Source organism: Erythrolamprus reginae, chromosome 2 (genome assembly GCF_031021105.1).
Source record: "Erythrolamprus reginae isolate rEryReg1 chromosome 2, rEryReg1.hap1, whole genome shotgun sequence".
Classification (NCBI taxonomy): domain Eukaryota; kingdom Metazoa; phylum Chordata; class Lepidosauria; order Squamata; family Dipsadidae; genus Erythrolamprus; species Erythrolamprus reginae.
In genome coordinates, this window is record NC_091951.1 from 44727881 (window position 1) to 45016238 (window position 288358).

At 42.9% G+C, this 288358-nt stretch overlaps 4 protein-coding genes across 17 annotated transcripts; 2 read left to right on the top strand and 2 right to left on the bottom strand.

Moving 5' to 3' along the window:
- Nucleotides 1-57296: 57296 nt before the first annotated feature.
- KLHDC8B (kelch domain containing 8B) lies at nt 57297-133054 on the bottom strand. Of its 2 annotated transcripts, none has more exons than XM_070738038.1 (6): nt 132922-133054; nt 111722-112549; nt 84990-85154; nt 81569-81793; nt 79317-79418; nt 57297-59255 (listed from the first exon to the last, which is right to left on the bottom strand). In XM_070738038.1, the coding sequence occupies exons 2-6, from the start codon at nt 112095-112097 to the stop codon at nt 59059-59061; spliced, it is 1065 nt and encodes a 354-aa protein (XP_070594139.1). In that variant the 5' UTR covers nt 112098-112549; nt 132922-133054; the 3' UTR covers nt 57297-59058. The 2 variants fall into 2 exon arrangements, with proteins under 2 accessions (XP_070594139.1, XP_070594140.1); XM_070738039.1 differs by lacking the exon at nt 132922-133054 and adding an exon at nt 115384-115503.
- A 6239-nt stretch (nt 133055-139293) lies between these two features.
- Nucleotides 139294-196420, bottom strand: LOC139160308 (uncharacterized). 3 transcript variants are annotated; one of them, XM_070738041.1, is made up of 6 exons: nt 196301-196420; nt 172616-173114; nt 155558-155943; nt 152779-152939; nt 148186-148318; nt 139294-143606 (listed from the first exon to the last, which is right to left on the bottom strand). In XM_070738041.1, exons 2-6 carry the CDS (start codon nt 173067-173069, stop codon nt 143424-143426), a joined length of 1317 nt encoding a protein of 438 aa, XP_070594142.1. In that variant the 5' UTR covers nt 173070-173114; nt 196301-196420; the 3' UTR covers nt 139294-143423. The 3 variants fall into 3 exon arrangements, with proteins under 3 accessions (XP_070594142.1, XP_070594141.1, XP_070594143.1); XM_070738040.1 differs by lacking the exon at nt 196301-196420 and adding an exon at nt 185616-185725; XM_070738042.1 differs by lacking the exon at nt 196301-196420 and adding an exon at nt 185197-185408.
- LOC139160309 (uncharacterized) lies at nt 196147-232056 on the top strand. Of its 9 annotated transcripts, none has more exons than XR_011557919.1 (5): nt 196147-196379; nt 206501-206575; nt 212004-212107; nt 224686-224848; nt 228360-228418. XR_011557919.1 is itself a non-coding variant. In XM_070738043.1 (5 exons), the coding sequence occupies exons 3-5, from the start codon at nt 212036-212038 to the stop codon at nt 229182-229184; spliced, it is 744 nt and encodes a 247-aa protein (XP_070594144.1). In that variant the 5' UTR covers nt 196153-196379; nt 206501-206575; nt 212004-212035; the 3' UTR covers nt 229185-232056. The 9 variants fall into 9 exon arrangements, 8 of the variants coding, with proteins under 8 accessions (XP_070594144.1, XP_070594148.1, XP_070594150.1 ...); XM_070738043.1 differs by lacking the exon at nt 228360-228418 and adding an exon at nt 228676-232056 and having other exon boundaries at nt 196153-196379; XM_070738044.1 differs by lacking the exons at nt 196147-196379; nt 228360-228418 and adding exons at nt 196427-196560; nt 228676-232056.
- A 9023-nt stretch (nt 232057-241079) lies between these two features.
- Nucleotides 241080-280248, top strand: CCDC71 (coiled-coil domain containing 71). 3 transcript variants are annotated; one of them, XM_070738052.1, is made up of 2 exons: nt 241080-241140; nt 278760-280248. In XM_070738052.1, the coding sequence occupies exon 2, from the start codon at nt 278767-278769 to the stop codon at nt 280012-280014; it is 1248 nt and encodes a 415-aa protein (XP_070594153.1). In that variant the 5' UTR covers nt 241080-241140; nt 278760-278766; the 3' UTR covers nt 280015-280248. The 3 variants fall into 3 exon arrangements, with proteins under 3 accessions (XP_070594153.1, XP_070594152.1, XP_070594154.1); XM_070738051.1 differs by lacking the exon at nt 241080-241140 and adding an exon at nt 241237-241323; XM_070738053.1 differs by lacking the exon at nt 241080-241140 and adding an exon at nt 241251-242120.
- Nucleotides 280249-288358: the final 8110 nt, after the last annotated feature.

Consider the following 288358-nt stretch of genomic DNA (forward strand, 5'->3'; position numbering starts at 1 on the left):
GTCACTCATAGCCTCATCACCTCGAGGCTCGACATGGGGCTACCTTTGAAAAGTGTTCGGAAACTTCAGGTCGTGCAGAATGCAGCTGCGAGAGCAATCATGGGCTTTCCCAAATATGCCCATGTTACACCAACACTCCCCAGTCTGCATTGGTTGCCGATCAGTTTCCGGTCACAATTCAAAGTGTTGGTTACGACCTATGAAGCCCTTCATGGCACTGGACCAGATTATCTCAGGGACCGCCTTCTGCCGCACGAATCCCAGCGACCAGTTAGGTCCCACAGAGTGGGTCTTCTCTGGGTTCCGTCAACTAAACAATGTTGCTTGGCGGGACCCAGGGGAAGAGCCTTCTCTGTGGCAACCCCGGCCCTCTGGAACCAGCTCCCCCCAGAGATCAGAATTGCCCCCACCCTCTTTGCCTTTCGTAAGCTTCTTAAAACCCACCTCTACGTCAGGCATGGGGGAACTGAGATACTCTTTCCCCCTAGGCCTTTACAATTTTATGCATGGTATGTCTGTATGTATGTATGTTTTGTTTTATAATAAGGGTTTTTAACTGTTTTAATATTGGATTGTTATATGCTGTTTTTATTACTGTTGTTAGCCACCCCGAGTCTATGGAGAGGGGCGGCATACAAATCCAATAAATAAATGAATGAATGAATGAATGAATAAATTAAATAAATTAAATAAATTAACTAAATTAAATAAATTAAATAAATAAATAAATAAAGGCATAACAGCAGTCCTCTTGTGGGACCAAAGAAGTGTGTGTTTTGTCTGGCTGCTTCTGCTTTCCAAAACAGTATCACACTTTCCTGGGATCCCAAAAGACTGGACAGTGTCCCAAGCCTGGAGTTACTGTCTTTAGTAATATATTTTTTGATATCTGTGTCATAATTGTACTGCTGATTTGTTCTGATTGTTTTATTTTGGTTGCCTGTTTGTGCTTTTCAAACTGTATCTAGTTTCTTTTCTTTGTAAGCTGTTTTATGACTGGGAGATCATAACCTCGAATTGAATTGCATTGAATTGGACTGGATTAGGTTGAATTGAATTGTATCGGGCAGGACTCACATAAAGGACAAAGTCCATTAGGAGATAAGAGACACTTGCGTTTGTTGCACTCAAACTGCATCAGCTGCTTATATAAATAAATCATTGCACTTTCTTTCATTAGAAAGATTCATCTCTTATCTTGGCAGAGGTATGTTGAATGTGGTCCCTGCTTGGGTTTTATATATGCTGGAATTGTGATAGGACAGGCTACCAAGTTATATCTGAAATGTCTGAAAGAGTGGTAATCAGAGTGCCATTTGGCATTTTCTATACATTTTGTCAACAGTGCTTTAATGAATGCACATTTTAAAAGTAGAATGGGGTTGATGTGAGGGAAGGCTCTTTAATGGAGTGTAAAATCTTCATTTCTAGTTCCATTTAGACTTCACTCTGTTTTTTCTTTCATTCACAATATAATATTTGGTATAAGAATCAAGGGGAAATCTGCTGTAGTGTAGGCACCACCAAATAATTAATCAGTTCTACCATCAATTAATCAGTGGAACAGCTTTTCTCCAGGAGTCATGGGTGCTCCATCGTTGGAAGTTTTCAAGACAAGTTTGGGCAGCCATTTGCTTGAAATGGTATAGGGTCTCCTGCTTGATTTTGGGGTTAGTCTAGAAGACCTCTAAAGTCCCTTCCAGCTGCGTTATTTTAAATTCTAAGTCAGTGTTGTGAACCATCCTACATTTTGGGGATTGACTGAAAACAAGATCTCTGTTAACAAACCTTTTATTAACCTTCATTAAAGTGTAGGGATTTTCTATTGGGGGGAATAAATTGGGGATAGGATTGATTGACCGGGTTCCCAATGAGTCATCCTAGCCCTCATACTTTTTATATAATGCTGTATAAAGTGCTTTGAAGCAGATCTTTTAACAATGGCGGAACAAAGACATTTTATTTAGGCAGCAGACAGATCCTGATAACTTCAAAAGGGCAGAAGCTTTGAGCTGGATTTTGATCCCGAAGACTTTCTATTGAAGAACTTTCTACTTGCTATTTAATAACCTCCATTCATTCCGCAGAGAACAAAAGACCAAAAAAATCTCATTTCAGTCAAGCGTTTAAAGGATTAAAAAGGAAAATAGTTCCTATATTGATGTACAGTATTGTAACATTCATTGAAGCAGATATTACAAACCTGTATTCTATATAAATGTTATAAAATACAGGAAACAATCTTTTCCCATAAAGTATCAGCAAAGCTTAAAGTAATTCATTCTCACTGAAATTCCCCTATGGATTTTTCCCAAACAATATCCAGTCATTCAGATACATATTATAGCAGTGTTTCCCAACCTTGGTAACTTAAAGTGTACTGTATGGTTTTATGAGTTTGCATTATGAATTTAAAATATACTTGGAAATGTAGAGGATTGATGAAAGTTAATAATAGTGAATGCTAAGTGCCTGAAAAGTAATTGAGCTTGGAAATATTGAATGAAATTATAGAAAAGTAAATATGGAAATATATTAATTGATGCATTGGTGTTCAGATAGATATCCATAGTATTATTAGATTACTATAATACTATGATAAATATTTAATAAATGAAGATTTTAAAGCATGGATTTATTAATACGGTAGTTATGTTTTTTGTTTTTCTGGTTGTTTTAGTTTTAATAGTAATAGATTTTGGTTTTGTTTTATTATTAATTTCTTTTAATAAAAAAGAAGGGAAATTTTTTTCCTAACTAGGAAAAAGTTGTATAAAGGGTTTTTGTTTCTTTTAAGAAGAATGTATAAAAAGGAGGAGTAGGCATGATGGCCTATCTGGATTTATAAGAGGATAATGATATTAATTGAAATATAAACTAACAGAATAACATAGTGGGAAGGGACCTTATTGTGCCCCAGGACTGAGCCCCAAATAATTACGCAATAAGGCGTCTTGGGTGACATCTGTGAAAAAAATCAGGTGCTCAGGCATGAAAATTGATTGATTGATTGATTGATTGATTTAGACTTCTATGCCGCTCAGTCCCGAAGGGACTGCCGCTCAGACACTATACTTTTCCATCCACACCGGGAAAAAATTAGAGGGAACATTGCTTGAAGATATTTGGACTTCAACTTCCAGAATTCCCCAGCCAGCGAATGCTGGCTAGGGAATTCTGGGAATTGAAGTCCAAATATCTTCAAGTTGCCAAGGTTGGGAAACACTGTACTATAGGGCAGTGAGGGCAGTGATCTTTTTTGGTTCATGTGCCAAAAGGGTGGGTGTGGTTGTTCTAGCATGCATGTGCTCTTCCCTCCCCACTCACGCATGCGCATCCTCCTGCATTGCCAGACGGGCCTTGTTGAAGCCTGGTATGTGAAAAATCACAAAGAGAAGTGCAGCCTATAAATCTAACAAATAAATAAATAAACTAGAAGTTCGGAAAACGCACTTCCGTTTTTCCGTTGTGCTGTTTTAGGTACCCTGGAAGGTTCATGGAAGCTTCTCAAAGCTCTGGAGTTCAAAAACAGCGCAACGGGCAAACCAGAAGTTCAGAAAACGCACTTCCGGTTTGCCCATTACAGTGTTTTTTGCACTTCCCTGTTTTGTTTCGTTTTTGTAGTTAGAAAGGTACAAAGCATAGTTTAGAAGAGGAGAAATTAATTAATGTGAGACTTAATGTTACCTTTCCTGGTTTTGCTTCTGAGATTAGTCAGTCTGCACTTAGAAGTTCATTTCCACGTCTTAAATGTAAAAACCTGTGCATTGAAATATTTAAGAACAAAAAACCAGAACTTTCATTCTTATATAAATTTAATTCACAAATAATATGACTTGCCAAAGTTAGTTTTATGGCAACTGATATTAAAAAAAAATTATTATTATTTCAGTCTCTCCTCTCAAATATGAGAAAAATATACCGTATTCCTAAAAGTGAAAGAAAATTCGGTTCAAACCAGGAAATTATAATCTCTCCCCACACCCCTTTCTATTTACTTGGGTCTCATTCTTAGAGACTGCAAGATGTCTCAGAAGTGGTTTACCATTGCCGCCTTCCTAGGGCTCAGAGAAAGTGACTGGCCCAAGATCACCCAGCTGGCTTTGTGCCTCAGATGGGACTAGAACTCTGGTGCCTTAAGCATGACACCAAATTAGCAAGAAATGTTACAGATTAGATTTACAAACTTCATAAACTGAAATCAAATGAACCTTATTATGGCTTATTCCAATAAAGAAGTCAACCATTATGGTTTGTGTATTAAAATGTATGAACCCTAAAATATACCCAAATACATTCAGATACAAGCTATGTAAGAAAGACACTTCTTGCCCCAGATGAATAATAACAATGCTTGTTAATAGAATTAAATTAATAACAATTAATTGTTAATTAATTGCTATTAATTTAATGCTATTAATTTTGCTAATTAATAGCAAAAATGTTTTGGGGGTTTGGGCTTGCACATAATTAATTTTTATTTGCAACTAAGAAAGCCAGAAATGAATATATTTTATAGGATTTAGATTCTCAGTGTTTAAAATCTGCATAAGATGTCTGAACCATACTACTTTGTAGTGTGCAAGTTAGTTTATGACTAAATTTATGCAGTGCATAAAGCTATAATGCAGCAATGGTTTTATATACAAAATTGTACATTTAAACTCAGGGACTGTGGTATAACATTTTGTGTAAATTAGGCACTGTAGTTTATTTAATGAATCATAATCTGCTATGTGCGCATCCGACACTGCATAAATGCTTTTGTTTTTTCTAACTTGTCTATTTCTATGGAAATTTTCTTTTTCGTTATCATAATATCCACAGATACCCTACAAAGTATTTTGTGCTTTACAGTTTCAATTAAATTGGCCATTAGTCTGTATTGTCTTTTTCTACTATTATACAGAAAATATCCAGCATCTGTGAGATGCTGTAAAAGTTTGTTTTAAATGGATTATATACCAACATTAAAAATATTGAAGAAGAAAAGTCTCCATTGACATTTATGATTGTTAATGCATCATCACAGTCTCCTTTCTTTCTCCTCTAGGATTCAGAGCTAAGGGCTATTGTCAGACACTGGCTGTGAAGTTCTTGAAGGTATAAAAATTTCATTAGAGACTGTTTCCCTCTGAATTGATTCCCCTCAGGGATCACCATAATGAGCATAGCTGTGAGATACAATATGTATTTCCAGAACTAAGGTGCTTCAGGAAGTTATAAAGATGTAAAATCAATTTATTTTACTTAAATTAATGCATATAAAACTATGAGAAAAATCACAGAGCCAGTCCATCTTAGAAGACTTGCGTGGCTCACTCAGCATGATTCTCCTAGCAAGAAGTGTTCCAATATCTCAGAGATTGCCACAAAGAAGAGGGAATCAAGCTATTTTCCAAAGCATCTGAGAGTAGGACACGACGTAATGGATGGAAACTAATCAAGGAGAGAAGCAACCTAGAACTAAGAAGAAATTTCATGGCAGCTAGAACAATTAATCAGTGGAACAACTGATTAATTGTGAAGTTAATTGTTCTGAATGCTGCAACATTGGAAGTTTTTAACAAGGGATTGGACAAACCAATGGTGCCTGGTGCACCAGTTGCGGCCCTATTTGGACCGGGACTCACTGCTCACAGTCACTCATGCCCTTATCACCTCGAGGTTCGACTACTGTAATGCTCTCTACATGGGGCTACCTTTGAAAAGTGTTCGGAAACTTCAGATCGTGCAGAATGCAGCTGCAAGAGCAGTCATGGGCTTCCCCAGGTATGCCCATGTTACACCAACACTCCGCAGTCTGCATTGGTTGCTGATCAATTTCTGGTCACAATTCAAAGTGTTGGTTATGACCTATAAAGCCCTTCATGGCATCGGACCAGAATATCTCCGAGACCGCCTTTTGCTGCACGAATCCCAGCGACCGATTAGGTCCCACAGAGTGGGCCTTCTCTGGGTCCCGTCGACTAAACAATGTCAGTTGGCGGGCCCCAGGGGAAAAGCCTTTTCTGTGGCGGCCCCGACTCTCTAGAACCAGCTCCCCCCAGAGATTAGAACTGCCCCTACCCTCCTTGCCTTTCGCAAACTCCTTAAAACCCACCTTTGTCGTCAGGCATGGGGGAACTGAGATATCTCCCCCGGACCTATATAATTTATGTATGGTATGTTTGTAGGTATGTCTGCTTAAAAATGGGGGGTTTTAACTGTTTTAAATTTTAAATTGTAAATTATTAGATTTGTCAGGAACTGTTTTTATTGTGTTGTGAGCCGCCCCGAGTCTGCGGAGAGGGGTGGCATACAAATCTAATAAATAAATGAATGAATGAATGAATGAATGAATGAATGAATGAATGAATGAATGAATGGTATAGAGTAATGATTCCCGGTCTTTTTTTGCCCATCTCTAAAATCTTGAGCCTCCCCCACCCCCATGACATATACTTCTTATTTCTCAAAAAGTGAACTACTCATGCGGAGGAAGCCTAAATGGCCATTAACTACGTTTAAACAAGGTTACAATTGCTCCCATTAAAAATGAAATTGGCCCGTTGTGGGGCATGTGCCCGACGTTGGAGAGCTAAGATTTAACAGATGATACTGTGTTTTTGGAATATTAAAATGAACAGGATGCATCTGTCCTTAAATTTTTATAGTTTAATAGACTAGAAAGCTTGGAAGAGACCTTGGAGGTCTTCTGGTCCAACCCCCTGCTCAGACAGAAAACCCTTATTGGGTTTTCTGTCTGAGCTGGGGATTGGACCACAAGACCTCCAAGGTCTCTTCCAAGCTTTCTAGCCTAGCCTAGCCTTGTCTTGTCTTGTCCTGAATATGGTTTCCTTAACATTCTTCATTTTTGTCCTTTAGCAAGGTTGTGACTTTGTCAGCCCTTTATATTTCAGAATAACATTTTACTATGCATAATGCTACTGTACTTCACATCTCAGTAATAGATCAAAGCACAAATGTAAATTTATGAACATATAAGTAATATGTAGCCATGAATGTGTTCATCTTTCAAAGTGAGATTGTAATTTTATGTAAGAAGAAACATCAATATCAAAGCATAGCCAGCAACTTGACAAGCACATTTAGATCCAGTTTAGAATGTCCAACTTGCTACCCTTAATAACTATAAAAATTTAAGGACAGATGTACCCTATTCATTTTCATATTCCAAAAACATAGAAACATAGAAACATAGAAGTCTGACGGCAGAAAAAGACCTCATGGTCCATCTAGTCAGCCCTTATACTATTTTCTGTATTTTATCTTAGGATGGATATATGTTTATCCCAGGCATGTTTAAATTCAGTTACTGTGGATTTATCTACCACGTCTGCTGGAAGTTTGTTCCAAGGATCTACTACTCTTTTAGTAAAATAATATTTTCTCATGTTGCTTTTGATCTTTCCCCCAACTAACTTCAGATTGTGTCCCCTTGTTCTTGTGTTCACTTTCCTATTAAAAACACTTCCCTCCTGGACCTTATTTAACCCTTTAATATATTTAAATGTTTCGATCATGTCCCCCCTTTTCCTTCTGTCCTCCAGACTATACAGATTGAGTTCATTAAGTCTTTCCTGATACGTTTTATGCTTAAGACCTTCCACCATTTTTGTAGCCCGTCTTTGGACCCGTTCAATTTTGTCAATATCTTTTTGTAGGTGAGGTCTCCAGAACTGAACACAGTATTCCAAATGTGGTCTCACCAGTATTCTATATAGCGGGATCATAATCTCCCTCTTCCTGCTTGTTATACCTCTAGCTATGCAGCCAAGCATCCTACTTGCTTTCCCTACCGCCTGACTGCACTGTTCACCCATTTTGAGACTGTCAGAAATCACTACCCCTAAATCCTTTTCTTCTGAAGTATTTGCTAACACAGAACTGCCACAGAACTCAGAGTATCATCTGTTAAACCTCAGCTCTCCATATTATTTGTCAACACCAAATTTTACTGTATATAAATGGTCCTGGTTGCTCTTTTTAAAAATAATAATTTGAACTACAGAAGGTAGATGCAGATAAAGACTTCATGTCATCATAATAAATAAAACGTATGGAATAAAACTTTTATTAAATAAAACCTCTGTTAAATCTGTGGGATTAGATTAGGAAAGTGTTTCTTAAACTTTTGTTCTTGGGACTAAACCACTTCCTGCTTTTAAAAATTACAGAGGATCCACAACAGGTTTCTGTTGCATTATATTTATTGAAATTTACTGTATTAAAAACTGAATTTAAAAAAAAATACCTTTATACCTGGTGTTTGGTTTTTGATATATTTATTAGAAAATGCATTTCTTTAAAAAAAATTATTGGTTTTTGCTCTTCAATTTTCCAGTGCAAAGCAAATTATAAATATAAACTATTAAAATTTACCCTTATGAAACTTTTTCAGTTTTGTCCCCTTTTCAGATTTCTCCATTATTTCCAAGAAGAAAATATAACTAAACTATAGACTGCACATGTGATTCGATTACTACAGTCACACACCTGTGTGAGGACCACTACAGTCACACACCTGTGTGTGGTGAGACACACACACATACGCACACAGACACACCTGTGGCAAATAACTAGTAACCAGCAAGTGTTTACATTCTGAAAGTGTAGATGCTTGGAACAAACTTCCACAGACGTGGTTGGCAAATCCACAGTGACTGAATTTAAACACACCTGGGATAAACATATCCATCCTAAGATGTAAATAGTATAAGGGCAGACTAGATGGAACATGAGGTCTTTTTCTGTCGTCAATCTTCTATGTTTCTATGAGATAAGGTTCTTCCAGGCTGAAAGGACTCCCAGACACCACCGAATAATCTAACTGCTTTCCTCACATAATGGTTGCTTAGCAACTGCATAAACATGGATGGTTATAGTCCCCATCACACCAAGCTTCAGGTGACTGCTCTAAAAGTAGAAGGGACTGGCTGCTTTTGGGAGGCTCCCCTCAAACTGTGATGGGATGCCAAGTCCTATTGTAGGGACATGGGTAAGCTCAGCCATTGTGATGAGTGTGGTTTGTGGCTATGCTGTAGGGTCCCATCAGCAATGCTTTCTACCTTCAAAGAGCAAAGAAGCATCTAAAAACATCCCCCTTTGATCTGGAAACTCTGCCTTAAAAAATCCCCAAAACCTTGAGGCGCAGAAAGGCTGTGACTGTATCTGGCTGGACTCAGTTTCCAATCCTTAAAAGAGAATTGCAGGGTCCAAAATTCAACAGCCAATGGATGATAGAAACATAGAAATATAGAAGATTGACGGCAGAAAAAGACCTTATGGTCCATGTAGTCTGCCCTTATTTATTTATTTATTAGATTTGTATGCCGCCGCTCTCCTTAGACTCGGGGTGGCTAACAACAATAATGAAACAAATCTAATATCTAAAATAATTTTTAAAAACCTTATTTAAAAAACCAAACATACACACAAGCATACCATGCATAAATTGTATAGGCCTAGGGGGAAGGGAATATCTCAATTCCCCCATGCTTGACGACAAAGGTGGATTTTAAGGAGCTTACAAAAGGCGAGGAGGGTGGGGGCAATTCTGATCTCTGGGGGGAGTTGGTTCCAGAGGGTTGGGGCCGCCATAGAGAAGGCTCTTCCCCTGGGGCCCGCCAAACGACATTGTTTAGTCGACGGGACCTGGAGAAGGCCAATTCTGTGGGACCTAACTGGTCGCTGGGATTTGTGCGGCAGAAGGCGGTCCCGGAGATATTCTGGTCCGATGCCATGAAGGGCTTTATAGGTCATAACCAACACTTTGAATTGTGACCGGAAACTGATCGGCAACCAATGCAGACTGCGGAGTGTTGGTGTAACATGGGCATATTTAGGGAAGCCCATGATTGCTCTCGCAGCTGCATTCTGCACAATCTGGAGTTTCCGAACACTTTTCAGGGGTAGCCCCATGTAGAGAGCGTTACAGTAGTCGAACCTCAAGGTGATGAGGGCATGAGTGACTGTGAGCAGTGACTCCCGGTCCAAATAGGGCCGCAACTGGTGCACCAGGCAAACTTGGGCAAACGCCCCCCTCACCATAGCTGAAAGATGTTTCTCTAATGTGAGCTGTAGATCGAGGAGGGGGTCAGTGATTCCCCCCCCCCCAGGGCAATGGACGGACAGATGGAATTGTCCCTGGGAGGCAAAACTCACAGCCACTTCCTCTTATCAGGGTTGAGTTTGAGTCTGTTGACATCCATCCAGACCCCAACAGCCTCCAGGCACCGGGCACACTGCTACGCTGACTGGACATGGGGTGGAGATTATACTATTTCCTGTATTTTATCTTAGGATGGATATATGTTTATCCCAGTCATGTTTAAATTCAGTTACTGTGGCTTTACCACCATTTATGATGCTTTCTTTTTCTGCCCATAGAGAAGGTAGCTCAGTCAGTCTGTGTATAAAGCTTCAGAGGGACTCGATTCATTGATTTGGTATATTAAAAAAAAAACCCCAACCTCTTAAAATTACAAACTTTGCCCTGCCTGCCATGATGATTGATACTCCCCGTCAAAATAAACCCCCTTAAGAGGGGGGGGGGGAAAGTTGCTAAAGATGGTATTTCATACTTGTTATTGTTTCTTCAGTTGAGAATTGAATCTTGCTGTATCAGGAATAAAGCTTTGCGCATTAGTGTCACTGAACCAGGGCACAAAAGTGCCTAAGGGATGACACGACTCAGTTGTTGAGGTTAATTTGGTCTTGCGACAAATCAACCCAGTTCCGAATGCCACAGACCGGGTCGGCTAGGTGACCGACATTCACTTTTCTCCCCTGATACCGGTAATTAAATAGTGGCCTTGTTTATATTGTGGGGTGATAAGGAATGAGTTTAAGCTGGTGTTTCAGTATGCAGAGGAGGACAGAAATGACAAAGGGTCAGTTTGACCCAGATCTTTACAATCATCTCTACTGGGTCAATCTTGAGCTAGGATCATATGAATGCACATCTCTTCCGCCCCCCCCCCCCCTATTTCTGCTGCTGCTGCAGTCTCAGGGCTGGGCCCCTCTCTGCTTTCCTCAGAAGAAAATGATTAGGGAATAAGCCCTGTTGTTGCCTGGCAACCACAGCACGTTCATCTCAGGCAGAAAACAGGAGCCAACTTAGGCCGATGATAAAAAAAATGACAATCGCCCTCCCCCATTATTTATTTTTTTATTTTTTTATTTTTTATTTATTTTATTTATTTTATTTATTTTATTTATTTTATTTATTTTATTTATTTTATTTATTTTATTTATTTTATTTATTTTATTTATTTTATTTATTTTATTTATTTATTTATTTATTTTCTTTTATTTATTTTATTTATTTTATTTATTTATTTTATTTATTTTATTTATTTTATTTATTTTATTTATTTTATTTATTTTATTTATTTTATTTATTTTATTTATTTTATTTTATTTATTTATTTATTTATTTTATTTATTTTATTTATTTTATTTATTTATTTAATTTTGTCAAACAATTATAGGGTGGTAATATGTACAAATAAAACATTAGATAAGTAATGATAAAAAGTAACAAAAGAAGACAATAGGACAGGGACGGTAGGCACAGTGATGCGCTTATGCACGCCCCTTACAGACCTCTCAGAAAGAGGGAGAGGTCAATTGTAGATAGTCTAAGGTTAAAGGTTTTGGGATTAGGAGTAGAAACCACAGAATCAGGTAGTGCATTCCAGGTGTTGATTACTCTGTTGCCGAAGTCGTATTTTTTGCAGTCAGGTTTGGAGCGGTTGACATTTAGTTTAAATCGATTTCGTGCTCGTGTGTTGTCGCGGTTGAAGGTGAAGTAGTCGTTAACAGGTAGGAAGGACATTTTGGTATATGATTTTATGAACTATAATTAAGTCAGAACGGAGACGACGGAGTTGTAAGTTGTCTAAACCAAGAATTTCAAGTCTGGCGGAGAAAGGTATTTTGCTGTGAGAAGAGGAGTGAAGGACTCTTATGAAATATCTCTGGACTCTCTCAATTGTGTTGATGTCAGATATGCAATGTGGGTTCCATACAGGTGAGCTGTATTCTAGGATTGGTCTGACAAATGTTTTGTAAGCTCTTGTTAGCAGTTCAAAATTACCAGAGAATCGTAATTGTATATGGTCTACTTGTCTTCACTAATATACAGTGTATTGCAAACTTCCACCAAACCTTCCATTCTTTAAATTGTAACAATTCTCCAGACTGTTAACTGTGGACGCTTCAGCTGATCAGACAGCTAGGAATTCTCATCTGACCATTTAGAAGGCTACTACTAGATGTTTCTTAATTCTGATTTCTTAACCTTTATTTTTCCATTAGAGCTGCCATTCTTTTCCCCTGTTAAGATTTTGGCCAACTGAATACCACACCAAGTAGGAAGATTGCCACTGTAGTGTGTCCCAAGGAAGAAATGAAAAATGAATTACAGAACTGGCAAATGTGGATCTTACATAATTATTTTAATGTGCTAGCAACTTCGCCCTTAACTTTTTATTTCTGGAGTACTACTTAAGGAGGGTATGTTTCATTTTAATAGTGATTTTATTTACGAATTATTATTACAAAATAAAAACTTAACGCAAACTAAAAAGGAATAAAAAGAAAAAAATAGAAAATTCTGAAAAAAATAGAAACAGAAAATTCTGAAAAAAAGAATATAGAAACTGACAAATATATAAAAAACAACTTCTCCATTGTTTGTAATTACAACTAATTGTAGTAACTTATCACCTTCTTTTAACATACATGATTTCTTCTTCAATAATAATAATAACAATAATAATAATAATAATAATAATAATAATTTATTAGATTTGTATGCCGCCACTCTCCGCAAATATATCCCAACTCTTATCTATTAACAGATTTTTAACCCTGCTGTTCTGTTCGAAAAAACTTCGTAATGTTATGTTCGGGTCACATACGACCCGGACCGAAAACTCTTCATTTGAAGTGCTTATGTTTGGTCAATTTGAAAACTTTTTTCACTTGGAAAGTAGTCTGAACATTTCTGCACACAATGATATGAAAATTGAAATGAAAAAAGTAAATCTTATTGGTTTATTTTGCGGATATATTGCACGCCCCCCCCCGTTTTTGTGAATTTTTTTCAATTTATGGATAGTTTTGCTTGCAAAATCCATTCTATTTTACTAAAGTTGGTGTGGGATTGGTAGCTTGAACATTTCTGAACATAATGATGTGAAAATTGAACTGGAAAAATTGATGCATATTGGTTTATTTTGTTGATGAAATGCATGCCCCCCCATTTTTTTGAAATAGTCTTCACTTTATGGATAGTTTTGCTAGCAAAATACATTCTATTTTACTAAAGTTGGTGTGGGATTGGTAGCTTGAACATTTCTGAACATAATGATATGAAAATTGAACTGAAAAAATTGATGCATATTGGTTTATTTTGCACATAAATGTATGCCTCCCCCCGTGTTCAATTATTTCAATTTATAGAATAGAATAGAATTTTATTGGCCAAGTGTGATTGGACACACAAGGAATTTGTCTTGGTGCATATGCTCTCAACGTACATAAAATAAAATATACATTTGTCAAGAATCATGTGATACAACACTTAATGATTGTCATAGGGGTCAAATAAGCAATGAAGAAGCAATATTAATAAAAATCTTAGGATATACGCAACAAGTTACAGTCATACAGTCAACATGGGAGGAAATGGGTGATAGGAATGATGAGAAAAACTAGTAGAATAGAAGTGCAGATTTAGTAGAAAGTCTGACAGTTTTGAGGGAATTATTTGTTTAGTAGAGTGATGGCGTTCGGGAAAAAACTGTTCTTGTGTCTAGTTGTCTTGGTATATTAAAATTATGCTGTTAATTTCAAACTTACATATTTTTTCTTAGTAAAATGGATTTGTTTCATAAAATTAGTTCTCTGGCTACAATGTGGTTGATTTTCAAAAGGATATCCCAAATATTTCTAGCCAAATATGTATAAAAAGTGACAATAATGGCACACAGCAAGGCCGAGGGGGGGGGGGTGGCCCTTTTGTGGCAAAAATAAACCAATAAGAACCATTTTTTCCAGTTCATTTATATTTTTCTTATATTCAGAAATTTTCAATTTAGTATATCAAACCTTTTGGGGGAAAATTCCTTAGGGATTTGTAGCCCTAAAAAATAGAAATTGACACAAAATTCAGAAAGGATGGGGGGAGGGGCTTTTTGATCAAAATAAAAATATAAGTCTCAATTTTTCCAGTTCAATTTTCATATCATTATGTTCATAAATGTTCAAACTAGTTTTCCAGTTGAAAAAGTTTTCAAAAAGATCAAATTCAAGTACCTAAAAAAATTCTTTTTGGTCCGGTCACATACGAACAGAAACAGACTCAAAGTGATGATTTTTTTTTGCCCAGAAAACAATTAGCCACCACCCCAAAAATATTTTTTCATGATCAGCATTGTTAAATTGAGTAAATGAATGCCTAAGATTTTAAAGAATATTTCGGATTTGGAGCATAAAAAAATAAAAAGTGAAAATGGTTGCAAGCAGCCGAGGGGGGGGGGAGGCCTTATTTCTGATGTTAAAAAACCAATAAGAATCATTTTTTTCAGTTCCTTTATATTTTTCTTATATTCAGAAATGTTCAAGCTACCAATCCCACACCAACTTTAGTAAAATAGAATGGATTTTGCAAGCAAAACTATCCATAAATTGAAAAATAAAATCACAAAAACGGGGGAGGGGGGCGTGCATTATATCAGCAAAATAAACCAATAAGATTTACTTTTTTCATTTCAATTTTCATATCATTGTGTGCAGAAATGTTCAGACTACTTTCCAAGTGAAAAAAGTTTTCAAATTGACCAAACATAAGCACTTCAAATGAAGAGTTTTCGGTCCGGGTTGTATGTGACCCGAACATAACATTAGGAAGTTTTTTTGCCCAGCAAAAACTAAGCCCCTCACCCCCCAAAAAAAATTCTCATAGAGAGAACCCCTGAAATGATGAAAAGTCATGAAATTTCAAGTTTCAGATATGCAGGGAAAATGTTTTACCGGGGACTCAAACTTGGTTTCGGGTCACATAGGACCCGAACAGAACAGCAAGCCTCAACATTCAGTCCTGAGCAGCAAAAGTCCATTAAGACCAGACATAACAGAATATATCTTTTAAAATATATAAGGTTTATATTCCTTACTTCCAACAATCTTGGCCATAGGTCCCTTCAAATCATATCCTAGAACTTGATTTCTTTTAATTTTTTCTTTATTCTTTCTCACAAAATTCAACAAGAAATCTAATATAGAAAAAATATCCAGGTCACTCTCTTGGTTTGCTATTGGTACAGTATATTACTTTTAATTATTAAGACATCAACTTGTTTCTCATGTTTGCATGTTCAATCTTTTCCCATGTCATTCTTGTAGCCGGCTATTTTTAAATCTATTTTGATCAGCCTCAATCTTGTCATATAAAACTTTCATAACATCTTTTAAACACAGTCTTCAAACACAGTCTTTAGAGTACACTCTATGAACAGTACACACTCTATAAAGACAAACACCCTTAAAATTAACTTCCAAGTCTATTGTGGAAAAATATACTTTAGTGTGTCCAGTGTTCATTCTGTATTAGTGGAGAATCCTTGACTTAAGATCATTGGAGTCTGGAATTTCCATTGTCAGGTCATGTTGGTTGAAAGTCAAAGCACCCATGTGATTGAGCCAATTCACAACTTTTTTGTGGTGGTAATTAAGTGAATACAATGGTCATTAAATGAATGTAGCATTAGTTAAAGAAACAGAGCAGTAGTTACATGAACATAGTTCCACTAATTCCTATGGGTATTTTTTGCCAGAAATGTACTTAAAGACTAGAAACTGCCCCAAAACATAATAAATTGTGGTCACATTACTGTTGAACATGCAACCAGTTATAATAATGTTGTTGTTGGTGGTGGTGATGATAATAAATAATAATAGTAATAGTAAATAATAACAACAACAACAACAATTATAATAATTATAATTATTATAATTATAGAGTTGGAAGGGACCTTGGAGGTCTTCTAGTCCAACCCCCTGCTTAGACAGGAAACCCTACACTACTTCGGACAAATGGTTATCCAACATCTAAAAAAAATCTAGTGCTGGAGTATTCACAACTTTTGGAGGCAAGCTGTTCCATTGGTTAATTGTTCTAACTATCAGGAAGTTTCTCCTTAGTTCTATGCTACTTCTCTTTTTGTTTAGTTTCCACCCATTGCTTTTTGTTCTATCCTCAGGTGTTTGGAGAATAGTTTGACTCCCTCTTCTTTGTGGCAATCCCCGAGATATTAGAACACTGCTATCATGTCTTCCCTGGTCCTTCTTTTCATTAAACTGCACATAAACTTTTCATTAAACTGCAACTGTTCTTCATATGTTTTATCCTCCAGTCCCCTAATCATCTTTGTTACTCTACTCTGCACACTTTCCAGAGTCTCAACATCCTTTTTGCATCGTGGTGACCAAAACTGAATGCAGCATTCCAAGTGTGGCTTTACCAAGGCCTTATAAAGTGGTATTAACACTTCGCGTGATCTTGATTCTGTCCCTCTGTTAATGCCTCCTAGAAGTATTGGCATCTTTTGCAGCTGCTGCACACTTTCATATTTAAATGCTTGTCCACTAGGACTCCAAGATCCCTCTCACAGTTGCTACTGCTGAGCAATGTACCACATATAGTGTTCTTGTGCATTTTGTTTTTCTTGCCTAAATGTAGAACCTTACTTTTTTCACCATTGAATTTTATTTTATTATATAATGCCCAAAGTTCAGGTTTGTCAAGATCCTTCCGTATTTTGCGCCTATCGTCTGGAATGTTGGCTATTCCTGCCAGTTTGGTGTCATCTGCGAATTTGATAAGTTCCCCATCTATCCCATTGTCCAAATCATTGATGAAGATGTTGAAGAGTACTGGGCCTAAAACAGATCCTTGGGGTGCTCCACTGCATATGTCCCTCCATGTAGATGCACTTCCATTGAGCACTACACATTCAGTGTGGTTGGTTAGCCAGTTTTAAATCCATCTGGTGGTGGTGTTGTCCATCCCAGTAGTAGGTTATGGTCTACTTTGTCAAAAGCCTTAGTGAAGTCCAAGTAAACCACATCAACAGCATTCCTATGGTCCTCTAATTTTGTCATTTTGTCAAAGAACCTTACTTTTTTCACCATTGAATTTTATTTTATTATATAGTGCCCAAAGTTCAGGTTTGTCAAGATCTTCCTGTATTTTGCACCCATCTTCTGGAGTGTTGGCTATTCCTGCCAGTTTGGTGTCATCTGCAAATTTGATGAGTTCCCAGTTAACAGGGTGTCAGTTGCCAAGTGTCCAAAATGCAGCCATGTGATGGAAGGGGACAGTTGTTACAGTTAGAATTCAGGAACCTGCCCTGCCAGACTGCAGCTGGCTGTTGCTGAAGCAGCAGTAGCCTGACAGCACTAAAGCAGCCACAACTTTCCAAAACTTCATTCCCTCAAGAGTCATAGGTCCCACCATTCTGTACCTTTACCCATTTGAGCTATCTTGGTTGAAAATGTTTTACCTAATGATGCACGGTTTGTCCAGTTAAGGGTCACAGATGCAAGAGTTTTAGTAGTATACAGTGTTCCCTCGATTTTCGCAGGTTCGAACTTCGCGAATAGCCTATGCCACGGTTTTTCAAAAAATATTAATTAAAAAATACTTCGCGGTTTTTCCCCTATACCACGGTTTTTTTCCACCCGATGACGTCATATGTCATCGCCAAAATAATAATTTTTGCAAATAAATAACAAAAAAAATAATTATTGTTAATAAATAATTATGTTTATAAATATCAGGATCACTAAGTGTCTTATTCAATGGTGAGTACCAGTAATAATGGTGAGTAAATGGTTGTTAAGGGAATGGGAAATGGTAATTTGGGGGTTTAAAGTGTTAAGGGATGGCTTGTGATACTGTCCATAGCCAAAAATGGTGTATTTACTTCCGCATCTCTACTTCGCGGAAATTCGACTTTTGGGGGCGGTCTCGGAACGCATCCCCCGCGGAAATCGAGGGAACACTGTATAGATTATATTATATTTGTGTTCCAAAGGTACATTTTTAACTATATGACAAGTTGCTAGAAAGAAAATGTAAAGTAAAATACTAAGATTTGGAATTTGATAGCATTTTAAATAATACAATACTATCTGGGTTTCAAATATACAACAGTGCTCAAGTAAGTGTTAACTTTTTCTCCATTGTGTTGTTGAGAGCTGAGCAGCATGCAAATTTAATTAGTTGCAGTCAGATGTTTAGATTGGATGTAGCATTTTAAACCCTTTCCAAGGAGCTGGTATAGGCAGATGTTGTTTGATGGTGTATCATCACAGGATGTAGCTGTTTCAAATAAAGCTGCCTTTTGCAATTGACTGATGGTGATTTTATCAATGTTGATGGTGTTTAAGTGGTGCTCCAGATGTTTTGGAATTGCACCCAAGGCACCTGAAACTATTGAAACTATCTTTGCTTTCTTTTGCCACATATTATTATTATGGTTCATTGTATATTCAGCCAGATGCTTAAATTTGACATTTTTATCCATCTATCAAGTCTTTCCTAGGGATGCTGTTGTTTGATTATTATTTCTGAATTCCAGAAAAATATTCTTAAACCATAGCTTTTCTACATCAGGCCCAGATTCTGCAGTGAAGCAGCATACTTAAATAAGACCCATACTATGATAGTTTGGTATTTTTCTAGCAAACCTTCAATGACCCATTTCCAAATTCTGTTCATCTGTAGAGAATTGTCCTAATGTTTTCCTGAAAATGTATTTCACAATGCGTGATAAATATTGTAAATAATCTTTTCTTCTGCCTAATTTAGAAATGTAGCCTAAGGAAGCATTCAAATTATACTCTTTCAACCCTTCCCTCAGTAAACTAATAAATTAAGAAAAACTGAAGGATGCATTCTAATCATAATATATCCTGGATGGCAGTTTGTATGATATACACTGCTATGAAATATGGAACTCTATATTATCTGTAGCCCTTAGAGCTGTCTACAGATGTCAAAAATGAGACAAAAAAAATGGTACCGAAAAACTAAATCTTTGTCTCCATCTTTCATTTCATGCCATTCTTTTCCAGAAGTACAAATACAAAATTGCTAGATTTTGCTATGTGACTATTTTAAAATCTCACCCACAAAAGCTGTGCAGAAGTCAACATATCATGGCATATACCTTTTTTTAAAAAAATTTTTTAATCCAGTAAGATCAGTAAAAATAAGTTGGAAAATCTAACAGCAAGATTCTAAACATTGCTTTGGGATTTAATGTCATGTCTGATCATCCAAGATCCTTTTAGCCCTATTATCTATAATTATAAGCATCTCAGTTCTCCTCTTTACCAGAAATAGCTTCTATTTTCTAATTCTGGTCGATAGTAAATTGCTGTCCTGGCTTTTGTTCAGGGAATTGTGTTGCTAAGAGCTTGAGTTTTTAGAGTTATTATGATTTGAGTAGGGGCAAGTTAAACTTCTATGGAGATGAATGTCACTTATCTACAATATAGATACAGTAATTGCATCTGAAAAAACCTTAAAGATCGTAAAATGCACAATCTGCCAGTTTACTCTCCAGATTATGCAGGGGTTATATTCTGAATAATGAATAGTACAAAGTAGTTCCTGCAAGCACTTCCTTAAGCAAAATTGTTTCCCTTTTGCCTTTTAAATTAGTGTAGGGTAGATCATCACAGCATAAATTAATATAAAATAGGCGCAGGACATTTTTTTAAAGTGAAGAGCACACTTAACCCTACTTATACATTATGTCATACTTTCTATTATACTTGTCTATTTGAAGCTTCTAAATCTTACACTAATGTTTGGAAACTGGCAATGTCTAGACCAGTGATGGCAAACCCTTTATGGCTCGGGTACCAAAGTGGTGTTCGTGTAAGCACATGTTTGCCCACACCAATAATACAATACCCTCTCCCCCATGCATGCGCACAACCGCCTGACTGTTCCCAAGCATGTGTACAATCCCCCCATGCTGCCCACCCCCCATGCATGACTTCCGGTAGGCCTTCCGGTAGCCCGTTGGGCGTTTTTTTGCTCTCCCCAGGATTCAGAGAAGCCTTCTGAAGCCTGCGGAGAGTGAAAAATGGCCCAATGGCCCAATCAGAAGTTCAGAAACAAACTTTCGATTGGGCTGTTTTTTGCTGTCCCCAGTGTTAAGGAGACTTTCTTGAACTCTAAGTAAGAGCAAAAAATGGCCCAACGGAAGTTTGGAAACTTTTGTTTGGACGTTTACAAGTTCGTTTCTGAACTTCCGGTTGGGCCACTAGGCCATTTTTTCTCTTCCCCTGAAGCATGGAGAGAGCGAAAACAGCTGAAAAGAAGGCTGAAAATCAGCTGGCCAGTCTGTTTATGTGTGCTGGAGCTGACATAGGGCAATGCCACACGTGCCCTCAGATATGGATTCGCATACTACCTGTGGCACGTGTGTCATAGGTTCGCCGTCATTGGTCCAAACCAGTGGTAGGCAAAGATGGCTCTTCTATGACTTGTGGACTTCAACTCCCAGAATTCCTGAGCTGATCAGGCTAGCTCAGGAATTCTGGGAGTTGAAGTCCACATGTCATAGAAGAGCCAACTTTGCCTACCCCTGGTCTAAACAGCAACCAAGTAACTCACTTTTAAATTATATATATATATATATAGGGTGTTTTGCCATGATTTAAAAGCTAACACATTTAATATGCACTTTAATCCATTTGATCAGATGTCTGTAGAGATTCATCCAGGTCATAGTTGTCTCAAAGGTGTTTTTTTTTCAAAAGGCAACTGGATAGTTTTTTCCTTCCTCAAGGAAAGAAACAGTCCAGTTGCCTTTTGCAAAAGCATCTTTGAGACACTTGATCAGATGCACCAATATTATTCCGAGACAGAGAAATACAGACGTGTTTGGGGAGGAGAGACAGTAGGAAAATTAAATGGAAGAAGTGCAGTGCCTGAATATTATGTTTAGACAATGGCTGTTCACAAAAGAGTTGCTAGGCATAACGTCTTGCCTTGATCAATTAATATTTATAGTGTGATTTAAAAAATTAAAAGTTCCGGCTCAGCGGCTTCATTATGAAATTGGTTTTTGTAAATTCTTTGCACAATAATTTCCTGCTTGAGGCCTTTGACGGACTCTCCCAGGAACTGATTTTTTAATATAATCTTGTCATATTGCATTTTGTCTCTCTTTTTCTATGTTAGGATTAGCCAATTTGTCCAATTTATAGTGTAGTGCTAACATGCCACATTCCAAAGCTTTCAGTTTCGTGACTCCACAGTGTTGTGGGACAGGGCACTAAGCTCTTAGAACAGAGCAAGAATAGATATAGAGGTATTCAGGTCTCCTGCCAAGCTTGGCTCCTGTACTGTAATACAGGGACACGGCCTGTTTTTCTAAGTAATAAATCTTTCAAACTCGGTACTTCCAATTAAAGTGCTGACCCTTGAGCAAAGAAATTACAAAGATGAACTCCACTGTGAAATAGCTGCGTTGAAATGTATTAAGAGATTCAGCACCGTGTCTCTATTGTAGCATATGCTGTAACCCACCATTGTCAAAACCTTTCAGCCAAAGCATTATTGTGAACCAAGCAGCCATCAGTGGAGGAATGGCTAATATTCATGAGAGAATCCTAAACAGGGAGATTAAACTTAGGTTGAATTTAATGGTTGACTTTGGAAGCTGTCTGGATTTCTCCAAATGCAGGTAATGCTTGAATTATGGTCATAATGAAGCCTGCCCATCATTGTCATAACTGCTCGTTACCATGTGAAGGTGGCAAAAATGTTACCAGTCATATGATTGACCCTATTTTACAACTGTTTTTGTAGCAGTCATTAAGTGAACACTGTGGTCATTAAGCATACCAGGGGGGTGGAAGAACTGGAGTTGGACAGTGGTTAGAGTGCAGCGCCGCAGGCTACTTCGGCTGAACACTCGCTGTAGTTCAGCAGTTCAAATCTCACCACCGGCTTAAGGTTGACTCAGCCTTCCATTCTTCTGAGGTGGGTAAAATGAGGATCCAGATTATTCTGGAGGATCCAGAATATGCTGATTCTGTAAACCGCTTAGCGAGGGCTGTGAAAGCACTAGGAAGTGGTATATAAGTCTAAATGTTATAAATGCTATACCAGGGATAGGCAAAGTTGGCTCTTCTATGACTTGTGGACTTCAACTCCCAGAATTCCTGAGCCAATAATGCTAGCTCAGGAATTCTGGGAGTTGAAGTCCACATGTCACAGAAGAGCCAACTTTGCCTACCCCTGTGCTATGCCAATGCTTCATGTGATTGTGAGATGCTGCAAATAGACATAAACGTGCCTGGCTGCAGTCACGTGATCATAGGGGGAAGAGAGACCATGGGAACTTTCAATCTGAGTCATAAATATCCCACAGATGTGTTCATTGGAACTTCAAACAGTCACTGAACCACCAGTCGTAAGTCGAGGACCACCTGTAACATTTCTTCACCCGGTTCTTCAGTTGTAATAACAAGTCCTTTTAAATTCCTTCTCCCATTGTCAAAGGCAAAATGGTTTTATGGTATATCGAGCTAACCTGAAAGTTTGCAGCATCCTTGCGATCCTATTGCCCAGTTACTAATTAGGGACTCCCTCTTGCTTATCTTTCTTTAGCACGCCACTGGTTTCTATGGAAACCACAGAAGCAGATGCAGGAGTGACTTCAACCAGGAGTATCGTAAAGCAGCCCGTCCACAACCTCCTGATATCTTTCTGAAGAGGATGAAGGTGAGTGGCAGGCTCTGTCTGGTTGCTTCTCTCACAGAGCTGCCGGAGAAGGTGAGGAAAGGCTGCGCGAGGACTTCACCCTTGCCCAGCACACCTTTCCATCCTTGAATAAGATACAGGTAGTCCTCAACTTACACAACAGTTCATTTAGTTAACCGTTTGAAGTCGCCATGGCACTGAATTACTGTTTTTCATACTTGTGACCATTGCAGCTCACGTGATTACATTCAGATGCTTGACAACTGGTTCTTTTTTTTTTAAGTGAAGTCCAAGTAAACCACATCAACATCATTCCTCTGGTCCTCTAATTTTGTCATTTTGTCAAAGAATGCAATAAGATTAGTCTGGCACGATTTGTTTTTGACAAACCCATGTTGGCTTTTGGTTATTACTTTGTTTCTTTCTAGGTTCGTTGATTCGTTGCTTGATTATCTTTTCCAAAATCTTAAGATATTTCGCATATGTTTTGTTCTGCTTTTACAGGTCTTAATCCGTTTCTATTACATTTTAAATATATCATTCATTTCTCTATATATTCTGTTAAATTGTGTACATTCAAATATAAGTATCATAAGTAAAGCATAGTATTACAAGAGAAAAAGAAAAGAAATATTAATAAGTATATATTTTTTCAGTTTCTGTAATAGAGTACTCATTAATCCATGTTTTTATTTCATTTCTATTAATATTACGAAGTATTTATTTTTATTTCTATATATACTGATACTTTGTATTGTTACTTTTCAGTTTTTGTTTTGAATCCATTTGTGCCATAATTCTTTAGATTCTTTATATTTTATTCCCTTGATTGAGTTAGTCATTCCGTCCATTTCTACACATCTATATATTTTATCAATAATTAAACTTTCCGATGGGGTCTGTTCATTTTTCCACATTTGTGCCAGTGATATTCTAACTGCGGTGATTATGTGTGTCATAAGGAAAAACATTTACTTTTCCAAATTCCTAGGAGCATACCCTCTGGGGTATATTCTATCTCCTCTTTTATAATTTCAGTAAGCCATCTGTGAGTTGTTTTCCATGCTTTTTGAATTTTAGGGCAGGACAACTGGTTCATATTTGTGACAGTTTACCGTACCCCAGGTGTTATGTGATCCCCTTTTGCAACCTTCTAACAAGCAAAGGCAACGGGAAGCCAGATTCACTTAACAACCATGTTATTTATTTAACAACTTCAGTGATTCGCATTAGCACAGGTGGCAAGAAAATCTGTCAAATGGGACAAAACTCACTGAACAAAATTCTCACTTAACAACATAAATCTTAGGCTCAATTCTGGTCATAGGTTGAGGACCACCAGTAATAGAAGAAAGGATCCTCTGACCTTTAGTAACAGATAGATTTTGATTAATAACAACAACAACAGAGTTGGAAGGGACCTTGGAAGTCTTCTAGTCCAACCCCCTGCTTAGGCAGAAAATCCTACATTACTTCAGACAAATGGTTATCCAACATCTTCTAAAAAACCTCACAACGTCTGGTGGCAAGCTGTTCCACTGATTAATTGGTCTAACTGTCAGGAAATTTCTCCTTGGTTCTAAGTTGCTTCTCTCCTTGATTAGTTTCCACCCATTGTTTCTTGTTCTACCCTCAGGTGCTTTGGAGAATAAGTTGACTCCTACTTCTTTGTGGCAACCCCTGAGATATTGGAACACTGCTATCATGTCTCCCCTGGTCCCTTTTTTCATTAAACTACCCATGTCCAGTTCCTGCAACCGTTCTTCATATGTTTTAGCCTCCAGTCCCCTAATCATCTTTGTTGCTCTTCTCTGCACTCTTTCTAGAGTCTCAACATCCTTTTTGCATAGTGGCAACCAAAACTGAATGCAGTATTCCAAGTGTGGCCTTACAAAGGCCTTATAAAGTGGTATTAACACTTCATGTGATCTTGATTCTATCCCTCTGTTGATGCAGCCTAGAACTGTGTTGGCTTTTTTGGCTCCTGCTGCACACTGCTGGCTGATATTTAAATGGTTGTCCACTAGGACTCCAAGATCCCTTTCACGGTTACTACTATTGAGCAAGGAACAACAAATACTATACCTGTGCATTTTGGGTTTTTTGCCTAAACTTCCTTTTTTCACCATTGAATTTCATTTTGTTAGATAGTGCCCATTGTTCAAGTTTGTCAAGATCCTTCTGTATTTTTTGCCTATCTTCTGGAATGTTGGTTATTCCTGCCCGTTTGGTGTCATCTGTGAATTTGATAAGTTCCCCATCTATCCCCTCGTCCAAGTCATTGATGAAGATGTTGAAGAGTACTGGGCCTAAAACAGATCCTTGGGGTGCTCCACTGCATATTTCCCTCCATGTAGATGCAGTTCCATTGAGCATTACACCTTGAGTGTGGTTGGTTATTCAGTTTTGAATCCATCTGATGGTGTTGCTATCCATCCCACATTTTTATACTTTATCTAGTAGTTGGTTATGGTCTACTTTGTCAAATGCCTTAGTGAAATCCAAGTAAACCATATTGACAGCATTCCCCTGGTCCACTAATTTTGTCACTTTGTCAAATAATGCTATAAGATTAGTCTGGCATGATTTGTTTTTGACAAACCCATGTTGGCTTTTGGTTATTACTTTGTTTCTTTCTAGGTGTTCGTTGATTCGTTGCTTGATTATCTTTTCCAAAATCTTCCCTGATATTGAGGTCAGGTTGATAGGTCTGTAGTTTTCTGAATCTGTTTTTTTTTCCTTTTTGAAGATGGGAACTGCATCAGCTCTTTTCCAGTCCTCTGACAGTCCCCCGGTGCTCCAAGATCTTTGAAAGATATAGTTCAGTGGTTCTGAGATCTTGTCTGCCAGTTCCTTCAGAACCTTGGGGTGTTATCCATCTGGTCCTGGTGCTTTGAATTCATCTAGGGTAGACAGGTGTTTTGCTCAGAGAAAGAACATGCATACACTGGTAGTTTGCCTCTCTGTAAACTCTGTGCAGATACAAAAACCTAGAGTTCTGGACTTCAGAACTTTTCTCTACTTGATTAGAATAGAATAGAATAGAATAGAATTTTATTGGCCAAGTGTGATTGGACACACAAGGAATTTGTCTTTGGTGCATATGCTCTCAGCGTACATAAATTAAAATATACATTTGTCAATAATCATGTGGTACAACACTTAATGATTGTCATAGGGGTCAAATAAGCAACGAAGAAGCAATATTAATAAAAATCTTAGGATATAAGCAACAAGTTACAGTCCTACAGTCAACATGGGAGGAAATGGGTGATAGGAATGATGAGAAAAACTAGAATAGAAGTGCAGATTTAGTAGAAAGTCTGACAGTGTTGAGGGAATTATTTGTTTAGCAGAGTGATGGCGTTCGGGGAAAAAACTGTTCTTGTGTCTAGTTGTCTTGGTGTGCAGTGCTCTGTAGCGACGTTTTGAGGGTAGGAGTTGAAACAGTTTGTCTCCAGGATGTGAGGGGTCAGTAAATATTTTCCCCGCCCTCTTTGTGACTCGTGCAGTATACAAGTCCTCAATGGAAGGCAGGTTGGCAGCAATTGCTTTTTCTGCAGTTCTGATCATCCTCTGAAGTCTGTGTCGGTCCTGTTGGGTTGCAGCACCAAACCAGACAGTTATAGAGGTGCAGATGACAGACTCAATGATTCCTCTGTAGAACTGTATCAGCAGCTCCTTGGGCAGTTTGAGCTTCCTGAGCTGGCGCAGAAAGAACATTCTTTGTTGTGCTTTTTTGATGATGTTTTTGATGTTAGATGACCATTTTCGGTCTTGAGATATGATAGAACCTAGGAATTGGAAGGTCTCTACTGTTGAGCCTTTATTCAAACCTGACACCCATCTTCCAACTCCCGCTGTAAAAAAACCTACTGTTTAAATATACTGCATAAAACTGTTTTTCTCTCGTGATTATTTTTTCCTTTCCCCTTCCAGCCCTTAGTTTGTTCTTAGCTAAAGTTCAAAGCCTAAAGAAAATGGTAGATGTCCTGATAGAATATGCTTGAGTTGTTTATTTAAATATGAGTGTGATCATGAATAGCGGTAAACTGTGTCTAAAAATAGCCTAACTGACAGGTTGCCACACAGTGCACAGCTGCTTACCCCACCCACCCCTTGTTGGATATGGGTTTAGCGCTTTTCAGGAAGAGTGGAAAACATAGTAGGTTGAAAGATAGCCCAATTGATTGATTGATTGATTGGATTTGTATGCTGCCCCTCTCCGAAGACTCGGGGCGGCTAACAAAAATAATAACACAGCATATAATAACAATCCAATACTAAAAACAATTAAAAACCCATTATAATAAAAACCAAACAGACATACAGACATACCATGCATAAAATTATAACCGCCTAGGGGGAAAGAGTATCTCAGTTCCCCCATGCCTGGCGGCAGAGGTGGGTTTTAAGTAGCTTAAAGGCAAGGAGGGTGGGGGAAATTCTAATCTCTGGGGGAAGTTGGTTCCAGAGGGCCGGGGCCACCACAGAGAAGGCTCTTCCCCTGGGTCCGGCCAAGCGGCATTGTTTAGTTGACGGGACCCGGAGAAGACCCACTCTGTGGGACCTAACTGGTCGCTGGGATTCGTGTAGCAGAAGGCGGTCCCTGAGATAATCTGGTCCGGTGCCATGAAGGGCTTTATAGGTCATAACCAACCCTTTGAATTGTGACCGGAAACTGATCGGCAACCAATGCAGACTGCGGAGTGTTGGTGTAACATGGGCATATTTGGGAAAGCCCATGATTGCTCTCGCAGCTGCATTCTGCACGATCTGAAGTTTCCGAACACTTTTCAAAGGTAGCTCCATGTAGATAGGTCCCAGGTATGGCAGAAGAATTGAAAGAGAATTACAATCAGAATAAATAGCTGAGTTGGTGCAGTGGTTAGAGTGCAGCCCTGCAGGCTACTTCAGCTAACTGATAGGTGTAGTTCAGCAGTTGGATTCTCACCATGCTCAAGGCTGACTCAGCCTTCCATCCTTTCGAGGTGGTTAAAGTGAGGACCCAGATTGTTGGGGGCAATATGCTGATTCTGTAAACCACTTAGAGAGGGCTGGAAAAGCACTATGAAGCAGTATATAAGTCTAAATGCTATTGCTAATAGAGTTGGAAGAAGGGGTGGGCTCTAGCCGGAACGCTAAATTGGGCTCGCCGCTGAGTGCTTGCGGGGCCAGCGCGATTTTGCTTCTGCATCTGTGGAGATAGCAACATCGTGCACGGAGCCACAGGTGCGCCCATGTTTTGGCATGTGTGAAAGCAAAAATACCTCGCCGAAACATGGGTGTACCTGCAACTCCATACACAATTTTGCTATCTCCATAGGTGCAGAGGCAAAATCGCGCTGGCCCCGCAAGCATTCACGAGCTGCGGCAGCGAGCCCAATTTAGCGTTCCGGCTAGCAGCCCACCCCTGGTTGGAAGGAACCTTGTCAGTCTTCTACTCCAGCCCCTTGCTCAAGCAGGAGACCAGGGATGGCAAACCTATGGCAGCGACCAATTAGGTCCCACAGAGTTGGCCTTCTCCGGGTCCTGTCAACTAAACAATGTCGTTTGGCGGGACCCAGGGGAAGAGCCTTCTCTGTGGTGGCCCCGGCCCTCTGGAACCAACTCCCCCCAGAGATTATAATAGCCCCCACCTTTCTTGCCTTTCATAAGCTTCTTAAAACCCACCTCTGTCATCAGGCATGGGGGAACTGAGATATTCTTTCCCCTAGGCGTCTACAATTTATGTATGGTATGTTTGTATGTATGATTGGTTTTAAAATAAAGGTTTATAGCTGTTTTAGTATTGGATTGTCGCATGTTGTTTTTACCACTGTTGTTAGCCGCCCCAAGTCTACGGAGAGGGGCGGCATACAAATCCAATCAATCAATCAATCAATCAATCAATAAGGGTGCCACAGGTGGCTTGCAGAGCGATATCTCAGGGCAGGCGAGGCGTGCTCATATATGCGCTAGTCAGCTGATTTTTAGCCTTCTCTTCAGCTGTTTTTGCTCTCCCCAGGCTTCAGGAAAGCCCCCTGAACCCTGGGGATGGCAAAAAAATGGCCCAACGGGCCTAACGGAAGTCCGGAGGCTTCAGTGAGGTCTATGCGTATGCGCGAGAGGGCAGTGCGGGGATTGTGCTAATGCACAGGGGGCAGTGCAGGTATTATGTGCAGAGTCTGCTAGGAGTTGGGTGGCTTATAAATCCAACTAATAAATAAATGTGTGGGGGAGGGCACTGTATTTTTATTTTTTTATTTTATTGATTGATTGATTGATTGATTGATTGATTGATTGATTGGATTTGTATGCCGCCCGTCTCCATAACCTAGCCAAAAAAGGTTCGCCATCACTGCTGTACACCATTTCAGACAAGTGGCTGGCCAGCCTCGTTTTAAAAAAAACTCCAGTGATGAAGCATTTTTCTTCTAATGGCCATGTGCTAATTATGTAGGAATAGCATGAACAATTGAGATAGCTGTACTTTTGTATTTGGTTCATCTATCTATCTATCTATCTATCTATCTATCTATCTATCTATCTATCTATCTATCTATCTATCTATCTATTATCTCCATCTCCTATATATCTGTCTGTCTGTCTAACCATCTATCTCTCATTTAACTAGCTACCTACTAACCTATCTATCTACTTACCTTATCAAGCAGTGTGTGTGTATAAACACTGCGAAAACTGCATCTTTGTCATTTGGCAATTTGACTTGCAATTTCAGCAATGCAATTTTCCCTGATGATGAAGACTGTAAAAAGACATTCAGAAATATAAAGGCAGACCTTAATTTGTCCATCCACTGTTTGGGAAAGCAAAAGGTTCTGTGCCCTTACCAGTCTAAGCCCTTTGCAATCAATTCTGGATCTTGTAAAATAATTGAAATACAGTATATATTTTTATAAAGTTCTATTGTGATTCTAATTCTTTTCTACCATCGTAAATGACAGCATAATTGACTGAAAGAATTGGATCCCTGCCAGCACTATGATTGCCACCGCAGAGGCATCTAGCGGATGTAATGTCACAATGACATTACATATATCACAAGATCATCATGCAAATAAAACAAATTATATGCATCAGTTATTTTATGATATGAATGATGCAGTACACAAGCTGTATCATTCGCACAATGTTGTCATGACTGGCAAAGTGTTACTGTCCACCTCCACTCCTTAGAAATCCAGAAAGGATGGAAAATTTGGCAAGGAAGCAGTGCAGTTTTCAGAATATGATTCACCTTTCCCTCCCAAAAAGAGGGTGAAAATCTGAGTGTTTTATGCTCTAAATGCAGCCCCACCCAGCCTCTCAAACGGAGGTTTCAGAGGCTGAAAAAAGACTCTGAAATGGAGCTTCAGAAAAAAAGCTTCTGAAATTGAAGCTTCAGAGGTAGAAAAAAAAACCACGGAGCAAAGCTCACAACTAATGAACCTGTTGCTAAAATTCACCCCTGGGAACAGCTGATCAGGAGAATTTTGGGAGGTGATCCACCTGCCAATTAGCTTTTTTCTTTATTTTCCTCCCCAAAAACTAAGATGTGTCTTACACAAGAACAAGGGGACACAATCTGAAGTTAGTTGGGGGAAAGATCAAAAGCAACGTGAGAAAATATTATTTCACTGAAAGAGTAGCAGATCCTTGGAACAAACTTCCAGCAGACGTGGTTGGTAAATCCACAGTAAGTGAATTTAAACATGCCTGGGATAAACATAGATCCATCCTATTCATTACTCGTCAAATTCTAATCTATAAACCAGGGGTGAGCAGTTAGATTTGCCAAGGGGCCACACCAGAAACTGGAATGACTGTGGAGGGCTGAACCAATAAGGCTGTGAAGGTATGTATTTAGCAGGTATGTACATAACAGTACGCTGTGTGCACATCATAACGTTTTGCACATGTGCACACACGCATTCCCTTGCATGATTTTGCTTCTGTGCATGCGCAGAAAGCAAAAAAAAACCAAAAATATTTTTGAAAAGAGAGTGGTGTGTGACGACCGGCATCGGAGCCATTGCACGCAAATTACGCAAATGACGGGCCATTACCGGAACGATGCACCCCAGGTCCGGCCATTACCGGAACGACGCACCCCATTGGTATATAGACACGCATAAATGTACATATGTAAAGTGGGGAGAGGGAAAGTCACCAAAATAAAAGCAATCTATGTGGGCTTTTTCAGGGTCAGCCAAAGGATCAGATTTGGCTCAGGGGCTGTAAAATGCCCATGTCTGCTATAAACTGAAAGAATTACGGTATATTGCAGCATATGCCGCATGAGTCCCAGCGTCCGATGAGGTCCCACAGAGTGGGTCTTCTCAGGGTCCCGTCAGCCGGACAATGTTGGCTGGTGGGGCCTAGGGAAGAGCCTTCTCTGTGGGGGCCCCGGCGCTCTGGAACCAGCTCCCCCCAGAGTTTCGCACTGCCCCCATCCTATTTGCTTTCCGAAAAAGCTTGAAAACTGATCTTTGCTGCTAGGCCTGAGGTCACTAGGTCTCTCTCCCGGACCAACGAGTGTGTTTAGAGTGACCTATTGAGTGAATGATAAATTGAATGCTTTTTAAGTTTTTAGGATCCTTTTAAGTCTTTTAATTGTAATTAATTGGATCAAATTGTTTTACTGTGTATTCTATGTTTGTTGTGAGCCACCCCGAGTCCACAGAGAGGGGCGGCATACAAATCCAATTAATAAAATAAAAAAATAAAATAAAATAAATAAAATGTTAAAATTTAAAGCAAGCTTCTGAAGAGAAAAAGCTTATTAGAAAGTGTTGTGATTGGCTCTGACCCAGCTCCTGCCCCAGGGAATGGGGCAGTGGATGCAGGGGGAAATTCAACATGTCACAGGCCTGTGTTATTGCTGACAGAATCAGATCAGAATTTACTTTCCTCGGACGAAGAAGAAGGTAGGAGTGACTCGGCAGAGGAAGGCTTGGCACACAGCCCAGGCAGTCAATCTCCATTATCTTCCATTGATTCGGATGATGACATTTTGGACCCACACAAGCGCAGAATTATGCGTAGAAGAGACCAAGTAAGAACATATTACAGGAAATAAGGGAGGCCACCTGTGTTTGGGTGGGGCTCCAGTAATTAGGGCTGCTGCTATAAATAGCAGCATGTGGGTTTGGCCATTGCGGAAGAATATCTGTTGCAGTTTCATCAGGAATCTTGTGTGCTGGACTTTGTTGTTTTTTCACACCTTTGAAGCCAAAGCAGAGCAGCGTGTGTGTGTGTCTCCCTTCGTTGGAAGAAGAAGGGGTGTGAAGTTTCTCCACAGCTGCTGGCTAAGTACTTAATGACTGCTTAAGGGAAATTGTACAGACTACCCGGTTGTTTTGGGAAGAGTGCTCTTTGCAATACAAAAAGAGTGCTTAGTTTATTTTGACTTTTGTGATAAAGAACATTGTTTTGAATTTTCAAATGTGTGTGTGTCTGAAATTTGTATCCTTGAATTTTCGGGAGGCTCCTATCAGAGAGCCCAGCAGAACAGAAAGTAACATTTTGTTAATTATTTTCCTATAGTTGCTGCTTTAAGGTCTTATATACGGAAAAGAAGGGCTTGAATATATCCTTAAATCAGGGGTGAAAACCAGCAGGTTCTGACAAGTTCTGGAAAACCGGTAGTGGAAATTTTGAGTAGTTTGAAGAATCGGCAAATACCATCTCTCGTTGACGCCAGAGTGGGGAGGGAATAGAGATTTTGCAGTATCCTTCCCCTGCCACATCCACCAAGCAACACCATGCCCACCAAGCCATGCCCACAAAACCAGTACTAAAAAAAAATTGGATTTCACCACTGCCTAAAATATATTGTGTAAATTCTATTGCAGACCTTTCATTACCCAAACTAGGTAAAATCCTCCGTGCTATTCTCCTCTATCAAACACCAAATATTCCTCTATCAAATATTCTCTTCTATCCAATTCTAAAGGCATTATGTTAAGATCGGTGGGAATTCTCCTTCTTGCTGTTATCTGCTTTTTGAGAAAGATGTTGCAATTGCAGGCTGCTCATTTCAACTTTAGGAAAGACCTGATTAAAAAAATATGATCTTGCTTATATGAATTCTACCTGCTGGGATTTGAGGTAGTAGTTAAGCTGGATTTAATTGCCTGGACCATAGTCTTACTTTGGATGTTGATTCTTGCCATCACATTTGATCAATGATAGCATCTGTCCCCAGTACAGGTAGTCCTTCACTTACAACCACAGTTGAGCCCAAACTTTCTGCAGCTAAATGAGATCTTTTTTGCCACTGTTGTTAAGCGAATCACTGCCCTTGTGAAATGATTAACACGGTTGTTAAGTAAATCTGGCTTCCCCACTGATTTTGCTTGTCAGAAGATTGCAAAAAGGGGATCACATAATCCCTGGACAATGCAACTGGCTTAAATATGTTCCCAAGCCTCTGAATTTTGATCAAGTGACCATGGGGATTATGCAAGGTTGTAAGTGCGAAAACGGTCATAAGTCACCTTTTTTCCAGTGATGTTGTAACTTTGAATAGTTTCTAAATAATAATAATAATAATAATAATAATAATAATAATAATAATAATAATAATAATAATAATAATTTATTAGATTTGTATGTCGCCCCTCTCCGAAGACTCAGGGCGGCTCACAACAATAAATGACCTGTTATAAATGACCTGTTGTATGTCAAGGACTACCTGTACCAATTAATTTATTTTATTTATTTATTTATTTTGTCCAATACACAATGAGGGTTTTAGTGGGTATATATCTATATACACATAGTAAAATACATGATGAAGGTTATAGAGGAGATACTCATAGTAAAATATATCTAAGAAATAATAGAAAAGAAGATAAAGTAATAGAACATATCAATGAAAGAATAGAAGAAGAGATATAGGAATAGAAGAAAGGAATAGGAGATATAGGAGAGCAATACGACAGGGGACGGAAGGCACTCCAGTGCACTTGTACTCGCCCCTTACTGACCTCTTAGTAATCTGGATAGGTCAACCGTAGATAATCTAAGGGTAAAGTGTTGGGGGTTTGGGGATGACACTATGGAGTCCGGTAATGAGTTCCACGCCTCGACAACTCGGTTACTGAAGTCATATTTTTTACAGTCAAGTTTGGAGCGGTTAATATTAAGTTTAAATCTGTTGTGTGCTCTTGTGTTGTTGTGGTTGAAGCTGAAGTAGTCGCCAACAGGCAGGATGTTGCAGCATATGATCTTGTGGGCAATACTTAGATCTTGTTTAAGGCGTCTTAGTTCTAAACTTTCTAGGCCCAGGATTGAAAGTCTAGTCTCATAGGGTATTCTATTTCGAGTGGAGGAGTGAAGGGCTCTTCTGGTGAAGTATCTTTGGACATTTAATGGCAATTGCCTCCTTATACTCTTTTTAGAACCACAGAAATTTTGACCACAGGTAGAATCTGTTGGGGTATCTCTTTCCCTGTGCCTGTATTTCTGTCATCTTGTTGCAGAATAAAGCATCATTATACCACAATTAGACAGCATAAACTTAGGTATCAGGAAACAGTTAATGTTTTCTGTATCTCTTTGCAACCAGTTCAATTATTGTCTGGATTTCTGTGGTTCAGACCCGGTAAGTCTAAATTGAACATCGTATTGTGATAGCAGATTTAGCTCATGCGACTCTCCATCTGCCTTGGATAGATAATCTCTGATCCTTTCACTTTGCTAGAAAGATCTCACACTGCTGATTTTCTAATCAAAATCTTAGTTCTTATTTATTTCGTGCAAGGGGGGAAAAATGGTTAAGCCTGATAGGTACCAGTGGGGTTCTAATGTAATTCTGGAACTGAGGTCAGATGCTACAGATAAAGGTTTCTGACACATAGTTTTCGTGTTTATTTAAAGTAGATGATTCTGTTCTTATCCCTACAGCAATTCAGCATGACAATTTGCAGGTGCTGGAAATTCCTGCTTTTAGTAGAAGAGAATATTTGTAGTTCTGGGTTGAACTGTAGAGCCCTTGGTGCTGAGGTTGCTTGCTTGCAGATATTTCATTATATGACTATTTTTTCTTCAAATATTTTTTATTAATTTTTTAAAATATGAGACAAAACAAGACAAACAACATTTAACATGTAGAGGAGCTACCATTGCTCCGCTAAGCATAGATTTCTTCCTAATACAAAAAGGAATAACTAATTATAATTAGATCAATACAGAAAAGTAAAAATCGTTGAAGATATATAAGGGCAGACTAGATGGACCATGAGGTCTTTTTCTGCTGTCATACTTCTATGTTTCTATGTAAGATATCCAGGAGTAATTATTCAGTCATACAAAACAGATTCATTAAAGTTCAATTAGTGTTTACTTCAGAAATAGCACAATCAATGTTAAACAGTCCTGTCATTCGCATTCAAATCTGTTAATATCTCTCAATACAATAATAATATTACAGGCCTGTCTTTGTCTTACTCATCAGACATACATTACAGCTTACAAATACTTCAGACTATCATCAAATACACAGAGCTTACTACATCAGTCACAGTGAATCGGCAGAAAAGAACAAAGAGAGCAGAGAGAGAGAATTCTGCTTTCTGGCTCCCTCTTATGGTAATTTGCAATACTACCTCTTAAAGCTATAGTACTTCAATGCATACAAGCATCCATTGGTAGCTTCTTTATATATTGCCAGTCCAACTGTTTGTACATAGTAATAACACTGACTAGGTAACATTATCAGTATTTGTGCGTGTGGGCTTTGCTTTTATTTATAGACAGTAGGTTGCCCTATCAGTATTGATAGGGAAGTGGGTTTTTTCCTTGATGATCTGTTATTGTTTTCTGTTTGTTTGTTTGAATGTTTGTCTGTGTTAATCCCGGGCCATAGGCTGTTAGAGAGGCAGTATTCTGGTGTTTTTGTTTCCTTCCTGACTTTTACCTTGTCTCTTGTGTGTGTAAATGTGATTTATCGCTATCTGTCGGTTGATAGCTGATTTGTCTGAATGCCAAGCACCTTGGAAGTCTTCTAGTCCAACCCCCTGCTTAGGCAAGAAACCCTACACCACTTCAGACAAATGGCTTTCCAACATCTGCTTAAAAACCTCCAGTGTTGGAGCATTCACAACTTCTGGAGGCCAGCTGTTCCACTGATTAATTGTTCTAACTATCAGGAATTTTTTCCTTAGTTCTAAGTTGCTTCTCTCCTTGATTAGTTTTCACCCATTGCTTTTTGTCCTACCCTCAGGTGCTTTGGAAAATAGTTTGACTCCCTCTTCTTTGTGGTAACACCTGAGATATTGGAACATTGCTATCATGTCTCCCCTGGTCCTTTTCTTCATTAAACTAGACACACCCAGTTCCTGCAACCGTTCTTCATATGTTTTAGCCTCCAGTCCCCTAATCATCTTTGTTGCTCTTCTCTGCACTCTTTCTAGAGTCTCAACATCCTTTTTTCATCATGGCCACCAAAGCTGAATGCAATATTCCAAGTGTGGCCTTACCAAGGCATTATAAAGTGGTACTAACACTTTGTGTGATCTTGATTCTATCTCAGGCTAGAACTGTGTTGGCTTTTTTGATCACTGCAGCACACTGCTGGTTCATATTTAAATGGTGGTCCAGTAGGACTCCAAGGTCCCTCTCACAAGGTACCACATACACTGTACTTTACCTGTGCATTTTGTTTTTCTTGCCTGAATGTACAACCTTACTTTTTTCACCATTGAATTTTAGTTCGTTAGATAGTGCCCAGTTTTGAAGTCTGTCAAGATCCTTCTGTAATCACATATTGTATAAGAATAACTTGACATGTGGTTTGTTTAAAATGCTCTTTAATACTGTGGAGTGCTTGTCAACATACAAAACATTCTTATTTCAAAACTCTGAAGAAAATATTCCATTACTCTCTGGATTTTGAAGCCCATATCTAAAATGTTTAGAACATCATTCAAATCTGATACTACCAGAAATACCAGAATTCTCATTTAAGAGAACAGAGAGAAAGGCCTATATTTTTGTAAAACTATAAAACTTAGCAGCTTTGTAGATTTTGGCTATATTGATTTTGAGCATTTACCAACTTTTCAAATACTTTTTTTTTGCTAAAGAAAAGACTGTGTGTCTCAAACTTATTGTTATAATCTGTCTCATACAAAAACCAGGAAATTTCCATTTGGAAAAAAGGGCTGAGCAATAAAAGAGATTGTTCTTCCTCTGGTATGATTCATGTTGGTTGCAAATAGATCCCCTATGACACATGAAGGGTTGTATGAAGTGCTGGAATTATAACGAGAGTGATACACAAAATGCAGATAAAGTAACATAAGAGAAGAATTTAGTCTGACCTTGCAAACAAAAACATTTTCAATAGGCCTTTCACCACATTTTCTGCTGTCAAGGTTGGTTTCCTTTTCAGATGGCAAACGGGTTCCACCAACTTGCACAATTACAAAGGCACTAAAATACTTTTAAAAACATTTTAATAGCTGACATTTCTTGAGAAGTTTTTTTGGGGTGGGGAGTTAACAGTGTTGTCAGTGCCTTTTAAAATAATTGTTTTGCTAATTCCTACCCTGAATCATAATATAGCTTACCTGGCTTTCGTTACTGTCAGTGTGATGTTGACTAATAGAAGGGGTGAAGAACTTGAAGGCTTTGGGGTTTCATGCAGCTTTGCATTTAAAGTATTGATTTTTCCCCCCAATTGTAATATAATCTCCAAAATCGTCTTAGCATTTTTTGAGCTTTCCAAAAATTGTAAGTATGCCTGCAATCATCCAAAAGTTGCACACCTGGGCTTTTTATGGCTCATTCAACAAATCATATTTAATTGGAATTATATCTATACATGACAAGTGAGCACAGTTTTGCTCAAAAATAGAATAGCTTGATGGTACTCACTATGGAGGAAGGGTCGCTGAAGACAATAGAATATGCATTAACTTACTTCATTAGAGAAACAACAATGTCTATGTGTATGGCTGAATGGACACCCTTTACTGTGGTTTTTTTGTGTGTGTGTGCATAAAACAACGAAATGCCTTTTGCAAAATGCATCAGAAAAAAAAGAGAAATTTCAGGATTCCTCATCAGGAATCAAATTGCAGAATCCATGCTTTAGGGCACCTCTTTATCCGTACTTCAAAGGAGGGGTGAAAGAGAGAGGGGGGGGAGGGAGGGAGGCAAGAAGGCTACTTATTCCTTCTCATAAAAGCTGGTTGCATTGGAAGCTAGCTAATTGGTTGGTGCCTATCTGTCGTGGGTCACAAGAAACCCAGGAGGAACTGTCCTGCGAAGCGCATGGGACAGAGGGGTCGTGACCAGTGATGATCAGGTGCTACACTCTGGCAGCGATTTTGGGGATATGCACGCTGTTGCTGTTCATACCCAACCCACACACATGCTCCCCTGCACAAGATTTATTTTATGTTATTTATTTATTTTGTCCAATATACAATGAGAGTTTTAGTGGGTTTTTGTAGATTTTCATAGGTACAGGTATGATGGTCTTGGTATATTCGGGTTTCTTCCCGTGTAGGATTTGGAAATTTCTGGCAACGTTTCGACGAGGTCCCACTCGTCATCTTCAGGCTGGTGTTTCTGTCCTTGTTCTAGGGCGAACACTGCGAGACCTGAGCTGCCTTCGTTCTATAAATACTGGTGGCTGGGTGTGGTTTGATGGCTCAGCAATTGCCTGCTGTGTAGAAACTTCCTGGTGAGTCAGTGGGGTAACATCTGGGGTTGTTGATGTAGCTGAGGTATGCTGATTAGTTAATGGTTGTAGATTAGGCGTGATATCCTGAGTAGTTGGAACTTGCAGGCTACTTGATTGTTTTGCAATGTGTGTTCTGAGTCTGGTTTCTATGGCTGGGATACCCTCAGACGTATCCCAGCCCTCAAACGTATCCCAGCCATAGAAACCAGACTCAGAACACACATTGCAAAACAATCAAGTAGCCTGCAAGTTCCAACTACTCAGGATATCACGCCTAATCTACAACCATTAACTAATCAGCATACCTCAGCTACATCAACGACCCCAGATGTTACCCCACTGACTCACCAGGAAGTTTCTACACAGCAGGCAATTGCTGAGCCATCAAACCACACCCAGCCACCAGTATTTATAGAACGAAGGCAGCTCAGGTCTCGCAGTGTTCGCCCTAGAACAAGGACAGAAACACCAGCCTGAAGATGATGAGTGGGACCTCGTCGAAACGTTGCCAGAAATTTCCAAATCCTACACGGGAAGAAACCCGAATATACCAAGACCGTCATACCTGTACCCGTGAAAATCTACGAAAACATATACATACATACATATATATATATATATATATATATATATATATATATATATGTATATGTATATGTATATGTATGTATACACACACACACACACAGTGAGAAGGTTATAGAGGAGATACTCATAGTAAAATATTTGGCTCCTGCGCATGCACAGCAAGCAAAATCTTACATGAAGACACTTGCATGCACATAAGTAAAAATATCCGCAAAAAATATCAGTGAAAATTGCTGAAATGTCACTCACATGAGTGTTCCCACAAGAGATTTCACTTGCTGCACATGCACAAAAGCCAAATTTCACGCTGATGAGCGCGGAGGGCGCACCAATAGCACTACTATTTAACATCTACATGAAGCTGCTGGGCAAGATCATCTGACGGCATGGGGTGAGGCATCACCTGATGATACCCAGTTATACATCTCCACTCCATGCCAATTCAGTGAAGTGGTGGCTGTGATGTGCTGGTGCCTGGAAGCTGTAAGGGTCTGGATGGGGGGCAACAGGCTCAGGCTCAACCCAGGCAAGACCAAGTGGCTGTGGGCATTTCCTCCTAAGGATTATTCGATCTGTCCGCCCATTGTTCTGGGAGGGAGGAAACATTGACGTCCATGCACTGGTGTGCCTTTCGTCCCCTGTCCAATTGTCTTTCCTTTCTTTCACTTATCATATATATTCTCTTCCTTTCATATATCCTCTCTAAGTTCACTTTTTCCGTTATATATACTTACCACATGTCTATTTTTCTTCCTATGTATTTGTGTATTGGACAAATGAATAAATAAAATAAAATAAATAAATAGGGTTTGGAACTTGGGTGTCCTCCTGGATCCACAGCTGAGCCTTGATCACTATCTCTCAGCTGTGACCAGGGGGACCTTTGCCCAGGTTCGCCTGGTTTACCAATTGCGGCCCTATTTGGAACAGGAATCTCTCCGCATGGGCCCTCATCACCTCCCTTCTTGACTATTGCAATGCAAATTGTCCAGAATGCTTGGAACAAACGTCCAGCAGACGTGGTTGGTAAATCCACAGTAACTGAATTTAAACATGCCTGGGATAAACATATATCCATCCTGTTGTGGTTAGCTCTGGCCCTGCTGCTGCCCCAAAGACTGTGGATGTGGGGGAGACATCCACATGCTGCAGGCCTGTTTTGCCCCCGGTGGAATCTGCTGATGAAGGCTCCTCTGACCAAGAAGACATGAGTGACAGAGAGGAGGAGAGGGGGGCAGACAGCTCAGAAGGAGATCAATTATCTAGCTCCTCCTTGGATTCAGAACAAGAGTTAATGATACAGCCACACATGCGGAGAGCAATGCATAGGCAACAACAACTGAGAGATTATTATCAAAGAAAATGAGGCCACCTGTGGTTGGGTGGGGCTGTGGTAATTAGTGAGGCTGCTATAAATAGCAGCCTGTGGGTTTGGCCATTGTGGAGGATTATCTGATCGTTGTGTTTCATGACTGCTTTACTGACTTTGACCTTTTGTGTGCTGATTTTCCCCCGCTTTGAAACTAAACCAGAGCAAAGTGTGTTTCACTTTGTGAAAGAAGGACTGTGAATTGCCTCACAGCTGCAAGCTAAGTATCACAGAACTGATAAGGGACTTGTACAAATTACCAGTTTGTTTGGAGACGAGTGCTCTTGGCTATCCCAAAAGAGGGCTTGGTTTAAGTGAATTTTCATTATAAAGAACATCGTTTTGAATTTTCAAACGTGTGTGTGTGTGTCTGAACTTTGTACCTGTGAATTTTTGGGAGGATTCTACAAGAGAGCCTGACAGATCACATCCTAAGATAAAATACAGGAAATAGTCTAAGGGCAGACTAGATGGATCATGAGGTCTTTTTCTGCCGTCAATCTTCTATGTTTCTATGAATGCAGCTGCACAAGCTGTCATGGGTGTACCTCGGTACGCCCATATAACACCTACACTCCACGAGCTGCACTGGCTTCCTATTAGTCTCTGGGCACAATTCAAGGTGTTGGTTATTACCTATAAAGCCCTATGTGGCTCAGGGACAGATTATTTAGGGGACCATCCCTTGCCATATACCTCCCAGAGACCGATAAGAGCACACAGAGTTGGCCTCCTCCAGGTCCCTTCGACTAAGCAATGCAGGTTGGCGGGGCCGCGGGGTAGGGCCTTCTCTGTTGCCACCCCGGCTCTATGAAATCAACTCCCCTTGATGTCCTTAGTGCTCCCACTCCAATGGCTTTCTGTAAGGCCACGAAGACCTGGCTTTGCCGGCAGGCCCGGGGGGCCATGAACCAACAACAATCATGGGCAAATTGTATGAATGTCAAGTAAGCATGTTTGGCTTTTAATTATGGTTTTATCATTCAGATTTTATATTTGACTTCTTTTTTACTGTTTTTGTATTTCATACTGTTGTAATCTGCCCTGAGTTCTTCGGGATTGGGCAGCATAGAAATAATAAATAAATAAATAAACAAACAAACAAATAAAAAACCCACCCTGTTTTGCCTCAGAGAATTTCAAAATAAAATACTGTACTGTGTGTCTATAACAGTGAGCTCATAATAGGGCAACTCTATCAATATCAAAATGCCACTTAAATAGTTGAGCTAGTTTCAAACTAGATTTTGATTTTCTTTCTCTCTTCCTTACTCCCATTCTTTTCCTTTCTCTTTTCCTTCCTCACTTTTTTCTATCTGTTTCTCTCTCTTCCTCTCTCTCTCCTTCCCTCTCACTCTTTCCCTCTCGGCTTCTGGGCAGGTTTGGAAAACTCTGAGTTGATTATGATTTTTAAGTGAGCGATTGCTCACTGCTCAGCTTAGAGGGAACTATGGTTGTAGGTATGGTGTACAGTGTTAGTTTGTATACAGTATTTATAGAAACATAGAAACATAGAAGTCTGATGGCAGAAAAAGACCTCATGGTCCATCTAGTCTGCCCTTATACTGTTTTCTGTATTTTATCTTAGGATGGATATATGTTTATCCCAGGCATGTTTAAATTCAGTTACTGTGGATTTATCTACCACGTCTGCTGGACGTTTGTTCCAAGGATCTACTACTATTTCAGTAAAATAATATTTTCTCATGTTGCTTTTGATCTTTCCCCCAACTAACTTCAGATTGTGCCCCCTTGTTCTTGGGTTCACTTTCCTATTAAAAACACTTCCCTCCTGGACCTTATTTAACCCTTTAATATATTTAAATGTTTCGATCATGTCCCCCCTTTTCCTTCTGTCCTCCAGACTATACAGATTGAGTTCATTAAGTCTTTCCTGATACATTTTATGCTTAAGACCTTCCACCATTTATGAAGAGTTTAACACATTACACAAAAGCTTTTAACAGCTAAAGGTCTCTACCAAAACATTTACATAATTGAAACCGACAGAGAAGCCACTGCCTATGTTCCACCTTGTTGAACCTACTGCCTCCTTCCTCAACTCTGACTGATGGGCTGAAGAAACCGAAGTTTGCAGATGGCAGCCTTTGCCTAGGGTGGGGTCACACCTTGTAAGAGAAAAAGCAACTGCACTAGAATATAAATCTGACTTTTCGTTATCAGTTGGCAAGTGCTTTCCAGCATCAATCACCGGAACAATAAATACTGCGGTAGAATAATCATTCCTGGAGCAGGTTGATTAAATTCATCTGCTAACAGATGAATTTATCTGTATCCCATGAAAGTGACAGCTCACCATGAATACCAGGGTTTATTATTCAGGGGCTGATTAACTCTGATCAATTCCTGGAAGGCGAAAGATTCTCAGCTCACTACTTTGCAGAATATAGGTAGTCCTCAATTTAGGACCATAATAGAGTTTCTGTCAGAAGTCATAAAACGGCCCCAAGTTTATGATTTTGTTTTTTGTAGCGGCCATTAAACAAATTATGGTCATTTAGTGAATCTGTTATTCCTATGGGCATTGTTTGGGTTTGGGGTTTTTTGCTGGAAACATGGTGAAAAGGATGGAAACTGTCAAATATTGTATATCGCAGTCATGTGGCTGCAGAAGGCTACAACCGGCCATAAAGTTGAACCAGTTGCTTGAAATATGGTCATGTGACCATGGGCTGTAGAGTGGTACATCTATTTACAAACTTAATTCGTTCTGTGACCAGGCTCTTAAGTAGAAAAGTTTGTAAGAAGAAGCAATGTTTCCCATAGGAATCAAAGTAAAAGGTTTAATAATAATAATTAATAATAATTTATTGGATTTGTATGCCGCCCCTCTCCGTAGACTCGGGGCGGCTAACAACAATGATAAAAACAGCATGTGACAATCCAATAATAAAACAACTAAAAACCCTTATTATAAAACCAAACATACACACAAACATACCATGCATAACTTGTGATGGCCTAGGGGGAAGGAATATCTCAACTCCCCCATGCCTGGCGGTATAAATGAGTCTTGAGTAGTTTACGAAAGACAGGGAGGGTGGGGGCAACTCTAATCTCCGGGGGGAGTTGGTTCCAGAGGGCCGGGGCCAACACAGAAAAGCCTCTTCCCCTGGGGCCTGCCAAACAACATTGTTTAGTCGATGGGACCCGGAGAAGGCCAACTCTGTGGGACCTTATCGGTCGCTGGGATTCGTGCGGTAGCAGGCGGTTCGTGTGGTAGCAGGTGGTTTCTGGGATGCTACAGCTCACTTCTGGTCCACAGACAGGGGGAGTGGAGAACCCTGCATTAACAGAATAAACTGATAATGATAACTGAAAATGGATTGATTGTTTTACTTTCTCACTTCCCTTTCTTTATACTAATTTCATTTTAAAACTGCATCAGACATTGCAAGTCAGTGTTAAAAAGGGGGGAATGAAAATCCATTAGTAAAGGCTTTTTATATGTCATGATGATGTTTATGTGCATAATTAGAATGAAAGAACCCTAGGGGAAGTTCATTTGACACTTTTAAGAGAATTTGAATTTATAAGTTAATTTATAACATAACATCCATATCATAACGAATTCCTTTCTGGATACTGTGCTAGGTTATCGCACATTTGCTTCCTTTGCCGAATCGTGATTCACAATATATTCTGCATTAAAAAAAAAAAAATCAAAACGACACACTGATTGAGGATGTAATATTTGTTGGGGGAAAGTAAAAACTTTATTAAAAAAATATCTTCCAGACTAGATTTGCACATTATATTCAAAATATTACAAAATTTTATACCATGGTTTGCTAACTATTTTGAAGTTGCTTAGGTTCACACATTAGACCAGTGATGGCGAACCTATGGCATGGGTGCCACAGGGGGCACATGGAGCCATATCTGCTGGCACCCAAGCTGTTGCCTTAGCTCAGCTCCAACATGCATGTCTGTGCCAGCCAGCTGATTTTTGGATCACGGAGGCTCTGGGAGGGCGTTTTTGGCTTCCAGAGAGCGTTGGGGAGGGAGGGCATTTTTACCCTCTCCCGGCTCCAGGAAAGCCATTGGAGACTGGGGAGGGCGAAACAAGAGCCTATTGGACCCATCAGACTGTTTCCGGCCTCCAGAGGGCCTCCAGGGGGCGGGGAAAGCTGTTTTCGCCCTCCCCAGGCATTGAATTGTGTGTGGGGGCACTCGCGCATGCGTGATAGTGCACACCCACACACTTTCGGCACCCAAGGAAAAAAGAGCTTTGCCATCACTGCATTCAAAGCTACATTATAGCTTAAGAGGATGTGTGCGCCAAAAATTGGGAATCTAAAATATCTATGCTCTTCTGAAACCTTTGACTTTATTAATTGCTATTACAGTACTTAACTTCCAAGGATATTCATTATCTCTATTGTGCTCATAACGTAAGGACCTAACTCTAACCTACCGTGTTTCCCCGAAAGTAAGACAGTGTCTTACTTTCTTTTTACCCCCAAAAGCCCCACTACGTCTTACTTTTGCGGTATGTCTTACATTGGAAAAAAATTGAAAGGGTCACGTTCCCGAAGGCATCTCCCCAGAGTCCAGAAGGGCACGCGTGGAGCCGCAGACACGTGTCGGGGAAGCGTGTGTCTGGAGGGGAGGAGCCGCTCTGTGCAGTTGGGCAGCCCCACCTGCCTGCCGGAAAGGAGGCGGTCGAAGGAGGGCACAGCTCCGGCCGCTCGCCTTGGAGCCGGTCGGCCTCGCTGGCCGATTGCAGCCGAGCCTCGGCAGGGGAAGAGGCGGTGGCGCCGCGGTGAGGCGAAGGGCGCGCGGGGAGCTTGGAAGCGACGTCATCGGGCTCCCCCCCCGGCAATACCCCCGTGTTTCCCCGAAAGTAAGACATATGTCTTACTTTCGGGGTACGACTTATATTAGCCGACCCCCCTGAAACCCCCAATACGTCTTACAATCGGGGGTGTCTTACTATCGGGGAAACAGGGTAATAGGGAGGACAGGGAGTCCTCAACTTATGACCACAATTGAGCCCACATTTCTGTTGTTAAGTGAGACATTTGTTCAGTGAGTTTTGCCCCATTTTATGACTTGGTTGCCACAGCTGTTAACTGAATCATGGCAGTTGATAAATTGGTAACCTGGTTGTTAAGTAAATCTGGCTTCACCCCCAGTTGACTTTGCTTTGGTGTCATGTGACCCCCCCGGGATGCTGCAATCATCAAAGAGGAGTCAGTTGCCAAGCGTCTGAATTTTGATCGCATGACCATGGGGATGCTGTCTCATGTATCCTAGCAGCCGGTTAGGTCCCACAGAGTCGGCCTTCTCCAGGTCCCATTGGCCAGACAATGTTGACTGGCGGGGCCTAGGGGAAGGTCCCGGTCCTCTGGAATAAACTCCCTCTGGAGATACGCACCGCCCCTTCCCTCCTGGTCTTTCGTAAAGTTCTCAAGACCTACCTCTGCCAGTGGGCATAGAGGCCATGAGTGGTGAGATTGTCTCCGGCCGATACCATGTGTGATTGAATTGGACGAATGCGTATGATTGTATATGGGGTTTTTAATACTTTTTAGTAATTTGTATAATTTTTAGATTTCTTTACATATTGTTTCATTTATGATGTTGTATGCTATCCTGCGTTGCCTCGAGAAAGGTGGCATAGAAATCTAATAGATAGATAGATAGATAGATAGATAGATAGATAGATAGATAGATAGATAGATAGATAGATAGAGGTCATAACTATGAAAAACTTTTTTTCAGGCCCGCTGTAATTTTGAATGGTCACTAAATGAACTGTTGTAAATCAAGGACCACCTGTATTATGGAGATAGAGAACAGAGGCATGAGTCTTCAGAGAGGGGCGGCATATAAATTTAAATAAATAAGTAAGTAAGTAAGTAAGAAAGAAAGAAAGAAAGAAAGAAAGAAAGAAAGAAAGAAAGAAAGAAAGAAAGATGTTGGAGGCTACCTGTATCTTGCGCAGCCCCGACGAAGAATACATGGCAACTTCTTGGTTGCTAAGTTGAATGGAACAAACTTCCAGCAGACGTGGTAGATAAATCCACAGTACTGTAACTGAATTTAAACATGCCTGGGATAAACTTATATCCATCCTAAGATAAAATACAGAAAATAGTATAAGGGCAGACTAGATGGACCATGAGGTCTTTTTCTGCCGTCAGACTTCTATGTTTCTATGTTTCTATTATAGGTTGCAGGGGAATTCTATCCCTGACTAAATATCTATCAATCAATCAATCAGAACAGAACTGGAAGGGACCTCGAAGGTCTTCTAGTCCAGCCCCCTGTATTTGGCAGGGGACTAATATCGTCTCCTCTTTTTCTTCTTTTTTTAAGGAAACCCCTTCAAAGCACATATTCTCCAAGCATGACAACCGGCATGCCTTCATGGGATCAGCTCTGTATTTTGACCTTGTGAGTATATTTACATAGAGGGACAAGGGGAAGATTCCAAATCTCATGCTTCTCTCCTCTTATTTCAGCGACAGAAAAGCTAATAAATTTAGTGCTTGGCTATTTCTTGAAAAATGCTTGCTGTCACTAACCTTTCTTCAGCAGCTTCCTGGATTCTCTCAGGAACAGCTATCACCGTTTGGATGACCTTGTAAAAGCAGCGGCTGAACCACGTAGCTAAGCCTCTTAGTAGCTTACACCTTCAAACTCTCCCCCATTGGGGGCAGAAATCAGTAGTGTTGGAGGCTGGGATGCTAACAGAATCCAAACTCTTATGTTTTCCTTTGGGTTGGCTGAGATCACAGGGAGTCCTTGACTACAGTGAAGCGCAACATTTCTGTTATTGAGTTTTGCCCGTTTTACATCTTGCCACAGTTATTGAATTTAATTGAATTTATTAAATTTATAAACCGCCCAACTCCTTACTGATTTTGGGCAGCATACAAACAATATATACCATGTTACACTAACACTCCGCAGTCTGCATTGGTTGCCGATCAATTTCCGGTCACAATTCAAAGTGTTGGTTATGACCTATAAAGCCCTTCATGGCATCGGGCCAGAATATCTCCAGGACCGCCTTCTGCTGCAAGAATCCTAGCGACTGATTAGGTCCCACAGAGTCAGCCTTCTCCAGGTCCCGTTGACTAAACAATGTCGTTTGGCGGGTCCCAGGGAAAGAGCCTTCTCTGTGGCGGCCCCGACTCTCTGGAACCAGCTCCCCCCGGAGATTAGAACTGCCCCCACCCTCCTTGCCTTTTGTAATCTCCTTAAAACCCACCTCTGCCGTCAGGCATGGGGGAATTGAGAAATCTCCCCCAGGCCGATACAATTTATGTATGATATGTATGTTTGTATGTATGTCTGCTTTAATAATGGGGTTTTAATGTTTTTAAATTATTAGCTTTGTCATGAATTGTTTTATTGTTGTTGTGAGCCGCCCCGAGTCTACGGAGAGGGGCGGCATACAAATCTAATAAATAATAATAATAGTAATAGTAGTAGTAGTAATAATAATAATAATAATAATAATAATAATAATAATAATATAAGCAATATAAAACCCCTCTAACATTCATTCAACAAAAACATTCATTCTTGGCGGAGCTGAATGGTGTAGCTCAGTGATGGCGAACCGACGGCACAGGTGCCACAACTGGCTCGCACAGAGGCTCTGGGAGGGCATTTTTGGCTTCCAGAGAGCCTGTGGGGGGATGGGGGAAGGCGTTTTTACCCTTCCACAGCTCCAGGGAGCCTAGGGAGGGCAAAACAACACAAGAGCCCACAACAGTTACAAGCTTAATATTAACTGCTCCAAACTTGACTGTAAAAAATACGACTTTAATAATTGAGTTGTCAAAGCATGGAATTCACTACCGGACTCTGTAGTATCATCCCCTAATCCCCAACACTTTACCCTTAGACTATTCACGGTTGACCTCTCCAAGTTCCTAAGAGGTCAGTAAGGGGCGTGCATAAGTGCACCAGAGTGCCTACCGTCCCCTGTCCTATTGTCTCTACTATATCTCCTATATCTTCTCTTCTATACCTATATCTTTTTCTGCTATTCTCTCATAGTTATATTTCACTCCTTTATTTTCTCCTCTATTGCCCCTTTAATACATTCTACCTGATTATATCCTCTATAACCCTCATTGTGTATTGTGTATTGGACAAAAAAAACAACCCTCGAGCCTACTGGGCCCACCAGAAGTTGAGAAACAGGCCTCCGGGGGGTAGGGGAAGCTGTTTTCACTCTCCCCAGGCACTGAATTATGGGTGTGGGCACTCACACATATGCGATAGCACACGTGCACACTCTCTTTTGGCACCCGAGTTAAAAAAAGGTTCGCCATCCCTGGTATAGCTCAATTGAGTGAATCACTGCAATTGTTCATTCATTCATTCATTCATTCATTCATTTATAGTTAGAGTTGAAGTGAATGTGGCTTCTCCTACTATTACTGTTAGTCTTCAGAGGAGCAAAACGTCTTCAAAGAAAACGTCAGAGAGTCTGGTTGCCTTGTGAAAAAAGCACCTTTGTGACAACCATGACCTGGATGACTTGAAAATCTCCGTAGACATTGGGAGAAAGTCGCAAAAGGTGATCATATCACACACACACACACACACAGAGCGTACACTGGGACAGTTGCCCAAGCATCCAAATTTTGACCGTCTGACCGCGAGGACGCTGCACCTGTCGTTAAGGGTGAAAAACGGTCATGAGCTACTTTTATTGGTGACTTTGTAAACTGGGTCAGTAAAAGAACCGTTGTAAATCGAGAACTACCTGTAGTTAATCACCCCTGTTGCAGAGGCTCTTCTCAATGATTCCCAACAATTTGCTTGACCTTCATCTTTGGTAACTGTTGTGGTTAGCTCTGGCCCAGCTCCTTGCCCCAAGGACTGTGGATGTGGGGGAGACATCCACATGCTGCAGGCCTGTTTTGCCCCCGGTGGAATCTGCTGATGAAGGCTCCTCTGACCAAGAAGACATGAGTGACAGGGAGGAGGAGAGTGTGGCAGACAGCTCAGAAGGAGATCAATTATCTAGCTCCTCCTTGGATTCAGAACAAGAGTTAATGATCCCGCCACGCATGCGGAGAGCGATGCATAGGCAACAACAACTGAGAGATTATTATCAAAGAAAATGAGGCCACCTGTGGTTGGGTGGGGCTGTGGTAATTAGTGAGGCTGCTATAAATAGCAGCCTGTGGGTTTGGCCATTGTGGAGGATTATCTGATCGTTGTGTTTCATGACTGCTTTGCTGACTTTGACCTTTTGTGTGCTGATTTTCCCCCACTTTGAAATTAAACCAGAGCAAAGTGTGTTTCACTTTGTGAAAGAAGAAGGACTGTGAATTGCCTCACAGCTGCAAGCTAAGTATCACAGAACTGATCAGGGACTTGTACAAATTACCAGTTTGTTTGGAGACGAGTGCTCTTTGCTATACAAAAAGAGGGCTTGGTTTAAGTGAATTTTCAGTATAAAGAACATTGTTTTAAATTTTCAAACGTGTGTGTGTCTGAAATTGTATCTGGGCATTTTTTGGAGGATTCTACCAGAGAGCTCGACAGAACAGTAACTGGTATCCTTTTTTTAAAAAAAAAAATTTTGGTTTAAATTTAGCTTGTTTTCAGCAGTGCAAATCTGAATAGATTCTCCTTGTTTTGTGGCAGGGCTATGGGATAAGGAAAATAGAAGGAAGTCTTCCCAACACCCGGACTTTGATTGACTGGATCCCCTTGAAGACGGAATTAGAACGCGACAGGCCCCTCGTCTCGAGTTACCAGACCGATTTCCACGCCAAGGGGAAGATTCCCCAGCTCTTAATCCAACACCACCTCCAAAAGCAATCCGTCCAACGCATCCCCAGCACCACCTACCAACATACCTACCACAGCTACTGCTTGCCTCAACCCAACCCAAGCACACTCCAAGAGCAGCGCTTGGCCAAGGATCCCAAACAGAAAGATCCTAAAACTCCTGCCTCCGGTGAGCCTAGCACTCCGGCCTCTGGTGACCCTCCAGCTCCTGCCTCCAGCGAGGCCACGGCAACGGACGACACCACAGCCACCGAAGCTGCCACTCTGGCAACTGCTTCTAAACATCCCGCGCTGCTTCTTCCACCCCGACTGACAGTTTTTGACTGTTTGCACTGGCATAATTGTTGATCGCACATCCGAAAGGTTCTGTTCATTTGACTGAGGAAAATGAAATGCTCTTTTGTAAAATGATAAAAATGAGAGATAAATAAATAAAAAACTTGATGGACTGTAGAGTTTTTTGCCACAGTGGAAAATATTGTGTAGCTCACAGCCAAGTTCTGCCAAGGTAAAATATGTGCTATGAATGGCAACAGGAAGGATCCTTGTCAGTTTTATGTTTTCAAGCACACTTCCTTGGACAATTTTTCTAACAAAGGAAGTGTGTTTGGGGGTTTTGTTTTTTGTTTGGTTGAAGAAAAACTTTTTGTTAAGCTTGTCAAAGTTTATTCGTAGCATATAATGTCATCATCTTGTATTTCAAAATAAGTAATTGAAATGAAAGTTTTGTGGCAGGAGAACTGGGTAAGGAGAGCTATTCATGAAAGGTAGCAGGCATGAAGAATGAGCATCAAAGCTTGTGAAAGAGAAAGCTTCTTTATTGATATCTATCGTTAGTGATTTCAAAAATGATTTTCTTGTAGATCAGTGGTTCTCAACCTGTGGGTCGGGACCCCTTTGGTGGTTGAACGACCGTTTCACAGGGGTTGCCAAACTCACCAGAGTCTAATGATAGATTCTGAGGAGGATGAGCCAGGCCCATCTTGGTACCCTGGGCCAGTGGTTTTGCCAGCTGATGCAGAGACTGAGAGTGAGGGAGAAGTAGACCTGGATGAACCTGAAGGACCAGCAGAGGTGGCAGATATGCCAATGACAGTAAGGTCTGACTTAGAGGAAGAGGAGGAGGACCATGAGCCTTTGCTAGATGTCCACTTTAGAAAACTAAGAAAAAGACAAGAACACTTGTATGGGAAAAGGAAGTAGTCTGTAGTTTGTTAACTCTAGGGAATTGTTGACCACTCCCCATAGGTATTTAAGGGTGGCGGATGGGAAATTCGGGGTGGAGTTTCAATGCTTTGCAATGGAGTCAGTTGACGTTTGAGGTTTTAGCCAGGTTACGCTAGCCAACTGTTATTTCCCTGCTAAAATCCTTGGAGTAAAAGTGCCCCGTCTGCGGAGATGCTGAAAAGCTGTAAATGTAAGTCAGTGAAACTGGACACTCGTTATCTCATGAAGGAATTCGCAATTAGTTTTGATCTTCGGCAGCAGCCTAGCCACAGGACTGTTGTCTTTTAACTCCTCTCACTGAGAAGCTGCCAAGGTGAACTCACATGCATGAATTTGACTTGTATAAATGGCGTTTGCGATATAAAAATATGTATTTGAACTATCAGGGCGTGGATTCCTCCTTTGTTTTCAATCTGCGTTGGCCCGGGATAGAACACCTAAGACCAAGGGGAAAGACAAATTTTCCATGGTGTTAGCAACTAAAGCTTCTATTTTGGTGCCTTGGAACATATTTTTTCAATCAGGTGTTTACAGTGAGGGTGTCTTTCTGACTGTCCTGCCAATCAACTTAAAGCTCTGTTGGGAGAATTGGCGCTAGACTTATGGTTGGGGATCACCACAACATTAGGAACTGTATTAAGGGGTCGCAGCATTAGAAAGGTTGAGAACCACTGTTCTAGATCTATCATTAGTGACTTTTAACTTTTCATATGAATAGATGGATAATAATCATACTTGTTAGATTGGATTTTAATTCAGCCGGGTCTTGGTCAGAAAAATGTCATAACCTTTGGTATGCATTAAACTTTTGTAGGCCACCATTATTTTGAGGTATTGGATTATTCTCTCCTTAACATTATAGCTTGAAATTGGAAATTAAGGAACTATTAATAGCAAAATCTTGTAACCCATGACAGAAATACATCCAAGGTCCACATTTATGAAGTATTATCAACAGATGATGATTTAATTTGTTCGATCATTATATCTAAGGTCTAATGATTACTGGTAATAAGTTCATATGCTGTTGGGTATGAATTGTGTACAGCCAAAATTGTGCTGTATTTTGAGTGTAGTGTTTGTGTCCAAATCCAAACACAGTGGATGAAGGTGGTGCTGTGGATATTGCCTACCTGGACTTCAGCAAAGCCTTTGATACGGTTCCACATAAAGAGCTGATAGATAAATTAGTGAAGATTGGACTTAATCCCTGGATAGTTCAATGGATTTGCAGCTGGCTGAAGCGTAGACATCAGAGAGTTATTGTTAATGGCGAGTATTCTGAGCAGAGACAGGTTACAAGCGGTGTGCCACAAGGGTCTGTTCTGGGTCCTATTCTTTTTAATATGTTTGTGAGTGACATAGCGGAAGGTTTGGTAGGGAAGGTTTGCCTATTTGCCGATGACTCTAAAGTATGCAATAGGGTTGATATTCCTGGAGGCGTCTGTAATATGGTAAATGATTTAGCTTTACTAGATAAATGGTCAAAGCAATGGAAACTGCAGTTTAATGTTTCCAAATGTAAAATAATGCACTTGGGGAAAAGGAATCCTCAATCTGAGTATTGTATCGGCAGTTCTGTGTTAGCAAATACTTCAGAAGAAAAGGATTTAGGGGTAGTGATTTCTGACAGTCTAAAAATGGGTGAACAGTGCAGTCAGGCGGTAGGGAAAGCAAGTAGGATGCTTGGCTGCATAGCTAGAGGTATAACAAGCAGGAAGAGGGAGATTATGATCCCGCTATATAGAATGCTGGTGAGACCACATTTGGAATACTGTGTTCAGTTCTGGAGACCTCACCTACAAAAAGATATTGACAAAATTGAACGGGTCCAAAGACGGGCTACAAGAATGGTGGAAGGTCTTAAGCATAAAAGGTATCAGGAAAGACTTAATGAACTCAATCTGTATAGTCTGGAGGACAGAAGGAAAAGGGGGGACATGATCGAAACATTTAAATATATTAAAGGGTTAAATAAGGTCCAGGAGGGAAGTGTTTTTAATAGGAATGTGAACACAAGGACAAGGGGACACAATCTGAAATTAGTTGGGGGAAAGATCAAAAGCAACATGAGAAAATATTATTTTACTGAAAGAGTAGTAGATCCTTGGAACAAACTTCCAGCAGACGTGGTAGATAAATCCACAGTAACTGAATTTAAACATGCCTGGGATAAACATATATCCATCCTAAGATAAAATACAGAAAATAGTATAAGGGCAGACTAGATGGACCATGAGGTCTTTTTCTGCCGTCAGACTTCTATGTTTCTATGTTTCTAAGTGGTACCTCTATCTACGAACGTGTTCAAGATTTTTTTGCCTCTTCTCAAGAACCATTTTCCACTTACAAACCTGAGCCTCCGAAACTGTAACCGGAAAAGGCAGGGAGAAGCCTCCGTGGGGCCTCTCTAGGAATCTCCTGGGAGGAAACGGCCAGAAAAGGTGGAGAGAAGCCTCCCTGGGGTTTCCCCAATGGCACGCATTATTTGCTTTTACATTGATTCCTATGGGAAAAATTGCTTCTTCTTACAAACCTTTCTACTTAAGAACCTGGTCACGGTACGAATTCTTAACTAGAGGTGCCACTCTATCCTTAAAGAAGTGAAAACCAAAACGTGTAGCCATCAATTTCAAGGTTGGCTTCAAGCTTAAGATGGACCTTGGTTAGCTTGCTTTCTAATTTATTTATTAAATTAGAGGCCACCCATCTCAGTCCCAAAAGTGCTTTTTCAAAGAGGCAACTGAACGGTCTGGTTTCTTGGAAGATATTTCACTTCTCGTCCAAGAAGTGGCAAAACATCTTCAGAAAAAAAAAACCCCCAGAAAGTCCTGTTGCCCCTTTGAAGAAACACCTTTGGGACAACCTGGATGACTGAAAATCTCCATAGACAGCCATCTCAGTGTTGCAGTGGTTTTAAAGCTTCCTGGTGGCCACGTTTTCATCCTTAATCAGAGGCTTCCTAAAATGCAGTTCTGGTAAGCTGTTACTTAATCTGTGCATTTGACTCTTTCAGGAGGATCTTAAGGGCCTTTGTCGTCTTGGAGCGAGATATGTATCTCAATGACATTTCTATTCTACTGTGTGCCTGTGACACACTGCCTTTATTTTACTCCCAGCCTTTATATGGGGGGGAGGGAGGAAGCTTTAGGCCGTCCTCATTCTTACATCCTCTAAGGCAGTGTTTTTCAACCAGTGTGCCATGGCACACTAGTGTGCCGCGAGACATGGTCAGGTGTGCCGCGAAGCTCAGAGAGAGAAAGAAAACAAGAGAAAGAGAAAGCAAGAGAGAGAAAGAAAACAAGAGAAAGCAAGCAAGAGAGAGAGAGAAAGAAAGAAAGCAAGCAAGAGAGAGAAAGAGAACAAGAGAGAAAGAAAGCAAGAGAGAGAAAGAGAGGGAGGGAAGGAGGGAGAGAGAAAGAGCAAAAAAGAGGAAAGAAGGAAGAGAGAAAGAAAGGGATGGAGAGAGAAAAGGGGAGAGAAAGAGGGAGAAATAGAACAAAAGGGAGGAAGAGAGAGAATTTTTTTGTCCAAACTTTTTTAGCCCCCCTCCCCCCCAACTCAATGTGCCCCATGGTTTTGTAAATGTAAAAAATGTGCCGCGGCTCAAAAAAGGTTGAAAATCACTGCTCTAAGGGTAGCATCAAAATTACCTTGGCTTGAAGCCAACGGATTGCAGTTAACTTGGCACTGTTATATAGCAGTTGGGAAGAGGCAAGATTAGTATTGGCCATAGGGACAGCTAGTTTTCCTCTTACTCAAGACTGGCCATCTCAGTTTAGGGGAGTACAACATGGCTTCGACCTGTTTAGAAGCATCTCTGCAATTTGGAATTATGGAAATACAGGGTTTTAGAATGGGGGATTGATTCATTTGAACATCCACTCGCAGCAGGGGTGAAAGGCTCATGGTTTGCTCGTGTCTGTCAGTCGTCGGAGAGTTGGTCATGAAGGCAGCGCGAGGCCCCGTCCAACCACCTGGATGGCGCCATTGGGGTTCTTTTACCCTCTGCGCAAGCGTAGAACGCTTTGCGCATAGCAACATAGAAGATTGACGGCAGAAAAAGACCTCATGGTCCATCTAGTCTGCCCTTATATTATTTCCTGTATTTTATCTTAGGATGGGTATAGGTTCCTGTGAACATATTCTCCTGAGTCTTCGGAGAAGGGCTGCATACAAATCTAATAAATAATAATTATTATTATAATGATGTTTATTACAGGCATGTTTAAATTCAGTTACTGTGGATTTACCAACCACGTCTGCTGGAGGTTTGTTCCAAGCATCTACTACTCTTTCAGTAATAATATTTTCTTACGTTGCTTCTGATCTTTCCCCCAACTAACTTCAGATTGTGTCCCTTTGTTCTTGTGTTCACTTTCCTATTAAAAACACTTCCCTCCTGAACCTTATTTAACCCTTTAACAATCTCTTTACCTTGTCCTCCAGACTATACAGATTGAGTTCATTAAGTCTTTCCTGATACTTTTTATGCTTAAGACCTTCCACCATTCTTGTAGCCCGTCTTTGGATCCGTTCCATTTTGTCAATATCTTTTTGTAGGTGAGGTCTCCAGAACTGAACACAGTATTCCAAATGTGGTCTTACCAGCGCTCCATACAGTGGGATCCATCTCCCTGCTTGTTATACCTCTAGCTATGCAGCCAAGCATTCTACTTACTTTCCCTGCCGCGCTGGTGGATGCTCCTGTGCTCATTCAGGCTTTTCACATGCAGTTTCCGCACAAGCAGGGTTCAGGGGAGGGGCCTTCTGGGGGGGGGAGGGGATGATGTGGTTGGCTCTGGGCCAGCTCCTGCAACGAGGAATGTGGATGTTGGTTTAAGAGAATCCTCAGGTTCCCAGAGACTTGTCTTACTGCCAGTAGCTTCTGACAATGAAGTCATTGTCAAGGTCAGATGCTGGGGGAGAAGAAGAATTGGACAGAGAGGTGGAGGCAGTCAGCCCATTAGCTAATGATCCCATTAGTGAGTCATCATACTCGAGGAGGATCGGTTAATAGATGCTTGTTGGTGCAGGTTTATGATGAGAAGGGAACAACTGTCCAGGTATCTTAGAAGATAAGGGAGAACACCTTTGACTGAGGCAATTAGGCTAATGGGATTGCTGATAAATTACCAGCGTTGCAGAGAGCGCATGTGGGAGTTTATCCGTTTGGAGTAGGATACCTCGTTCCAGGACTTTCAGAGACTGTTTTGCATATTTCACAGCTAACGAAATCTTGTGGACTCACTTGAAGAGGTTTGGCTGTGACGCTCTCACAGCTTCTCTTCCCTACTCTATTTGTTTTTGTCTCTCGCAGCTTGCAATCTATGTGTGAGCTAATTTTCTCAGTTTAAAGTGCGTGTGCATAGCATTATTTTGGATAAACTGTTTTTCTGTTTACTCTGCAACAGCGTGTGTTTGAATTTACATTCCTGACTTAATTGGGGCTCGTAACGTGAAGCCTGGCGTAACAAGAAAGAGAAAAAGAGAAAGAAAGGAAGAAAGAAAAAGAGAGAAAGAAAGGGGAGGAAGAAAGGGAAGGTGGAAAAAGGGAAAGGAAGGACTACAAACCTGGCATAGATGCAGCTTCAGAGGGTAATCCAGCGCTGGGAGGGACCTGGAGGTCATCTAGTCTAGCCTTGTTCCAGCAGGACATAGTTAAAGTGAGCTTCCGTCTTTTGATCCCCCAGTCACATGACTACATAGCCACACCCACCCTATCACATGACTCCGACACGTCCCCAGAACCGGTAGACAAACATTTCTTAGATTTCACCACTGGTCTAATCCAACATTGAATGAGGATATAACCTGACAGTGAATCAGACAGCTTGCCAGGGGGGAAAAAATCCAGATTTTTATGACGTGAGGCGCTACACCACCTCCCAGGCACTGAACTAGAGGGCACCTTATGTGCTACATGAGACACACAGAGTTAGGAACATACCACGTGGGGTGCAACGGCTACACCCAGAATCCTAGAGTCAACTCAGCTATGCAGCAAGAGAGGCATCAGCACAAGGAGAGCGATCACAACTTGAAGCAAAAATACTGGAGCACCTGCTCCGTGGGGGACACCGCTTCCGGGTTCCTCTTTCCTCAGACCCAGCTGAAGGAACGTTGCCATCTTTCATAAATTAAAGAGACAAACTATGCTGCCCAAACAGGCTTGGCTAGAAGGCAGCTTTGTAATGACTTCATTGCAAATGGGATCTCCTGAATTCAACCAACTCGGGTCATCACTTACCCCTTTTTTTCTTGGGGACGATTAAATAGCGGGATGCCATGGAGGAGTCTTAGTAATGCGGCAATGACAGACTGCAGAATAGCTGAGCCACAGAAAGGGGGAGGGAAGATCTTCCAAGCTAGAGAGCTTCAACAAAGCCCCCAAAAATATATATACAGTGGTACCTCTACCAACAAATGCCTCTACTTACGAACTTTTCTAGATAAGAACCGGGTATTCAAGATTTTTTTGCCTCTTCTCAAGAACCATTTTTCACTTACAAACCTGAGCCTCCGAAACTGTAACCGGAAAAGGCAGGGAGAAGCCTCCATGGGGCCTCTCTGGGAATCTCCTGGGAGGAAACAGGGGCAGAAAAGGTGGGGAGAAGCCTCCGTGGGGCCTCTCTAAGAAACTTCTGGGAGGAAACAGGGCCAGAAAAGGTGGGGAGAAGCCTCCGTGGGGCCTCTCTAGGAATCTTCTGGGAAGAAATGGCTGGAAAAGGTGGGGAGAAGCCTCCGTGGGGCTTCTCTAGGAATATCCTGGGAGGAAACAGGACCGGGAAAGGCAGGGAGAAGTCTCTGTGGGACCTCTCTGGGAATCTCCTGGGAGGTAACAGGGCTGGAAAAGGCAGGGAGAAGCCTCTGTGGGGCCTCTCTAGGGAGGAGGGCCTGCACCCTCCCTGTGGTTTCCCCAATCGCACGCATCATTTGGTTTTATATTGATTCCTATGGGAAAAATTGCTTCTTAAAACTTTTTCACTTAAGAACCTGGTCACGGAACAAATTAAGTTCATAAGAAGAGGTACCACTGTATATTAAAATAAAAAAAATTAAAATGACAGTATTCTTGTGGTATGTTGGCTTTATATTCTATTGCAGTGGAATATAAGTAAATAACCCAAAGGAAGTAGAGTAGAACTGGAGAGGTTTTTTGCTCATCGGGAGGCTATCACCCAGCCGCTTCGATCAAGAGTTCACCGGGACCAAGCCCAAATTCCCAATCCTGGTCCTTTGGAAAGCTATGCGAAGATATTTGCAGGCTGTTTATCGAAAGAATCGGCCGCGGTCAAAACCTACTTTGGTCCCTGGCACTCGGAGCTGCTAAACTGCTTGACCCCCTCCTCCTCCTGCCTAGCCTACAGAACAGACTGCTCTGGTCTCTGAGCTACTTGATGCTTTTGCAGACATGAAATGAGTCATTTGCAGAACGGCCGAAAAACAAAGGAAAAGTCACTGCAGCAGGCCTCCGCGCCGGCAATAACGCTCTTCTCTCCCTGCTCCCTTCCTCGTGTGCGAACGCTGTCGTCAACAGGCACTTTTTGAGTCCTTCCTTGGTGCTGGCGGGAGGAACCTTTTCGTAACCCTGTCCGATCAGACCTCTTCCTGTAAGCTCAGGGCTTCCACCGCATCGCTGGGGCCTTGAGCCACCCCTCCGATCACAAAGAGTAGGTTGGGTGCCTCCAAACTGGCGCAAGAGCAGCGCCCGGTCGGCATGGAGGGCAAAGGCTCCCATTTCTTCTTAGCCAGATTAAATCCTTCTGCCGATCCCAGGGGACTGGACTGGTTCCCTAGAAGAAGGAGAAAGAGGGAAAGATCGGTGAATTGAGCGGGCAATTTTTTTTTACCCAACTGAGACTTGGACGGCATTTGTCTCCAACTGCAATGCCACGCGCCGAAGGCGTCAAAATCACGCACTCGGTTCATTAAAAGAGAACTGCACAGCTGAATTCTACCAAGCCAAATATCTCCCAGGGTCTATTGCCAAGCATGTCTTTGCTGCTGAAGCGAAAGATTTGACAGGATGAGTTGTGGCGCTTTTTGAAGGCGAGAGATCTCTGCAAGCCTGGAGCCAAAATTAAAAGCCGGAAACGGTGCTGAGAGATCTGGGCTCGCTTCCTCACAATAGATCTCATTGCCAACGCCACCAGCCCTGCCTGCTGTGACTTCTCCATGAAAGCCTGAGAGGCAGTGCCGAGGGATTCAGGATGCATATTTTTCTAGCTCCCGTTTCAAATCAAATCTTTTTGGATTTATTTATTTCGTATAGAGAGTGCTTACACTTTATCTTTAGATGTTGTCTGCCTGCCTGTCTGTCTATCTCTATGTATGTATGTGTCCATCCATCCATCCATCCATCTATCATCTATCTATCTATCTATCTATCTATCTATCTATCTATCTATCTATCCTATCTATCTATCTATCTATCTATCTGTCTATCTGTCTATCTGTCTATCCGTCTATCCGTCTATCCGTCTATCCGTCTATCAATCTATCAATCTATCTATCTATCTATCTATCTATCTATCTATCTATCTATCTATCTATCTATCTATCTATCTATCTATCTATCTATCTATCTATCTATCTATCTATCTATCTGATTTCTATTCCAAAACATGTTAGAAATCTACAATATAATCTACATTTAAAATACCGTCTTAAAAATTAATCAATCAAAATAACACCAAACAATTTTTTTCTCCCCAGCTTTCATGTCAAAGTTATGATTGTATATTCAATCCATCAAATGGCGTAACCTCACACGAGGACGCTCGTGGGCGTAAGATTTCAATGATTTTCGGCGGTTTTTTGCATCCACGCATCCACGGAAGCGAAGAAATCAGCAAAAATCGGCATCCTCGCACAATATTTTACTTCTGGCGCATGCACAGAAGCCGAATCTTGCGCCAATGCGCCCACATGTGCCCACTGGACACATGCTTGCCCACACCGGTCTCTGGAAGTGCATTGCTAACACCGGAGATGAAGACCCCTACATTGTCCAGAACTATCCATCGCACAACACCCATAAAGCCCTTCATGGCACCAGACCAGATTATCTCAGGGACCGCCTTCTGCTGCACGAATCCCAGCAACCAGTTAGGTCCCACAGAGTGGGTCTTCTCCGGGTCCCGTCAACTAAACAATGTCGCTTGGCGGGACCCAGGGGAAGAGCCTTCTCTGTGGCAGCCCCGGCCCTCTGGAACCAACTCCCCCCAGAGATTAGAATTGCCCCCACCCTCCTTGCCTTTCGTAAGCTACTTAAAACCCACCTCTGCCGCCAGGCATGGGGGAATTGAGATACTCTTTCCCTCTAGGCCTTTACAATTTTATGCATGGTATGTCTGTATGCATGTTTGGTTTTTATAATAATGGGTTTTTCAGTGTTTTTAGTATTGGATTATTATTGTATGCTGTCTTGTTATTGCTGTTAGCTGCCCCGAGTCTCTGGAGAGGGGCGGCATACAAATCCAATAAATAATAATAATAATAATAATAATAATAATAATAATAATAAGTGCTACTGCCAAACTGCACAATAGAAATTCTGATACTACTCTAACAAAGGTGCAGAAGGAACTTGGTTACACAAGGGTGGAAGTGTAAAGAGGGGAGCAGAGTAGAGGCATGGTGGTCAGACAGACCACAACTACTCGCTGCTTGGGCTCATCACAAAAATCTATCCATACAAAATATTTTAAAATGCTTTTCGCCCCGCCTTCCACTCTAAACAGGATAAATGGCACCTCAGAAAGATGGTAAAAAGTCACTAAATAATCTGTAACTGAACTTCGATCCTTTTCTGTTCAAAAGGGAGGAAAGTGAAATAACAGAAAATTGTTTATTTGGCTTAGCATAAGTGGAAATTAAGTTACATTCAATTTTAGAGACTGTCCTGAGTTGAAATACTGTATGTCTTATTGTCTGAATGCCTTCCTGTGTCAAGTGTCACCTTCAACCAGAAAAAAATCCTGTTCCTACAAATAAGGCAGATCAATCTTTAAGAAGTCAAGAGAAATCATTTTCAACCCAATTGGTCTTATATCCTTTTGCAAGAGGTATAAGCACACGTAGCATACCCCTGAAAATATTGCCAACATTAGATTCCTCTTCTTATAAATCCATTTTTAAAAATCCACAAATGCCACAAGGCAAACTCACAAAGTTTATAGGAGGCAGAAGATGTTATTTACCTTACTAACTCTATTTATTACCTGAAAAGGTGGCTAAAGTGCAGCAAAACACAGAGTCTATCTTCATTCATTTTTTTATCCCAGTCCGGAAATAGTAGATATATGACCCAATATTTTTTACTACCAGTTCTGTGGGTGTGGCTTGGTGGGCATAGCATGGCTTGGTGGGCGTGGCAAGGGAAGGATACTGTAAGATCTCCACTCCCTCCCCACTCCAGGGGAAGGTTACTGCAAAATGTCCATTCCCTCCCGATCAGCTGGGACTCGGGAGGCCGAGAATAGATGGGGGCAAGGCCAGCCAGAGGTAATATTTACAGATTCTCTAAACTATTCAAAATTTCTGCTACAAGTTCTTCGAAATGTTGTGGTTGGCTCTGGGCCAGCTCCTGCAGTGGGGAATTTGAATGTTGATTTAGGGGAATCCTTGGGTTATCACAGACCTGTTTTATCGCCAGCAGAATATCGCATAAATTAAATTAACCCATATCGCATCTCAGACATCAACACCCTTGAAAATGTCCAAAGATACTTCACCAGAAGAGCCCTTCTGTCCTCCACTCGAAACAGAATGCCCTACGAGACTAGACTTTCAATCCCGGGCCTAGAAAGCCTAGAGCTAAGACGCCTTAAACAAGATCTAAGTATTGCCCACAAGATCATATGCTGCAACGTCCTGCCTGTCGGTGACTACTTCAGCTTCAACCACAACAACACAAGAGCACACAACAGATTTAAACTTAATATTAACCACTCCAAACTTGACTGTAAAAAATATGACTTCAGTAACCGAGTTGTCGAAGCGTGGAACTCATTACCAGACTCCGTAGTGTCATTCCCAAACCCCCAACACTTTACCCTTAGATTATCTACGGTTGACCTATCCAGATTCCTAAGAGGTCAGTAAGGGGCGAGTACCAGTGCACTAGAGTGCCTTCCGTCCCCTGTCCTATTGCTCTCCTATATCTCCTATACCTTTCTTCTATTCCTATATCTCTTCTTCTATTCTTTCATTGATATGGTCTATTACTTTATCTTTTCTATTCTTTCATAGATATATTTTACTATGAGTATCTCCTCTATAACCTTCATCCTGTATTTTACTATGTGTAATATATTCATTGTGTATTGGACAAAATAAATAAATAAATAAATAAATAAATAAATAAATAAATAAATAATCGAATCAGACAGTGTAGTTGACTCACAGCCAGGGACAGACCGTGGAGAAGAGGAAACAGATGGAGAGATGGGTGCAGCCACCCAACCAGTCAGTGCTCCAATTAGTGAGTCATCAGAACCAGAGGAGGACACACTTGTGGATTCCCGTGTGCTCAGGTTTATGGTAAGAAGGGAGCAGTAGCACAGGCGTTTCAGAAGGTAAGTGAGCACACCTGTTCAAGGGGTAATTATGTTAATGTGTTTTGCGATAAATTACGGGCATTGGGAACCATGGGCTGTGGGCGTTTATCCATTTGAGAAAGAGACTTCTGAAAGAACATTGCTACAGCTCGTATTATTCAAGGACTTCTACTGAACTTTGGACACTTCACTGCTGTTCTGTTCGGGTCGTATGTGACCCGAAATCAAGTTTGAGTACCCTGTAAAACATTTTCCCTGCATATCTGAAACTTGAAATTTCATGACTTTTCATCATTTCAGGGGTTCTCTCTATGAGAATTTTTTTTGGGGGGGGGGGCGCTTAGTTTTTGCTGGGCACCCTGACCCGGACCGAAAACTCTTCATTTGCAGTGCTTATGTTTGGTCTTTTTGAAAGCTTTTTTCACTTGGAAAATAGTCTGAACATTTCTGCACACAATGGAATGAAAATTGAAATGAAAAAAGTAAATCTTATTGGTTTATTTTGCTGATATAATGCACGCCCCCCCCCGTTTTTGTGAAATTATTTTCAATTTATGGATAGTTTTGCTTGCAAAATGCATTCTATTTTACTAAAGTTGTTGTGGGATTGGTAGCTTGAACATTTCTGAATATAAGAAAAATATAAAGGAACTGAAAAAAATGATTCTTATTGGTTTTTTAACATCAGAAATAAGGCCTTCTCCCCCCCTCAGCTGCTTGCAACCATTTTCACTTTTTATTTTTTTATGCTCCAAATCCGAAATATTCTTTAAAATCTTAGGCATTCATTTACTCAATTTAACAATGCTGATCATCAAAAAATATTTTTGGGGTGGTGGCTAATTGTTTCCTGGGCAAAAAAAAATCATAACTTCGAGTCTGTTTCTGTTCGTATATGACCGGACCAAAAATAATTTTTTTAGGTACTTGAATTTGATCTTTTTGAAAACTTTTTCAACTGGAAAACTAGTTTGAACATTTATGAACATAATGATATGAAAATTGAACTGGAAAAATTGAGACTTATATTTTTATTTTGATCAAAAAGCCCCTCCCCCCATCCTTTTTGAATTTCGTGTCAATTTCTATTTTTTAAGGCTACAAATCCCTAAGGAATTTCCCCCCAAAAGGTTTGATATACTAAATTGAACATTTCTGAATATAAGAAAAATATAAATGAACTGGAAAAAATGGTTCTTATTGGTTTATTTTTGCCACAAAAGGGCCACCCCCCCCCCCTCGGCCTTGCTGTGTGCCATTATTGTCACTTTTTATACATATTTGGCTAGAAATATTTGGAATATCCTTTTGAAAATCAACCACATTGTAGCCAGAGAACTAATTTTATGAAACAAATCCATTTTACTAAAAAAAAGTATGCAAGTTTGAAATTAACAGCATAATTTTTATATAAATTGAAATAATTGAACACAGGGGGGGGGCATACATTTCATCAACAAAATAAACCAATATGCATCAATTTTTCCAGTTCAATTTTCATATCATTATGTTCAGAAATGTTCAAGCTACCAATCCCACACCAACTTTAGTAAAATAGAATGGATTTTGCAAGCAAAACTATCCATAAAGTGAAGACTATTTTAAAAAAAACGGGGGGGGGCATACATTTCATCAACAAAATAAACCAATATGCATCAATTTTTCCAGTTCAATTTTCATATCATTATGTTCAGAAATGTTCAAGCTACCAATCCCACACCAACTTTAGTAAAATAGAATGCATTTTGCAAGCAAAACTATCCATAAATTGAAAAAAAATCACAAAAACGGTGTGTGTGTGTGTGTGTGTGTGCATTATATCCGCAAAATAAACAAATAAGATTTACTTTTTTCATTTCAATTTTCATATCATTGTGTGCAGAAATGTTCAGACTACTTTCCAAGTGAAAAAAGTTTTCAAATTGACCAAACATAAGCACTTCAAATGAAGAGTTTTCGGTCCGGGTCGTATGTGACCCGAACAGAAGATTTGTAACTTTTTTCGAACAGAACAGCAGGGTTAAAAAACTCTTGAATACTTTTTTGGCGTGGGTGGCTGTGGAGATTTACAACCATCTTATCTGCTCTTTTGTTTTGGCATGCCCCGGCATTCAAGGACTTTTTCGGGTGAGAGTAATTTCACTCCTATCCGAGCTTGTGTTTTCAAGATTGCTTGATAAACCTGCTTTAATTTCTTTGTGACTGTGTGTGTGTGTTTGAAATTCTTTCCAAACTCACTGGGGGCTAATTGCCATAACACGAACTACTGAAAATTCCCATTACCGGTTCTCTAGAACTTGTCAGACTCTGCTGAATCCCACCTCTGATGTGACCTCATGTTTTTATGTTCCTCATGAATGGTTCTGGAGAATTCCCATAAATTATACAAGGAGTTGGCTCTACTACTCCTATTACCTGCAGTTCTGACAGCATCCTTGGACTGGTTTGTAGCTCAGATGCTTGGGCTCAATTCATTGGATGTGCCAGAACTTAAACTGGAATATTTTGGCTGCACAACATATCTCTTATCAGGCAATGTTCAGAAGAGCACATATTCCAAATCTGTTTTTCCTCACTGCTTAATTCAGAAAAATGCTGCTGGCTGAACGCCAGGCAAGAAAATACTTTCTGACTTGTGTTGAATGCAGTAAGGTTAATGGATGCTGAAGAATAGGACTAAAATGGACTGGCTAGGCCTTTGCTGCATCGTATCATTGTGATGATCAGCGTTAGCAGAGGAAAAATAATGGTTTTACTCCTAATCCACTTGTTTTTGCCTCGAAGCCACCTACTGCCTCTGTTCTTCACTAGCTTTGGCCCAAACAATTTGTTGATAGTTTTCCCCAAGGGGAAAAATGTTGTTAGGAAGAACCGGTAGTGGGAACTGAACTGGCAGCGATGGCCAGCTGGACATGCCCCCGAACCAGCTCTCTCTCCTCGACTCAAAACACTCCACTCCACTACGATGCCTAAAACACGATCTAAGTGCCCACAAGATCATATGCTGTAATGTCCTGCCTGTCAATGACTACTTCAGCTTCAACCGCAACAACACAAGAGCACACAACAAATTCAAACTTAATATTAATAATCGCTTCAAGCTTGACTGTAAAAAATATGACTTTAGCAATCGAGTTGTCGAAGCGTGGAACTCATTACTGGACTCAGTAGTGTCAACCCCTAACCCCCAACATTTCTCCCTTATCCACGATTGACCTCTCCAGGTTCCTAAGAGGTCAGTAATGGGCGTACATAAGTGCACCAGTGAGCCTTTCGTCCCCTGTCCAATTGTCTCCCCTTTATCTCATATATCTTTTCTTCCTTTCATATATCTTCCCTTCTATTTTTATATCTTTTCTTCTATCCTTTTCTTTATATATATTACTACATGTCTATTCTCTTCAATATGTATTGTGTATTGGACCAATAAATAAATAAATAAATCTTGTTTTTTGCTTTTGCACATGCGCAGAAGCCCAAACCCACCCTGGAATGGATTGTAAAAAGTGACATACAGGAGAAGGATGAAGCATCTGCTCCTGGTACTCCGAGACCTGGTCTGTCATCACACCTTATAACTGTCTAGTTTGATTCTGCAACTCAGTAAAACAGACACAGATTTCAGATCATAATCAGATATGCAGAAAAAACAGTTGCTACCAACCTGCCTTCCATTGAGGACCTGTATACTTCAGGAGTTTAAAAGAGGGCTGTGACTCTGAATTTCCTTTTGAGAAAACGTACATGGACTTCTCGTGGGAGTCTGTTCTGTCTAGCGCAGAGGTCCCCAACCTTTTTTGCACCAGGGACCGGCTTTCAGCTAGACCAGTTTTCCATGGCCCGGTGGGGGGGGGGGGAGCTAGCTGTCAGCGGCGCCGTAAAAGGGGCGATCAAGAGAGGAATGGGTGAATGAATGGACGGAGGGTGGGAAGGAAGGAAGGAAAAAGGGAAGGTACAGGAACAGAAGAAGGGTGCAAAGAAGCAAAGAAAGGTGTGAAAGGGGAGAGTAAGAGAGGAAGGAGTGAAAGAAGGGAATGAGGGAGGAAAGAAGGGAGGAAGGAAAAGGAAAGCAAGAAATGGAGGGAGGAAAGGAAGGAAGGAAGGAAGGAAGAAGGAAAGAGGGAAGGGACAGGAACAGAGGAAGGAAGCAAGGAAACTTATGAAAGGGGAGAGTAAGAGAGGAAGGACTGGAGGGAGGGAGGGAAGAAGGTAGGAAGGAGAAAGAAAAGAAATAGAGGAAGGAAAGGTAAAAGAGAGAAAGAAAAAGAGCAAGAAAGAAAGAAAGAAAGAGAAAGAAAGAAAGAAAGAAAGAAAAGCAACTTCAAAGAAAGGCTCACTGAGCATCTCTCACTCTCTCTCTTTCTATCCCTCTTTCTTTCTTTCTTTCTCTTCCTTTCTCTCTCTCCTCTTCCTTTATCTCCTCTTTCTCTCCCCCCTCTCTCCCCCTTTCCCTCTCTCTTTCTCTCTCCCTCTCTTGCTATCTCTCCCCCCTTTCCCTCTCTTTCTCCCTCTCTTTCTCTCTCTCCCCCCTCTCTCTTTCTCTCTCTCTCCTCCTCTTTCTCTCTCTTCTTCTCACTTTCTCTCTCTTGTTTTCTTTCTGTCTCTTTTGCTTTCTCTCTCTCTCACTCTTTCTCTCTTGTTTTGTTTCTCACGCTCTTTCTCTCTCTTGTTCTCTCTCTCTTGCTATCTCTTTCTCTCCCCCCTTTCTCTCACTCTCTCTTTCTCACTTTCTCTCTATCTTGCTGTCTGTTGCTTTCACTCACTCTCGTTCTCTCTCCGTTCTTCTCAGCGGTGACGCGCGAAGGCTTTTCTTATTTTGAATACAGTATTCCGAGTGGGCTAGCAGGGAGATAGGGAGCGCGCGCAAAACCGCCCGTGCGCCCCCGACATTGAATATCACCTTCCGCCGGCCCCGCCTCTCATGCAGCCCCCTTGCTGAGAGCCCGGGGCGAAAGTCCTCTCGGCAAATGTGAGGCGGGCAGGGCGTGCGTTCCGGGTGCGGGAGGAGCTGCGGTGAAAGGCAGGAGGTGGCAGAGGAGCAGAGGGGGCAAATCGGGCGGGCGGTGGGCAGCGCGGAAAGGCCGAGGGGGCCCTGGTGCCGCGGACCGGCTGAAAACCCCCAACGGCCCGGTCCCGGTCCGCGGACCGGCGGTTGGAGACCCCTGGTCTAGCGTATGAAGTTGTAAGCCGGTATACCTCGTCCATTTGTGCTAAAATTTCGTCCGTTGGTTTATCAATGATTTTAGCTATTATTGTCGCCACCATGTAAGGAAGGTCTTGTTGATCGGTTTCTATGATATTTTGGAAACGCAAAAAAAAGGCTGATTTCTCGAGCTCCAGGTTCATAAGGGACTCTTCCAGGGATTTGTTGGTGTATTCTGCCTTCGCTTCTGAAAACTGAAATTTGGTATCCATCCTGTTGGTTAATTCTTCAATATTATTTATTTTTTCTGTATTCTTGGTAATTGTTTCACAAACGACTTCCATTTGGTCTTCCAATTTGTTCGTTCGCTCCTCAAGATGACCCGCGTGTTCTTGAATTTTCTTGATGTCCTGCTTCATTTCTCCCATCGTTCCCTTTATAGATTCAAAATTAATATCTAATGTGTCTTGCATTTTGTTCATCTTCTCCAATAAGGCGTTTAATGATATATTGGGAATTTCCTGTGTTTGTTGTTGGAGAGATGTTTTGTCTGACAAGTCAGCTGAACGTTGCTGGGTTGAATTTGGTGTTGCAGGCTGATTGGGGTTTTTCTTCCAAGATTTCATTAAGGTTGGTTGATTTGAGGTAGACATTTTTGTATTAAGGAGAGGTCGTTAGAAGAGTATATAGATGGTATGTATGATGTAGTAAAGGGATGTATGTGGTGTAGAGAAGTGTATGTAATGTTGTCAGAAGTAATGAAGTTAGAGTGATTAAGGTGGTATAGAAAGTTGCAGTATATGTAGTAAAGGTTTTTTGTTTTTGTTTTTTAAAGATACAGTTAGTAGAGAATTGTTAAGAGAATATCAGAATTTGTTGCACTTAAGAAGTAGCAAGAGAAAGAAAGTTTACATTTAGGGTTCAAATTATCAATAAAATAGCATTTAAATCAGTATGACTCCAGTAGTAATATCTCAATGTATAGAAAAGAAAAGGAAGGGGAGAGAAAATGGAAGGAAGTAATAATTCAGTAGTACAATTATTCGATATTCAGTATAATGGGAAAGACAGTCAATCAATCGGGGGGTTACTCTATTAAGGGTTTAAATCAGTTGAATCAGTTAAATTGATTAAGTCAGATAAATCTTAAAACATTAAATTACTATAAGTTATAGAATCAAAAAGAAGTCCAGTTACTATTTGCTATTTAAAGTTAATTAAGGATAAATAACAATAAAGTCTAAAGCTTAATATTAATATAAAGTAAAGCTATCAACTCAAAGTAATCTATCAGTATATTCTACCTAAATATAGTACAATCTATCTTAATATAATCTATATAAATAGTTCAGTAGCTAGAGTAAATATTACAATTTTTTATGTATTACACAATTGGATAAGGAGGTTTTGTCAGTGTATATAGTCCAAAGATATCAAAATGAGATTTAAGTAAATTAGAAGAAAAGCAAAATTCAATCCAAATCAATCCAAATCAAAGAGTTCGTGGTTCAACAGTATGGTGCTATTAAATTGATCAAGTTCGGTACAGTTCGGTTCAGTTATATTGAGAGTTTGATAGAAAGATATTGGTGGGGTATAAATTCAAAAAGTAAGGTCAATGATTTTGTTAAGACTTTTGTTTGTAGTTGATGAGATAAATTTTAGTGACGAAGTTCCAGGGAGGGTGAGAAAAAAAAGAGACAGTAGAGGATTAGCAAGTTGTCCAAAGTTCCGGATCTATGAATGTCCAATATTCAGGTGTCCTAATATCAAAATGTCCAAGTTGTTCAATTTCAATTTCCAAGTATCCAAAAGTAATCCAATATATGCAAAGATGTCCAAAAAGAAAAAGGATAATAGTAGTGGAAGTTAAAAAAAAAAAGCAAAAATATCTTATCTATGTATGAAATTCAAAAATAAGCAAACTTTATTTATATTAAAGGAGGGAGGTAAAAAGTAATGAAAATTAAGGCAAAAAAGGGTATGGAAAGGAAGGGTAAATGGTAGGTAGAAAAGTAGGGTCGGGGTTTTCCGGTTGCTGTTTTAACTCTTATCTGCTTTACTTTTTTTCCAACTAATCAGGGTGTTATTTCAAAGACAAATAGATTTTTCTTGTTGCGGGGGTTTAAACTTTCTCCTACCTTCAAAACACGTTACTTAAACCTTCTCTCCTTGCGAAAATTTAAAGTGTAGCTGATAGTTCTAAGGCAAGTCGAAATCACAAATAGACGTGGCGAAAATTCATTCTAAAAACTTTCAAGTAAATTCTGCCAAGTCATCGTCGCCATCTTTGCCAAGGGGATCGTAACACTCACAGATCGAAGTCGCCGCCTCCCGTTCTTCAGACTCAAAAAAAGAGCCGGGATGTCTCTTTCGCAAGGAGTAAACCAACACGTATACCAGAAATCCAAAAACCGTCCTCAGTCCTTCTGCAGCAAGCAATAACACCCCCAAAGGTATTGGTCGTTACCGCGGCTTCCAAAATAAAGCAGAGCGCAGCGCTTCCGGATCAGCAAAAAAAAGCTGATCTCTTTGGTTGATGATTTGGGGGATCTCCCGTCCCCCGGGGGGGGTCCGCCGAACACCCCCGGATGCACGTAAACTTCCCCTCAAAGACCTTGGGCTCTACGGGTCCGCGGTCGCCCGATAGGGCAATCAATCAACGCAAAAGGCCAGATGTAACCCGGAGAACCGGGAAACACACAGCGACAGCACTGCACCACAACCGGAAGTCTTCCCACAACCGGAAAACCGGAAAAAAAAAAAAAAAAGAGGGCTGTGAAAATATTGACTGACCCCTCGCATCCTGGACACAAACTGTTTTAACTCCTACCCTCAAAACGTCACTACAGAGCACTGCACACCAAGACAACTGGACACAAGAACAGTTTTCCCCCCCAAACTCCATCACTCTGCTAAACAAATAATTCCCTCAACACTGTCAAATCATTTACTAAGTCTCCACTACTATTAATTTGCTCATCATTCCCATCATCCATCTCCTCTCACAAATGACTGTAACTTCGTTTCTTGAATCTTTACAATTTATATTGACTGGTTTCTAATATGACTGAATTGCTTATTTGTACCTGGACTATCATTAAGTGTTGTGCCTTATCATTCTTGATGAACGTATCTTTTCTTTTATGTACACTGAGAGCATGCGCACCAAGGTAAATTCCTTGTGTATCCAATCAGTCTTGGCCAATAAAGAATTCTATATTCTATTTTATTTTATTCTATTCTATTCTATTCTATTTTATTCTATTCTATTCTATTCTATCCTATGCTATGCTATTCTTACGTCCACCTTGAGTAGCAGCATCCTTTCTTGCCCTTCCAAATAAGTTTGCATCCAAAGATTTTTGTACCGTATTTACCAAGTGACCTAGTTTTTCACCTAAATGATTCTGGCATGATGTTTGCTGACCCAGCTGAAAACATGTCCTTCTCCACCCCACACCCCTCTCTGCTTTGAATCTTCATAAAAACCACAGTCAAGTCATTTCAGGACAACTACTTATACAATTCTCTTGATTACCAGAGAACAGTATTTGCAAAAACTGTAAACATTAAAGAAACTGTGAGTAAAACAGCATTAGCCTCTGTGTTCACACAGGTGTATTACTCCTCTGATTTTCCTGCAACAGGGCCAACACCAGAATCCACTCTCAGTTATCACATTAATTAACAATCCCAACCCTTTTCCTCGTTTGTAGAACATGTCTCCAAACAAAGAAATCCATCAGAAACAAAAGTTTCACCACTGCACATCCAAGAATGACTTGAAGAAGGGGATGGGACTTTTTGCCTCCACCAGTTGGATGAAGCTCTTTCCTCCGCAGCAGCTGATAGGCCGCTGCATTCTCTCCCTCGCCCAAAGGCCCCTAGCTCTTCGCCCCAGCCCTTTCGTCACAAAAATCCACATTCAGCCACAGCCTTTTGGCCACATGGGACACTTTGCCGCCATTTAATCAGAACAGTTCTAACAAAATGCTACTTTTGGAAGGAAAGAATGGGACAGTTTGCTCTTTCATACACACACACACCAGTTGAATGATAGAGATGGAAGGGGCCTCAGTGGCCATCTAGTCTGACCCCCTTTCTCATTCAGGAGACTTACAGAATGATAGAGAGGGAAGGGACCTCAGTGGCCATCTAGTCTGACCCCCCCTTCTCATTCAGGAAACTTACAAAATGATAGAGAGGGAAGGGACCTCAGTGGCCATCTAGTCTGACCCCCCCTTCTCATTCAGGAGACTTACAGAATGATAGAGAGGGAAGGGACCTCAGTGGCCATTTAGTCTGACCCCCCTTCTCATTCAGGAGACTTACAGAATGATAGAGAGAGAAGGGACCTCAGTGGCCATCTAGTCCTTGAAGAATGACCTAGTACTCAACTCGCATACTCTCAGCAGAAGGTTAAGAATACTTGTCGGCTTTGGTGTCAAGATAAGGGGGTGTTTATGCATATGTTTTGGGAATGCCCAGTAGTGCAGAACTTTTGGAAAGAAGTGCAAGAGGACACCAATAGGATGTTAAACATTCTTTGCACAATTACAAAGGAAACGGTGGTATTAGTTAAAATGAACGAGATGGGAGAATTTAGAGAAACAAAAGGAGCAGTGATAGAAAGCGCTTAAGCGGTAATAGTCCTAGCCTGGAAGGATGCGACAAAATGGACAATACAAAATTGTTATTGGTACATGGTGGATCATATTCAGTTTGAGATCATGGTTAAGAGGATGAATTCGGCCAATGAAACCAATGTGCGGGAACTGATGGGACGATGGGACAAGGTAAGAGGCTATGTGGTCAGTAGAATTTGAGACCAAGCTGTAAAGAATAAATCAGCATCACTTTATAATATGTAAATAGATATATTGCTCTGGAGTTAAAACGGTATATACAAAATACGCCCCCATTTTGGTGGAGGGGTATAAATGTTGTCTAGTGGCAGGCACTTAAACACTGAGCACATTGTTATACGTTGTATGTTGTGTGTATAGAAACATAGAAGTCTGACGGCAGAAAAAGACCTCATGGTCCATCTAGTCTGCCCTTATACTATTTTCTGTATTTTATCTTAGGATGGATATATGTTTAAATTCAGTTACTGTGGATTTATCAACCACGTCTGCTGGAAGTTTGTTCCAAGCATCTACTACTCTTTCAGTAAAATAATATTTTCTCATGTTGCTTCTGATCTTTCCCCCAACTAACTTCAGATTGTGTCCCCTTATTCTTGTGTTCACTGTATGTTTTTTTGTTATTGATATTATAAAAAATAATAAAAATATTAAATTAAAAAAAGAATGACCTAGTACTCAATTTTAACTTCATGTTAGCCATATTCCTATATCTTCTTTTCTATTCTTTCTCAGATATATTTTACTATGAGTATCTCCTCTATAACCTTCATCATGTATTTTACTGTGTATATAGATATATATATACCCACTAAAACCCTCATTGTGTATTGGACAATAAATGAATGAATGAATGGATAAATAAATAAATAAATAAATAAAAATATGAAGTTAATCCTAAACTTACAACCCCAATGGTAAGAAACAGAATTTTCACTGCTAAGGCAGTTGTTAAATGAGTTGCATTCAACGTCATGATCTTTTTTCCACGGTTATTAAACATCCAGTTGCAACCCAAATGAAACGGTAGTGAACCCAATGTGGCTTTTCCCACTGACTTCACTGACTGAGGCCATTTTGGGACTTCAACATTGCCACACCGGAGAAGAGGGCTGAGGGGGGGGGGTAGAGATAGTTGGGGTGTTATAGCCACTGACAGGTACACAGCTCCACTAGGAAAATCCAGATGTGTGTGCAGTAGGACACCCCCGCTACAGAGCAAGATTTCGGCTATATTCAACATTTTTTTGCTTCTGCGCATGCGCGGAAGCAAATATATGACCTTTAAAGCCCTTCATGGCATCGGACCAGAATACCTCCGGGACTGCCTTCTGCCGCACGAATCCCAGTGACCAGTTAGGTCCCACAGAGTGGGCCTTCTCCGGGTCCTGTCGACTAAACAATATCGTTTGGCGGGACCCAGGGGAAGAGCCTTCTCTGTGGCAGCCCCGACCCTCTGGAACCAGCTCCCCCCGGAGATTAGAACTGCCCCCACCCTCCTTGCCTTTCACAAACTCCTTAAAACTTACCTCTGCTGTCAGGCATGGAGGAATTGAGACACCTCCCCCGGGTCTATACAGTTTATGCCTGGTATGTTTGTGTGTATGTTTGCTTTTTAAGAAGGGCTTTTTAGTGATTTTTAAATTATTAGATTTGTTGTACATTGTTTTATTGTTGCCGTGAACCGCCCCGATTCTGCGGAGAGGGGCGGCATACAAATCTAATTAATAATAATAATAATAATAATAATAATAATAATAACAACAACAACAACAACAACAACAACAACAATATATAGGTGGAAACAGCCAAAATCTCACTCTTGTGTGCATCCTCACCAGGGCTGGGCTACTGCCCTGATTGGGGGTGGGGAGACGCAGTGGGGTAGTGAAAATGGAGCCCCACCCTAGAAGACCCAATTTGCACTGAAAGATGTTGAAAGAAAATGCATAAGCCACGCCCACTGCGGCTTAAAAATTTTTTTGGTAGCCCTTCACTGATCCTCGCATGAGATTTGGCTTGCCACGCATGCGCGGAAGCCAAATCTTGTGGCGAAGGGCGTGTGCGCACCCGCCACAGCCTCCAAGGGAGCTCTGGTAGCAGGTAAGTAGAGCAGCCCTTCACTTGTTTATAGCCAAAACAAAATGCTTTCTCATGGGAACCAAGGACATTCCTGCAGGTGCTCAGAAAGGAGGGAACTGGAGTCACCTAGCAACTGGACAGTATCCTGATTGGACCATAGGACTGATTGTTTTGAGAAACTGACAACCGTGGGAATATTCAGAGTCGGTTTTCACCAGCCTGTGCCAATGTGACATCTCCAATAAACTTATTCTTTGAGGAATTTGTCTGCCTTAGAATTTTGTTTGCTGTGGGTATGTTACTTGGAATCCTAGCACTTTGCTTGTTGGAAGTTGGCTTAGAAGGTTGCCAATGGTGATCCTAGGAGTGTGATCCAGGCTCCTCACTGTCCAACTCGGGTGCCAGCTGCAAAGGCCTCTGGCGCATTACCACATCAGCCTCTGCACTGCTGGAATCAGCCACCAGCTGCACAGGCTGCTGGCAGGCCACAGCATAGCCTGCAATACTGCCATGGTGGCACAGTGGTTAGAATGAAGTATTGCAGGCTAATTCTGCCCCCAGACAGGAGTTTGATCTTGACTGGCTCAAGGCTGACCGAGCGTTCCATCCTTCCAATGTCGGTAAAATAAGGACCAAGAGAGTTGTGGGCAATATGCTGACATTGTAAATCATTCAGAGAGTGTTGTAAAGCTCTAGAAACATAGAAACATAAAAGATTGACAGCAGAAAAGTACCTCCTGGTCCATCTGGTCTGCCTTTATCCTATTTCCTGTATTTTATCTTAGGATGGATACATGTTTATCCCAGGTATGTTTAAATTCAGTTACTGTGGATTTACCAAACCACGTCTGCTGGAAGTTTGTTCCAAGCATCTACTACTCTTTCAGTAAAATAATATTTTCTCATGTTGCTTCTGATCGTGCCCACTTGTTCTTGTGTTCACTTTCCTATTAAAAACACTTTCCTCCTGAACTTTATATGAAGTGATATATAAGTATAACTGTTATTGCTAAGTGCTGTCGCTGTTTCTCCAAGAAATTAACTAAGATTCAAGATTATGGATTTGCTAGGCTGTGCAGTTCAAGAGTTTTGTGTTGATTTTGTCTGCAAGCTCCCTTGATAAGAAAATGTCTCTTTTATTCAGATTTTTATGGCGTAAGTCTATAGACGTTCAACTAAAAGGATAGTTTGTACAACAAATTTAGGCTGTTGCTAGCCCAAGATATCTCAACTCTTAAAAGATTTGGCTCCTGTTAAAATTTCAGCCAAGTCTTTATTTTTAGAAGCAACATTCTCAAATACTTTCTGCACGATTCCTTGATACATGTGCTCAGTTGGAAACTGTAGCTGATTTTATCCTTCTGCTTAGCTGGAATCGGTGTTATTCATGTGCACAGTAATTGGAAGTCTTCACAGTCCTTAAAGGAGGCTTGGAAAGGGATATATCCTTTCCTGCACGTATGAATCATTGTGTATGGATTCCTACACAAGTAAGCCGGCAATTATTGTTCTTATTGATATTGTGATCACTGTTGGTGGAGGTAGATGTATAAAAACACATAACACAGAGTGCATGGCAAGGTTTTAGAAGCAGATGCTCATTGTCACAGCTTAGTTTCTTTCTTTGGGAAGGCAGACTGATGAGATAGTAAAAAGCAGTTCTTCCAAAATAAATCAAATATGAAAAATACAGACTCATCAGCTGTGAATGCCACCAATGGTCCCAATCAAATCTTCTGTTCTCTTTACCTGGACTAGGCTCCAGCCCTTCAAAATCTCTCTGCAGTATAATGTTTCCAAATGTAAAATAATCCACTTGGGGAAAAGGAATCCTCAATCTGAATATTGTATTGGCAGTTCTGTGTTAGCAAAAACTTCAGAAGAGAAGGATTTAGGGGTAGTGATTTCTGACAGTCTCAAAATGGGTGGGCAGTGTGGTCGGGTGGTAGGAAAAGCAAGTAGGATGCTTGGCTGCATAGCTAGAGGTATAACAAGCAGGAAGAGGGAGATTGTGATGCCGCTATATAGAGTTCTGGTGAGACCACATTTGGAATACAATGTTCCCTCGATTTTCGCGGGTTCAAACTTCGCGAATAGCCTATACCACGGTTTTTCAAAAAATATTAATTAAAAAATACTTCGCGGGGTTTTTTTTATACCACGGTTTTTCCCGCCTGATGACATCATATGTCATCGCCAAACTAATATTTTTTGCAAATCAATAACAAAAAAAATAATTATTGTGAATAAATAATTATGTTTATAAATATCAGGATCACTAAGTGTCTTATTCAATGGTGAGTACCAATAATAATGATAAGTAAATTATTGTTAAAGGAATGGGAAATGGTAATTTAGGGGTTTAAAGTGTTAAGAGAAGTCTTGTGATACTGTCCATAGCCAAAAATGGTGTATTTACTTCCGCATCTCTACTTCGCGGAAATTCGACTTTCGTGGGTGGTCTCGGAACGCATCCTCCGCGGAAATCGAGGGAACACTGTACTGTGTTCAGTTCTGGAGACCTCGCCTACAAAAACATATTGACAAAATTGAACGGGTCCAAAGATGGGCTACAAGAATGGTGGAAGGTCTTAAGCATAAAACGTATCAGGAAAGACTTAATGAACTCAATCTGTATAGACTGAAGGACAGAAGGAAAAGGGAGGACATGATCGAAACATTTAAATATGTCAATAGGTTAAATAAGGTCCAGGAGGGAAGTGTTTTTAATAGAAAAGTGAACACAAGAACAAGGGGACACAATCTGAAGTTAGTCGGGGAAAAGATCAAAAGCAACATGAGATAATATTATTTTACTGAAAGAGTAGTAGATCCTTGGAACAAACTTCCGGCAGACTTGGTAGATAAATCCACAGTAACTGAATTTAAACATGCCTGGAATAAACATATATCCATCCTAAGATAAAATACAGGAAATAGTATAAGGGAAGACTAGATGGACCGTGAGGTCTTTTTCTGCCGTCAGACTTCTATGTTTCTATGTTTCTGTTTCCAGAATCTTTCTTGAAACAGACGTCAAATGCTAAAGCTGGGTGTAAAAGTATAAAGACTCTAATATGTCACTAAAATAATGGCACTTCCATGGTTTTAAAAAACTTGCTGCAGAGTCATCATTTGCTGCGCCTACGCTGTTATTAACACGCCCTGCACAATAGCGTAGAAAAATTAAGAGACATTGTTTTGGCTAGAATTAGAAAATTAGACAAGAGAAAAACCTTTTTTTTTAAGGTTTTCAAAAATGAGTAAGAATCTCTCTGACAAATAAGAAGTGAGTGAGGTATTTGAATGAGATAGGTAAGGTTTATTTATTTTAAAGATATAAAAGATCTTTATTTATTCTAGAGATCTATCTTTGGGACCCTTTTCTGCCTCATTTATCCCAGTGGCCAGTTAGGTCCCACAGAACTGGCCTTCTCCAGGTCCAAACGGCTAGACAGTGTCGACCGGCGGGGCCTAGGGGAAGAGCCTTCTCTGTGGTGGCCCCAGGCCCCTGGAATGAACTCCCTCCGGAGATACGTAATGCCCCCTCCCTCCTGGTCTTTCGTAAAGCTTTAAAAACCTACCTTTGCCAGCGGACATGGGGGCCATGAGTGATGAGACTGTCTCCGGCTGATACGAGATACGATTGGATTGGATGAATGTGTATGAGTGTACATGGGGTCTTTTAAAATGTTTTAGTAAATTTTCATATTAATTTTTGAATATATTGTTATATTTAATGTTGTATGCCGTCCTGAGTCGCCTCGAGAAGGGCGGCATAGAAATCCAATCAACAAACAAACAAACAAACAAAAATAACATAACATAACATAACATCTGGCATTGGACCAGAGTACCTCCGGAACCGCCTGCTACCGCACGAATCCCAGCGACCGATAAGGTCCCACAGAGTTGGCCTTCTCCGGGTCCCATCGACCAAACAATGTCGTTTGGCGGAGCCCAGGGGAAGAGCCTTCTCTGTGGCAGCCCCAGCCCTCTGGAATCAACTCCCCCCAGAGATTAGAACTGCCCCCACACTCCTTGTCTTTTGTAAATTACTCAAGACCCATCTATACTGCCAGGCATGGGGGAGTTGAGACACCTTTCCCCCAGGCTTTTTTATATTTATGTTTGGATAGGGTTTTATGTGCTTTTTAATATTAGATTTGTTTTCACTGGAATATTGTTTTTATTATTGTTGTGAGCCGCCCCTGAGTCTTCGGAGAGGGGTGGCATACAAATCTAATAAATTAATTATTATTATTATTATTATTATAACATAACATAACATAACATACCATAACATACCATAACATAACATAACATAAAGATAAAATAAAATATTCCCCAATATTGGGGAATACCCAATGGAAACCATTTCATGCGTTGAGTCAGAATTCCCGGATCAGCAACACTCACCGAGTCCACCAGCTACTATTACACGTCCACCTAGGTGGCCAGCCACAAAGTCAGCCCTTTTGTCTCTCATTCGGATGGCCCGGCTCAGCCGACTCCAAGACCCTAATTGGAAAATTGGAGAGAGAAAGAATTTAGCTTCATCTAAAAGCAGCGGTGTCAAACTCAAGGCCCGCGAGCCACATTCAGCCCACAGGTGCTTGAATCTGTCCTGCAGAGGACCAGCCCACAGTGCCTCTTGCAGTGTTCCGGTGTTCCACCAGAGGGCGCTTTAGGAGCGGAATCGTTGGTCAATGGTGATTGGTTGCTCCGTCGGACAGCTGCCTATTTAAAAAGCTGTCAGGAGCTGTTTTACCTCAGATGTTATTCGTGAGTTGTGTTTAATAAATATGACTGAACCCAGTCAAGGTGCAAAAAAAGGGCAACAAGAATGATCAAGGAAATGGAGCCCCCCCCTTAAGATACCAGGTTGCAACGCCTTGGTCTCTTCAGCCTTGAAAGGCGGCATTTAAGGGGTGACTTGATCGAAGGGTATAAAATCATGCATGGGATAGAAAAGGTGGATAGGGAAAAATTCTTTTCTCTACCACACAATACCAGGACGAGGGGGCCCTCCCTAAAGCTCATAGGTAAGAAAACGAGGGCAATAAAATCTCCTGATTGTATCAACAGTCACCAAGAATTGAACTTGGCCTGACGGCAACTTGAGAGCCATGGTGGTGCAGTGGTTAGAATGCAGTACTGCAGGCTACTGCCATCAGCAGTTCGACTCTTCGATTCTGACTGGCTCACATTTGACTCAGCCTTTCATCCAACCTCCTGCTTATGAGCCTTGGTGGCGCAGTGGTTAGAATGCAGTACTGCAAGTGGCTTCTGCTGACTGCTGGCTGTAGTTTGCCAGTTCAAATCTCACCAGGTTCAAGGTTGATTCAGTGTTCCACACTTCCAAGGTGGGCAAAATGAGGACCCAGATTGTTGGGGACATATTTATTTATTTATTTATTTATTTATTCATTCATTCATTCATTCATTCATTCATTCTTTCTTTCTTTTTTTCCCTTCCTTCCTTCCTTCCTTCCTTCCTTCTTTCTTACTTTCTTTCTATTTTTATGCCGCCTTTCTCCTTACACTCAGGGCGGCTTACAACATGTTAACAATAGCACTTTTTAACAGAGTCAGCATATTGCCCCCATAATTCTGGTCTGTAAATTGCTGACTCTGCTGTCTGTATAAACCGCTTAGAGAGGGCTGTAAAAGCACTGTCAAACAGAATATAAGTCTAAGTGTTATTGCTATTGCTTAGGCAGGAAACCCTACATCACTTCAGACAGATGGTTATCCAACATCTTCTTAAAAACTTCCAGTGCTGGAGCATTCACAACTTCTGGAGGCAAGCTGTTCCACTGATTAATTGTTCTAACTGTCAGGAATTTTCTCCTCAGTTCTAAGTTGCTTCTCTCTTTCATTAATCACTGCTTCTTATTCTACCCTCAGGTGCTTTGGAGAATAGGCTGATTCCCTCTTCTTTGTGGCAACCGCTGAGATATTGGAAGACTGCTATCATGTCTCCCCTGGTCCTTCATTTCATTAAACTAGCCATGCCCAGTTCATGCAACCGTTCTTCATATGTTTTCGCCTCCAGTCCCCTAATAATCTTTGTTGCTCTTCTCTGCAATCCTTCTGAGAAGCAAAGTCAATGGGGAAGCCAGATTTACTTAACTGTATTAGTAAATTAATCAATTAACAACTGCAGTGATTTAACAACTATGGCATAAAATGGGACAAAGTCACTTGTATTTGTATTTGTATTTATTAGATTTGTATGCCGCCCCCCTCCGAAGACTCGGGGCGGCTAACAACAATAAAAAAGACAATGTAAACAAATCTAATATTAAAAATAATCTAAAAAAAACCAATTTAAAAAACCAATCATACATACAAACATACCATGTATAAATTCTATAAGCCTAGGGGGAGGGGGAAATTTCAATTCCCCCATGCCTGACGACAGAGGTGGGTTTTGAGGAGCTTACGAAAGGCAAGGAGGGTGGGGGCAACTCTGATATCCGGGGGGAGTTGGTTCCAGAGGGTCGGGGCCGCCACAGAGAAGGCTCTTCCCCTGGGTCCCGCCAGACGACATTGTTTAGTCGACGGGACCCGGAGAAGGCCAACTCTGTGGGACCTAACTGGTCGCTGGGATTCGTGCGGCAGAAGGAGGTCCCGGAGATATTTGCACCGCTATATCTCTAGTTTACCTTCCTCTAAGTCAAACATCTCCACGGTGTTGACAAAGTGGGGCCGGGAATAGAAGTTATGGGGTCCGGGCTGCTGCAGTCCTCCCAAGCTGAAGAAGCAACCTTCAGCCATGGCACAGCTGGCAAAGGCACGCCGGCTGGGCACGCTGGGGTAGCGCGTCCAGCTTCTCACTTCCAGGTCAAACGCTTCGAAGGCTGTGACGGGCAGCTTGCCTTGTCTTCCCCCTACGGAAATCAGAGACACCATGACTGCAAGCACTCATGAAGTACAAAGCAAAAATGAAGAAATATACAACCATTTCTACTGAATTCCAAAGCTGGGGAAAATACCTTTGATGGCAGAGTCATAATAGCAGCCAAGTTACGATCTTGTGAAAACGAGGCCAAACCCACCAAGCTAAGTTCAGCTTCAAAATGTTTACCATGATCAAAAACAGAATTAACAGATAACAAGAGCTGGAAGGGACCTTGGAGGTCTTCTAGTCCAGTGTTTCCCAACCTTGGCATCTTGAAGACATCTGGACTTCAATTCCCAGAATTCCCCAGCCAGCATTTGCTGGCTGGGGAATTCTGGGAGTTGAAGTCCAGATCTCTTCAAGTTGCTAAGGTTGGGAAACACTGTTCTAGTCCAACCCCCTGTTCAAGCAGGAGAACCTGTATACCATTCCAGACAGGTGGCTATCCAGTCTCCTTATAAAAGCCTCCTGTGATGAAGCAGCCACAACATCTGAAGGCAAGCAATTAATTGCCCTGTGTCAGGAAATTTCTCTTTGGTTTTAGGTTGGTTCTCTCCTTTGATTAGTTTTAGATTTGACTGATTAGTTTTAGAGTAATGTTTGTAGATTTTTTACATTAGTTTAAAATAGCTTCAGATTTGATTTGATTAGTTTCAGAGTAATGTTTTTAGATTTTTATATATTATATTAGAATAGTTTTAGTTTTGATTTGATTGGTTTTAGAGTAATGTTTTCAGATTTTTATACATTATATTAGAATAGTTTTAGATTTGATTTGATTAGTTTTAAAGTAATGTTTTTAGATTTTGTAGATTAGATTAGAATAGTTTTAGATTTGATTCATTAGTTTTAGAGTAATATTTTTAGATTTTGTAGATTAGATTAGAATAGTTTTAGTTTTGATTTGATTAATTTTAAAGTAATGTTTTCAGATTTTGTAGATTAGATTAGAATAGTTTGTTTTGATTTGATTAATTTTAAAGTAATGTTGTTAGATTTTGTAGATTAGATTATATTAGATCTGCCAGGCTGCATTCCACACAATTAATGAGTAGGTGAATATTTCCAAAACTGTCATCTGTAATGGAAATTGTAATGTAATGTAATGTATTTATTATTTATTTATTATTTGGACTTATATGCTGCCCCTCTCCCGAAGGATTCTGGGCAGCTTGCAGCCAAATATAGATAAAATGTAACACAAAACCTACCAAAAACATTTTAAACTGACATTTTAATCTAAATTCAACTATCAAGCATTTAAAACAGTTAAGAAAAAACATGCATGTCTCTTGTGGCCAAATCTGATGGTGTACCATCTAATCAGCGACCCCAGGCCTGCCGGCAAAACCAGGTCTTTACAGCTTTTCGGAAGGCCAGTAGGATGGGGGCAGTCCGGATCACGGAAGGTAGCTGTTCCAAAGAGGTGGAGCAGCCACAGAGAAGTCCCTCCCTCGTGGGCCTGCCAGCCAACATTGCTTAGCTGACGGGACCCAGAAAAGACCAAACCTGTAGGCCCTTATCAGTCGCTGGGAGCTATGTGGTAGGAAACGGTCTCGAAGATAGTCTGGCCCTAAGCCATGTAGGGTGATAACCAACACCTTGAATTGTGCCCGGAGACCAATCTGGAGTCATTGCAGTCTGCGGAGAATTGGTGCGGTGTGGGTCTGAACCAGGAGTATGTAATGTAATGTTGTTCTGTCCAGCTCTCTGGTAGAATCCTCCCGAAAATTCACAGATACAAATTTCAGACACACACACGTTTGAAAATTCAAAACAATGTTCTTTATAATGAAAATTAACTTAAACTAAGCCCTCTTTTTGTATAGCAAAGAGCACTCATCTCCAAACAAACTGGTAATTTGTACAAGTCCCTTATCAGTTCTGAGATACTTAGCTTGCAGCTGTGAGGCAATTCACAGTCCTTCTTCTTTCACAAAGTGAAACACACTTTGCTCTGGTTTAGTTTCAACGCGGGGGGAAATCAGCACACAAAGGTCTAAGTCAGCAAGGCAGGCACGAAACACAACGATCAGATAATCCTCCACAATGGCCAAACCCACAGGCTGCTATTTATAGCAGCCTCACTAATTACCACAGCCCCACCCAACCACAGGTAGCCTCATTTTCTTTGATAATAATCTCTCAGTTGTTGTTGCCTATGCATTGCTCTCCGCATGCGTGGCTGTATCATTAACTCTTGTTCCGAATCCAAGGAGGAGCTAGATAATTGATCTCCTTCTGAGCTGTCTGCCCCACTCTCCTCCTCCCTGTCACTCATGTCTTCTTGGTCAGAGGAGCCTTCATCATCAGATTCCACCGGGAGCAAAACAGGCCTGCGGCATGTGGATGTCTCCCCCACATCCACAGCCCTTGGGGCAGGAGCTGGGCCAGAGCTAACCACAACAAATGTAATGTAATGTAATGTAATGCTATGCAATGCAATGCAACGAACACTTTACGTGACCCTGTAGTTTCTCTAACCCCCACACCTTTTACCTTAAACTGTCTATCATGGACCTTACACGTTTCTTAATAGATCCCTAAGGGGGCGTGCATAAGTGCACCAGCGAGCCTACCGTCCCTATCCTACTGCTCCCATTTGTACATACTCATTTTATGTGCTTATGGCTATGTTTTGCTTCTTTATATCCATTGATTTGTGCTCTTTCCCCCCCCCCCATGTGTTCTGTTTCTTTGCCCTTGTTGACAAATCAATCAATAAAACAAAACAAAATAAAATCTTTTTTCATTCCGTAAAGAATTCCCCAATGCTTATGAATGACTCAAGATCCAGCCACAAAACAGGCGTTAAACATTATGTAGTGATTCCTTGCTGAAAGATAATATGAACCATTATCCTCTAGCACGGTGACGCAGTGGTTACAGTGCAGTACTACAAGCTGCTTCTGCTGATCACCGGCTGCCAGCTGTTTGGCAGATCGAATCTCAGTAGGCTCAAGGTTGACTCAGTCTTCCATCCTTCCAAGGTCGCTAAAATGAGGACTCAGGTTGTTAGGAGCAATATGATGACCCCTGCTGTAAACAAACCATTGTAAGCAAAGACCACCTGTAATTGGAATATCTCCACCTTACCTGGGGCTGGGGAGCTTTTGTGACCAGAGTTTGAAGGTAAGTATAATCCAACTCATCTACAGCCCGGCCCCTTGTGGCGGAATCCTTACCCATTACGTAGATCTTGTTCCCGTGCAAGAACGTAGAAGCCCCGTAGCAAGGTGTCGGCATAGATGGTAAAGACTGCCAATGATCCTTAGCTGGTTCATACATTCGCAGGAGAGCTTGTGGAGACGTGTCAGCACCCATTCCACCTAAAGCATAAACCACTCCATCTAGGAAAAAGGAGAAATGGGTCCATGTAAAAGGGACAAGCAATGGAATTTTTTAAAACAACATCTTGTAAATCCACTGTTGTGAAAATCACAACTGTTAAGATGGATGTCCCTGTTAGCCTTAGAAACATAGAAACATAGAAGACTGACGGCAGAAAAAGACCTCATGGTCCATCTAGTCTGCCCTTATACTATTTCCTGTATTTTATCTTAGGATGGATATATGTTTATCCCAGGCATGTTTTAATTCAGTTACCGTGGATTTACCAACCACGTCTGCTGGAAGTTTGTTCCAAGAATCTACTACTCTTTCAGTGAAATAATTTTTTCTCACGTTGCTTCTGATCTTTCCCCCAACTAACCTCAGATTGTGCCCCCTTGTTCTTGTGTTCACTTTCCTATTAAGAACACTTCCTTCCTGAACCTTATAACATATTTAAATGTTTTGATCATGTCCCCCCTTTTCCTTCTGTCCTCCAGACTATACAGATTGAGTTCATTAAGTCTTTCCTGATACGTTTTATGCTTAAGACCTTCCACCATTCTTGTAGCCCGTCTTTGGACCCGTTCAATTTGTCATTATCTTTTTGTAGGTGAGGTCTCCAGAACTGAACACAGTATTCCAAATGTGGTCTCACCAGCGCCTTTCAATCAATCAATCAACAACCAACCAATCTTGCCTTCCCTCTAATTCCAAGCAGTGGTGGGATTCAAATATTTTTATTATCAATTCTGCAAGTATGGCTTGTTGGGCATGGCTTGGTGGGCGTGCAGGAGAAGGATACTACTGCAAAATCTCCATTTCTTCCCCACTCCAGGGGAAGGATACTGCCTAATCCCCATTTCCTTTTGATCAGCTGGGACTCTGGAAGCAGAGGATAGGGGCGGGACCACTCAGGGGTGGTATCTCCAGGTTCTCCAAACTACTCATAATTTCCGCTACCGGTTCTCCGGAACTGATCAGAACCTGCTGAAACACACCTCTGATTCCAACCCTCTTGTTAAGGAGAATATCTGGCAGAGGGTTTTTTTACCAGCTGGTAAAGTTTGTGTCAACCCTGAAGTGAACCTCGTTGTGGCCATCTTCAAAGCTTCAGGGTTTTCACAAGGAAGAAGAAGGGACAGGGAGGGGGGCAGTGTAGGGTTCCTCATCTCCGGCATTTCCGGTATGGGCACAGGCACATTTGGTGGGTGGGTGTGCATGCATCAGCGTGAGATTTGGCTTTTGCCCATGCGCCGGAAGTGAAATCTTGTGTGAGGTCGCTGAGATTTCACCAACAGCTGCTGATTTCTTTGATTCCGCGCATACACAGAAGCAAAAAAAGCCAAACATCGGCAAAATCTCTCTCTCTCAAGGTTGACTCAGCCTTCCATCCTTCCGAGGTGGGTAAAATGAGGACCCAGATTGTGGGAGCAATAGGCTGGCTCTGTTAAAAAGTGCTATTGCTAACATGTTGTAAGCCGCCCTGAGTCTAAGGAGAAGGGCGGCATAAAAATCGAATAAATAAAATAAAATAAATAAATAAATTTTACTTCCATTTCCGCTACTACATTATAGTGTGGCCTGTACCAGGTGCAGCCCACTACTGGAGGGAGGGGAATAGCTAGCAGGGGAGTTGTAGTCAAAACAAGAATGCTTTCCTGTGGGAACCAAGTACTGTATATTCCAAAAGGCAGCTAGGGAGAGGAGGGGTGGAGTAACCAAGCAACCAGCCAGCACCTCATTGGACAATGTGACTGATGACTTGGGAGAAGCTCCTGAAAACCCAACTAACCCAAAAACTACCGGCAAATGCTACAGAAAGGCAATGCAGCAATTTTACATACCGTAATCACTTTTTATCGTATTTTTAGGCCGATATTACAGCATTATTATTATTATTATTATTATTATTATTATTATTATTATTATTATTATTATTATTATTATTACAGTATTACTATTATTATTATTTAGATTTGTATGCCGCCCCTCTCTGTAGACTCGGGGCGGCTCACAGCAATAACAAAGACAATGTGAAAACAAATCTAATAATTTAAAAAACACTAAAAAACCCATTATTAAAAGCAAACATACACACAAACATACCATGTATAAACTGTATAGGCCCGGGGGAGATGTCTCAGTTCCCCCATGCCTGACCGCAGAGGTGGGTCTTAAGAAGTTTACGAAAGGCAAGGAGGGTGGGGGCAGTTCTAATCTCCGGGGGGAGCTGGTTTCAGAGGGTCGGGGCAGCCACAGAGAAGGCTATTCCCCTGGGTCCCGCCAAACGACATTGTTTAGTCAATGGGACTCGGAGAAGGCCAACTCTGTGGGACCTAACCGGTCGCTGGGATTCGTGCGGCAGAAGGTGGTCCTGGAGATATGCCATCATTCTTCTGATTCTTCCATTGTAGGTCTCCAAATTTAGCTTTCTTATCCCGGCGCCTTCCTTCTCAACTAAACTAACTCTCATAGCCAACCATGGCCATGGGGTTGAAAACCTTCACGTGACTGATCCAAACGACGGGTGAGGTGTTGAATTCAGATGGAAATGAAATTCTTGATCTTTTGGGGATTATGGGAGGTGGGGTGAGGGTGGATTAAGATCTTTATACATAGAATTGCAGGTGACAGATTATGGATCATCAGAATGAGCCCAGATGTTTCTCTGGCATTCAAAGGACAGTTTCTATTAATAAATAACTAGTAGAAAAACTTGAGATCTCTCCTGTGCATGAATTAGAATGCTAATTGCTAGGATTACCACCTTCTTGTTCTCGCTGGCTTGGCTTCCTGCATAATTAAAAGCCCATGTGGGCCTGTTAATGCAGAAGGTGCAGAGTTCGGTCGCAGCCATTCAACGGGGAAGTCAAAGAAATATAATCTTTCAGTCATCAAGCCCATATTTTGTCTTCTATCAAAATAAATCACCATTTGCCTTTCTTATTGTCTGCACTCCTCTAGGGCAGCAATAATAGAAACATAGAAACATAGAAGATTGATGGCAGAAAAAGACCTCATGGTCCATCTAGTCTGCCCTTATACTGTTTCCTGTATTTTATCTTACAATGGATATATGTTTATCCCAGGCATGTTTAAATTCAGTTACTGTGGATTTACCAACCACGTCGGCTGGAAGTTTGTTCCAAGCATCTACTACTCTTTCAGTAAAATAATATTTTCTCATGTTGCTTTTGATCTTTCCCCCAAATAACTTCAGATTGTGTCCCCTTGTTCTTGTGTTCACTTTCCTATTAAAAACACTTCCCTCCTGAACCTTATTTAACCCTTTAACATATTTAAATGTTTCGATCATGTCCCCCCTTTTCCTTCTGTCCTCCAGACTATACAGGCTGAGTTCATTAAGTCTTTCCTGATACGTTTTATGCTTAAGACCTTCCACCATTCTTGTAGCCCGTCTTTGGACCCGTTCAATTTTGTCAATATCTTTTTGTAGGTGAGGTCTCCATAATGGCTCTTGCACATTCTATTTTGCTGTTATTAAGGCAGTTCATATTTTAGAGCCCTCAACGGGAAAACTATTTCAATTCCTTGACTTGTTGCTTTGCTTTTTTCTGATTCAGGCCCCCATCAATTAGCCACAAACTGGAGATGTACCGAAATATTATTTTTATTACTCAAGAAAATAAAAACGGCAGTGCTACCTTAAGATAATAAAACCTGTAGTGCAACACATTTCGAAACAACACGGTGGGGATCCCAAAGGTTCTTTTCCAAAAAAAAAAAGGCAATGGGACTTTCTTGATTTTGTTTCATTTATTTCTTCAGTAAGAACTGAAGAAGCTTCTTGGATGAGAAGCAAAACATTTTCAAGGAAATTAAAACCAAGAAAATCCAATTGCTTTTCGGAAAAGCACCTTTTTGGAATAACAATGACCTGGGCGACTGAGAATCTTCATAGGCAACAAGCTGGAGAAGACTGTTATGAATTCATTTTTTATAGAAACATAGAAAATCTATTTATTTCTCTCTTTAGGTTGGATATTTAGATTCCAAATGCATCAGATGCAACCTGCCTGTCATTAATTATGGGCAATGTTGACTAATACGCAGAAAAAACAATTACTGCCAATTTGCCTTCCATTGAATGACGGTATACTGCTCAAGTTAAAAAGAGGGCCGTGAAAATATTTACTGACCCCTCGCATCCTGGAAATAAATTGTTTCAACTCCTACCCTCAAAACGGACGCTATAGAGCAGTGTTTCCCAACCTTGGCAATTTGAAGATATTTGGACTTCAACTCCCAGAATTCCCCAGCCAGTGAATGCTGGCTGGGGAATTCTGGGAGTTGAAGTCCAGATATCACCAAGTTGCCAAGGTTGGGAAACACTGCTATAGAGCACTGCACACCAGAACAACTAGAAACAAGAACAGTTTTTTCCCCCGAACACCATCACTCTGCTAAAATAAATAATTCCCTCAACACGGTCAAATTATTGGCTGCATTACTATTACTATTAGTCTTCTCATTGTTCCTATCACCCATCTCCTCCCACTTATTAATATATGATTGTAACCTGTTGCTTGTATCCTTATGGTTTATATTAACATTGATTGTTTCCTGATTGCTTATTTGAACCCCATGACTATCATTAAGTGTTGTACCTCATGATTCTTGACAAATCAGTAATATGCTAAATGATTTAGCTTTACTAGATAAATGGTCAAAGCAATGGAAACTGCAGTTTAATGTTTCCAAATGTAAAATAATGCACTTGGCGAAAAGGAATCCTCAATCTGAGTATTGCATTGGCAGTTCTGTGTTAGCAAAAACTTCAGAAGAGAAGGATTTAGGGGTAGTGATTTCTGACAGTCTCAAAATGGGCGAACAGTGCAGTCAGGCGGTAGGGAAAGCAAGTAGGATGCTTGGCTGCATAGCTAGAGGTATAACAAGCAGGAAGAGGGAGATTATGATCCCGCTATATAGAGTGCTGGTGAGACCACATTTGGAATACTGTGTTCAGTTCTGGAGACCTCACCTACAAAAAGATATTGACAAAATTGAACGGGTCCAAAGACAGGCTAAAAGAAGGGTGGAAGGTCTTAAGCATAAAACGTATCAGGAAAGACTTAATGAACTCAATCTGTATAGTCTGGAGGACAGAAGGGAAAGGGGGGACATGATCGAAAAATTTAAATATGTTAAAGGGTTAAATAAGGTTCAGGGGGGAAGTGTTTTTAATAGGAAAGTGAACACAAGAACAAGGGGACACAATCTGAAGTTAGTTGGGGGAAAGATCAAAAGCAACGTGAGAAAATATTATTTTACTGAAAGAGTAGTAGATCCTTGGAACAAACTTCCAGCAGATGTGGTTGGTAAATCCACAGTAACTAAATTTAAACATGCCTGGGATAAACATATATCCATTGTAAGATAAAATACAGGAAATAGTATAAGGGCAGACTAGATGGACCATGAGGTCTTTTTCTGCCGTCAGTTTTCTATGTTTCTATGTTTCTAAATGTATATTTTCTTTTATGTACACTGAGAGCATATGCACCAAAGACCAATTCCTTGTGTGTCCAATCATACTTGGCCAATAAAGAATTCTATTCTATTCTATTCTATTCTATTCTACAGTATATCGAGAGGGCTACATATTACAGTTGAACCTCTAGTCATAAATGCTTCTGACTACAACCAAATCAGGTTCCAACCAAAAAAATTCACAATTTTTTTTCTCGGGCGATTTCTCCTTCTGTGGCTTTTTTTTTTTTGTAAGTGCCAAATTTCCAAAATTAGATTTGGGGTATGACCAAATCGGGTTGGGACCAAAGTTATGGAACCATTTATGGTTGTGACCAGAGGTTCTACTGTACATGCAGAACATGTTCATCTTCTTCCATTGTTGTAGAACATTATTTGACTATTCTAATTCCATAATCTACATAATTGGGAAAGGAATGCTATCCTCTTCCTTTTTTAATCAACAATCAATCCTACGAAATGATCTGATAAATCAATATATGAAAACAACATCTTTTAGATCTTAGGGACTCCAATTCCCACCAGCCTTAGCTAAATGTCAGAAATGATAGCAGATGTAAAGGTAAAGGTTCCCCTTGAACCATATGTGCTAGTCAATCCCAACTCTAGGGGGCGATGCTCATCTCCGTTTCAAAGCCAAAGAGCCAGCACTGTCTGAAGAGGTCTCCATGGTCATGTGGCCGGCATGACTAAACACCGAAGGTGCACGGAACATTGCTACTGCTATGTCCTAAGGAGCTGAGAAGTCTTCACTCCAGTCCGACAGGGAAGTGGGGTAGGAAAATTCTGATTGGTTCCTTGCCAGAATGGCTCCCTATTTAAACCCGCCACTTTTATGCTTTTGCTGAAGTGCTCGCTGTAGCCAAAAAAAGGGCTGAAGTCACTCCACCAGTCTCCTGTCTCTCAATATCCAAACCCAACAGTTACCTTCCCTCCAAAGGTGGACCCTATTTTTCTACTTGCATTTTTACATGCTTTCGAACTGCTAGGTTGGCAGAAGCTGGGACAAGTAACGGGAGTTCACCCTGTTACGTGGCGCTAGCGATTTGAATTGCTGATCTTTCTGATTGACAAGCTCAGCCTCTTAGCCACTTAGCCACCGTGTCGCCATAGCAGAAGATAGCAGGTAAATATACAGAAGCAGTATCTTAACCAATGATTTGAGGTGGATTTGGTTCCAGCAGTAAATCTGGGAAAATCAATAAACAACTAACTTCCCTTCCCTTTCTTTTTCCTTTCTTTTCTTCTTTCTTTCTTTCCTTCTTTCTCTTTCCTTTCTTTCCTTCCTTCCTCTTTCTTTTCTTTCTTTTTCTCTTTCCTTCCTTTTTTCCTTCCTTCCATTTCTTTCTTTCTTTTTTCTTTCCTTCCTTCCTTTTCTTTCTTTTTCTCTTTCCTTCCTTTTTTCCTTCCTTCCACTTCTTTCTTTTTCTTTCCTTCCTTCCTTTCTCCCTCCCTCCATCCCTTTCTTTCTTTCTCTCACCTTCCTTCTTCACTCTTTCTTTCTCCTTCCTTCCTTCCGTTTTCTTCTTTCTTTCTTTCTTTCTTTCTTTTTCCTTCCTTCCTTCTGCTTTCTCCCTTCCTCCCTCTTTCTCTTCCTTTCCTTCTTTCCTTCCTCTTTCTTTCTCTTTCCTTTATTCTTTCCTTCCTTTCCCTTTCCCCCTCCCTCTTTCTTTCTTTCCCCCTCTTTCTTTCTTTCCTTCTTTCTTTCCTTCCTTCTGCTTTCTCCCTTTCTCCCTCTTTCTCTTCCTTTCCTTCTTTCCTTCCTTTCTCTTTCTTTCTTTCTGTCTGTCTGTCTTTCTCTTTCCTTCCTTTCTCTTTTCCCCCTCCTTTCTTTCTGTCTTTCTTTCTCTTTCCTTCCTTTCTCTTTTCCCCCTCTTCTTTCTTTCTTTCTTTCTTTTTCCTTCCTTCCTTCTGCTTTCTCCCTTCCTCCCTCTTTCTCTTCCTTTCCTTCTTTCCTTCCTCTTTCTTTCTCTTTCCTTTCTTCTTTCCTTCCTTTCCCTTTCCCCCTCCCTCTTTCTCTTTCCCCCTGTTTCTTTCTTTCCTTCTTTCTTTCCTTCCTTCTGCTTTCTCCCTTTCTCCCTCTTTCTCTTCCTTTCCTTCTTTCCTTCCTTTCTCTTTCTTTCTTTCTGTCTGTCTGTCTTTCTTTCTCTTTCCTTCCTTTCTCTTTTCCCCCTCCTTTCTTTCTTTCTTTCTTTCTGTCTTTCTTTCTCTTTCCTTCCTTTCTCTTTTCCCCCTCCTTTCTTTCTTTCTTTCTTTTTCTTTCTTTCTTTCTTTCTGTCTTTCTTTCTTTTTCCTTCCTTTCTCTTTCCCCCCTCCTTTCTTTCTTTCCTTCTCTCTCTCTCCCCCCCCATTTATTTTTACATTTTGAAACCACCACCCCATCCCCCACACTGAGGGACTCTTACTTCTTAGCAATGGAAACAAACAATTTGTAGAAGATCCCAAAGACCATATTCCTCATAACTAACTGGGCCCCTTTGTTGTTGCTGTTCAGTTGATGAAGTCATGTTCGACTCTTCACGATCCCACAGACCACAGTACACCAGGCTCTCCTGAACGCCACTCTTTTTCAGAGTTTGCCCAAATTCATGTTCATGGTGACCCCCAACCATAAGTCTAGCGCCAATTCTCCCAACAGAGCTTTAAGCTGATTGGCAGGAAGGTCAGAGGGACCCCCCCCCTTTAAACGCCTGATTGGTCAGACTGTAAAAATATGTTCCAAGGCGCCAGAATAGAAGCTTTAGTTCCTAACACCATGGGAAATTTGTCTTTCACCCCTGCCAAATGGTCATTCGACCCCCAAAGGGGGTCCCGACCCCCAGATTGAGAACCACCGCCATACAACATGGCATCCCACCAACTCACAATTGCTTTAAGACCCACCCTACCCTCGCTGTGCTCCGGTAGACCCTAGCAACTGCCTCACGTGGGTACCCGCTCCTTATAACAAATATAACACAGGAACAACGCTGTGATACCAGGCTATCACAACTAATTATATTCGGCACGTAGTATCCCTGGAGACACCATGGCAACCCAACCGATGCTGCCAAATTCTGTTTCCAGCACGGCCTCGCCATCACCCTACACATAGTAAGGGAGGGTGGAAGTACACGAGAAGGTTTCTACTCCCAATCTGAGAGGAGGGACGCAAAATTATTACCTAGCCAGGTCTAGAATTTCTTGCGGATATTAATTGATTTGCATCTGTTGTTAGCCTCCTTTTCATTAAGTCAGGTTGCCAAATATGACATTAGGAAGATACAAGAGGGTCCCTTGTCTGAACAATCACCTCTAACTCCAGGTCCGGATGGAAACCTACCATGGTGATTTCCGACAATGGCTCTTTTTTTGTTCCACCAAGACAGTAGAAAGGCAGAATCCCTCAGGGAAAAAAAATTCCCTATTTTGGGGCGAGATTTAAAAAGTCAGATAATGATAGAGAGGCATAAGCAGCCAATCTTATTTTAGAGAGTTATGACAGAGATGTTTAAAAAGATAAAACGCCCCGAGAGAAATCACTGCAGCCAATTTCTGGAACCGATCTGAGGTAATTAAATCCTGCGTAATTAAATCAAACAGATGAAATGAATCCGTTATATAAACGCTCCTCTGAACCAGCCATTCAGGCGGCTTCATTCTTTTCCTCGCTCAAGGCATGACAACGGGATAGAAACATAGAAACATAGAAGATTGACAGCAGAAAAAGACCTCATGGTCCATCTAGTCTGCCCTTATACTATTTCCTGTATTTTTATCTTAGGATGGATATATGTTTATATATGTTTACTATACAGGCTGAGTTCATTAAGTCTTTCCTGATACGTTGTTCCAAGGATCTACTACTCTTTCAGTAAAATAATATTTTCTCATGTTGCTTTTGATCTTTCCCCCAACTAACTTCAGATTGCCTCTCTTTGTTCTTGTGTTCACTTTCCTATTAAAAACACTTCCCTCCTGAACCTTATTTAACCCTTTGACATATTTAAATGTTTCGATCATGTCCCCCCTTTTCCTTCTGTCCTCCAGACTATACAGATTGAGTTCATTAAGTCTTTCCTGATACGTTTTATGCTTAAGACCTTCCACCATTCTTGTAGCCCGTCTTTGGACCCGTTCAATTTTGTCAATATCTTGTTGTAGGTGAGGTCTCCAGAACTGAACACAGTATTCCAAATGTGGTCTCACCAGCACTCTATATAGCGGGATCACAATCTCCCTCTTCTTGCTTGTTATACTTCTAGCTATGCAGCCAAGCATCCTACTTGTATTGATACACATGATCGGGGTGTAATATTTTAAAAAAAACTATTGAATAGGGTGAAGAAAATGGATGACTCTGACCAGTAGTGGGATTCCAATTGTTTCAATGCACAAACGCAGCACTCAAAGACTGTCCTTCCCGCCAAAGTGGTACCTATTTTATCTACTCACATACACATAGATTACTAGAGCTGGTAGGGACCTTGAAGGTCATCTAGTCCAACCCCCTGCTCAAGAGGGAGTCCCTACTCCACTTCAGATAGATGGCAGGCCAGGTGGGTCTTGAGTAGTTTGCGAAAGACAAGGAGGCTGGGGGCAGTTCTAATCTCCGGGGGGAGTTGATTCCAGAGGGCTGGGGCCGCCACAGAGAAGGCTCTTCCCCTGGGGCCCGCCAAACAACATTGTTTAGTCGACGGGACCCGGAGAAGGCCAACTCTGTGGGACCTTATCGGTCACTGGGATTCATGCGGTAGCAGGCGGTTCCGGACTTAAACCGAGGCTGCCATTTTGGAAGGCCTCCGTATCTCTCTGCTGCCATCTAGTGGTAACTGCATTTCAAAGCACAGCGCAGCTCTTTTCCTCTCCCCTCTTCAAATCAACTAAAGAGGACGACCATTGAGAGGGGGATGTAATGTTGGAGCCACCCTTTTGAGATTCTTTGAAGGCCTCAGAGAGGGCAATGCGGCCTGCTGCTGCTCGTCTCCCGTTCTTCCTCAACAGGCTTCAAAGAAGGGACTGTCTGTGAACTTGGGCTGAGGGGAACAAAAAGCACTGGACGATTTTAGAGGTGGAAGAATCCCATCGATAACAACACTTCCAAACCCGTAATTTCCTGATTTTTATTTTATAATAATTTGTAATAATCTGCCTCATTCAGGTATCCCAAAGCAGTATAGGTGGCTTTTAACCCGAGCTTTTAATCCTCAGATTGAGGATTCCTTTTCCCCAAGTGCATTATTTTACATTTGGAAACATTAAACTGCAGTTTCCATTGCTTTGATCATTTATCTAGTAAAGCTAAATCATTTGCCATAGGAATATCAACCCTATTGCACACGTTAGAGTCATCGGCAAATAGGCAAACCTTCCCTACCAAACCTTCCCCTATGTCACTCACAAACATATTAAAAAGAATAGGACCCAGAACAGATCCTTGTGGCACACCGCTTGTAACCTGACTCTGCTCAGAATACTCGCCATTAACAACAACTCTCTGGTATCTATATTGAGACATATATTGTCTCATAAATACAGTAACCTAATTTACATTCCAATTTTACTTTTTATTATTCAGTCTGTCTCAATCTTTCCTTTTGCCACTCCCCTCTTACTATCTTGGGTGGCCACTCCACCTCTATTATCTACTTTCTTACACCTTCTCTCCCTTTTTCTATTACCATCTCACCATCTTTCCTTCCTCCTTCCCTATCTCTCCTTCTACTCACCCCCCTTTGTCACCTTCTTTTCTACATTCTTCTTACGCCTTCTAAATTCCTAAATCTAATTCCCTTAGTGGATAATTCTATTTCTATTACATGACAGATTGAACAGCTTCTCTAAATTTACGTCCTTTGTAATCATAGTTCTTCTTTCTTAATTTCATATCTATTCTATTCTATCTTTACTTTAGGTATGTATGTAGTTTGTCTAATGCTGCCTCCTTGGTCTAATTTCTCATGGTCTAATTTCATTATCTGGGTTACACAAATTATTTTCCTCATTTCCTTTCATCCCTTCCATATTAAGTTAAGTGGTTAAATCTTTAGCTATATTCTTTTTCCAACCATTTCATAAAATTTTACCCATACTTTGTAAAATTTTGAGTCCTTATCTTTAATTTTCATTATCAATCTATTCATTCTGCGTATAAAAAGGATGTTGAGACTCTAGAAAGAGTGCAGAGATGAGCAACAAAGATGATTAGGGGACTGGAGGTTAAAACATATGAAGAACGGTTGCAGAAACTGGGCATGGGTAGTTTAATGAAAAGAAGGACCAGGGCAGACATGATAGCAGTGTTCCAATATCTCAGGGGCTGCCACAAAGAAGAAGGAATCAATCTATTCTCCAAAGCACCTGAGGGTAGAACAAGAAGCAATGGGTGGAAACTAAACAAGGAGAGAAGCAACAAAGAACAAAGGAGAAATTTCTTGACATTTAGAGCAATTAGCAACCAGTGGAATTGCTTGTTGTACATTCATTCATTCATTCATTCATTCATTCATTCATTCATTCATTCATTCATTCATTCATTCATTAGATTTGTATGCCGCCCCTCTCCGGAGACTAGGAGCGGCTCACAACACAAAACAATACAAATCCAATGATTAAAACAATTAAAAACCCTTAATATAAAAAGCAATCATACATCTCATATAAGCCATACATAAAACGGAAAACGGTCCAGGGGAATCAATTTCCCCATACCTGACGACAAAGGTGGGTTTTAAGGAGTTTGCGAAAGGCAAGGAGGGTGGGGGCAGTCCTAATCTCCAGGGGGAGTTGATTCCAGAGGGTCGGGGCCGCCACGGAGAAGGCTCTTCCCCTGGGTCCCGCCAGACGACATTGTTTCGTTGATGGGATCCAGAGAAGGCCAACTCTGTGGGACCTAACTGGTCGCTGGGATTTGTGTGGCAGAAGACTGCTCCATTACTGAAGGTTTTTAAGAAGAGATTGAACAACCGTCTGGAATGGTATATAGTTTTCATGCCATAGTTTCCATGCTTCTTTGACTAGAATATCTCCGGAAGTTCTCTTCCAATTCTGTTATTCCGGTAACCTGCCGGTGACTGATCCACAATCATCAAATATTTCAAGGTTCGTAGAAATTTGAAAGCTGGCCTCTTCCACCATAGTCCACCATCCCAAGTGGTACATACCGGTTCTGCATTATTTGTTCATTATTGGTTTGCCTCTGATTGCAAAGGTTAATTGTTTATTCTTTCCCCCTGCTTTTAAAGGACTCGAAACAGCCTTTTCAAAGGCTGGTTCTTCCCATTAGAACTCTCAGAAATTTCCTACTTCTAAGAGCACCAGATCAGAAGCAGCTGGTTTTAAAGCTTTTTAAAAGGCTGCAAGTAGTTGTTGCTGTTTTTAATGTCATACCTAGTGTGCGCATAATTGGCACATGGCTCAGCTGGCACTGCTGGTAGATGGAAGAATAAAGGCATTCAGTTAAGACCACTTTATACTATTTTGATCCTCGCACAACAGCGCGGGGGAGAAAAAGAGGATGAAAATGGCGACTTTTGCCAGATAACATCGCTCAAAACAAGCGATAAAGAAATGCTCTCGGTTTCTGCAAATCCCTATTTTGGTACATTTTCCCACTTCTCTTCTACAATACTATATTGTCGGGTGCTTGTGATGATTAAAAGGAGATTCTAATTATAAATTTTACACTCCAATTACAATCATACAGATATTTCTTTGGAATGCAGGGAAGAACCTGAAAAAAAACTCTTAACAATTAACAGAATAACAGAGTCCCCAGGGTCCTTGAAGGTCTTCTAGTCCATCTCCCTGCTTTTTTCTATTAAGAAAACTCAATGTTTATTTATTTTATTTATTTATTTATTTTGTCCAATACACAATGAGGGTTTTAGTGGGTATATATCTATATACACATAGTAAAGTACATGATGAAGGTTATAGAGGAGATACTCATAGTAAAATATATCTAAGAAATAATAGAAAAGAAGATAAAGTAATAGAACATATCAATGAAAGAATAGAAGAAGAGATATAGGAATAGAAGAAAGGTATAGGAGATATAGGAGAGCAATAGGACAGGGGATGGAAGGCACTCTAATTTTAAGCACTTTTGTTCATTCATGAAGAAATTCTACAGTTCCAGCAGTTATTTATTTTATTTATTTATTTGTTTGTTTTGTCAAAATATTGACAAAATAGAAAGGGTCCAAAGACGGGCTACAAGAATGGTGGAAGGTCTTAAGCATAAAACGTATCAGGAAAGTCTTGATGAACTCAATCTGTATAGTCTGGAGGACAGAAGGAAAAGGGGGGACATGATCGAAACATTTAAATATGTCAAAGGGTCAAATAAGGTCCAGGAGGTAAGTGTTTTTAATAGGAAAGTGAACACAAGGACAAGGGGACACAATCTGAAGTTAGTTGGGGGAAAGATCAAAAGCAACATGAGCAAATATTATTTTACTGAAAGAGTAGTAGATCCTTGGAACAAACTTACAGCAGACGTGGTTGGTAAATCCACAGTAACTGAATTTAAACATGCCTGGGATAAACATATATCCATCCTAAGATAAAATACATAAAATAGTATTAGGGCAGACTAGATGGATCATGAGGTATTTTTCTGCCGTCAGTCTTCTATGTTTCTATGTCAAGTACATATTGGAGGTATACAAAGATATAACAATGTTTATATACATGATACTAACAAGAGAGAAACATTAAAACAGGGGATGGAAGGCACTCTGGTGCACTTATGCACGCCCCTTGAAAATGTCCAAAGATACTTCACCAGAAGAGCCCTCCACTCCTCTACCCGAAACAGAATTCCTTACGAAACTAGACTTACAATCCTGGGTCCTGAAAGCTAAGAACTACGACGTCTTAAACATGATCTAAGTATTGCCCACAAGATCATATGCTGCAATGTCCTGCCTATCAAAGACTACTTCAGCTTCAACCACAATAACACAAGAGCACGCAACAGATTCAAGCTTAATATTAACCGCTCCAAACTTGACTGTAAAAAATATGACTTTAGTAATCTAGTTGTTGAAGCGTGGAACTCATTACTGGACTCCGTAGTATCATCCCCTAAACCCCAACATTTTACCCTTAGACTATCCACGGTTGACCTCTCCAGATTCCTAAGAGATTAGCAAGGGGCCGCCCTGAGTCTTCGGAGAGGGGCGGCATACAAATCCAAATAATAAATAAATAAAATAAAATAAAATAAGGGGCGTACATAAGCGCACTAGAGTGCCTTCCGTCCCCTGTCCTATAGTCTCTCCTATATCTCGTATTTCTTCTCTACTATATCCTCTATAACATTCATTGTGTATTATTGTGTATTGGACAAAATAATAAAATAAAAATAATAAAATAAAGTTTTGGGAGTTAGGTGATGATTCTACAGAGTCTGGTAGTGAGTTCCATGCATCAACTACTCGGTAACTAAAGTCGTATTTCCTGCAGTCGAGTTTAGAGTGATTTACATTAAGTTGTCTGTATAAGTTTCTATAATACTTATAATAAGTTTGTATAATACTAACAGTTAAAATCAATGTTAAATCTGTGATTAAGCTAAATTCATCAGCTAATAGGGAATGGTTGAGAATTTTAAAAAATGTTACAACGCTATGTTAGAAGACAAACTTTATAAGTGGGTTGAAAATAATACATTAGATGGGGGAGCTACTATATATTTGATCCGATTGTTATTCAACTGACATAGAAAAACACTATAAAGTATTGGTATTTCGTACCAGTGCTGGTATTTCACAATGAATAAACTCAACATGATAAATTCTATCGTAAGTGTAGAAGGAGTGGCAGAACTTGCTGATGGACTTAAAAGAGGCATCAGCCTGGAATTCCTATGCAGTCATAAGTAAAATAAATTCAACTCCACTTGAATTTTGTGGACCCTTATCTAATTCCAAGCAGATGCTAACCTGCTAATTGAGAATATTCCTGTGTATAGCTTGATTAAACAATAAATTAGACCATCGGAATATCTCCGGGACCGCCTTCTGCCGCATGAATCCCAGCGACCGGTTTGGTCCCACAGAGTTGGCCTTCTCTGGGTCCCGTCGACTAAACAATGTCGTTTGGCGGGACCCAGGGGAAGAGCCTTCTTTTTGGCGGCCCCGGCCCTCTGGAACCAACTCCCCCCAGAGATCAGAATTGCCCCCACCTTCCTTGCCTTTCGTAAGCTCCTTAAAACCCACCTCTGTCGTTAGGCATGGGGGAATTGAGATATTCACTTCCCCCTAGGCTTATACAATTTATGCATGGTATGTTTGTGTGTATGTTCAGTTTTTAAATAAGGGTCTTTTAATTATTTTAAATATTAGATTTGTTACATGTTGTTTCATTATTGTTGTTAGCTGCCCCAAGTCTACGGAGAGGGGCGGCATACAAATCTAATAAATAAATAAATAAACAAACAAACAAACAAGCAAGCAAACAAATAAAGTGTTGACTTGGTCTTTCTAGCCTGACATTAAACTCTGTATGTTAGAGAAAATAAAAAGAAATAGGTTCCTACGGCATTATCATACGTAGTAGTCCTATAAAGCTGTCCACTTTTGGGGATGCAAATTTTTATTAAAATAGGGCAAAACCCAATTTAAACCAACTCAGAAAATTGTAATTTGTAAATTGGCCCTATGAAGTTTTTGTTTTGCTTTGATATGATACGATAATCAAAGGCACATTGAATTTTAAAGAATTAGAGTTTTCTTTTTGGTTATATTCCAACAAGCAGTGGCTAGATGTTAGAAAACAAAGTAGAATTTGAAAATGTCTATATGGTAGCAAATGTGCTGGAAAATTGATCAATATAAAAAAAGAGATAAAAAAAGAGATAGCTATATTATGATAATACCAGCATTGACTATTTTACCTGGCTTATTAGGCACAAGAAAAGCACCACAATTGTTTACTACCCAGATCAAGGTTCTCAAATAATATAATTAAATAAGGTTGTAAAATACATACAATATATTTTACAACCTTATTTAAAATATACACTACTGCAGAAATGTTCATAGCTAATACATTTAAATTTTTAGAATGTTAGCTGGTTGGAAGAAATATATTTTCATTAATATTTGCTGAGTCAAAATAAAATGTTTACTTTTTAAAACCCAAGCCTAAATTGACTAGTTTGATTGAGTTAATTATAAATCCGGTTTGAATGCAATATATTTTGAAACAAACTTGAACATTTTCTATCTGATCATCTTTACTGAATGCACCAAACGATGTTTGAATGTATTAAAACAAATGGATATATTTGATTATATTAAATGAATACATTCTACTGGAAAGGCTGATCACTTCTGAAAAGAATGAGACTCAGACAAAGGAGTACAAGATGGTTCCGTTTATTCAGCTCTCTCAAAGTGACTTCAGCAAGGAACGCATCTGAGCTGTCAGTGTCAGAACAGCCCTTTTTATACGTTTAAGGCTCGCGCCTAAAAGAAACGGCCGTGCGTCTTAGCCAATCAGACGCGGCCAAGGTTTATTCAAGGTTTAAACAGTATTTACAAGGTATTTTCTTTTACAGATTTTACATTGGTTAAATACAGACTTAACACCCCTCCCTCATTAGTTGAGACAACTGTCACTCAGTGAGCCAAGTGACGTAGTCCTCCAATCGATTGGGCCGGCGTGACGTGCGCTCAGACCTGCGCAGATCATTACCGGCTGGTATGTCTATGGTGGAGGTTGGTTCGTCGTTGTCTCCTGTCCGCGGCTGGGCCCAAGTTGGGGCTCTGGCCTGCGGAGATAAGTATGCTGATGGCGCACCGTGCCCAGAAGAGGAGGAAGGCTCGGCGTCGCTGGAGGAGGCATCTGGCCGTGGTAAGTCCTTTTGTAATTCCAAAAGTTCGAGTTGCGAATTAATGTCTGCTTGGGGGGAAGAATTTCCGTTAGCGGCCGGCACTTCATTTGATGTTATGCGCCCCCTTAAATGATCGATGTGCCGCCTCCATGTGCGGCCATCTTCCAGTTGTACCACATAAGACTTTGGGGCTGTTTGTTGCAATATTTTTCCTTTCAGCCAGCTCAACCCCCCATCAAAATTTCTAGCAAAAACAAGTTGCCCTAAGTACATATTTCTTTCAGGTGTTATACATGTTTCATTATTTACATTTTGAGTACAATAATGAGGGTGCAACCTGTCCAGGGGGGACCTTATTTTTCGACCCATTAAAATCTCTGCTGGGCTTTTATTTGTGATAGAATTTGGGGTGATATGCTGCATTAATAAAAATTGATCTAATTTGTGTTGTATTTCCCCTGGGCCTGCCCTGCGCAAGGCTTCTTTGGCCACACGTACATAACGTTCTGCAAGACCATTAACCCATGGCGAGTAAGGGGATGTGAGTGCGTGTCTGACCCCCAAGTTGCTTAAAAAACACTCAAATTGTCTGGCAGTCAATTGTGGCCCGTTATCTGAAACTAGGATGTCTGGGCACCCATGTGTGGCAAACAAGTGGTATAATGCCTTGATGGTGGCACAAGTAGTAATGTTTTGCATAGCAATGATTTCCACCCATCTGGAGAAGGCGTCCACCACAATTAAAAAGTTTTGAGTTCCAATAGGCCCTGCGAAGTCAATATGAATGCGGGACCATGGCCCAGTGGGTCTTTCCCATTCCAGAGGTGTTGTTTTCGGGGGATTGGGTCGTGACTCCTGGCAAGGGTCACAGTTTGCTACCCATTGCTCAATGTCCCTATCTAAACCTGGCCACTACAAGTAACCCCTAGCCAAACCTTTCATTCTGACAATGCCTGGGTGGCCTGCATGCAACATACTTAGTACCTTCTGTTTTAAGGTAATGGGAATGACCACCCTGTCGCCCCATAACACGCATCCCTTCAAGTAGGACAATTCCAACCGTTTAGATTTAAATTCTGACAGCCCAGTTTCCTCAGAGTCTCCCAACCATCCTTTTTGAATACAATTAATTACTTTTAACAATACAGAATCTTTCTTAGTGTGCTCAGCCACCTCTTTGGCAGTGGTCAGGCAGTTTTCCTCAAGGTCAATTAGTAAAACATCCTCTGTGGGGGTTGGATCTGAGACTAACTCGGGCATGGGGCATCTACTTAAACCGTCAGCATGGTTTATTGATTTTCCCCCCTTATGTGTTAGATGGTATTGGTATCCTGACAGGAATAGAGCCCATCTTATTAATCTAGGGGACATGAAGGGAGGAGTTGGTTTATTGGCAGCTAGAAGGCCAAGCAGGGGTTTATGATCTGTTATTAGTTCAAAACTCCTCCCACAGAGATAGTAATGGAATTTCTTAACGCTGGAGACTAAGGCCAATGCCTCTTTGTCTAATTGGCTGTAATTTCTCTCTGCCATGGACAATGTTTTAGAAAAGAAGGCGATGGGGGCCTCTGTATTGTTGGGCATTATGTGAGCTAATACCCCGCCAACCCCATACGCCGAAGCATCGCACGTGAGCCTTATTGGCAAAGTTGAGCTATATTGAACCACTACGCTTTTAGAGGTCAATAACTGTTTTATTTTATGAAAAGCTTCGCGCTCCATTGTGCCCCAGGTCCAGGGAACTCCCTTCTGCAGCAGTCTGTGTAGCGGTTCTGCTGCCGTTGCCTTCTGTTTCAGGAAGACAGAATAAAAATTAAGGAGGCCCAGAAATGCTTGGAGTTCTGTCTTATTATTTGGCTCGGGTGCTTTGGTTATGGCCTCTAATTTATCTGCTGTGGGGTGTATTCCCTCACTGTCTATTCTATAGCCCAAAAATTCTATGCTACTGGCTCCCCACACACATTTATCTGGTTTTACTTTTAACCCCTTAGCTTGCAGTCTAGCCAAGACTTCTCTGATGCGCATGTTTAATTCAGCTTGGTTCTTTCCTGATATAAATATATCGTCAAAATATGGGGAGGTTCCTTTTATACCTGCCAATAATCGTTCCATGAAACTTTGGAAAATACCTGGGGCGGTACTGACCCCGAATTGCAGGCGGGTGCACCTGAAAGCACCCCTATGGGTCACTATGGTTTGGGCCAGGGATGTGGCCTCATCGACTGGAAGCTGTTGGTATGCCTGTGCCAGGTCGATTTTTGAAAATACTCTCCCTTCCCCCAAGGAATGCAGCAATTGTTGGACTACTGGGATGGGGTATGGATGGTGTTGAAGGGCTTTATTGATAGTGGCTTTATAGTCTGCACAGACCCTTAAGGAGCCATCAGGTTTAACTGGGGTGACTATGGGGGTTTCCCATGGCGCTTGTTCTACAGGGACTAAGATGCCCTGGGCAATCAATTTGTCCAATTGGATGTCAAGTTTAGGTAATAGTGGTAGGGGTACCCTACGAGGCTTAAGTCTGACTGGGGGTACCTTGGGATCTAGAGAGAAGGAGATAGGGGCCCCATTATAGGTGCCCAAAGTAGGGCTGAAAACCTCAGGAAATTCTTGGATAAAGTTAGGAATATCAGGTTCAGCATTTACATGACAAAGACCCAGGATTTCAATACCCAAAGGAGACATCCATGTTAACCCCAGGAGGGAGTGTTTGGCTCCCTCAACCACAATCAGAGGAAGAAAATATTCACAATTTTTAAACTTTACAGGCACATCTACTTTTCCCAAAACAGGTATGATATTACCTTGAAAATCCCTTATTATTAAAGTTGAGTTAACAAAGTCAGTTTTAAGAAAATTTGGCATATACATTTTGAATTTGTCCCAAGGCATAATAGAATGCTTAGAGCCTGTGTCTAATTCTAGGTTACATGGTTTGTTATTTAAAAGTAGCGAGATGATAATCTTGTTCCCTCCTTTAGCAGTTGCGCAATTTACGTAAGTTTGTGCTTTACCTCGTGCGTAGTCACGGTTAGCGGTAGAGTCGTTTCTGCGATTGAAGCCTCTGGAAAATTTGTTGTCTCGCGGTTGTTGCGCCTGGTTGTTGAAACGTTGTTGGCGGGGTGTAGAGAAGGACTCCTCTGGAAGGGGCGCTCTGCAAGCCTCGGCGATGTGCCCGCGTCGATTGCAGCGGCGGCAAATGGCGTCCCTGAAGGGGCAACGCTGTCGTGGGTGATTTCCTCGGCAACCGGGGCATGGGTTGGAGGGGCGTTGGTATCTGGGTTGTCTGGCTTGCTCGGATGGCAGCAGGAGACAGGTGTCGTCGTCCGTGGCAGCTGGGCTGAGGTCATCTGTGGTTTCGGCGCGGGAAACAGCAACGGAGATTTTGGAGACGGTCTCCTTCTTTTCGTGTTCCTTGAGTTCTTTGGCGGCCGCGTCAGCTACTTCGGCTGTTTGAGCCAGCTTGATGACTGACTGAAGCGTTGGGTCGTCCTCAGTCAGGATTTTGTTCCGGACCGTCGCATTCTTCATCCCAAAGATCAGGGCGTCTGTGAGGCGAGCTTCTGGGCTGTCAAATTTGCACTTTGACAGTACCGTGCGAAGTCTCGTGGCGAATTGATTGATTGTCTCAGACTCGCGCTGGGTCATCCTGGAAAATTGATGTCTGTAGACTACGGCAGGCTTCGTTGGTTTGAAGTGGTTTGCAAGTCTTGCTTGGAGGTCGTCCCATGGAACGGATTTAGCTGGAAGCGGGTCGGTAAGCGTTTGGACGAGGTCGAAAATCTCAGTCCCGCAATAGTTCAAGAAGATCGCCCGCTTCCTGTCGTCTTCAGCTTCTCCCATTCCTGCCGCTTCTAGAAAGATTTCAAATTTCGCCATGTAGGCGTCCCAAGACGACTTCTCGGGGTCGAAGTAGTCGGGAGCCCGGCCGATCTGGAGGTGATTCATGCTTGACTCGTGGATTCTTTGTTCTCTCGTCGCCAGTGAAAAGAATGAGACTCAGACAAAGGAGTACAAGATGGTTCCGTTTATTCAGCTCTCTCAAAGTGACTTCAGCAAGGAACGCATCTGAGCTGTCAGTGTCAGAACAGCCCTTTTTATACGTTTAAGGCTCGCGCCTAAAAGAAACGGCCGTGCGTCTTAGCCAATCAGACGCGGCCAAGGTTTATTCAAGGTTTAAACAGTATTTACAAGGTATTTTCTTTTACAGATTTTACATTGGTTAAATACAGACTTAACAACTTCCATGTTTCAATTCTTCCTGATCAAATTATCATCTTTATAAATATCACATTTTAAGATTGCCTCCAAATGATCCGAAACTTAACAGGAAAAAGAGAAGGAAAGGAATAAAAAAGGAAAATTGAAAAAACAACTATGGGGAACTGAAGGACCGTAGCTAATTTCTGAGACAGCATGGAGTAAAATATAAGGGTTCATAAATGGGAAACAGGTAAATCTTAAAAATCCTAAATCCCTCTCTTCCTGTCTCTCCCTTCCTGTCTCTCCCTTCCTCGCTCTTTCTTTCTTTCTTTCTTTCTCTCTTCCTCTCTCTCTCTCTCCCTTTCTCTTTCTCTCTCTCCCTTCCTCTCTCCCTTCCTCTCTCTTTCTTTCTTTCTTTCTCTCCCTTCCTCTCTCTCTCTCTTCCTCTCTTTCTCTTCCTCTCTCTCCCTTCCTCTCTCTCTTTCTCTCACTCTGTCACTCTTTCTCTCTTCCTCTCTCTTCCTCTCTTTCTTTCTTTCTCTCTCCCTCTCTCTTCCTCTCTCTTTCTTTCTCTCTCTCCCTTCCTCTTTCTTTCTCTCTCACTCTTTCTCTCTCTCTTTCTCTCTCCCTTTCTCTCTCATTCTTCCTCCCTCTCTTCCTCCCTCTCCCTTCCTCTCTCTCCCTTCCACTCTTTCTCTTTCTTTCTTTCTTTCTTTCTCCCTTCCTCTCTCTCTCTTCCTCTCTCTCCCTTCCTCTCTTTCTCTCTCTCTCTCTTTCTCTCTCTCGTACAAATAATGTGTTTTTCTGCAGGAAGCAAGATCAGCTAAGTGCATATTGCAGAGGTGCACTTATAAGTCACGTGACACATTTGAGGGGTCATCTATAATCATATCTTTTTGTATTTTTTTTTTCCTTTCTGCAGCTCCAGATTTCATCACCGCAACAGTGCCGGGAACACAGGAATTAAATCTTTCTCACACACACACAAATACACCAGTCATCCCGACAACACAGCCTTCCCATTCCACTTCTGCAGCCAAACTGGGAGCCTCCTATGGCTGCTTTTAGAATGAAAAACAAAGGGGTGGAAAGACAGAGGTACCATTTTTACTGAAAAGGTCTCTTTGTTTGCAAATCAATCCAGTGGCTGCCAAATGCACCTTTTGCATTACTTATTTGTAATGACAAAATACGATTATTAAATACAAAATACGAGATTGCCGGAGCAGAAGCTACATAAGATTAGGTTAACAACTCTTGAAGCCTTTTTGGCGGTTGCAGTGGGCTTTGGCACTTAGGTCGTTTGATATGAGTGTTCCAAGGTCTTTTACAGAGTGAGGGTTGTCTGTAAGGTCTTGTTTGTTCAGCTTCTGTTTGGTGTTCTGATTCATTTTGCCAATGTGTAGGACAGAGGACTTGACTTTTTAAACAGGGAACTTTTATTCTGGCTTTTTCAGCACCGCTCCAGTTCAGCTTAAGCAGAACCGCAAACAGACTTCTGAAAGCTCCTTTTATACTCCAATCACAGTGCTTTAACTTCCCTTGCGAAAGGCCTCTTGTGCTTAGCCAATCAGGCTACAGCATCAGCCTTCCTGGCCAGTCATAAATCGAGGACTTTGCGCTTCTGGTGGGGTTTATTATTTGTTTATTTATTAGAGTTGAAAGGGACCTTGCAGGTCATCAAGTCCAACCCCCTGCTTAAGCAGGAAATCCTACAGCACCCCAGCCAAATGACAGTCCAATCTCCTCTTGAAAATGTCCAAAATTGGAGAGTTCACAACCTCCGCTGGCAGGCCGTTCCACTGGTTGATCGCTCTGACCATCAGGAAATTCTTCCTTATTTCTAGGTTGAATCTCTCCTTGGTCAGCATCCAACCGTTGTTCCTCATCCGGCCCTCTGGTGCCCTGGAGAATAAAGTGATTCCCTCCTCTCTGTGGCAACCTCTCAAGTACCTGTAGACTGCTATCATGTCCCCCCTGGCCTTCCTTTTCTCTAGGCTATCCATGGCCAGTTCCTGCAATCTCTCTTCATAAGTCTTGGTTTCTAGTCCCCTAGTCATTTTGGTTGCTCTTTTCTGCACCTTCCCCAGAGTTTCTGTGTCTCTTTTGAAGCCTGGTGACCAGAACTGAATGCAGTATTCCAGATGTGGTCTGACCAGGGCATTATAGAGTGGTATTAATACCTCTCTGGTCTTGGAGTGTATCCCCCTGTTGATACAGCTTAGGATTGTTTTGGCCTTTTTAGCTGCTGCTGCACATTGCTGTTGTATGTCGGGGGCTTAATTTGTATTTGTATTTTGTATTTATTAAATTTGTATGCCGCCCCTCTCCGAAGACTCGGGGCAGCTAACAGCAATAAAAAAAGACAATGTAAACAAATCTAATATTAAAAATAATCTAAAAAACCCCAATTTAAAGAACCAATCATACATACAAGCATACCATGTATAAATTCTATAAGCCTAGGGGGAAGGGAAAATTTCAATTCCCCCATGCCTGACGACAGAGGTGGGTTTTAAGGAGCTTGCGAAAGGCAAGGAGGGTGGGGGCAACTCTGATATCTGGGGGGAGCTGGTTCCAGAGGGTCGGGGCCACCACAGAGAAGGCTCTTCCCCTAGGACCCGCCAGACGACATTGTTTAGTCAATGGGACCCGGAGAAGGCCAACTCTGTGGGACCTAACCGGTCGCTGGGATTCGTGCGGCAGAAGGCGGTCCTGGAGATATTCTGGTCTGATGCCATGAAGGGCTTTATAGGTCATAACCAACACTTTGAATTGTGACCGGAAACAAACAGCTCATTGATGACTGTCCAAAGTTACAAACGGCATTGAAAAGAAAATGACTTAGGACTAATTTTCACAGTTACAACCTCTGCAGCATCCCCAGGATCAAAATTCAGATGCTTGGCAATTGGTCCGTACTTATGACCGTTGCTGTGTCCCAAAGCCACAGGATCCAGTGAAGGGCGGCCCATCGCTGGCGCTACTGGTGTGCTCTCGGTGATGGGCGTGAGTATGTCTGGCGTGCGTGTGCAAAACAGCATGAGATTCCGCTTCTGTTCATGCACAGGAAGCAAAATCTCACTCGAGGACGATCGTATGTGTGAGACTTTGCCCATTTTTTGTGATTTCTTTGCTTCCGCGCATGCACGGAAGCAAAAAAATGTCCCAAACGGACAAAGTCTTACGCGTGTGAGCGTCCTTGTGTGAGATTTTGCTTCCTGTGCATGCACAAAAGCTGAACCTCACATGGGTGTGCACCTGAATGTGTTGGGAACACGGAGATGTATGTGCATCTCCATTTTTCTAACTGGGACTGCGCACCGGATTGTCCATGCAACAGTCCACTACTTTTCTTTTTAAATATTTTTATTAATTTTCCACTTTTAAAAAAGAAAACGCAATAGTAAGTACAGAAGAAAATCAAAGAAAATTAAATTAATAGTGGTATATACAGATATAGAAAAGAATAGAGTACAATAGAATAGAATTTTATTGGCCAAGTATGATTGGACACACAAGAAATTTGTCTTGGTGCCTATGCTCTCAGCGTACATAGAAACATAGAAACGTAGAAGACTGATGGCAGAAAAAGACCTCATGGTCCATCTATTCTGCCCTTATACTATTTTCTGTATTTTATCTTAGGATGGATATATGTTTATCCCAGGCATGTTTAAATTCAGTTACTGTGGATTTATCTACCACGTCTGCTGGAGGTTTGTTCCAAGGATCTACTACTCTTTCAGTAAAAGAATATTTTCTGATTTTGCTTTTGATCTTTCCCCCAACTAACTTCAGATTGTGTCCCCTTGGTCTTGTGTTCACTTTCCTATTAAAAACACTTCCCTCCTGAACCTTATTTAACCCTTTAACATATTTAAATGTTTCGATCATGTCCCCCCTTTTCCTTCTGTCCTCCAGACTATACAGATTGAGTTCATTAAGTCTTTCCTGATACGTTTTATGCTTAAGACCTTCCACCATTCTTGTAGCCCGTCTTTGGACCCGTTCAATTTTGTCAATATCTTTTTGTAGGTGAGTTCTCCAGAACTGAACACAGTATTCCAAATGTGGTCTCACCAGCACTCTATACAGCGGGGTCACAATCTCCCTCTTCCTGCTTGTTATACCTCTAGCTATGCAGCCAAGCATCCTACTTGCTTTTCCTACCGCCTGACCACACTGCTCACCCATTTTGAGACTGTCAGAAATCACTACCCCTAAATCCTTCTCTTCTGAAGTTTTAAAATATATATTTGTCGAGAATCATGAAGTACAACACTTAATGATTGTCACAGGGGTCAAATAAGCAATGAAGAAACAATCAATATTAATAAAAATCTTAGGATACAAGCAACAAGTTACAGTCATACAGTCCTAAGTGGGAGGAAATGGGGGAAAGGAATGATGAGAAAAACTAATAGAAATAGAAGTGCAGATTTAGTAAAAAGTCTGACAGTGTTGAGGGAATTATTTGTTTAGCAGAGTGATGGCGTTCGGGGGAAAAACTGTTCTTGTGTCTAGTTGTTTTGGTGTGCAGTGGCATTATATTGGCATTATATTAGCATTAAAGTAACTATATCTATATTATATTAACTATACACCAGACTATAATTTGTCTCAAGTATATAACAAATTAATTTCTCAACAGCCCTCTACTGACAGGATCTTATTTTTATTTTTTTATTTATTAGATTTGTATACCGCCCCTCTCCGAAGACTCGGGGCGGCTCACAACAATAATAACAACAGTGTTACAATGTAAACAAATCTAATATTAAAAAACATCTAAAATCTCCTTTTGTGATGAGCAAAGTCAATGGGGGAAGTCAGATTCGCTTCACTATCTTAGTAACCGGAGTGATTCACTTAACAACAGTGGCAAGGAAGGTCATAAAATGGGACAAAACTCACTGAACAAATGAGCCACTTAACCGCACAAAATTTTGACCTCAGCTTTGGTCGTAAGTCAAGGATTACCCATGCTGTCCTTTCTCTAGCTCAACCTCCAACCCACCAAAATGGAATAACTTGCCCGCCTACCTTTCTCCAGGGCTGAGATGCCCATTGATGGCTGAGCCAGGTCTTCTTTTTTCTCCCACCTGCCTTCATCGGTGTGGTAGACTTCGACGGAGGCCAGGGGTCTCTGCGTAGCGTCAACCCCGCCAATCACCAAGACTTCCTTGCCCAGCATCACGGCTGCTGCCCCCGCCCGTTGGGTGGGCATGGAAGGCAACGCCATCCATTGGTGGGAAGCCACGTCCAACATCTCCAGGGTGTCCAATGGCTGGCCTTGCTGGCTGCACCCGCCCACCACAAAGAGATGTCCATCCTGATAGGCTGGGCTGCAGTAAACCCGGCAGGTAGGCATGGGCGGGAAGGTCTCCCAGAAGAAGGACTTGGCGTTGGCTGCTTCCATTTTGCCCCAGGGCCTGGCATCTCAAGGGACAGGCATGGCAATTGTCCCTGCAGCGCGTCGGTGCCTCAACATGGCAGCCTTCTGCATCGGGTCTCCGAAACCAGGAAAGGTTCGCCTGAAGCCAGTCGAAGGACTTATTTCCTCCGTCTTTGGAACTCTGCATCCACGATGACTGAGGAGGTCGGGAGGAAGGCCGGACTGCCGGGAGAGGCCCGGGTGCCCCAAGGAAGCAGGTGAAGACTGCCGTGATGGCCAAGCGTTGGGGTCTCCACGGGAGAAGGAACCATTCCTCTCCAGAATGGCTAGGGGTAACTTGAAGGAATGGGCAGTGCAAACACCGAAGGTGTTTATCGATAACACCGGAGGTCAGCCCCTAAATCATGTGGCCAGTCAGTCTCAGAAACCCAGGCTCTTCTGGATGAAGTCTGTACATCAGTGCCTCTGTATTGATGCTGAGGGGAGGGAGGGAGAGAGAGAGGGAGGGAGAGGGAGGGAAGGAGGGAAGTAGACAAAGAGAGGGAGAGAGAGAGAGAGATACAGAGAGAGAGAGATGAGAGAGAAAGAGAGGGGGAGAGTGAGAAAGAAAGAGAGACACACACACAGAGAGAAAGAGATCAGAGAAAGTGATGAGAGAAAGAGAAAGAAAGAGAGAGAAAGGGAGGGAGACACACAGAGAGAAAGAGATATGAGAGAGAAAGTGATGAGAGAAAGAGAGAGAGAGAGAGAAAGGGAGGGAGACAGACAGACAGACAATGAGAGAAAAGAGAGGAGGAAGATACAGAGAGAGAGATGAGAGAGATAAACAGAGAGAGGAGAGAGAGGGGGTAAGAGAAATAGTGATGAGGGAAATAGAGAGAGAGATGAGAGAGAGAAAGAGAGAGGTAAGAGAGAGGGTGAGAGAAAAAGTGTTGAGGGAGAGAGAGATGAGAGGTAAGAGAAAGAAAGTTGAGGAGATGAGAGAGAGATGAGAGAAAGAAAGAGATGAGAGAGAGACAAAGAGAGAGGTGAGAGAAAGAGAGAGATGAAAGAGATATGAGAAAGAGAGAAAGAGAAAGATGAAAGAGATGAGAGAAAAAATGAGAGAGAGAGATGAGACAGAAAGAAAGAGGGGGGGAGAGAGGGAGAGAATAGAGAAAGAAAGAGAGACAGATGAGAGAGAAAGACAGAGAGGGAGAAACAGAGGGACAGAGAAATGGAGGGAGGGAGGAAGGGAGAGAGAATGTACATTGTTTTATTATTGTTGTGAGCCGCCCCGAGTCTGCGGAGAGGGGCGGCATACAAACCAAACCAAACAAACAAACAAACAAACAAACAAACAAACAAAAAAATAAATAAATAAATAAATAAATAAATAGATAGATATATAAATAAATAAATAAATAAATAAACAGCCTCCTGTAACCCTCTGCCATGAAAAATGGAGTTCGGGATGGATGCCCGCTGCCTTACTGGTTCTGTCTGGTTGGATCAATTATCAGAAACAAAGACCCATTGACGCTGTTTCCAAAGTCTCAATAAGCAAGGTCTATTGGTAAAACGATTTTATACAATAAAATGATGAACATAATGAATTATATGCTGGCCGCAGTTATCTGATTAGCAAGAGGTAAGACAGTCAGGGATGTGCGCCAGCTAAAGTCATAAATACTGAGGTGCCTCTGCTACTTTAACTACACTCACAGACCCGGCTGCAGGAGCTCATACAAAAAGCTGGAAACAAAGTCCATGGGAGCAAAAGAAGTCTCTCAGATCCCAGGCAGCTGTGGCTAAATGTCCCATAGATCTAATCAACACCAAGAACCCCCTCTAGAGAGAGATTCATGCCTGGATCTCATCCTCCTTATTCTTGCATCTAACAGGGGGTCCTGATCATCAAAGTCCCCATCGTCCTCTGAGTCAGACAATGCCTTAACTGGGGGTTCTAGAGTCTCTGGTAGTTCCTCAGTCCCTAACTCTTCCACACTCTCACTCTCAGATGGCAAGAACACTGGCCTGCAATGCCGGTACTCCTCCGTCTCCTGGTCGTTGAAATCCGTGACCAGCTGAGCCAGACATGGACCACTCACAATACTACTGAGCTTTGTTTTCGCTGGCGCAGGCACTGCAGGCCAGTCCTTCGCTGTTTCCAGGGTGAACCTACGGGCCAGATCTAAGCACCCTGTGGGCCAGATCCAGCCCCTGGGCCTTGAGTTGCACACCCCTTCACTAGACCAAACTTGCTCACTTAGTTATAAAGTGAGAGGGGCAGCATACAAATCTAATAAATAGATAGATAGATAGATAGATAGATAGATAGATAGATAGATAGATAGATAGATAGATAGATAGATAGATAGATAGATAAAAGCAACAGCATTAATTTATTCATTTATTTGTTTGTTTGTTTATTAAATTTGTATGCTGCCCCTCTCCGTAGACTCGGGGCGGCTCACAGCAGTGATAGAAACAATGTACAATACAAATCTAATAATACGAAGTTAAAAACCCATAATTTAAAAACATGCACACAACACACCCTACATAAATTATATAGGCCTAGGGAAGATATTTCAATTCCCCCATGCCTGACGGCAGAGGTGGGTTTTGAGAAGTTTATGAAAGGCAAGGAGGGTGAGGGCAATTCTGATCTCTGGGGGGAGTTGGTTCCAGAGGGCCGGGGCCGCCACAGAGAAGGCTCTTCCTCTGGGTCCCGCCAAATGACATTGTTTAGTCGACGGGACCCGGAGAAGGCCAACTCTGTGGGACCTAACCGGTCGCTGGGATTCATGCGGCAGAAGTATGTTCCTACCCCAGGGAAAAGCACCCACAATGTCCTTATGTCAGCATCAGCCAGTCTTAAGAACTTACATAATTTCAAAGCAATTTCCTGGGAAATTAGAATAGTGAAGTGGGTCACAGATGAGAAAATTAGGAAGCAGTGAAGGGAGGGAGAAAGGAAACCAGAGATCTCTGCTCACTTTTCTTTATTATGGGCATGTTCCTATCCTGGGAAATTTATTTATTATGGGGGTGTTCCTATCTTGGCAAATTTAAGACTTGTGGAGTTCAACTCCCAGAATTCTCCAGGTAGCACGGCTGGCTGGGGAATTCTGGTAATTGAAGACCACAAACCTTAAAGTTGTCAATGTTAGACACACCTACTTTTATTATATGTGTTGCTATAGCTTCAATTAAGAAACATGGCAGTAAATTATTAATTGGGTTTCAATTGACTTTTCTCTCTTTAATAATAATATCAATTGGGAAACAATTACATTCATGAAAGTGGCACCTTTGGCAAGTATACCTGGTCTTAAAAACTTAGAAATCAGACAGAAGGTGATTGACCATGGGTAATAGCTGAGATCTTTCTCTTTCATTGATATTCAAATCCACAGGTCCTCCTGTCACAAGAACATGTCTTTAGCTACAAAATTAAAGGGAAGAAAAAAAATCTCAACTGCTGACAACTCATAAATAACTATACAGTGAGAATCAATGTGTTTCGCTGCCTTAGAGTCACCTCTAATATACTTTCCATCAAGCTACATTGATTGAGAATGGACGTGTCATACTTCTGAAAAGTCTGAAATTGCTTCAGAATATGGGACGCAACGATTTCTTTGAAGTAATACTGTAAAGATGTCTTAGATGCAATTTAAAAGCAGGATGGTTTGAAACATGTGTGAATCACTCTCACACACCTACCCTTTAAAATCTTCAGTTAAGGGACTCTTGAAAAGACTCTTGCTGGTACAGGAAATGAAGAATGTGGCTATCAAATATACTGCTCAAAAAAAATAAAGGGAACACTCAAAGAACACACCCTAGATTTGAATGAATGAAATATTCTCATTGAATACTTTGTTCTGTACAAAGTTGAATGTGCACCACAGCATGTGAAATTGATGGTCAATCAGTGTCGCTTCCTAAGTGGACAGTTTGATTTCACAGAAGTTTGATTTACTTGGAGTTATATTGTACACGTGTTCCCTTTATTTTTTTGAGCAGTGTAGTATCTTCTTAGAGGGGTAGGAGTGAAGGAGAATATAAGAAAATTATTTCCAACGCAATTCACAATCAGCAATATTGCCTTTTTTGGCTGAAGACAGAGATATTTAACACATGATATTTGGCTGAAGACAGAGATATTTAATACTGGAGGCTAAAACCTATGAAGAACAATTGCAAGAATTGGGTATGTCCCATTTAAATGAAAAGAAGGACTAGCAGTGCTCCTTCTTTTCATTTCTAATGCGGCAATCCCTTAATCCCTTTAAATGATAGGGTTTTATATGTCTTTTTCTCTTTTAATATTAGATTTGTTCCACTGTAACATTGTTTTTATTATTGTTGTGAGCCGCCCCGAGTCTTCGGAGACGGGCGGCATACAAATCTAATAAATATTTTATTATTATTATTATTATTATTATTATTATTATTATTATTATTATTATTATTATTTAATACAGTTCCTCATGTTGTGGTGGCCCCCATAATTCTAGCGCCAATTCTCCCAACAGAGCTTTAACCTGATTGGCAGGAAGCTCAAAGAGAGATCAATACTATTCCCTATATTGGCATTTCTCAACCTCGGCAATTTTAAGATCTGCGAACTGGGGGATTCTGGGAGTTGGAGTCCACACATCTTAAAGCTCTCCATACCTCCAGTATTTTTCCATTTTTCCAAGCCATTCTTGCCTCTAGCTTGTCAATCCAATAATACCTTGGTATTATTGTTCTTTTGAGCTTCTCACCTCATTCTTTTTGAGGATTTCATTAATTCCACCCAGCCAAGATTTGCTTGTTTTTTTCCCCTTTCCCTCCTCAACCCATCGATTTTTCCTTTATGTCAAGGATGGGGGAACCATGGCTCTCTTACGATGTGTGGACTTCAACTCCCAGAATTCCTGGCTGAAGAATTATGGGAGTTGAAGTCCACATGTCATAAGAGGGCGATCGTTCCCCACCTCTGCTTTGTGTAATTGTTATAACCCATTTGTTTTTCCTTTCTGATTACGGTAACCCCTATCCCCAATGCTTCAATCTACGGCTTACATACCGGTCATTTATGTATTCAACCCACGTTAATTCATCACCTATATTTTATGATCAATTCTTGGTTTTCTCCATATACAGTGATACCTTGTCTTACAAACTTAATTGGTGCTGGGATGAGGTTCTTAAACGTTTGTAAGATGAAACAATGTTTCCCATAGGAATCAATGGAAAAGCGATTAATGTGTGCAAGCCCAAAATTCACCCCTTTTGCCAGCCGTTTTAGCGCTGCTGGGATTCCCCTGAGGATCCCCTCCATAGGAAATCCCACCTCCAGACTTCTGTGTTTTTGCGATGCTGCAGGGGAATCCCAGTAGGGGAATCCCAGCATTGCAAAAACGAGAGCTTTGCTGGCAACGGAAGTCCAGAGGTGGGGTTTCCCAGCAAAGGGAGCATCATGGGAATCCCAGCAGCACAAAAACAAGTGCTTCGCTGGCAACGGAAGTCCAGAGGCGGGGCATCCCAGCGGCAGCGGTGGGTTTGTAAGGTGAAAATAGTTTGTAAGAAGAGGCAAAAAAATCTTAAACCCCAGGTTTGTATCTCAAAAAGTTTGTATGACGAGGCGTTTGTAAGATGAGGCATCACTGTACTTCTATTTATCGCATCCCCACCTCCAGTTTATGTCTCATATTCAATTCTCTGTATAATGGAGAGAAGCGGACTCTTGTTCACAGCTGTTTTTACTTCTTTTGGCAAAACATTTGTTGCTCGTGAAAGGCTGCAGCCCACCCACATCCCTTCTATCCACGTTAGCCCAGTAAAATTTCTCCCTTGGCCTATTCTATCAAGTGACACAATTTCATCTACTTCCTCTCTAGTTAGTCACCCTTTATGTAAAACTTGACATTTTAATTCCTCGTTCTTCCTATAAACCCCTGGAGAATATAATTAAAGGAAATTACTAATATTTGTAAAAGTAGAGAAATTATTTTTCAAAAATAAACGTAATAAATGATTGCAACTGGCTTTTGGATGGTAGGAGAAATCAATACAATTGAAAGCTGAATGTTCCTAAAAGCTGCGTTTTTGTGTGATCCTGGACTATTAGTAACCTTCTGCTCTGCAGAAGTTAGCCACAGATCATTATTATATTATCTAAAAGGTTTTCCTTGCTGGAAAAAAAAGTCAAGTATTCCTTCATTATAAGAAATCAAAGAACTTCTAATGCACAGGACAAGCAAAATATGGATAGAAAAAAAAATATTTGTAGCTCAGGGTTGAACTGTAGGATTCTTGGTGGCTGGGGAATTCTGGGAGTTGAAGTCCAAATATTTTGAAGTGGCCAAAGTTGGGAAACACTGGCTTAAGAACAGATGGCTGCAGAATTTAGTAACGCAGACCCAAATGGTGATTGTATGTCCCTCCCAATCAGAAATAGTTATTATTATTGATACCTCCTTTTTGCAGCATCTCATTATTTATTATTATTATTATTTATTAGATTTGTATGCCACCCCTCTCCATAGACTCAGGGCGGCTTACAGCAATGATAAAAACAATATATAATGACAAATCTAATAGTTAGAATCTAAAATAACAATAATACATTTAAAAAGTCTAAAAAACAAGAAACCCCAATATATAAAAACATACATACAGTCATACCATGCACAAAAAACTACATAGGCAGGGGGAGATGTTTCAGTTCCCCCACGCTTGACGACAGAGGTGAGTTTTAAGGAGGTTACGAAAGGCAAGGAGGGTGGGGGCAGTTCTAATCTCTGGAGGGAGCTGATTCCAGAGGGTCGGAGCCGCCACAGAGAAGGATCTTCCCCTGGGTCCCACCAACGACATTGTTTAGTTGACGGGACCCGGAGGACACCAACTCTGTGGGACCTAACCGGTCGTTGTTGCCTATGGGGGCTGCCCTGGCGTTCAACTCGCAGGAGAAGAAATGGTATTTTGCTTTTGTTATCTTCTGCACCTATGGCAATCAAATAGTGGGGCACGCCCACCCGGGGGGGGGACGCGGAGTGATGCCAAGGCAGGGCATGTGTGACTCCGGAGATCATGCATGGTCTCTCTCGATCAATTCCCCTAAACTGGGAGTGTTTTCCAAGTTGCACGCTGCTCCGAGCCTGGGAGAGAAGGCAGCCAGGCGAGGCAGGACATCTGCGTGGATTCTTGTTGTTTTTGGTGGGTGCCACCGTAGCCACGAACTTAAGCTGGCCGGGCCCCACGTCAAAAGAGGGTCCTAACCACAGCAGCCTATTCTCAGCTGATCCACCTTGGGGCCAGACTATTTACGGGACTGCCTTCTGCTGCATAGCTCGCAGTGACCAATAAGGGCCCACAGGATTGACCTTCTCTGGGTCCCGTCGGCTAGACAGTGTCAGTTGGCACTGTGGGAGGGCCTTCTCCGTGGCGGCCCTAGCTTTCTGGAACTAGCTGCCCCCAGAGGTCCGTACTGCCCCCACTATACTGGCCTTCTGGAAAGCCGTGAAAACCTGGCTCTGTGAGCATCAGTTGTCCACTTGCAGTTTCAATAACAACAACAACAGAGTGGGAAGGGACCTTGGAGGTCTTCTAGTCCGATCCCCTGCCTAGGCAGGAAACCCTCCACCACTTCAGACAAATGGTTATCCAACAACTTCCTTAAAAACTTCCAGTGTTGGAGCATTCACAACTTCAGCTGTTCCACTGATCAACGGTTCTGACTGTCGGGAATTTTCTCCTTAGTTTTAAGTTGCTTTTCTTCTTGATCAGTTTCCACCCATTGCTTCTTGTTCTACCCTCAGGTGCTTTGGAGATTAGCCTGACTCCTTCTTCTTTGTGGCAACCCCTTAGATATTGGAACACTGCTATCATGTCTCCCCTGGTCCTTTCTTTTCATTAAACTGGACACACCCAGTTCCAGCAACTGTTCTTCATATGTTTTAGCGTCCCCTAATCATCTTCAATGTTCATCTCTACACTCTTTCTAGAGTCTCAACATCTTTTTTTATGTCGTGGTGACCAAACCTGAATGCAGCATTCCAAGTGTGGCTTCACCAAGGCCTTATAAAGTGGTATTAACACTTTGTGTGATCTTGATTCCATCCCTCTATTAATGCAGCCTAGAACTGGGTTGCCTTTTTTTGGCAGCTGCTGCACACTGCTGGCTCATATTGGAATGGTTGTCCACTAGGACTCCAAGATCCTTTTCCTATCTGTCCCTGACAGATGTAAAAAAATAATTAGGGGAAGATGAATCTTGCCTCTAAATACTAATTTCTAGGAGAAATTTCACTATTGCCATATTGTCCAGCTTCGTAGACCAGTGTTTCCCAACCTTGGCCACTTGAAGATATTTGGACTTCAACTCCCAGAATTCCCCAGCCAGCGAATGCTGGCTGGGGAATTCTGGGAGTGGAAGTCCAAATATCTTCAAGTGGCCAAGGTTGGGAAACACTGTCTCAGACATTTAAGAACTGGCTGGCTGTTTTAGTAAAAAGACGATTTGTGTTTTTTACACATCCTTTGAAATAACAAACTGAATGTCGCATGCTGAATAAACTAATGCAGGTTTGCTTTAAAAACATGGCGGTGTTTTCCTATGATTTACAAATGAGTTTAACAGAACAACAAAAATTGCTTCAAGACACCTCAGAGAGCATTTAATAAGAGCTGCTTTTCAATTGTCTTGAGACTGGAGATGTAATCTTGGCGCTGAAACAGGAACTGACATGTTTCGATCTCGTCCTATTATTGTCACACTGGGTGCCAATATCAACAGGACTGTTAACATGGCTTCGTTGTGGCCAAATGCTAAAAGTACCTTTGTTGTTCTTGATTACATATTGATTATCTTCTACTTGGAAGGATCAACCCATCAAGAACTGTGGATTTTTCAGGCATAGGAGATGTTATATGCTACTGAGAAGAGGCCATTACAAGTTATGTATGGTATGTTTGTGTGTATGTTTGGTTTTTATGGTTTTTATAATAAGGGTTTTTAGTTGTTTTATTAAATTGGATTATTACATTGTTGTTACCGGCCCGAGTCTGCGGAGAAGGGCGGCATACAAATCAAACAAACAAACAAACAAACAAAAAACCCACAAACAAATAAATATCTACACTTGATTTGTAGCGATGGATGACTAGCAGCAGTGGGTTGCTCTCGGTTCAGCCCGGTTCTTAAAACAGTAGCGCTGTCCGTGGTAGGCTCCACCTCCCCACCTGGGAAGCTTCTGCACATGTGCAGAAGCATTGTGCAGAAGCATTGTGCGTGAGAATAGGTAATAAAGGTTTTTAGAACCCACTACTGATTAATACTATAGGCTAAAAGTAATTCTTGCTTAATGACTGCCTGAAGTTATGAGGCCAGTGAAAAAATAATTTTCTGACCCGTCCACCTGCTTAAGACTGTCACAGTGTTCCCACGGCCACATGATTGATAGTCAGGCCCTTCCAGCTTCTGACAAGCAGAATCAATGGAGAAATTGGCAGTAAAATCAAAAGTTGTGGTCATATAATACAACCATGGGTAACTTGCTTAATGACTATGGCGATCAGGTGATGTCTTGTTTAATGACTGCATTGTTTAGTGCTGGAGTTGCCAGTCCCAACTGTCATTGTTAAGTGAGGATGGTTTGTACCTATCAACATTTCAATTAGTTTATTTTTATTATAATGGCAAGGAAAACTGGGAAGGAATAAGATCACAGCTGCTGAAATCATTTTTCTTTATAATATAATAGTTCAAGCCAGCATATCGATAAATCATTACAAAATGTAAGTTTTTATCCAGACCTAAAAATAGGAAGCTTTTAAATTAGAGAAACTCATCTGGATACCTGCCTGGAAATATTATTGTTGTTGTTGTTGTTGTTGTTGTTATTATTATTATTATTATTATTATTAATAATAATAATAGAGCCCAGGTGGCGCAGTGGGTAGAGTGCAGTACTGCAGGCCATCAAAGCTGACTGCTAGATCTATTTTATTTATTTATTTATTTATTTTGTCCAATACACAAAGAGGGTTTAGTGGGTATATATCTATATACACATAGAAAAATACATGGTGAAGGTTATAGAGGAGATACTCATAGTAAAATATATCTAAGAAAGAATAGAAAAGAAGATATAGGAATAGAACATATCAATGAAAGAATAGAAGAAGAGATATAGGAGAGCAATAGGACAGGGGACGGAAGGCACTCTAGTGCACTTGTACTCGCCCCTTACTGACCTCTTAGGAATCTGGATAGGTCAGCCGTAGATAATCTAAGGGTAAAGTGTTGGGGGTTTGGGGATGACACTATGGAGTCCGAGAAGCAATAGCAATAGCATTTATTTATTTATTTATTATTTTTATTAATCAGATTTGTATGCCGCCCCTCTCCGCAGACTCGGGGTGGCTCACAGCAATAATAGTACAATGTAAACAAATCTAATATTTAAGTTTAAGTTAATTTAAGACCCCAATTTAAAAACCAATCATACATACTGGCATACCATGCATAAATTTTATAAGCCTAGGGGGAGGGAAATTTAGACTTATATACCGCTTCACAGTGCTTCACAGCCCTCTCTAAGTGGTTTACAGAGAGTCAGCATATTGGCCCCAACAATCTGGGTCACCATTTTACCGACCTTGGAAGGATGGGAGGCTGAGTCAACCTTGAGTCTACTGTTGATCAGCAGAAGTAACTTGCAGTACTGCACTCTAACCACTGCACCACTGAGGCTCTTAAGAAAACACGTAAGCAGATGTGGGCAAAAGAATGGAATCTTCTGTAAAATCCCTGAAATAAGTAGTTAGGAACAGACCAAATAGTTAAGAGAACAAAGGGAAAAAAATGTGAACCAGACAAAAGAAACCATTTCTAGCTCTAGGGAGTGGTGCTCATCTCCGTTTCTAAGTCGAAGAGCCAGCGCTATCCAAAGACGTTTCCATAATCATATGGCTGGCATGACTAAACGCTGAAGACGCATGGAATGCTGTTCCCTTCCCACCAAAGTTGGTCGCTATTTTTCTACTTGCATTTTTTACATCATTGGCTCTCAACCTGAGAGTCGGGACACCTTTGGGGGTCGAACGACCATTTCAAGGGGTCGCTTAAGGCCAAGGGAAAAGACAAACATCTCATGGTGTTAGGAACTAAAGCTTCTATTCTGGCGCCTTGGAGCATATTTTGACAATCCGACCAATCAGGCGTTTACAGTGGGGGTGTCCCTCTGACCTTCCTGCCAATCAGCTTAAAGCTCTGTTGGGAGAATTGGTGCTAGACTTATGGCTGGGGGTCACCACAACACGAAGAACTGTATTAAGGGGTTGTGGCATTAGAAAGGCTGAGAACTACTGTTTTGCATGCTTTCAAACGACTAGGGTGGCAGAAGCTGGGACAAGCAACGAGAGCTCACGTGTTTAGGTGGTGCTAGGTATTCGAACCGTTGAAGTGCCGACTTTTCTGACCGGCAAGCTCAGCGTCTTAGCCACTGAGCCACCGCGTCCCAAAATTGTATTACTGAATTGAACGGGTCCAAAGACGGGCTACAAGAATGGTGGAAGGTCTTAAGCACAAAACGTATCAGGAAAGACTTAATGAACTCAATCCATATAGTCTGGAGGACATAAGGAAAAGGGGGGACATGATTGAAACATTTAAATATGTTAAAGGGTTAAATAAGGTCCAGGAGGGAAGTGTTTTTAATAGGAAAGTGAACACAAGAACAAGGGGACACAATCTGAAGTTAGTTGGGGAAAAGATCAAAAGCAACATGAGAAAATATTATTTTACTGAAAGAGTGGTAGATCCTTGGAACAAACTTCCAGCAGACGTGGTAGATAAATCCACAGTAACTGAATTTAAACTTGCCTGGGATAAACATATATCCATCCTAAGATAAAATACAGAAAATAGTATAAGGGCAGACTAGATGGCTCGTGAGGTCTTTTTCTGCTGTCAGTCTTCTATGTCTAGGCAACTAATTATAAAACCAGTTGAATCCTGCATGCACCAACTATTCCAACATGCACTCAATACAGAACTCAGTTTCTCATTCCTTCCTACCAACAAAAATGGTAAAACAGGTAAATAAAGGAGAGCAAAATTCTAAAAGACATTTTCCAGATAAACCATCTCAAATAATAGCTAACCTTTAAAGATATCCAGGCTTTGTAAGAGGAGTGACATTCGCTTCCTCCTCTCCTTTATTCTTTTCAACAACTTCTATTCTTACTAGGTGCTACAGGATGAAACAGGGCCTCCATCTTCCCAGCTGTTTGCAATGAAAAACCCTCTCTTCCTATGCACACACAACTATGGATTTGGGAGCCTGGCCTTTGGGCGCAAAAGGACAAAAACTTTTGCCTATTCTTTACACTTATGAATTAATTGTGTCCGAGGCCAAGCATCAGTTTCCCCTTCGTTTTTCATAGTCGCGAGATAGTCAGAATACGTGCAGATTATTCCAAGCGTGTATATATCCTGTTGCCCTGAAAATAAGTCACCCCCGAAAGTAAGAAATAGGAGAGGTTTCGTAGAATTGCCTAATATAAGGCATCCCCTGAAAGTAAAACGTAGGAGACGTTTCGTTTCTGTTCAAATCGTAAATATTGGTAAATGTACCATACCGTTAATTGTTGTACATGGAAATAATGGTATGGTAGTAGTAGCCCATCTTTGGACCCATTCAAGATATTGATAAAATTGAATGGGTCCAAAGACGGGCTACAAAAATAGTGGAAGGTCTTAAGCATAAAACCTATCAGGAAAGACTTAATGAACTCAATCTGTATAGTCTGGAGGACAGAAGGGAAAGGTGGGGCATGATCGAAACATTTAAATATGTTAAATAAGGTTCAGGAGGGAAGTGTTTTTAATAGGAAAGTGAACACAAGAACAAGGGGCCGCAATCTGAAGTTAGTTGGGGGAAAGATCAGAAGTAACGTGAGAAAATATTATTTTACTGTAAGAGGAGTAGATGCTTGGAACAAACTTCCAGCAGGCGTGGTTGGTAAATCCACAGTAACTGAATTTAAACATGCCTGGGATAAACATATATCCACCCTAAGATAAAATACAGGAAATAGTATAAGGGCAGACTAGATGGACCATGAGGTTTTTTTCTGCCGTCAATCTTCTATGTTTCTAGTAAGAAATTCTTGATAGGATTCAGTTTGTCTGGTTATGCTGGTTTGTGATGACAACTACTGTACAGTAAATGTTCTTCTTTTTTTGTTCAGCAATAAATGTGAATTCTTCTTCATTGAAAGAAAATAAGACATCCCCTGAAAATAAGACGTAGCACATCTTTGGGAGCAAAAATTAATATAAGACGCTGTCTTATTTTCAGAGAAATAGGGTAGTAAGCACACAGAATCGTGCGAGCCTAAAACAAGAAAAAAGAAGAGAAATCTGAAGAAGATCTAATTCAAGACCCTTAGCACTTAGAGAAAGCAGAAACAAGGGGGGAAAAGTGATTCTTTTGGGGAAGCCAGACCTATCAGGCTTTCTTTCATCCACAGCCACAATCCTTCAATCGGATTGCAGGAAAAGTCGTTGAGATGGTTATAATATTAAACAGAGAACTTCTAAATGTGGTTTGTTTCATTCTTTTTCCACCTTTCGATGTCTACACGGCATTTTTTCAATATCAAAGCCTGACCAGGGATTGCTTCTTACCTTTACAAAAACATATACAGTGTTCCCTCGATTTTCGCGGGAATGCGTTCTGAGACCGCCCGCGAAAGTCGAATTTCCGCGAAGTAGAGATGTGGAAGTAAATATACCATTTTTGGCTATGGACAGTATCACAAGCCTTCCCTTAACACTTTAAACCCATAAATTACCATTTCCCATTCCCTTAACAACCATTTACTCAACATTATTACTGGTACTCACCATTGAATAAGACACTTAGTGATCCTGATATTTATAAACAGAATTATTTATTAACAATAATTATTTTTTTTGTTATTTATTTGCAAAAATTATTAGTTTGGCGATGACGTATGATGTCATCGGGCGGGAAAAACCGGAGTATAGAAAAAAATTAATATTTTTTTTAAAAAACGTGGCATAGGCTACTCGCGAAGTTCGAACCCGCAAAAATCGAGGGAACACTGTACTGTACTTTGCACAGGGAACCTTTCCAATGAAATGCAAAAGATAAAGGCATTTTTTTAAAAAATCCGTTTCACTGCCTTTGTCAATTAGCCCACCCTGCGTTTCTTTTTAAGCTAAATTCATTGCCTGGCCTGATATTCCTTTGGATTCCCAAAGGTGACGCAGGAAACAGATGTGCAGAAGAAAAGCAGCGTACCAAGAGGTTTTTAGCAACTGTCACCTGCCTGTCAGCCCTGTCTGAGAAAATCTCTCCTCCCTCATTTATTCTTTCTCTCATCTATCCACGGGGAGCTTCCTTAAATAGGAAAGAGGAAGGAGGAATGGAGCAGTTGGGAAAGGTAGCTTAGCTGCAGAGCTCTTCCACACGTAATTTGCTGAACTCACCATGCTTGAGGCTGAGCCTGGCGAAAGCCCAGCCATGTTTTAAGTCAACCAAGGCCAGCTAAGTACTCTGCCCTTGGGTGCTGGGTGCTTTAAAAAACAAATAAGGTAACATCGAATAGAATAAAACAGAATAGAACAGAGCAGAACAAAATAGAATTCTTTATTGGCCAAGCGTGATTGGATACACAAGGAATTTGTCTTTGGTGCATATACTCTCAGTGTACATTTTTAAAAAAGGATAATTTCATCAAGAATCATAAGGTACTAATAATTATAGAAACATAGAAGATTGACGGCAGAAAAAGACTTCATTATCCACCTAGTCTGCCTTTATACTATTTTTTGTATTTTATCTTAGGATGGATATATGTTTATCCCAGGCATTCAGTTACTGTGGATTTACCAACCACGTCTGCTGGAAGTTTGTCCCAAGCATCTACTACCCTTTCAGGAAAATAATATTTTCTCACGTTGTTTCTGATCTTTCCCCCAACTAACCTCAGATTGTGCCCCCTTGTTCTTGTGATCACTTTCCTATTAAAAACACTTCCCTCCTGAACCTTATTTAACCCTTTCACATATTTAAATGTTTCGATCATGTCCCCCCTGTCCTCCAGACTATACAGATCGAGTTTCCTAATAGGTTTGATGCTTAAGACCTTCCACCATTTTTGTAGCCCGTCTTTGGACCCGTTTAATTTGATCAATATCTTTTTGTAGGTGAGGTCTCCAGAACTGAACATAGAATAGAATAGAATAGAATTTTTATTGGCCAAGTGTGATTGGACACACAAGGAATTTGTCTTGGTGCATATGCTCTCAATGTACATAAAAGAAAAAGATACATTTGTCAAGAATCATGTGGAGCTGAACACAGTATTCCAAATGTGGTCTCACCAGCGCTCTATACAGCGGAATCACAATCTCCCCCTTCCTGCTTGTTGTACCTCTAACTATGACAGGCGAAGCATGGGAGAATACATGAGAAACCCCCTCCTACTTTAGGATAAAGCATACATATCCCTGAGAAAGGATCCAGAAAAGAGGAAGATGATATTTTTGCTGGGGTGAAGAAGGGGGACAAACCAAGTGCTATTTGCTTTTCTAACTCTGGTTTGCTGTCTGTTCATAATTTGGAAATTCATCAGTGTGGACCCCCCCCCCCTTATCTTAAATTTATTACTTGGATGGAATCTCCATACAGGTAAATCAACTTGCAACTGTTTGTTTGGGAACCATTCAAAGTCACAATGCACTTTGTGACAAGACTGTTTTTCACACATATGACTGTGGCAACATCCCTACAGTCCACATGATCAAAATTTGGACCCTTGGCAACTAGCGTGTATTTATACGACTGTTGCCAAGTGTCCTCAGCTTTTTTGCGACCTTCTGACAAGTAAAGTCAATGGAGAAGCCGGATTCACTGAACAACTTCAACGATTCACTTAACAACTGTGACCAGAAAGGTTGTAAAGTGGAGCAAAACATGTTTAATAATTTGTCTTGCTTAGCAACAGAAATTTTGGGTTCAATTGTGGTCATAAGTCAAAGACCACCTGTCGTTTGAAGGAAATATGTCCACGCAGACATAGCCAGAAGTGACATCGAAAGTACTGTCTCAGAAACAGGGCGTGTTTTAGACGATATTAAGATATTCTTCTTATGCTATGTTTATTTTTCATGTTATATTTATTTTCTTGACGTATTTACCTTTTTATAATATTTTATAATATTCATTTACATTTTTTATAATATCATTTCATCCGACTGTACATTGCGTGACTATGAGATGGATGGCATATAAATTTAATGCATAAAATAATGATATTACTTTATATATAATAATTCATTCCCTTCCTACCTGCTTTGCCATTCTTGAGCACTTGTTATTTCTTTTGGTAGCATGCCAGCTATCTTCAATTAAGTAGCCTTCTTACCAGAATAGAGTTGACCTTTAGTATGGAGCCATCAAATCAAACAGCCCTTAATCATTATCAAAAATCCTAAAGCTCCCCCCCCCCCACTTAGAACACTACATATTTTCTCTATAAAGGTATTAAATATGTCGTTATTTTGATTACATATGCATGATTATCAAAATCAGACATTCCTCACACTCTCTTTTGTTAGTTTTTAGGGGCAGATTCTGGCCCTCGCAACCTTCCTGTCAGGCCGAAGCCATCATTTTGAGTTAGAGACTTTGGCCTGCCACAAATAGAATAGTACTGTGGGAATTGGGGAGGGATGGTTTCACGAGTGGGAAAGATATTAGCCATAATAAATTCTTTCCAGAGGATTCGAGGTCATTCTTTGTTCAGCACCAGCCGGAAGTACAGGGGAGAATCATGGACGTTGAGAGAACCAGAGTGGTCCATGTGATGAATTTGTGGGTGTGAGGACAAGGGATGAACCTTAACTTGGGTGGAGAACTGTAGGAAAAGCTAGTATCGGGATGACTACAGTTTGTAACCAACACAGCTCTGTCAATACATTGGAACTTGGGAGAAGGCCAAAGTTTGGACTCTGATTTATTCATCGGATTTTATTTGGAATGCTAACAGTCCGGATCTGGATGAGAACTATGGAGCAGCAAGATTTATTTATTTATTTATTTATTTATTTATTTATTATTTTGTCCAAAACACAATGAGAGTTTTAGTGAGTATATGTATACAGTATATACACACATAGTAAAATACATGATGAAGGTTATAGAGGAGATACTCATAGTAAAATATATCTATGAAAGAATAGAAGTTATGGGAATAGAACGTATCAATGAAAGAATAGAAGAAGAGATATAGGAGAGCAATAGGACAGGGGACAGAAGGCACTCTAGTGCACTTGTACTCGCCCCTTACTGACCTCTTAGGAATCTGGATAGGTCAACCGTGGATAATCTAAGGGTAAAGTGTTGGGGGTTTGGGGATGACACTATGGAGTCTGGTAATGAGTTCCACGCTTCCACAACTCGGTTACTGAAGTCATATTTTTTACAGTCAAGTTTGGAGCGGTTAATATTAAGTTTAAATCTGTCATGTGCTCTTGTGTTATTGTGGTTGAAGGTGAAGTAGTCACCGACAGGCAGGACGTTGCAGCATATGATCCTGTGGGCAATACTTAGATCTTGTTTAAGGCGCTTTAGTTCTAAGCTTTCTAGGCCCAGGATTGAAAGTCTAGTCTCGTAGGGTATTCTATTTCAAGTGGAGGAGTGAAGAGCTCTTCTGGTGAAGTATCTTTGGACATTTTCAAGGGTGTTAGTCTGAGATGCGATATGGGTTCCAAACAGATGAGCTGTACGGGTCTGGCAAAAGTTTTGTAAGCTCTGGTAAGCAGTATGAGATTCGCAGAACAGAAGCTACATAGGATTAGGTTTACAACTCTTGAAGTCTTCTTGGCTATGTTGTTGCAATGGGCTTTGGCACTTAAATCTTTTGTTATTAGTATACCCCGAGTGGGGATTATCTGTGATAATTTGATTATTCAGTTCGTATTTGGAGTTCAGATTCTTTTTCAACTAGCATTTGCTAGTTAAGATTTGGAGTTGCCGTGTAGACCACTCAGAAACAGAGTTCAGGTCTTTTTGGAGAGTAGTTATGTTATCGGTGGTGATAACACCAGATAGGAAAGATTGGGCTAAATCAGTTTCTGGATTAAAATAACCCACCAGGGAGTGGAACCATATCTTAAAACATAGACTCAAGGGGCTGGAAAGGAACTCGGAGGTCTTTTACTGGGATGGCTGGAACATATTACCATATTACCATTAACCCCCAAAACTTTAAACTGTTTACTGTTGACCTCACCCTATTCCTAAAATGTTTGTAAGGGGCAAATGCATAAGCGCACCAACGTGCCTGTCCTAAGGTCTCCATGTATTCGTAACCAGTTCATGTACCCATAACTATGTTTATACATTTTATTATATTCACAATCATGTTTATACTTTTCCTGTAATCATATATACGCTTGACTGAATAAGTAATTAAATAAGTAAATAAATAAAAATAAACTCCCTGGAGTCTCATTAACATCCCAGTGAAATAATTGTCGTCTATTTTTTAAAACTTTCAATAATGAGGGTACCCATATAACTTAAGGAAGCAAGCTACTCCATTTTATTCATTGTTCTCACTGTCAGAACATTTCTCCTTACTTCTCAGTTGGATTGCTCTTTAACAAGCTTCCATTCTATTACTTTTTCTTTCTCTCTTTTTCCTCTTTGGGACAGCAATGTGTGGTCCTGTCAAAAATGCTCTCTATTGTGACTGCACTGGGGATCTCTTTTATCGTTACTTTTTTACTTATGCTATGTTTATATAAACTACTACTATCCTATCTGAAACTACTACTATTCTAAGTGAACACAAGAACAAGGGGGCACAATCTGACATTAGTTGGGGGAAAGATCAAAAGCAACGTGAGAAAATATTATTTTACTGAAAGAGTAGTAGATGTTTGGAACAAACCTCCAACAGACGTGGTTGGTAAATCCACAGTAACTGAATGTAAACATGCCTGGGATAAACATATATGCATCCTAAGATAAAATACAGGACATAGTACAAGGGCAGACTAGATGGACCATGAGGTCTTTTTCTGCCCTCAATCTTCTATGTGTCTATGTTTCTATCCATGTTTGACAAATAAAATAAATAAAATAATTTAAAATAAATAAATAAAATAAATAAAATAAATAAAATAAATAAAATAAATAAAATAAATAAAATAAATAAAATAAATAAAATAAATAAAATAAATAAAATAAATAAAATAAATAAAATAAATAAAATAAATAAAATAAATAAAATAAATAAAATAAATAAAATAAATAAAATAAAATAAAATAAATAAAGAGCTTTGTGGTCTTCACAACTGGTGGGAGCAGAGCAGAGACCCGGTCCAAAATTGGAGATAAGTGGGGATACTGAAGCAACAGTGATGTAATAATGACAATGAAAGTGTGGAAAGAAAGAATCCCACCCTTGATGGTTTGAGGTGCCACAATGGAAAACATAAGGCAGCAACTGTTTTGTTCAGGGAAAAGAGGGAAAACACTGGCGAGAAGGAACGTATAATAAATTAGGGTTGGAAGAAAAGAAAGTCAGGGAAGTTTTTTTCCTAGCTTTTTATTATTGTTGTTATTGTTATTGTTGTTGTTATTGTTATTGTTATTATTATTATTATTATTATTATTATTATTATTATTATTATTATTAATTAGATTTGTATGCCGCCCCTCTCCGAAGACTCGGGGCGGCTCACAACAGTAATACAAAAACCATATAAAGTCAACTGCCTTTTACCATAAAAGGCAGTTGACTTTGTCTTGCAAAATATTTTCATCTTTGACCACCCAGCCTTTTCTCTCTCTCTCTCTTCTGTTTCTGAGTAAATAGGCATTACTTTCTGTTAAAAAAAAATATACACAGCTCAAAAAAATAAGGGGAACATTTAAACAACACAATATAATTCCAAATAAATCAAACTTCTGTGAAATCAAACTGTCCACTTGGGATTTACAGTCAATTTCACATGTTGTCAGCACATTCAATTTGTACAGAACAAAGTATTCAATGAGAATATTTCAATCATTCAGTAGGATGTGTTCTTTGAGTGTTCCCTTTATTTCTTTGAGTAGTATATATACTGTATATATACTGTACTAAACGTACAGTTAGGGAGGTGGGAAACGGGACAGGATGTCGAAAAACACTCGTGGACAGCCTTAAGAGTTACTCTTGGCTAATAAAAAAACACCGAAATCAAGTTAGAGGGACGAACCTCCCCCCCCCCCCCGTCGCCTCAGGTCACTCGAATCCGAAACGCTTGTATGTGTGAATGCGTCCCTCAGAAAACTGAAAGGAATTGAAGCAAAGCAAGGAAGGGCCAAGAACGCGAGGCTACCGATTCCCGGACACCTCCCCCCCTACGATGGATCGGAGATGTTAACATTGCCAAGGAAGGGAAGAGTTTGGGAAGCATCCCCTCACAAGGGCCGGAGCCCGGAGGAGCAATTTTTAATTTTTTATAATTTTTTTTTTTGGTTGGCAGCCGTTCCAGCTCCAGATCGCCGCAGAGGCAAGGCGCGCTGCGCAACGCCCCCCTGGCCGCCTGGCACAGAGCTGCACCCCCTTAAGCCCAGCTCGGATCGACCCAGGACGCAGCGCGGGAGGAAGGCGCAACCTCGCTTCCCGGGCTCTCCCGCGGCCTCGCCCGCTCCTCGGGAGAAACTTTGGCGCCGCCGGAGGGACGCGGGAAGAGAGCGCGGAGGCGGGGGGTGGGGACCCCGAGTTCTCCAGCGGCCCGATCCCCACGGCGGGGCGCGCCCGCGATGCTCACCTCTCCTCCTCCGGACCGCGCGGCGCCTCCAAAACCCGGGCAAAAGTCGGTGCGGCGGGAAGGCGCCCCGCGCTCTGCTCGGGAGCTCCTGGTGGCTTTCCGCTGTTTGCAAATCTCGTTTCTCCGCCGCTCTGGGCATCCGCGGGGCGGAATAAAAAACACACGCGCTCGCACGCTCACACTCACACACAGACACACGCGTTTAACTCTTCCTCCTCCAGGCGCAACGCGCTCGGGACAAGCGGCTGCTTTGCAAAGAAAGCAAGCCCGGAAAGAAAGCCTGCCCCGAAAGTGAGCACAAGAACAAGGGCGCACAATCTGAGGTGAGTCGGGGGAAAGATCGGAAGCAAGGTGAGAAGATATTATTGACTGAAAGAGTAGTAGATGCTTGGAACAAACTTCCAGCAGACGCGGTTGGTAAATGTAACTGAATTTAAACATGCCTGGGATAAACATATATCCATCCTAAAGATAAAATACAGGAAGTAGTATAAGGGCAGACTAGATGGACCAGGAAGTCTTTTTCTGCCCTCAATCTTTTATGTTTCTATTAAAGACCACTGTGGACGCTCCCTGGAAAGTTGGGGCTTCCTCGAGTTTGCAGGTTTCATTCATGATTGCAACTTAAGTCATTGCTATATATTGCTATGTATGCTGAGTTCCCATAAGCAACCATAACACCTAATGCAAGAGGATTTAACAGAATTGAAACCTCTGAAATCTCAGAGCTGCAGGTGATCTAGTCCGAACCCTGCCCAAGCAGGAGATCCTACACCTGCCTTTAGCTAGGATTGAACTCACAACCTGATTGTGAGGCAAGAGCTCCACCTCTAGGCAACGGCAGCTGGGCTAAAGTCAGTCAGTACAGGTGGGTTAAGATCATCTGCGGTATTGGTTACCGCAAGACATATTAAAAAGCCACATTATTGGTACATGTGGTTTGCTTTATTTAATAGCCTGTTGTCTGAACCGGGAGTTAGGATTTCTAAACCCGTGATGTATGGTTTTTGTGATGCCAACCTGGCCCTGAATAGGCTAATCATGGCTGAATGGCAGATGTGGGTCAGGATAATTAAACACATTTTAATGTAAAGTCCATGCTTGGCATGATTAGGAAGGGAATCGAAAATAGGTCGGCAAGTGTTGTATTGCCTCTGTACAAATCGATGGTGAGACCACACTTGAAGTACTGTGTAGAGTTCTGGTCACCGCACCTCAAGAAGGATATATGTAATGAAACTGGAAAAGGTGCAAAACAGGGCAACAAGTATGATCAAGGAAATGGAGCCCCTCCCTTATGAAACCAGGTTGCAACGCCTTGGTCTCTTCAGCCTTGAAAGACGGTGTTTAAGGGGTGACTTGATCGAAGTGTATAAAATCATGCATGAGATAGAAAAGATGGATAGGGAAAAATTCTTTTCTCTATCACACAATACCAGGACGAGGGGACACTCCCTAGAACTCATAGGTAGGAAAATTAGGACAAATCAAGGGAAATATTTCTTCACCCAGAGGGTCGTTGGTTTATGGAATTCACTTCCAGAAGAGGTCGTGACAGCTGTCAGCCTGGATACTTCAAGGCAGGATTAGACAGATTCATGGATGCCAAGTGTATCGGTGGTTATTGAAACGGATGTCCATGTGCCGCCTCTGTGTTGGTTGAGGCAGGCAGGATTCCCTTGGGTACCATTTGTTGGGGGTCAGGGGAGTGGGAGGGTTTTGCCTTCTCTTTCTGCTCAAGATCCCCATGGACAATTGGTGGGCCACTGTGTGACACAGAATGCTGGACTCGATGGGCTTTGGCCCGATTCAACATGGCTCTTCTTATGTTCTTAGTTAAAATACTTTGTCAATGGATAGCATGGATGCATTTTATAGAACAGTGATGGGGAACCTTTTCTGTCTCGGGTGCCAAAAGGGTATGTGCGTGTGTGATAGTGTGCGCATGTGTGCCTAATACTGCATGCACATGCGCACAACTCCCGTACTGCTCTTCACGCAGGCACACAACCCCTCCCCTTGCGCTGCCTCCCACCTCCCCCGCATGTGCACAGGCCTCACTGAAGCCTCAGGATTTCCAGTAGGCTCAAAGGGCCATTTTTCACCATCCCCAAGGTTCAGGAGGCTTTCCTGAAGCCTGGGGAGAGCAAAAATGGCCCAAAAGGCCAAGAATAAGGTACCAAGCACACACATGCGCAGTTGAGCTGACATAAGGGAACACCTCACGTGCCCTCAGATATGGCTCCGCATGCCACCTGTGGCACATGTACCATAGATTCTCCATCACTGTTATAGGATGTTTGGTCTGTTCCTCAATTCTATGCCAATTTCCCCAGAGGAAACATTTCACACAATTTTAAATCTTTCATATTTAGCATAGAGCAGGGATAGGCAAAGTCGGCTCTTCTATGACTTGTGGACTTCAACTCCCAGAATTCCTGAGACGATCATGCTAGCTCAGGAATTCTGGGAGTTGAAGTCCACATGTCATAGAAGCGCCAACTTCGCCTATCCCTGACATAGAGCATCAATGTTTTTACTTGGGTTAGCCTTCCCAAATCTTATAAGGGCTGTAGGCATCTTAGTCTACTGTCCTGATCATCTTCTCTTGCTAGGGCAGTGATGGCTAACTTTTTTCCTCTCAGGTGCTGAGTGCACAACCCCCCCTGCAACTCCTGACCCCCCTGCACATGACCCCTCCCCCGCTCCATTTTGGGCCTAGCAGGCCTCCCTGAAGCCAGGAACAGCCAGTTTCTGGACTTCCAATAGGCCTGTTTTTTAACCTCTTCAGGCTCAAGGCTTTCCTGGCACCTTCAGGAGGGTGAAAACAGCCTTTCTGGCCTGCCAAAGGCTGGAAATGGACCATTTCCAGATTTCAAGGAGGCCTGTTTTTCGTCCTCTCAGTCTCCATGCGAGCCCTGTACTTATCTGGTATCCGAAACAGGCCATGTGGAGACTCCTGAGGGGAAGTGTGGCAGGGGCCGCCAAAAATCAGCTGACCAGCACACATGCGCAGAACTGACCTAGGGCAATGGCTTGCGTGCCTGCAGAGATAGCTCTATATGTCACCTGTGGCACCCATGCCATAGATTCACCACCACGTAAAAGGGGATTTGAGATACAAAATGTAATGCTGTAATGCTCTCTAGAAACATAGAAACATAGAAGTCTGACGGCAGAAAAAGACCTCATGGTCCATCTAGTCTGCCCTTATACTATTTTCTGTATTTTATCTTAGGATGGATATATGTTTATCCCAGGCATATTTAAATTCAGTTACTGTGGATTTATCTACTACGTCTGCTGGAAGTTTGTTCCAAGGATCTACTACTCTTTCAGTAAAATAATATTTTCTCATATTGCTTTTGATCTTTCCCCCAACTAACTTCAGATTGTGTCCCCTTGTTCTTGTGTTCACTTTCCTATTAAAAACACTTCCCTCCTGAACCTTATTTAACCCTTTAATATATTTAAATGTTTCGATCATGTCCCCCCTTTTCCTTCTGTCCTCCAGACTATACAGATTGAGTTCATTAAGTCTTTCCTGATACGTTTTATGCTTAAGACCTTCCACCATTCTTGTAGCCCGTCTTTGGACCCGTTCAATTTTGTCAATATCTTTTTGTAGGTGAGGTCTCCAGAACTGAACACAGTATCCCAAATGTGGTCTCACCAGCACTCTACGTGGGGCTACCTTTGAAAAGTGTTCGGAAACTTCAGATCGTGCAGAATGCAGCTGCGAGAGCAATCATGGGCTTCCCAAGGCATGCCCATGTTACACCAACACTCCGCAGTCTGCATTGGTTGCCGATCAGTTTCTGGTCACAATTCAAAGTGTTGGTTATGACCTATAAAGCCCTTCATGGCATCAGACCAGAATATCTCCAAGACTGCCTTCTGCCGCACGAATCCCAGCGACCGGTTAGGTCCCACAAAGTTGGCCTTCTCCGGGTCCCGTTGACTAAACAATGTCATTTGGCGGGACCCAGGAGAAGATCCTTCTCTGTGGCGGCCCCGGCCCTCTGGAATCAGCTTACCCCAGATATCAGAATTGCCCCTACCCTCCTTGCCTTTCGCAATCTCCTTAAAACCCACCTCTGTCGTCAGGCATGGGGGAATTGAAATTTTTTCCCTTCCTCCTAGGCTTATAGAATTTATACATGGTATGCTTGTTTATATGACTGGTCTCTTAAATTGGGGTTTTTTAGATTATTTTTTAATATTAGATTTGTTACATTGTTTTCTTTATTGTTAGCCGCCCCGAGTCTTCGGAGAGGGGCAGTATACAAATCTAATTTATAAATAAAATAAATAAACAAACACAGTAGCTGTGGGCTCAGGATTCTGGCCATAATAGACCCACACATCTGGAGAAGGCCAGAAATGAAAATGATTGAAGTTGTCATATTAGGAAGAGTTAAACCTGGCCACCAAAGAACACGATGGCTGGACACCGTTAAAGCTCACACCATCCAGAACATAGAAACCTCAAAGAAGCAGTGCAGGATTGAAAGATGTGGAGAGACATGGCCGATAGAGCTGCCAAGAGTTGGACATGAGTGAATGGATAACATCATCATGTCTGTATAGTTTCACACTCCCAAAATGTGAATTATATATAGCACTATATAATTGTACATGTCGCATCAAATGATTTTTCTCTACCTAAAATTCATCTCCTTATGTGATTGTGTCCGTGTGTGTGTGTGTGTGTGTATTCAAACAGAAGGAATCTACACTCTGCAGAAAGCAAGAGGCAGTTCTGATATACAGCAGCTTATTTTGTTTGCTTCCAGAATTGTCGAGGGTTAATCATTTGTCTTTTGCTCATAATGCTGGATATAATTTTATCGCCATAATATTCAGCTATGAGTAATTCATTCACTCTGCCAGATGCTTCTAATCTGATTTTTAAGCTACAACATCTTGCTCAATTTTGAACCTATACGATTTGTCTCCCTCCATCAAATCCCCCCCCCCACCGTTATTGTATTTTATACTAAAAAAAATATGCAAAAAATACGAGAAGTACCGGCAAGTAGACAATGAAATACTAAAGTCAGTCAGTAAGCTGCAAAAACAAACCTGAACAAAATTCTGGAGAAATTTTATTATTTTTATTATTATTTATTAGATTGGTATGCCACCCCTCTCTGCAGATTCGGGGTGGCTCACAGCAACAAAACAATATATAACAAATCTAATAATTAAAAATCACTAAAAAACCCTTATTAAAAAGAAAACATACACACAAACATACCATGCATAAACTGTATAGGCCCGGGGGAGCTGTCTCAGGTTCCCCATGCCTGACGGCAGAGGTGGGTTTTAAGGAGTTTACGAAAGACAGGGAGGGTGGGGGCAATTCTAATCTCCGGGAGGAGTTGGTTCTAGAGGGTCGGGGCCGCCACAGAGAAGGCTCTTCCCCTGGGCCCCGCCAGACAACATTGTTTAGTCGATCCTTTGAAAATAGGTTATATCTTTCAAACTAGAGTGCTGGAAGATTTAACATTTTCTATATCTCATTAGTACAATCATTGTGATTTGGGAGGTGCCGTTTTTGCAACACTCCTGGTGCAATCAATACACGGCCAGAACTATAGCTTATTTTAAATTTTATAATTTTAGACATGGCCAAAGGTCAGCAGCAGCAAATGCAGGGTAGTGGTGGACCTGTTGTTTAGCTTTTAATCCTTTTTCTTGAGGACTAGGCTCATGTGATGTAGATAGCTCCTTACGCGTGGTAGAGGATTCTGGCATGCTATCAAAAAGTCAGCCAGCACTACAGTGAGGTTCTATATTTGGAATAAAGGAGGGGCCCATCCTCTTTTTCTTCTCAGCCAGCCAACTAACTTGGGACCAATTTGGATGGATAGCTAAGGATGAGGGCTTAGCCTACTGGCCTCTCCAATGACATCACAAAAAAACCCATTTTTCCTAACGTTCTGGATCTTTACACATGTCAACGTGCCTAATATAGTTGACTGGGACAACCTGTCATGAAGCATATGTTTCTGTCTATCCTGATCCTGCCTAGCCATCATCTCTACATACGAAGACAAATGATCAAATATTAAAAATCCCATTACTGTCCTAACTTTGCAGTTCCCCAACGGCGGACTGGCTCCATCTGTCACAATTTGACCTGTTGACAGAGATGAGTAACAGCCCGGGAACTAAACCACATTGAAGATGCACAATGAATTCAAAGCTATTGCTGACCGCTGTACCTTAACTTTTAGCTAATAAAGCCATTCTGAGCATCATTTGTCCGAACAGGAAGTATTCTGTATTGACTGCATCAAGTGAAGCTTGTCTACAAAAGAGGATACCAAAAAAAATAAAAATAAAAGAAATTGCGCAACACCCACATCTGCAAAATACTTTATTTCTAGGCTCTTTCCTTGGTTTAATTTTTGAACAGAAACATGAATCATAACAGGAGTATTCAAATGTAGTGCCAACAGTGAACACAAATAATGCTCTTTCAAGAGTGCCCAAATAAAGCTAAGACGTAGTTTACTTGGATTGTGTGCAAAGTTCAAGAATCTGCTCAAATAATATGTAATTTTTTAAAAAAAACAATCCCCTGCAAGTTTGTGGAAGAAGAAAAACCTTCCAATTACAATCTTGAAAACATTCTATACTTGATCCTTAATTTATCCCTTCCACCGCGATCATAATCCCCCTAGTCCTTTTAATATGTGTATTGCTTGTGCCTGAAAAAGTAATTAAAAAACACAGGGTATACAGCAGCCCATTTAGATAGCAATAAAAACATGGGTGGCTGACTTTTATCTGGAATAAAACTCTTTTTTAAAAAATTCAACAGCAATTGCAGAGTCGAGCTCCACTTTTGGCATTTACAATCCAGGCATATCTCCTTGCCACTTTGGAAAAGAGATTAGCTCGCCTTCCGCAAACGTTAAAATAGTGGCTGAAAGATTCAAGGTAAGTGAAAGAGTTCACATGGATTGAATTTGAGGATCCCATCACGGGGACTCTGGACTTACTCCCGATTACTTGTCTTGCAACATGAAATCTTGACCTTCCTATCGGAGAAGTTTAGGAATAGCCAACAGCGCTGCAGAGGCTGCAGTGTCATCGAGCAGGAGGAGGCCCGGGCAGGCCCGATTTCTATAGCAGGTGCAAAAAATAGGAAGCGCCGGGTGCCTAAATCCCTCAGTCTCGATGGCAACTGAATCTGTAATTGAAGAGGAGGGACTTCGGGGAGAGACACTGCCATTCACTTCACAGGAAGCAAAGTGGGGGGGACAGCTGAGAAGAAGTGGGAACAGTCATTCAAGGGTTCTCGTGGGGAGGGTCCCCAGAGGGGAGGGGGGGAAATCCTGTTTTGCAAAGGCAAGAAAGCATTTACCTCAGGCCTCCACTTCATAATCTGCAGAATGTTCTGCTTTTAAACCACTTCCCGCTGAGGAGAACCTTTCGCGACCCCTCCACTCTTGGGAGTGATCCCAAACTGGTTCGAAATCCTGTGGAATTGGAAGCAGCCTTTTCCATCCAACCTGGTTTTATTAAAAAAAGTCGAAGAGTTTAGCAGCTCCAGCTCGTCAGATGCCGCCAAGGACTAATTTAGCTTTTCTCCCGTGATGCTTAAGATGGCTTGAGTGAGCTTTAGTTTTTGATAAGATCATAGGCCCGTGATGGCAAACCTATGGCACGCATGCTCCGAGTGGCACACGGGGTCATGTCGCCTGGCATGCGCAGTGTCGCCTGATCGTCTTCCGGGTTTCTGGTATGTGACAATCAGCCGGCCTTCGTACGTGTGGCAGTGCTGGAGAGTGGAAGAGCTGGCCTTCTATTTTCCGTCGTAAGTGCGCTGGCCAGTTGATCGATGTGCGTGCATGTGTGCCAGTAAACGGAAGACTACCTGGCCACTAAATGTGCGCGCCGGAAACTGGAAGTTCATTTTCTGATGTGCATCTGTCCACTGGGCAGCTCCTCTTCCGGGTTGTGCCTAGGGGTAGGCAAAGTCGGCTCTTCCATGACTTGTGGACTTCAACTCCCAGAATTCCTGAGCCAGTCATGCTAGCTGAGGAATTCTGGGAGTTGAAGTCCACGTGTCAGAGGAGAGCCAACTTTGCCTACACCCGTCCTAGACGAACACACGCTCGCTCCCTGTCAAAAAGTTTTGCCATCGCTGTCTTAGCCGTTTCAAAATATGTACTAAATCAATTATGAACGAAAACTCAACCAATGGACCCTGCCACACGGATGCTAAATGTGGAGTGCTTGTGCCCAACTGTCGAGAAAGTGAGAAAGTGAAATAAAAATAAAATGCTCCAGTCAATCGGTTACTAAGCATCACAAATGGATCTCCAACAAGCTCAGTCTATTGCAGAATGTATTTCAAGGCTGCAGTCCCCCCAGCCTGGGCCAAAGGAGCCTTCGGTTCAGAAGATTAATATAAACCTAACATCAGCTTCCAGAAAGGCAGGTTTGGGTGAAGCTGTTAAGAATGTCCCCCTAATTCCACTTCTGTAACAATCAATTTTATTTTTTAATTGCACCTGGGCTAAGGAGGGCCAGAGTAGAAATGCTCCTATAATCTTGCAGGCTGACATTGCCAGCTAGCTTGGCACTTACCCGAGATTCACCATACTGGCAGTGAAACAAGCTCACAAATGACACGGCAGACATGGTTGCAACAACAATGTGAAAATGTGCTACGGCCTCCCAGTAATAATGAACTCTGCAAAAACCTATCCAAGCTATAATTTTACAACTGGATGAGCAGGGAATTCGTGGCCAGGCCTCTGCAGCAAAGCCCTGAGTGCTTCTCCATTTGCATATCTGAGGACTGTCGTGCAGTTAAGTTCTCTAAATTTAAAAGTCACCTGCCTTTGCCTTGTTCTCCATTTCTTGCCTGAACTCTCCACGGACTAGATATGAACAGGAAAAAAAATTGTGCAGAAATATACCAAATAGCTCTCTGGAGACTTGCAATAGAGAGCATCTTACATCGTCTCAGCCTCACATATCAAACCGAGAATCCTTTTAGTTCTGTATCCAGCTACGGCTAAATGAATGTTTTTGAGAAATACACAACTGGAACAGAAAAGCCACATCCTTCTTATGCTGTACTATACTCCACTATCTAGTATTCAGAAATATATTTAGGAGCACAAAGAAACTACTTTGTTTAAAAGGAATAACAGCTGGTACTTAAAACTATCTTTCTTTACATTTAACCTTTCTGAAAGTGCCATCCTACTTTCTGCTACATTGGACCAGATCTCCCCAATAACAAAAGGCTACCTAAAAGCCCAGAAAAAGGCAAGAACAAAAGTTTGTGAAACAAACTTTTTTTTTTTTTGCTGAGCTCCACTGCTGGGGAATTAAAGCTATTCTTTTGAGCAATATCTAAAATTCTGGGCTCACATTCAAAACAACAAATCAAATCCTGCTCTCCTGGTTTGGGGAAGAGGAAGATGCGAGCAGAGTACTGTCCTTCTCCCCACAACAACAGGGAATTGGCAGAAAAGAATATTTGTAGTTCAAAGTTGAAAGTGTGGGGTTTCTTCCTTTTGATGTTACCTTGCAGCCCTTTCATTACCAAACTAGGTAACGTCATCAGTGCCCTGATGATTTTGCTTTAGTTTGGTAGTGAAGTCTGCAAGAAAACAACCAAGCTCAGAGATCACCAATAATCTCAGTTTTGTCCTGAGCTATAAATATTCTCAAAGACCTCATACACAGTAAATTGGCAAAAGAATCAAGAAAAAGGTTGTTGTGTGTGTGATATTTTTTTTTAAAAAAAGCTTTAACTAGAAACCTGGAAGGAGCTGGTGTGAAGGGAAGACATATTTCTCCAGCTAGTAAAACTAGTTTCTATTTCTTTCTAAAAAGTTGGATTCTTTTCTGTGTGGACATCAATGTTGGCAGAGCAAAAACTCAGATCAAAACACTGGGAATCCAGCAGAGACAAGAAAACTGAAGCAATAGAAAACTAGTAAACCCACAACCATCGATGGCTTCTTGAACTCCTTTGGCTGCCCTTGAAGCATATCTCGCCAGAGCTTCCTTAGCACCGGCATTATGTTTCGGGGGTCAGAGATCATCATAGCCAAATCACCAGTTGGGAGATGAATTTTTAACATTTGCAGAGAAAAGCTGGGCTCATGGAACAATTTCTGAGTGCAGTTTGTGAGTTGGTTATCTGCTTCCTGGAGATCGCTCATCCGCAGGGCAAGAAAATCCCACCCACCAAGTGCTGAATAAATATTATAAATAAAACACAGCCGCTTCTAGTTAGATGCTCTGATTCGGGCGGCAGCAGAGAAAACAGGCAGCACGCTCCTTTGCTTGAAGGCCCAGATTTCTTCTCAAGGAGCTTCCAGCATGGAGCCCTCACCAGGAAGTTAAAACAATAATACTGGCTTTGTTGGGAGGTAGAAAAGCAGCAGCCAACTGAGAGATTCCAGTTTTTTGCTCTCTATGTACTACCACAAAGGCCCTTGAGAATTGCTCACCCAGCCCCTTTAAGTGCAGGCTTCATCTCTGGACAAATAGCTCTCATAATTCTCTTCGCAGCGTTTTATGCAGCGGTAGAAATAGTTCACATCAGAAATGGCCTCCAGGAGGTCTGTTTGGACTAGACAGATGTCGTAGAGCTCCGAAGTAGGAATCGTCCGGGGAGAGTCACATCCTTGCTCTAAGAATACCTGTTGGGCCAAGATAATGTTAAATATGAGGAAAAGGGCGGCATACAAATCTAATAAACTGTAAACTAAACTATAAAACTATAAATTAAACTATAAACTATAAAAATGATCATTTAAAAGAATAATAATTATCATGTAAAATAATGCACTTGGGGAAAAGGAATCCTCAATCTGAGTATTGCATTGGCAGTTCTGTGTGAGCAAAAACTTCAGAAGAGAAGGATTTAGGGGTAGTGATTTCTGACAGTCTCAAAATGGGTGAGCAGTGTGGTCGGGCGGTAGGAAAAGCAAGTAGGATGCTTGGCTGCATAGCTAGAGATATAACAAGCAGGAAGAGGGAGATTGTGATCCCCTTATATAGAGCGTTGGTGAGACCACATTTGGAATACTGTGTTCGGTTCTGGAGACCTCACCTACAAAAAGATATTGACCAAATTGAACGGGTCCAAAGAGGGGCTACAAGAATGGTGGAAGGTCTTAAGCATAAAACGTATCAGGAAAGACTTAATGAACTCAATCTGTATAGTCTGGAGGACAGAAGGGAAAGGGGGGACATGATCGAAACATTTAAATATGTTAAAGGGTTAAATAAGGTTCAGGAGGGAAGTGTTTTTAATAGGAAAGTGAACACAAGAACAAGGGGACACAATCTGAGGTTAGTTGGGGGAAAGATCAAAAGCAACATGAGGAAATATTATTTTACTGAAAGAGTAGTAGATCCTTGGAACAAACTTCCAGCAGACGTGGTTGGTAAATCCACAGTAACTGAATTTAAACATGCCTGGGATAAACCTATATCCATCCTAAGATAAAAATACAGGAAATAGTATAAGGGCAGACTAGATGGACCATGAGGTCTTTTTCTGCCGTCAGTCTTCTACCGTGTTTCCCCGAAAGTAAGACAGTGTCTTACTTTCTTTTTACCCCCAAAAGCCCCACTATGTCTTACTTTCGGGGTATGTCTTACATTGGAAAAAAATTGAAAGGGTCGCGTTCCCGAAGGCATCTCCCCAGAGTCCAGAAGGGCAGCCGCGGGACAGGAGCCTCGTGAGCCCTTTTCCAAGTTCAACCTCAGGGCTCCAAGCGGCGTGCACGCGTGGAGCCACAGACGTGTGTCGGGGAAGCGTGTGTCTGGAGAGGAGGAGCCGCTCTGCGCAGTTGGGCAGCCCCACCTGCCTGCCGGAAAGGAGGCGGGCGAAGGAGGGCGCAGCTCCGGCCGCTCGCCTCGGAGCTGGTCGGCCTCGCTGGCCGCTTGCAGCCGAGCCTCGGCAGGACTCGGTTGCTGGGACGAGCGCCTTCGCTGCAAGCTGCTGCCCGCTTGGCTCGCTTCGGACCAGCACCGTCCTTCGCTTTGCCAAGCCGGGGAAGAGGCGGTGGCGCCGAGGCGAAGGCGAGGGGCGCGCGGGGAGCTTGGAAGTGATGTCATCGGGCTTCCCCCCCGGCAATACCCCCGTGTTTCCCCGAAAGTAAGACATATGTCTTACTTTCGGGGTACGGCTTATATTAGCCGACCCCCCTGAAACCCCGATACGTCTTACAATCGGGGGTGTCTTACTATCGGGGAAACAGGGTATGTTTCTATGCATTATTATTATTATATTGACCAGACTATTTACGGAACCGCCTTCTACCTCATACTTCCCTATGACCAATAAGAGCCCACAGAGTCGGCCTTCTCCAGATCTCATCTGTTGTGAATGCTCCTTGTCCACCTCAGGTCATATCAGATTCTGAGGAGAATGAGGCAGGCCCCTCTGGGTATCCTGGGCCAGGGGGGTTGCCAGATGAAGCAGAGAGCGAGAGTGAGGGAGAAAGTGACCTGAGGAACTACTAGAGGGGGCTGAAGTGACAATGGGGGAGTGGTCCCGGTCAGAGGATGAGGAAGACATGAGAGTGGAAAGCCAGTGGATTGACCCTCGTATAGAAGATTGCTCAGAAGGCAAGAGGAGTTACATAGTAAAAGGTATTACTTTACAGCCTTGGCTTCTTTGAGGTGTGATGTCACTTCCAGACAGTATAAAGGCAAAGGATTGTGGGAAATGGGGTGTGGAGATTCAACATTGTTCAATGGAAGAGGCTGGGAGGAGTGATTGAACAAGACTTAAAAATCATGATTTCTGCTTCAATAAAAGACATTCTCTGTTGGATGCCGTGCTGGCAAGCTTTCGGTAATGAGCCGGGGTGGCGCAGCAGGTAGAGTGCTGTACTGCAGGCCACTGAAGCTGACTGTAGATCTGTAGGTCAGCGGTTCAAATCTCATCATCGGCTCAAGGTTGACTCAGCCTTCCATCCTTCCGAGGTGGGTAAAATGAGGACCCAGATTGTGGGGGCAATAAGCTGGCTCTGTTAAAAAAGTGCTATTGCTAACATGTTATATGTCGCCCTGAGTCTAAGGAGAAGGGCGGCATAAAAATTGAATGAATGAATGAATGAATGAATGAATGAATGAATGAATAAATAAATAAATAAATAAATGCATATGTTTAAGTAATGAATGGACTTTATCTAAGGAATGCAGATAAGACCGAGTTTTTGGCAGCTTTTCCCCGACATAGATTACAGTTAGCTCTAAAGAGAAAGATAACTCCTTATGTACCCTTTTAAAAACCTGTGTTTTATTATGTGTGCTTGTGTTCAAATAAAGAGTTGGATTTTATCATAAAATAAGTGATTTCTGAGTTGTTTTTATTATTATTATTATTATTATTATTATTATTATTAATTAGATTTGTATGCACAGGGCGTGCACAGAACACGGCCTGCCAAGCAATGTCAGCTGGTGGGACCTCGGGAAAGGGCCTTCTCTGTGGCAGCTCCATCGCTTTGGAACCAACTGCCTCTGGAAATACGTTTTGCCTCTTTGCCTCCTCCACCAAGACCTGTGTGTAGGTAGTTCTCGAATTATGACCGCAATTGAGCCCAGAATATATCTTGCTAAGTGAGAAATTTGTGAAATGAATCATGCCCCCATTTTACGATTTTTCTTGCCACGGTTGTTAAGTGAATCAATGCAGCCCTTGAATAATAACACGGCTGTTAAGCAAACCTGGCTTCCCTGTTGACTTGGGCTTGTCCGAACGTTGCAAAAGACCCAGGATACTGGAACCGTCATATATATGAACAGTAGTGGGTTGCTACAAGTGCGGGAACGGACTGCAGTACCAGTAGCGGCCATTAGATTGCGCAATTTACACACAACTGCTCCAGTGGCAGTCCTATGGGCACCGCCATCTTTTTTTGTATTTTTTGCTTCGTGCGCATGTGTGCAAGCAAAAAACCCACCAAAATCTCTCATATGCGCGTGCGTCCCCCCTTCATAGTTCAGCACTTTTTGCACAGAAGCAAAAACACCCTGGGGGCACGCATGCAACACAACCAAAGCTATACACGCAGCGCACCGGTAGCAGTGGTGGAAGCAATCCGCCCCTGAATATAAACCAGTTGTCAAGCATCCAAATGTAAATCACGTGACATTTGGGGATGCTGTGAAGGTCGCAAGTGTGAAAAATGGACATTAAGTGGACATTAAAAATGGACGTCCACAGTAACTGAATTTAAACATGCCTGGGATAAACATATATCCATCCTAAGATAAAATATAGGAAATAGTATAAGGGCAGACTAGATGGACCAGGAGGTCTTTTTCTGCCGTCAATCTTCTATGTTTCTAAGTCATTTTTTTTCAGTGCCGTTGTAACTTCGAACAGTCCCCAAACAAACTGTTGTTAAGGATTACCTGTATTTACAGCTTGAATGTCTAGTGTCGAGCAATGAAACAGTTCCAGCCTCCACTGGTAATTTTCCCTTACATTGTGAGTGGCACCAAGCCTCCAGGAACCAACGCGATGGCTTGAATCCAACAAGAACCAATTAACCTTGCCTGCCCAGCTTTTCCTCCACCCCCCAATTCAGGCAGCAACGCACTCTCTTCCCAGCCGCCTCCTTTCCTGGGGAAAAAGCTTTTAGGCCGATATAAAGAGCTGCTACGACGTCTTTTCTCTTTGGCTCTCCTAACGTCTCGGCTGTGGCATGAAAGCTGCCCTTTCAGCCCTCCGGGCGGCCGAGGAGATTTGGGCGGCTAAGAAGCAGGTTGCTGGGCTCGGGGAGGTGGTGGTGGTGGGGAGAAGAAAGGGGGATGACTCACACCGAGGACCGAAGGAGCACAAGAACAAGCCCCGAGCACCTGCTGTTCCATGCCAACCACTATTCTCTGCTAATCACCTGCGGGATATGACAGGCGGCTCACTTACCAATCTCCGCCACCTTTGGGAGAAGTTAGAAAGGGGAAAACGGGAAATCGTTGCCAGCTAGGCAGAGGGGTGTACTTCAAAGGTAGCCAAGACGATGGGATTTTCTGCTTAAGGGCAGAATAAAAGTGGAGGAATCACAATAGCGAGGCTCCACTTAGTGCACAAAGCCACCTGGGTATTTTCTCTGATTTCCCAGGATTGACGAAAGGGGCTTGCGCAATTATAATTATAATTAAGAGCTGTGAATCACCCACAAAAGAATCTTCTATTTAAAAAAAAAAAAAAAAAGCAAGAGAGGGGAGGGGGATTTGAGCAATGCTTAACAATACCTGAGGATGGACAATGGTGTCTGAATCAGTCAGTCGTATATTGTCATCTATACAGATATGCTGGACTCCGGGGTCTTGAGGGTCAACCCAAATGGGCTTTCCGCCTTGGCTGGAATAATTATTCTTAGCCCACCTGCAGCAAAGAAAGAGACGTAGTGACTTACATTTCTGTGGCTGCCATATCATGTTAGGATAGGATTCAATATCTGGACTTCTAACATAACTGTCTTATACACTTTTATTCCATTAGCCAGGAACAGGATTGCACGTAGGTCACAAAGTGAGTCTGCATTTCTGGTGAAATCTGCTTGGAAGTGACTGGCCATAAAGCAGTTCAAGGCAGCTCTCCTCGAATAACAAGAATGTGCCAGCAGGATGAGAACTGTGATAAAAGGATGCATGTTTACATTTCCTGGGGGCACACTGGACGAAAACAGCAATAAAAGACCTTGCTTTGTGGTAAACAGGAAGATAACCATATTCATAACAAAGGTCCCAGGAAATTGGCCATAAGAGACATTTGTTCAGTAGAAGCTAGTTACGTGCCATATGTAGATAGGAAAGGCTCGGAAGTTGTGTCATATCTTAGAGTCATGTTATTGGATGTTTGTATACCACTTGACATTTACGTATAACCTTGCCCAATTTGCATATTCCCCCAATAAAAGGGCGGGCACAGCTCTAAACTGTGTCATTTCACCCAGAGAGAAATGTGTCCAAGTTTTCTTTCTAGGATTCGGTTTCGTGAGTGACCCCACGCGTCTGGGTTGCCCTGAGTCCCTCTGAAGACCCTGTTCCCCACAGGGACTTTGCAGCATCTGCACATTTCCAACAGTCACTTTTCAGGTTTGGGTAAATTTTTGCTAACGTTGCCGAGGCATAGTGGCACCGGCAAAACATCTTATACTGATTCACTCTGTATGGAACCGAAATTGTTAATTTGTAATTAACTTTCCAGATCTTTTCTCATTCTTCTAGTTGAATAGTGTAGGCAAAGTTGTCATCCAGGCAATCGTGTTTTCCTTTACTACTTCTTCTAAATTTTCATAATTTAACAAAAAGGTATACAGTGATCCCTCATTTTTCATGGGGGATGCGTTGCAAGACCACCCGTGAAAAACTAATTTCCGTGAAGTAGAGGAAAGATATTTTTTAATGTATTTACCAAGTATTTGGATTTTTAAAACCCACCTTTTGCATTAAACAGTCATTCTATAATGTTTCTCAGCTGAAACTACATGTGATATCCTATCAGTTTCTTTAATAGAGTACAGGAGTAATGTAGAAAATTTTTATGAATTTTTAATGGCTTTAAAATTTTCAATGGATTTAATGGATTTAACCCCCTTTGAAAACTCGTGAAGTAGCGAATCCGCAAAAGATGAATCACAAAGTAGCGAGGGATTACTGGAGATTTTAGTAATAAATTTCCTTTCTGGTCCTAATAAAATTTTATCTGTTGTATTCATTTTTTTAGGAAGTCGTATCTCATACCGATGTGCATGCCTGCGCATGCCAGATGTAGGTGCACCCGTGCCTGCCACCGGGAGCACACCGGGAGTGCCAGCAGCCCTTCGCTGCCTGTTACCACTTGGCTCCACAATTGATAGGGCTTCAAAACAGGCAGAAGAAAAAGGATGCCGGGCTAGGAGGAGACTCTATGGTGGGGGAACAGGACGTCCGATCAGCAGTGGAAAAAGGACGCCATGCTAGGGGGAGACTCTGTGGTAGGGTAAGTGGACTTCCAGTTGGCTCCAGAATTGAAAAGTGGGCTTCCGGTTAGAACCTTTGTGGCTCTTTGAGTGTTTTAGGTTGCCGACCCCTATTTTAAAAGTCAGGCATGAGAAAGGGCCTGGTGGACGCTAATGTACCACAATATATGAGGTACACTGCTCAACAGTAGTAACTGTGAGAGGCATCTTGGAGCCCTAGTGGACAATATGAGCCAGCAGTGTGCAGCAGCTGCCAAAAAAGCCAACACAGTTCTAGGCTGCGTAAACAGAGGGATAGAATCAAGATCATGTGAAGCGTTAATACCACTTTATAAGGTCATACTTGGAATACTGCGTTCAGTTTTGGTCGCCACGATGCAAAAAGGATGTTGAGACTCTAGAAAGAGTGCTGAGAAGAGCAACAGGCCACTAAAGCTGACTGCTAGACCTGCAGGTCGGCGGTTCAAATCTCACCACGGGCTCAAGGTTGACTCAAACCTTTCATCCTTCCGAGGTGGGTAAAATGAGACCCGGATTGTGGGGGCAATATGCTGGCTCTGTTAAAAAGGGCTATTGCTAACATGTTGTAAGCTGCCCTGAGTCTAAGCAGAAGGGCGGCATAAAAAGTGAATAAATAAATAAAAGAAAATAAATAAACAAATATGACTAGGAGACTAGAGGCTAAAACATATGAAGAACGGTTGCAGGAACTGGGCATGGCTAGTTTAATGAAAAGAAGGACCAGGGGAGACATCATAGCAGTCTTCCAATATCTCAGGGGCTGCCACAAAGAAGAGGGTGTCAGGCTATTCTCCAAAGCACCTGAAGGTAGAACAAGAAGCAATGGGTGGAAAATAAACAAGGAGAGAAACAACTTAGAACTAAGGAGAAATTTCCTGACAGTTAGAACAATTGATCAGTGGGACAGCTTGCCTCCAGAAACATAGAAACATAGAAGTCTGACGGCAGAAAAAGACCCCATGTTCCATCTAGTCTGCCCTTATACTATTTTCTGTATTTTATCTTAGGATGGATATATGTTTATCCCAGGCATGTTTAAATTCAGTTACTGTGGATGTACCAACCACGTCTGCTGGAAGTTTGTTCCAAGGATCTACTACTCTTTCAGTAAAATAATATTTTCTCATGTTGCTTTTGATCTTTCCCCCAATTAACTTCAGATTGTGTCCCCTTGTTCTTGTGTTCACTTTCCTATTAAAAACACTTCCCTCCTGGACCTTATTTAACCCTTTAACATATTTAAATGTTTTGATCATGTCCCCCCTTTTCCTTCTACCCTCCAGACTATACAGATTGAGTTCATTAAGTCTTTCCTGATATGTTTTATGCTTAAGACCTTCCACCCATTTTTGTAGCCCGTCTTTGGACCCGTTCAATTTTGTCAATATCTTTTTGTAGGTGAGGTCTCCAGAACTGAACACAGTATTCCAAATGTGGTCTCACCAGTGCTCTAAATAGCGGGATCATAATCTCCCTCTCAGAAGTTGTGAATGCTCCAACACTGGAAGTTTTTAAGAAGATGTTGGATAATCATCTGTCGGAAGTAGTGTAGGGTTTCCTGCCTAGGCAGGGGGTTGGACTAGAAGACCTCCAAGGTCCCATCCAACTCTGTTGTTATTGTTATTGAAACTGCAAGTGGACAACTGATGCTTAACACTATACTGAAGATCATAAAAATAGAAATATGTAGGTAGGTATGCTAGAAATAGAAATATATATGGTGACTAAGCTAGTCTCAGATTGTACCATACCAATTTTTTCCCCAAATGAGAACTAAAGGCTACCAATAAATTAAAAGGAGCACAAGGCAGGAAAATTACTCTTTAAGAGACCTAGCTTGATTTTTGATTGAATAGAAATTGCATACCTTCTGGGCAAGATTAACTAAATTACTCCAACTCAGTGCCCTGCAGATTGAATGGTCCGTGGAAAAAAAATGTAAAACTTATTTAAAGGCTACCAGATTGGGACGTATCTTGGCTGAGGCAAGACCATTAAATGCCAGGGAAAAGAGACACAATTCAGTCCGTCAGCAAAAAAAAAAAGCATTAGGAGCTAGGAAGTAAAAGGGTAATAATTTTAGTATTAATGGCTTCCATCAGGCTGAAAATACAGTGGTACCTCTATCTAAGAATGCCTCTACTTACAAACATTTCTAGATAAGTAACGGGTGTTCAAGGTTTTTTTGCCTCTTCTCAAGAACCATTTTCTACTTAAGAACCCAAGCCTCCAAAACTAACTGGAAAAGGCAGGGAGAAGCCTCCGTGGGGCCTCTCTATGAATCTCCTGGGAGGAAACAGGGCTGGAAAAGGGTGGGGAGAAGCCTCCGTGGGGCCTCTCTAGGAATCTCCTGGGAGGAAACAGGGCCGGAAAAGGCGGAGAGAAGCCTCTGTGGGGCCTCTCTAGGAATCTCCTGGGAGAAAACAGGGCCGGAAAAGGTGGGGAGAAGCCTCCATGGGGCCTCTCTAGGAATCTCCTGGGAGGAAACAGGGCTGGAAAAGGGTGGGGAGAAGCCTCCGTGGGTCCTCTCTAGGAATCTTCTGGGAAGAAACAGGACCAGAAAAGGTGGGAAGCCTCCGTGGGGCCTCTCTAGGAATCTCCTGGGAGGAAACAGGGCCTCCACCCTCCCTGTGGTTTCCCCAAACGCACACATTATTTGCTTTTACAGGAAGTAAAAGGGTAATAATTTTAGTATAAAATTATACTACATTTAGTATAAATTTATAACATATAAAATAAAAAATAAATTTAAAAGCGCGGGTAAACAAGGCGGCCAGTAAGAAAGGATTACCCATATTTGTTGCTAAAAAAGCCAACCGCTGTAAATAAAAATAGGTGAAGAAGAAAGCACGTCTCTCACCACTCAAAGTGGTCCTGGAAACCACTGATGCCTTCCCGGGAGCTGAAATAGGCGTACATTTTCCTGCACCCTTTGTCGCTGGAGAGCTGCTCGGCTCCGTGGCTCAGCGCCACTTTTTTCTTGGTGCAACGTATCTTTCCAAGTCTGAGATCTATAGGCAACTGCGGTGAAAAAGAACAAGGGAGAGATAGAAGAAACACTGTTCAAAGCACCAATCCTAGACGGCCTCAAATAAGCTGAAATGATCAAAGTAGAGGGGGATTTAAGAAATATGACCAGAAGGAACAGAAAAGCTCACCTCTCTCTAAGTGGATAAAGGCTAAGGGTGTACATTAAGAGATATTTGATAGAGGAATTTTATCGCTAGCATTTAATAGGGCTCATATTACCGCTGTACTAAAAGCAGGTAATGATGGTTTTCAGCATGCTCATTATCGTCCAATCTCATTAACTGACATGGCTACGAAGATTTTTAACAGCAGTGCAGGAAAATAGATTACAGCAAGTGGTACAGTTTATAATTAACAATGACCAAGCAGCAGCGGTGGGTTACTCCCAGTTTAGCCTGGTTCTTAGAACCGGTAATACTGGCGGTGGGAGGCTCCGCCCACTCAACCAGAACGCTTCTGCATTATTATTATATTATTATTATTATTATTATTATTATTATTATTATTATTATTATTCCAATTATTATTGGATTTTTTAGATACATATATTGTATATATTGAGTCCTCAGAGAGGGGCGGCATACAAATCTAATAAATAAATATTGTTTTGATATTTATTTATTTATTTTATTTATTAATTAGATTTCTATGCCGCCCGTCTCCGTAGACTCGGGGCAGCTAACAACAGTAAAAAGACAATATGAACTAATCTAATATTAAAAGTAATGTAAAAAACCCCAATTTAAGAAACCAATCATACATACAGACATACCATGCATAAATTTTTATAAGCCTAGGGGGAAGGGAATATCTCAATTCCCCGATGCCTGACGACAGAGGTGGGTTTTAAGGAGCTTACGAAAGGCAAGGAGGGTGGGAGCAACTCTGATATCTGGGGGGAGTTGGTTCCAGAGGGTCGGGGCCGCCACAGAGAAGGCTCTTCCCCTGGGGCCCGCCAAACGACATTGTTTAGTCGACGGGACCCGGAGAAGGCCAACTCTGTGGGACCTAACTGGTCGCTGGGATTCGTGCGGCAGAAGACTGTCCCGGAGATATTCTGGTCCGATGCCATGAAGGGCTTTATAGGTCATAACCAACACTTTGAATTGTGAACAGAAACCAATAGAAACATAGAAACATAGAAGACTGACGGCAGAAAAAGACCTCATGGTCCATCTAGTCTGCCTTTATACTATTTCCTGTATTTTATCTTACAATGGATATATGTTTATCCCAGGCATGTTTAAATTCAGTTACTGTGGATTTACCAACCACGTCTGCTGGAAGTTTGTTCCAAGGATCTACTACTCTTTCAGTAAAATAATATTTTCTCATGTTGCCTTTGATCTTTCCCCCAACTAACTTCAGATTGTGTCCCCTTGTTCTTGTGTTCACTTTCCTATTAAAAACACTTCCCTCCTGAACCTTATTTAACCCTTTAACATATTTAAATGTTTCAATCATGTCCCCCCTTTTCCTTCTGTCCTCCAGACTATACAGATTGAGTTCATTAAGTCTTTCCTGATACGTTTTATACTTAAGACCTTCCACCATTCTTGTAGCCCGTCTTTGGACCCGTTCAATTTTGTCAATATCTTTTTGTAGGTGAGGTCTCCAGAACTGAACACAGTATTCCAAATGTGGTCTCACCAGTGCTCTATATAAGGGGATCACAATCTCCCTCTTCCTGCTTGTTATACCTCTAGCTATGCAGCCAAGCATCCTACTTGCTTTTCCTACCGCCCGACCACACTGCTCACCCATTTTGAGACTGTCAGAAATCACTACCCCTAAATCCTTCTCTTCTGAAGTTTTTGCTAACAACCAATGCAGACTGCGGAGTGTTGGTGTGACATGGGCATATTTAGGAAGGCCCATGATAGCTCTCGCAGCTGCATTCTGCACAATCTGAAGTTTCCGAACACTTTTCAAAGGTAGCCCCATGTAGAGAGCGTTACAGTAGTCGAGCCTCGAGGTGATGAGGGCATGAGTGACTGTGACCAGTGAGTCCCGGTCCAAATAGGGCCGCAACTGGTGCACCAGGCGAACCTGGGCGAACACCCCCCTCGCCACAGCTGAAGGTAGTAATAATAGTAATAGATTTTGGTTTTGTGTTATTATTAATTTCTTTCAATAAAAAAGAAGGGATTTATTTATTTATTTATTTACTTACTTACTTACTTACTTACTTACTTACTTACTTACTTACTTACTTATTTTCTCACGTTGCTTCTGATCTTTCCCCAGCTAACCTCAGATTGTGTCCCCTTGTTCTTCTGTTCACTTTCCTATGTAACACACTTCTCTCCTGAACCCTTTAACTTATTTAAATGTTTCCATCATGTCCCCCCTTTCCCTTCTGTCCTCCAGACTATACAGATTGAGTTCATGAGGTCTCTCCTGATAAGTTTTATGCTTAAGACCTTCCACCATTTTGTACTTCTATGCGGCCCAGTCCCAAAGGGACTGCCGCTCAGACACTATACTTTTCTGCCCACACCGAAAAAAAGTTAGAGGGAACATTGTCTGGAGGCAAGCTGTTCCACTGGTTAATTGTTCTAACAGTCAGGAAACATTAGGCAAAGGGGAGATTTTGTTTGCTCACTCACCGAGGTTTTTCCCAAGGCAGGGAAGCAGGGGTGCTGCCCCTCCAGGGTACAGCTCACCGCCCGAAGGACACAAGGCAGGTCTGTGCCGAAGGTACGAAAGATGACCGCAAACTCCCTTCCTTCGCGATGCAAGCTTTCCAGGAGGTGGAAGAAGGAAGGCAGCACAAAGTGGTAGTGACTGCCCTGCTCACCTTTGACGGAGAGCTGAGGGTGAGGCTGACCCTGCCACTCTAGCCGCTTCAAGTGGTCCCTGTGGAGGTCCCGGAATGTCTTCCCCCGGGGCGTCTCTACGAACTTGGTGTTGCGGCCGTACTGAGAATAGAAACTCACAGCATCTTGGCAGGGAGGATGCAAAGAGGGACTCTCGCTGACCCACTGCCACTCCCCTAGAAGAGAAAGGAAAGGAACAGATGTGTTAGCAAAATCTTCAGCAGAAAAGGATTTAGGAGTAGTGATTTCTGACAGTCCCAAAATGGGTGAACAGTGCAGTCAGGCGGTAGGGAAATCGAATAAAATGCTTGGCTGCATAGCTAGAGGTATAACAAGCAGGAAGAGGGAGATTGTTGTGTGAGCCGCCCCAAGTCTTCGGAGAGGGGAGGCATACAAGTCTAAATAATAATAATAATAATAATAATAATAATAATAATAATAATAATAATAATAACAACAACAATAATAATAACAATAATAATACCGGTAATAATAATAATAATAATCACAATCCCAGGAGACAACAAAATTGAGAAGCAGCCAGAGAAATTCGTGAAATATGAAGATCTAAAAATCGAGCTGCAACAACTCTGGCATAAGCCAGTGAAAGTGATCCCAGCGGTACTTGGCACACTGGGCGCAGTGCCAAAGGATCTCAGTGGACATTTGAAAACCATCGGAATTGACAAAATCTCCATCAATTGCAAAAGGCTGCTGGCCGCTTTACTGGGATTGGCAAACATAATTCGCCGCTACATCACGCAGTCCTAGGTGCTTGGGAAGTGCCCGACTGGTGATGAAATACGAAATTCAACATAGTGATCTCATTTGCTGTGTTGTATTGACATAATAATAATAATAATAATAATAATAATAATAATAATAATAATAGTGATCCCGCTGTATGGAACGCTGGTGAGACCACACTAAACGGGTCCAAAGACGAGCTACAAAATGGTGGAAGGTCTTAAGCATAAAACTTATCAGGAGAGACCTCATGAACTCAATCTGTATAGTCTGGAGGACAGAAGGGAAAGGGGGGACATGATGGAAACATTTAAATAAGTTAAAGGGTTCAGGAGAGAAGTGTGTTACATAGGAAAGTGAACAGAAGAACAAGGGGACACAATCTGAGGTTAGCTGGGGAAAGATCAGAAGCAACGTGAGAAAATATTATTTGACTGAAAGAGTAGTAGATGCTTGGAACAAACTTCCAGCAGATGTGGTTGGTAAATCCATAGTGATTGAATTTAAACATGCTTGGGATAAACATATATCCATCCTAAGATAAAATACAAGAAATAGTATAAGGGCAGACTAGATGGACCGTGAGGTCTTTTTCTGCCGTCAATCTTCTATGTTTCTAAGGTCTACATCAGTGATGGCGAACCTTTTTTGGTTCGTTTGCCAAAAGGGTGTGCGTGCATGCGTGTGAATGCCCTGTGCTTCTCCTACACATGCACACAATCCCCCGCGCATGGTCACAGGCCTCACTGAAGCCTGAGACAGTGAAAAAACAGCCAAACAGGAAGTTCGGGAAAACTGACTTCCGGTTTGCCCATTGTGCTGTTTTTCGCACCCACCCATACAGACAGACAGACAAGACACCAGAATATAAACTGACAGCAAACATTCCTCTTCATTAGCACTGGTGATGTTGCCTAGTTTGGGTAACAAAACGACTGCAAGAAAACAGGCATGCACCAAGAACCCCTCCCCTATATGCTGTATTTGTATGCCAAATGACCTCCCATGGACAGCTTTGTTCTCAATCTCTACGCTCCCCTGAATTACCGGTACAACCTTATCGCCAGGGGATAGAATCATAGAGTCATAGAATCATAGAGTTTGAAGGGACCTTCAGCGTCATCGGGTCCAATGGCCCACAGGGTCTTGGGAACCAGCTGCACAACAGAAATGTATCTTAATGGTCCTTACCATCCCTCAAACTCCTGTGCTTCAGCCAGAGAAAGATAAATGGCTGCTGGCAATGAAAAAATGGCCTGAGAACTTCAAAGCTTCCCCCCACCACCACCCCACTCATATTTGGGAATACAGTTTATTATAGACAGCAATCCCACATGGATGACGTAAACCAATTAAGTAGCTTCTCAGTGGACAGTGTCTAATTTTTAAACTGCGAACTGTTAATCCTTAGTTACCCCTCCTCCAGGTAGGTATAATTCTTCATTTTCATCCCTAACATATCAAAATATGTCCCAGAAGTATAAATTAAAAGTGTACTACTGATTTTATTTTTAACAGGATTTGAGCAAGGGTGAAAAATGCAGAGACTGTATTTTTTGGTTGATCACAACCAAACTAACACTTGTTTTGCCCCAAGTCCTGCCCATCTAACAGTTCAAAACACCATTTAAATGCAGATTTTGGCTTTTTTGTCTGTGTGGATTTGGGTAGGGGAGACAGGAGTTGCATTATTAAGGAGCAAAATGAGTCCAAAGACTTAAGGCACCCATTTTGCTTCTTAAAACTTCCTTCAATATCCATTCACCCCACTCCCCTCCTTATTTTTAAAATATAGCTATTAACTGATGGTATATAGCTTGGTTTAAAGCTTTATGCATATATCCCTGAGTCCCATGGGATTGGGTAGCATATAAATCAAATAAATTAAATTAAATTAAAAGTTGCAAATGTCTATTTATACCGTCAACCTAAAACCAGGAAGTCCCTAGATGAGCCCTATGCAGCATCTAAGGGACTAAGGTTCTTGAATTATTTGTCATTTCTTAGCCCCGTGAAGGTGAACCTTTGGCATATTATCTGCTTTAGTCTCAAATGCCATGGTGCTAGCAAGGTGATGCTCCTGTTATAAGCACAGCAGCTTCCTGACTCAGCTTTTTAAAAGGCAAATAAGAAACTCAGCAATCTAGCAGTTTAAGGGAGAATCTATTCCTAGCCCAGAAGCCAAATGCCCATCAGCTGTTGGTGCCATAGTTTAAAGCTTATTAATAATAATAATAAATAATAATAATTAATTAGATTTGTATGCCGCCCTTCTCCAAAGATTTATTTATTTATTTATTATTTAGATTTGTATGCCGCCCCTCTCCGAGGACTGCTTTGGAGCAGTTCACAACATAATACACAATGTACAAATCCAATATTAAAAACAGAATAAAACCCTTATCATAATTCAAGCAAACCATACATAAATCGTAGTAGCTAAGGGGCATGTCAACTTCCCCATACCTGGTGACATAGGTGGGTTTTTAGGAGGGTGGGGGCAGTTCTAATCTCCGGGGGGAGCTGATTCCAGAGGGCCGGGGCCGCCACAGAAAAGGCTCTTCTCCTTGGTCCCGCCAGATGGCATTGCTTAGTCAACAGGACCCAGAGAAGTCCAACTCTGTGGGACCTAATCGGTTGCTGGGATTCGTGTGGCAGAAGGCGGTCCCGAAGGTATTCTCGTCCGATGCCATGTGGGGCTTTATAGGTCATAACCAACACTTTGAATTGTGAATGATCGGCAACTAGTGCAGGATGTGGAGAGTTGATGAAACATGGGCATACCTTGGGAAGCCCATGATTGCTCTCACAGCCGCATTCTGCACGCTCTGAAGTTTCCGAACACTTTTGAAAAGTAGCCCCATGTAGAGAGCGTTACAGTAGTCGAACCTCGAGGTGATGAGGGCATGAGTGACTGTGAGCAGTGAGTCCCGGTCCAAATGGGGCCGCAACTGATGCACCAGGCGAACCTGGGCAAACGCCCCCCTTGCCACATCCGAAAGATGATGTTCTAATGTTAGCTGTGGATCAAGGAGGACGCCCAAATTGCAAACCCTCTCTGAAGGGGTCAATAATTCCCCCCAAGATAATGGATGGACAGATGGAATTGTCCTTGGGAAGCAAGACCCACAGCCACTCCATCTTGTCAGGGTTGAGTTTGAGCCTGTTGACACCCATCCAGACCCCAACAGCCTCCAGGCACCGGCACATCACTTCCACCGCTTCCTTTGGGAACTTTGGTGAGCACAAAACTGCTCCAAATATACTACGATGCTTTTCCAGATCCTCTCTGCTGATACCCACCACGTCTCCAGAAACAGAACTCAGCAAGCAGGTGTGCCCGAGCCTCTCTTCCCTTCCCTGCTTCCTTCTCATCCTTTCCTCTGCTGCAGCTCTTTATTTATAATGTGTTTAACATGCATTAGGCTCCGTTAAATGTTGTGTTAGACACCATATTAGTAAAAATCAAACAAATGCCAACCAACTGTTAATAGTCGAGCAGAATTAAATTGTTTTCAGCCAATCTGTCAGGCACTGGCAGGATGTTTTAATACTAAATAGTGAGCCCACGTAATGTTCAGATGAAACAAGAACGATAAAAAACGCCAAGAATTTTGAGGAAATGCACACAGCTGGGTGGGGCGCCTTTTCCAAGATAAAGAAGGCTTGCTTATTTTCTTAATAGCAGTTAAATCAGTGGTGGGTTTATACCAGTTCAGCCCGGTATGGCGAACCGGTAGTGTCAGTATTCCAATTAACATCCGAGAAATAAACCTTGGCCTTCTTCAGATTACCTCCGGAACCGCCTGATACCGCACGAATCCCAGCGACCGATAAGGTCCCACAGAGTTGGCCTTCTCCAGGTTCCGTCGACTAAACAATGTCGTTTGGTGGGCCACAGGGGAAGAGCCTTCTCTGTGGTGGCCCCGGCCCTCTGGAATCAACTCCCCCCAGAGATTAGAACTGCCCCCACCCTCCCTGTCTTTCGTAAACTACTCAAGACTCATTTATGCCGCCAGGCATGGGGGAGTTAAGATATTCCTTCCCCCTAGGCCATTACAAGTTATGCATGGTATGTTTGTGTGTATGTTTGGTTTTATTATAAGGGTTTTTAGTTGTTTTATTAATTGGATTTCTACATGCTGTTTTTATCATTGTTGTTAGCCGCCCCGAGTCTGCGGAGAGGGGCGGCATACAAATCCAATAAGTCCAAATCCAAATTCCAATTGATTAACAGAGCCAAGTTGGATACGAACTGTAGTCAACCTGATACTAACTTTTCCTACAGTTCTCCACCCAAGTTAAGGTTCATCCCTCATCCCCACACATCACATTGTTCATCATGTGGACCACTCCAGTTCTCTCAACATCCACAATCCTCCCCTGTACTTCCAGCGGGTGCTGAACAAAGGATGACCTTGAATCTTTGGAAATAATTTATTGTGGCTAGCACCTATCCATGTCGCCAGGTAGGGGGTAACTAACGTAACCCCTTTTCTGACCACTAAAGTTATGAGGGGGTATGATTGTGGTGTATCGATTATTTTTAAGATAAAGGGGTTTTAGTTACAGTTTTAACTATTAGATTTGTTCTGTGTTGTTTTATTGTTTTGTGAGCCGCCCTGAGTTTTCAAGTCTGCAAGTCTAATAAATTATTATTATGTCAGTACAACACAGCAAACGAGATCACTATGCTGGATTTCGTATTTCATCACCAGTCGGGCGCTTCCCAAGCACCTAGGACTGCGTGATGTAGCGGCGAATTATGTTTGCCGATCCCAGTAAAGCAATTGACAGATGGAGATTTTGTCAATTCCGATGGTTTTCAAATGTCCGCTGAGATCCTTTGGTACTGCGCCCAGCGTGCCAAGTACCACTGGGACCACTTTCACTGGCTTATGCCAGAGTCGTTGCAGTTCGATTTTTAGATCTTCGTATTTCACTAATTTCTCTAGCTGCTTCTCCTCAATTCTGCTGTCTCCTGGGATTGCGATGTCGATGATCCATACTTTCTTTTTCTCCACGATCACAATGTCTGGTGTGTTGTTGTTGTTGTTGTTGTTGTTATTATTATTATTATTATTATTATTATTATTATTATTATTATTATCTCCCTTTTTGCATCGTGATCAAAACTGGATGCAGTCTTTCAAGTGTGGCCTTACCAAGGCATTATATAGTGGTATTAACACTTCGCGTGATCTTGATTCTATCCCTCTGTTAATGGAGCCTAGAACTGTGTTGGCTTTTTTGGCAGCTGCTGTACATTGCTGGCTCATATTTCAATGCTTGTCCACTAGGACTCCAAGATCCCTCTCACTGTTACTACTGTTGAGCAATATATCACATATACTGAACCTGTGCATTTTTTTTTTCCTGCCTAAATGTAGAACCTTATTTTTTTCACCACTAAATTTCATTCAAAAAGCTCTTGGGCCTTCTATCTACTCCATGAGTGTCAGACATTGCTGTCACGTGATGTTTCACGATTTTTCTCCCGGTGTTGGCGCAGGCGTGGCCTGCAAGTGATGGACCCAGCCCACAGGGGCCCTTGGTTTGATATCCCTGATCTACTCCAAAACTCAGGAATATGAATTGAGTGTATTTGTCAATCACACGATCCTGCAACTGTTGCAAATCCATGCCAGTTGCCAAGTGCCCAAATTTAGAACATGTGACTGTGAGAATAGTCGATTGTGAGAATAGTCGTACTGTAAGTATGAGGACTAGCTGTGTCAAAGTCCCAGGTAACATCCAAACTAAATCAGATTCTGAGTCAAAATACTCCTCAAGTTCCAATTTATTTCCGGAGCTACACAGGGAACCCTAAATCTGAGTTTCCCACCCAGTTGAAAGTTCACATTCCTTGTCTCCCACCCACAAACTTGTCACATTGCCCACTCAGATTGTTCTAGCATGGCAAGTCTTTCCTCCGCTTCCGCCCAGGTGGGTGGGCATAGGATGGCCTTGAACCAATCGAAAAAATACTTTGGTTAAAAAAAAGAAATTATTTAAAAATTACACATCAAGAAAAATGTCCAACTAAAACAACGTGTAAAACCAGTAAACAACGACATGAATCATAATACCAAATTGAAATGATAAAATGTAAACATCGATCGACACAAATTTTGAACTACAAAGAAACTGAATGAATAAATTTATAAATCACTGATAAATGATGGCACTAGCAACTATGTCAAATACATATGGATAAAACTTCAGGAAAATCTATACCTCCTATATGCTTAAACCACAGGCCGCAAAACATAGAAGCCCCAGCTCTAACGCTGCCCCCCCCCCACTCTTCTTACTACTCTTTCCTTGCTTTATTTTTCTATTCATCCTCCTCTTGTATTTCTTTCCCTTCTTTCTAAATCCCTTTCCCTTTCTTTCCCTCTCCTTCCCCAATCACGCATGCTATATAAGTAAACTATAATTGCTAGAATGTACTTTATATATACAGTGAACCCTCGAGTTTCGCGTCCTCGAGCATCGCGAAAGGGCTATATCGCTAGTTTTCAACCCGGAAGTAAACTCCACCATCTGCGCATGCGTGCCTTTTTTTCTATGGCCACGCATGCGTAGATGGTGGAGTTTCCCGCCGGGCAGATAAGCTGCTGGGCGGCTTCCATGGGTCTTCCCCCTCTTGCCCCGGTACGGCGGCGCGAGCAACGGCGTGGGCGGGCGGGCGGCACGCACGGGGACACCCCAGCTCCGCTTCCCAGCTGGGAAGCGGCCCCAGCAACAGAGTGGGCGGGCGGGCGGTGCGCGTGCACTTGGGGAAACCCCAGCTCCGCTTCCCAGCTGGGAAGCGGCCCCAGCAACAGCGTGGGCGGGCGGTGCGCGCGCGCTTGGGGAAACCCCAGCTCCGCTTCCCAGCTGGGAAGCGGCCCCAGCAACAGCGTGGGCGGGCGGGCGGTGCGCGTGTGCTTGGGGACATCCCAGCTCCGCTTCCCAGCTGGGAAGCGGCCCCAGCAACGGCGTGGGCGGGCGGGCGGCACGCGCGCGGGGAAGCCCCAGGCGCGAGCAACGGGGTGGGCGGGCGAAGGGCGGGCGGCGGTGGAAGTAAAAACACCATCTGCGCACCGCTACTTCGCGAAAAATCGATCATCGCTTGGGGTCCAGGAACGGAACCCTCGCGATGGTCGAGGGACCACTATTCCCTTTATTTTTCTGTACCCTGTTTTTAATAAATATATTAAAAAAAGAAAAAATACTTTGTGGCTGCATCCGCTCCCTCATGAAAATCACCCCTCCCAAGTTCCCATAAACATCAGGCCTTCTATAGACGGTGTGGCAAGCCATTAATTTATCACCAACTTCTGCACCTGTAAGTTATGCTTTAGAGTGTCGCTGTAACTTCCAATAGTTGCTAAACAAATGGTTATAAGTCGAAGACTTAGTGCACCTCTTCTTTAACCTGATTTGGGTGAGATAAATGAGCAGCGTGGAAGAACGACCGGGCTGAGCTCGTGCCTGTCAATCATCGGAGAGCCAGTCGCGAAGGCAGCACGAAGCTCTGCCCACCTGCCGCCATTTGGGTTCTTTTAATCTCTGCACATGTGCAAAGCATTCTGTGCATGTGCAGAAGGTAAAAGAACCTAAATGGTGATGTCCGGGTGAGTGGACAGAGCCTCACACTGCCTTCACGACTGGTTCTCCGATGACCGATAGGCACGAGCGAACCGGGAGCGTTTCACCCCTGAGAACGACCGACCTCTAGAAGAAGATTTTGTGTAGTACTGTATGGCTGAGATAATATACCCGCGAGGTTGAAAATACTAAAAATAAAAAGCTACATAAACACTACGCATTATTTATTCATGACCACAAAACGTGGTCCAAACACCAGCTTTGCCCCAAAAAAGCACATACCACCACAGGCAGGCTAGAGGGAAGAGATAACCTTCTTAAAAACTGCAATTAACATAATGTTCATAGCTGGATATATATCAGCCTTCTTGAGATAAAACCAAACAATCCGAAAAGAGGGGGAAAAACAGTTTTCATGTTTTCCAGAACAGTGCAGTCAGGCGGTAGGGAAAGCAAGTAGGATGCTTGGCTGCATAGCTAGAGGTATAACAAGCAGGAAGAGGGAGATTGTGATCCCCTTATATAGAGCGCTGGTGAGACCACATTTGGAATACTGTGTTCAGTTCTGGAGACCTCACCTACAAAAAGATATTGACAAAATTGAACGGGTCCAAAGACGGACTACAAGAATGGTGGAAGGTCTTGAGCATAAAACGTATCAGGAAATACTTAATGAATTCAATCTGTATAGTCTGGAGGACAGAAGGAAAAGGGGGGACTTGATTGAAACATTAAAATATGTCAAAGGGTTAAATAAGGTCCAGGAGGGAAGTGTTTTTAATAGGAAAGTGAACACAAGAACAAGGGGACACAATCTGAAGTTAGTTGGGGGAAAGATCAAAAGCAACGTGAGAAAATATTATTTTACTGAAAGAGTAGTAGATCCTTGGAACAAACTTCCAGCAGACATGGTTGGTAAATTCACGGTAACTGAATTTAAACATGTCTGGGATAAACATATATCCCTCCTAAGATAAAATACAGAAAATAGTATAAGGGCAGACTAGATGGACCATGAGGTCTTTTTCTGCCATCCTACTTGCTTTTCCTACCGCCCGACCACACTGCTCACCCATTTTGAGACTGTCAGAAATCACTACCCCTAAATCCTTCTCTTCTGAAGTTTTTGCTAACACAGAACTGCCAATGCAATACTCAGATTGAGGATTCCTTTTCCCCAAGTGCATTATTTTACATTTGGAAATATTAAACTGCAGTTTCCATTGCTTTGACCATTTATCTAGTAAAGCTAAATCATTTACCATATTACAGACCCCTCCAGAAATATCAACCCTATTGCACACTTTAGAGCAGGGGTCGACAAAGTTGTTCAGAATCTAGGAGCCAGCCAAAAAATTTAGGAGCCAGAATTTTTTTTAAGCAAACTTGGTTTTTTGCCGAGTCTCCACCTGACATCGCTTTCACCCCCTCCCCCCCGGCGCAGGCCTGGCTCCGCCAAGCCGGCTCTGCTGTACTCCCGTCGGGATCCGAGGGGAGACCGTTAGTCAGAAACCGAAACAGAGAAGAAGGAAAGGGAGACCGAGCCGGGGACGCGGGGGAGGGGGGGAGGAGGGGTTACTGGTCGGAAGTCACCGCGCACGCGGCCGGAGGAGGAATGAACAAAACCTCACGCCGGGAGGGGAGGGGCTTCCGCTTCTCTCCGAAGGCGGGTGAGCGGCCAAGATCGGAGCGTCTGTGTGCGGTGGGGGGGAGTGAAGGGGTTCGAGTAGGAGGCGGAATGGAGGCAAGGGGGGGAGGGAGAGACGCACGCAAGCGCAGGGGAGGCTGGGAAAGCAGCTCGCTCCGAGGTTGATGGGCGGAGCTACGGAAGCCAAGATGTACCATTTCTGGGCGTAAACACAAGGCGGGAAAAATATACTGTATACACATACAGCAGTGTTTCCCAACCTTTTTGGAGCCGCGGCACATTTTTCATATTTTCAAAATCCTGGGGAACATGGGGGGGGCGCTAAAAAAAGTTTGGACAAAAAAAATCTCTCTTCCTCCCTTTCGCTCTATTTCTCTCTCCCTCCCTCTTTCTCTCTCTTCCTTCCTTTCTCTCTCCATCCCTCTTTCTTTCTCTCTTCCTTCCTTCCTCTCTTTCTGTCTCCTCCTTCCTCTCTCATCTCTTTCCTTCCTCTCCCTCCCTTTCTCTCTTTCCTTTCTCTCCCTTTCTGTCTATCCTTTCTATCTCTCACCCCTTCTCCCTCTTTCATTCCCTTTCTCTCCCTCCCTGTCTCTCTCATTCCTTTCTCTCCCTCTTTCCTTCCTATCTCTCTTTCTTTTTCTCCCTCCTTCATATCTTCTTTCTCTCCCCCTTCCTCCCTCTTTCCTTTCTCCCCCTCCCTTTCTCTTCCTTTTTCTCTATCCTTTCTACTTCTTACTCTTTCTTTCTCTCCCTCCTTCATTCAATTTTCTCTCCCTCCCTTTCTCTCCCTTTCTCTCTCTTTCCTTTCTCTCCCTCCCTTTCTCTTCCTTTTTCTCTATCCTTTCTACTTCTTACTCTTTCTTTCTCTCCCTCCTTCATTCAATTTTCTCTCCCCCCCTTCCTCCCTCTTTCCTTTCTCTCCCTCCCTTTCTCTTCCTTTTTCTCTATCCTTTCTACTTCTTACTCTTTCTTTCTCTCCCTCCTTCATTCAATTTTCTCTCCCGCCTCCCTCCCTCTTTCCTTTCTCCCCCTCTTTCTCTTCCTTTATCTCTATCCTTTCTACTTCTTACTCTTTCTTTCTCTCCCTCCTGCATTCAATTTTCTCTCCCCCCCTTCCTCCCTCTTTCCTTTCTCCCCCTCCCTTTCTCTTCCTTTTTCTCTATCCTTTCTGCTTCTTACTCTTTCTTTCTCTCCCTCCTTCATTCAATTTTCTCTCCCTCCCTTACTCTCTCTTTCCTTTCTCTCCCTCCCTTGTTCTCCCCTGGGGCTGCCTGTGCCTGCCCTGCACCACCCAACACGGACGGACAGCCCCCGGTCGTCGGTTCGTCGCCCCCCACCCCCCCACGGAGGGAGATCAGGCTGGCGAGGGCGGTAGAACTACGTCACCAGCCACTGGAGGGAGATCGGGCTGGCGGGGGCGGCGAATCCACCTCCCCAGCCGCGCGGAGGGAAATCCGGTAGGCGGGCGGGTGGCCGCGGCTCCCTGCGCGCCCCTGGAAAAGCGTACAGGGAACGGTGCCCGGGGCCGCTTTAGCCGCCCCCCGCTCCCCCCGCCATCTCCCCGCGACTGCCTGTGCCGCTGCAGCCGCGGCCCCCCCCGCTCCCACCGCCAGTGCCCTCCCGCCGGGCCCCAAAGGACACTTGCCGATGACGACAGGGAACCTTCAGCTGGGCGGGCGCTGCCGTGCCGGTGCCTCCGACCTCCCGGTTCCTGCTCGATGCCGCGGTTTCTGGCGCTCTCCTGCTGGGCCCCAAAGACGGAAGGCGGGAAAAAGGCGCGAAGAATGGAGCTCTCCTTCCTGCCTGCCTTCTTTGGGACCCAGCAGGAGAGCGCCAGAAACCGCGGCATCGGGCAGGAGCGGAGAGGTCAGAGGCACCGCAGCGCCCTGCCCAGGCGGCACACCGGTTGGGAAACGCTGACATACAGTACAGCAGGCAACATTTTCTAGGCGCCAGACAACATTTTCTAGGCGCCACTGGCGACCAGGCGCCTGGGTTTGTCGAACCTTGCTTTAGAGTCATCGGCAAATAGGCAAACCTTCCCTACCAGACCTTCCCCTATGTCACTCACAAACATATTAAAAAGAATAGGACCCAGAATCTGTGGCACACCGCTTGTAACCTGTCTCTGCTCAGAATACTCGCCATTAACAATAACTCTTTGATGTCTACGCTTCAGCCAGCTTGAAATCCACTGAACTATCCAGGGATTAAGTCCAATCTTCACTAATTCATCTATCAACTCTTTATGTGGAACCGTATCAAAGGCTTTGCTGAAGTCCAGATAGGCAATATCCACGGCACCACCTTCATCCAACACCTTTGTGACATAGTCAAAGAAATCAATGAGATTAGTCTGACATGATTTGCCTTCAGTAAAGCCATGCTGATTTGGGTCCAATAAGGTTTTGTTTTTTAGGTGCTGATTTATATGTCACCAGAGAGACTAGCAAAAAAGAATAAATCCATGAAGTGTTGGAAATGCAACCATATACCTGGCTCTTTTTTTCATATGTAGTAGACCTCCACAGAAGCCAAAAAATATTGGACAGACGTTCAAATATGGATTGAGAAGATATTGAAACAGAGTATTGAGTTTAAACCTGAAATATTTTTGTTATCTTGCCAGAAAAATTTAATAAAAAAGAAACATATTTAATTTTTTATATAGTGACTGCTGCTAGAATCGTTTATGCATAAAATTGGAAATTAAATAAAATACCTACAAAAAGAGAATTATTAAAGAAGATTATGGATTGTGCTGAAATGAATAGTCTTACAATGAAAATTAAAGATAAAGAAGACTCGGAATTTTATAAAACTTGGGGGAAATTTTATGAATACATTGAAGATAAAAATAGATAAAAAAATAATTATTATAAAATTAATGCATAAGAATGAGAAATATGATTGTAGAAACTCGGGTGACAAAAAAGAAAAAGGGAGGCAGCATTAGATAATTATGTAACACAAACATAAAGGAATTTAAGACTTGAGAGTATGAAAGCTAGAATTAAAAATGAAGAACATTTTTGTAATCTGTAGTTTTTTTTATTTTCTTTTTAGATCAAAATTAGCCATTGGGGTAAAATTTTAATTCTTTTTATATAAAACTTTTATTCTTATTTGCTTGGATGTTAGACGGAAGGGGTAAATATTGATGAGACAAAAATAGGGCTTAGGATGTTTTATTAACTATCTATATAAGAAGATTTTATAAGCATATTGTTCGGCTTTGATGGTATGCCCATGTTTCACCATCACTCCGCAGTCTGCATTGGCTGCCGATCAATTTCCGGTCACAATTCAAAGTGTTGGTTATGACCTTTAAAGCCCTTCATGGCACTGGACCAGAATATCTCCGAGACCGCCTCCTGCCACACGAATCCCAGCGACCGATTAGTAGGTCCCACAGAGTGGGCCTTCTCCAGGTCCCGTCAACTAAACAATGTCGGTTGGCGGGCCCCAGGGGAAGAGCCTTCTCTGTGGCGGCACCGACTCTCTGGAACCAACTCCCCCCAGAGATTAGAACTGCCCCTACTCTTCCTGCCTTCCGTAAACTCCTTAAAACCCACCTTTGCCGTCAGGCATGGGGGAATTGAAACACCTCCCCCGGGCATGTTCAATTTATACATGGTATGCTTGTGTGTGTGTCTGTTAGTATATGGGGTTCTTTTAAATCTTTAAATATTTTAAAGTTATTTGGATTATTTATTATTTGTTCTATCTTGTTGTGAGCCGCCCCGAGTCTTCGGAGAGGGGCGGCATACAAATGTAAATAATAAATAAATAAATAAATAAATATGTGTGTTTTTATGTATGTATTTTTTGTAATTGAAGAAAAAAATAAAAAATATATCTAGAAAAAAAATCTAAACAGACTAAGGACGCTACCCTGATGAATACCTGGTAGGCAGATTCCTCCTCAAAAGTTAGGGTGCATTTTATAATCCAGTGTGTCTTATAGTCTGAAAAATACGGTAACCTAGTGCTTATTTGGGGGGCAGAAAAGAAAATAAGGCTGGGTCTTATTATCAAGGGAATACAGTAGTTTGGCAATGAAACATCTTCAAGAAAACTATCAAGTTCCAAGAGCAACAAGGACCCCAGACTACTGTTTGTGAAAACATCATTTAGGGTTTTTTTATTATACCTTATAGCTTTTAAAATCTCTCCTAAAAAAGCAATGAAACTCTTCTTTGAAGAGAAAAGAAATTATTGCCGCTTTTGAAGCAGAACAAAATGCATTTGGCGTAAAACTGTACAAAACATTCTGAACTCAAAACAACTCAGGCTTGAAATAGGTGAAGTGGGTTATTTGGACTTCACTGGAAGTTTTCAAGCTTTAAATGTTTTTTTTTTCTTCAAATTCAGAATATTTTCAGTGAGACTAATAATGTGTATTTATTAATTTTTATACAGTGTGCAATTATAGACAAAAGCCTAATTGGTGGGATTATTAGAACCAGAGATTTTGGAGAAAGAATTTCAAATGCATTGCTTATAGTCCTCAAGATACCTGTGAGCAGAATCTGAAAAATTTGATATCAAGAAAACAGTGGGCAAGAAATTTTCATTGACAAGTAGTAAAATTCCGGCATAATTTTGGAGAATATATACTGCTCAAAAAAATAAAGGGAACACTCAAATAATACATCGTAGATGTGAATGAATGAAATATTCTCATTGAATATTTCATTTGCACAACTATTCCATTTGCACAGCAGCATGTGAAATTGACTGTCAGTGTTTCTTCCTAAGTAGACAGTTTGATTTCACAGAAGTTTGATTTACTTGAAGTAATATTTTTTTCTTTATGTGTCCCCTTTATTTTTTTTGAGCAGTGTATATTTTTAAAAATGTCTCCTATATTTCCCCGCAAACTATTTGGCCCCCATAATGTTCTGTGAAATCTATCTATTTTCACCTCCATCCGTACAACACAAGTTGTTTTCTAGAAGAAGAACAACATAACATATACCTGCAGTCATTGTTGTTAGCCGCCCCGAGTCTACGGAGAGGGGCGGCATACAAATCCAATAAATTATTATTATTATTATTATTGTTGTTGTTGTTGTTGTTGTTGTTGTTATTATTATTATTATTATTATTATTATTATTACTATTATTATTACTATCAGTTTATGACCATTTGTTTTAATGAAGTTATCATGACATGCAGAAAGTGATTTATGGCTGCTCCTCACACTTATAACTAATCCTCACATTTATCCACAGCATCCCCGAAGTCATGTGATCAAAATGTGGGCACTTTGCAACTAGCATGCATTTATGACAGTCACAGCATCAGAGTTACCTTGAAGTAAGATGGGTGGCCTATAAAATGTATGTATGAGTGTGTGTGTATGCATATATGTATGTATGTATACATACAAATACCTTATTTTTTGGAGTATAAGATGCACCAGACTATAAGATGCACCTTAGTTTTGGGGGAGGAAAATAGGGGGGGGGGATCTGCCTACCAGGTACAGTGCTACCTCTACTTATGAACTTAATTCGTTCCGTGACCAGGTTCTTAAGTAGAAAGGTTTGTAAAAAGAAGCCGTTTTTCCCATAGGAATCAATGCAAAAGCAAATAATGTGTGCGATTGGGGAAACCACAGGGAGGGCGGAGGCCCTGTTTCCTCCCAGTAGATTCCTAGAGAGGCCCCATCGAGGCTTCTCCCCATCTTTTTTGGCCCTGCTTCCTCCCAGGAGATTCCTAGAGAGGCCCCACAGAGGCTTCTCCCTGTCTTTTCTGGCCCTGTTTCCTCCCAGGAGATTCCTAAAGAGGCCCCACAGAGGCTTCTTCCCACCTTTTCTGGCCCTGTTTCCTCTCTAGAGATTCCTAGAGAGGCCCCATGGAGGCTTCTCCATGCCTTTTCCGGCCCTGTTTCCTCCCAGGAGATTCCTAGAGAAGCCCCACAGAGACTTCTTCCCGCCCTTTCTGGCCCTGTTTCCTCTCCGGAGATTCCTAGAGAGGCCCCACGGAGGCTTCTCCCTGCCTTTTCCGGTTACATTTTCGAAAGCTCAGGTTTGTAAGTGGAAAATGGTTCTTGAGAAGAGGAGAAAAAAAATCTTGAATATCCAGTTCTTATCTAGACAAGTTTGTAAGTAGAGGCGTTTGTATGTAGAGGTACCACTGTATTCATCTGGCTAGCATCCCTAGTCTGGTCAGCTTCAGCACATTATTTTATCCCCAAGTTAGGGCTTAAAAAAAACCTTATTTGGAGCGAGAAGCAATGAAAAAAAGCCTGCAAAGACCTAGGGCTGGAAAAAAAAAAACTTTGGAGAGAATAGCTATGAAAAGAAGCCTGCAAGCCAGCCGGGAAGCCTTTGAAAAAGCTACATTCCGCATATAAGACTCACCCAAATTTTCAGCCTCTTTTAAGGAAGAAAAAGATGTTTTATACTCTGAAAAATACAGTAAATAAGATCATCATTTGCTATCTTCCTAAGGAGCTCCCGGCCTATGAGTGTGCACACACACACACACACACACACACACACACACACACACTAAATAAATAAATTCACCATTTGCAACCTTCCTAATGGGCTCCCAAAAAGCAAAGCCAATGGGGAAAGCTAGATCCATTTAACAACAGCAAGGTCATAAAATTTGGTGCAACTCACTGAATGGCTGCATTTCTTAGCAGTAGAAATTCTGATCCCAATTACGGTCATCAGCCGAGGACTATTTGCACGTGTGGGGGTGTTGTTGTTTTTTCTTGCCTAATAACATTTTTGGGCGTGAAACTCTTAGTTCATAAATGCAAACAATTGATTTTTATTTTTTAAAAAATCTCAAAAACTGAAGATGTGAATTCCCCAACACACCCAAACGGTCTTACCTGTGTGGCTAAGCTTTCCCCAGGTGACTGTACTCAGGTAACAATTTAAAGCATCGCTGGGGTCCTGCCTGGTAACTGCATCAGAGACCAGGATGGTGTTGTTTAAATCGATGTGCAAAATCAGCTTCCGCTTCTTAGGGCTCAAGATCGGCCCAGGAAGGAGCCTAGAGGGAGCGGTGGATCCCAAGAGCTCGCAAGCTATTTCGTCTTCGTCTCCTTGCATCCTCCCAGGAGATGGATGGTGTGGCCCTTCGGCACGACAAACCATCTCATCTTGCTCCCCAGAACTTCTGAGGCTGTCCTCACAGATGTCCATCCCAGAAAGAGAACTTTTCCTCTTCCTGGTACTGTTGGAGATAGGTTTTGCGTCTACCAGTCCAACCATCACCCCATCACGTAACGGCATCTGTTCATGTCGTAAAGGGCCTCCGTTGGATAAATTATCTTTCTCCATCCAATCATCAGTGGGATTTCTGTCCCTCCTGTGGGCTGTGTCGGTCTGCGATCAATTAGACAAAAAAAAGATGAAACAGGAAAGCACCCCTACCATATTGAATATTATTACAAAAATCATGGAATGTGCTAAAATTAATTAATTTATTAATTTATTTATTAGATTTGTATGCAGTTAGGTCCCACAGAGTTGGCCTTCTCCGGGTCCCGTCAACTAAACAATGTCGTTTGGCGGGACCCAGGGGAAGAGCCTTCTCTGTGGCGGCCCCGACCCTTTAGAACCAACTCCCCCCAGATATCAGAGTTGCCCCCACCCTCCTTGCCTTTCGTAAAGCTCTTAAGACCCATCTTTGTCGTCAGGCATGGGGGAACTGACACATCTCCCCCGGGCCTATACAGTTTATACATGGAATGTTTGTGTGTGTGTTTGCTTTTAATAATGGGTTTTTTAGTGTGTTTTTTTTATTATTAGATTTGTTTTTTACATTGTTCTTCTGGCCCAATGCCATGAAGGGCTTTACAGGTCATAACCAACACTTTGAATTGTGACCGGAAACTGATCGGCATTCAATGCAGATTGCGGAGTGTTGGTGGGACATGGACATATTTAGGGAAGCCCATGATAGCTCTTGCAGCTATATTCTGCACGATCTGGAGTTTCCAAACATTTTTCAAAGGTAGCCCCATGTAGAGCGTTACAGTAGTCGAGCCTCGAGGTGATGAGGGCATGAGTGACTTTGAGCAGTGAGTCCCGGTCCAAATAGGGCCGCAACTGGTGCACCAGGCGAACCTGGGCAAACGCCCCCCTCGCCACAGCTGAAAGATGTTTCTCTAATGGGAGCTATGGATCGAGGAGGACGCCCAAGTTGCAGACAGACAGATAGAATTGTCCCTGGGAGGCAAAACCCACAGCCACTCCGTCTTATCAGGGTTAAGTTTGAGTCTGTTGACACCCATCCAGACTCCAACATGATAGCGATGTTCCAATATTCGAGGAGCTGCCACAGAGAGGAGGCAATCAAGCTATTTTTCCAAAGCATCTGAAGGCCAGACAAGGGATAATGAGCAAGGAGAGATTCAACCTGGAAATAAGGATAAATGTTCTGATAGGAAGAACAATGGGGCACGTACTTGTCCACCTGTCTGGGAAGAGTTTGATCTGGTGACACCTGATGAAGTGGACAAGGCCATTGGAGCTGTGAGTTCCGCCACCTGTTTACTGGATCCGTGTCCCTCCTGGTTGGTCTCGGCCAGCAGGGAGGTGACACGGAGCTGGGCCCAGGAGATTACCAACGCTTCCTTGGGGAGGGGAGTTTTTCCATCACTCTATAAAGAAGCGCTTGTGCGCCCCCTCCTCAAGAAGCCCTCCCTGGACCCAGCCGTACTCAACAACTATCATCCAGTCTCCAACCTTCCCTTTATGGGGAAGGTTGTTGAGAAGGTGGTGGCACTCCAGCTCCAGCGGTCCTTGGAAGAAGCCGATTATCTAGGTCCCCGGCAGTCGGGTTTCAGGCCCGGTTACAGCACGGAAACCGCTTTGGTCGCGTTGATGGATGATCTCTGGCGGATGGATGATCTCTGGCGGATGGATGATCTCAACCAAGGGAGCAGCTTTGCCTTCAGAAGTTGTGGGAGCTTTACCACTGGCAGCTTCCAACCCCTTGCCCAAGCAGACCCCACACCATTTCTGATAGATGACAGCCAGAAATGGGTGTGTAGGGTCTGCTTGGGCGAGGGGCTGGACTAGATGACCTACAAGGTCCCTTCCAATTCTGTTAATCTGTAGCTAAAGTCTACGGAGAGGGGTGGCATACAAATCTAATAAATAATAATAACAATAACAATAATAATAATAATAATAATAATAACAAAACAACAGCAACAACAATAACAACAATAATAATAATAATAAAGAAGAGAAGGGGAACCTATTTTCCCAAGCATCAGAAGGGAAGATAAGAAACAATGGATGGAAACTAGTCCACGAGAGAAGCAACCTGAAAAGGGGAAATTTCCTACCAGTGAGAACAAGTTTCAGAAGTTGTAGGTGCCCCATCACTGGAGATTTCTAAGAAAAGACTGGACAACTATGTGTCTAAAATGGTACAGGACAGTGATGGCGAGGCTTTTTCATCTTGCGTGCCAAAAAGCAGTGACAGCGAATCTTTTTTACCTCAGGTGCCGAAAGCCCATGTGCTATCATAGAAACATAGAAACATAGAAGACTGATGGCAGAAAAAGACCTCATGGTCCATCTAGTCTGCCCTTATACTATTTCCTGTATTTTATCTTACAATGGATATATGTTTATCCCAGGCATGTTTAAATTCAGTTACTGTAGATTTACCAACCACGTCTGCTGGAAGTTTGTTCCAAGGATCTACTACTCTTTCAGTAAAATAATATTTTCTCATGTTGCTTTTGATCTTTCCCCCAACTAACTTCAGATTGTGTCCCCTTGTTCTTGTGTTCACTTTCCTATTAAAAACACTTCCCTCCTGAACTTTATTTAACCCTTTAACATATTTAAATGTTTTGATCATGTCCCCCCTTTTCCTTCTGTCCTCCAGACTATACAGACGGAGTTCATTAAGTCTTTCCTTTCCTGCTTGTTATACCTCTAGCTATGCAGCTAAGCATCCTACTTGCTTTTCCTACCGCCCGACCACACTGCTCACCCATTTTCACTACCCCTAAACCCCTATCATGCGCACATGTGGGCCCATACACATAATTCAATGCCCCCCATGCATCCCACACCATTGTGACCTCCCCATAAGCTGCCCCGCCCCCTCACATGGATGTATGACCTCCCCGCTCCCCGAATTTGGGTGGAACTGGTAGGCCCGTTTTTTGCCCTCCCCAGTCTCCAAAGTCCCATTGGGATTGGTCGGCATAGAAGTCAAACAAATTAATTAAATTAAAGGTTTTCCTGGGGAGAGCGAGAACGCCCTTTGCCATCCCCCAAGGCCTTCTGAAGGCCGAAAACGCTCTCCAAGAGCCTCTGCGCAAGCCAAAAATCAGCTGGCTGGAGCATACATGCGCGCTGCAGCTGAGCTACGGCAATGGCTCGCGTGTCAGCATATATGGCTCAGTGTACCACCTGTGGCACCCATGCCATAGTTGCGTCATCATGGCAATAGAATGCATGGGTCAACCACAACCCCCACATGCGCCACATTGCACACTGAATTGAATTGATTAGATTTGTATGCTGCCCCTCTCCCAAGACTCGGGGCGGCTCACAACAAGACAGTAATACAATACAATACAAATCTAATGTTAAAATTTAAACTAAATTAAAATACATGTATAAAAAACCCATTAACTACACAGTCATACACACTCAGTCCAGCTGATCAATATAGAAGTCAGAGGGAAAAAAAGGGGGGGGGAGATTAATCCCCCCACGCCTGGTGGCAGAGATGCAGAGGGCGAGGAGGGTAGGGGCAGTTCGAATCTCTGGGTGGGGGAGTTGATTCCAGAGGGCCAGGGCAGCCACAGAGAAGGCTCTTCCCCTGGGTCCTGCCCCAGATGGCATTGTTAAGTCAACGGGACCTGGAGAAGGCGAGCTCTGTGGGACCTAATCGGCCCCTGGTATTTGTGCGGCAGAAGGCAGTCCCGTATGTATTCCAGTCCGATGCCATGTAGGGCATCCCCGTGCATCTCCCATTTTTCAGAACTTCTGGTTTGCCTGTTGGGCCATTTTTTGCACTCCAGAGGCTGAAAATCAGCTGGCCAGTGAGCGTATGCGCACTGGAGCTAACATAGGGCAATGCCTCATGTGCCCTCCGATACGGCTCCATGTGCCACCATTGGCACATGTATCATAGGTTCGCCATCACGCGTATAGTGACCTCCTGCTTGAGCAGGGGGTTGGATTAGAGCAGTGTTTCCCAACCTTGGACTTCAACTCCAACCTGGACTTCAACTCCCAGAATTCCCCAGCCAGCGAATGCTGGCTGGGGAATTCTGGGAGTTGAAGTCCAAATATCTTCAAGTTGCCAAGGTTGGGAAACACTGGATTAGAGGACCTCCAATATCCCTGCCAATTCTCTAATTCTGTTGTAATTCTAATTCATCATTATCTAAAATACTACATTTAATTTAACCAAGGCAGGAAGTATGGGTTCCAGTTGCTGACATACCTTGCTGTTCTAGGAATTGCCACTAAAGAGCAGCCTTTGCCAGGTCGATGCGCTCCAGCTCTGTTAGGCCGCAGATTTGGTTATCCCCATCCTAAGTAAATCACTGCTTTAAATATAGCATAAGCCATTAACAGGGTGTGTATGTGGGAGTAGGGCGGTGTTTTTAAAGAGGATTAGTCGTTGCCAAATCCATGCAAATTAGAATCAGCCCTATAACTCATGACAATTTAATATGGAAGCTCAGCATTCGTAGGACATCCTATGAATGTCATAATCCCTTCTCACATGTGTTTCTCATCACGGGTTATATCACCCTACTAGTCATCTTCCCAAGAGAAAACCAAGTCAAGTTGTAACTTGGAATCCCAGAATCAGAATACAGTGATACCTCGTCTTACGAACTTAATTCGTTCCGTGACCAGGTTCGTGAGATGAAAAGTTCATAAGACGAAGCAATTTTCCCCATAGGAATCAATGTAAAAGCAAATAATGCGTGCAACCCCATCCCAAAATCACCCCTTTTGCCTTGCACCGCTGGGAATCACCGCCTCCGGACTTCCGTTGCCAGCCGAAGCGCGGGGATTCCCCTGAGGCTCCCCTCGCTGGGAAACCCCACCTCCGGATGTCCATTGCCAGCCGAAGCAGCGCCGGCAAAAATGAAGGGATTCCCTTGATTTTTGCAGGCGCTGCTTTGGCAGCGAGGGGATCCTCAGGGGCATCCCCGCGTTTCGGCTGACAACAAAAGTCCAGAGGTGGGGCATCTCAGCGGCGGCGGCTCGGGTTCATAAGGTGAAAATAGTCCTTAAGAAGAAGCAAAAAAATCTTAAGCACCGGGTTTGTATCAGGAAAAGTTGGTTTGAAGAGGGGTTCGTAAGAAGAGATATCACTGTATGTCAAAAGACAGCGCCTCGGAGGTTTTTAACTTCCCATTGAAAGAATACACCGGCAGTGTTCCCTCTAATTTTTTTTCGGTGTGGGCGGAAAAGTATAGTGTCTGAGCAAAAAACATTTGACATATATATATATATATATATATATGTATGTATGTATGTATGTATGTATGTATGTATGTATGTATGTATGTATGTAGATTGTTCTGAGTTCGGGTTTTGCCCTGTGTAATATTTTGCATGTTTATGCGACGTTTCGGCGAAATCACATTCACCATCATCAGGCTGAAGTTTCCAAGCTTCGTGCTGTTGTAAAATGGAATGTTTGCAACTGTCATTTCTTCCTAGTATATATACAACAGCACGATTTCGCCGAAACGTCGCATAAACATGCAAAATATTACACAGGGCAAAACCCGAACTCAGAACAATCTACATACATATACCCGTGAAAATTTACGAAAACAAATATATATATATATATATATATATATATATATATATATATATATATATATAATGTTTTAGCTGATATATATATATTTCCCTTCTATTTTATTAAAAGAAATTAATAATAAAACAAAACCAAAATCTATTACTATTAAAACTAAAACAACCAGCAAAACCAAAAACAAAACTATTAATAAATCTATGCTTTAAAATCCACTTAAATAGTTGAGCTAGTTTCAAACTAGATTTTGATTTTCTTTCTCTCTTTCTTGCTCCCATTCTTTTTCTTTTTTTCCTTTCTTTCTCTCTTTTCCTCCCTCTCTTTTCTATCTGTTTCTGTCTCTTTTCCTCTCTTTCTCCCTCCCTCTCTTTCCCCCTTCTCTTCTTTCTCTCTCCCTCCCCCCCTCCATCCTTTTCAGAGGTGGGTTTTGAGGAGCTTGTGAAAGGCAAGGAGGGTGGGGGCAACCCTGACATCCAGGGGGAGTTTAGTGACCATTCAAAGTGACAACAGCACTGAAGTGAGCTATGTCCATTTTTCACACTTATGACTGTGTTCATTTCTGGAGTCCTCACCTACAAAAAGATATTGATAAAATTGAAGGGGTCCAAAAACGGGCTACAAAAATGGTGGAAGATCTTAAACATAAACCTGATCAGGAAAGACTTCATGAACTCAATCTGTATGGAGGACAGAAGGAAAAGGGGGGACATGATCAAAACATTTAAATATGTGAACGGGTTAAATAAGATCCAGGAGGGAAGTTTTTTAATAGGAAAGTGATCACAAGAACAAGGGGGCACAATCTGAGGTTACTTGGAGGGAAAGATCAAAAGCAACGTGAGATAATATTATTTTACTGAAAGAGTAGTAGATGCTTGGAACAAACTTCCAGCAGACGTGGTTGGTAAATCCACAGTTACTGAATTTAAACACACCTGGGATAAATATATATCCATCCTAAGATAAAATACAGGAAATAGTATAAGGACAGATTTGATGGACCATGAGGTCTTTTTCTGCTGCCAATCTTCTTTGTTTCTATGACAGCATCCCCATGATCATGGGATCAAAATTCAGACTCCTGCTAACAGGTTCATATTTATGACCGTCGCTGTGGCTCAGGGTCACATGATCTCCTTTTGCGACCTTCTGACCAGCAAAGTCAATGGGGAAACCAAATTCACTTAACAATGGGGCTACTAACTTGTCAGTTACAGTGATTCACTTAACAACTGCAGCAAGGGGGGGGATCGCAAAATGGGGCAACTCACAACAAATGTCTCACTTCACATAAAATTTTGTTGTTAAGTTGAGGACTACATGTACAGCGATTGATAATATTCATCCCTAGGAGCAAAAAGGGACCCTCCATTTACATGCTCCCAAATAATAAAATTCTGCAATCACTGAAGTGATAATATAGGTAGATATGGCGGGAGTCACGGGGCTAGCCGTTCTGGAGGAAAAAGAGATCGCTGCTTAATAGCAATCCCTTGTTCCGGTCCCGTGAACTCAAACCGGAGCCCTGGTGACGAGTGTAATCCGGGCCCTGGGCTCAAGCTGCTGCTACTCAATGCCAGATCGGTCGTGAATAAAGCTCTCCTCATCCGGGATCTGATCCTGGATGAGGAGGCCGATCTGGCATGTGTTACTGAAACCTGGCTGGGCCCAGAGGGAGGGGTGCCTCTCTCGGAAATATGTCCAGCCGGGTTTCAGATATGGCACCAGCCTCGACCCCAGGGAAGGGGGGGAGGAGTGGCTATTGTACCCAGGGAGAGCCTCCATCTGCGCAGACTCGTTGCTCCTGAGATCGCGGGTTGTGAGTCACTCCTTGTGAAGTTGGACTTAGGGGTTCAGGTGGGCTTGTTACTCACGTACCTGCCTCCCAGCTGCGTGTCAACAGCCCTGCCTGTGCTGCTCGAAGAGATGGCCGGGCTGGCGGTGGAGTTCCCCGGACTCATTGTCCTGGGGGACTTCAATCTGCCGTCACTCGGCGGTTCCTCAGGATTAGCACAGGAGTTCATGGCCACCATGACAGCCATGGACCTGACTCAAGTAGTTCAGGGTCCGACTCACGAGGGTGGACACACACCCGACATGGTATTCCTCTCGGAGCAATTGAATAGTGGTCTGAGACTAAGGGGCTTAGAAGCATTGCCTTTGTCATGGTCAGACCATTTTCTACTGCGGCTCAACTTCCTGGCTCCAATCCTCCCCCGCAGGGAGGCGGAACCGATTAGGAGGTTCCGCCCCAGACGCCTGATGGACCCTGAGGGCTTTCAGAAGGCGCTTGGGGTTTTACCAGATTCGCTCGTCCACAGCTCGGCAGAGTCTCTTGCTGAGGCCTGGAACAAGGCTGCAGCGGAGGCTCTTGACCAAATTGCGCCACTGCGACCTCTCTGTGGCACTAGACCCCGTAGAGCTCCATGGTTCAACGAGGAGCTCCTGGAGTTGAAACACCAGAAGAGACGTCTAGAGAAGCGATGGAGGAAGAGTAAGTCCGAATCCGACCGAACACTTGTAAGAGCTTTTATTAAGACTTACAAAGTGGCGCTCAAGGCGGCAAGATGCGCGTACCATGCCGCCTTGATTGCATCAGCGGAATCCCGCCCGGCTGCCCTGTTTAGGGTGACCCGCTCCCTTCTAAATCAGGGGGGAGTTGGGGAACCCTTGCAGGGCAGTGCTGAGGAATTTAACTCGTTTTTCGCTGATAAAGTCGCTCGGATCCGAGCGGAACTCGACTCCAATTGCATAGCAGTATCGGCTGACAATGAGTCTGTCTGGGAGGAGTTTGACTTGGTGACACCTGATGAAGTGGACAAGGCCATTGGAGCTGTGAGTTCTGCCACCTGCTTACTGGATCCGTGTCCCTCTTGGTTGGTTTCGGCCAGTCGAGAGGTGACACGGAGCTGGGTCCAGGAGATTGTCACCGCCTCCTTGGGGAGGGGGTCCTTCCTGGCTCCTTATAAGAAGGCACTTGTGCGCCCCCTCCTCAAGAAGCCTTCCCTGGACCCAGCCGTGCTTAATAACTACCGTCCAGTCTCCAACCTTCCCTTTATGGGGAAGGTTGTTGAGAAGGTGGTGGCGCTCCAACTCCAGCGGTCCTTGGAAGAAGCCGATTATCTAGGGCCTCAACAGTCGGGTTTCAGGCCTGGTTACAGCACGGAAACTGCTTTGGTCGCGTTGATGGATGATCTCTGGCGGGCCCGGGACAGGGGCTTGTCCTCTGTCCTGGTGCTTCTTGACCTCTCAGCGGCTTTCGATACCATCGACCATGGTATCCTTCTGCGCCGACTGGAAGGGTTGGGAGTGGGAGGCACTGTTCTCCAGTGGTTCTCCTCCTACCTCTCCGGTCGGTCGCAGTCGGTGTTAGTAGGGGGTCAGAGGTCGACCTCTAGGTTTCTCCCTTGTGGGGTACCTCAGGGGTCGGTCCTCTCCCCCCTGCTATTTAATATCTACATGAAACCGCTGGGTGAGATCATCCAAGGGCATGGGGTGAGGTATCATCAATATGCGGATGATACCCAATTGTACATCTCCACCCCATGTCCAGTCAGCGAAGCAGTGGAAGTGATGTGCCGGTGCCTGGAGGCTGTTGGGGACTGGATGGGTGTCAACAAACTCAAACTCAATCCAGACAAGACGGAGTGGCTGTGGGTGTTGCCTCCCAAGGACAATTTCATCTGTCCGTCCATTACCCTGGGGGGGGAACTACTGACCCCCTCAGAGAGGGTGCGCAACTTGGGCGTCTTCCTCGACCCACAGCTGACATTGGAACATCATCTTTCGGCTGTGGCAAGGAGGGCGTTTGCCCAGGTTCGCCTGGTGCACCAGTTGCGGCCCTATTTGGACAGGGAGTCATTGCTCACAGTCACTCATGCCCTTATCACCTCGAGGTTCGATTACTGCAACGCTCTCTACATGGGGCTACCTCTGAAAAGTGTTCGGAAACTTCAGATCGTGCAGAACGCAGCCGCGAGAGCCATCGTGGGGCTTCCCAGATTCGCCCACATTTCTACAACACTCCATGGCCTGCATTGGCTGCCGATCAGTTTCCGGTCACAATTCAAAGTGTTGGTCATGACCTTTAAAGCCCTACATGGCATTGGACCAGAATACCTCCGGAACCGCCTACTACCGCACGAATCCCAGCGGCCGATAAGGTCCCACAGAGTTGGCCTTCTCCGGGTCCCGTCGACTAAACAATGTCGTCTGGCGGGCCCCAGGGGAAGAGCCTTCTCTGTGGCGGCCCCAGCCCTCTGGAATCAACTCCCCCCGGAGATTAGAACTGCTCCCACCCTCCTTGTCTTCCGTAAACTACTTAAGACCCATCTATACCGCCAGGCATGGGGGACTTGAGACACCTCTCCCCCAGGCTTATTATAATTTATGTTTGGTATGTATGTGCTGTTTGGTTTTTTAAATTGATAGGGTTTTTAGTTTTTTCTTAATATTAGATTTGTGCCTGTACAATATTGTTTTATCACTTGTTGTGAGCCGCCCCGAGTCTTCGGAGAGGGGCGGCATACAAATCTAATAAATTATTATTATTATTATTATTATTATTATTATTATTATTATTAATATAGTCTAGTCCAGTGGTTCTCAACCTTTCTAATGCCGCGACCCCTTAATACAGTTCCTCATGTTGTGGTGACCCCCAACCATAAGTCTAGCGCCAACAGAGAATTTTATTATTTTTTTAAGCTGATTGGCAGGAAGGTCAGAGAGACACCCCCACTGTAAACGCCTGATTGGTCGGATTGTAAAAATATATTCCAAGGCGCCGGAATATAAGCTTTAGTTCCTAAAAATATGGGAAATTTGTCTTTTTCCTTGGTCTTAGGCAGCCCCTGTGAAACGGTCGTTCGACCCACAAGGGGATCCCAGCCCCCTGGTTGAGAACCACTGATCTAGTCAGTGGCACCAGCATAATAAAATCTTACACCAACTCTAGAAAGTTAAGAATGGGCACAACTCCATTGGCCTATTGTAAGGTTTAAAAGAAACCTAGCTGTCTTCCAGAGTGTAGAGTGCTGAATGTGCTAAATTATCTTATTTTTTTAGTATTAGTATTAACTATAATAGTATTAACTATATTTAGTATTAATTACTGTATATGGTTTATTATTGACTATATGTTTAGTATTTACTATATGGTTTATTATCTCAAAGACTGTGCATATTTGTTTTGGATATTATTGTTTTAAACATTTTTATTGTTTTTGTTGTGTTTGTCGTTTTGAAATGGTAAGCTGCCCAGAGTTAAACCAACTGGCTTGTAGCAGTTTTTTTAACACAACCCACCCACCTCCAACCTAAACTTATGCAGAGAGCCAGTTTGATGTAGAGCAACTCCTGGTCATGGATGGTTCGGAACCGGGTCACACAAGTGATGTGCAGTCTGTGTGCATGCACAGCTCCCGTTGTGCAACTGCCGGCCGCTCGCACAGTTCTACTTGTGCAACTGGCGGCTGCTCATACTCACTCACGAAACCCCATTTGTGTGAGTGGCGCTCGAGTGTGCCCCTCCCAGTTACAAAGAACCATCCCGTCCCCCACATGTGTACACACCTGGCCACCAAGCCGGAAAGGTTTGGGACCAACACTGGTGCAGAGGTTAAGGCATCAGGCTAGAATATAGGAGCCCTAGGCAATAGAGGCGGCACATGAACATCCGTTTCAATAACCACCGATACACTTGGCATCCATGAATCTGTCTAATCCTGCCTTGAAGCTATCCAGGCTGACAGCTGTCACAACCTCTTCTGGAAGTGAATGCCATAAACCGATGACTCTCTGGGTGAAGAAATATTTCCCTGTATTTGTCCTCGCTTTCTTACCTATGAGCTTTAGGGAGTGCCCCCTCGTCCTAGTGTTGTGTGATAAGAGAAAAGAATTCTTCTCTATCCACCTTTTCTATCCCATGCATAATTTTATACACTTCTGTCAAGTCACCCTTTAAACGCCGTCTTTCAAGGCGGAAAAGACCAAGGCGTTGCAACCTGGTTTCATAAGGGAGGCTGATATGAACATAAGTGCACTAGCCTGCCTTTCGTCCCCTGTCCAATTGTCTCTCCTTATCTCATATATCATATATCTTTTCTTCCTTCATATATCTTCTCCTCTATTTTTATATCTTCTCTTTATATATAATACTTCATGTCTATTCTCTTCAATATGTATTGTGTATTGGACAAAATAAACAAACAAACAAACATGGTTTGCTGCCAGCATCCTAGGTATCAACCTAGTTTCTTAAAATATATGATATTTCGAGTAGCACAATTTTTTGCAGTTGCGCTGGTGATTGCAGGAAGCTGCAATTTCTTGATGTATTTCATGAAATTCTTAGATAAAGTGTCCCAATGACAATGGATATCACGGTTACATGTTTCATCCATAGCCATGTAGTTTCAATGGACAGGTCATGATATTTTGTAATTTTTTACTACTACTACTACTACTACTACTACTACTACATTGTTGTTGTTATTATTATTTTCACAGAAAACAGTAATACACAGCAAACATTGATATGCTGGATTACTGTGTATGATTATTAAAATTATTATTCACGCATAAGCTTCTCCTAAAGGCCATAACCACAATCCCCGCTTCCGTGGGAAGGATGCTTACTTGAGCATTTTATATCAGGAGTCCGCCGCTGATTTTCCCACGTGATGCCAAAAACAGACCTTTTCTCACGTTTTCCCCCGGTAAGTCTTTACAAAGATCCCTTTTAAGTTTACACGACGGCTAATTATAACTCGATCTCCTCCCCGTACAAAGCGGCGTGGGCCAATCTATGAGCGGAGTGTGTTGTTACGCAAGGCGCTTAGCATGATCCCTAACGATTTAAAACTAAGCACGAAGAGGGGTAACAAACGCAATCTCATTTAAAAATAAATAAATTCCCACCGCGCGGAATGGGTGGGTGGGGAGGAAAAAGAGACCACCAGAAGATCCCTGAAAGGAGACCTTTCGCGTGCTGCGTCGACTTAATTCCCCTGGGAAGGATCTTTGGGGTTTCAGCTTCTGCTCTTTTGCTCTCCTACCTTTTCTTTTCCTACCCCCCCAAAAGAGCCGAGACCCAGCTCGCCTTCTGCTCGGAGAAAAGGATCCCTCTTGTAATCCCGCATGTAACATTACCATATATCCAACACCCGGCTTCTCACTTCCTCTCCCGAGATCTCTCCAGGATCCAGAGTAACCAGAGTAACTCCCGTTCCTAGAGAGTCCCCCGGCTTTGGACTTCCTATTTCGAAGCCGACGAGCGTAGCGCCCTCTAGTGATTGGAGTGTGTTTGCTCGATGGGCAAGCTACAAGTTTTCGCCAAAATGCTTTTTCAGGAGGCAAGCATTTGGATTTTTCTTTCTTTCTTTCTTTCTTTCTTTTTCTTTCTCTCTGTCTCTCTTTTTCTTTCTTTTGAAGACATTTCGCTTCTCATCCAAGAAGCTTCTTCACCTCTGACGGGATTGTGGGGAATGGAAGGATTTATATTCCTTGGTCGACTCATGTGCACACTTTTTAGAAGCCCTTGGTGCTCAATAGTTCTGCTGGTTCCCTTAGTCTGCATTTTTTTCTCTGGAAATCCATGTTTGTTTGTTTGTATATATATATATAATAATTTTAAAAATTCAGCAAAAACATGTGATATACAGAACAAGGCCGAAATGGTACCATCCTAGTCTCCCTTAATTTTAAAATTTCAGCTAAAAACATTGTGTGTGTGTGTGTGTGTGTGTGTTTTCGTAGATTTTCACGGGTACAGGTATGACGGTCTTGGTATATTCGGGTTTCTTCCCGTGTAGGATTTGGAAATTTCTGGCAATGTTTCGACGAGGTCCCACTCGTCATCTTCAGGCTGGTGTTTCTGTCCTTGTTCTAGGGCGAACACAGCAAGACCTGAGCTGCCTTCCTTCTATAAATACTGGTGGCTGGGTGTGGTTTGATGGCTCAGCAATTGCCTGCTGTGTAGAAACTTCCTGGTGAGTCAGTGGGGTAACACCTGGGGTCGTTGATGTAACTGAGGCATGCTGATTAGTTAATGGTTGTGGATTAGGCGTGATATCCTGAGTAGTTGGAGCTTGCAGGCTACTTGATTGTTTTGCAATGTGTGTTCTGAGTCTGTTTTCAGTTTCTATGGCTGGGATATGTTTGAGGGAGACTAGGATAGCACTGTTCTGGCCTCATCAGCTAGCCATACCCTTACTGGGATTTGATCCTGCAGCTTCTGCCTTGTGAATTAACCTCTAGGCTACAGCATCCAATCCCTTCAGCTCTGTACCAGGGAAGGATTACATGTTTTTTTTGTGTCGAATCACCCTGGTATATTGAAGGAACATCACAGCTCCTTTTTTGCCTCTCGGCCCAACCCTAACTCCCTAAGGACTCTGGGTGACTTACAACAATAAAAATTACATATGTAAAAAACAGTTTCAAAGATAATTTAAGCAGTTTAAAAGATAGATTAAAACCCATTAAAAAGAATACTCCTGCATACTCCCGAACCATTCAAAGGTTGTTCATCCCAAATTCCATATCTAAAAGTCTATGGAGATTATCACAGTCGCCCAGGTTGTCCCGTGATGCTTTTTTCAGGAGGCCACCGGACTTTATTTTTCCTTTGAAGACATTTCCCTTCTCTTCCTAGAAGCTTCCTCAGCTCTTCTTGGATGAGAAGAGAAATGTCTTCAAAGAAAAAAGCACCTTTGGGAGTCCTCAAGAAGTAGTTATTGTGGGGAAAACAGGAGGAGGAAACAAGAATTGATACATTTGCCTCCTTGAGTTATTTATAAACAGTAATAAAAGACAGGATAAAAATAGCATATCCTCCTATCATTGCTGGGTCCAGCCTCTGGATATGGACTGGGCAAGCTTTTCATTCCCTTGACTTCAGTCTTCTCTCTGACTAACAACTGGGCTGACTGCCCTGGTAGGTGAAATGTGCCCTGTTATGGGCATGCTATACGCAGTGTTTTTCAACCAGTGTGCCGTGGCACACTAGTGTGCCATGAGACATGGTCAGGTGTGCCGTGGGGAAATTAAACCATGGCCAGCGTGCTGAATATGGCCCGCAGAGGCCATTTATCCAGCCCACCGCCAGCCGTCTCCATCTGAACATAAACATTCCCCTCACAATCCCTCCAGCTATCAGCGACAGGAAGAGTGGAGGCACAGGGAATGCTCACTGACCAATCACCTTCTAGGATTCACCCCAACCATTAGCAATGAACCAATAGCAGGCTGCCTCTCATCCACACCCAGGAAGGTCCCCGCTCAGGCTGCCGCACACTTATCATTGTGTGGCTGTGGCGAGTAGTTGAAGCTGCTACTCCTCCCCATGGTCCCGATTTCCAATCGTGGTTTAAAGCTAATGTTTTCTGATCTTCCTTTGGACAGTTTATGGTTATCTGTCGCCAAAGAGTTCCCCATTCTGGCCAACAAAGATTGCTCCTGTTTTCAACCACATATCTATGTGAGCTGAGCTTCTCAAGTTTGACTGCGATAAAAACTAAAAACAGAGAGAGACTGAGAACTTTATTTATTTATTTACTTATTTACTTACTTACTTACTTACTTACTTACTTACTTACTTACTTACTTATTTATTTATTTATTTACTTATTTATTTATTTTGTCCAATACACAATGAGGGTTTTAGTGGGTATATATCTATATACACATAGTAAAATACATGATGAAGGTTATAGAGGAGATACTCATAGTAAAATATATCTAAGAAATAATAGAAAAGAAGATAAAGTAATAGAACATATCAATGAAAGAATAGAAGAAGAGATACAGTGATCCCCCGTTTATTGCGTCCCCAACCATTGCGAACAGGGTACTTCGCTATTTTTCAACCCGGAAGTCAAAAATACCATCTACGCATGCGTGCCGGGCACGCATGCGTAGATGGCAGCGGCTTCCCTGGGTCTTCCCCCTCTTGCTGGCGTCAGCGAGGAGTTTCCCCACCGCCCACGCAAACTCCTCGCTGCCGCTCGCCCGCCCTTCGCCTGCCCACGCCGTTCGCTCCCCCCTCTTGCTGTCGGGAGGGCGAGAAGCCCTCCCCAGCACCCGCTCGCCCGCCCTTCGCCCTGGCGGAGAAATTCCAGCCCCCACCTGGTCCCGCCCGATCCTCCTCCCTGAGGCAGCTCGCCCTCCCATGGCCGCTTCCTCCACCCTCTATTGCAAGCCTCTCTCCTCCCATATTCTGCCCCCCTCCCAGCTTCCAAGCCGCATTCGCCTTCCTCCGCCACCACCAGCATCCAGCTCCCGGCCAAGCAGCCAGGAAAGCCGAGCCGGGCGTGGCTGGGAACATCGGCGCGGGAGGCAGGAGACGGCCGCCGTCACCGCCATACGCGGCTCGGCTTCCCTGGCTGCTGCTCCGGTCGCCCGATCCGTCTCCTGCCTCCCGTGCCGATGTTCCCTGCCAAGCCTGGCTCGGATTCCCTGGCTGCTTGGTCGGGGGGGGGGGGGCTCGGCCGAAAGGAGCTGGAGACGCAGAGCTGAACACACCCCTTCATCCCCAAAGGCCGGCCTTTTTGTCTGGGAGGGAAGATGACGTGCCGGTGGCACAGGGGCGAGGGGCGGGAGGCAAATCGCTGCGTCTCCAGCCCCTTTTGGCCGACCCCCCCCCCCTCTGGCCAAGCAGCCAGGGAAGCCGAACTGGGCTTGGCGGGGAACATCGGCACGGGAGGCAGCTTCTGCCGGACATGGGCAATGGGCGGGACAGAGAAGCGGGGAGAATCAGGAGGCTCCTTTGGCAGCTGGGGGCTGCCTGGCTTTGTTGTTTTGGCTGCAGCGGGTGCCAGGCAGCCTCCAGCCGCCAAAGGAACCTCCTGATTCTTCCCGCTTCTCTGTCCCGCCCATTGCCCGTGTCCGGCAGAAGCTGCTGCCTTATTGCTCTTTGCCGGCGGGATGCAAAGTGCTGGGGTGGGAGGGTGTCCTGACAGCCCCCCCACCCATATGCTTCGCCTCCCGCCGGGCAAGAGCGCTCGGGTGGCAACTTCTTCTAGATACGGGCGATGTCCACGCTCTCTCTCGGCGCTTTCGAGCCGAGTCCGTGAGCGAGTTCGCTCCCGGACTCGGCTCGAAGGCGGCGAGAGACAGCGCCAGGAACGGGCCTGTCCACGCTCTCTCTCGCCGCTTTCGAGCCGAGTCCGTGAGCGAGTTCGCTCCCGGACTCGGCTCGAAGGCGGCGAGAGACAGCGCCAGGAACGGGCCTGTCCACGCTCTCTCTCGCCGCTTTCGAGCCGAGTCCGTGAGCGAGTTCGCTCCCGGACTCGGCTCGAAGGCGGCGAGAGACAGCGCCAGGAACGGGCCTGTCAACGCTCTCTCTCGCCGCTTTCGAGCCGAGTCCGTGAGCGAGTTCGCTCCCGGACTCGGCTCGAAGGCGGCGAGAGACAGCGCCAGGAACGGGCCTGTCAACGCTCTCTCTCGCCGCTTTCGAGCCGAGTCCGTGAGCGAGTTCGCTCCCGGACTCGGCTCGAAGGCGGCGAGAGAGAGCGCCAGGAACGGGCCTGTCAACGCTCTCTCTCGCCGCTTTCGAGCCGAGTCCGTGAGCGAGTTCGCTCCCGGACTCGGCTCGAAGGCGGCGAGAGACAGCGCCAGGAACGGGCCTGTCAACGCTCTCTCTCGGCGCTTTCGAGCCGAGTCCGTGAGCGAGTTCGCTCCCGGAATCGGCTCGAAGGCGGCGAGAGACAGCGCCAGGAACGGGCCTGTCAACGCTCTCTCTCGCCGCTTTCGAGCCGAGTCCGTGAGCGAGTTCGCTCCCGGACTCGGCTCGAAGGCGGCGAGAGACAGCGCCAGGAACGGGCCTGTCAACGCTCTCTCTCGCCGCTTTCGAGCCGAGTCCGTGAGCGAGTTCGCTCCCGGACTCGGCTCGAAGGCGGCGAGAGAGAGCGCCAGGAACGGGCCTGTCAACGCTCTCTCTCGCCGCTTTCGAGCCGAGTCCGTGAGCGAGTTCGCTCCCGGACTCGGCTCGAAGGCGGCGAGAGAGAGCGCCAGGAACGGGCCTGTCAACGCTCTCTCTCGCCGCTTTCGAGCCGAGTCCGTGAGCGAGTTCGCTCCCGGACTCGGCTCGAAGGCGGCGAGAGACAGCGCCAGGAACGGGCCTGTCAACGCTCTCTCTCGCCGCTTTCGAGCCGAGTCCGTGAGCGAGTTCGCTCCCGGAATCGGCTCGAAGGCGGCGAGAGACAGCGCCAGGAACGGGCCTGTCAACGCTCTCTCTCGGCGCTTTCGAGCCGAGTCCGTGAGCGAGTTCGCTCCCGGAATCGGCTCGAAAGCGCCGAGAGACAGCGCCCCCCGGACCCCCAACCCGGGTTTGGGGGGCTGCTAGGAAGCCCTCCATGCCGGCGGCAAACAGCCGCGCCGCCCCCAATCTTCGGCTCCTCGCTAGCGCTGTGGGAGTAAAAACACCATCTGCACATGCGCAGACGGTGTTTTTACTTCCGCATCGCTACTTCGCGAAAACCCGCTCGTTGCGGGGGCTCCTGGAACGGAACCCTCGCAACGAGCGGGGGATCACTGTACTTCGCTATTTTTCAACCCGGAAGTCAAAAATACCATCTACGCATGCGTGCCGGGCACGCATGCGTAGATGGCAGCGGCTTCCCTGGGTCTTCCCCCTCTTGCTGGCGTCAGCGAGGAGTTTCCCCACCGCCCACGCAAACTCCTCGCTGCCGCTCGCCCGCCCTTCGCCTGCCCACGCCGTTCGCTCCCCCCTCTTGCTGTCGGGAGGGCGAGAAGCCCTCCCCAGCACCCGCTCGCCCGCCCTTCGCCCTGGCGGAGAAATTCCAGCCCCCACCTGGTCCCGCCCGATCCTCCTCCCTGAGGCAGCTCGCCCTCCCATGGCCGCTTCCTCCACCCTCTATTGCAAGCCTCTCTCCTCCCATATTCTGCCCCCCTCCCAGCTTCCAAGCCGCATTCGCCTTCCTCCGCCACCACCAGCATCCAGCTCCCGGCCAAGCAGCCAGGAAAGCCGAGCCGGGCGTGGCTGGGAACATCGGCGCGGGAGGCAGGAGACGGCCGCCGTCACCGCCATACGCGGCTCGGCTTCCCTGGCTGCTGCTCCGGTCGCCCGATCCGTCTCCTGCCTCCCGTGCCGATGTTCCCTGCCAAGCCTGGCTCGGATTCCCTGGCTGCTTGGTCGGGGGGGGGGGCTCGGCCGAAAGGAGCTGGAGACGCAGAGCTGAACACACCCCTTCATCCCCAAAGGCCGGCCTTTTTGTCTGGGAGGGAAGATGACGTGCCGGTGGCACAGGGGCGAGGGGCGGGAGGCAAATCGCTGCGTCTCCAGCCCCTTTTGGCCGACCCCCCCCCCTCCGGCCAAGCAGCCAGGGAAGCCGAACTGGGCTTGGCGGGGAACATCGGCACGGGAGGCAGCTTCTGCCGGACATGGGCAATGGGCGGGACAGAGAAGCGGGGAGAATCAGGAGGCTCCTTTGGCAGCTGGGGGCTGCCTGGCTTTGTTGTTTTGGCTGCAGCGGGTGCCAGGCAGCCTCCAGCCGCCAAAGGAACCTCCTGATTCTTCCCGCTTCTCTGTCCCGCCCATTGCCCGTGTCCGGCAGAAGCTGCTGCCTTATTGCTCTTTGCCGGCGGGATGCAAAGTGCTGGGGTGGGAGGGTGTCCTGACAGCCCCCCCACCCATATGCTTCGCCTCCCGCCGGGCAAGAGCGCTCGGGTGGCAACTTCTTCTAGATACGGGCGATGTCCACGCTCTCTCTCGGCGCTTTCGAGCCGAGTCCGTGAGCGAGTTCGCTCCCGGACTCGGCTCGAAGGCGGCGAGAGACAGCGCCAGGAACGGGCCTGTCCACGCTCTCTCTCGCCGCTTTCGAGCCGAGTCCGTGAGCGAGTTCGCTCCCGGACTCGGCTCGAAGGCGGCGAGAGACAGCGCCAGGAACGGGCCTGTCCACGCTCTCTCTCGCCGCTTTCGAGCCGAGTCCGTGAGCGAGTTCGCTCCCGGACTCGGCTCGAAGGCGGCGAGAGACAGCGCCAGGAACGGGCCTGTCAACGCTCTCTCTCGCCGCTTTCGAGCCGAGTCCGTGAGCGAGTTCGCTCCCGGACTCGGCTCGAAGGCGGCGAGAGACAGCGCCAGGAACGGGCCTGTCAACGCTCTCTCTCGCCGCTTTCGAGCCGAGTCCGTGAGCGAGTTCGCTCCCGGACTCGGCTCGAAGGCGGCGAGAGAGAGCGCCAGGAACGGGCCTGTCAACGCTCTCTCTCGCCGCTTTCGAGCCGAGTCCGTGAGCGAGTTCGCTCCCGGACTCGGCTCGAAGGCGGCGAGAGACAGCGCCAGGAACGGGCCTGTCAACGCTCTCTCTCGGCGCTTTCGAGCCGAGTCCGTGAGCGAGTTCGCTCCCGGAATCGGCTCGAAGGCGGCGAGAGACAGCGCCAGGAACGGGCCTGTCAACGCTCTCTCTCGCCGCTTTCGAGCCGAGTCCGTGAGCGAGTTCGCTCCCGGACTCGGCTCGAAGGCGGCGAGAGACAGCGCCAGGAACGGGCCTGTCAACGCTCTCTCTCGCCGCTTTCGAGCCGAGTCCGTGAGCGAGTTCGCTCCCGGACTCGGCTCGAAGGCGGCGAGAGAGAGCGCCAGGAACGGGCCTGTCAACGCTCTCTCTCGCCGCTTTCGAGCCGAGTCCGTGAGCGAGTTCGCTCCCGGACTCGGCTCGAAGGCGGCGAGAGAGAGCGCCAGGAACGGGCCTGTCAACGCTCTCTCTCGCCGCTTTCGAGCCGAGTCCGTGAGCGAGTTCGCTCCCGGACTCGGCTCGAAGGCGGCGAGAGACAGCGCCAGGAACGGGCCTGTCAACGCTCTCTCTCGGCGCTTTCGAGCCGAGTCCGTGAGCGAGTTCGCTCCCGGAATCGGCTCGAAGGCGGCGAGAGACAGCGCCAGGAACGGGCCTGTCAACGCTCTCTCTCGGCGCTTTCGAGCCGAGTCCGTGAGCGAGTTCGCTCCCGGAATCGGCTCGAAAGCGCCGAGAGACAGCGCCCCCCGGACCCCCAACCCGGGTTTGGGGGGCTGCTAGGAAGCCCTCCATGCCGGCGGCAAACAGCCGCGCCGCCCCCAATCTTCGGCTCCTCGCTAGCGCTGTGGGAGTAAAAACACCATCTGCACATGCGCAGACGGTGTTTTTACTTCCGCATCGCTACTTCGCGAAAACCCGCTCGTTGCGGGGGCTCCTGGAACGGAACCCTCGCAACGAGCGGGGGATCACTGTATAGGAATGGAAGAAAGGTGTAGAAGATATAGGAGAGCAATAGGACAGGGGATGGAAGGCACTCTAGTGCACTTGTACTCGTCCCTTACTGACCTCTTAGGAATCTGGAGAGGTCAACCGTGGATAATCTAAGGGTAAAGTGTTGGGGGTTTGGGGATGACACTATGGAGTCCGGTAATGAGTTCCACGCTTCGACAACTCGGTTACTGAAGTCATATTTTTTACAGTCAAGTTTGCAGTGGTTAATATTAAGTTTAAATCTGTTGTGTGCTCTTGTGTTGTTGTGGTTGAAGGTGAAGTAGTCGCCGACAGGCAGGACGCTGCAGCATATGATCTTGTGGGCAATACTTAGATCTTGTTTAAGGCGTCTTAGTTCTAAACTTTCTAGGCCCAGGATTGTGAGTCGCCCCTTAGCTGTTGAGGAAGAGCTTCATGTGTGTCTTTCTACCATTCCTGCCCTTTTGTGTTCATCGAAACAGGCCCAGGTTTCACACTAAGTGAGTATAAATACATTGGGAAACTATACATTATTATTAACTATATGTACAATATGTACTGTGTTAGAATGTCATTTTGGTTAGTGGTGTGCCCCAGATTTTGTAAATGTAAAAAACGTGCCGCGGCTCAAAAAAGGTTGAAAATCACAGTGCTATAGGATGTTGCAAGAATTTCCTTCTGGGTTCAGTTCCAAGTGGAGGGGAAAGACATTGGATTCATGAAAGTTGCTTGGAAAGGTGGTTTAATGATGGACAGGAGCACATGGCACAATCTCCTGAACAGAAAAGATGGATCACAGGGCTCCAGATGTTGGGTGAAGAGAAAAGGACAGTGGCCGAGAGTCTCTGAGTTTTTATAACCTCTGTTGGGCCCCAACTCATAGTTTCTTGTTCCTGTATAAGAAATGCAATCTGATTGGTGGTCGGACTTCCAGGGGCAACTCTGTAGGCTGTGTTTTTGAATTCAGGTTTCGTTGAGCCTTGCTGGGTGCTGATGTAATGAAAGCGCTTTGAGCAATTCCTAATATGGCTGTCTGAAGGAGGTAGATCTTTGTTATGTAGAATAGACTGGCCCAGGCTACTAACAAAGGAGGTGGGGTATAATGAACTGGTCCATTGCTTGATGGCACATTGACAAAGATGGGAGCTATTAAGAAGTGAGTCTTTTTTTCTGCCTAAAAGTAATAATAAATAACAACAATAACAATAACAATAATAATATCAATAATATCAATAATAATAATAATAATAATAATAATAATAATAATAATAATGAGAAGCAGCTAGAGAAATTAGTGAAATACGAAGATCTAAAAATCGAGCTGCAATGACTCTGGCATAAGCCCGTGAAAGTGGTCCCAGTGGTACTTGGCACACTGGGTGCAGTGCCAAAGGATCTCAGCGGACATTTGAAAACCATCGGAATTGACAAAATCTCCATCGGTCAATTGCAAAAGGCCGCTTTACTGGGATCGGCAAACATAATTCGCCGCTACATCACGCAGTCCTAGGTGCTTGGGAAGTGCCCGACTGGTGATGAAATACGAAATCCAGCATAGTGATCTCGTTTGCTGTGTTGTACTGACATAATAATAATAATAATAATAATAATAATAATAATAATAATAATAATAATTTATTAGATTTGTATGCCACCCCTCTCCAAAGACTCGTGTTTCATGTAAAAGACTCATGAGTCATGACTCATGTAAAAGCATGTTTCTGGGGATAATCTATATAATATTTGGCCTTTTTAATATAACCTAGGATATTTCATTTTTTCTAGGAGTGGGGAGAGTGCTAACTACCTACAATAGCAAGTGTGAAAGATGGTGATACTTTTTTCAGTGCCATTGTAACTTCAAAAAACCACTAAATGAACCGTTGTAAATTGAGGATGACCTGTATACACATGAATATATAATAGACAAATTAAGTGTGCTCTCTCAGCAACATTTGGATTATTTCTGGCAAATACTACATTCCTGTTCTCACTACTCAATCATCTGAAACATAAAAGGAAAAAGAAAAAAGAAATCGTAAACTTATACCAACTTTACAAAAAAAGGCTCCAGTGCTCATGTTTATTTAAAACTTGCCCATCACATAAGTTTTCAAAGTTGTCCAATAACGTTTGGACTATAAAACTATTAAATAGCAGCAAAAAGTGTACTCTACCTAACATACATCCAAATGAATACAACCCTGTGTATTTACCATATTACCTGGAGTTTGTCTACATTTGTTGTAGTAGCCCCCTCCTTTTTTTGAGTGTACCCTCCAATATACTACATAAAATATCAACTAGACTTCTCCGCCCCACCCTAAATACCTCAATATGCTCTGGTTTAATGCACTGAGGCTCAGTTCCATCTAGGTAGCCTTTGATGAGAGCTGTGGTCAAGTGAATGAGGAAGTTATGATCAAATTCATACACTCTAGAGCCGCAGGCTAGGGAGCTGTGTCAAGGCAACAGGTTTTTTTTTTTCATGTACTAAAGCAAACAAGACACCTTGAGGTATTTACCTTACACAGAGCTGTTTCCCAGTACAATCTATTTCACATGCTGGCTCCTGAAAACTCCTTTTAGGCCGATTGCTACCAGGTGAGTCAACCCACTTCCTCTTCTAACTTTGTAACTCTAACTTTGAAAGTGTGCCGCTATCCCAAGGGTATTGTTGAGACCGATTTCTGATTGTTTAAAGGTTCCGAAGTGGATTGAACAGGTGGTATAAAAGGTGGAGTTTAAGGAACTTCAAATTGCTTCCTCTATGGGACTGTGAAAGGTACAGCAGAAAGGAAAGCCTATCCTCCCCAAAATATCAGGTTTTTCCCTCTTCCAACCCCAGGCAATTTTATTTTGCTTTGCTCAATTTTTTTTGCTTTTGAACTGTTGGCTAGCAATAAGGACTGCTTCGTTTTTTTGTACCTGTGTTGTTATTTTTAAGGAGGGGTGTTTTTAAAATACTATACTGAAAGTGGTGTGTCTACTTCAAGAGTTTTTATACAGCCTATTGGGTCTTACTCCCAGGTAAACTGACTGTAGGGTTACAACAAACCCCCTTTAAAAGTAATTGTTGGCTACGCGGTTCCCAATTTTAGATTCCTGCAAATTTATTTTTTTTCCCTTATTCTAAAAAGGTGGGGGATAACATCTTAACTTCTAGGATGTAAATATTTAATTTCTTGAAAACAAGTACTGGAGCAGGGCTACCAACTCCTAAATCTGGAATTCCTACCTTGAAGCCAAGGTTTCCATATGGTTCAGCTACTAAATGATTATGCTCTCCAGGGGAGACCACAATGATTGATAAAGGCTTTTCTGCTAGTTATTTATGACAACATTGTTTATGCCACAGGGGGAGGATAATTTCATTTTCCCAATACTTTTAAGATGAAAATGTGAATTAAACGTATTTGCAAAGTGAAAGAGCAGCAGAGGAACGCGAATGAAGGCAAACCAAGCTAAATTTCAAGGTGTTTATGACATATAGATATGTTTATTGAACTTGTATGTTCCCCATCTCAGATTTCAAACATATATAAGCTCATATAGTTTAGGATGTATGAAATCAAGAGGATTTTGTCTTCCTTTATTCATGTGAGTTGCCCAGAGACTGTCAGAGTTGGGTGGCATACAACTTTAATAAATTATTATTCATTAAATGTGAGAACACTCTTGCCGAGGCCACATTTCCAATAATTCTACATGTAGTAATTAAAAAGTGTTTTTGATCTAGGCATTTCATTTTAAAAATTCCTTCTTTATTCAGTTTCAGTTGGCGTCCAGTCTCGGGAGCTGTTTCCATAAAATGCCTACCCTTCAGTTTCCAGCATATGAAAATGTGCCATGAAGGGTGAGGTTGGGTTTAAAAAAAAATCAAGATGGCAGCCACATTTTCACCATGGTGCCAACGAACAGAGAAGGGTTTCAAAGGGCCACCATCTGGATCTCCTTGGCGCTCTCATAGATAAACCCTTGAAACCCCTGGTCTCATTCCATTTTGTATTTTTTTAAAGATTCTGAGCTTCAATATGGAAAGGAAAGACAGGCTGTCTGTTGTGAAAGAGTCTATTGTCTTGTGTTTTGATTCAACATAAGCCTGTCAATGGCTTATTTTAGGAAACTTAGATGGTAGGGACCTGTAGCCTGAACCAAAGACGGAGGTAGACTGAGAGTTGATAGATAATACCCTAAGAATTTAGAAAATGTGACAAGGAATTTTGCCCAGATATTTTGTTCCTGGCCATATCCTTGCAAATATAGTGTCTTTGGTCCATGGAAAAGCTCTCCTGGATGGCAACGGTGTTCTTTATTTTTATGTTATTTATTTATTTTGTCAAGTATGTATTGGTAGTTTTGGGGGTTGGGTGATGATACTGCAGAGTCAAGTAGTGAGTTCCATGCATCAACTACTCGGTTACTAAAGTCGTATTTCTTGCAGTCGAGTTTGGAGCGGTTTACTTTAAATTTGTATCTTTTGTGTGCTTGTGTGTTGTTGTGGTTGAAGCTGAAGTAGTCGTTGACAGGAAGGACATTGTAGCAGATGATTTTATGAGCAATGCTTAAGTTTAAGGCAACATAGTTCTAAGCTTTCTAAACCTAGGATTGTAAGTCTAGTTGCGTAGGGTATTCTGTCGTGAGTGGAAGAGTGGAGGGCTCTTCTAGTAAAGTATCTGTGGACATTTTTTGAGTGTTTATGTCGGAAATGCAGTGTGGGTTTATTTATTTATTTTATTTATTCATTTGTCCAATACACAAATACATAGGAAGAAAAATAGACATGTAGTAATATATATAAGGGTAAAGTGAACTTAGAGGAGAAGATATATGAAAGAAAGAAAAGATATATGATAAGTGAGAGAAAGGAAAGACAATTGGACAGGGGACGAAAGGCACACCAGTGCACTTATGTACGCCCCTTACTGGCCTCTTAGGAACCTGGAGAGGTCAATCGTGGATAGTCTAAGGGAGAAATGTTGGGGGTTAGGGGTTGACACAATTGAGTCCGGCAATGAGTTCCACGCTTCGATAACTCGAATGTTGAAATCATATTTTTTACAGTCAAGTTTGGAGCGGTTCGTATTAAGTTTGAATCTGTTGCGTGCTCTTGTGTTGTTGCGGTTGAAGCTGAAGTAGTCATTGACTGGTAGGACGTTGCAGCATATGACCTTGTGGGCAATACTCAGATCGTGTTTTAGGCGCCGTAGTTCTAGGCTTTCTAGGCCCAGGATTGTTAGTCTATTTTCACAGGGTATTCTGTTTCGAGTGGAGGAGTGAAGGGCTCTTCTGGTCTGGCAAAAGTTTGTATGCTCTGGTTAGTAATGTGAGATTACCAGAGCAGAAGCTACGTAGGATTAGGTTAACAACTCTTGAAGCCTTTTTGGCGATGTTGGTGCAGTGAGCTTTGGCACTTAGGTCATTGAGTGCCTTCAACCTGCTTCTAAACTATTAATGTGCCAACTACCCCCAAACTGTTGAGGTTCTCTCTGTTAAATTGTCTCAAGATTCTTGGATTCCATTGAAACACTCAACCAGAAATTAGACACACAGGTTGATTTATGGTGAGTCAGAATTAACTCACACACACAGTCAATTGGACAGTTACAAAAATTAATTAAATGTGAGTACACTCTTGCCAAGACCACATTTCCAGCAATTCTTCATGTAGTAATTAAAAAGTGGTTTTGATCCAGGCATTTCATTTTTAAAATTCCTTCTTTCTTCAGTTTCTGGGCAGACAAAGGATTGGACCCAAATGACTTTTCTGTAGTACTGGAAGTTTTTTTTCTTTAAAAAAAAGTTAAATACAAGAAGGTTTGAACATGGTTTCTCTATATTTGTCGGTTAATACTTATTTACAGGGTTTGTATGTTGCATGGTTGTTCTTGACTTGTTTTTGAGTTACATTAGGTGGTGAGATTTGCTGATGTGGCTTCTAGTTTTCTTCAAGAAATGATACTTATTTGAAGTATCAATATTTACTTATTTGAAGTATCAACAATATGCAGAGCTATAGTATATGGTGTGGTATCTTGCTCAACAGTAATAGCTGTGAGAAGGATCTTGGAGTCCTAGTGGACAAGCATTTAAATATGAGCCAGCAATGTGCAGCAGCTGCAAAAAAAGCCAACACAGTTCTAGGCTGCATCAACAGAGGGATGGAATCAAGATCATGAGAAGTGTTAATACCACTTTATAAGGCCTTGGTAAGGCCACACTTGGAAGACTGCATTCGGTTTTGGTTGCCACAATGTAAAAAGGGTATTGAGACTCTAAAAAGAGCACAAAGAAGAGCAACAAAGATGATTAGGTGACTGGAGGCTAAAACATATGAAGAACAATTGCAGGAACTGGGCATGGCTAGTTTAACGAAAAGAAAGACCAGGGGAGACATTATAGCAGTGTTCCAATATCTCAGGGGCTTCCACAAAAAAGAGGGAGTCCACCTATTCTCCAAAGCACCTGAGAGTAGAACAAGAAGCAATGGGTGGAAACTAAACAAGGAGCGAAGCATCTTAGAACTAAGGAGAAATTTCCTGACAGTTAGAACAATTAATTCATGGAACAACCTGCCTCCAGAAGTTGTGAATGCCCCAACACTGGAAGTTTTTAAGAAGATGTTGGATAAACATCTGTGTGGAGTTGTGTAGGGTTTGCTGCTTAAACCGGGGGTTGGACTAGATTCTAGAAGACCTCCAAGTCCCTTCCAACTCTGTTGTCATTGTTGTTGTTGTTGTTGTCGTTATTATTATTATTATTATTATTATTATTATTATTATTATTATTATTATTATTGAAGTACAGTATTTTTGTTTCTGCTAAGCCAGCTAACGTGGTTCATTCCTGCTATGGGGTGAAGCCTGAGGCACCCACAGCCACAACGAGGTTTGTTATGTTATGTGAAGACAGCCATCCCATTTTGGTACTCTCTTCTGTCACGCATTAAGTCAATGTTCCTCAAACTCGGAAGCTTAAGGAGTTGAATTCCCAAGGAAATAGGCTGTCTGGGAATTCTACACATCTTCAAACTTCCAAGATTGAAAAACCCTGTGACAGATGTATTGTTGTTATTCCATCAGCAGTTGTTGTAGTTACAGTGTTTTTCTTGCTGTTTTTTAAAGAGTTGAATGTGTAGCTTTACACAATGTTATTGTTTATCCTCTCTTTTCTACCTCTTCCTTAGAAATAACTTTCTAATGTGACAATGAATTATGTCCCAGCAGGAGCTAGCACCCAGCTGAACTTGCCTGGGCATGGGACATGCCCTGGCTAGTGTTACATATTGAATATACAGTATATATACTGCTCAAAAAAATAAAAGGGAACACTTAAACAACACCATATAACTCCAAGTAAATCAAACTTCTGTGAAATCAAACTGTCCACTTAGGAAGCAACACTGATTGACAATCAATTTCACATGCTGTTGCGCACATTCCTTTCACAAACTGCTCAAAACCCACCTCTGTCATCAGGCATGGGGAAATTGACCCCCTGGTCCGTTTCCGCTTTACGTATGGTCTGTATGAGATAGAAACATAGAAGACTGACAGCAGAAAAAGACTTCATGATCCATCTAGTCTGCCTTTATACTATTTCCTGTATTTTTATCTTAGGATGGATATATGTTTATCCCATGCATGTCTAAATTCAGTTACTGTGGATTTACCAACCACGTCTGCTGAAAGTTTGTTTCAAGCATCTACTACTCTTTCAGTAAAATAATATTTTCTAATGAATCTTTTTTTCCTATCGCTCTCCGTTTTTTCAGCATCAATCATTTTCATTTTCATTTCATTAGAAAGAGCATGGTTTTTTATATCATATATGTTGTTTTTGTGATGGTTTCTTTTCAAGTAAGGCTTCAATTTCACCTGGTCCGGTTGACAAAGAATGACCCTATTTTATTTATTTATTTTATTTATTTATTCAATTTTTTATGCCGCCCTTCTCCTTAGACTCAGGGTGGCTTACAACATGTTAGCAATAGCACTTTTTAACAGAGCCAGTATATGCCCCCACAATCTGGGTCCACATTTTACCCACCTCGGAAGAATGGAAGGCTTGAGCAGGAAGTGAGATTTGAACTGCTGACCTACAGATCTACAGTCAGTACTTACTTGTTTGTTTGTTTGCTTGCTTGCTTGCTTGCTTGCTTGCTTGCTTGCTTGCTTGCTTGCTTGCTTGCTTGCTTGATTGTTTGTTTGTTTGTTTGTTTGTTTGTTTATTTATTTTGTCCAATACACAATGAGGGTTTTAGTGGGTATACACATAGTAAAATACATGATAAAGGTTATAGAGGAGATACTCATAGTAAAATATATCTAAGAAAGAATAGAAGAGAAGTTATAGGAATAGAACATATCAATGAATGAATAGAATAAGAGATATAGGAGATATAGGAGAGCAATAGGACAGGGGACGGAAGGCACTCTAGTGCACTTGTACTCGCCCCTTACTGACCTCTTAGGCATCTGGATAGGTCAACCGTGGATAATCCAAGGGTAAAGTGTTGGGGGTTTGGGGATGACACTATGGAGTCTGGTAATGATTTCCACGCTTCGACAACTCGGTTACTGAAGTCATATTTTTTACAGTCAAGTTTGGAGCGGTTAATATTAAGTTTAAATCTGTTGTGTGCTCTTGTGTTGTTGTGGTTGAAGCAGAAGTAGTCGCCGACAGGCAGGACATTGCAGCATATGATCTTGTGGGCAATACTTAGATCTTGTTTAAGACATCTTAGTTCTAAGCTTTCTAGGCCCAGGATTGAAATTCTAGTCTCGTAGGGTATTCTATTTCGAGTGGAGGAGTGAAGGAGTGAACTCTTCTGGTGAAATATCTTTGGACATTTTCAAGGGTGTTAATATCTGAGATGCGATATGAGTTCCAAGCGGATGAGCTGTATTCGAGGATGGGTCTGGTGAAAGTTTTGTAAGCTCTGGTAAGTAGTGTGAGATTGCTAGAGCAGAAGCTACGTAGGATTAGGTTATAACTCTTGAAGCCTTCTTGGCTATGTTGTTGCAGTGGGATTTAGCACTTAAGTCTTTTGTTATTAATATACTGAGGTCTTTAACCGAGTGGGGATTATCTGTGATAATTTGATTATTCAGTTCGTATTTGAAGTTCAGATTCTTCTTCCCAATGTGTAGGATACAGCATTTGCTAGTTGAGATTTGGAGTTGCCATGTGTTAGACCACTCAGAAACAGAGTTCAAGTCTTTTTGGAGAGTTATTATATTGGACCAGGGGCATTTTCAGCAAAAAAAAAAAAAATGTCAGCAGGCATTACGAGTCTAGAAAGCTTAGAACTAAGGCACCTAAAACACGATTTAAGTATTGCCCACAAGATCATAGGCTGCAACGTCCTACCTGTCAATGACTACTTCAGTTTCAACCGCAACAACACAAGAGCACGCAACAGATTCAATCTTAATATTAACCGCTACAAACTTAACTGTAAAAAATATGACTTTAACAATCGAGTTGTCGAAGCGTGGAACTCATTACCGGACTCAATAGTGTCAACCCCTAACCCCCAACATTTCTCCCTTAGACTCTCCACGATTGACCTCTCCAGGTTCCTAAGAGATTAGTAAAGGGCGTACATAAGTGCACTAGTGTGCCTTTCATCCCCTGTCCAATTGTCTTTCCTTTATCTCATATATCATATATATTTTCTTCCTTTCATATATCTTCTCCTCTATTTTTACATATTATCTTTATATATATTACTTCATGTCTATTCTCTTCCATATGTATTGTGTATTGGACAAATGAATAAATAAAATAAATAAATAAATAAATTATACTTTAACATATCTGGTGAGACGATCCTGGTTTACAAAAGTCCACCTTCTCTTTGGGGAACACTGGATCTTATCAGGCTGGCAGCAAGGTTTGAAAAGATGAAATCTTTGTTGTTGAAAGAGGAGGAGTTGAATGTCCACAAGGAGGACTTTTTATTTGTTGACATAATCCTAGTGCTACAAGGAAGTGATCTCTGCTTGCAAATGGTTTATAATCCAAAGAAAGAATGTCCTGTGCCATGAATCACTTATTTCTTTCGAGGAGAAGTACACACAGCATGAAATCGGTATCTCTTGCCTCACTAACTCCATTCTCGAGAACAAAGGATTTAGGGGTGGCCCAGTAGTTACAATATAGTGTTGCAGGCTAATTCTACTAACTGCCAGGAGTTCGATTCTCACGGACTCAAGGTTGACTGCACCTTTCATCCTTTCTGAGGTCAGTAAATGGGGACCAAGATTGTTGGGGGACCCTATGCTGCATATTTATTTATTTATTTATTTAGTGGATTTGTATGCTGCCCCTCTCCAAGGACTTGGGGCGACTCACAACATATCACAAGAACATAGCAACATAGAAACATAGAAGATTGACGGCAGAAAAAGACCTCATGGTCCATCTAGTCTGCCCTTATACTATTTTCTGTATTTTACCTTAGGATGGATATACAGTGATCCCTCGATTATCGCGAGGGTTCCGTTCCAAGACCCCTCGCGATAATTGATTTTTCGCGATGTAGGGTTGCGGAAGTAAAAACACCATCTGCGCATGCGCGCCCTTTTTTCATGGCCGCGCATGCGCAGATGGTGGAGTTTGCGTGGGCGGCGGGGAAGACCCAGGGAAGGTTCCTTCGGCCGCCCAGCAGCTGATCTGCTCGGCAGCGCAGCAGCAGCGACCAGACGAAGATCGGGGTTTCCCCTTTGCGTGGGCGGCGGGGAAACCCCGATCTTCGTCTGCTCGCTGCTGCTGCGGCTGCCCAGCAGCTGATCTGCTCGGCAGCGCAGCAGCAGCGAGCAGACAAAGATCGGGGTTTCCCCACCGCCCACGCAAAGGGGAAACCCCGATTCGGCTCCTCGCTGCGCTGCCGAGCAGATCAGCTGCTGGGCGGCCAAAGGAACCTTCCCTGGATCTTCCTCGCTGATGCCCCCGCTCGCCTGCCCGCCCGCCCGCCCGCCGCCCGCCCGCCGCCCGCCAGCAAGAGGGGGAGAGATAGAGAAAGAGAGAGAAGGAAAGAAAGAGATGAGAGAGGGAGGAAGAGAGTGTGAGAGAGGAAGAAGCAAGATAGAGAAAGAGAGAAAGAAAGATGAGAAAGGAAGGAAGAGAGTGACGTCATCGGGTGGGAAAAATCGCGATATAGCGTTTCGCGAAGGACGAGATCGCGAAAATTGAGGGATCACTGTATGTTTATCCCAGGCATGTTTAAATTCAGTTACTGTGGATTTACCAACCACGTCTGCTGGAAGTTTGTTCCAAGGATCTACTACTCTTTCAGTAAAATAATATTTTCTCACGTTGCTTTTGATCTTTCCCCCAAGAGTTTCCCATAATAGTTGCAATAACGAACAGTTGGTTTTTATATACCAGTAGGACTACTTAGTGGTTTTTTCCCTCATAGGAGACCTTTGGAAAACCTCTTTTGTGTCAACCTAACATCCCCCAATGGACTGATTAACTGCTTTATACAAAATAATAAATAGCCCTAATTTTGCTGCGCTCTACATCTATTCCACACCATACATATAATTATCTCTGATTACCAATTTTTCATTAGGGAAAAAAGCCAGTTATTACTGGAATGATTATGAAAAAGATCAGATACCTGCACTTATCTATAAAAATAACTAAAGTTAGAAACTAAATAACATAGAAACATAGAAGATTAACAGCAGAAAAAGACCTTATGGTCCATCTAGTCTGCCCTTATACTATTCCCCGTATTTTTCATTGGGGGAAAAAGCCAGTTATTATGGGATAGATAGACTATGAAAAAGATCAGATACCTGCAATTATTTATAAAAATAACTAAAGTCTCATTACATAGAAACATAGAAGATTAAAAGCAGAAAAAGACCTCATGGTCCATCTAGTCTGCCCTTATACTATTCCCCGTATTTTATCTTAGGAGGGATATACTGTATGTTTAAATTCAGTTACTGTGGATTTACAAACCACGTCTGCTGGAAGTTTGATCCAAGCATCTACTACTCTTTCAGTAAAATAATATTTTCTCATGTTGCTTCTGATCTTTCCCCCAACTAACTTCAGATTGTGTCCCCTTGTTCTTGTATTCACTTTCCTATTAAAAACACTTCCCTCCTGAACCTTATTTAACCCTTTGACATTTTTAAATGTTTCGATCGTGTCCCCCCTTTCCCTTCTGTCCTCCAGACTATACAGAGTGAGTTCATTAAGTCTTTCCTGATACGTTTTAAATTTCTTGACTTGTTTAGCACTTGTACAGCACTGTGAAGCTCCATTCACTGGCAGCCTTTGCTGATTAATGGAATGCACACTTGGATTGTAAGAATGAGATTGACTGGTTTTGTTTTTTTTAAAATAAATTGGGGTTTTAGATTGTTAGTTTTAGTTTTAAAATTGGATTGTATTGTTTCTTTTATATGTTGTAAGCCGCCCCAAGTCTTCGGAGAGGAGCAGTATATAAATCCTATAAACAGACAAACAAATATAAGTGCTATTGCTATTTCTCAACTTTGGCATCCTTAAGACCTGTGGACTTCATCTCCCAGAATTCCCCTCTTCACCTGAGTCAAAATGATCTTTTATGTGTTAAACTGCCAAATGTTTTGACAAAGCCTACCTCTGCTCTCTTCCCGGTCTCCCAAGCTCCTCTCTTACAGCCCTCGTCCACATTAGGTGGCGTTGAATAATGAATATTGCCTTTCTTTAATTCATAGGATCGAGGGGTTTGCCTCTCTGAAAGAACTGAACTGGGGTTTGATCTTGTTCTGCTTCTCCACCTCCCTGGCCAGGTACCTTTCAGATATGTTGGCTTATTGATCTCCTTGCTAATTTGCAGGCTGCTCAGGAACAGATGGTTGAAGCTGTGGACTCAGTGAGGGCAGATGCTGAGCTGTTCTCAGTCCTTAGGGGAGGCCATTGCCTTGCCTTGCTTTTTCCTTTCCCCCCTTTCTCCCTTCCTCTTTTTCGTTCCCTTTTTCATTCCTCCTCTTTTCTTTTCCTCCCATTTTTCTTTCATTTTCTCTCCTTTTTCCCCTTCACCCCCTTTCTTTCCCTTCCTTTCTTTTTCCTTCCCTTCCTTTCTTCCCTTTTCATTTCCTCTTTTTCGTTCCCCTTTTTCATTCCTCCTCTTTTCCTTTCCTCCCATTTTTCTTTCATTTTCTATCCTTTTTTCCCTTCACCCCCTTTCTTTCCCTTCCTTTCTTTTTCCTTCCCTTCCTTTCTTCCCTTTTCATTTCCTCTTTTTCGTTCCTCTTTTTCATTCCCCCTCTTTTCCTTTCCTCCCATTTTTCTTTCATTTTCTCCCCCTTTTTGCCCCTTTCATCCCCGTTCTTTCCCTTCCTTTCTTTTTCCTTCCCTTCCTTTCCTCCCTTTTCATTTCCTCTTTTTCGTTCCCCTTTTTCATTCCTCCTCTTTTCCTTTCCTCCCATTTTTTCTTTCATTTTCTCCCCCTTTTTTCCCTTCACCCCCTTTCTTTCCCTTCCTTTCTTTTTCCTTCCCTTCCTTTCTTCCCTTTTCATTTCCTCTTTTTCGTTCCCCTTTTTCATTCCTCCTCTTTTCCTTTCCTCCCATTTTTTCTTTCATTTTCTCCCCCTTTTTGCCCCTTTCATCCCCCGTTCTTTCCCTTCCTTTCTTTTTCCTTCCATTCCCTTCCTTTCTTCCCATTTCTTTTCCTCTTTTCCTTTCTCCTTTTTTCATTCCTCCTCTTTTCCTTTCCTCCCATTTTCTTTCATTTTCTCTCCTTTTTTTCCTTTCACCCCCTTTCTTTCCCTTTTTCTCTTTCCTTTCCTCCCCTCTCCTTGTCTTTTCCTTTCCTCTTTTTTGTTCCCCCTTTTCATTCCTCCTCTTTTCTTTTTCTCCCATTTTCTTTCATTTTCTCTCCTTTTCCCCTTCACCCCCTTTCTTTCCCTTCCTTTCTTATTTGTGGATGCCGCAAAGTCCCTGTGGGGAACAGGGTCTTCAGAGGGACTTAGGGCAACCCAGACGTGTGGGGTCACTCACGAATTCGAATCCTAGAAAGAAAACTTGGACACATTTCTCTCTGGGTGAAATGACACAGTTTTGGGCCGTGCACTTCCTTTTATTGGGGGGAATATGCAAATTAGGTAAGGTTATACGTATATGTCAAGTGGTATACAAACATCCAATAACATGACTCTAAGATATGACACAACTTCCGAGTCCTTCCTATCTACATATGGCACGTAACTAGCTTCTACTGAATAAATGTCTCTTATGGCCAATTTCCTGGGCCCCTTTGTTGTGAATATGGTTATCTCCTGTTTACCACAAAGCAAGGTCTTTTATTGCTGCTTTCGTCCTGTTTACCCCAGGAAATGTAAATATGCATCCTCTTATCACACAGTTCTCATCCTGCTGGCACATTCTTGTTATTCAAGGGGAGCTGCCATGAACCGCTTTATGGCCAGTCACTTCCTCAAGCAGAGTTCACCAGAAATGCAGACTTGTCCTTATGTGGTTTTTATGTTCAGTCCTATTCTGGCTAATGGAATAAAAGTGTATAAGACATTTATGTTAGAAGTCCAGATATTAAATCCTATCCTAACATGATATGACAGCCACACTTTTTCCTTCAATTCCGTTCTTCCCTTTACATTTCCTCTTTTTCTTTCCCCTTTTTTCATTCCTCCTCTTTTCCTTTCCTCCCATTTTTCTTTCACTTTATCTCCTTTTTTCCTTTCACCCTCCTTTCTTTCTCTTTCTTTTTCCTTTCTTTTCCTACCCCCTTTCTTCCCTTTTCCTTTCCTCTTTTCTTTTCCCCTTTTTCATTCCTCTTCTTTTCCTTCCCTCCCATTTTTCTTTCATTTTATCTCCTTTTTTCCTTTCACCCTCCTTTCTTTCTCTTTCTTTTTCCTTTCTTTTCCTACCCCCCTTTCTTCTCTTTTCCTTTCCTCTTTTCTTTTCCCCTTTTTCATTCCTCCTCTTTTCCTTCCCTCCCATTTTTCTTTCATTTTATCTCCTTTTTTCCTTTCACCCTCCTTTCTTTCTCTTTCTTTTTCCTTTCTTTTCCTACCCCCCTTTCTTCCCTTTTCCTTTCCTCTTTTCTTTTCCCCTTTTTCATTCCTCCTCTTTTTCTTCCCTCCCATTTTTCTTTCATTTTCTCTCCTTTTTTCCTTTTGCCCTCATTTCTTTCTCTTTCTTTTTCCTTTCTTTTCCTACCCCCCTTTCTTCCCTTTTCCTTTCCTCTTTTCTTTTCCCCTTTTTCATTCCTCCTCTTTTCCTTCCCTCCCATTTTTCTTTCATTTTATCTCCTTTTTTCCTTTCACCCTCCTTTCTTTCTCTTTCTTTTTCCTTTCTTTTCCTACCCCCCTTTCTTCTCTTTTCCTTTCCTCTTTTCTTTTCCCCTTTTTCATTCCTCCTCTTTTCCTTCCCTCCCATTTTTCTTTCATTTTATCTCCTTTTTTCCTTTCACCCTCCTTTCTTTCTCTTTCTTTTTCCTTTCTTTTCCTACCCCCCTTTCTTCCCTTTTCCTTTCCTCTTTTCTTTTCCCCTTTTTCATTCCTCCTCTTTTTCTTCCCTCCCATTTTTCTTTCATTTTCTCTCCTTTTTTCCTTTTGCCCTCATTTCTTTCTCTTTCTTTTTCCTTTCTTTTCCTACCCCCCTTTCTTCCCTTTTCCTTTCCTCTTTTCTTTTCCCCTTTTTCATTCCTCCTCTTTTTCTTCCCTCCCATTTTTCTTTCACTTTATCTCCTTTTTTCCTCCCCTCCTTTCTTTCTTTCTCTTTCTTTTTCCTTTCTTTTCCTACCCCCCTTTCTTCTCTTTTCCTTTCCTCTTTTCTTTTCCCCTTTTTCGTTCCTCCTCTTTTCCTTTCCTCCCATTTTTCTTTCACTTTATCTCCTTTTTTCCTTTCACCCTCCTTTCTTTCTTTCTCTTTCTTTTTCCTACCCCCCTTTCTTCCCTTTTCCTTTCCTCTTTTCTTTTCCCCTTTTTAATTCCTCCTCTTTTCCTTTCCTCCCATTTTTCTTTCACTTTATCTCCTTTTTTCCTTTCACCCTCCTTTCTTTCTCTTTCTTTCTTTTTCCTTTCTTTTCCTACCCCCTTTCTTCCCTTTTCCTTTCCTCTTTTCTTTTCCCCTTTTTCGTTCCTCCTCTTTTCCTTCCCTCCCATTTTTCTTTCACTTTATCTCCTTTTTTCCTTTCACCCTCCTTTCTTTCTCTTTCTTTTTCCTTTCTTTTCCTACCCCCCTTTCTTCCCTTTTCCTTTCCTCTTTTCTTTTCCCCTTTTTCATTCCTCCTCTTTTCCTTCCCTCCCATTTTTCTTTCACTTTATCTCCTTTTTTCCTTTCACCCTCCTTTCTTTCTCTTTCTTTTTCCTTTCTTTTCCTACCCCCCTTTCTTCCCTTTTCCTTTCCTCTTTTCTTTTCCCCTTTTTCATTCCTCCTCTTTTCCTTCCCTCCCATTTTTTCTTTCATTTTCTCTCCTTTTTTCCTCCCCTCCTTTCTTTCTTTCTTTCTCTCTCTTTCTTTTTCCTTTCTTTTCCTACCCCCCTTTCTTCTCTTTTCCTTTCCTTTCCCCCCCTTTCCTTCCTTTTTATTTAGACTTCATTTAATTGTTTAGGTTTATATGCTGCCCTACTCCCAGTGGACTCTGGGCAGCTCACGGCTAAATAAACATAAAATCCAATATAAAACCCAATAAAGAACAATACAAAACAATTTAAAATTCACAATGCACACGCAAAACAGCTAAAAAAACCCATGCATATCTTTCCTGGTCTGATTATGATGGTGTATCATCGGCTCAACGACCCAAGTCCTGCTGCAACAGCCAGGTCTTTACAGCTTTCCGGAAGGCCAGTAGGGTGGGGGTAATCCAGATCTCGGGAGGTAGCTGGTTCCAAAGAGCCGGAGCAGCCACAGAGAAGGCCCTTCCCCATGGGCCCACCAGCCAACACTGTTTAGCTGATGGGACCTGGAGAAGACCAACCCTGTGGTCCCTTATCCATCGCTGGGAGTTATGCGGTATGAAGATGTCTCGAAGATAGTCGGCCAAATCCATGTAGGGCTTTAAAGGTGATAGCCAACACCTTGAATTGCATGCGGAGAACGATCGGAAGCCAGTGCAGACCACGGAGGATTGGTACAGTGTGGATTCTATATACAGTTCTATTCCTCCTATTTTCTCTCCTCTCCTTCTTCCCCCTGCCCCTCACATCAACTAGAGTCAACTAGAGTTAATTCTTAGAGATTTCCAAGCCATGTCCATCCGGTTTCCCTGTCAAGAATATGGAAGGGGTGTGATAATGTTAGAAACATAGAAACATAGAAGACTGACGGCAGAAAAAGACCTCATGATCCATCTAGTCTGACCGTATACTGCTTTTTGTATTTTATCTTAGGATGGATATATGTTTATCCCAGGCATGTTTAAATTTAGTTACTGTGGATTTACCAACCGCGTCTGCTGGAAGTTTGTTCCAAGGATCTACTACTCTTTCAGTCAAATAATATTTTCTCATGTTGCTTTTGATCTTTCCCCCAACTAACTTCAGATTGTGCCCCCTTGTTCTTGTGTTCACTTTCCTATTAAAAACACTTCCCTCCTGAACCTTATTTAACCCTTTAACATATTTAAATGTTTCGATCATGTCCCCCCTTTTCCTTCTGTCCTCCAGACTATAGAGATTGAGTTCATTAAGTCTTTCCTGATACGTTTTATGCTTAAGACCTTCCAACATTCTTGTAGCCCGTCTTTGGACCCGTTCAATTTTGTCAATATCTTTTTGTAGGTGAGGTCTCCAGAACTGAACACAGTATTCCAAATGTGATCTCACCAGCGCTCTATATAGCGGGATCACAATCTCCCTCTTCCTGCTTGTTATACCTCTAGCTATGCAGTCAAGCATCCTACTTGCTTTCCCTACCACCCGACCACACTGCTCACTCATTTTGAGACTGTCAGAAATCACTACCCCTAAATCCTTCTCTTCTGAAGTTTTTGCTAACACAGAACTGCCAATACAATACTCAGATAGAGGATTCTTTTTGCCCAAGTGCAATATTTTACATTGGGAAACATTAAACTGCAGTTTCCATTGCTTTGACCATTTATCTAGTAAAGCTAAATCATTTACCATATTACATACGTCTCCAGGAATATCAACCCTATTGTACACTTTTCTTGTGGACTTTTATTCATATAGAGTTCTGCTTTTGTAAATTTCAACCCTAATGCTATGGCTTTTGTCATGTAACCTATAGATTTAATGAAGCTGTTCTTCTGAGGATTGGAAATGGAGCCTATTGAGAAAGCAAGAAATAACCACCCTAGTATGGAACAGAGGCCAAAAGAAGAAATGTCACAGGTAAAGGAAGGCAACTTCCATACTTACTTTCTCCTTTGCAAAATACTTTTTCATGAGGACTGCTCATTATTATTTGATAGTAATAATATCCCAACATTATTGGATATTTGATGGGGTGGGGGTTAGTCTGAGGGCATCCATGGTAGAAAGTCTGTATAAAATGGAGTGACAGGGCCTCAATGACACAGTCACAGCTACTATCTTGACTTGTTTAATCATCTCCCATTATAGAGACCTTAGATGGTGTTGGAAGAAATGTCCGTCTGGGTTTAGGTCCAAATGGGGAGAAAGGCACTGAAAACATGGAGACTTCTTGGAATAGAATAACAGAGTTGGAAGGGACCTTGGGGGTTTTCTAGTCCAACCCCCTGCTTAGGTAGGAAACCCTACATCTTCTCTACAACTTCAGACAAACTTACAAACCTACCCTACAAGTTCAGACAAAGGGTTGTCTAATTTCTTTTTTAAAACATCCAGTGTTGGGGCGTTCACAACTTCTGGAGGCAAGCTGTTCCATGGGCTAATTGTTCTAACTGTCAGGAAATTTCTCCTTAGTTCTAAATTGCTTCTCTTCTTATTCAGTTTCCACCTATCGCTTCTTGTCCTACTCTCAGGTGTTTTGGGGAATAGTTTGACTCCCTCTTCTTTGTGGCAGCCCCTGAGATATTGGAACACTGCTATCACGTCTCCCCTGGTCCTTCTTTTCGTTAAACTATCCATGCCCAGTTCCTGAAGCCGTTCTTCATATGTTTTAGCCTCCAGTCCCCTAATCATCTTTGTTGCTCTTCTTTGTACTCTTGCTAGAGTCTCAACAGTCTTTTTACATTGTTTTACGACCAAAACTGAATGCAGTATTACAAGTGTGGCCTTACTCAAGGCATTATAAGGTGGTATTAACATTTCACATAATCTTGATTTTATCCCTCTGTTAATGCAGCTTAGAACTGTGTTGGCTTTTTTTGGCAGCTGCTGCAGACTTCTTGGAAAGATTTATTTGTTTGTTTGTTTTGTCAAGTACATATTGGTGGTATACAAAGATATAACAATATTTATATACACTATACTAATAAAACAGAAACATTAGGACAGGGTACGGAAGGCACGCGCCTTACTGACCTGTTAGGAATCGGGAGAGGTCAATAGTGGATCGTCTAAGGGTAAAGGTTTGGGGATTAGGTGATGATACTACGAAGTATGGTAGTGAGTTCCACACATCAACTACTAAGTTACTAAAGTCGTATTTCGCGCAGTCGAGTTTGGAGCGGTTTACTTTAAGTTTGTATCTGTTGTATGCTCATGTGTTGTTGTGGTTGAAGCTGAAGTAGTCGTTAACAGGAAGGCCGTTGTAGCAGATGATTTTATGGGCTGTGCTTAGGTCATGTTTAAGACGATGTAGTTTTAAGCTTTCTAAACCTAAGATTGTAAGTCTAGTTTCGTAGGATATTCTGTTGCGAGTGGAGTAGTGGGGGGATCTTCTAGTAAAGTATCTCTGGATATTTTCTACATTGTTTACGTCCGAAAGACATTGTGGGTTCCATACAGATGAGCTGTATTCAAGGATTGGTTTGGCAAAAGTTTTGTATGCTCTGGTTAGTAGTGTGAGTTTACAGCAGAAGTTACGTAGGATTAGGTTTATTGATGAATAGGATCACATGGCTTGAGCCAGGAAAAGGGAAGAGATTCCGTCTGTTGGGTTTTGAATTTGAGCTTGTGTTCTGATTGGTTGCCAGATTCCATTGCAGGCTCAACTCTGTATGTGGTCTGTATCTTAGGGTTGGTTGAGCCTTGCTGAGTGATGTCATCTTCCCAGGTGCCATGTGGTGAGTTCTGTTGCTAGATGGGATTCTGTCGGGCTCTCTGGTAGACTCCTCCCAAAAATTCACAGGTCCAAATTTCAGACACGCACACGTTTGAAAATTCAAAACAATGTTCTTTATAATGAAAATTCACTTAAACCAAGCCCTCTTTTGGTGTAGCAAAGAGCACTCGTCTCCAAGCAAACTGGTAATTTGTACAAGTCCCTTATCAGTTCTGTGATACTTAGCTTGCAGCTGTGAGACAATTCTCAGTCCTTCTTCTTTCACAAAGTGAAACACACTTTGCTCTGGTTTAGTTTCAAAGCGGGGGAAAATCAGCACACAAAGGTCGAAGTCAGCAAGGCAGGCACGAAACACAACGATCAGATAATCCTCCACAATGGCCAAACCCACAGGCTGCTATTTATAGCAGCCTCACTAATTACCACAGCCCCACCCAACCACAGGTGGCCTCATTTGTACAGGTGCCTGTACAATATTGTTTTATCGCTTGTTGTGAGCCGCCCCGAGTCTTCGGAGAGGGGCGGCATACAAATCTAATAAATTATTATTATTATTATTATTATTATTATTATTATTATTATTATTTTCTTTGATAATAATCTCTCAGTTGTTGTTGCCTATGCATCGCTCTCCGCATGCGTGGCTGTATCATTAACTCTTGTTCTGAATCCAAGGAGGAGCTCAATAATTGATCTCCATCTGAGCTGTCTGCCACACTCTCCTCCTCCCTGTCACTCATGTCTTCTTGGTCAGAGGAGCCTTCATCAGGAGATTCCACCGGGGGGGGGGCAAAACAGGCCTGCAGCATGTGGATGTCTCCCCCACATCCACAGTCCTTGGGGCAGGAGCTGGGCCAGAGCTAACCACAACAGATGGGTAGAGTGATAACCCTACCTTTGTTGGATCTTGAGTGAGGGCATTTGCCTATGAATAGATCTAGCCATCTCTTTTATCTCTTAAGTGTCATCTGCCCTGGGCTATTGAGGAGCGTGGGTGCTATTAAGAGTGAGTCTGCTTCCTGCCTAAAAACATGTCTCTCCATTTCTCATCCAGGACAATCAATATCCTGCCTTTTTAATATTTCCAAGAATATTTCATTTTTTCTAGGACACAGGTGTGTGCTGACTTCCTACAGTGGTACATTTCTCAAAATACTACTATCACAAACCGGTGCAGAAGTTGGTGAGAAATTAACGGCTTGCCACAGAAGGCCTGATGTTTATGGGAACTTGGGAGGGATGATTTTCCTGAGGGAAGAGATGTGCCAGAAATAATTCTTTCGAGTGGTTCAAGGACATCCTATGCCCACCCACCTGGGCGGAAGTGGAGGAAGCCATATTGGCACAATCTGAGTGAGCAATGTGACAAGTTTGTGGGTGGGGGAGAAAGGATGTGAACTTTCAACTGAGTGGGATACACAGATCCAGGTTTCCCAGTGTAAGTGTCAGGATGGATCCAGAAATAAATTGGTACTTTGAGGAATACTGACTCTGATTTAGTTCCGATGTTACCTGGAACCTTGACACCTGTTTATCTAAGTCACTCTAACCTTGGGAAACATTTATTATTTATTTATTTATTATTTGGATTTGTATGCCGCCCCTCTCCGAAGACTCGGGGCGGCTCACAACAAGTGAAACAAATCATAATACAGTGATCCCCCGTTTATTGCGTCCCCAACCATTGCGAACAGGGTACTTCGCTATTTTTCAACCCGGAAGTCAAAAATACCATCTACGCATGCGTGCCGGGCACGCATGCGTAGATGGCAGCGGCTTTCCTGGGTCTTCCCCCTCTTGCTGGCGTCAGCGAGGAGTTTCCCCACCGCCCACGCAAACTCCTCGCTGCCGCTCGCCCGCCCTTCGCCTGCCCACGCCGTTCGCTCCCCCCTCTTGCTGTCGGGAGGGCGAGAAGCCCTCCCCAGCACCCGCTCGCCCGCCCTTCGCCCTGGCGGAGAAATTCCAGCCCCCACCTGGTCCCGCCCGCGGCTCGGCTTCCCTGGCTGCTGCTCCGGTCGCCCGATCGTCTCCTGCCTCCCGTGCCGATGTTCCCTGCCAAGCCTGGCTCGGATTCCCTGGCTGCTTGGCCGGGGGGGGGCTCGGCCGAAAGGAGCTGGAGACGCAGAGCTGAACACACCCCTTCATCCCCAAAGGCCGGCCTTTTTGTCTGGGAGGGAAGATGACGTGCCGGTGGCACAGGGGCGAGGGGCGGGAGGCAAATCGCTGCGTCTCCAGCCCCTTTTGGCCGAGCCCCCCCCCTCCGGCCAAGCAGCCAGGGAAGCCGAACTGGGCTTGGCGGGGAACATCGGCACGGGAGGCAGCTTCTGCCGGACATGGGCAATGGGCGGGACAGAGAAGCGGGGAGAATCAGGAGGCTCCTTTGGCAGCTGGGGGCTGCCTGGCTTTGTTGTTTTGGCTGCAGCGGGTGCCAGGCAGCCTCCAGCCGCCAAAGGAACCTCCTGATTCTTCCCGCTTCTCTGTCCCGCCCATTGCCCGTGTCCGGCAGAAGCTGCTGCCTTATTGCTCTTTGCCGGCGGGATGCAAAGTGCTGGGGTGGGAGGGTGTCCTGACAGCCCCCCCACCCATATGCTTCGCCTCCCGCCGGGCAAGAGCGCTCGGGTGGCAACTTCTTCTAGATACGGGCGATGTCCACGCTCTCTCTCGGCGCTTTCGAGCCGAGTCCGTGAGCGAGTTCGCTCCCGGACTCGGCTCGAAGGCGCCGAGAGACAGCGCCAAGGAACGGGCCTGTCCACGCTGTCTCTCGGCGCTTGCGAGCCGAGTCCGTGAGCGAGTTCGCTCCCGGACTCGGCTTGAAGGCGGCGAGAGACAGCGCCAAGGAACGGGCCTGTCCACGCTCTCTCTCGGCGCTTTCGAGCCGAGTCCGTGGTCGAGTTCGCTCCCGGACTCGGCTCGAAAGCGCCGAGAGACAGCGCCAAGGAACGGGCCTGTCCACGCTGTCTCTCGGCGCTTTCGAGCCGAGTCCGTGAGCGAGTTCGCTCCCGGACTCGGCTCGAAGGCGGCGAGAGACAGCGCCAAGGAACGGGCCTGTCCACGCTGTCTCTCGGCGCTTGCGAGCCGAGTCCGTGAGCGAGTTCGCTCCCGGACTCGGCTCGAAGGCGGCGAGAGACAGCGCCAAGGAACGGGCCTGTCCACGCTCTCTCTCGGCGCTTTCGAGCCGAGTCCGTGAGCGACTTCGCTCCCGGACTCGGCTCGAAAGCGCCGAGAGACAGCGCCAAGGAACGGGCCTGTCCACGCTGTCTCTCGGCGCTTTCGAGCCGAGTCCGTGAGCGAGTTCGCTCCCGGACTCGGCTCGAAGGCGGCGAGAGACAGCGCCAAGGAACGGGCCTGTCCACGCTCTCTCTCGGCGCTTTCGAGCCGAGTCCGTGAGCGAGTTCGCTCCCGGACTCGGCTCGAAGGCGGCGAGAGACAGCGCCAAGGAACGGGCCTGTCCACGCTCTCTCTCGGCGCTTTCGAGCCGAGTCCGTGAGCGAGTTCGCTCCCGGACTCGGCTCGAAAGCGCCGAGAGACAGCGCCCCCCGGACCCCCAACCCGGGTTTGGGGGGCTGCTATGAAGCCCTCCATGCCGGCGGCAAACAGCCGCGCCGCCCCCAATCTTCGGCTCCTCGCTAGCGCTGTGGGAGTAAAAACACCATCTGCACATGCGCAGACGGTGTTTTTACTTCCGCATCGCTACTTCGCGAAAACCCGCTCGTTGCGGGGGCTCCTGGAACGGAACCCTCGCAACGAGCGGGGGATCACTGTTAATCCAATTAATTTAAAAATATTTAAAGATTTAAAAACCCCATATACTAACAGACACACACACAAGCATACCATGTATAAATTAAACGTGCCCAGGGGGAGATGTTTAATTTCCCCATGCCTGACGGCAAAGGTGGGTCTTGAGGAGTTTACGGAAGGCAGGAAAAGTAGGGGCAGTTCTAATCTCCGGGGGGAGTTGGTTCCAGAGAGCTGGTGCCGCCACAGAGAAGGTTCTTCCTCTGGGGCCCGCCAACCGACATTGTTTAGTTGACGGGACCCGGAGAAGGCCCACTCTGTGGGACCTAATAGGTCGCTGGGATTCGTGCGGCAGGAGGCGGTCTCGGAGATATTCTGGTCTGATGCCATGAAGGGCTTTAAAGGTCATAACCAACACTTTGAAGTGTGACCGGAAATTGATCGGCAGCCAATGCAGACTGCGGAGTGATGGTGAAACATGGCCATACCTAGGTAAGCCCATGACTGCTCTCGCAGCTGCATTCTGCACGATCTGAAGTTTCTGAACACTTTTCAAAGGTAGCCCCATGTAGAGAGCATTACAGTAGTCGAACCTCAAGGTGATGAGGGCATGAGTGACTGTGAGCAATTAGTCCCGGTCCAGATAGGGCCGCAACTGGTGCACCAGGCAAACCTGGGCAAACGCCCCCCTCACCACAGCTGAGAGATGGTTTTCTAATGTGAGCTGTGGATCGAGGAGGACGCCCACTGGATAGTTCAATGGATTTGCAGCTGGCTGAAGCGTAGACATCAGAGAGTTATTGTTAACGGCGAGTATTCTGAGCAGAGTCAGGTTACAAGCGGTGTGCCACAAGGGTCTGTTCTGGGTCCTATTCTTTTTAATATGTTTGTGAGTGACATAGGGGAAGGTTTGGTAGGGAAGGTTTGCCTATTTGCCGATGACTCTAAAGTGTGCAATAGGGTTGATATTCCTGGAGGCGTCTGTAATATGGTAAATGATTTAGCTTTACTAGATAAATGGTCAAAGCAATGGAAACTGCAGTTTAATGTTTCCAAATGTAAAATAATGCACTTGGGGAAAGGGAATCCTCAATCTGAGTATTGTATTGGCAGTTCTGTGTTAGCAAATACTTCAGAAGAAAAGGATTTAGGGGTATTGATTTCTGACAGTCTCAAAATGGGTGAACAGTGCAGTCAGGCGGTAGGGAAAGCAAGTAGGATGCTTGGCTGCATAGCTAGAGGTATAACAAGCAGGAAGAGGGAGATTATGATCCCGCTATATAGAATGCTGGTGAGACCACATTTGGAATACTGTGTTCAGTTCTGGAGACCTCACCTACAAAAAGATATTGACAAAATTGAACGGGTCCAAAGACGGGCTACAAGAATGGTGGAAGGTCTTAAGCATAAAATGTATCAGGAAAGACTTAATGAACTCAATCTGTATAGTCTGGAGGACAGAAGGAAAAGGGGGGACATGATCGAAATATTCAAATATGTTAGAGGGTTAAATAAGGTTAAGGAAGGAAGTGTTTTTAATAGGAAAGTGAACACAAGAACAAGGGGACACAATCTGAAGTTAGTTGGGGGAAAGATCAAAAGCAACATGAGAAAATATTATTTTACTGAAAATGTAGTAGATGCTTGAAACAAACTTCCAGCAGACGTGATTTGTAAATCCACAGTAACTGAATTTAAACATGCCTGGGATAAACATATATCCATCCTAAGATAAAATACAGGAAATAGTATAAGGGCAGACTAGAGGGACCATGAGATCTTTTTCTGCCGTCAATGTTTCTATGTTATTTAGTTTCTGACGTTAGTTATTTTTATAAATAAGTGCAGGTATCTGATCTTTTTTCATAGTCTGTCTATCCCATAATAACTGGCTTTTTTCCCCAATGAAAAATTGGCAATCAGAGATAATTATATGTATGGTGTGGAATAGATGCAGAGCGCACCAAAGTGATGGCTATTTATTATTTTTTATATAAAGCAGTTAATCAGTCCATTGGGGGATGCTATGTTGACACAAAAGAGATTTTCCAGAGGTCTCCTATGAGGGAAGAAACCACTAAGTAGTCCTACTGATATCTAGTTATATAAAAACCAACTGTCCATTATTACAATTATGATGGTGTAATCATTTTAATTATAATTGTTAACAGCACTGCTTGGAGTAGGGAGTGTTTTCTGGGGTCCTATTTTGTGTTCTCTGGTATGCAATCTAATAGGCATGTAATTTGTCATGTACATTCCTGAAGCAGTTTTTCACTGTCCTATCCTTGCATACTGGGTTTGTTCTGTTAGTCTCTGCAGACTCAGGGCGGCTCACAACAACAATAAAACAGTATATAATAAACAAATCTAATATTTAAAAAATATCTAAAAACCCATTATTTTAAAAGCATACAACACAAGCATACCATACATAATCTATATAAGCCCGGGGGAGATGTCTCAATTCCCCCATGCCTGACGGCAGAGGTGGGTTTTACGAAGTTTGCGAAAGACAAGGAGGGTGGGGGCAGTTCTAATCTCCGGGGGGAGCTGGTTCCAGAGGGTCGGGGCCACCACAAAGAAGGCTCTTCCCCTGGGTCCCGCCAGACGACATTGTTTAGTCGACGGGACTCGGAGAAGGCCAACTCTGTGGGACCTAACCAGTCGCTGGGATTCGTGCAGCAGAAGGCAGTCTCGGAGATATTCTGGTCTGATGCCATAAAGGGTTTTATAGATCATAACCAACACTTTGAATTGTGATTGGAAACTGATCGGCAACCAATGCAGACTGCGGAGAGTTGGTGTGACATGGGCATATTTGGGAAAGCCCATGATTGCTCTCGCAGCTGCATTCTGCACGATCTGAAGTTTCCGAACACTCTTCAAAAGTAGCCCCATGTAGAGAGCATTATAGTAGTCGAGCCTCGAGGTGATGAGGGCATGAGTGACTGTGAGCAGTGAGTCCCGGTCCAGATAGGGCCGCAACTGGTGCACCAGGCGAACCTGGGCAAATGCCTCCCTCGCCACATCTGAAAGATGTTTCTCTAATGTGAGCTGTGGATCGAGGAGGACGCCCAAGTTGCGGACCCTTTTTGAGGGGGTCAATAGTTCTCCCCCCAGGGTAATGGAAGGACAGATGGAATTGCCCCTGGGAGGCAAAACCCACAGCCACTCCGTCTTATCAGGGTTGAGTTTGAGTCTGTTTGCACATGCCCAGTTAGTACCACAACAACAATAAAACAGGTGGGATTTAGCAGGTTCTGACCAGTTCTGGAAAACCAATAGCAGATGTCAGAACTGCACTTTTGGAAGCTAACCCAACTCCGCCAGCCACAGACCAATATATAAGAAAAGAAAGTCTTCAAAGGAATGCACTGCAGCTGGGGTTCTTGAAAAAATATATTTACTTCTTCGTAGCAAAGATTGCTTCTCTATTTACACTACTGTATTACTTATACTCTATCTTACTATACACAAGGCACGTTACAACTAGTCAACCACTACTACCATTACAACCTCTGCAACCACAGCAGCCAACAGAGACCAATGCAAAGGTTTCTTACATGTGTATATATTTGCCAACCAATCAGGTTGTAGCATATTTAGTTGACTCATAATGATTCAGCATTCTCTACATATAACAGCCAATTACATTGACTACAGTCTTTCCCCCTGCATTGGGATATTATATCAGGTTAGGCCTAATCCTGACGGCGGAAATTTTGAGTCATTCGGAAAACCCGTATTATTATTATTATTATTATTATTATTATTATTATTATTATTATTATTTAGATTTGTATGCCGCCCCTCTCCATAGACTCGGGTCGGCTCACAACAATAACAAAAACAATGTAAGAACAATACTTTAACAATGAATTAAATAATTTAAAAAACACTAAAAAACCCATTATTAAAAGCAAACATACACACAAACATACCATGTATAAACTGTATAGGCCCGGGGGAGACGTCTCAGTTCCCCCATGCCTGATGGCAGAGATGGGTCTTAAGAACTTTACGAAAGGAAAGGAGGGTGGGGGCAGTTCTAATCTCCAGGGGGAGCTAGTTCCAGAGGGTTGGGGCCGCCACAGAGAAGGCTCTTCCCCTGGGTCCCGCCAAATGACACTGTTTAGTCGACGGGACCCAGAGAAGGCCGACTCTGTGGGACCTAACCGGTCGCTGGGATTCGTGTGGCAGAAGGCGGTCCCGGAGATATTCTGGTCCGATGCCATGAAGGGCTTTATAGGTCATAACCAACACTTTGAATTGTGACCGGAAATTGATCGGCAGAAGTATATACCACTTCTGTCTGGTCTCGCCTCCATCTATTCTCTGCCTCCTGAGTTCCAGCTGATTGGGAGGCAAATGGGGATTTTGCAGTATCCTTCCCCTGCCACATCTATCAAGCCACACCCACCAACCCATGCCACGCCCACCAAACCACATCCACAGAACCGGTAGTAAAAGAAATTTGAATCCCACCACTGCACAGGATTGTATTCAAGGCCACAGTCATCCCATTCCTAAGAAGTCTGTAAGAGGTGTGCACAGCAATAGGCTTCTGTCCCCATGGAGGGGGGTCCAGTGCGGGTAGTAAGTTTGTGCACTATTTATTGAATATTTAATAGTTTTTTTTATTGTCCTTCCTTCTCTAATACCTTAGTATGATCCTTAATTACTTTAAAAAAAATTACTACCACACTGTGGCCATGGCTCATTGTGTGGGTGTGGCTTGATGGTCATGTGACTGGGTAGGAGTGGCTTCCTGGTCATGTGACCAGGTGGGAGTGGCTTGACAATCATGTGACTGGGGGTGTATTAAATGTCACATGACTGGGTGGGAATGGCTTACCGACCACGATTGGACTCTTTTTCTGTTGATTAAGTCACATTATTTGAATAGCCACAATTACCACAAATTGATAAGCAGATTCTTTTTCCTTTCTTCCTCCCCAAAATCTAAGGTGTGTCTTATACTCTGAAAAATATGGAATGTCAACCAGTCTTTGAATTGACAATGAAGACAAGACAAGTGGTGAATAACTTTAGCTGTTGAGGATCAATTCAAACAAGGAATTCACCAGTAATTCTCAGCCCTTTGAGGTAGACCAGACTAGGGAACTCACATCATACAGATTAATGCTATTTTCTTTTTTCAAAGTAATTTTTATTGAATTTTATACATTTAAAAAACCCACAGACACAACATGTAAACAGATATTAACACAAATCCAAATCCAAATATTTTTCAAGTAAATCAACATCCAACTTTTGCATCCTTATCTGTATACTACAGTATATAATTACATATCTATACATATGTTCTTACATAATACACATTTTCATTGTAGATTAGATTTCCTTTTTCTTATCCAGTGTCCAGATATGATAATAGTCCTGTAGTGCTATTTTCATTATAAGATTGTAGTAATATAATCTTGCAAGTCTGAATGCAGCTCCTCCCTTTACCTTCATGAGAATTAGAAAAGTCTTATCTGAGAAGCTTTCTTGAATTACAGTTCTGGTCTGGACTTGAATTTCTTGTAGCTTGACTGCTATCTTGGTAGCAGCATTTCCTCTTGTTCCTCGGGGTTGTTCCTTCTTCCCATTACATCAAGTCAGTTTGAACAATTCATCCGTGGAACAACATGACTCCAGAAGTTGTGAATGCTCCAACACTGGAGGTTTCTAACAAGATGTTGGATAACCATATCTCTGAAGTGGTGTAGGGTTTCCTGCCTAAGCAGGGGATTGGACTAGAAGACCTCCAAGGTCCCTTCCAACTCTGTTATTCTATTCTGTTCTAAGTCAAGGCATAAGACTAACAATCCTGGATCTAGAAAGCTTAGAACTACGACGTCTAAAACACAATTTAAGTATTGCCCGCAAGATCATATGCTGCAACGTCCTACCTGTCAATGACTACTTCAGCTTCAACCGCAACAACACAAGAGCACACAACAGATTCAAACTTAATATTAACCGCTACAAACTTGACTGTAAAAAATATGACTTTAACAACCGAGTTGTCAAAGCGTGGAACTTATTACCAGACTCAATAGTGTCAACCCCTAACCCCCAACATTTCTCCCTTAGACTATCCACAATTGACCTCTCCAGGTTCCTAAGAGGTCAGTAAGGGGCGTACATAAGTGCACTAGTGTGCCTTTCGTCCCTTGTCCAATTGTCTTTCCTTTATCTCATATATCATATATATTTTCTTCCTTTCATATATCTTCTCCTCTATTTTATATTTTTCTTTATATATATTACCTCATGTCTATTCTCTTCTATATGTATTGTGTATTGGACAAAATAAATAAATAAATTTTAAAAAATGCTCGGTTGACCAATATTTGATAGCATAGCCATGAAGCCCTCAGGAAAGATACTCAGATACTGGGCTGTAACTATATCTAGAAGATCAGAATTGTACAGGTGATACATCAGACAAGAGCCGAGGTGGCGCAGTGGGTAGAGTGCAGTACTGCAGGCCACTGCTAGATCTGCAGGTCAGCGGTTCAAATCTCATCCCCGGCTCAAGGTTGACTCAGCCTTCCAGCCTTCCAAGGTGGGTAAAATGAGGACCCGGATTGTGGGGGCAATATGCCGGCTCTGTAAACAGTGCTATTGCTAACATGTTGTAAGCCACCCTGAGCCTAAGGAGAAGGGCAGCATAAAAAAATTGAATAGAATAAATAAATACTTTCCAAAAATACAAAAAAATACATAAGAACATAAGAAGAGCCATGCTGAATCAGGCCAAAGCCCATTGAGTCCAACATTCTGTGTCCCACAGTGGCCCACTAATTGTCCATGGGGATCTTGAGCAGAAAGAGAAGGCAAGACCCTCCCTTTCCCCTGACCCCCAACAAATGGTCCTCAAGAGAATCCTGCCTGCCTCAACCAACATAGAGGCGGCACTTGGACATCATCTTGCAACTAACCAGATACCTGAGAGGCGACCTTCGAGAAGGCTTTTTATATTAATATTTTTTTCTAATTTTGCCATTAGTTGATTCAGGGACTTAATCCTGAAGGGTTCTCAAAAGAGGATGAAGATTTCCTGTCTGAACTGAATCCAGAGGAGAAAGAATGTCTGGATTTCTTGATGCAGACAATCAACAATTTGGATAAGGAAATAACAGAAGACGATGAGAAAACGGAAGGATCTCTAGGTAAAGTTACAGTATATACGGGGTGGGCTACTGCCTGGACAGGGGAAACGCAGTGGGGTAGCAAAAAAGGAGCCCCACCCCAGAGCACCCAATTTGCACTGAAAGATGTTGAAAAATAATGCAGGGCGTCCTGCATAAGCCACAGTGTGGTAGTAAAAATTTTGGTAGCCCTTCACTGAGTATATGGTACTGGTAGTTTGTCGACATGGACCTCTAGGCACTATCAACTAACCAATTGGATGGGGGTGCAAGCCTTAGAGCATCAAACTTGGTCTTTACCCAAATATGATTTGACCAACTTTGTTTCAATCAACACAACTACCTTCCTCCTTTTCTACCTTGTATCCAACAAAAAGAGATAATACACTAGCTTCCCATGTCAGTGTTATTCTTGTCAATCTGTGGCGGATTTTCCCAATATTTAGACCAGTGGTTCTCAACCTGGGGGTTGGGACCCCTTTGGGTGTTGAATGACCCTTTCACAGGGGTCGCCTAAGACCCTGGGAAAAGACAAATTTCCCACGGTGTTAGGAACTAAAGCTTCTATTCTGGCGCCTTGGAATATACACTGCTCAAAAAAATAAAGGGAACACTTAAACAACACAATATAACTCCAAGTAGAATAGAATAGAATTTTATTGGCCAAGTGTGATTGGACACACAAGGAATTTGTCTTGGTGCAGATGCTCTCAGCGTACATAAAAGAAAAAGATACATTTGTCAAGAATCATGTGGTACGACACTTAATGATTGTCACAGGGGTCAAATAAGCAATGAAGAAGCAATATTAATAAAAATCTTAGGATACAAGCAACAAGTTACAGTCATACAGTCCTAAGTGGGAAGAAAAGGATGGTAGGAATTATGAGAAAAACTAGTAGAATAGAAGTGCAGATTTAGTAAAAAGTCTGACAATGTTGAGGGAATTATTTGTTTAGTAGAGTGATGACGTTCGGGAAAAAATGTTCTTGTGTCTAGTTGTCTAGAGCAGTGATTTTCAACCTTTTTTGAGCCGCGGCACATTTTTTACATTTACAAAATCCTGGGGCACACCACCAACCAAAATGACACAAAATGATACCTAAGACACTCTCCTCTCTTTTTCCACCCCTGTCTCCTCCCCACCCTTGTGTGTGTGTGTGTGTGTGTATACTGTACACACTCTTGAACCATTTCCAAAAACAGGTGAGGGCTGGGGTTTTTTCTCTCTTATTCTTTGGGTGCTTTTTATCATATGCTTTAAATCAAGAGTCACTTCTCTCTCTCTTTTGTTTCTCTCTCTTTCCTCTCATTCTCTGTCTCAATCATTTTCTCATTTCTCTTTTTTCTTCCCTTTTTGCTCATTTCTCTCTCTCTCCCTTCCTCTCCTTTTCTCTCTCTCTCTTTCTTGCTTTCTTTCTCTCTCACTCTTGCTTTCTCTCTCTTTCTCTCTCTCTCTCTCTTTCTTTCTCTCTCTCTCACTCTCTTTCTCTCTCTCTTTCTTTCTCACTCTCTCAGCAAAAAGTTGCAAGACCAGAACCTGAGCTTCCCTCTTCACGGCACACCTGACCATGTCTTGCGGCACACTAGTGTGCCACGGCACACTGGTTGAAAAACACTGGTCTAGTGTTCCCTTTATTTTTTTTTTGAGCAGTATATTTTTACAATCCGATGAATCAGGCGTTTACAGTGGGGGTGTCCCTCTGACCTTCCTACCAATCAGCTTAAAGCTCCGTTGGGAGAATTGGCGCTAGACTTATGGTTGGGGGTCACCACAACATGAGAAACTGTATTAAGGGATTGTGGCATTAGAGATTTAGACTGTAGCAGCCACTTTTCATTCATACAGTCTTACAGGTTGTGTTCACATGTACAAGTATTTCTTGACTTATGACTAATCATTTAGCAACTGTTCAAAATTATGACGCATCTTAAAAAAGCCGCTTATGGTCTGGATTCAAAGTTCCAACATCCAGGCCTCTACTGTGGTCACACAGTCACATTTTGGGTAGTTGGCGATTAGCACTCATTTATGGCCATTTAGTCATGCTGGCCACATGACCACGGAGATGTCTTCAGCCAGCCCTGGGTCTTCTGCTTTGAAATGGAGATGAGCACTGCCCCCTAGAGTCAGGAATGAGTAGCACATATGTGCAAGGGGGACCTTTACCTTTTTTATGGCCAGAAACTGGGAAAGTCCAATTGACTGATTTACTGTATATGACCAATGAAGGGCTGCACATTTTTTTACTACCACACTGTGGGTGTGGTTTATTTTGGGGGTGTGGCTTGCTGGCCATGTGACCAGGTGGGAGTGGCTTGACGATCATGTGACTGAGATGGTGGTGGCTTAAAGGTCATGTGACTGGCTTAAAGGTCACTCACTTGATGTCACTCACATCAAGGGTTTGGGTTAGGGTGCCTGGCCTCTCCTCACCTCAAAGAGATACAACTTCCCTATCTATTTAATATTACATCCAAAATATACTATTTAATTCTAGGTATATATGCCATATGTGTACATACATATTATACACAAGCACACAAAAATATATACTGCTCAAAAAAATAAAGGGAACCCTTAAATAACCTATCCTCGATCTGAATGAGTGAAATATTGTCATTGAATACTTTGTTCTTTACAAAGTTGGATGTGCACAACAGCATGTGAAATTGACTGTTAGTCAGTGTTGCTTCCTAAGTGGACAGGCTTCCCTGGAGCTGGGGGAGGGTAAAAATGCCCTCTCCCCTCTCCCCCTCTGCCTGGAGGCTCTCTGGAAGCCAAAATGCCCTCCCATAACCTCTGAGTGAGCCAAAAATCAGCTGTTCGGCATGCACATTGCACACTGGAGCTGAGCTAGGGCAACGGCTAGCGTGCCAGCAGATATGGCTCTGTGTGCCACCTGTGGCACCCATCACAGTCCTAGGGAAAAAGTAAAGACATAACAACCAATGAAAACAGCATAGTGCAAATAGAATAAGGGATATACATTCATAGTTTATTAGGATATTTGGATTGGAACAATTGAATTTGCTCTAAGGGCTCTGATATCACGTCCATTCCCCCATTCAGAATGCGAGGAAATTTAGTGGTTCCAGGCTACCAAATATTGCAATTTATCCCTGTGTTTCCTAGACCACAGGTTTCTTTACATTGAATTAAGAAATTAAATTAAAGAAATTAAAGATTTTTTAAATTTCAAAACATGTGATTTTTATTTTTTATTTATTTGTTTGTTTGTTTGTTTGTTTATTTATTTATTTATTTATCTAGTTAGTTAGTTTAGTTAGTTAGTTAGTTAGTAATTTAAATTAATAGGCCACCCTTCTCCAAATAAACTTGGAGCAGCGTACAACAATTAAAAAATACAATACTGTAATAAAAAAATACATTTTCAAACCCCAATCTTCCATGACTAGATAGAATAACTTAAAAGCAACTTGCTGTCTCTCCATTTTCCTATAGCCCCCTCTCCACTCCACACTTTTTGCACTTCTAATAATCTGACCCTATGTCAATTGCATGTAACAGGTTCTCAGGACCCATGTCAGCATCATGTCATCTGCAGCCTGCAGCCGCAAAGTCAATTTTATTTATTTATTTTTTATTATTTGTTTGTTTGTTTATTTAAATTAATAGGCCACCCTTCTCCAAATAGACTCAGGGCAGCGTACAACAATAAAAAAATACAATAATAAAAATACAGTTTAAAAACCCAATCTTCCATGACTAGATAGAATAACTTAAAAGCAACTTGCTGTCTCTCCATTTTCCTATAGCCCCCTCTCCACTCCACACTTTTTGCACTTCTAATAATCTGACCCTATGTGTCAATTGCATGTAACAGGTTCTCAGGACCCATGTCAACACCGTGTCCTCTGCAGCCTGCAGCCGCAAAGTCAATTTGAGGAAGACGCCCCGGTGAAAAAGGATCCCTTCCCAGCAGTTGCTAAAAGTAAGATGATCAAGTCCCTTTCAGAGGAGTCTGAGGAAGTCACTTTGAGGAGGTGGTCCGATCTTTATTGCCCTCGAGCCAAACCTCCCCCTAGACCCGCCAACTCCTACCCCACCCACTTCAAGAAGTTTGACACCATATTGAAGTCGGGAGTCAACGTTCAGGAACTCCGCTCCCGTTTCCTGCGCCATCTCGACACTTCTGCTCCTGCCCAGAAACCGGTAAAGGACACCCTGAGACTCTTGTCCAGTTCTCAAAGATCTATGCGGGATGAAGCGATGCAGAAGCTGGGCTTTCTTCAGAGAGACAAAGCTTTTCTGAATGCACGTCCACACCTCCCGTCTGCTGAAAGGCCAGACAAAGAGGCGGCTGTAGGTTCCACCCACAAGCTTAAGAAGTAACCATAATTGTTGCTCCCGTCCAGGAAGAGGTGCTTTCTTAAGCTGGCTGAAAAGTGAAGCAAGGACATTTCTTCTGATAGTGGTATCGAACATAACGATCCTTTTTGTTGGATTATCTTCTGCAAAATGCTATTAGACCGGAATACGGAACCTGTAATGTACTGTGTGTGGCTATGTATTTAACAGCACTATTATTTTTTTGCACAGAGCATCTCATTATTGACTTTTAATCTCATTTCTAAACTTTTTATAATGATGCTTCCTTAACCCCTGGAGCAAGAGTCCCCAAACTTGGCAACTTTAAGACTTCTGGACTTCAACTCCCAGAATTCTCCAACCAGCTTTGTTGGCTGGAGAATTCTGGGAGTTGAAGTCCACAAGTCTTAAAGTTGCTTTGCTGGCTGGAGAATTCTGGGAGTTGAAGTCCACAAGTCTTAAAGTTGCCAAGTTTGGGGACCCTTGCCCTGGAGCCATGAAAGAGATATTTTGTGAAAACAGAAGCCGGTTTCCTTCCTTCGGACTAAAAGGAATACCTTTACTTATAACAGTGATGATGAACCTGTTTTGGTTTACATGCCAAAAGGGTGGTGTGCACATATTCTCTCGTACCCATTCCCTCCCCCTATGCATTGCACCCCCACGATACCCCTGCGCATGCGCACAACATCCCAATACATGTGTACAGGCCTCACTGAAGCGTGGGACAGTAAAAATGGCCAAAAGGCCAACCAGAAGTTTGGAAAAACAAACTTCCAGTTTGCCTTTTAGGCTGTTTTTTGCACTCTGGGGCTTCAGAGAGGTTTCCCTGAGCCCTCTAGAAGGTGAAAAACTGCACAACGGGCAAAGCGCAACTCCATTTTTCCGAAAGTCTGATTTGCTGGTTAGGATGTTTTTAACATTCCTGGGTTTTAGGGAAGCTTCCCTGAAGCTTCCGGAGGGTGAAAAACAGCACAATGGGCAAAGCGGAAGCCCATTTTTTCGAAAGTCTGGTTTGCCCGTTAGGCTGTTTTTCGCACTCTTGGGCTTCAGAGAAGCTTCCCTGAACCCTCTGGAGGGCAATAAACAGCACAATGGTCAAAGCGGAAGTCGGTTTTTCCGAAAGTCTGGTTTGCCTGTTTGGCTGTTTTTCGCACCTGGGGCTTCAAGGAAGCGAGGGCAAAACGGCCTTCCCCAGGGCTGAAGATGAGCTGGGGCTGGAGCTGCCATAGGACAATGACTTGCCTGCTCCCCAATATGGCTACACCTGCCACAGGTGTGCCATCACTGACTTATAAGATCAAAGCAAATGCACTCAGTGTCACGGGTGCCTTTGGTCTCATCAGGAATGGGTTCCACTTAATTCCCCTACCAGTTTGCATCATGACGGAGGTGCACATCATCCCGTCACATTGTGCAAATGACTTTCTGTGCATGCGCAGAAGCCTCTGCGCATGCACAGCGCTTTTGGGGGCCGACTCTGTCGACCAGGAAACTAGTTCAGGGGTGTAGACAGACAGCCATTGCTGCTGGTTTGGCGAGCGGGTGCAAATGTTTGCAATCGATACGGGCGAACCAGTCCAAATTGGCAGTAACCCACCACTGGTCTTAGCTTTTGCTAGGCAGTCCTCCTAGTCATCTCCCTTGAATGATATACAGAATGAAAACAATAATGTTTTCTAGTCGGCACTTCCTATGTTTGGCTAGCGCAACTTCCAACGTTTTCATTTCTACAGATCAGGGGAGGGGAACCCAGAGCAATCAGGGATGAAATGCTCCTGGTTCACTCATGCCTGTCAGTCATTGGTCACGAAGGGAGCATGAGGTTCCGCCCGCCCACCTGGACACCCCCATTTGGGTTATTTTACTCTCTGTACATGCACAAACCATTCTGTACATGCACAAAGGCAGGCAGGGTTGAACTTACTGGCCGCTACCAGTGCGCTCTTTGGGACCGTCACAAGTGCGCGCACATCTGGCGGGTATGGTGCAAGATTTGATTTCTGCGCTTGTGCAGGAAGCAAAATCTCATATGTGGATGCTCTCGCGTGCGAGATTTTGCCGATTTTTGGCTTCTGCGCATGCACAGAAGCAAAGAATTGCCAAAAATCTCATGCGTGCGATTGTTCACATACGCGATTTCACTTGCACATGCGCAGAAACCAAATCTTGCACACGGGTGTGCGCATCGGGGCATAGAGATGCATGCGCATCTCAATTTCCACTACCGGAACCCCGATCCCAGCCATACCGGGTGCAAACCGCTACTGCACAGAGGGTAAAAGAACCCAAATGGCGTCGTCTGGGTGGGTGGGCAGATCTTCATGCTCCTTTGTGACTGGCTCTCCGATGACTGACAGGCACGAGTGAACTGGGAATGTTTCACCCCTGAGAGCAATGCCTTGCTAAGATCCCTTTAAGTATTTAAGAGCAGGTTTCTTTTGAATGTTGTATTTGGCTTGTGTGAGTCTCTGGCACAAATTGGAACATCAATATCCCTCTGCAGCCAAGACCAGGAGGAATATCTCCCATATCTCTAATGAAGATCATCACATTTGCTTCATAAGGCATCTATATATTCTAACTGATGCTGCAGCCAACTATTGTTTACATTAGGAAGCAATACCATTTTAAAAAATTACAAAACTGAGATTTTATTTCCTTATTTCCTTTCGTATATTTTTAAAATTCTACAAACTACCCAAAAGGGATCTTCAAGATCAAAAATCATAGACATGTGCAAAACGTATAGCCTAATAAATTTGTATATTAGCCTCACAATAATGTTCTACAAGGAAAACTCTATTATGTATTGATTAGTTTTCAGGTTTCTGAACCATTGCATCACATCGTATTCCCTTGAGAGAAATCAATTAAACATTCAGTTTTCCATTAATTTCTTGGTTTTTCTTTTTCTTTTCTTTTTCTTCAGTTTAACAGGTTACATTTCCAATGGTGGAAAAGGCACATTTTTGGGTAAATAAGTGATATTAAAGCAACCCACCTTTGCTAATCTTGGAAAAATTATGCCAACTTGGATGGGAAACCAATAAAATAGCAATAAGCAATAGCATTTAGATTTATATACTGCTCCACAGTGCTTTACAGCCCTTTCTAAGTGGTTTCCAGAGAGTAAGCATATTGCCTCCAACAATCTGGGTCCTCATTTTACCGACCTCGGAAGGATGGAGAGCTGAGTGTGCCTTGAGCCTACTGAGATTTGATCTGCTAAACTGTTGGCAGCTGGTGATCAGCAGAAGTAGATTGAAGTACTGTACTCTAACCACTGCGCCACGGAGGCTCTGATATCCCTATAATGTAAAAAGTCAAATACTTCCCTATAATGTAAAATGAAGTTGGGAATGAAAAAAAAAACAGAAGGTAATGGCATAATACTTTTGTATGTCTCTGGGACTGCCTCCTGCCGCACGAATCCCAGCGACCGGTTAGGTCCCACAGAGCTGGCCTTCTCCGGGTCCCATCAACTAAACAATGTTGTTTGGCGGGACCCAGGGGAAGAGCCTTCTCTGTGGCGGCCCCAACCCTCTGGAACCAGCTCCCCCCAGAGATCAGAATTGCCCCCACCCTCCTCGCCTTTCGTAAGCCACCCCGAGTTTACAGAGAGGGGCGGCATACAAATCTAATAAATAAATGAATGAATGAATGAATGAATTAATTAATGAATTAATTAATGAATTAATGAATGAATAAATAAATTAAAAAACCCACCTCTGCCGTCAGGCATGGGGGAATTGAGATATTCCTTTCCCCCCAGGCCTATACAATTTATGCATGGTATGTTTGTGTGTATGTTTGGTTTTTTAATAAGTGTTTTTAGTTATTTTAAATATTAGATTTGTCATACGCTGTTTTATTGTTGTTGTTAGCCGCCCCGAGTCTACGGAGAGGGGCGGCATACAAATCTAATAAATAAATAAATAAGTATAATTGCTCAAGAAAACTATAACTTCTGTTTTATACCAGGTAGTTCTCGACTTAGCCCAAAATGTATCAAACGAGACATAAGACATGCGTTTTGCCCCATTTTATGACCTTTCTTGCTACAGTTGTTAAGTGAATCACTGCAGCTATAAGGTTAGTAACAGAGTGGAGCAAAAAGTGTTTATGTGACCCCCAGGTCACTGCAAATGTCGTAATTGCCAAGTGTCTGGATTTAGATCCTGTGAGTGTAGTAGGGATTGCTGCATAAATGTGAAAAACAGTCATAAGAGACCTTTTTTTCAGGTCTCTCCTATTAGTACCCCACCTCTACCTTGTGGGCATCTGAGTCAAAGTGGAGCGTTGTGCCCATTACTGATCCAGTCATGGACCCATCCATCTGGCCCATCAAGAAGAGTCACTCCCATCTCATCAATCCATAAAACCTTTGAAAAATCTGCTCTCAGATATTTCTTGGCCCAGTCGTGTCACTGTTGTGGCCCGTCCATGTCCATGATCATGGATTTTGAGGATCGAGAGACGGATGTAGATTGGTATCCTAGGCCAGTGTACTTGCCACCCGAGTCCAATAGTGCAGTGTTTCCCAACCATAGCAACTTGAAGATATTTGGACTTCAACTCCCAGAATTCCCCAGCCAGCAAATGCTGGCTGGGGAATTCTGGGAGTTGAAGTCCAGATATCTTCAAGTTGCCAAGGTTGGGAAACACTTCAATAATGAGCAGGTTGGAGAAGATGTGAGGTCAGAGGCTGAAAGCCAACCAGGGCCTGTTGCACCCCCAGAGGTGCCCATGAGTGACTCAGGAGAAGAGGAAGAGCTTCTTCTTGATGCCAGAGTATGCAGAAGTGCTAGAAGACATGAGTGGCTGAGTAGGAGGAGGTCTCTGCATGAAACATAGAAACATACAAGATTGACGGCAGAAATAGACCTCATGGTCCATCTAGTCCGCCCTTGTACTATTTTATCTTAGGATGTATGTATGTTTATCTCAGGCATGTTTAAATTCAGTTACTATGGATTTACCAACCGCGTCTGCTAGAAGTTTGTTCCAAGCATCTACTACTGTCAGTAAAATAATATTTTCTCACGTTGCTTTCTGATCTTTCCCCCAACAAACCTCAGATTTTGCCCCCTTGTTCTTCTATTCACTTTCCCATTAAAAACACTTCCCTCCTGAACCTTATTTAACCCTTTTAACATATTTAAATGTTTTGATCTCTATAACATTTGGCCACGCCTTTTAGCTATATAAGGGTGAGTCTCCTGACAAGTCATTGCGGAAGTCAACTTTCAACTGTGATAGATGGCTGATCGGATCGAGCTTTTGGACTAATTATGTACAATTATAAATTGAGAAGTGGAATATCTGTTTCCGGACTTCCTGCCAACTCAGAGTGAGTCATGGTAATGAGAGAGATTGGAGATCAAAGAGATGTCCTTGGGGAGTGATTTATTGTTTGAGACTCTAATGAATGGCTAAGACTGAAACAGACTTATTTCTTGCTTTCTGATGCATTTTAAAAACATTTAAACCTCCTTGCTACTAAAACTCTTAGAATTACATGCTTAAATGTCATCAAATCTGTGTGTGTGTATCTATTTCTTGTGGGGCTCATCACTGGGATAGAACAGTCATTTCAACTTGTTCATCTTGTTTATCTTGTTCAGTGGTGGTCAGGTTTCAGCTTTCTTTACCTTGGCCATGTCTCTGAGCACTGAACACTTGTACTTCTGGACACTCCAGATAGGTTGCAGTTCTGGAATATGACAGCACTGGAGTCTGCGGAGAGGGGTGGCATACAAATCTAGTAAGTAAGTAAGTAAGTAAGTAAGTAAGTAAGTAAGTAAGTAAGTAAGTAAGTAAGTAAGTAAATAAATAAATAAATAAATAAATAAATAAATAAATAAATAAATAAATAAATAAATAAATAAAGGACTCCTGGAAGTTTCACATTTGTTTCTTCTCAAATCTTTAGCAATTAATGTGGGGGTTTTTCTTCTTGCAACCCTGTTGACTATTTGAAACAAAACATTTGATAGTTCTGTGATCACGCCCCAATATCTGAGCAATTTCAAGAGTAGTTGATATCCACCTGAATGACTTTTTACAATGTTTGACTCATTGTAGTGTCAGATAAATCTCTTTTTGGGGGGCCCATTTTGTCTGAGGAAAAGAAGCTGCCTAATAATTATGCATACCTTGTTGTAGGGTGTGATCTCCTTAGGCCATACCCTTCCTCATTACACAAACGTACATCACCTGATATGCTCATATCCACTAAGCATTCAAGTTTATACAGCTTGGAGGTGGAAATATGCATTAAAATGATATGGTCAAAATACTCACTTGCCTAGTAATTGGGCACATAGTGTTTACTACTAAAACTCTCATTTCTGTATTATTATTACTCTCCAAGACCAGGGAAGTCTTAATAACACTCTACTATGCCCTGGTCAGACCACACCTGGAGTACTGTGTTCAGTTCTGGTCACCACACTTCAAAAAAGACATTGAAACTCTGGAGAAGGTGCAGAAAAGAGCAACCAAAACGATCAGGGGTCTAGAAACCAAGACTTACGAAGAGAGACTGCGGGAACTGGGCATGGATAGCCTAGAGAAAAGGAGGGCCAGACTGGACATGATAGCAGTCTACAAGTACATGAGGGGATGTCACAGAGAGGAGGGGATTACTTTATTCTCCAGGGCACCGGAGGGCCGGACGAGGAACAATGGCTGGAAGCTGACCAAGGAGAGATTCAACCTGGAAATAAGGAAGAACTTCCTGACGGTCAGAACGATCAACCAATGGAACAACCTACCAGCGGACGTTGTGAACTCCAATACTCTGGACATTTTAAAGAGGAAATTGGACTGCCATTTGGCTAGGATGCTATAGGGTTTCTGCTTAGGCAGGGGGTTGAACTTGATGACCCGCATGGTCCCTTCCAACTCTAACAATAAGTAAGTGAGTGAGTAAGTAAGTAAGTAAGTAAGTAAGTAAGTAAGTAAGTAAGTAAGTAAATAAATAAAATTATTTATTAGATTTGTATGCCGCCCTTCTCCGAAGACTCGAGGTGGCTTTAACTGGGCAAAAAAGGGGCATTACAGGGCAACAATTCTTGAACCAAGGTACCTCAAATGGGCTAAATTACAGAATATGTCCAAAATCTTAGGCCCATAACTCCTGTGGAATTGAAATCTGCACATTTTGTAAAAACCACTTATGACACCGCAATTATCCTAAAACAGTTTATGTTTCCTGTACTGACCTTTCTGCTATATATTTCAAGACAGCTACATCTTTCACTCTATCCCAACGTTTGCCCCGAAGCTCTGTGATTGTTGAAGGCATTAAGGAATATGCTAAGGAAATATCTCTTGAGTCATACCTAACAACTGACTATGCTTATGCATAACCCATATGTAATGAGTTTTCCCACGATAGGTGAGCAAGGCAGGATTTGACCCCTACAGGATTAACAATAAAACATGTGACAAATATACATCTGAAGGCATCCATGAGCATTAGACTCAATCTCCTGAGAAGGAAGTATTTAAGAAGATAATGGACAGTGCGGAAATGAGTAGATTGACAATGAAAATTAAAGTCAAGAAGGACTTGGAATTTTTTAAAGTTTGGGTGAAATTTTATGAATGGTTGGAAAAAGAATATTGATCAAGATTTAACTATTTAATTATTTAACTAAAATATAAATGGGATAAAAGGAAATTAGAAAAACAATTGGGGTAACCCAGATGATGAAATTAGACAAAGGAGGCAGCATTAGATTGATAACATATACCTAAAGTTAAAACATTATGATTATAAAGAGTAAAAATTTAGAGAAGTATTTATATTGATATATATATATATATATATATATATATATATATATATATATATATATATATATCTCCTCTATCTAATCTTATCTATCTATCTATCTATCTATCTATCTATCTATCTATCTATCTATCTATCTATCTATCTATCTATCTATCTATCATCTATCTATCTAATCTCCTCTATCTAATCTTATCTATCTACCTACCTACCTATATCTATCTATCTATCTATCTATCCCAGTGATCAGTTAGGCCTCACAGAGTTGGTCTTCTCCGGGTCCCGTCGACTAAACAATGTCGTCTGGCGGGACCCAGGGGAAGAGCCTTCTCTGTGGTGGCCCCGACCCTCTGGAACCAGCTCCCCTCGGAGATTAGAACTGCCCCCACCCTCCTTGCCTTTCGTAAACTCCTTAAATCCCACCTCTGCCGTCAGGCATGGGGGAATTGAGACATCTCCCCCAGGCCTATAGAGTTTATGCATGGTATGTTTGTGTGTATGTTTGCTTTTAATAAGGGGTTTTAGTGATTTTTAAATTATTAGATTTGTTGTACATCATTTTATTGTACAAATCTAATTAATAATAATAATAATAATAATAATAATAATAATAATGATGATGATGGATCCTATATGGATGAAGTGATGGCATCATATCATCTGATTTGTTTTGTGTGCTGTTTATATTGTGTGATGTAGGGATATGCATATGTCCATATACATCAATGTACTAGACAGTGTACACATGAGCATCAAAATGAGCAAGTGATGGCAATTGTTTTTATGTGTTCCCTCGATTTTCGCGGGGGATGCTTTCCGAGACCGCCCGCGAAAGTCGAATTTCCGCGAAGTAGAGATGCGGAAGTAAATACACTATTTTTGGCTATGAACAGTATCCCAAGCCTTCCCTTAACACTTTAAACCCTAAATTACCATTTCCCATTCCCTTAGCAACCATGCAGATTATTACTCACCATGTTTATTTATTAAAGTTTATTTTTAAAAATGTTTTTTAAAGGCAGACAAAAGTTTGGGGATGACATATGATGTCATCGGGTGGGAAAAACTGTGGTATAGGGAAAAAAACCGCTAAGTATTTTTTAATTGATATTTTTGAAAAATCGTGGTATAGACGTTTCGCGAAGTTTGAACCCGCGAAAATCGAGGGAACACTGTATTTATTTGTTTGGTTTCTATTGCCACGAATTTCATCATGCAACTACACAAATTATGCAATTCACAATGTGTCATGACATCATGATGTGTTTAACGTTCTGGGTAGGGGAGGATTGCTACTACTTGTTCTGTCGGGCTCTCTGGTAGAATCCTCCCAAAAATTCACAGGTACAAATTTCAGGCACACACATGTTTGAAAATTCAAAACAATGTTCTTTATACCGAAAATGCAAATAAACTAAGCCCTCTTTTTTGTATAGCAACGAGCACTCGTCTCCAAACAAACTGGTAATTTGTACAAGTCCCTTATCAGTTCTGTGATACTTAGCTTGCAGCTATGGGGCAATTCACACTCCTTCTTCTTTCACAAAGTGAAACACACTTTGCTCTGGTTTAGTTTCAAAGGGGGAAAAATCAGCACACAAAGGTCAAGGTCAGCAAAGCAGGCACAAAACACAACGATCAGATAATCCTGCACAATGGTCAAACCCACAGGCTACTATTTATAGCAGCCTCACTAATTACCACAGCCCCACCCAACCACAGGTGGCCTCATTTTCTTTGATAATAATCTCTCAGTTGTTGCTGCCTATGCATCGCTCTCTGCATGCGTGGCTGTATCATTAACTCCTGTTCTGAATCCAAGGAGGAGCTAGGTAATTGATCTCCTTCTGAGCTGTCTGCCACACTCGCCTCCTCCCTGTCACTCATGTCTTCTTGGTCAGAGGAGCCTTCATCAGCAGATTCCACCGGGGGCAAAACAGGCCTATGGCATGTGGATGTCTCCCCCACATCCACAGTCCTTGGGGCAGGAGCTGGGCCAGAGCTAACCACAACACTACTGTTGCTTCATGTGCGCTGTGTGTGTTGCTCCATGTGTGTGCAACTTAAGTTGTGTTGCATGCATGCATGTGTGTTCCTAGCGTGTTCCTGCTTCTGCGCATGCTCAGGAAGCAAAAATGCACTGAAATCTCACGAGGGGACACGTGCATAAAAAATCACCAAAATCTCTCATGCACATGTGTTCCCTCGCGAGATTCTGCTTCTGTGCATGCCACGAAACGAAGCAAAAATTATTATTATTATTATTATTATTATTATTATTATTATTATTATTATTATTATTTAGATTTGTATGCCGCCCCTCTCCGAAGACTCAGGGCGGCTCACAACAGTAATAGAAATAATATAACAATGAAACATATCTAAAATAAAACATATCTAAAACCCCAGCAATTTAAAACCATACACCACCTACATACCAAACATAAAATATAAAAGCCTGGGGGAGGATGACTCAGTTTCCCCATGCCTGGCGATAAAGGTGGGTCTTGAGTAATTTGTGAAAGACAAGGAGGGTGGGGGCCATTCTAATCTCTGGGGGGAGGCCGTTCTAATCTCTGGGGGGAGTTGATTCCAGAGGGCCGGGGCCGCTACAGAGAAGGCTCTTCCCCTGGGGCCCGCCAAACGACATTGTTTGGTCGACGGGACCCGGAGAAGGCCAACTCTGTGGGACCTTACCGGCCGCTGGAATTCGTGCGGTAGAAGGCGTTTCCAGAGGTATTCTGGTCCAATGCTATGTAGGGCTTTAAAGGTCATAATCAAATACAAGAGGGCAGCACCCATAAGACCGCCACTGGAGCGACCGGGCGCAAATTGCACAATGTGACGTCCGCTACCATTGCGCAGTCCACTACCGCACTGGTAACAACCCACTATTGGTTGGTTTCGCCAGATAATTAGCATTGATCAATAGCACTGGAGGGTGTAACGAAGTCTCTGTGTCAGTGTTCCACATGCGTGGAAGCAAAAAACCCACCAAAATCTTTCTCGTGTGGGGCCTCTCACAAAATTTTGCGGTTGGCTCATGTGAAGAAGCAAAATCTCACTGGGACGTGCCTCACTCTGCCTGCCCGGAGCCGCGCGCACATTGGTTTTACTACCAGTGCGCAGTGTGGCCCATACCAGGTAGCAACTCAATACTGCTTATCATCCTCATCCATCATTGTCATCATGTCCAGACTGAGGGGGGGACGGGACGGGACGCAGTGGAGTAGTGAAAATGGAGCTCCACCCCAGAGAACCCAATTTGCACTGAAAAATGTTGAAAGAAAATGCAGGGCGTCCTGCATGAGCCACGCCCACGGTGTGTTGGTTAAATTTTTGGTAGCCCTTCACTGGTCATCATCATCAAAGAAGAGACTATTATGGGAGGTTCCACACCAGATGAATCCATATCTGGATCAATGTGGAAAACCAGTGGTAGGCTACTAGCCGGAACGCTAAATTGCGTTCGCCACCACAGCTCCTAAGTAGTTGCGGGGCCAGCACGATTTTGTTTCCACACCTGTGGAGATAGCAAAATCGCGCACAGAGCCACAGGGGCGCCTGTTTCAGCAATTTTTTTTGCTTCTGCGCATGCTAAAACACGGGTGCACCTGCGGCTCCGTGCGTGATTTTGCTACCTCCATAAGTGCAGAAGCAAAATTGCGCTGGCCCCGCAAGCACTCACAAGCTGCGGTGGCGAGCGCAATTTAGCGTTCTGGCTAATAGCCCACAGCTGTGGAAAACCCTCAGACTTCACCTAATCTCCATGGGGTGGGAGAGGCAAGAAGGAAGGTGCCAGGGAGACTTAAAAGATGCTCTGGCAAAGGAGTCTTTGCTTGAGAACATTTTAAAAAAGAGGGAACTGGTTAGGCCAAGGATAGGCAAAATTGGCTCTCCTATGACACGTGGACTTCAACCCCCAGAATTCCTGAGCTAGTGTGATTGGCTCAGGAATTTTGGGAGTTGAAGTCCACAAGTCATAGAAGAGCCAGTTAGGCTGGGGCACCAAAAGGATTGCTGGGCAGAAGATGGGCTTGAGGGCTGCCATTGAGGCAGGGGGCTTTAGGGGCGGGGCCTTGGGAAGGTGGGCGGGCCCACACGTGGGAAGGAAAGGGCGGGACCTGTCACGTGCAGGAGAGGGACGGAAGCTGCTTCGGCGGAGGTGTTGCCCAGGTGCTGAAGGGCTTGGCAGAGAGGGAGGGGGAGGGGAGGGGGGCAGCTAGGGCACTTTTTTTCTTCTCCCCCTCTGCGGCCGGAAGCGGAAGCCGCCCGGTATTTCCGGCGCTCGGCGGGCGGGCGGCCATGTTGCAGGGGTGGATCGGCGCAGCGGCTTTGGCTGGGTCCCCGCGGCGGCCGGTAGGTTGCGGGCGCGACCGATTTCCCCGAGGGGGGGCGCTGCACGCCAGGCGTGGCGGATCGGGGGAGGGAAAGGGAGGGGGGGCACCTCGGCCTCGCCTTCTTCTCTCTCTCTCTGCTCGGCACGGGATGCTCCTCCCTTGGCGCTCTCCCTCCCCTCCCTCTCCCGGCCGGTCTGCAGGTCGCCCCCACCCGCCCACCGCCGCCGCTTCCTCAGGGCCCCGCCGGGCGACACACCCCTTTCCCCATTGCCAAGCCGCCTTCCCCTCCGCCTGCCCCCGCCCCGCCCCTCATTTGCCTTGGCATGTTCCCCTCGTCTTCCTCCTGCTCCTCCTCCTGGGTTACTTTGGCTTTACTTTTACGGGGCGGGGGTATGTGGAGGGAAGCCCCCCCAGCCCTGCAAAGCCCCGGATCAGCGGTCAGGATGTGGAGCCTTTCCCTCCCCTTCCTTCCATCCCCCTCTCCCTTCACCCAGCTGTCATCCTCCAAGATTGGGAGACGATCCATCGTTTTGGGTCAAAAAGAGGCTTCTTTGCTGATTTCTTGCTGCTGCTGCTGCTGCCTCCTTGGCTGGTGTTGGTGGCTCTCTTAGACAGCTTTGTCCCCAAAAAAGAGAGGATTGTCATTCAGTTTTTTGGGTTGGGTTTTTTTCTTTTTTACATCAGGGGTTTGCCTGACCATTGTTGTGCACCACCTTGGGTGCAGATCTTGGGTTTGAATTGGTAGGAGTCCCTCCTTTCTTCCTTTCCACACAAGTTTCATGGTCAATACACAAGAATAATAACATCATCTCACAGGTGTGTGTGTGTGTGTGTGTGTGTGTGTAAACATATTTTTGCTGATAAGTGAAAACGAAGAATTTCAACAGAAAATCAACCATTTATATATGTACCTAAGTATGTATACCTATGTATGTTTTTTCCCCATGCAGGCAGACTGCCCAGGTTCAAATCCTGGTAATGGTATGGGTAGCTGATGAGAGCATAATAGCTTGAAATAGATCTGTACAAGTTTTCCTTTCTTTTCTTTATATACATATAATAAGTAAGAGGTGTACATAAGTGCACCAGAGTGCCTCCCGTCCCCTGTCCTACAGTCTTTCCTATATCTCATATATCTTCTCTTCTATTTTTTTTATCCCTTCTATCTCTTCTATCTTTTCTGCTATTCTCTCTAGTTATATTTTACTCCTATATTTTCTCTTCTTTCTTTAATATATTCTATTTGAATATATCCTCTAAAACCTTCATTGTGTATTATTGTGTATTGGACAAAACAAACAAACAAACACATAAATAAATATATTGAAAAAACAAAGCTGAAGGGATTAGATACTGTAGCCTAGAGGTTAATTCTCTGCCTTACAAAGTAAAGGCTGCAAGTTCAAATCCCAGTGAGAGGGTATGCCTAGCTTATGAGGCCAGAACAAGGCCAAAATAGATCTATCCTAGTCTCCCCTAATTTTCAAATTCAGCAAAAACATATGATATGTGTGTGTGTGTGTGTGTGTGTGTGTGTGTGTGTGTGCGACATATTTTGCTAATAGGTGTATGTATATATGTGTATTTTCATTATCAGCAAAATATGTTACATATATATATATAGACACACACACATACATATACATGTGTGTTTGTGCATAAGTATGTATGTATGTATGTTTATATATATACATTTATATATATATATATTGGGGGGTTTTGGGTCGAATCACCCTGGTATACCCAAACATGGGAGGGAGCATTCTGCTTTCTTTTTGCCTCTGGGTCCCTCCAGTTAAAATTTTTATAGCTGACAAATTATATTCTATATGTGTAACATATTTTTGCTGATAATTAAAATGAAGGGAGAGTAGTATAGATCTATGGTACAAGCTGACTATAAGCTGAGACAGGAGGAGAACCTGTGGCCTAGAGGTTAAAAGCTAATGCCTTATAGGCAGACTACCCAGGTTCAAATCCGGGTATGGGTATGGCTAGCTGATGAGAGCATAATAGCTTGAAATAGATCTATACTATTCTCCCTTCATTTTAATTATCAGCAAAAATGTGTTACATATGTGTGTATCCAATAATGTATATATATGTGTGTGTGTGTATATACACAAACACATACACACATCTATATCCATGTGTGTGCGTGTATGTGTATGTATATGTAGGTATATGTATGGATGCATGGATGCATGGATGGATGGATGTAGACATTATTTAAGGGCAGAAATGCTTGCAATTCTTAAGATTTCCACTGCTTTGAATGACAAGAAATTGGATGTGATTTCGAAGCTGTTGTGAGTGGTCCACGTCCAGCTCAGCTGGTCATGGATTTTGAGGATCAAGAGACGGATGAGTACTGGCATCGCAGGCCAGTGTTCTTGCCATCTGAGTCTGAGAGTGAGAGTGAAAGGGAATTAGGGACTGAGGAACCACCAGAGATTGTAGCACCCCCAGGTATGCGATTGAGTGAGTCAGAGGATGGTGGGGAATTAGTAGACCAGGCCCCCTTGTTAAATGCATGGGGTCAGGAGAACGTGGTCTAGACATGAATATCTGAAAAGAAGGGGTTCTTGGCGTTAGTAGATCTATAGAACACTTGGCCACACCTTGCCAGTATATAAGGGACAATCTGGGGAAAAGGGGACATGGTGAACAACATTTTTATCATGGCGATTGGAGAAACGAAGTTGAGAGGCCTTTCTGCTTCCAGTTCTTTGTCGTCCCTGCCAGCCTCCTGTTTTGTAAAGCTTTACTGAATCGTAAGTTTTGGTCAAACTGCTAGAAACATTTCAAGGACTGATTAATGACTCTCTGGCTGGCAGCCCAGACTTCTCTTATCTCTCTCATCTCTGGCTAGAATGCTGCCAGCGTGAAATTCTTTAGAATTAACCAGTTTATTGCATGAACGTGTTTTACCAATAGGTTTTGTCTATGGTCAAATTTTGGACAGCGTGTGTGTCTCTTTATTTCTGATCGTTGACCCGTCCAGACATAACAGAAGAGCCATACAGAAAAGGGTGCTGTAATAAAACACATTCAGGAACAGTGATCACAACATTGCTTGATCTTCTTCAGTCATTTGTGGACCATACATAAGTTTACAGTTATTGGCTTATAAATATTTCAGTATCACAACGGTGATCCGCTCTTGAAAAACTCTAGGAATGAATGATTTTTTTTAAAAAAAAGGATCTTTGTTTGGAAGTATTTATTTTTCATTCAACAGCTATGAAATTAATTTATGGTGTATGTCTTTGAGAAAATATCCAAAGTATCTCTTAAATTTATTTTATCAAGCAAGCTTTTGTTCAGAAGCCAAATTATCCTCTTGTTACTGTGGTATAAGTCTTAATTCATTTTGGTTAATTGGTCCATTCTTTCAAAACCAAATGACATCTTTCACTGATTAATGTGAAGATCCAAAACCATTATTTTACATTAAAAATTTGATAGGGGGGAGGGGTTGTGACTATTGGCCACCATTTTTTTTAAATAAAAGATCATTTACATCACAAATTCACAATGGTCAATAATGTGTCCCGATTTTTAGAATTTCTCTATCTTTTCCAGTTGAAGTCTTTGTAAAAACTCCTACCCTTCAATAATGACATAAAGCTAAAACAATATAAACTGTGAGTTGTTTTAAGTTTTATTTTTCTTGGTTCTCGAGAAGGGTGGCATAGAAATATATATACAGTATATGACGGTCTTTGTATATTCGGGTTTCTTCCCATTATTTTACATTAAAAATTTGATAGGGGGGAGGGGTTGTGACTATTGGCCACCATTTTTTTTAATAAAAGATCATTTACATCACAAATTCACAATGGTCAATAATGTGTCCCGATTTTTAGAATTTCTCTATCTTTTCCAGTTGAAGTCTTTGTAAAAACTCCTACCCTTCAATAATGACATAAAGCTAAAACAATATAAACTGTGAGTTGTTTTAAGTTTTATTTTTCTTGGTTCTCGAGAAGGGTGGCATAGAAATATATATATATGACGGTGTTTGTATATTCGGGTTTCTTCCCGTGTAGGATTTAGAAATTTCTGGCGACGTTTCGACGAGGTCCCACTCGTCATCTTCAGGCTGGTGCTTCTGTCCTTGTTCTAGGGCGAACACAGTGAGACCTGAGCTGCCTTCCTTCTATAAATACTGGTGGCTGGGTGTGGTTTGATGGCTCAGCAATTGCCTGCTGTGTAGAAACTTCCTGGTGAGTCAGTGGGGTAACACCTGGGGTCATTGATGTAACTGAGGTATGCTGATTAGTTAATGATTGTGGATTAGGTGTGATATCCTGAGTAGTTGGAGCTTGCAGGCTACTTGGTTGTTTTGCAATGTGTATTCTGAGTCTGGTTTCAGTTTCTATGGCTGGGATACGTTTGTTAATGAGGGCTGGTTTCCAGATGTCTGGTAGGCGGGATGTATCATCCCGCTTGTTCATATTATGGGGATGTTTTTCTATCTGGAAGCCATCGAAATAGAAAAACATCCCCATAATATGAACAAGCGGGATGATACCTCCCGCCTACCAAACATCTGGAAACCAGCCCTCATTAACAAACGTATATACCAAGACCATTATACCTGTACCCGTGAAAATCTATGAAAACATAGATAGATAGATAGATAGATAGATAGATAGATAGATAGATAGATAGATAGATAGATAGATAGTCAAAACCTAAAATAAACTAATAAGTGAGCCATTTGGTTGTAAGGAGGAGCTGGCTAGAATTTAAGAGCCATTCACAAACAGATCATAAACTATAATAAATATGTGGTGTAAAAACACTTTAAAGTTGTCTTGCATTGCAGCTTTATGTGAGTTTATTTAAAAGTTACTCTGACTGATAAGTGTTCACAATTGTGGCAACTGGGTGCCTTGCTTTTAACAGTTATTTCCAGCAGGACTTTTGAGTGATACCACAATATTTGAGTTTGAATTTGATCCTAAAAGAGTAATATTAAGAGGTCGTTTAGTGCAAGGGTCTCCTAGCTTGGCAACTTTTAAGACATGTGGATTCCTCAGTCAGCAGAGTTGAAGTCCACAAGTTTTAAAGTTGCCAAGGTTGGAGACCCCTGATTCAGTGAGATAATCATTTGGTGATGAGATTGTTGGTTTTGAAAACCTTTTTATATTATCTGCTTTGTGCATCTTTGAAACAGTTATTTGAAACATTTTTCTGTTTTGCAAGTATGTCTAGAGTTTGTGAGAGACTTGTTTAATTCATGTTTTCATTTCATAGAAAAATTACAATGTGATGTGCAAAAATCAAATGCCTATTAATGGACCAGCTGCCTTTGATATAGAGTGATTAATACTTCTATTTGGAAGAGGCACTTTTAGCTTAGAGTGTGCAACAGTGTTGTGTCGTTATTTTTCTCCTCCCTTAGTGACTGATCTTCCTAATTATATAGCAGGATTGTGTCATGCTACAGTGCTGTCACTCTGACATGTTTTCTGCATTCACAGCATGATATTACACGAGGAATTGAGAAAATGAACTGGGCTAGGTTATTGTTAAACCCAAATCTGATCTCAATTGCCATGAGATTGAATGAAAAGTAGATACAGTAGGATTGGAACTTCATCGAATATTTAATCATTGAAATCAATCATGTTTTGGCTGGATATTATATTTTACTAGGTTTGTACCATATGATATGCCCAAACTAAACAAATTGGCTAATAGTTTAATAAACGAACCAGTTACATGTTTTGATTATTATTCATGAATTCGCAGCCTTTTAACACAATAGATTTATACATATATACCTGTTCTGGTTTCAGGTTCCTACAGATAATGATTGGAATAAATGATTGCTCAATGCATCTCTTAGTAAAAACACATCTTTATTTCTCCTTGTTCTTATTTCTATCTTTAGCAATTAAGTAGATTATCTTGGTAGTAACATAAACACATTCCACAAGTCATTCTAAAATTTATGGGCTAATCAGTGCTAGCCAGGAGTCATAAAAGCAGGCAATAAATCACACACTATTTAGTTTACGCTCCGGAGCGTGTCCTGGACACGTTCATTTTGGGATTGCAAGATTGAACGAAATCAGCTTTCTTGAGAGAGGGGCAGCATACAAATCTAATAAACTATAAATTATTATTATTCTTCCATTCACACCCGGATGTGAGGTAATTGATTAATTAATTCCTCACTCTCTCTAATATCTCTTCTCTCTTTCTTCTAAGCGTCTCTGATAGCGTCTAAAACGAGCATCCATCCATCATCTCCCTCATTTGATTCATCCAAACTCATGTGTATGTCATTAGCTCCGTGGTCACCACAAACCCTGCCATCTGTCGCTACATCAGGTAAATTTACGATCTCTAAATCGCCTCATTCCTCAGGCTGAGGAAGAGCAGCCTCTTCTGGATGCTAGAATGCGCAGGGCCTCTAGGAGGCATGAGTGGTTCATTAGGAGGAGATTTACTCGTGAGTAGCAGTGCTGGCTGCTGAGCCACGCCCTCAAGGTTTTTAAGACGGATTCATGCGTCACTTCGGTGCAGAGAACAACGTACATTCATCTTAGAATCCAGTCAGCTCTAGTTTGCAGTTTGTGATTTTTAAAAGACCACAGTTTTGGCTTCCTGATGAGCTCCAGGCTTGCAGCCAACTTCTGAAAATTTATGCTTCTGAATCTCGCTTCAACTTGATAATTAGTGCCGTATTTCTTTCTTTCTGGGACTCTGGCCAGCTGATAAGACTTTTGCAACCATTACGATGAAGATGATGCTGGACTTTGCTTTCCTTTAGAAAAGACTTTTAAAACTACATAAGTCTTTTGTACATATTAGATCCTTTCTTAGTTAATCCGGAGGTGTGCATCCGATTTCTGGGGTGGTGGAGAAGAGGGGGGACGCTGAGACAGAACAATTACTGGATGTTTTCTATTTGGGGCTTAGGTAGGTCAGTATCAAGACTTAAGAGGTCTAACAAAGAGAAGTTGTGTTTCCTAAAGCTGATTGCATTCCAGAATCCTCTGTTTGGAGGCAGGTTTCTGTATTAAGCTTTCCCAGAAGTCATCCTTCCTATTGTTTAGAATGGGTGCGAATCCTTAAATACGTGTGTTGGTCATCAGACCATCTTGCTGATTTAGAAGTAGGGAACCTGTTGCCATTCAACTGTTCTGGAACTGCAGTGGTCATAATAGGTAGCCATGATGGTTGGCTTATTGGCTCATTATAAACCTTGTCATCCAGAAACCTGTAAAGCTGACTAATCCAACATGCAAAATGGAAAACTAATTGATACAAATTGTGAAATCCCTTAGAAGTGTCATAAAGCTATCCCAATAAAAGAAACAGAAGACAGCATCACCAAAAATAATTCTTACTGTAAGGTTCAAGAGGTTTATTTCATGAGCAGTTTGGAACATGAACAACCATTGTAACATTACTTACATCACTTACTTTGATCATTACTGTTGTGAGCTGCTCCAAGTGTTCGGAGAGGGGTGGCATACAAATCTAATTAATAATAATAATAATAATAATAATAATAATAATTATTATTATTATTATTATTATTATTATTATTATTATTATTATTATGTCAATACAACACAGCAAACAAGATCACTATGCTGGATTTTGTATTTCATCACCAGTCGGGCACTTCCCAAGCACCTAGGACTGCGTGATGTAGCGGTGAATTATGTTTGCCGATCCCAGTAAAGCGGCCTTTTGCAATTGACAGATGGAGATTTTGTCAATTCCGATGGTTTTCAAATGTCCGCTGAGATCCTTTGGCACTGCGCCCAGCGTGCCAAGTACCACTGGGACCACTTTCACTGGCTTATGCCAGAGTCGTTGCAGCTCGATTTTTAGATCTTTGTATTTCACTAAGTCCTCTAGCTGCTTCTCCTCAATTCTGCTGTCCCCTGGGATTGCGATGTCGATGATCCATACTTTCTTTTTCTCCACAATCAGGATGTTTGGTGTGTTATGTTTCAAAATTCGGTCAGTCTGAAGTCAGAAGTCCCACAGTAGTTTTGCCTCCTCACTTTCAACCACTTTTTCGGGCTTATGATCCCACCAGTTCTTTGCCACTGGTAAATGGTAGTTCCGGCACAAGTTCCAGTGGATCATCTGTGCCACAGCATCATGTCTATGCTTGTAGTCAGTCTGTGCGATCTTTTTGCAGCAGCTGAGTATGTGATCGATTGTTTCATCTGTTTCTTTATAGAGTCTGCACTTTGGATCGTCTGTTTATTTTTCAATTCTGGCTTTGACAGCATTTGTTCTAATGGCCTATTCTTGTGCCACCAGTATTAGTCCTTCTGTCTCCTTTTTGATTGTTCCACTTGTAAGCCATGACCATGTCTTTTCTTTATCCACTTTGCCTTCAATCTTCTCCAAGAACTGGCCATGCAATGCTTTATTCCGCCAACTGTCAATACGACATTGAGTTACAGTTTTTCTGTACTGGTCCTTAGTTTGCTTCACCTTGAGAAGCTTCCTATTGTTGACCTCCATCAACACTGACTCTTTGCTCTCCTTCACATAGTCAGCTAATGCATGCTTCTCTTCTTCCACTGTCTGCTTCACTTGCAAAAGTCCTCTGCCGCCTATTTTCCTTGGTAAATACAGCCTGTGTCACTACTACCACTAATGGTGGATCATCATTAATTTTCTGGTTTTCCTGTCCAGCTCTGCTTGAGTCCAGTTCACTGTGCCAGCTGTACTCTGAAAAATATGTTAGGTCAGCAAGGAATAGTTAGGTCCAGGGGGTGGCCCTGAACTCATCCCAAGACATTATTTTTATACATTTGTGCACGCATTTCACAACTTACTTCTTTGTAGTCTTGTCCAGACTGTCAGTTAGCACATACTCGTGTCTACATGTGACATCTGCCATTTGCTACTTTCAGTTCCTTATATGCTAATGTCTGTAATCCAAAATAGCTTCTGAAACGGCTTCTTTGCAAATACATGTTATAAATTGCATTAGCGCAGCAAATTACAGAAAGGCACTTTTTTCTTAAGCATTCATTTCGGCTAACTCTGTAATATATAGCAATTTATTTGAGGTTTACCATTAATTTGAGGCCTAGGTAATCAAGCCCTGGTTTTCTCGGACAAGGCAGGCAGAATTATTTCGGTTTATAAAGCCGTTTTGTAAGAGACCACTCAAGGAGATTTCATGTAAGGCTTTCAAACCTCTGCTTCAGTGGTGGATTGTAAATTACTTTGCTACCAGTTTGTGCTCCCACTTTTGTGCACTGAAGCATCCTGGGTGAGTGGGCGGAGCCTCCCACCACCACTGCTAATGGCTCTAAGACTCAGTCTGAACCGAGAGCAACCCACAACTGCTATGCTCCTATTTCCTCCTCCAACCTTCTCCTAAGTTTGAGTATTGATAGAGACACATTGTTTCTGAAAAAACAATAGAATACAGATTGCAATTATTATGCATGCAGATATCACTATGCAAACAATAATAGACTGCAGGTTGCAATCCATCAGGTATTGCAGAATATACCTAGATGGAATGTTTGGTATATTTTTAAATAGGGACAATTCTGTTAGTTGTAAAAGGGGAATGCATAGAAACATAGAAGATTGACGGCAGAAAAATACCTCGTGGTCCATCTAGTCTGCCCTTATACTATTTCCTGTATTCAGTTACTGTGGATTTACCAACCACGCGTGCTGGAAGTTTGTTCCAAGCATCTACTGTTCTTTTAGGAAAATAATATTTTCTCATGTTACTTTTGATCTTTCCCCCAACTAACTTCAGATTATGTCCCCTTGTTCTTGTGTTCACTTTCCTATTAAAAACACTTCCCTTCTGAACCTTATTTAACCCTTTAACATATTTAAATGTTTCGATCGTGTCCCCTCTTTCCCTTCTGTCCCACAGACTATACAGATTGAGTTCATTAAGTCTTTCCTGATATGTTTTATGCTTAAGACCTTCCTCCATTTTTGTAGCCTGTCTTTGGATCTGTTCAATTTTATCAATATCTTTTTGTAGGTGAGGTCTCCAGAGTTGAACTCAATATTCCAAATGTAGTCTCACCAGTGCTCTATACAGCGGGATCACAATCTCCATCTTCCTGCTTGTTGTACCTCTAGCTATTCAGCCAAGCATTCTACTTGCTTTTCCTACCGCCTGACCACACTGTTCACCCATTTTGAGAAATCACTACCCCTAAATTCTTCTCTTCTGAAGTTTTTGCTAACACAGAACTGCCAATACAATACTCAGATTGAGGATTCCTTTTCCCCAAGTGCATTGTATTATATTTGGAAACATTAAACTGCAGTTTCCATTGCTTTGACCACTTATCTGGTAAAGCTAAATCATTTGCCATATTACAGAAGTCTCCAGGAATATCAACCCTATTGCACACTTTAGAATCATCGGCAAATAGGCAAACCTTCCCTACCAAACCTTTCCCTATGTCACTCACAAATATATTTTTTAAAAAAGGACCCAGAACAGACCCTTGTGGCACACTTCTTGTAACTAGACTCTGCTCAGAATACTCGCCATTAACAACAACCCTATGATATCTATGCTTCAGCCAGCTGCAAATCCACTGAACTATCCAGGGATTAAGCCCAATCTTCACTAATTTATCTATCAGCTCTTTATGTGGAACAGTATCAAAGGCTTTGCTGAAGTCCAGATAGGCAACATCCACCGCACCACCTTCACCCAACACCTTTGTGACATAGTCAGAGAAATCAGTGGGATTAGTCTGACATAATTTGCCCTCAGAAAAGCAATGCTGGTTTGGGTCCAATAAGTTATTGGTTTTTAGGTGCTGATTTATCCTTTTTCAGTAGAGTCTCTATCATTTTAACTATAACTGATGTCAAGCTAACTGACCTGTAGTTACCAGCTTCTTCTCTACTGCCCTTCTTGTGGCTAGGCACAACACTGGCCATTCTCCAATCATCAGGAGCATCTCCTGTTAAACATAGTGTGATTGCCTCTGAAGACCAGCTTTGCTGGCTGAAGAATTCTGGTAGTTGAAATCCTTAAGTCTTAAAGTTGCCAAGGTGGGGACCTCTGGACTAAACTACTTAATGTGTCTGGAATCTAGAATTTATGACTCCTGTGGAATTGAAGTTTGGCAAATTTTATACAGTAAAATACCACATGACTTAAAAATTATCAGGCCTTTTATGACATAATATAAAAATGTCATAAAATGTGGTCAACTGCTGATGCTGGATTGTGCTGTGGGTCTGCTACTTCCAAGGCAATACAGTGATCCCCCGATCATTGCGAGGGTTCCGTTCCAGGACCCCTAGCAATGATCGGGTTTTCGCGAAGTAGCGCTGCGGAAGTAAAAACACCATCTGCGCATGCGCAGATGGTGTTTTTACTTCCGCAGCGCTAGCGAGGAGCCGAAGATTGGGGTTCCTGGGAAGGGGACTCAGCTTGTCCGCCGCCCGCCCACGCCGTTCATTCTCGCCGCTTCCCAGCTGAGTCCTGAAGCGAATTCGCTTCAGGACTCAGCTGGGAAGCGGCGAGAATGAACGGCGTGGGCGGGCGAAGGGCGGGCGGGCGGCGGACAAGCCGTTCGCTCGCGCTCGCTCGCGCCGCTTCCCAGCTGAGTCCTGAAGCGAATTCGCTTCAGGACTCAGCTGGGAAGCGGCGAGAATGAACGGCGTGGGCGGGCGATGCGCGAGCGGGCGGCGGACAAGCCGTTCGCTCGCGCTCACTCGCGCCGCTTCGCAGCTGAGTCCTGAAGCGAATTCGCTTCAGGACTCAGCTGGGAAGCGGCGAGAATGAACGGCGTGGGCGGGCGAAGGGCGGGCGGGCGGCGGCGAGGAGTTTGCGTGGGCGGTGGGGAAACTCCTCGCTGATGCCCGCCGCTCGCCCTCCCGCCAGCAAGAGGGGGAAGACCTAGGGAAGCCGCCCAGCAGCTGATCTGCCCGGCGCCATCTACGCATGCGTGCCCATAGAAAAAAGGGCGCGCATGTGCAGATGGTGTTTTTACTTCCGGGTTGCAAAATCGCCATATAGCCATTTCGCAATGATCGGGGTCGCAATACCCGGGGGATCACTGTATCTCTAAACATCTTCCCGAATTTCTAAAGAACTTTTCTAGTACGTTAGAAGCTTTGCCATTAATGAAGGTGAGGAATCTGGTAAGCAAATGTCTCTGAAATGGTGACCCAAGAGGTTATTGGGTTGTTCTAGTATAATTGTAAATAATGAAGTAATTTCATACTAAAGCTCAGCAGTCTTCTGATGGATGGTTTCCTTAATTCTTCTGTTCCCTGTTTGAAGATTTTGACAAATTTTGCCTCTTCCAGTCTTCTGGCACTTAATCCATTATTAGAGTATCTCAAATATTTTGGACAAACTTTCTGTTTTTTTCAGTACTGAAAGATGCTGTCAGTCTTAAATATCAAACCTGTTTCCCCTTGCACCTCAGTTTTGTGGTACAATAGATATAATCTTTGCCCACAACTGGGATCCAAAATGATAATTCTACCATTTTGTTCGTTGTGTTGGAAGAAATTTCCATCCGGATTCAGTTCCAAGTGGAGAGAAAGACACTGGAAATATGGAGGGAAGGAGGGGAGAGAGAGAGAGAGAGAGAGAGATTTATACCTGTTGTGAGTGGTCCACATCCGCCTCAGCTGGTCACAGATTTTGAGGATCAGGATGGATGATGCCTGATACCTCCAGGACCGCCTTCTACTGCACGAATCCCAGCGGCCGATAAGGTCCCACACAGTTGGCCTTCTCCGGGTCCTGTCGACCAAACAATGTCGCTTGGTGGGCCCCAGGGGAAGAGCCTTCTCTGTGGCAGCCCCGGCCCTCTGGAATCAACTCCCCCCGGAGATTAGAACGGCCCCCACCCTCCTTGTCTTTAGCAAATTACTCAAGACCCACCTTTATCGCCAGGCATGGGGGAACTAAGACATCTCCCCCAGGCTTTTATATTTTATGTTTGGTATGTATGTGCTGTATGGTTTTAATTGTTGGGGTTTTATATATCTTTTTAATTATTAGATTTGTTCTATTGTTATATTTCCCTTTATTACTGTTGTGAGCCACCCCGAGTCTTCGGAGAGGGGCGGCATACAAATCTAATAAATAATAATAATAATAATGATAATAATAATAATAATAATAATAATTATTATTATTATTATTCCATTATTGTTGTTGTTGTTGTTGTTGTTATTATTATTATTATTATTAGTAGTAGTAGTAGTAGTACTGGCATCGCAGGCCAGTATTCTTGCCATCTGAGTCGAAGAGTGAGAGTGAAGAGGAGTTAGAGACTGGGGAACCACAGAGACTGTAGCACCCCCAGCTTTGGGATTGAGTGAGTCAGAGGATGATGGGGACTTAGGGGAGGGGGGGACCCCCTGTTAGATGCAGGAGTCAGGAGAATGTGGTCCAGACATGAATATCTTAAAAGGAGGGGTTCTTGGTGTTAATAGATCTATGGGACATTTAGTCACGCCTTGTCAGTATATAAGGGACAATTTTTTTGGGGGGGGGGAGGAAGAGGACATGGTGAACAACCGTTTATCATCATGGCGGTGAAGAAATCACAGCCGAGCAAAGTTACTGCTTTCACAGCCTTCTTATTCAGACCTACATTGCTGATTTTTCACTGTACTGTTTTTGTCAAGCTGTTAGAGATACAGTACTGTATTCCAAAAGATTCTGATTAATGACTCTTGGCTCGCAGCCTGGACTGCTCATTAGCCGGGAATGAGTTCAGCATGAGTTAACTAGTCTCTTGCCTGGATTTGTATTCACCAATTTGATCCATGTTTGAGAACGTGTATGGGTTTTATTTCTAATCGGACCTCTCCAGACATAACAATACCCTATGTTGGTCTTTGAAGTTGAGCTTGTGTTCTGATTGGTTGTCAGACTCCCATGGGGCCATGCAGGGGTAACTGTAGGTTGTGTTTTGAGTGCCAGGCTTGGTTGACTCTTGCTGGGTGTTGATGTAACGAAAAGCTTTGGACAATTCCTACTATAGCTCTGCCTGAAGGAGGTAGATCTTTGTTATGTAGAATAGACTGATCCAGTCTATTGGCCCATTGACAAATGTGTGAGGGGGCTAAGTTTCTGCCTCCCGTTCTGCCCGTTTAATATTTCCTAAAACATCTCATTTTCCTAGGAGAGAGGTGGATGTTAACGTCCTTCAGTTGTTTATCAAAATGTGCTTTCTGTTGAGCAGCTAGTATGCTCATTAGTTGCTCATTATTTTGATTAAACACTTCTTATTGCTCCCAGCATCTTTTGAGAAACTGAGTTAATCTGTATTTCTTCTTTACTTATAGGTTTGATTTTAGATTTTTCTAAGTATTTTAATATATCTTCTTCACTAATGTTATCTTTATCATATAGTTCTTTATAATATTCTATAATCTGTATTTCTAAGATCTTCTGAAGTTAGTTGGGGGAAAGATCAAAAGCAACATGAAAAAATATTATTTTACTGAAAGAGTAGTAGATGCTTGGAACAAACTTCCAGCAGACGTGGTTGATAAATCCACAGTCACTGAATTTAAAGATGCCTGGGATAAACATACGGTATATCCATCCTAAGATAAAATACAGAAAATAGTATAAGGGCAGACTAGATGGACCATGAGGTCTTTTTCTGCCGTCAGACTTCTCTGTTTCTGTGTTTGGAGAATCTCCCCGCTTTTCTCTGCAGCCATGTTAGCTTCTTCCCCTATCACAATTATTTTCCCCTCATTGGTGGTGTTTGCAATAGTTCTTTTAATCGTTCCTTTTTAGATCCACATCCTAGATCCATCTTGTCTCTCCTCTCTCCACTCTCCTCTCCTCTTTTCCCTAATTCCCTGTTGAAGGGAGGGCTGGAACTGTTCTGTTCCGAGTCTGCGGAGAGGGGCGGCATACAAATCTAAATAAATAAAATAAATAAAATGTTCTCTTTCGCTCCATCTGTTTTCTTGGGTGCAGGTTCTCCATGGAGTAAGGGGATATAATGACCAGCTCCTTCCCATTATTACTGTTAGAACATTCATGAACAGGGAAAGCCAATGGTAACAAGGTCAGCTAATGAATAGGCATAGCAACTGAGTCAGCCAATGGGAGCTAACCACTTCCGAGTTTGTGCAGAGAATCAAAACTGAAAGCTTAATCTTCAGGCTGGGCGTGGCTCAGTCCACTCTGCTCTCTTGTCCACTCTGTGCTTGTCTGCGGCTGAAATGAAACTAGCTGTTCTCTTCTACCTGTAAGTGCTTGAAGAAGAGTCTATGGTGGTATTATAAAATTTACTTCATCTATTTTCTTGTTTTTAAAGAAGTTAATGAATCCAGCAGAATCAGTCATTTGTGGGTGCTTCTGGAAATTGATTTCTCTGCAACAAACGCTAATAAAATACGGTTTTGTGCGACAGACGAGACTCTCCTAGCTTGAGCAATTTACTCTAAAATATGTATGATGATGAAAACGATACTTGCTTCTTGAGGAAAGGAAAACCAGCTCCGTAGCATTGGCCTGTGGCATGTGAGTAAAGAGCAGCAATTCCACATCCTTTTGAGGAAACGAAAACAAAAGCATCTGTCCTCTAAGAATGTGTTTTGTCTTTGGTCTTCACTCGGTTGCTTTCTCTTCAATTCCCCTTCTTTAGGATTGGCCTTTACTCACTCAAGGATGAGACTACTCTGCTGGGCCTGCCCAGGAAAGTGTTGTTGTCAGGGTTCCAAGTAACACCCACAACCAAGTAAGACTCCGAGGCTCCTCAATGTTCCATTTTATTACATAGAAACATAGAAGAACACTGACGGCAGAAAAAGACTTCATGGTCCATCTAGTCTGCCCTTATACTATTTTCTGTATTTTATCTTACAATGGATATATGTTTATCCCAGGCATGTTTAAATTCAGTTACTGTAGATTTATCTACCACGTCTGCTGGAAGTTTGTTCCAGGGATCTACTACTCTTTCAGTAAAATAATATTTTCTCATGTTGCTTTTGATCGTTCCCCCAACTAACTTCAGATTGTGTCCCCTTGTTCTTGTGTTCACTTTCCTATTAAAAACACTTCCCTCCTGGACCTTATTTAACCCTTTAACATAGAAACATAGAAACATATTTTTAACATATTTAAATGTTTCGATCATGTCCCCCCCTTTTCCTTCTGTCCTCCAGACTACAGTGAACCCTCGAGTTTCGCGTCCTCAAGGATCGCGAAAGGGCTATTTCGCTAGTTTTCAACCCGGAAGTAAACTCCACCATCTACGCATGCGTGCCCTTCCACGCATACGTAGATGGTGGAGTTTCCCCGCCGGGCAGAGGCTTCCCTGGGTCTTCCCCCTCTTTCTCTATGTTGCTTCTTCCTCTCTCACACTCTCTTCCTCCCTCTCTCATCTCTTTCTTTCCTTCTCTCTCTTTCTCTATCTCTCCCCCTCTTGCTCTCGAGCGGCCGCCTAGCAGCTGATCTGCTCGGCAGCGCAGCAGCAGCGAGGAGCCGAAGATCTTCGGCTCCTCGCTGCAGCCGCGCGCCCCTCGCCTTCGCCTCACCTGGCGGGCGAAGGAGGGCGCAGCTCCGGCCGCTCGCCTCGGAGCCGGTCTGCCTCACTGCCTCCAGTCCGCGGCAATTCCCCTCAGCACGCTGCCGGATCCAGCGGGGGAGGGGGGGAAGCGAAGGCGCGGCGATGGGCAAGGGCTGCCAGTGAGCCTTCTCCATCCCTTTCCTGCTGCACCGGTCTGGGGCCAAGTGGGCGGGGGGCGGCCGGGACCTCGCCTGTCTCCGCCGCCCGCATCGCCCCTCCGGCGGGCCGGCCTCCCCCGCCCGCCTCTGCTGCAGCCGCCACCGCCTCCCCGACTGGCACAAAAGGGCCCCGCCCGCCCCGCCCCGAAGCTTACCTTGCGGCGCTAAAAACTTACCAGTCTAGGGAAAGGGTCCCACCGCCGCGCGCGGTCACGGTCCCTCTGCAAAAGCAACATGCCCCAAGGCTCCAGGCAACAACCCCCACCCCCCCTTTGCCGGAGACTCCGAGATGGGCCGAAAAGAAGAAAAGAAAAAAACCCCGAGCTCTTCCCCGGAGGGTCAAAAATGCCCCCTCACTCACACACGCGCGCACACACACACACACAACCGCCGCGCGTGCGCCCCCCCCCGCCCCCCGTGCAAAACTCGGCGAAAGAAGCCTCCGCCGCGACAGCTGAAAAGTGACCTCACGAGGCGGGAAGGAAGGGCTAGAGAAAAAGTTGGCGGGGGGGGGCGAAAGCAGCTTCGGTGTGTGTGTGTGTGAGAGAGGAAAGCGAGGGGTTCGGCGCCGCCTCCTGATTCCTGGGGGAGGAAAGAAGACGGAGACGGAGACGGACCAGCCTTTTTCTGTTCTTGCGGAGGGGAGCGATCTGGGGAAACATCGTTTGGTAAAGGGAACCCCCCCTCGACGACCGAAGTGGTTCCTTCCAGCCGGAGAGAATCACTCGATTGTTTTGCAAAAGAAAAGAAAGGCGCGATTTAAAAAGCGGGCGTGATTGACAGGCGAGGGAAAGGAGCTCTTCTGATTGCAAGGCGGTGGGAAAGCGGGGTTTATTTCCCCCGCGGCGTCCATTCTTGCTTTCCTGAAGTTTGGGAGCAAAGGGATGCCTGGCCGCCCACCCAGGGCAGCCGCGCGCTTCCCTCAGCACGCCAGCCAGAAATCTTGTGGAAGAATCTCGCCCTCCCGACGAGAGAGAGCCCAGCCCGACGGCTCTGCATCCGGCCTCGGCTCCAAGGAATGCCGGCCGGGCTCGGGGCTCGGAGCTGGGCCAGCTGTCGGAGCAGGTGCCTCAAGCCACAAGGGCTCCCAGGCAAAAAGATGCCGGCATTCTGGGATGATGGGGCCGGACTTCCCAGGCGGAAGGCGTGCCCCGGCATCTTTTTGCCTGGGAGGGAAAGTGAAATGCCGGCGGCTCTAGCAGCTGCTACGAGCGGCATTTCACTTTCCCTCCCAGGCAAAAAGATGCGGGGAGAGGGGCACGCCTTCCGCCTGGGAAGTCCGACCCCATCAGCCCAGAATGCCGGCATCTTTTTGCCTGGGAGGGAAGGTGAAATGCCGCTCGTAGCGTGGGCAGGCGGGCGCGCGGGGACCCCAGCTTCGCTTCCCAGCTGGGAAGCGGCCCCAGCAATGGCGTGGGCGGGCGGCGCGCGCGCCGGGAAACCCCAGGCGCGAGCAACGGGGTGGGCGGGGCGAAGGGCGGTGGAAGTAAAAACACCATCTGCGCATGTGCGTGTTTTTACTTCCGCACCGCTACTTCGCGAAAAATCGATCATCGCTTGGGGTCCTGGAACGGAACCCTCGCGATGATCGAGGGTTCACTGTATACAGATTGAGTTCATTAAGTCTTTCCTGATACATTTTATGCTTAAGACCTTCCACCATTCTTGTGGCCCGTCTTTGGACCCATTCAATTTTGTCAATATCTTTTTGTATGTGAGGTCTCCAGAACTGAACACAGTATTCCAAATGTGGTCTCACCAGCACTCTATATAGCGGGATCATAATCTCCCTCTTCCTGCTTTTTATACCTCTAGCTGTGCAGCCAAGTATCCTACTTGTTTTCTCTACCGCCTGACTGCACTGTTCACCCATTTTGAGACTGTCAGAAATCAGTACCCCTAAATCCTTTTCTTCTGAAGTTTTTGCTAACACAGAACTGCCAATACAATACTCAGATTGAGGATTCCTTTTCCCCAAGTGCATTACTTTACATTTGGAAACATTAAACTGCAGTTTCCATTACTTTGACCATTTATCTAGTAAAGCTAAATCATTTACCATATTACAGACGCCTCCAGGAATATCAACCCTATTGCACACTTTAGAGTCATCAGCAAATGACAGATACAGTGGTACCTCAAGATACGAACCCCTCGTCTTACGAACAACTCGTGATACGAACCCGGGGTTCAGAAAAATTTTGCCTCTTCTTACGAACTTTTTTCGAGTTACGAACCGGCGTTCGGAGACAGCTGGGAAGCCGCGCGGCTGTTTTAAAAGGTGACAGCTGGGCGGCGGGGCTTCCCAGCAGCCTCCCGAACGCCGGTTCGTAACTCGAAAAAAGTTCGTAAGAAGAGACAAAATTTTTCTGAACCCCGGGTTCGGTTCGGGAGGTTGCTGGGAAGCCCCCCAGCCGGCTGTGACCTTTTAAAACAGCCGTGCCGCTTCCCAGCTGTCTCCGAACGCCGAACGCGGAAGTTCGGCTTTGGCGTTCGGCTTCGGGAGACAGCTGGGAAGCCGCGTGGCTGTTTTAAAAGGTCACAGCCGCGCTGGGGGGCTTCCCCCCCGAACCCCGAACTTTTGCCGAACTTCCGGGTTCGGGGTTCGGGGGGGTGCTGGGAAGCCCCCCAGCCCGGCTGTGACCTTTTAAAACAGCCGCGCGGCTTCCCAGCACCCCCCCCAACCCCGAACCCGGAAGTTCGGCAAAAGTTCGGGGTTGGGGGGGGTGCTGGGAAGCCCCGCCGCCCGGCTGTCACCTTTTAAAACAAGGTGACAGCCAGGCGGCAGCGGGTTTTTTGCGGGTTTTTTTGGTTGCACGGATTAATTGACTTTACATTGTTTCCTATGGGAAACAATGTTTCGTCTTACGAACCTTTCGTCTTACGAACCTCCCCCTGGAACCAATTAGGTTCGTAAGACGAGGTTTGACTGTATTGTATTTGGCACATCTGGGGAAACCTGAATCTGAAGCCTCCCAGGTTTTCCCCACTCAAAGTCTCCTCCCCTGCATGGACATGGTCCAATGAGGTCACCATCCTACCTGGAGTGGTTTCCCAGTCATGCCTCCCCAGGTACAGGGTGAATATCCATGACTCCCAGTGAAAGAATGTTGTTATGGCTATACATCCCAGTTCCCACAGCATTCCCATCCACCAAGTGAGGCAGCCCTAAAGATCCAAAGACAAAGATTTAGGGGTAGTGATTTCTAACAGTCTCAAAATGGGTGAACAGTGCAGTCAGGCGGTAGGGAAAGCAAGTAGGACGCTTGGCTGCATAGCTAGAGGTGTAACAAGCAGGAAGAGGGAGATTATGATCCCGCTATATAGAGTGCTGGTGAGACCACATTTGGAATACTGTGCTGAGTTCTGGAGACCTCACCTACAAAAAGATATTGACAAAATTGAACGGGTCCAAAGACAGGCTACAAGAATGGTGGAAGGTCTTAAGCATAAAACGTATCAGGAAAGAATGAACTCAATCTGTATAGTCTGTAGGACAGAAGGGAAAGGGGGGACATGATCGAAACATTTAAATATGTTAAAGGGTTAAATAAGGTTCAGGAGGGAAGTGTTTTAATAGGAAAGTGAACACAAGAACAAGGGGACACAATCTGAAGTTAGTTGGGGGAAAGATCAGAAGCAACGTGAGAAAATATTATTTCACTGAAAGGGTAGTAGATCCTTGGAACAAACTTCCAGCAGAGGTGGTTGGTAAATCCACAGTAACTGAATTTAAACATGCCTGGGATAAACATATATCCAACCTTAGATAAAATACAGAAAATAGTATAAGGGCAGACTAGATGGATCATGAGGTCTTTTTCTGCTGTCAGTCTTCTATGTTTCTAAGATGGCCTCCAGGGCTGATGGTCTTCAACTACTATTACTACTACAAGTAGTAGTAGTAGTAGTAGTAGTTGTTCTTCTCCTTCTTCCTCTCCTTCTCCTCCTCCTCCTTCTTTTTCTCCTCCTCCTCCTCCTCCTCTTCTTCCCCCCCCCCCTCCTTATCCTGTCTGTTGCAAATATGAGTCGGTGAAGGTTTGTGTCTATGTATGCCATTTGCAGCCATTACAGACACTGCTACTTGTGTGCTCGGGCACCCAGGACTCTTTAAAGTCCAAGTTATTGAGTTAATGCAAGTGTCAGCGTTCCAAATAACATCTGTAAATCAGAGACTAACCTTGACCTTCTCCCCAGTTCCAATTTATTGACAGAGCCATGTTGGTTACGAACTGTAGTCATCTTGATACTAACTTTTCCTACAGTTCTCCACCCAGGTTAAGGTTCATCCTTCGTCCCCACACCCACAAGTTCATCACATGTCCACGGTCTTCCTCTGTACTTCCGGCTGGTGCTGAACAAAGGAGGACCTTGAACCCTCTGGAAAGAATGTGTTGTCTCTAGTATCTTCCCCTCTCATGCAACCAGCCCTCCCCAATTCCCACAGTATTGTTCTACTTGTGGCAGGCCAAAGTCTCAAAACGATGGCTTTGGCCTGACAGCTGGAGAGGGAAGTGCCTGATGGGATTTACCCATTCACTACAGCCAGTTGCTTCTGTGATGGTTACAGCACTGTAGAATTTATGGTGTGTATTCTGCTGCTCATTCCTGGGGCTTTTTCCAAACAATCCTCTCCTCTGTATGGAATATTACTTCCTTTCTTGGCTGTTTGGTTGGTCCTCTTGCGGCTGCTCGCTGCTCTAATCAGTATACAGTAATACCTTGTCTTACGAACCTAATTGGTCCCGTAAGTAGGTTCGTAAGGCGAAAGGTTCGTAAGACGAAACATTGTTTCCCATAGGAAACAATGTAAAAGCGATTAATGCGTGCAAAAAGAAAAAAAAAATTGCAAAATGGCGTTCTGCTGGCCGCCGCCGCCCGGCCGTCACCTTTTAAAACAGCCGGGGGGCTTCTCGGCGTTCTCCCGAACCCGAACCCAAACTTCCGGTTTCGGCGTTCGGGAGAACACCGAGAAGCCCCCCGGCTGTTTCAGAAGGTGACAGACGGGTGGCGGCGCTTCTCGGCGGCCTCCCGAACCCGAAAAGTTCAGGTTCGGGTTCGGGAGAATGCCAAGAAGCCCCCCGGCTGTTTTAAAAGGTGACAGCCGGGCGCCATTTTGCGATGTGCGGTAGGTTCGTAAGCCGAAAAAAGTTCGTAAGAAGAGGCAAAAAATTTCCGAACCCCGGGTTCGTATCATGAGGTACCACTGTAATTTTCTTCAAGCACTGCTCCACATTTTTAACTTGTTTTTCATTATAAGCCCGATTGTTTTGGGACAGGAATGCAAAAAAAGCCGCAGGCCTTGTAGATTATAAGTACAGACTTCGGCCCTTTTTATTTGTACTCGTCTTTTCTTAAATCATGATTACAGAATAGCTTTATTCTTAGTCTTGAGTTAAGTACCGTGTTTCCCCCAAAATAAGGCCCAACTGGAAAATTAAGCCCTAATGTGTCTGGGGGCAAAAATTAATATAATGTTATAGTGTTATTTTTAGGGAAGTATGGTACCAAGTCTTATTTTTGAGGGAAATATTGTTATGGACCCACCCACCAATCCAAGGTCTCTTGCTTGGGGAATGGGTTGGACTCTCTTCCAACTCTTATCCTGTTAAGCTCCATTGGCAAATTCATCCTTGTTTCCATGCTACCCTTTAAACTTCCTTTGTGATACCTCAAGCACATACATAATATCTGAAAATGCAGAGATATAGTGGCATATCATCAGAATGGAAAGGAGGAGGTTTCTGTGTAGCATAGCTCTCAAAAAACCCCTAGAATTAACCGATAGATTGTACCCATTGCTATATTAATATTAGAGCTGACAATAGCTTTGACCCTTCCTTCCTTCCTTCCTTCCTTCCTTCCTTCCTTCCTTCCTTCCTTCCTTCCTTCCTTCCTTCCTTCCTTCCTTCCTTCCTTCCTTCCTTCCTTCCTTCCTTCCATCCATCCATCCATCCATCCATCCATCCATCCATCCATCCACAGTACTTTAAAAGATTTTTGTCCTTTTTGTGCAGGGGTTCCTGTAGAATTTTTACTTGTGCCACAAAAGTGTATGCGTGTGATTTTGGTTTTCGTGCCCGATAATGACCAATAGGTGCTAATGTCTCTCCTGCCAATATTTCTGACCTGCCTTTGAGAAAAAGTTGGGCTGCTTTAAACTCAAGTATTGTCAATACTCAAGTTTGCTGCTAGGGATTTATGTTCTATATCTGAGGCAGTAATGGGTTGGTAGCTGGTACAAGCCACACTCCGTGCTGGTATGCATGCGCCCCAGCAAGAAAATCTGATGAGGGGATGTGCGCGCGAGAGAGATTTCAGCAGGTTTTGCTTCTGCGCATGTGTGAAAGCAAAAAAAAATGCTGAAATCTCACACGCGCATGTCCTCTCACAAAATTTTGCTTCCACGCATGTGCAAAAGCAAAATCTCTCTGAGGCGCACACCCGTGCACACGGCATACATGGAGTTGCATGCACATCGTTCCAGTAGTGGCGGTAAGTAGGAATCCCCCACCTGATCTGAGGGATAGTTTTTGTCACTTGAAAACATACAGGTAGAGTCCTCAAACTACGACCACAATTGAGCCCAACCTTTTATGTTGTTAAGGGAGAAACTTGTTAAGTAGTGTTTGGCGAACCCTACGAAGTTCGGGTTCGGCGAACTTACCCGAACTTGGCGGCAGAGTTCGGGTAAGTTTGCCGAACCCGAACCCTTCTCCGTGATGTCAAAGCTCCGCCCCCGGAATCCCATTGTGGGATTCCCCATCGGGGTGGCGCAGCAGGTAGAGTGCTGTACTGCAGGCCACTGAAGCTGACTATAGATCTGAAGGTCAGCGGTTCAAATCTCATCACCGGCTCAAGGTTGACTCAGCCTTCCATCCTTCCGAGGTGGGTAAAATGAGGACCCGGATTGTGGGGGCAATAGGCTGGCTCTGTTAAAAAGTGCTATTGCTAACATGTTGTAAGCCGCCCTGAGTCTAAAGAGAAGGGCGGCATAAAAATTCAATAAATAAAATAAAATAAAATAAAAATAAAATAGAATAGAATAAAATAAATAAAATAAAATAAAATAAATAAAATAACTAACTAACTAACTAACTAACTAAATTCTGGGGGCGGGGCTTTGTCGTCACGGAGACTCCTTCCTGGCCCGTGGCTTTATTTCCTCCTCAACTCCCTGTTTCGGCCAGCCAGGAAGGAGTCTCTGTGACATCAAAGCTCCGCCCCTGGAATCCCATCGTGGGATTCCCCGCCTCCTTTTGCGCACTCCTGACTGGCCGACAGCTCCCCAGTGTTCGCCTTCCTCCCCTGCCACTGGCGCCCGGCCGCTCCTGCTCTTCTCAGTGAGTCCGAGCCCTCCCCACCTCCACCTCCCGCCCACCGCGGTGTTCGAGCGAACCCCGAACCCGAACTTTTAAAAAAGTTCGGGTTCGGCATGCCGAACACTGTAAAGTTCGGCACGAACCCAAACTTTGCAAGTTTGGTTCGCCCAAAACTATTGTTTAGACCAGTGTTTCCCAACCTTGGCAACTTGAAGACATTTGGACTTCAACACCCAGAATTCCCCAGCCAGAGAATGCTGGCTGGGGAATTCTGGGAGTTGAAGTCCAGATGTCTTCAAGTTGCCAAGGTTGGGAAACACTGGTTTAGACTTTCCTCATCACATTTGTCAAGTGAATCCCTGCAGTTGTTTAAATCAGTAACCTGGTTGTTAAGTGAATCTAGAAAGGGGATCACCTGACTCCAGGACACTGCCACCATCATAAATATAAATCAGCTGTCAAGCATCCAAACGTGTATGACAATGCTGTAGGGATGCTCTAGAGCAGTGATTTTCAACCTTTTTTGAGCCACGGCACATTTTTTACATTTACAAAACCCTGGGGCACATTGGGGGGGGGGGCTAAAAAAAGTTTGGACAAAATTATTTTCTCTCTTCCTCCCTTTTGCTCTATTTCTCTCCCTCTTTCCCTTCTTTTTCTCTCTCCATCCCTCTTTCTTTCTCCCTTCCTTCCTCTTTTTTGCTCTCTTTCTCCCTCCCTCCCTCCCTCTGTCTTTCTCTCCCACCTTCCCTCGCTCTCTTTCTTTCTTTCTCTTTATCTCTTGCTCTCTCCATTGCTTTCTTTCTCTCTTTCTTTCTTTCTCTCTCTTTCTTTCTCTCTCTTTCTCTCTCTTGCTTTCTCTCTCTCATTTTCTTTCTCTCTCTTTCTCTCTCTTGTTTTCTTTTTGTCTCTTTCTTTCTTTCTTTCTCTCTCTCTTGCTTTCTCTCTTTCTTTCTCTCTCTTGCTTTCTCTTGCTTTCTCTTTCTTTCTCTCTCTCTTGCTTTCTTGCTCTCTCTCTTGTTTTCTTTCTCTCTCTGAGCTTCACGGCACACCTGACCATGTCTCACAGCACACTAGTGTGCCGCGGCACACTGGTTGAAAAACACTGCTCTAGAGGTCATAAGTGTGAAAAACGGTCCGAAGTCCCTTTAAAAAATATATATATTTACATTTTTATTAGGAAATATAAATTCAAGTACACAATACAAAAACAAATACTAATACATACACATTTAAAAAGTTAGAGAGATGCCTTGCTCTCTCTTTCTTTCCTTATTGTGTTTTATAAATAACTCTACACAGTATTCAGTTTGCGGTTTTCCATATCGATATTTTTCATGCTCTACTGCAGGAGTCTCAAACTCAATTTACCTGGGGGCCACTGGAGGTAGAGTCTGGGTGAGGCTGGGCCGCATCAGGTTTTCCACAAGAAAAGCTCTTACAAAAACGTTCCAATGTTATCAAATGTCTTTATTTTTTCATCTTATTTTGTGTTAAAAAATAAAAATAAATTAACAAATTCATAAGAAAATAAATAAACAAATCAGTAATAAATAAATATAATAATAATAATAATAATAATAATAATAATGATAATAATAATACAGCAAATATAGAAGACTGAAGAAACTACATTCGGCTCTGCACACAGCACTGAAAAGTGCCATTTGTATCAAACTTGGGCCGCACTAACATTAAATTTTGATATTGTGGTGTGGGCCGCAAACTATTGTCCCGAGGGAGCCCTGCTCTATTGGATTAACTCTATGTCTCTTAGAAATAAAACATATACAGTGATCCCTCGATTTTCGCGATCTCGTTCTTCGCGAAACGCTATATCGGGATTTTTCCACCCGATGACGTCACTCTCTTCCTTTCTCATCTTTCTTTCTCTCTCTCTTTCTCTATCTTGCTTCTTCCTCTCTCACACTCTCTTCCTCCCTCTCTCATCTCTTTCTTTCCTTCTCTCTCTTTCTCTATCTCTCCCCCTCTTGCTGGCGGGCGGCGGGCGGGCGAGCGGGGGCATCAGCGAGGAAGACCCAGGGAAGGTTCCTTCGGCCGCCCAGCAGCTGATCTGCTCGGCAGCGCCGCAGCAGCGAGGAGCCGAATCGGGGTTTCCCCTTTGTGTGGGCGGCGGGGAAACCCCGATCTTCGTCTGCTCTCTGGTGCTGCGCTGCCGAGCAGATCAGCTGCTGGGCGGCCGAAGGAACATTCCCTGGGTCTTCCCCACGGCCCACGCAAACTCCACCATCGGCGCGTGCGCGGCCATGAAGAAAAGGGCGCGCATCCGCAGATGGTGTTTTTACTTCCGCAACCCTACATCGCGAAAAATCGATTATCGCGAGGGGTCTTGGAACGGAACCCTCGCGATAATCGAGGGATCACTGTATAAAGATATAAGCATCTACACTCCAATTTGTGATTTATAGCAAATAGAAAGTTAAAAAAAAACCACAAGTAAAGAATACAAATTATTAGTAAGTGTGTGCGAGTAAGTATCTTTTTTTAAAGTGTCATTGTAACTTTGAACCGTCCCCAACAAATTGTTGTAAGTCGAGGACTACCCGTACTGCAAAGAAAGATATTGTCGGGTCCCATATATTTCTGTTGGGATGCTGGCATTCTGGGGACACTGCATTCTGGGGACACTGCATTGCTGTAGTGTGGGAGGGGTTTTGGTTTGCACTGCTTTAAATTGCTGTTTTTTCAATGGGAAAATTTAGTTCCTTCGTAGACCTCCTGCTATCACAGGCCTTTCAATAAAAGCACCTTTTGGAGCAATTCCTGTTTCAAGAGTCCTGCTTTCTTGGGAAGATTGGAGAGGCAACACCTTACAGGTATAGGTTCGTACTCTGCTATTTAAGTCAGGGTAGTTTCTCCCCCTGTCTTTTAAAACTGTAAATATTGGAATGTTGCTGGGGAAGGGATTCGTTTATTTTGCTAATGTCTTCAGCGAAGCAGATCATAGGTCAACGGCGGGGCACATATTTTGCATGCTGAAGGCATGGAGTTCAGTTCCTGAAATTTTAAGGTACCAGATGAGGAGGGGAGCGGGACATCTGACATTGATTAGTATATATCAGCTTCGCTTATCTGGTGCTCTCCATAGAAGTTTGGAGATTGGTTTCCAAAATTCCTATCCAAAATGGCAATTATAATCTTGGCAAATAAGTGGATGTTATAATGTAAAAATGTCTGGTATCCAGATTATTGTAATGTTATCCAGTGAGATATACAGGTTATTGTAATGCTTCCTAATGCCGCGACCCTTTAATACAGTTCCTCATGTGGTGATCCCCCAACCATAAAATAATCAAATGATTAGGAAACTCGGGTGGGTTCTAATAATAATAATAATAATTTATTAGATTTGTATGCCACCCCTCTCTGAAGACTCTAACTTACCTTGCTGCTGGTTTGCTGCCCCCTGAGCTGCGTGGCTGGGCTTCATGGGCGTATGGGCGCTTTGCGTGTACATGCATGCACAGTGCTGAATTTTTAAATAAAAAATTGCAAATAAAAGCTGAAAACAAGATGGCGATGCACGTGCAGTGATGAAATTATGCATGCATGCATGTGTGCATGCGCAGTGCTAAAATGTTTTATTAAAAAATTGCATTGAAAAAGCTGAAAACAAGATGGCGATGCATGGGCAGTGATGAAATTGAGCATGCATGCATGCGCAGTGCTAAATTGCAAACAAAAAAGCTGAAAACAAGATGGCGATGCACGTGCAGTGATGAAATTATGCATGCATGCATGTGTGCATGCGCAGTGCTAAAATGTTTTATTAAAAATTGCATTGAAAAAGCTGAAAACAAGATGGACATGCATGGGCAGTGATGAAATTGAGCATGCATGCATGCGCAGTGCTAAATTGCAAAAAAAGCTGAAAACAAGATGGTGATGCATGTGCAGTGATGAAATTATGCATGTGTGCATGCATGCATGTGCAGTGCTGAAATGTTTTATTAAAAAATTGCATTGAAAAAGCTGAAAACAAGATGGCGATGCATGGGCAGTGATGAAATTGAGCATGCATGCATGCGCATTGCTAAATTGCAAAAAAACCCTGAAAACAAGATGGCGATGCATGTGCAGTGATGAAATTATGCATGCGTGCATGTGTGCATGCGCAGTGCTAAAATGTTTTATTTAAAAATTGCATTGAAAAAAGTGAAAACAAGATGGCGATGCATGGGCAGTGATGAAATTATGCACGCATGCATGTGTGCATGCGCAGTGCTAAAACGTTTTATTAAAAATTGCATTGAAAAAGCTGAAAACAAGATGGAGATGCATGGGCAGTGATGAAATTGAGCATGCATGCATGCGCAGTGCTAAATTGCAAACAAAAAAGCTGAAAACAAGATGGTGATGCACGTGCAGTGATGAAATTATGCATGTGTGCATGCATGCATGTGCAGTGATGAAATGTTTTATTAAAAAATTGCATTGAAAAAGCTGAAAACAAGATGGCGATGCATGGGTTGTGATGAAATTGAGCATGCATGCATGCGCATTGCTAAATTGCAAAAAAGAGCTGAAAACGATGGTGATGCATGGGCAGTGATGAAATTGAGCATGCATGCATGCGCAGTGCTAAATTGCAAAAAAACTGAAAACAAGATGGTGATGCACATGCAGTGATGAAATTATGCATGTGTGCATGTGTGCATGCGCAGTGCTAAAATGTTTTATTAAAAAATTGCATTGAAAAAGCTGAAAACAAGATGGCGATGCATGGGCAGTGATGAAATTGAGCATGCATGCATGCGCAGTGCTAAATTGCAAAAAAAAAGAAGAAGCTGAAAATAAGATGGCAAGCATGTGCAGTGACAAAATTCGGCTTCTGCCCATGCTCAGAAGTTCCCATGGTACATACATATACTGTATATATATATATATGGTATATATTTGCAGTAATCGATATTTGCATGTCGTGGACCCGCCTAGAGATGTATAAGGGAGTGGTGTCTCGGTTCCTAAGACCACTAGAAATGTGTGTTTTCCAATGGTCTTAGGCGACCCACAGGTTGAGAAGCCCTGCTCTACCGTAATAATATGTTTTGGCAATGCCTCTAGGCTTGGAAAGGGAATTGTTTGGGCTAATGGGCTGAATTTGAAGTTTCTGTACGGTTCATGTAAACTTGTCTTTAAATCAGGGGTCACCAACCTTTTGGATCTCAGGGACCATTAAATTCATAATTTTAAATTACGTGGACTCCCAGTGACGGGGTCCTTCAGGCACTTAGCTTGGCTGCCTGTTTCTGCAACCATAAATACTCAATTTGAACCTGTTTCCTACAGGAAAAAAAACCACCGGGATCTTTCATTCTCTCTCTCTCTCTCTCTCTCTCTCTCTCTCTCTCCCTCCCTCCCTCCCTCATTTCTGTCTGTCTGTCTGTCTTTCTCCCTCTCATCTCTCCCCCCCATCTCTTTGGTTCTTTCTCTCATCTCTGTATCTTTCCCTTTCTCTTTCATCTCTCTGTCTTTCTCTCCTCCCTCTCTTTCTCTGTCTCTCTCATCTGTCGTCTCTTTCTCTATATATATAGAGCGCTGATGAGACCACATTTGGAGTACTGTGTTCAGTTCTGGAGACCTCACCTACAAAAAGATATTGACAAAATTGAACGGGTCCAAAGACGGGCTACAAGAATGGTGGAAGGTCTTAAGCATAAAACGTATCAGGCAAGACTTCATGAACTCAATCTGTATAGTCTGGAGGACAGAAGGAAAAGGGGGGACATGATCGAAACATTAAGATATGTCAAAGGGTTAAATAAGGTCCAGGAGGGAAGTGTTTTCAATAGGAAAGTGAACACAAGAACAAGGGGACACAATCTGAAGTTAGTTGGGGGAAAGATCAAAAGCAATGTGAGAAAATATTATTTTACTGAAAGAGTAGTAGATCCTTGGAACAAACTTCCAGCAGACGTGGTAGATAAATCCACAGTAACTGAATTTAAACATGCCTGGGATAAACATATATCCATTGTAAGATAAAATACAGGAAAAAGTATAAGGGCAGACTAGATGGACCATGAGGTCTTTTTCTGCCATCAATCTTCTATGTTTCTATGTTTCTCTCTGTATCATCTCTGTATCTTTCTCTTTCACATTTCTGTCTGTCTGTCTCTCTCTCTCTCTCTCTTCCTTCTCTCTTTCTCTGTCTCATCTGTCTCTGTATTTTTCTCTCTCCTTCTCTCCCATCTTTTTCTGTCTCTCTCTCTTTTATCTCCCTCTTTCTCTTCGCCTGTCCATCTCTCATCTTTCATTTTTCTCATTCTGATTCTCTGGCATTCTCTGGGTCTCGCGGGTGCTTCTTCAGCCTTTGTTGGATGCATCTTGGTCGCTCAGAGAGACGCACGACCTGCTTTCCGCCCTGAGACACTGGCCTGACCTGGCTGCAGTCAATGCTCTGCGTCGTAATGGGCTCCAGGAGAAGGAGGAGGAGGGGATGCCATTCCCCCCACAGTGAAGCACGCTAAATGTAACAGTGCTACAAGAGCAGCGGGCTGGCCTTGTAGGCGCCAACTGCAGCGGCAAAGAGAAACAGCTGGGCCCGGCCAGTTTCTCAGGACGTAGAGGAATTCACACATCTCCCTGTGTGACCAAGGTGTGTGGAGCACCAACAAAGGCTGGAAAAAACTCATGAGAGCTAACAAGAGATGAAGCTTCGCTCCCGCTCTGGAATATATGGAATGAATCTCCATTCCCTGCCCTTCCCTTCTCAGGCCAGGCAAGGAGTGACTGGAAGGGGAGGGCAAAGGGCGGGACCAACCAGTGTTCGGTTCAGATGACAGGAAGCCACAGCATGGGGACAAAAGAACAGTGGGTTGCCGACACCTGTTGCTTCAGCCCGCCTGCACCCGCCAGCCCCCCCTTGCCGCAACAGCACCCTTACTTCTTTCCGGACGATGAGGGGTGCGCTACTCCTTACACATTCACCACCTGCAAAGTTGCAAATACAGTGATACCTTGTCTTACAAACTTAATTGGTTCTGTGACGAGGTTCTTAAGGTGAAATGTTTGTAAGACGAAACAATGTTTCCCATGAGAATCAATGGAAAAGCGATTAATGTGTGCAAGCCTAAAACTCACCCCTTTTGCCAGCCAAAGCGTCCGTTTTTGCCTTGCTGAGGTTCCCCTCCATAGGAAACCCCACCTCCGGACTTCCGTGTTTTGGCGATGCTGCATGGAAATCCCAGTAGGGGAATCCCAGCATCGCAAAAACAAGCACTTCGCTGGCAACGGAAGTCCGGAAGTGGGGTTTCCCAGCGAAGGAATCATAAGTGAAATCGCAGCATTGCAAAAACACCGAAGTCCTTGAAACCCCACCTCCGGACCTCTGTGTTTTTGTGATGCTGCGATTTCGCTGAGGATCCCCTCGCTGGGAAACCCCACCTCCAGACTTCTGTTGCGATTTCGCTGAGGATCCCCTCGCTGGGAAACCCCACCTCCAGACTTCTGTTGCGATTTCGCTGAGGATCCCCTCGCTGGGAAACCCCACCTCCAGACTTCTGTTGCGATTTCGCTGAGGATCCCCTCGCTGGGAAACCCCACCTCCAGACTTCTGTTGCCAGCGAAACACCCATTTTTGTGCTACTGGGATTCTCCTGCAGAATCACAAAAACACAAGTCCAGAGATGGGGTTTCCCATGGAGAGGAGCCTCAGGGGAATCCCAGCAGCGCAAAAATGGGTGCTTCGCTGGCAACGGAAGTCCGGAGGCGGGGCATCCCAGTGGCGGCGGTGGGTTTGTAAGGTGAAAATAGTTTGTAAGAAGAGGCAAAAAAATCTTAAATCCTGGGTTTGTATCTCGAAAAGTTTGTATGATGAGGCGTTTGTAAGATGAGGTATCACTGTATCTCCCTCTACGGTGGAGATTTCCAGCCCTACCACAAGCGGCCTGGCCGGTCCCATATTTCATTTATTTATTTTATTTATTATTTAGATTTGTATGCCGCCCCTCTCCGCGGACTCGGGGCGGCTCACAACAAGGCATAAACAAATCGTAACAAATCCAAATGAATTTAAATAGTTTTTTAAAAAGTTTAAAAGAGAACCCCAATATACTAACAAACACACACACAAGCATACCATACATAAATTATACATGTCTGGGGGAGATGTTTCAGTTCCCCCAAGCCTGACGGCAAAGGTGGGTTTTAAGAACTTTACGGAAGGCAGAGAGAGTAGGGGCAGTTCTAATCTCCGGGGGGAGTTGGTTCCAGAGAGTCGGGGCTGCCACACAGAAGGCTCTTCCCCTGGGGCCCGCCAACCGACATTGTTTAGTTGACGGGACCTGGAGAAGGCCCACTCTGTGGGACCTAATCGGTCGCTGGGATTCGTGCGGCAGGAGGCGGTCTCGGAGGTATTCTGGTCCAATGCCATGAAGGGCTTTAAAGGTCATAACCAACACTTTGAATTGTGACCGGAAATTGATCGGCAACCAATGCAGACTGCAGAGTGATGGCGAAACATGGGCATACCTAGGTAAGCCCATGACTGCTCTCGCAGCTGCATTCTGCACAATCTGAAGTTTCCGAACATTTTTCAAAGGTAGCCCCATGTAGAGAGCGTTACAGTAGTCGAACCTCGAGGTAATGAGGGCATGAGTTACTGTGAGCAATGAGTCCCGGTCCAGATAGGGCTGCAACTGGTGCTCTAGTCACAAGATTGGCCCATTGCTCATCTCGGAGCAGCTCCTCCACCCAGGTGCGCCGTGGACTACCAAAAACCGCAGACCACTGGTTGGTGACCTCTGCTTTAAATGACTTAAGTTTAATTTTTGTTTCTGCTTATGTTGTTGAAAATGCAGAATGTTTTAGATTTACAGGCCAAGTGTCCTTCAAAACACAAGGATATCGGGGGGAAAACAAACATTCTCAGAAGGTTGTATAAACAGAACAATTGAGCAAACACTGAAGGGATAACAGGACTTTATCAGAAAGTCTTTTAGCTAATTTTGGGAGCCATTATTTAAAGGTTTTGCGAAAACTACAGTGCTGTTTGGGAGAATTACAAAGTGAAGACTAACATTGAAGAATGGAGCTTTCGGTACAGCATTCGAATAAGAATTGATAGATGATTTCATCTGATCACACTTTCAATTATTAAGAGAGGAATGGAAAATTAGGATTGCAATACAAGCCCCCTGTATCTGATGTTTGAGACAACCCCCATGTTGAATCTGGTTTGAGGATTAGAACGTTCACCTTTCATGACAACCTTCTGCATATATTGAATTTAATACTTAAAGAGAAATGTGTGGTACTGTTGTCTCAGAATGTTTTTTTTTATTTATTACTTTGTCCAATACACAATACATATGCAAGAGAATAGACATGAAGTAATATATATAAAGATAATATGTAAAATAGAAGAGAAAATATATGAAAGGAAGAAAATATATATAATATATATGGGATAAAGGAAAGACAATTGGACAGGGGACGAGACTTATGTACGCCCCTTACTGGCCTCTTAGGAACCTGGAGAGGTCAATCGTGGAGAGTCTAAGGGAGAAATGTTGGGGGTTAGGGGTTGACACTATTGAGTCCGGTAATGAGTTCCACGCTTCGACAACTCGATTGTTAAAGTCATATTTTTTACAGTCAAGTTTGGATCGGTTAATATTAAGTTTGAATCTGTTGCATGCTCTTGTGTTATTGCGGTTGAAGCTGAAGTAGTCGTTGTCTGGTAGGACGTTGCAGCATATGATCTTGTGGGCAATACTTAAATTGTGTTTTAGGCGCCGTAGTTCTAAGCTTTCTAGACCCAGGATTGTTAGTCTATTTTCGTAGGGTATTCTGTTTCGAGTGGAGGAGTGAAGGGCTCTTCTGGTGAAATATCTTTGGACGTTTTCAGGGGTGTTGATGTCCGAGATGTGGTATGGGTTCCAGACAGATGAGCTGTATTCAAGGATGGGTCTGGCAAAAGTTTTGTAGGCTCTTGTGAGTAGTGTGAGATTGCCAGAACAGAAGCTACGTAGGATCAGTTTAACAACTCTAAGCCTTTTTGGCGATATTGTTGCAGTGGGCTTTAGCACTTAGGTCATTTGATATTAGTATTCCAAGGTCTTTTACTGAGTGTATTTAATGTGTAGGTAAACACCATAAGAAGCCAGAAAATAATTACCATATTTTTGGGAGTATAAGACACACTTTTCCCCCTAAAGAGGGTGAAAATATGGGTGTGTCTTTTGGGGGGGTGGGGTAGTTTTTTTTTTATTTTTTCCCCATACAAACTTTTTTTCAATACATTTCAAAATAATCAAGTGATAATAAAAACTGTATTTAGTTAGTAAATCATGTATAATTATCCCCCCAAAATTAATAGTTCCATATAATTACTTCCGGTATTCATTGTACCCCCAAGCTTAACCTCTAATTTTGTCATCTAGAATAATATCCAAATTTTCTTCTAATTGAATTCCAGATTGATTTCCTTTAATCTTACTACAATAATTTCATTTTATTTATTTATTTATTTATTTATTTGATTTTTATGCCGCCCTTCTCCTTAGACTCAGGGCGGCTTACAACATGTTAGCAATAGCACTTTTTAACAGAGCCAGCATATTGCCCCCACAATCCGGGTCCTCATTTTTATTTTATTATTTTATTCTTACAGACACAGTTAAGCCATTATATTTATGCCCACTTCTCATGTATTCTCCTTAAAAAATAACTAAAACCGTTACAACCTCTTCCTAAATAAAAAGAAGAAGATTATAAGCTAAGAAAAAAGAAAGTATGATAATAAAAAAGAAAAGAAAAAAGAACCTAGCACTATTACAATTAGTGTTTAAAAATAATCAAAAAGAAAAGAAAAAAATGAAATCTTAATTGCTAATCAATCCATTGTTTTAGTTGAGCATTTGTCATAATTTTATCAATACTATATTCATAATACCTTTCCACCTTTGCTTACTATATATTTCAATATTTCCGAACTTAATTAGTATAAAAAAAGAAAACTTAACATTTCACAATCATTAACTCACATCAATCTTTTACTATTATAAATGTAAACGTAGCTGTAAATTATCCATATAATTCTATACGTCTGATACAATTTTTATACATTCATATATCATTTTTTTAATTTTAAAAACAATGCTAATTCTATTTAATTGCATCCTTACATATTTGCATATTTAGTAATCGATCATCCATCCTCAAATTTCCATTTGTCTTGCCAAACCCCAATTGATTTATATCTAGTCTTTCTTGTCTTTTTAAAATCAAATACTTTCTTCCTCTCTCTCTTTCCAGATTTTCCACTTTCCATCCCAATTTCTTTCTTATTTTGCCCATTCCAAGGTATCTAGTCACATCTGTTCTCAATTCTAGTGTTTATTTTCATATGATCATCATCAAGGGTGTGACCCTCTACTCCCTCTTTAATCAAACCATTTTCTAAATTGTTTATCTTTTGGCTTCCCTTCCTCCCTTGATCAATCTCATTAAATATAAAATCATCTAATTTATAGCAAAGTTCAATTGGCAGTGCTTTTATGTTTGCATCATTATTTTGCTCTTGCGAAGTCTTTTCCATCAGTTCATAGTTCCTCTCCTCTTCTTCCTCATCATCATTTTCTGTGTAGTCTTGATTAGGTGTTCCAGTTAAAGGTACAATATTAGTATTTCTATATTCATCTCTCCACTCAGAAATGTCTTTCATTATGCCTTTGAATAGATCTCTTATTTCTTCCACCTTATCCAGGTTTGAAAGGACCAAATGTATCTTAAATGAAATCAACTGTCTGTCTTTTTACTCCTTCCAGGTTCAAATAAAGGTCAAATCAGAAATATTTTCTTCTGGTTCCCAGCTAGTTCCCAGCTGCTCTTTATCACTTGTTATAGAAACAGTCTACACAGCTCCATTGAGTGAAGGTCATATTCGGTGAATAAAAAGTAACAAATCCAGGCAAATATTACCTCAGCTTCACCAGCAGATGTCCCCAATACAAAATCTCACAATAGCTTTCGATTCTTTTAACTTCTTTCAGGATTTTTTCAGTTTAAATTTCAAAAAAAAAATAATCAAATTTTAATTCCAAAATTTCAGCAGCAGACCAAATATATAATTCATGGGTTTTAGTTAAAATTTTTAGATCCATTTAATGTAAAGTAAAGAGTCCTTTGATGGTCCAGCTGCTTCCACAGTCCGTTCTAGCTTGACTTCAAAGAAAAAATATTAGTAAAGTCCATCTCAAGGTTTTCTTCCAGCAAAACAGCTCACCTTTCTTCAGAATCCTCTTTCTCCTCCACCTCCAGTGCAACAACTTGGTTTTCTTCTCCTTCCAGATGACTCCCAACACTTTATTTATCTCTTCCAAGCACGTTGTCGCCGCGACTGCAGCGGCTGAGGCTGTTTCACCTACTGCCGGTCGAGGTCGACTGCCAGCCGACCGCGGGGTATGCCAACCCCAAAAACGGTGGGCAGCCAAGACCCCCTTCAGGGAGGTTCCGGTCCAATCCAACTTGAATCAGGGCCCCCAAACAGTGGGGATTCAGCATCCCCTGCAGGACCACAAGGGGTGTCATCTCGTCGTGGCACTGACCACGCCCCTCTTCCAGTATGGGTGTGTCCTATACCCCGAATGTAACCCCGCCCTCCCGCTGTCCCCCACCATTTCACTTCTGACTCTGAGCAGTTTGTCTCTTTGCAGCAAACGGCCTGTTTCAGTTTCAGCTTCAACACAGCCTGATTAGCACAAGCAGCTGGTTGTCCTCCCAACCATCAGATGCTTGCAGGGATTGCCATTGCCTATTGCTGCCTCAACACACCCCATTTTTTATCTCTGCTTGCCCCTTTTGTGGTCTCTGCACCCCCCATATTCTTCCCATTCCGATCCCCATCACCTGGAACAGGCGAAAATGGGGCATGCGGAAGCTGAAAATAGGATGGCAACATTAGGCTATGGCAATCCCTGCAGCCTGAAACAGCTGATCATCGGAAGGCCAAACCAACCGACAATCAGCTGCTTGTGCTAATCAGGCTGTACTGAAACTGAAACAGACTGATGTTTGCTGCAAGGAGGCAAATTGCTCAGAGGCAGAGACAGATTTGCTTTTCTTGTGCTAATCAGGCTGTGCTGAAACGGAATCAGACTGTTTGCTGCAAAGAGGCAAATTGCTGGCAGGCAGAGGCAGATTTTTCTTGTTTTTCTCGCCAATAGCTAGGTGCGTCTTTTACTCCGGAGCAGATTATACTTCGAAAAATACAGTAATTTTAAAAACCCAACAGAAAGGAAGAAAGGTCTATTCGTATAAGTGAAGTTTGGTTCCAATGAAAAAGGTCTCTTCAAAAGCTTTACAGCTCTCCTTACTACCTAAGATCTTCAAAGTTTATTGAGTTTTTTAAAAATTAGCTAATTTCTATTTTCTTCTTTTTCCTTTAAGGTGACCTATGCTGGTTCCCCAGTGGTTTGGATCTACTAGAAGCTCCTGCCAGCCTAATGCCATGAATGTTGAAGCGGACAATGTGGAAGAGAAAGCTGTCCATTCCTGGTCAAGGATCTCCTCTGCAGGACAGAAAACCTTGGAGGAAGCCCTCCGGGTGTTTAACCCCGTGTCCAAGGACCCCTCTGGCACGGAGAGCCAGTTAGTAGCTTTTCTCCAAGGCCTGAAAGAAGAAGGCTACCAACCCACAATCCTAAGGAGCAAAGACGTGTATGGATACAGTTCCTGCACGTCCAATGCACCTAGCCAAGCAAAAGGCAATACCCAAGACTTTCCGGAAGCAGCTGTTCCTATTTCAGAGACTGCCAAGGCCCCGGCAAGGGACATAGTCACCATAGAAAAAGTCTCTGCCCCCTTGGCTGGTATTACAGTGAGCTCTTCTAAAGCATCCGCAATGTCAAAGAGCAGTAACTCCACAAATCTCCTATTGAACTCCTTGAAACGGACACGTTCGGGCACATCCAAAGCCTCAGCCATGAGCTTCCCGGCTAATATGTACCCTGGCGTCTATCCGGCCATGAGGCTGTCAGTAGTGCTGGAAGCCTTAGTCCCAATGAATGCCACCGCCTCTTGTCTGGAATCAAAATGCAGACAAGGGCACCTGGAGATCCCCCCATCGGACCTTAAGCGGCTCAATGCACCCGCGGCCCCAGTGCCGTCTTCAGCGGTGAAGGCCGCTAAGATACCGCCTAGTCAGTTGGACCCCAAAGGATACAGGCATTTAATAACACACGTGCCAGACTCTGCTGCTCTGACCATGAGCCTTATAAAAGGACCAACGGGTGGGATGTTTCGGGAAAGTAACGCTTGCAACTCATCCCGAATCCTGAACGGCCGGATTTCTGGGAGCAATTCCCAGAGCTGCAGCATGGAGGGCTCCAGACTTAAAGAACCACCAGTGTCCGAAGCCGAATGGAAAAGTGGTGGCAGCCACCGGCAGGCCATTGGCGAGCGAAGGAGAAGCGCGGATGACGGTAAAGAGTTCCCATGTAGAAAGACGCCCAGTTCTGTCCCACCCCGCAAGCAACCGGAGCTGGCTTCAAAAGCGCTAAACCTGCTAACATTCCAGGCCATCAAAGTGGACAGCTTTTCGACAGATGACGAACTGAGGAGGAGAGCGCAGCGGATCCTTAAAGTGAACCTGTCCCCTGTGATCAGAATTCAGCCATTGCCTCGGTCTCTCAGCATCCCTTGAGGCGTCCAGTTGAGTTGGAGCTCCAAGGCCTCCCCCATCCCCCCGTGAGGATGATCAAATCGGCCATCGAGGGCTTTACACCCGCCTGACCCTCGGCAATTGGGGGGCACTTGGGCTGTTCCTGTACTGTGATATTTCTGGTTCCCTTTTGTTTTAAACTCTGTAAAAATCGACTTGGTTTTATTTCGATCCTATTTTATATACTTATTAAATATAAATATCTATTGACTCATATACATATGCATTGCCCAAGGGCTGTCAGAATGTGACCCCTTAATTCTTTCTCCATTCTTTTCCCCCAAGAACTGAGCTCAGAGGGTTTCCCCTCCCCGGTTACTTGTTGAAAAAAAAACACAAAGGCCTTTGCTTGCCTCTGGCACTGCCTCTCTCCTCTAAAACCTAGTGGCTTGCGGTCATCCTCTTTATTGCCATTATTGTCACATCTTAGATGACCAGAACATGACAGCTGTTGGAGTATTCCAAGTTTGTAGGAAGGGAGAGCTGGAGAAACATCCTTTCTCCAAGTACGCTCTTTCTCTTTTGGGAGAGATTATTTTTTAAAATAATAATAATAATAATAATCTTCCAACGGAGTATGAAAGTGTTGGCAAGAGAGAAAGAGAGAGGGAGAAAGACTGTTTCATATCCCAAGTATGGAGGCATTGCTGCTTAGTTAGGGAAGACAGATGCAATATCCCCCGGTTACTCCCAAGAATGTTTGTCCAATTGGCTGTTGCCACATTCGTGCCACAGAGGCAGGAAACGCCTCTATACTTTTTGAAGACTCGGTGCCTCTTTGCTCATCTGGAGACGGGCAGTGATCTGCCAATCAATGTTCTGTATTCTTCTATGTGTTGGTCTCCTGTGGGGGGAGATTGTTACGGAACCCGGCGAGATTGTTAACATCGTATTCCCCCTTGTTGTTATTTTTTTTGAATTTCCGGCTGCTTATGAGCCTAAGAACATGATTTTAAACTGGCAAATAATATTTTTTAGTGCAATTGTCACAAGCGTTTCTGCAGTCAGACATTACAGTAGACATTTGGGTTTTTTGAATGTGTCGGCTGCAGGTCTGAACAGGCTGTGGTGTATCTCCTTTCGCACAAGCAGGAGGTTTTGAGGACGAGACGTGGAGATGGTTGGGGTATGACTTTCTTCTTTTGTCCAGTGTTGCAAATGTGGAGCTAAATTATAGAATAAATTTCTGGCCTAAAACCATTGGATGGTTCAGAAAAATATACTTGCCACTTCTTTCAGTGTTTCAGAAGTATAATTTTACATTTGCTCTGTGCCACATCTACTCTTTATTTTACCACCACGATTGTTATTTCTGTTGGGAACAGTGGCAATTTAAGAGTTAAGTGAAAATATGGAGAATCGTGCGGGAGAGAGCCTGCATTCCTTTAAAGTTGCAGTACTCAAGACTACTACTAAAAGCCACTACAATCAAAACTGACCAATTTTTTTCCCCATGTGGCCGTGTTGTTATATCGGCGGTGTAGTGGGTACACAGTTTTAAGTTTTGTTCTGCTGACTGGTGTTTAAATAAACTGCAAAGACTTGCATTGCTCGAAGGCAACTGGGCTTTGCCGTTGAGGTTAGCCAAAACCAATAACCGTGTTCCAACTTTTGCAAACTTAAGGCAATGGATTTTGGAAGTAGAAAACCGGGCATGCGCCACCGCAAACAGTAGCTGGCAATGGCAAGTGGTAATGTTTTTTAAGCATTTTAAGTCCTGGAAATTTCTCCTCCTCAAGTGCTTGTTTTCTGTATGCATGGAAATTTTATTGTAGAGATGTATTCAGAAACTATACCATTACATAAAATATGTAGAAGACCAGCCCTCTAGTCATTTAACAAGTACGTTTCTAACCTCCCATCCTCTTCCCCAAAAGACAATATTTGTTCTGTGCCACTTTGGATGGGACTCCCATGCTGTCTTCATTACACAGGAATTTAACTTGGCAGACCTCCCATCAGTAGTTTATTTTGGGGGGAAGAAAACTCAATTGGGTCAACCCATCCCTGGGTTTCCGGAGGGTCCCTTAAACAAGGAGAGATATACGCTGTGCTTCATTGAGGGTGTCCGGTTAATTTGTTGAGTTTTGAACCTTCATAGGATGGGAGGTTGGGGGTGAGAACCTCTGAGTCTTCTATAGATGTTTTAATAGCAGCTGCAGATGCCGTCATCAAATGCTCTACCAAGCTGCTCTCGGCTGAGCCGTTGTTGAGACAATCTTTGCTTGCGTTGTGGAGAATCTTTAATTGGCTATCTGGCATTCTTCCTAGGATCCTCAACCTTTACTCTCCCTGTTTGTGTGCCGAGGGGGAAAAAAGGCAAGGAGAAAACTCAGTCTCTGTAGCCCTGGCTGGATTCTAGGTGTCATTCCCAGATGTTTCTAGAATTAATTATTTCTGAATTATAATAGCCTGGCTTTCTGTAAACCTTTCTCTTTGGGGTATTCATTATCCAAATGCAGCAGCTATAGCTTTCCCTGCCTCCTCCCACCCACCCACCCACCCACCATTTTGTTTAGATCTTTCCATGCTACCCTTTAAACTTCCTTTGTGATACCTCAAGCACATACATAATATCTGAAAATGCAGAGATATAGTGGCATGTCATCAGAATGGAAAGGAGGAGGTTTCTGTGCAGCATAAGCTCTCAAAAATCCCCTAGAATTAACCGATAGATTGTACACATTTCTATATTAATATTAAAGCTGACAATAGCTTTGACCCTTCCTTCCTTCCTTCCTTCCTTCCTTCCTTCCTTCCTTCCTTCCTTTTCCTTCTTTCCTTCTTCCCTTCCTTCCTTCCTTTTCCTTCTTTTCTTCTTTCCTTCCTTCCTTCCTTTTCCTTCTTTCCTTCTTCCCTTCTTTCCTTCTTCGCTTCTTTCCTTCCTTCCTTTTCCTTCTTTCCTTCTTTCCTTCCTTCCTTTTCCTTCTTTCCTTCCTTCCTTTCTTCCTCCATCCATCCATCCATCCATCCCCAGTACTCTAAAAGATTTTTGTCCTTTTTTTGCAGGGGTTCCTGTAGCATTTTTACTTGTGTCACAAAAGTGTATGCCTGTGGTTTATGTGGTTGGTTTCCGTGCCCGATAATGACCAATAGGTGCTAATGTCTCTCCTGCCAATATTTCTGTCCTGCCTTTGAGAAGAAGTCGGGCTGCTTTAAACTCAAGTATTGTCAATACTCGAGTTTGCTCCTAAGCCGCCCGGCAACACACTGTACAACGTTTGTTATTTCTTAAGATTACAGTCAATGAGGATCCCAAATACTATGGTTACACTTGCAATGGAGATTGTAAAGGGGGGTGGGGACTTGCCTGAGTCTCTGCATTTGCAAAAGGATGCCTTCCAAACCACTGGAAGAAATAAGAAACAAAGAGCCTTAGAAAATAAGCACTTGGGCTTCTGAGATAAAAATATGGGGCAAAAACCTCTTAGGGGAAAGCGCCACCCTCAGGAAAAAAGGCGATATAGCAACACAGGCAAATAACCTTTTATAGACCAGCTGCTGGTTCTCTTCGCTTTCACATGGCAAGCTGGACAAATTGAATGGAGTGGAATTGCTCTGTCTTACGATATGTCTGAAGTCAAGCTCTAATAGCCTGGCATTCATGGGTCAATGTGAGACTCGAAGCGTCGATCAACTGCATGAATGATAGATGCCTTGACTTTTACTGAAGCAAGAATCGGCACCCTCCAGAACGTCTCAATCTATCTGGGGGCTTTTGAAATCTCAGGAGATGGAGAAGTAGTTCTGGGTTCTCACAGAGAAAATATATACTGCTAAAAAAAAAATAAAAAAATAAAATAAAAGGAACACCCAAATAACACATCCTAGATCTAAATGAATGATATATTCTCATTGAATGCTTTGTTCTGTACAAAGTTGAACGTGAGCAACAGCATGTGAAATTGTCAATGTTACTTCCTAAGTGGACAGTTTGACTTCACAAAAGTTTGATTTACTTGGAGTTATATTGTGTTGTTTAAGTGTTCCCTTTATTTATTTATTTATTTTTGAGCAGTGTACATATATTTTTGCGGATGATGGTTCCTTATCAACCCCTACATGTGGAAGAGATTGGATTGACACAACCCATTGATTCAAGATTGAGGCATCTAGAGAGACTATTCATTGTAGGCTTTGGTCATTGGCTTTGGTCAGTTATCAGTGGTTATTCTACTTCATTGGAGGCACTGTACTTTATGAGGGTGGTTTTTCTTTGTTTCCAGCAATTGATTTAACAGGGAATGAAATTGTGAAATTACTCACTTGATTCCTACGCCTCTCTCTCTTTCTGGATGAAGTAATATAAGCTTTGCCTGGTGGAGGGAAGGTAATTTCAATAACGACGTTCTCCATATTGATCCAGAAAGATAATAGCACAAGGCCACCCCCACCCCCCCAAACCGCCCCCCTCTCCCAAACCGCAGAGCAAGGATGACTGAAAAAGTATTTTTTTTAGCTTATTGTGGTTAGGCATCTTGAACCTAGAAGATGCTGGCATCACAGCAGCTATAAACTGATAAAAGAAAAATCTCAAGCTAAAACTTAAGACAGTTTTTGTGCCTTTATGGTTTTCACATCTTTTTATGCAGCTGTTTTGCGGTTGATGGCTAAGCAGTCTGTAGAGCTAGTGGAAATGGGTTATCGAAATGAGTTGTGCAGTGGGTGTCTTGAACTGGAAGGTTGGCCTTAGATCTTCGGGCCCTTCTGCTGAAATGGCGGTGAAAGTTGTCACACCTTAGTCCGCTGGCAGCTTTAGCAGCAACTTACCATAGTTTAAGGCAGAAGTTTTGTCTTGCCTTGTCTTGTGTCTTCTTTAACATTATTTCTACAAGAATTTTATCAAAGAGAACATTGTTTTGTGTTAAATGCTGATTGCACTGTGCCAAATGTTTAAAAGACCAGCTTCCTGGAATAAAGGATATGACTTTTTAGATAAGTCCACAGCTTCTGCCAATCACTTTCCAGAGATATTTGGAAGGATCATTCTAAAGCAGTGTTTCCCAGCCTTGGCAGCTTGAAGATATTTGGACTTCAACTCCCAGAATTCCCCAGCCAGCAAATGCTGGCTGGGGAATTCTGGGAGTTGAAGTCCAAATACCTTCAAGTTGCCAAGGTTGGGAAACCCTGCTCTAAAGCACTCAGCATTTCTGCCTGATTATTGCTTCCATTTATCCTTATTTTCTGACATTTGTTCTTCAAACAGGTCTTTTTCTGCCTTGTGGTCCTATTAAATGCAGGTTCTGCAGCCATTCTTGCATGGATTCAGTCTCCAGCATTCTAAAAAAAAAAAAAAAATCTTCGGATGAGGTGGTAAAGAAAGAAAAAAATGTTTTGTTTGAAACTACAGAGACCCACGACAGCAACAGGCAGTACTGAGATAGACAGAATTGGTTGTAAAGCTACTTCATCTGTTTGTAAACATCTAATCAGGAAGGATGCCTGTAGCTAAAAATGGGTCATCTGATGTGGCTAGTTGAATTCAATTTTTGGACCCTGATCAGTTATTAATACCGACCATGCGGCTTCCTTCTTGCTAATCTGTACCAAACAAACAATTTTTTAAAAAATGTGGTTGTATGTGTGGGTTTTTTCCAGTGCCATTTTAACCTAAACCAATGGTGGTAAATTGAGGACTACCTGTATTTCTTAACTGAAATGTTAGACAATTTAGAGATGAGAGCTGGACTATCAAACCAAGTGCCTTGTGATGGGCAGTTGGACGTGGAGATGAGATTTTAGGCTAGGCAATTTAACAATAGGGCATCATGCTGTGCTACTTCAGCCCTTAGGCATTAAATGTGACTTATACACCCATAACCAGAAAACCATCTCAGCAGTTTCAAAGTTGATTTGTTCCTTTGGTGAGGAATTACACATGTTGTTGCCTTCCTGTTGTCCATTAATAGATATCTTGGCTTCCTTCTTGGTTTATGCTCTGTTTTCTGGTTCACCATATTCACTCTGCATACGATAAATGTGAAGAAGGGCTGCTTCTGTGGGGGAAAAATAGAGGCTATCGGAAGATGTGGAATAGGTCTAGATAGATGGGTAAGCAAAGATAACAAGAGCTGCAGCCCAACGCATCGGAGGAATAGCAGAGGTTGAGCTCTAGATACATGTGATTGCCTAATCCTTCTCCCTTAATTAGCAATTTTATGGCACTTTTTTGGGGGAGAGTGTAAATTCAAGAGTTTTCTTCCTGTGTTGGGAAGACCCATGATTTTCAGCAGAAGGCAGGAGCTGGGCCCTTCAATTTAACCGGGCCTGTGTGTGTGTTAACAAGACATGATCACTTATGAGTCGAAAGCTTCTTTTGACTCGGCTTCAAAGACATTTCCACTGTCTCTTTGGCGATTCCAAAATAAAGACCTGGTCAGCGGCTCCTTCTGGTGACCTAGATCTAGTTGGCCCAAGACAACGCCGTTGTCTTCGGGGGGGGGGGGGAGCAACCCAAAGACATTCATCTCTTGTCACACAAGCTTGAAAAGAATTGACCGAAACGTCGCACCCTGCAGATTAAAAATAACAAAAATACTAAAAAACCTGCGCTCTTAAGTCAAGAACGACATGGTTGTGTCCTCCATAGAGGTCCCAGAGTTGGCTGTCTTGCATTTTCCTTTCCCTTGCTTTTGTTACTGTCACTGTGTACAGGGTGTTGCTGTTACATCCGTGCCTGGAGGCAAAAAAGGGAGGGATTCTGTGAGCACATGGCTAGACAAGCAGTTGTTGAACACAAGGCACTTGAGAATCACTCCATCCTGGCTTTCTCTTCCAAACTCCATATGCTAAGCACTTTGAATTGTTTCCTTTTTGCGCCCAAAGGATACACAAACCACAAAGGAGGGAGGCATTCGGTCTTTGTAGCACACACACACCCCTCTCTCCCTTTTACTCCCTTTGTGCTTTTGGTACTGCCTTCTTCCTTAATCTTAAGTTACCTATCCAGCAGGTAGAGATGCCAGCCAGGTGCCATAATTTGACGCTGCTACGTTGCCAAGCACAAAACTGGTCTCCTTACGTGTGGAAGCCCAGCTTTTGCCATTTGGCCTCTTCCATTTTGAACTCATGGCCAACCAGCGTTTGTACAACACAACTGCATAAACTTTGGCACAACATTGTGTCGTATTTTCCCCGGCTGTCGATTACTAGGATTCTCTAAAGACGTCACATCAATCGAACCAACCTTTTTGGTACTTGGTGGAAAGGGGAGATGCATTGTGTGCTAATTTTTTAATTGTTTTTTTTGGTGTTACTGGTTTGAACCAGCGTCTCGGTGGCCTCACTAGAGTTCCACGTCTGTTTTTTTTTTCAGTTTTATCTTGCAGGATGTTTCCTTCTGTCTTCTCCATTTTATGGAGCCTGCATTTCCCAGTTTTAATGTTTGTATGTTACGGGCAGCCTTGGGCGGTGCAATTTACGATGAAGGGAAGCAAAACCGGATTGTCTTTATATTTTAACAAAGTGGGTTTTTTCTCCCTCCCCATCTTTGGTTTTGAAATTGTAGGGGATGACCCCCACCTGCCCCTCTGCCATTCTTCTACAGTAAAAAAAATGGTGCTTTAAAATACACTCTGTCGTCTCTTTTTTTGTCTTTCGCATTCTTTCTCTTCTGGGAACATTATTATTATTATTATTATTATTATTATTATTATTATTATTATTATTATTATTATTTATTGGATTTGTATGCCGCCCCTCTCCGCAGACTCGGGGCAGCTAACAACAATGATAAAAAACATGTAACAATACAATTTAATAAAACAACTAAAAACCCTTATTATAAAAACCAAACATACACACAAACGTACCATACATAACTTGTAATGGCCTAGGGGAAGGAATATCCTAACTCCCACATGCCTGGCGACAAACGTGGGTCTTGAGTAATTTGCGAAAGACAAGGAGGGTGGGGGCCGTTCTAATCTCTAATCACAATCTCCCTCTTCCTGCTTGTTATACCTCTAGCTATGCAGCCAAGCATCCTACTTGCTTTCCCTACCGCCTGACTGCACTGCTCACCCATTTTGAGACTGTCAGAAATCACTACCCCTAAATCCTTCTCTTCTGAAGTTTTTGCTAACACAGAACTGCCAACACAATACTCAGATTGAGGATTCCTTTTCCCCTCCTAAAGCCTCCTAAACAGCTTACCTTTGCCACCAGTTTGCATCACAACATTTTGCTGTGCATGCACCTCTCAATTCTGCTTCTGTTCATGCTCAGTAGCTATAATCAGCCCGAAACACAGCTGAGAAGCTGATCAGCTGTACTTCGGGCAAAGGAATAAAGGTAAATATTAACCCGGGGCAGATGTGAGGGCCCC

Bases quoted from the DNA above. Each gene is read 5' to 3' on its own strand.
- KLHDC8B (XM_070738038.1), bottom strand. From the start codon at position 112,097: ATGGAAGCAGCCAACGCCAAGTCCTTCTTCTGGGAGACCTTCCCGCCC. The intron at 85,155-111,721 runs GTAGGCGGGCAA...CCTTTTTCCTAG, and splicing joins CATCTCAGCCCTGGAGAAAG to ATGGAGTGGTTTATGCTTTA. The intron at 81,794-84,989 runs GTAAGGATTCCG...TGATTTCCGTAG, and splicing joins GAACAAGATCTACGTAATGG to GGGGAAGACAAGGCAAGCTG.
- LOC139160308 (XM_070738040.1), bottom strand. From the start codon at position 185,699: ATGCGGGATTACAAGAGGGATCCTTTTCTCCGAGCAGAAGGCGAGCTG. The intron at 155,944-172,615 runs GTAAGACCGTTT...TTTCTCTTCTAG, and splicing joins GGGAAAGCTTAGCCACACAG to GGGAGTGGCAGTGGGTCAGC. The intron at 148,319-152,778 runs GTGAGAGACGTG...TCTTTGCTGCAG, and splicing joins TTCCAGGACCACTTTGAGTG to GTGGGCTAAGAATAATTATT.
- LOC139160309 (XM_070738043.1), top strand. From the start codon at position 212,036: ATGGAGCCTATTGAGAAAGCAAGAAATAACCACCCTAGTATGGAACAG. The intron at 212,108-224,685 runs GTAAAGGAAGGC...TTTTGCCATTAG, and splicing joins CAAAAGAAGAAATGTCACAG to TTGATTCAGGGACTTAATCC. The intron at 224,849-228,675 runs GTAAAGTTACAG...TGCATGTAACAG, and splicing joins GAAAACGGAAGGATCTCTAG to GTTCTCAGGACCCATGTCAA.
- CCDC71 (XM_070738052.1), top strand. From the start codon at position 278,767: ATGCTGGTTCCCCAGTGGTTTGGATCTACTAGAAGCTCCTGCCAGCCT.